General features: G+C 44.9%; 2 protein-coding genes across 3 annotated transcripts; one reads left to right on the top strand and one right to left on the bottom strand.

Annotated features, from left to right (window-relative positions):
• Positions 1-133,111: 133,111 nt before the first annotated feature.
• XYLB (xylulokinase) lies at positions 133,112-268,370 on the bottom strand. Its single transcript, XM_054991993.1, has 19 exons — positions 268,126-268,370; positions 261,404-261,486; positions 260,992-261,061; positions 256,802-256,882; positions 253,971-254,057; positions 251,186-251,314; positions 247,601-247,666; positions 239,600-239,672; positions 223,782-223,900; positions 221,832-221,913; positions 220,979-221,019; positions 219,501-219,616; positions 216,845-216,960; positions 215,633-215,706; positions 213,013-213,109; positions 162,562-162,620; positions 159,219-159,306; positions 155,955-156,049; positions 133,112-134,267 (listed from the first exon to the last, which is right to left on the bottom strand). Exons 1-19 carry the CDS (start codon positions 268,177-268,179, stop codon positions 134,202-134,204), a joined length of 1,596 nt encoding a protein of 531 aa, XP_054847968.1. The 5' UTR covers positions 268,180-268,370; the 3' UTR covers positions 133,112-134,201.
• An 8,701-nt stretch (positions 268,371-277,071) lies between these two features.
• Positions 277,072-287,400, top strand: C11H9orf152 (chromosome 11 C9orf152 homolog). 2 transcript variants are annotated; one of them, XM_054990750.1, is made up of 3 exons: positions 277,072-277,146; positions 277,285-277,462; positions 284,080-287,400. In XM_054990750.1, exons 1-3 carry the CDS (start codon positions 277,117-277,119, stop codon positions 284,643-284,645), a joined length of 774 nt encoding a protein of 257 aa, XP_054846725.1. In that variant the 5' UTR covers positions 277,072-277,116; the 3' UTR covers positions 284,646-287,400. The 2 variants fall into 2 exon arrangements, with proteins under 2 accessions (XP_054846725.1, XP_054846726.1); XM_054990751.1 differs by having other exon boundaries at positions 277,080-277,462.
• The last annotated feature ends 958 nt before the right edge of the window (positions 287,401-288,358 follow it).

Here is a 288,358-nt window from a genome sequence, read left to right as displayed (position 1 = left end):
CAATAAAATTGGTTAGTCTTAAAAGGTGCTACTGGACTCTTTTTGATTTAACAAATAAAGGAGAGACCAAACAGGCTTCGAAAGAACCCTCAAGAGGAGACGAAGTTTCTCTTCAAGCAACTTGGTCATTGTCACCTCAAGAAACAGAATAAACTATCCATATAGGTGTTTGTGTCCTCTGATGATTTTGCACACAGAATTCCAACTGCATTTTTATTATGTAGTAACGTTTTTTTAAATTATTGGGTGAACTGGGCTTGCAACTTTAATTTTTTAGCCCTCATGATTGTGGAAGTATGGCTCACATGTGGGGCATTTCCACATGCTCTTAAAGGGATGGCCCACTCATGGAACGCCGGCAGCTTTCCCCCAGGAATCTCCAGACATCTCCATTTGCAAAACGTTTGCAGGCCATTTGGCGTCCGTTTTTTCAGCACCTTTTCTGGGAATGCACTTTCCATGGTCACAGAAAAGGTGCCGAAAAAACGGAAGCCAAACGGCCTGCAAATGTTTTGCAAACGGAGATGTTGCCAACGTTCTGTGAATGGGCCGTACCTTTATGGGTGTATGGAAACAGCTGAGGTCAGAGTTCTCAAAATTCTCCACCCTGTGCAGTATAACCTCATGTGTGTACATGATGCTTTCGCTGTTTCTCCCTCACGGCCTCCACTTGTTTTCCTCCTGTTCACATTTTTAATTGCCTTTCCTTCCTATCTCCCCTCCTGCTCCTTGTAAAAGAAGTCCAATCCAGCCATCCATAAAATATACTCTCCAAAAAAAGTTGTAAAGCCATGACTTGAAGAACCTGCTTTCCATCCTTGTATCTTTTTAAATTTTGTAACATCTGTCCTGATGAAGGCGTCTGGTGAGCTCAAAAGCTTGCACAATGTTTTGCATCAATCTGCTCGCTCCTAATAAAAGATATCACATGGATTTCATACTCATGTGTCACCTTAAAGACTAGCTAGGTTCCCGACTCAGTAATTGAAGCCATGGCCTTCAGTTTGCAAGACCTAATCAAGGCTGTCAATGACACATTTTGGAGGTCATTAATTCACAGGGTCAGCAAAAGTAGTGAAGGGACTGGATGGTACAGTCCCCTGACGAGACTTGTGGAATCCTGAAGACAGTATTCATCTTGCTCCATGGACAGACGTCTGAAACTGAGTTTCCCCAATCCAAGACCGATTCCTAATGCAAACACCACACTGGCCCTTTGTAGAATGTAGGCTACCAGGTCAGTTGATAATGCTGTTTAGGCGAATGGTGGTGGTGGAGAGTGCCCTCAAATCATAGCTGACATAGTCGCCTGAAATTGAAGTTGCAGACAAGCAACTCCTGGTGGTCCCCAGCCCAAAGGACACCCGTCTGGCCTCAACCAGGGCCAGAGCTTTTTCTGCCCCGGCCTGGTGGAACGCTCTCCCGCTGGAGATCTGGGCCCTGTGGGACCTGTTACAGTTCCGCAGGGCCTGTAAAACGAAGATGTTCCGCCGGGCCTTTGGCTGAGTGCCAGCAGGTGTCCTCCTTCTTCCATCTGAGACCACCACTTCTTCTGGGGCTGCCCTCGGCCATCTGCTATGCCCATATACGGACTCCCAATATTTGTTTAAATAGCCTGCTCCTGGACTATTTTAATTACTTTTTAAAAATTATTGATTTTATAGTTTTTTGACTTTTAATGTATTTTTTTAATGTTGTTAGCCGCCCTGAGCCCATCTGTGGGGAGGGCAGGGTATAAATAAATAAATAAATAAATAAATAAATAGTGACACCCCCCCTTCCCGGTGGGTTTTCATGGCAAGAGACTGACAGAGGTGGTTTGCCATTGCCTGCCTCTGCAACCCTGGTCTTCGTTGGAAGTCTCCCATCCAACCCTACTTAGCTTCTGAGATCTGACAAGATCAGGCTTACCTGGGCTATCCAGGTCAATGTCCCATGAGCTTAACTTTCCCATTAAAATGAATTAATTTTAACAGTATTGTTAACTTGAACTGATTAGCACCCTGGGTGTTACCTAGTCCTGCTTCCTAATACAACTGCTTGCAGAACTCTTTCGTCCCAGCTGAGTCATTAAGGGCTGCATTCAGACATCACAAGTAACCTCTGTCTGTGAAGAGCCTGAACATGGCTTGCGCCTCCTCTTCTCCTGTCCCTCCTTATGTGTGGGATGTGATCGAAGCTTTCTGCTAACCTCCGCTTTCGTTGTGATATCGGAACACGGGCACCTGACCAAACTTAGAGCAGAACCACAAGTGACAAAAGGCACAGATTGGACACTTGTCTGCTTCCCCCAAGTTCTGGTGGGAAATGTAGGCATCCTGGTCTCGCAGCTTCGCTCTCTGACTGCTGTCCAATGGATTTTTCAACTGTCACTTGTCCAACATTCCGCCAAGCTGCCTCCATTTCCCATCAAAACTTGAGGGAAGCAGACAAGTGTCCAATCTGTGCCTTTTGTCACTTGTGGTTCTGCTCTTAGAGTCTGTTTTCTGCTCACCAATCAGGATTCTGGAATCCCTGATGGCCTCAACCGTATGCCTGGCGGAACATCTCCATCTTACAGGCCCACCAGAAGGAAACAAGATCTTAGCGGGCTCGGGTGTCCTCAGACAGAGAGTTCCACCAGGTCGGGGCCAGGACCAGCTGATCTCAGCACCCTCCAGGGAGTATATGGGAAGGCAGATTAGTGCCCCACTCACAGCAGTATACAAAGTCAGTGTTATAATTATGCTCACAATACAGCTGGGGAGCTGGGGCTGAGAAGAATGGCTTACTCAAGGCCACCTGCTGAGCTCATGGCAGCAGTGGGATTCAAACCAGAAGAGTGCCGATTCACTGAACCACTATGAGAAAAGAGGAATAACAACAACAACACTTACGTACTGCCCTTCTGGACAGATTATTGCCCCACTCACAACAGTTAACAAAGTCAGTGTTATTATATTATCCCCACAATACAGCTGCGAAGCTGGGATACAGCTTGTTCCCACTCAGAGGGTTTAGAAAATAAAACCGTTCTTGCTGAACACTGATGGGCAGTTCCTTAAAAGTCACCCACAAACCACGAGCCCCTTTCTGCAGTCTCTTGCTCTGCTGACGAATCCCTCTTCTGCATTTTACTTCACGGCAGCCTTTTATATATTTGATCTCCATTCTGAGCATGCTGTTTTAAAAGGTTTCCCTTATTAGGCAATTTAATACAATTGTTTAAAAGAAGACAACTCGGCTGATTATTATCAATTTTCTCCTGTTCTTTTTCGCTTTTCTCCTGAAACCAGTTGTCTGATATTTTTAAACCTGCTTCTAGTTTGAAGCTGGAAGAAGTAATCTAATCACATGCTCTGTCGGGCAAGTCAATTTTCCCTCTTGGATTTCTTCCTCAGCCCCTTCCCCAGCTATTAATGACCGGGGAGACAGCCCCCCCCCTTTCTTGGATTAATGGCTGAAAGACAGCCATGACGGAACAAAGGGAAGGTGGCTTTTTTCTCGAGCCACCAGATGCCGCCGGCTGGGCTCTTTCGTACTGCCTAGAGAAGCAGTCTTGCATAGTGGTTACAATATCAGGACTAAGACCAGGGGACGGAGGGTTCAAATCTGCAGTCAGCCGTGAAGGTCTTTGGGTGTCCTTATGACACTCACACTCTGTCTCGACAGCCTACTTTGCAGGGTTGTGAAGATAAATGGGAAGAGAAAAACCATGCATGCTTCCAGAGAATGCAATGTGCACACCTGACATTGTATGAGATGCTTTAAAAATGCCAATCGTTCCCTCTCACCTGGATAGTCCAGGTGAGCCTGATCTTGTCAGATCTCAGAAGCTAAGCAGGTTTGACCTTGGTTAGTAATTGGATGGGAGACCTCCAGAGAAGACCAGGGTTGCAGAGGCAGGCAATGGCAAACCACCTCTGTTAGTCTCTTGCCTTGAAAACTCCAGCAGGGGTCACTATGACTTGAGGGCACTCTCCACCACCAAGTTCATTGGCGCTTATTGGGAGAGTTGAGCTCATCATTTGGCTGGGATTTCTAGGCTCAGAAATCTCTATTCCTACCCATGTCTGACAAAGGAAGCTTTGACTCTCAAAAGCTGACACCCTGAAAGTCTTATTGTTCTCTAATGTGCCACTGGACTCAAATCCTGCTATTCTACTGCAGTCCAACACAGCTAGCTACCCATCTAAAACTTAGTTCATCGTTAACATTTGCCTACTAAAATTATCAGAGTTGAGAGTGCTTTGTTTTGGCTAAATCATGTCCCAAGTTAGTGGAAAGGAACCAAAAGTATCTCCCTAGGATTGCCAATCCTTTGCTAGCAACAGTTAGGTGCTGGGGGTGGGGGGGTGGGGACGGCATTGCATGACACCATGACATTTCTGGCTAAAAAACCCACAATGACATCATCCCATTGTATGATGCTCTAGGAATCTCTCCAATCTCTATGATGTTTATTATAGAGATCAGGCGGTTTCCTAGAGAACTGTGCAACACAGTGACATCACTTCCAGTTCTTTGGCTGCAAATGACATGGTGGTGTCATGCAACACTGTAACCCTCACCCTCTTTGCTTCCACTGGGGGAAGGGGGGGAAGGGCAGGAGACTGCCTGCCGAAGCAAGTGACTTGGCAGCCCTACATCAGCCGGCTGAGCATCACAAAACAGGTTGTGCAGTAAACGTCCCTTCTCTTTTGCATGCCAATATTCTCTCTGCATCATAAATTCATACCGTCCAACATGTCACAGAGGGATAATAAGGCAGATATTAGTATCAGACCCATTTTCAGGCCAAGAGTCTGTGCTTAGGTGCAGCCTCCACCCACCCATCAAACAGACAGGCCAATGGGCTCTTTTCTTCCTGCTGCCTTTCTCTACTGAGCAGTTAATATGCTTTTAAAAAGCCTTTCACCAGAAAAGACAACACCATCACATAATGAGTTATCACCAGGGCTTTTTTTCAGCAGGAACGCGGTGGAATGGAGTTCCGGAACCTCTGGAAAATGGTCACATGCCTGGTGGCCCCGTGGAGCGGCACGGAGGGCAATCTCAACCTTCCTCTGTCTGGAGATCAGGGGGCGGGGCCACCAGCCATGTGACCATTTTCCAGAGGTTCCGGAACTCTGTTCCACCACGTTCCAGCTGAAAAAAAGCCCTGGTTATCACCATGAACTTGTGCCATTTGTGGATCAAATGCGGTGTGACCTAGGAAATCCAACTGATCCAGTCAGTCAATCCAGTGTCCAAATAACCAGCGGAGATTCAATCAATGAAGCAAAACCAGATTATAGTAACCTCAGTTCGCCCCTCCCCACAAAACACACCACACACTACATTTGCACACAACTGACTTAAAGGGAAGAATAGGCTGTAACAACCTTGTGAAGGGAAACTTAACATGTCTAAAGATGAAATTAAACCCCATTGGTAACCATTTACAAAAAACCACTCCTGACTTAATTGGACAAAAACATGAAAGGATCATGAGCTCCACCTACAATAGTCTGATTTTTGTTTTCTTTAGTGAGGACATCAAAGAAACTCACAGGGCAATGCTCCTTCTCAGATATTAGGCGAACCGCACTTTGGTCAAGGGGTCTACACTAGCGTCAATGCTCACCGAATTACCGATTAAGAAATCTATTGTGGGGATCTGGGAACTCTTGAAATTCACCGATGCTCAAGTAATTCCCCTCGAATGCCATCCCCAAAGGCGATTGTGTGCCTTGGAATAAAGATATCAACATGCGCCTTTCATCGTTGGGTGGCAGAGCTGGTACTGCACATGCAGCGCCCCTTGACCATTTAATTAATGAAGAAGCCCAAGCTGCCGGAATTAATGCGCTCTTGAAAGCATTTTTAAAAAAAGCCCTAGCAAAGACTCAAGCTGATATTTTCATTTCTATATTAGCTTCTTCGGATGCCTGGTTGCACCCCCCCCCCCTTTCACACGACAGAGCGGCCTCTCCTTTGCTCTCTTTCACCCACAAACTCCTTTTCAATTTGCCTTTGCAGCATTTCTGCATGATGTAGGCTCACCCCAATTAACAGGGACAATTGGAGTGGAGGGGAATTTTAGCCAGCTCAGCAGGACAGCTTTTGCTGCCCAAATTCTTTTGGGGGAAGGGGATTATCCAGAGGTAGGGGGTGTGCCCCTCCTCCTTTCTTGCCTTGATTTGTAGTCATTTTGCATCTAGTTATGCATACAATGCCCAAAAAAAGCATACCGTTTGTGGAATAGCTTTGGTTTATGGCAACAAACTTTGGGTGTTGCGATCATGTCTTGGAATAACTTTTTAAAACAATTGGTGCGGGCAGCTGTACTTTTGCAGCCTCAGGATAATAAGGGTGCAGAAATAACATAGTGGTTTTAACAGGGATGGTTCCAACTCAAAGAATCCAGGACAATGCGCTTTGGGGAGTATGCTAAGAATTCCACTCTGGTTCCGCCTCTCTGCACACACAAACACACATGTTCCCAGGCTTCACTGGTGAGAGAGAATGGCTATTGAACCAACTCTAGTCAGCATTGAAGCTATGCTTAAGATTTGCAAATAACTGCTAGGCATACAATCAGTCTGAACTGAGAGGGCAAATGGGTTCTTCACCTAATGTGCCTCGGTGGGTCATGTGGCAACGCACACTGCACTTCCCATGCATCACCACCAGGTGGCAGGCAAGGGAGGAGGCAGGACCCCTGCCTCACAAATGCCACACTGACATGGCTGCCAAAGACACGGGGAAGACGTTGGTTCACAGGCTGTGCTGCACAGAGGCCGACAACGGCCTATGCTGGCTGCCAAACTTCCTGGTGTGAACGGCATCCTTCCAAAGTCTTTTTCAATATGCCTAGCTATCCTATGCTAGCGAGCTATGCAATGTAACTAGCTATTGAGACTTGGGAAAGTACTGTGAGGGAGCTAGATAAGATCCTCGAAGATAAAGATCTCTCTCTGGGGACCAAAATCAAGATAATCCGAACAATGGTATTCCCCGTTACGATGTATGGATGTGAAAGTTGGACAGTGAAGAAAGCTGACAGGAAGAAAATTGATTCATTTGAAATGTGGCGCTGGAGGAAAGCTTTGGATGGCCCAAAAGACAGATAAGTGGGTTCTAGATCAAATCAAGCCTGAATCCTCCCTAGAAGCTAAACTGAGGACATCGTACTTTGGTCACATCATGAGAAGACAAGATTCTCTGGGAAAGTCAATAATGCTTGGAAAAGTGGAAGGTAGTAGGAAAAGAGGAAGACCTAAAACAAGATGGAAGTCTTTCATTCAAAGGGTTGCCATAGGTCGGAAGCAACTTGATGGCACATAACACACATCCACACAGAGCTATTCAAGAACTTTTGAGTTGCTGGAGGAAAGTGCAAGATTCAGGACCTGTAGTGCCTTAGAGACCAACTAGATTTCCAGGGTATGAGCTTTGGAGAGCCAAAGTTCCCTCCATCAGATGAAATCTAGTTGGTCTCTAAGATGCTACTGGACCCAAATCTTGCTCTTCTAGTACAGATCAACACAGCTACTCACCTGAAGCTATCTTCATAGGAGGAAACTGGATTATCTTACGTATGCATTAAATCTCCAGAAACAATTTGGGCCATTGGCTATTGAAACAGATCGAGAGGCAACATGGAGTAGTGGTTAGAGTGTTGGAGTAGGACCTGGGAAACTCCTGTTCAAAACTATACTCTGTCATGGAAGCTTGCTGGGTGACCAGGGGCAAGTCAGCTTAACCTCATGGTTGCTGTGAGAGAAAAATGGAGGAGACGATACCAATGTAAGCTAATTTGGGCCCATATGGATGAGAAAGGCACTGTATAAATGAAGTAAAGAATGGAATGGACCCTACCCTGATCCTATCACTCTACTGAGCAAAGTTTGCACGTTCATTTCATCCACTTATTAAAATACTAAAAACAAATCTCATTGTGGGAAAAAATACAATGGGCTCTAGAAAGAGGAAGGTGGGCAGGCGGGCATTACCTCCTTCTCAGTCACTGATCCTGTCCTGAGGGGGCGGGCACTGCCACCTGCTCCACTCCTGATCCCAGCTGGGTGAAGACAGGGGGTGGGCGGGTACTGCTACCTGCTCTGCTCCTGATCTTGGTAGGTGAAGGCAGGGGGTAGCCATTGCCACCTGCTCTGCTCCTGCTCCCAGCTGAGTGAAGGCAGGGGACAGGCATTGCCACCTGCTCCACACCTGATCCTGGCCTGGGTTTCCCACCATGGCACGCTCTCTGGAGGTCTGGCTGCCTCATCTGGGCTTCCCTCCACAGCAGCACCCTCTGGTGGCACACCAGGGTAGGAAGCGAGTTGTCTTAAATAGGCCTAGCCTTTTATATAGTAGGAATTATATCCCGCCTTGCATTTTGGTTCAAGTTTGAGGTCGTTCTCCAGTCTAAGGAATCTTCCTCCAACTTAAGTGGAGAAACAGCCGTTTAAGGTGGAGCAAGGCTACTTAGAGGATGGTTGGCTCCTGCCTAACAACAACAACAATAATAATAACAGCAAGAACAACATCAGCTGTTAATGCTCATGGATGAGTGTCAGGTTGGAGGATGGCTAAAGCCAGCGCAACCCACTGGAGCCACAAAAGCAGCTACCAAAACTACATAGAGAATCCATTGCACTCTCCATTTTATAGAAGAAGCAGAATTGCAAAGAGAAATTGAGTTCTACCTCTCCACTTCCATTGTATTTTTGAAGGGTTTCCCCCCCCCCATAAGTTGGTTGCAACTTATATTAACAGTTCAAACCAAAGCCTTTTTGTTTTATTGAGTGCGTTTTCCATGGGGACTGTGCTACAACGTTGCACAAAAGACTGTCCAAGACCCTTCTCCAAGCCCCAAACAGCCTCTGCAATCGTTGGCCAAGCCAGATGCCAACCCAAGTCTCGAGCATCATTATGGGGCTCTCAGTTATGAGCCAAGTGGAGTTCTGCAATTTGCATAAATTATGAAAATTAACTGGCTGGCCCACACTGGGCTGCCTCTGCATAATTTATTCTATACCAGCTGGCCCTGGAAGGGCAGTGAAGATATTACAGCAGAAGGGCTCCTGGTAACTGAGGATCCCATACAGCAGCATCCTCTCACTCTAGAGATCTCACCTGACACTCCCCATATTTGCTCAAATCTACCGTTTGTAACCATGAGTACTAGTAACTTGCTTTTTCAAAGGTTAACACTGAAAACAAAATTCTGTGCCCAGCAACAAATTCTGCACAAGACCCTGGTTGCAGTCCATAAATGGTGCATGCATGTGTGCGTGAATGTGTGCATGCATGTTAGGAATATGGATTTGAAGAAAGGGATTTTATATACCACTTCTGTGCCTTTCAGTATTCCGTGCCTTTCAGTATTACATGCCTTGCACTTTTTTGTAATGCAACCTGTAAGAATATGACACTTGAAACAAGAAGACCAAAGAAGAATGTAAACTGAAACTCTGTAAGAACTGAGGACTAAATATATTGCTTGTAGGAGATGCACTTGTAGAAATATTACACATATGTTATATTAACCTATAGGATTCCAATAGGATTCAATACAAGAGAGGCTTTTGTAGAAACTGATTTATGCAGCAAGCTGGGTCAGCCACCTGTGGCATTATCTCCCTCAAGGCTGCAAAAATGGGAGAAAGGGCAGAAGTGGGGGAACATTCCTTTCTGCCCACGGACCCTAGTTATCTGAAGGCCCCAAGGCTGCCAAATTGAGACTCCATGGTGCCATTGAAGGTAACAGTAGCAAAAGGGGAAGATGTCCTTCCAAGGGGGACAAGTGCAAGGACAAGATAAGGGACTGCAAAATTTGGAATTCCCCCAAGTAGGTAGCCGACCCAGAAATTGCATCTTCCAATCAGACTGACCCTAGACACCTGTGTCAAAGACTATGAGCCAAAAAGATAACAAATATTAGAATATTGTAATATTATTATAATTAACCTGAGGGTATTAATTGCTTTGCACTTCTATTGTAGCTTTGATGAGCACTGAGCACAAGGGAATCCCTTTACTTTCGTGTAAAGGGGGGCTCATCCATTGTTTAATTAAACAATCCATTTGCTTCAATTCAACAGGAACTCCGGGACTAATTTTTGTCATTGTGATTGGCTAAGAGAGAGAAAGATACCACAGAAGCGCAAAGTTTGCACATAACACGTGCATGTGTGTGTGTGTGCATGCATGCGTGTTGGCCTCTTGGGTCCCACTGCTTCAAACTGCAAGTGAGAGGTTACCCATTTCTGAATATTTTGCTATATAAAAGTCATCAGACGAGGCCCTGCTATGTGTGCACTTGGCCACAGAGCCTTGGTAGATGGAAACACATAATAACAACAACAATAACATTCTATGTATATACCGCCCTTCAGGACAACTTAACACCCACTCAGAGTGATTTACAAAGTATGCTATTATTATCCCCACAAAAATCAAACTGTGAGGTGGGTGGGGCTGAGAGAGCTCTGGAAGAGCTGTGACTGACCCAAGGTCACCCAGCTGGCTTCAAGCGGGGGAGTGGAGAATCAAACCTGCCTCTCCAGATTAGAGTCCTGCCGCTCTTAAGTGACTGACCCAAGGTCACCCTGCTGGCTTCAAGTGGAGGAGTGGAGATAATCAAACCTGGCTCTCCAGATTAGAGTCCTGCCGCTCTTAAGCACTACACCAAACTGGCTCTGTCTTCCAGCTGATGGTGCTGAAACAATGGAACATCCTTCCTGCAGAGAAGGTAAGCCAGGCACTTTCCGTTCTAGCGGTTAGGACGGTAAAAACTCTTTTTTTGGCAAGCATGCAGGCTAACTTGAACAAGGAATGAGATGCCAGGTAAATCTTCTTAATGGGATATCTTAATAGGATATCTTAGTGGGATAGCTCTTTGGTTTTATCCACTTGCTGGCTGCTTGTTTATTTTTTTTATTTATACCCCACCTTTTATCCCAACAGGGGCCCAAAACAGTTTACATCTTTCTCCACTCCTCTATTTTATCCTCATAACAACCCTCTAAGGTAGATCAGGCTGAGAGTGTATGACTGGCCCAAGGTCACCTGGTAAGCTTCCACGGCTGCGTTGGAATTTGAATCTCCAGAATCCTAGCTTGGCGTTCTAACTTATACCACACTGGCTTATTGTGTGCTCTGTTTTGAGAATGTATTGTGGTTCATCCATTCTTTTTTCTAGGGTTACTTTTTCATTGCTGGTATTCCCAATTTCTTTGTTTCCTTTTATGGCATTTTATACATAATTATAGACAACAGATGAAAAATGAATATTCAAAACTGTGAGTATTTAACAGGAAATAAATTAGCCCTAAAATAAAAAAGTTAGTTTGCACAAGAGAGAAGAGAAAACAAACTCAGGATGTTTTGGAGTCTAAAAAATAGAGCTGTGAAATTCAGCAGCACCTCTAATGACCCAACCAGCTTATTGGCCTGTCTCCTAGCAGACTGCTGAGTGATTTGGCAGCCTGCCTGAGGCCTATGGAACCTTCCTCCAATAGAAGAGGGACTGAAGAGTCTCTTACACCAGAGCAAGGCTCGATTGGCCGGCGGAAGGCTCCAAACTTTGCTGGGCAGCATGACCAGATACAAGCCAGTGATTTTTATATTGGAGGAAGTTCGTCCCTTGTGTGTGTTTGCTCGTGTTGTACACATGGCCTTGAGTTTTCATGAATTCTGAATATTGAATATTCTGAATGTTAATCAATGCATTTCACCACCAAGAACTTCACCACCCAAACGTCCCTAGTGCGTGTACAAGCAATCGTGCTTCTTTGCAAGCACTTTGCAAGGACTTTGGGCATATATTCACTTATTTAATATGTCTTCCCTACTTTTGCAGGTCATGGTGAAGAGCAAAGAGCCAGAGCAATCACTGAAAATTCTGTTCAGTCTCCTGGTGATCTCCAACAATCTCTTAATCCTAAAAATTTCCGGGGGGGGGGGGGGATGGCTCAGTGGAAGAATGTCTCCTTTGCATACAGAGAATCCCTGCTCCAGTCGCCAGAATCTCCAGTTTTAAAAGGACCAAAGAGTATACTATATGAAAGACCTATGATTGCCAGCTCTAGGTTGAGAAATCCTGACAATTCGGGGGGTGGAGCCTGGAGCAAGAGGGGTTTGGGGAGAGGAGGGACCTCAGCAGGGATTAATACCATTCAGTCCACCCTCCAAAGCAGCCATTTTCTCCAGGCCAACTGATTACAATGGCCTGGAAATCAGTTGTCATTCCAAAAGATTCCCGGCCACCACCTGGAAGCTGGCAACCCTAGAAAGACCTCCACCCAAGACCCTGGAGAGCCACTGCCACTCAGAGTAGACCAAGGGTCTGGTTCCTCAGAGGGCAGTTTCAAGTGTTGAGGTGTTGCTCACATGGTTCAAAAACGATCGCCATAGTTATGAGGCCTTAGATACTTGTTACACCAACGAAACAAAAACCGAGATCTGAGATTCTCAGGGTTCTGCGCCTGCTACCAAATGTTTGGCTCGCACAGCAATTGTGGACACCCCCAGTTACAAGGAAACGGAAGCTGAAACATTGCGGTCCCCGTGGCCTGTTGCTGCCAGGAGGTGAGGGGACTAGAGATGGGCACCAACAGCAATACGAACTTTAAAAAGCCAGGAACAGCCCGATCAGCTGTTCACGAACAAGCTGTTTGTGAGGCCCCGTTCTAAGCGAACAGGTGGTCATTGCAAGCCTCCTTCTTGATGCTGTTCCTCAAGCCAGACAGTCTGGCATCTGCAATCAATTCCCTTGGCAACCGGAGGCAGGGACTGCCTGAACTCTTTCTGAACTCCTGCTGTTGCCTTGGAAATCCCAATCTAAGCTCAATTTAGCTTGATAGGCAGGTCTTCCTTTCAAGTGTGGAGCTCCAAAATTGTTACAAGGAAGCAAAGAGCAGAGGGGAGGGAGGCTCCCAGCTCTGGTTTTGCAGACAGTGAGGGAGGGACAGCTGCTGTTGGCATTTTGAGAGAGAGACAGGGACAGTGCTTTGGAGCTTGAATTTTCTTTGTGTGTGGTGGGATAGGGATCTACCTCTTCAAGTTCCAGGGCTGCTGCCAGGCTCTGGGCCAAGGTATTATTTATTACTGGTACCTTTCCTGGTGCCTGCAGGTTTCTGGGAGTGGTGCGGTAGGGATCTACCCCATCAGGTTCCAGGGCTGCTGCCAGGCTCTGGGGCCAAGCTATTATTTATTATTGGTATATTTCCTGCTGTCTGCTCAGGTAGGGTTTCTGGGAGTTGTGTGGTAGGGATCTTGATGGCTGGAGGAGAGCCTGCTGGCCCCCACGAACAACGAACAACGAACATGTTTGTGAACAAGTCATGTCCGTCAATGTTCATTGTTCGTTGTTCGTGGATGGCAACGAACAACAAACAGCATGTTCGTTTTTTTTCTGTTCGTGACCATGTCTAGAGGTGACCCCACCTTTGCTCTTGCTCGGATAGCTGGCCAGCACACCTTGTTTTTTGCAGGTCCCATCTGGGCCTTTTGCTTCTCTCTCTCGTAAACCTGCTCCAAGCCAGGGAGACATAATGAAGGTGAAGCATTTAGAAAATGCTGTAACATTTGGAAAAGGCTCACCGTGATTCATTACTTACTTGAAAACAAACCTTTCTGGAGATCATTAGGCAACCTGCATTGTCAGCTGCAGAAGATGAAGGAGAAAACGGCGTCTGCAGGTACCGGCGTCAGGCAGCCGGGAAGACTGCTGTGTACTTTTTTTGCCAAACACAATCCAGGATGGAGGGGTGGTGGGTTTTTTTTGCCAGCTTTTGTCTCATCCTCCAAAAATCAATAAGGGAACTCTTTTAAAATTGCAGTGAAGACAGCACAGCCTCTTTGTTCTGTCTCTGTCCACCTCAGGCACTGGAAGAGGAGGAGAACACAGCGTCCTCTGTAAGCACCTGACAAAAGGGAGCTTAAAGACACAGATCTCAATAACACTTCAAAAGGCCAATTCTAATGTTGTCTTTTTTAAAAAAAAAAAACCTCACACACAGAGCAGTGAAAGCAAAAAGGCTCCCAGAGGAATCTAAGCTGTATACAAACTGATCATCTGTGGAACAAAGGCTGTGCAGCCCTTCCATATTGATTGCCTCTGTCAAAGGCTCTCCCTTCCTCTCCGCCCTCCAGTGGTGCCACGTTCTTCTTGAAATGGGGCTTTACAATCATTAAGAACAGGGCCAGGCTGAGGTGAGGGGGAGCCCATGTCGTGCACAAGTGGCGCTATTTTATGCCAAAGACAGGGTTAGCTGAGGTGGAGAGAAACCTGACAGGGTACCTCAGGAGAAGGCATCAGGATATGACAATGTGGCAGAAGCCCAGCTGGAAAGGAGTTCAAACTAAGACAAAAACAGAAGAGAGCGGCCAAGGATGCGTTTGGCCTAGAGCGGCGGATGTCAGTTGTGGGATGAATGCCTGGCTAGAGGACTCTCTCAGACTCTCCACTTCATCAGACACAGCTGCGTGAGTTAAAGGTCTTTATTATGAGATTTCCCCCCCAGTAGCGCACTGTACAAAGCAATTGCCTGGAATGCCAGAGCGAAGCCCTCCCAGAATAAAAATGCCCCTCATTCTCCTCTCCCTATTTCAAATGAAAGTCAGTTAGAGCTTGCACGCGGCTCCTAACTTGGAAAAGCCGGGGAGAGATGCAGAGCTGGGACCTCGAGGTCGGCCGGCTGGTTCTCAGGCGTCTGGGAGCTCCATACCTTCCCACCTGTACTGATAAGACAGCTCAGCAAAGCAGTAACAGGACAGCAGCGAAGAAACAGCAGAGAAATGGCAAAGCAGCTATTCTATTCCCCACCCACCCTCCAGTAGTAAGAAATCTCCATGTATGGCAGGCAGGCTGGCTTGATAGCCCTGCCTGACAATGAGGGGGCAGTATTTTATGATGTTCCCTCATCCTTAAACAGTAGAAATGGCACTAGAGGCCTTTTTAAAATTCAAAAAAATAATTAAGTCATTTCTTTATTTTGGAAAGGAAAGTTCAGATGAAAATTTCTGAGGTAATTTGACATATATCTCTCTGAGGTAAAATCAGAACATGCACAGACTTCCGTTCTTATGCTCTTCATGGATACTTAAAGGCTTCTGTTTTGAGGCTTTGGTTCCCTTGTATTTCCCCAAACACTGTGTAGTATACTTCTTTTAGTATTCTCTTTCTCTTCTGGAGTTAGGAAGGCTGGTATTCACTTTCTATACCTCAATCCCCTTCTCTCCAAACACCAGTGCTTTCCTTCCATTTTTGACTGAATCTTAAGGTCTCCAAAAGGCAGTTTCCAGCCACACCCAACCAGGGATCTCTCCACTCTCCAGAGCTACTTCCCTGTTTGACTGAGTAGGGAAAGTGTCCTCTCCTTAGAAAATCTATCCTTTCTTTGGCCTGAATGGAAGTCTGCACCTACTCCCCAAACTTCCTGGCCAACTTTTCCCCAGTTCTCCTGTCGGTGTTAAACTGCTCTCCATTAGGACTTCGTCTCTGAACTCTTCACACTTGATTCCTCTCAGCTTGGGCTGAAAACAGGTCCTCCTCTTTCCAGCCATGTTACCCAGATTCTTTGGTGTAGCCTGTCACTCAAAGCTCTCTGTGTCTGTGAGGGATTAATCCTTATTAACAGTCCTTCATCTGAGTGTGCAGCACTTCCAGACTTTTTAAAACATGCAGTTCCGTCACAACACCCATCCACTTTTCAGGCCATCTCTGCTTTTGACAACTGTTTGTTGTCATGTCTCCCAGCAGAAGTTTGTTTCCCCCAAGCAGCCATAAATAAGCCGTGGATGAGTGACACGGCTTGTGGATATGTGCCATTCCTTTGGCATTACACACCCAGGTCCTGTTTTAAGGGGGAGGCCAATTGCCCCAGACCTCATGCATGGAGGAAGACCACAGCAACATCTATATATTTTATTTACTGAAGACACGTCTTTAGCATTCCTGGATGACAGAAAGACCCCATAAATCTTCTGACAATAATATGTAAAAACAGATTCATAAAGGCAATAGCCATCATTAAAGAAGAGTGTAATTAAAGGGCAGTGTAGTACACAGGTACAACTACCAGAGGCAGGAATGGCTTAAAGCAACTTTAATACGAAGACCACAGAGTGTACAAGAATCAAAAGGGAAAGTGGCATATATATGTTTAAATAAAATAAATAAAAGAGGATTTTGAGATATAAAATGTCTTATACATGTGGTTGCCAGCTAAGGTTTAGAAGATTCCTGGAGATTTGGAGGTTCTCCCAGGAGACAGGCAGGACTTGGAGAGGATAGAGCGCTTGCTGGCAATGTAAAGGCTGGCTCCTCCCCTTCCTGTGAGGTAACTTCCAAGAACATTCAAATTTTTCATTTAACTTTCCCACTTTCCCTCATTATCACTTCCCACACTGACTTTCATCCCACCATATATCGCTTGTAGGTTTCCATATGCGTGTTCTCTGTCATATTAATCTAAACATTTCTGCTGGTATAACTGTCTACTACCCATTTATGTTCCACATAACCTAAAAAATCTCTCAAAATCCTCTTTTATTTATTTTATTTAAACATTTATATGCCACTTTTGATTCTCCTACACTCTGTGGTATACCATAAAGTCTCCCCTCTGAAGCTGCCTGTTTCCCAAGGGAACTGATCTCTCGAGTCCAGGCTCCACCTGGTGGACACTAGATTGACTGGAAGGAATTGCAATGGTGGAATGGGATTGACTGTTACTTGGTCTATATCTTGCCTATGAAGAAGTCTTTGGGGCGAAACGGGACTGGACTTTTTGCATGCCGGCGAACCCCGCAGGCAGCGCACATTACTCAAGAGAAGACTTCTATAACCTGGACGCTACATTCTTGTGGAAATTCTGGCTTTATATTGGACTATTAGGGCTTCCAAGCACCTTATGTATTGTTTACATGTACTGCTTGTAGAAATTTTGTGTCTTGTATACCACTGTTGATGTCTAAAGGAAATTTGTGATTTCTTACCATCGCTGATATTTGTTATATGACAATTTGTATGATGGAACAATTCATATGATGGACTTATTTGCACTGAGCACTTTTAGCACCTTAAATATATGAATTTGGGATAATTGTTGATTGCATTTTCCTAAGGGCTGTTTGTATTTCCCACCTGGTGGATGGCAACTCTACTTGTACGGCATTCTCTTTTTAAAAATGAATTTTAAGTAAATCACAAAACTAGTACCAAAAAGTTTTTAAAAGAAATCTTACAGTGCTGTTGGGTTGTTGTGACCCTAACTGGGCCATGGAGCCATTGACTTCCGTGGAAGGAGCTCCTTTTATTGTCCTGCAGATTTAGTCAGTATTTTGCTGTTGATTCCTTTTCTTCTCCCTCTCTGCCCCTCAAGGCAGACCAATAGCTTGGCTGCGAGGCTATCACCACAACCAACTCAACTTCTGGGTAGACAAGGTTGTCATCTTTTTTTTTCCAGATTCCTACTACCTTGGAGTACAAAACCCCTACAATAAACAATGGGGTCATCACTAAACAAAGCCCGCTGTGCCTTTTTGTAGTTGGTGCCGTACCAATTAGATTTCAAGGTTTGGAACTGGAATCCCGTACCTTAGCAACCAAAAGAATAATTGGTCCATTCTGCCTTTGTGGGAGGAATTACATGGCCAGAGTTCAGATCTGAGAGATCATGCCCCAGTCAATTAAGGAGTTCAGTACCTCTCACTTACTCGGAGTGTGCTTTGTTACGAAGGAACACCCCACACCACCACATACACACACACAGTGATCATTGTAATTGTTCATCCCCAATCCTCTGACTTCACTGCCAGAGGCCTGGATAAAATATCCAGTTGATATCAAACCGGAGGCCGATGGACTAGCACCCTTGGATACTCACAGGGGAGTAGCTGACCTGCTGGAATGCTATAGTGAGAGCGTGATGAATAACGGCTTTTTGTCTGCAGTCTCCAGAGCTCTGTCACACCCACAGCCGGGAGTAATTAACTCAAACTTTCCGGATAATGATCCCAGAACCCTCTTAATAATGCACCGCACACTCATAATTCAGTTCTACCCATTCAGCTGCTGCTCAGCCTTTGTTCAACCAGCCCAAACCATCCACCGATCAGGTAACTCAGTCACCCCGCACAAGCCATTCTTCCGTCCCTGCCATCCCACCTAGCACAGCCATATTTGAACTTCCATTTACCCCCTAAATGCCTGCACTCGCTCAAAATTCAAACTCTCCGATAGGAGACAAGAGCCCACTCCCTTGATTTAATCCTGCTGCAGATCTTAAACTCTGCACAGAACTGGGCCAGTAGCAAAATTCCCCAGTGAAGTTTGCCCACTCCAAAACCTTTCTCAAGCTCCTCCACCTTTGTAGTTTGCTCTGTACCTGAGCACCTTGCAAATTCATAGCTGGCTTGCTGAATCACTGATCTCTGGTCTTATGGCTCATGGACCTTCTTCCTCCACCTGGACCTTCGTCCGTCACCTGGACCCCCAATTTCATAGTTGGTTTTGGATTTTCCTTCTCCTCCTCTGGACCAGCTTTTACTTCTGCCCTGGACCACAGAGCACCATATTCTTCCTTTCAGGACAGGCAACATATATGGCTGTACTTTCTCCCTTTATTTCCTCTTAGACTCCCCGCTCTCATTAGACAACAACCAAGGGGAGCATTGGTAGTATTGTGTTACCATATCGCAGCTTTTGCGTCCCATTTTTTTCTAGCATTGTATCTGGTTATTGATGGGGGGGAGATGTTCTTATTTTGAGATTCTCTCTGTCTTATCTTTTTGAGGGTATTGTTCTAGAAAGGGATCTATGTATACAACTGACAGGAATAGTCCCAAAAAATTATCCCGAAACACGTATGTAACAGCTTGGATTCTTCTAAGCCAGTGAATACCTCTGCCTGAGAGGTTATTATCTGAACTAGCACTGCTTCCCCAGCTTCCAGCCCAAATCAGAAATCTTGATGAAAATAAATAAATCCACAAACCAGTCTTAGAAACACTGTGTGTGTACATGTGTGCCCTCAAGTTGCAACAAACGTATGTCGACTCCAGCAAGGGGCTTTCAAGGCAAGTGAGAAGCAGAGGTGGTTTGCCATTGCCTTCCTCTGCAGAGTCTTCCTTAGTGGTGGTCTCCCATTCAAGTACAGGCCCTGCTTAGCTTCCGAGATCTGACGAGATCGGGCTACATCATGCTGCCTCCCCTCCCCTTGGGAACACTACTGCATTCCAAACTGACCACAGTGCAGAAATTTATCCCACCAAATGTTGTTACAGGGGGAAACCACCCAGGGGGCAACACTGCATCAGCCAGAGTGGCTGAAGACGCCCGAAGGAGGTTTACAGTGCAGTCCTAAGCAGAGTTACTCCAGTCTAAGCCCACTGCTTAGGACTGCACGGTTAGTCTGCATTGAGCCTGGTGAGGAGACACAGATACAATTAACGCAAAATACTCCATTCCATACAATGTGAAAAATTCAGCATAAGGAAAGAGAAACTGTTGCAGAAACTAATGGAAATATTCAAATCAATGCAGACTTACCTGCCCTGTTTTGTGGGCACTCCTGCATTTTAGTAGGCAGGATAGTCTCATCACAATGTGATAAATAAATCATATGTAGGCCCCAGAAACCTAATTAAAGGATTCCATGTTTGGGCCATTAGCAGAGTCTATCATTCGGCAAAGGAACCATGATTATAGGTGGTTGTGAGCTGGTTCTGCTGGCTGGTGTGTGTGCAGGAGAGAAAATAACAAAATCATACACTTGCTTTATATTTAGAAAAGAAATAAGAGTTCTTTATTGTAGGAACTCCATACTCTGATAAGAAAAGAGGAGAGACAGATTCTAACTACCTATCTAGTCTAAGGATGGACATGGATGCTAGGACAAGGCCTGCATCCCTGCTGCCAAGATGGAGGGAGGGGAAGGAGAGAGATGGTGCTTGGAACAAAGCCAGGAAGAGAAGGAGTGAAAGATAAATTCTGAGAATAGCAATCTGCATATCAAAGGACAGTCAGAGCAGTAAACTATAAACAGAGTGCCCTGACCTCTCTATCTTTCTAACTCTTTGTTATGTCTCCCTCTGAAACCTGAGGAAAGGGACAGCTGTGAATCCTTCTCTTCCAACACAATGTGTTCATAATACTTTGAAAGTGGAGCTAGCAAAGACAAAGAAGGTTCCAGAAGAAGCAAAGCACCAAAACAACCAGAAAAGAAAGGGGCAGCCCTCAAATTAACATTCACCCCTGGTCCTCATTGAGTCTTAAGTCCTTGGAAATGGCCTCCATTTAGGGCCTGTATGTACAGCCACTCTGCCTAGGGTATTGCACACTTTTGTAAAATTTCAGCCCAGACTGCACAACAGATGCTGAGAATGTTTCATCCAAATCATCAATAATGAGCGAACTCCGGGATCTTTTTTGCCCAATGTTGTAAATTGGGGTCAAGCTGTGACACAAAGAATGGCGAGCCATCAAATTAGTAAAATTAACGCTGTTTAGAAGATTACAGTCTGAAGGATGTTCTCTGAATGAGCTTATGGAGATTTGTTGCTCGATAGGTTAGTGCATGAAATCTATCAGGTGCTAGATTTCTCCAAGGAATGAATACAACATGGAATGAATACACAAATTAAGAGTTATACTTTAAAGTGCAGCTTTGTTGTTTTAAGTCCCCCCAAATCTCTTTTCACGGCATACTAACCCATTACTTTCTTTTTCTTCAGTTGTTGTTTGTTGTTGTTTGGAGGAGAAGGAGGAAGAAATGTAAAAGATGGTGAGCAATGAACAATTTGCACACACCATTTGCACAACACATTCAAACAATCCCACTTGAATTCTTGAAAAAATTCCTATAACCTGCAGACCTCTAACCTTCCCAAGCACTCTGCCGTTATCAGCCACGTGTGCAAAGACATGCGTGAATGAATTTGCCTAGATCCTGTGATCTTTCAGAGGCATGCAGCTTCTGTTACATATATGGAGATCCCTGTTTGCATCACTGGTGGGCACAACATTATGTGCATGCAAAACTGCCACAACCATTGTAGTGGAGGGGGAAGCCCAAGGGTGCCGAAGTTCTGTGCACAAGCTATGGTATTCACAAGGCTCCATAGCAGGACCGTTGTGTTTTAAACGTTAATCCGTTTGCCTTTTGGTTCCTTAAGATCATGTGCATTAAAGACAGATCGTTTGCTTGCTGTGGGGAATTAAGAATGTAAAGTGTTAGTTTCAACTGCATCTAATTCTGTTCTTTATTTGAAAAGGCCAGCTTGCTTTTGGTTCCAAGCGGTAAGTTTAGCATTTATTGATATTATTTATAGTCTGCCTTTCTCACTGAGAATCAAGGCAGATTACACAGTATAAAACAATGCAATCAACAAAATGGGACATCCAATAAGCGACGTAATAGGATTAGGATTGCTGAAATCTGAAAACAGTTGCAACAAAAATGGAGGCGTCCCCAAGGGATCTGGTTAATTACACAAGCTACACAACTCCCAGGAACAATGTTAATCAAATATACAGTGTAACAAACCCCAAGAAATACACAGGTAAATTCTCTTCTATACAGAAGCAAGGCCTCATCGACGGGGAGGGGGGCATGAAGGGTAGTCTGCCCACGCACCGCCAAAGATGGGGTACCGGGCACAGCTGCCAGCCCCGGGAGTGCATGGGCAGCAGGACGGGGGTGCACTTGCTGCATGCCCCCTGTCCTACGTTGTAGCTGAAAGGCACTGTGGGTGGCTGGGAGGCCGCCCGTGCCATTCACCTGCCCCGCAGGACAGGGGGCGTGTGGCAAGCCCCTGTCCTGCGGGGCAGGCGAATGGCGCGGGCGGCCTCCCGGCCACTCACGCTGCCACCGCCAGCTCCGCAGCACACCGGGACAGCCAGCTTGCCACGAGTCGGCATGCACTGGCCCATGTGATGACATCACGGAAGCAATGTAATCACGCAGCGCCAGGAACGTGTGCACACTGTGCGCACACGCGAGTGGCCAGTCTTCAGTTGCCCTGGGTGCCGGCAACTGTAGATCCAGCCCTGTACAGAAGTATCAATTTATATACAAACTCATATGATGGTTTTACTATCTCTCATTAATGTACAATCATAGTTATAAAACCAGACCATGTGAATTCAGAGAGTCTCTCAGTGCAAAAATAAGCAAGGACTCAATTTCTTGGTCACGTGGATTCTTAGAAAGTCAACACTTTACACAGCACTGAAGACACTGAGAAGTTCTGAGAAATTTCATCCAAATGGTCCCTTCTCCCTCCTTCACTCGCGTGGAGCAAAGAGCAGGTGAGTCCTGTGCGTAATCCCAAGTGTGAATTTTTGTGAGTTGTAATTTTTCTTTCTCTTATCTCTTTCAGGCGGAGTCTCAAGAAACAAGGGGACCCCGAAGAGTCCCTGCCCCATCCTACAAGCAGCCAGCAATTATTATTCTGCTTTTTTCATCAGGTGTCCACTTCCTCAGGGGCCGGAAAACAGTCCACCAGAACAATAAACTTTCATACAATCAAAAGAAGTCATCTCACGTGCATACAATTCAGCGCACCACCTACAGTCATTGTGCGTATAGTGCATTGTTCCTGGGAGTTGTGTCGCTTTTGAAATCTGAAAACAAACGTAAAGCCCCCCAAAAGCATAAGTATTAAAATGACATGTTAAACAATGCCGAAATTTCATAGTAGGATAATACATACAGCAACCGTACATAGCAGCATAATCCACAGTCCTTTCCCCTTTATTAAAGCATCTTCCTGAGCCATTCCTTTATACTAAAGCCGTTACCTTTGAGAAAATATCCTCCTGAATAATTCAGTTTTGCATAGTTTGTGGAAAGCCAGAAGAATACACTTGAATGCGTATGAAGTTGGATGAGGCCAGATATGTCCTGACAAGTTCAGGTTCCTCTTGTTCTACAGTTTTTAATTCAATTGGTAGAGGCAAGTATTAATTTTGTATGTCTGTGTTAGGTAGGGTTGTCAATTCTATGTTGGGAAATTCCTGGAGATTTGGAGGCAGTTCTTGGGAAGGGTGGATTTTGGAGAGGGGAGGGACCTTAGTAGGGTATAGGGTTGCCAGCCTCCAGGTAGTGGCTGGAGATCTCCTGGAATTACAACTGGTCTCCAGGCCACGGAGATCAGTTCACCTGGAGAAAATGGCTACTTTGGGGGGTGGACTTTATGAAATTATGCCATGCCAAGGTCCTTTCCCTCCCCAAACCCCACTTTCTCCCCTTAGATCTTCAGGAATTTCCCAACTTAGAGCTGGCAACCCTAGTAGGGTATGATGCCGTAGATTCCTCCAAAGCTGCCTTTTTCCTCCTTAGGAGGACCTGATCTTTGTAGTCTGGAGATCAATTGTATTTCTGGGAGAGTCCCAGGCTGCGCCAGGAGGTTGGCAACCCTTGTTTCAGGATGCATTTTGTTCCTGTTGCAAAACTAGAGCAACCAGACAACTACGTAACCCTGTCCAAAAGCAAAAATGCAGTTGTCCCTTGGTGGCTCTGCAAGCTGCTCTTGCAGCCAAGTATTATAGCGCTGCCTTCAGTTTTTCTAGATTAAACATGGCAAATGTCAAACGTCTCAACGTAGGGCTTGAGATGTGCATGATGAAGAAACTCCCTGCTTTCACAGAGAAGTAGCTTATGCCTGGATGTAAGTGCGCCTGAGTTCAATGAGGCTTACTTCCAAGGAAAGCACACACAGGTTTGCAGCTTCAGTTCTACAAACGGTATAGAGACAGAGCTCGGTAACTGTGGGTAAACCAGCGGGCAAAGGGGTTGCATGTCGAAGAATAAAGTGTAGGGGGGGGCGGGGAGCTGAAGAAGTTTTAGATGATTGCTTTTTATTAGCGTAACTAACAATAAAAATAAATTGGGCAAGCCTCCGAGAAAGGCACTTCATCAATCAGTGATGGAAAACAGAACGAGAGAAAGAGAGAGAGAGAGAGAGAGAGAGAGAGAGAACAAACAATAGGCAGGGAGTTAATTCAGATTGACTATTGGCAGGCAGGCACTAGATGGTGCATGCATAACAATGGCCGAAAGGGAAATGGTTTGCTGCCTTTGTAGACTGGTCCTTAATTTTGAAGGTGAAATCCCGTGTGCCGGTGAAACATGAAGCTGCCTTATGCTGAACCAGACCTTCAGTCCCTCAAGGTTAGTATTGCCTACTCAGGCTGGAAGCAGTTCTCCAAGGTGCTATGCAGAAGCCTTTCATATCACCCCCTACCTGCTCCTTTGAACTGAAGGTGCCGGGGATTGAACCTGCATGCAAAGCAGGGGGTCTTCCACTGAGTCGCAGCCCCTCCTCACAGTCCTATTGAACTCTGCAAGCCTTACTAAATATGCAACAACAAAAAAACCCATCAGGACATTAAGTTTCCCCAACCAGGCAAACCGAAGGTCCCCAAGGTCATTTCAGGTTAGGAAAATGGCATGGGCTGGGGGATGGAAGGCTTCAGCTAACTCACCCAAATGCCACAGTCCCAACGCTTACCTGGAAATTGAGCTCCAGACACACCTCTGAGCCAAAGGCCTCATAGCAGCCATGGACTTTGTAATGTCTGAATCATCCCTCAGCTGTATAATGCAGGCTCTGCTAAAGCCTTTGTGGTTGTCCGAACTGGGGAAAAGGGAGTTAAAGAGCCCTTGATGTAATGGCTGTATAAGGGGGCTCTGCCCAAATTTGGCTGCTGCTCATATCGAACAGGAAGGGGTTAAAGAGCCCTTTGCACCTTTACTAGTACAGGAGTGAATCAGAGGGTGCTGATGGTGGTGTGATTGACCCATCAGCCCGAAATCAATTTGTCATGTGGCTTAGGCTAACGGAGTCTACAAAATCTCACTCTGGTGTTGCTGTAAGAACAAAGGATTTGGTGTAACCTGCTCTGAATCTCTTAACTTCATTTATTCAAAATAGGAGCCTCTTTCTGGATATTAACCAGTGTGGCTGTGGAAACCAGGGGGGCTGATCACTGAAAATGTTGCTATAGATGCAGAGAAGTTAGCCGTGTTAGTCTGTGGTAGCAAAATCAAAAAGAGTCCAGTAGCACCTTTAAGACTAACCAATTTTATTTTAGCATAAGCTTTCGAGAATCAAGTTCTCTTCTTCAGATGCCTGATACAGAGACTGTATCAGGCATCTGAAGAAGAGAACTTGATTCTCGAAAGCTTATGCTAAAATAAAATTGGTTAGTCTTAAAGGTGCTACTGGACTCTTTTTGAAAATGTTGCTGTCGGTGGACGGCTAAATAGCCTGAAATGTTTTGGGTCAAACTTCTTAGCAGGCCATCCCTGAGTCTAGCTAGGCAATCTTTTTTTTTTTTCCAAAGTAGCTTCGCGAATTGTAGGGTACAGTCAATTAACTTGAATATTAATTATCTGTAATGAATGTACCCTTCCTGCGGGCTTGAAAAGAAGCAAATTAGTTGGAGAGGGACTAATTAAGATGATGTAATCTTGACCACGAAGAATAATTCCTTCCCGGTGACAAAGATGATCTAATTGAAGCATCTCATTAATTAACGTCTCATGAAATTGACTGGAAAAAAAATGCTTCGATGAATGCCATCTGAACCCTGGGCCAGCCGAGCATTGTCAACACGCACAATCCCCTTCCAGCCCCGATTGCTGACAATATAATTAGGCCCTGGAAGCAAGCTGGGCTCTGAAGGATTTACAGCCCTGCAATGTATGCATAAGCCCTGAACACAAAGCAGAGGAAAGGCAATGGGGATTGGTTTCCAAACACAGGCAAACCTCGGAAGCCAGTGAAAGAAAATCTATGGCTGGGAGCAATCCTCTGGCTGGGGGAAATTGGCATCTCCTGCTACTGCTCAGTTCTGAGATCTTCCCCTTTAAGAAGTTACCGCCTGCCGTGGGTCAGCTGTTGGGTTCTGACCCCAACTGGGCCGTGACCTTCTCTTAAGGTGGAACACAACCAGCTCCACCCCTGCCATTTTCGGTTTTAAGTTTTTTAAGAAAAAGAGAAAAAGAGGAGAGTGGAATGCGAGGCAGAAAAATGTAAAGATTTCACCCCGCTCGCAAGTGGTATGACACGCTAAGGACAGACTTTTTAAAAACTTTTATTATAACTTTATTTAAAAGACGAAAAAAAGACAATAGAAAGTGCATAAAGAATCATAAACAGAGTACAGAATAATAGATTTAAGCGACAACAAAAATATAAGTAAAATAGATAACAACACAGCTAAATTTCATATTACTCCACTCCCTCTCCTTTATGACTTATACCCAGGGGTCATTTTGTAGAAAAAGAGCTGGAGGAACTCATTAGCATAATTCATTAGCATAACTCATCAGCATATGCCACACCCCTTGTCATCACCGGAAATGTGTCATTAGCATAGCTGATTTGCATATGCCACACCCCCTGACATCACCTATCCTGGCTGCTTTGGACCCAATCCTGTGCAATTGGTTATCTTGAACACTATTTATAAAATGCATGCTGAAATATTGTAATAATTGGTTTGTGAGAGTAATTATTATTGTACTTGTTAGTTAGGTCGTCAGGATTTTTTGTTTTGGCTACTGTTTCTCTTGTGACTCTCTCCTTTGCTGGACTGGACTTGGACCCAATCCTGGCCATTCAGGGCCGAAATTGGGCCCAAAATGGCAGAAAGCAGCTGAAAATGGCCAAAAAGGGGCCCCAAATGGTCAGGATTGGGCCGCTGCTGAACAGGAGAGTGATCCACCACCCATCAGAGGCCCGATCCAGGACATTTCAGCCCCAATCCAGGACGAAACGGGCCCAAAATGGCCGAGTCAGGTGGGTGGGGCCACCTGTCATGTGACCTCTTTGAGGAATTGCTGGAACTGTGTTCCTATGCGTTCCCCCTCGAAATGAGCCCTGCTTATACCCAATATTTTATACTCAACATTCTATATTCAGTCATATACATCATATTTTATATTCAACATTTTTGAAATAGTGATTTCATAACTGATCTATATCCATACTAACTATTCTTGATTTTTCTTAATTTCCAGCAATGTAATCGAAGAAATCTCTCCATTTTTCCTGGAATTCCTATGTTGGTCTGTTGTGCATATAAGAAATTAATTTAGCCATAGATGCTTATTCATACAATTTAGTTGTCCATGCGATCACCTCTGGACAAGATTCTGTCTTCCATTTTGCTGCATATGCAGCTCTTGCAGCTTTCGCCATATACTTAAAAATTTCACCATGTGCTTTTGTGATATTACTTGGTAAGATACTTAATAACATATTTTTAGGATTCAGCTCAAACTGGAACTTTAATATCTTTTGCATCTCTTCATATATTTGTATCCAATATCTCACCCTCTTACATGTCCACCACATATGATAAAACGTTGCATCCCTGCATTGACATTTCCAATACTTGTCGGGATAGACTTTGACAGGTATAGAGGTTAGAATATTGGATTAGAATCTGGGAGACTCTGGGTTCAAATTCTTACTTGGACCTAGAAGCTTGCTGGATGATCTTGGGCTGGTCACACACACTCAATCTTACATACCTTACAAGGTTGTTGTGAGGATAAATGGAGAAGGGGAGAATGTTATTATAAGCCACTTTGGGTCCTCATTGGAGTGGAAAGTGGGACATAAATGAATACAATCAAACAGCAGAGAACGCTGAAGGTTTCTGGCACGCATAAAATTTTTGGCCTAGTTCTCACAGATGAAGTAGTTAACCTGCACGTGAGTGGTGTTTCCAATGTAGATTTTGCCAGCCTTCTGGTAGGTCCTGGAATTCTCCGAGAATTACAACTCCAGTTCCCCTGGAGAAAATGGCTGCTTTGAAGGGTGGAATCTGTGGCTTTACACCCCACTGATGTTTCTTAACTATCTTAATCCTCTCGTCCCCAGGCTCCACCCCCAAAATCTCCAAGAACTTCTGGAGCCAAAGATGGCAACCCTATTCAGACACCCAGTGGGGGCTCACTTGTTTGAATACTGACATATTTGAATGGTAACAGTAGTGATTTTTTTTTCCAGGAGAACTGATCTCTGTTGTCTATCGATCAACAGTAATTCCAGGAGGTCTCCAGGCCTCACCTGGAGGTTGGCAACTCTAATTAGAGTACCTTCCTTTCTAGGAAAGGTGAAGAGTCAGGGGCTTTTGTTTTTTTTGGGGGGGGGACAAGGAGAGAAGAACATGATGGTGGTTCAAGTTATGCATGGTGTGTATAAAGTGGAGAGAAAGAAGTCTCTCTGCCTTATCCAAAACACTAGAATTCAAGGGCACACAATCAGTTGCAACTGACGAAGAGAGCTGTGGTTCTCGAAAGCTTATACAACAATAAAGTTGGTTAGTCTTATAGGTGCTACTGGACTCTTTACTATTTTGAAACTACAGACTAACACGGCTAACTCCTCTGGATCAAGGGCACACAATGCTCATTTTCACATGTCTTACTGGCCGTGGAAAGTCACGCAAACCTCCAGGAAATGACAGCGTCATTTCTGATGTCATCACGCTATGAACTGGAGTCATGATGGGAGATTACGCCAGGAAGACACCGTCGTTTCTGGTTTTTTGGCCGCTGTGTGACACAGAGTGTTGGACTGGATGGGCTATTGGACTGATCAAACATGGCTTCTCTTAAGTTCTTATGTTCTTATGTCTCTGCCAGCTGAATCCAGCTGTTCTTATGTCTCTGCCAGCTGGATTCAGAAATGGAAGAGGCACTAGAGATCATATTGCAAATTTACAGTGGCTAATGGAGTGCAACAGAAAATTTCAGAATAAAATCAGCCTGTGCTTTATAGATTACAACAAAGTTTTTGACTGTGTGGACCATGAAAAACTATGGATATTGTTAAAAGAAATGGGTGTGCCACAGGCTCTGATTGTTTTGATGCACAACCTGTACTCTGGTCAAAAGGCTACTGTTAAGACAGAATATGGGGAAACAGAATGGTTTCCCATTGACAAAGGTGTCAGACAAGGATGCATATTATCTCCCTGTCTGTTCAAACACAGCATATCATAAGGAAAGCTGAATTAGATTTAGATGAAGGTGATTTGAAAATTCGATTAAGGTAGAATGAAAATTGGTGGAAGGAACATTAACTGAAATGTGCAGATGACACCACGTTACTGGCAGAAAATAGTAAAGACTTGAAAATGATTACTAATGAAGGTTAAAGGAGAAAGTGCCAAAGAATAAAGGAGAAAGTGCTCAAGTACAGCTAAACATCAAGAAGACAAAAGTAATGACTACCATGGAATTGAACAATTTTAAGGATGACTATGAAGAAATTAGTTTCATTTTGTTGAGTCTTTAGTGTTGGTCTTTAGTGGAAGAGCAAGATTCATGTACAGTAGCACCTTAGAGACCAACTTGATTTCTAGAGTATGAGCTTTTGAGAGTCAAAGCTCCCTTAAATAAAATAACTGCATTTATAAACTGCTTTTAAACAGATTAGTGCCCCACTCAGAGCCATGAACAAAGTCAAATTTCCTATTCCTTGCCTCAACCATCAGCCAAAAGGGAGACTGCAAGAAATCAGGAGACTGAGATTTGAAAGGACATGCAAGAAGGAACTAGGAAAGATCCTTAGAGATAAATTTCTGTCACTGGGACCAAAATCAAAATCATTCATACTACATATGGATGTGAAAGTTGGGCAATGAAGTAAGCTGACAGGAAGAAAATTTGTTTCATTGGAAATGTGGTGTTGCAGTTTTGTGGATACCATGGACAGCCAAAAAGACAAATAAGTGGGTTCTAGATCAAATCAAGCCTGAATCCTCCCTAGAAGCTAAAATGACAAGACTAAGGCTATCGTACTTTGGTCACATCATGAGAAGACAAGATTCTCTGGAAAAATGCTTGGAAAAGTGGAAGGCAGTAGGAAAAGAGGATGATTAGACTCAACAAAAGAAGCAATGGCCTCCAGTCTGGAACATCTGAGCGAGGCCAATAATGATTGGAAGTTCTGGAGGTTGTTAATTCACAGGGTCTTCATAAGTTAGAAGTGATTTTACAGCACACACACACCAGCTGTCCGGGATCTTTGGCAGAGGCCTCCTCCAAATCTGTTTCCACCTCATCTTTCTTTCTTTCAAATATTTATATCCCAGTTTTTGGCCTGAGATAGGTCTCCACGGTGGCTAAGTGTATGGTTGCAAGCCATCCAGAAACAAGAAAATTAAGATGTACCGCAGCCAATATACAAAAAGACCAACAGAGCAAAGCGGCTGATCAACTCAAATGTGGAGCAAAACCTGAACAATGGGTACCTGAGCCTTAATAATTAGTGCACCCTGTGAATGAAAGCCAGGGTTTGGGTGCCACCACCCAAAAGGCCCTGTTCTCTGGGGCCATCTCCCTGAGATGACGCAGGGCTTCAACAGAAGACCTCGTGGATCTAGGGGTACCAGTTTCACAATCAGCCTCCACAGCGTGTTTTTGCAGGACCTGGCAGGTGAAGAGTGTTTTTTTTTTAATGGCACAGGCATACATGTTACCATCTGCTAGTCACTGTGGAATTTTCATCTGGAGATGGAACATGGGACCCGATAAACAGAAAATAAATTGAACGTCCTTTAAGGTAGGGCTCAGCATCTAGAGTCCTCTGGACCTACCCCATACTCCTGAGGTATGCCCAGTTTCTAGCTTCAAGACAAAAGATGTATGAGGCAAGGACTTTGGTGGTGATGGGCAGGCAGGGCACTTCGGAGAGTGGGTGCCGAATCAGCAGCCCTCAGGTTGCCGAAATAGATGTTGATGAGAACTTGAATGATTTGTCAAGGCTTAGCTCTGGATCCTGTTTCAGGCTTCCCTGAATCTATACATATAAGGACAAGAGTCCTCAACACCCAGTCCAAAACCCTGGACCTAGAAACATGAAATTTGGGGAGAACATTCTTTTCATGATGTAAACACCCACTCAGAAGGGATTTTAAGAAATTTGCGCCCTAAGGGGATCAAAAGGGGTAAAATGTGTTTTCCCAAAGGGCTGCTGTGACTGCCCACTGCCAACTCGGCCACTCTTCCTTGATTGGGCCAGCCTGCCAAGGACATTTGCATATGCAGGCTGATTGGAGCTCATAATATTCCACACCTCTCTCTCTCTCTCTCACACACACACACACACACACACACGGAGACAGTTGGCACACAGAGGTCATTTGTATATGCGGCCTGATTGGTCCTCTCACCCCCCGCCCCTAAAAGCATGCAGTTGCTATTGGGAGTCATTGACTGTGTCCTGAGATCACATGCCCCTCCCAGTCTTCCCCTCAAAGTTCAATGGGTTTGCCAATCTCCCTGTGGGGCCTGGCTTTCCTGTGTGGCTGGCAGGCTCCTGTCTGCTTGCACCCCCCTCTCTCTGATTGGTCAGCTGTGGAACGCTGTGTTCTGAGGTAAAAATCAGGTTACATACCCATAAGTATTATAACTGGATTTAGAGTAGTTGAATACTGTAGCGAAGCATGTGTATCAAGCTAGTTTTGTAATAAATAAGCTGTCAGAGCAAAGAAGGACCCAAGATCTTCCTAAGAACTGGGCACTGGTGACTCAGTGCTACCCATGAAGAAAGTGATACATCGTTTGCACAGATCACTCCCCATCAAAAGAAATGATTATCACTAGGGATGGGCACGAACTGAGATACGAACCAAAATTAAGCACGAATCAGGCTGGTTTGTGGTTCGTGAACCATTGTTTGTCAGATCCCATTTCTGACAAACGGCCACAAACTTTTAGGCAGGTTCGTTTGGTTCATTTTTTGGTTCGTCACTACAGACAGCCTGGTGTTAATCAATCAGTTTCCTAGGCAACAGGGGATAGAATTCCTGCAGACCTTCTGCTGACCCGGAAGTGAACTTCTGCTAGAACGGAAGTGATTGTTTTCTGACCCAGATGTGACGTTTTTACAAACCAAACGAACCGGTTCACGAACCAGGGCAGGTTCGTGAAAGTTCGTGGTTCATGAAATTTGACAAAGCACAAACCACATGGTTTGGTTTTTTTCCAGTTCGTGCCCATCTCTAATTATCACTATTATTTCCTAGGAAAATGTGCCACTATCAAGATGGGCAGTTTGTGTGTCTGGAAGGGAGGGCTGCATGTTTAAAGATCCATCAGCAAGAGACAGGATACCCAGTGCCAAGTTGTGCCCTTGCCACAACAGTGCTTTGCCGAGCAATCGAAAGAAGGTCTCTTCATTTTACTCAATGGGGCTTACTCCCAGGAAAGCTAGAGTGTATGTAAAATGGATGTGCAACTGTAAATAAGCCTTATTAAAAACCTTGTGCCTGCAATGTAGGAGCAGCTCTCTGGAGTCTCCGGGCACTTAACAGACGCACACAAACCCAGCACCACAAAGCACGTGGCACCCTCTATGAATGCAATATTGTTATTTGTTTATGTGACTGTTGTTAAACCTTTTATCAACTATGGGCATTTAATTGACTTTATCTACTGCAGCTAGGACTCCTTAAGTATCGTCTAGCATTCGAACGCTAATTACATTTCAGGCTGCTACCAAATATACCATAACTAACATTTATTGGGCAATGAAATGTGGCACAGTTAATAATTACAGATTCACGCAGATAATAAAATTTGAAGCCTCAAAAGGGTGATGGCCGATTTACTGTGTATGTGGCATTTTGCAAAGCTGCTGTATATAAGGCGGAGGGGTTTGAGTCATTTCTCTCCCTCTCGGATTTGGAAAGTTTTTGCTAGGCTGTCTCGAGTTTTCTAAGCCTGGGTTTTAAACATTGGGTGCTCAGGTTTCAGTAGGGGAGAGAAGGAAGGAAGGAAGGAAGGAAGGAAGGAAGGAAGGAAGGAAGGAAGGAAGGAAGGAAGGAAGGAAGGAAGGAAGGAAGGAAGGAAGGAAGGAAGGAAGAAAGAAAGAAAGAAAGAAAGAAAGAAAGAAAGAAAGAAAGAAAGAAAGAAAGAAAGAAAGAAAAAGAAACTATGGAATTTTTTGTTATATTCATTATTGTTTTGTTGTATTCATTTTTGTTATATTCATTATAATGTGAGTTTATTCTTGTTATTATGTTGGCTTGCATCCAGTTTTTCTGCTAGTGATGGAGGAAGAGCCACTTTTGACCAATGGAGAAGGCTGAGCCAGGGATCAGGGACCCATGTAGACAAAAGACACATAGGATGCAGGGGGGCAGTTGATGAAATCAAGCTGAAAGGCTGGTGGGATCTAAACAGGGCTGCCATTCTCCCGGGGGCGGGGGGAGGCAGGGGATCTCCCACCCCCAGCTGCTACCTCTGCTCACCCAGAGAGCAGAGATAAAATAAAGGAGGAAATGGGGGATTGTCTGTGAGCTTGCCGGTGATGTAATGACATCACTGGCAGACACGCTGATGTCACTTTCCTCACACCTGGAAGTGATATCAACATGTCACCAGTGAAGCCATCATCTTGGGGCAAAAACCAGAGTTTTTGCCCCAAACCCAGAGCTGTCCTGGAGGGTCAGTGACCTAATGATGTCACTCCTGGAAGAGATTATTACATCGCTGGCAAGCGCATGGGGCAGCTGTTAAGTCTCTCCCCTCCCCTCACAGTCCCCCCTGCCTCCCACTGGTTCCTGGGGGGACCTGGCAACTGTGGTCAGAATTCTGGAGTTTGGATCGCACTGGACCCATACCCATAGCATAGAACCAGTCCTGCCCTGAAAAGCAACTTCCAAAGGCGCTCACTTTTTCTCTCTTTGAATTTAAGCTTCATTTTATGTGTGCCTGTTTCTTGAGAGAGCCAGCAGAAGTCTGCAGCATTTTCCCCCTGACACAAACCAGAAGGGGGCCCATAAAGGAGCATTAATTGAGCATAGGTATTTGGCTTTTACAACAAAAGCCAGTGAGGTTCCCAAGCAAAGACAAATGGCCAAAAGACCCTTCTGGCCTCTACAAGTAAATTAAAGCAGAATATTTCATCAGGCTTCACAATAAATGCTTATGGACAGTGATAGTGCCCATTCCTTTTACATTCCAATGTATTTACCTATATCAAGTGAACTGTGTACCAGGTGAGAAGAGAATGTTCTGAAAACTGTTCTATGTTGGAACGAGTGAAGGTCCCTTTTGGGACCATCCAACAGTCTTGTCTCAAGGAGTACATGAGAGCAAAATACAGCAGAGAACCATGTGACCATGTACGTCAGAAGGCCCTGAGAGTTGCCTATAAGAGTAGCTCCTACAGGAATACTCTTCACTGCTCCTTGGGAAGACACAGGAACCCCTGTGCCTGCCAACAAGTAGTCACGGTGCTCCCTCCTGGGAACCCATAAGTGACCTGTCTTTTGTCCTGGGGTTTCCAATAGGTAATCCAGGAGATCTCCTGTGGGAAGTGGGATTCGTGCCTCAGTGCTTTTTGTTCTTGCTTGCTTTTTGCCATAAGGATCCATATTATAGAACTGTTTTTATTACATGCTTATAGGGTAAGGTTTTTATTAATTAGGACTGCATAAGGATTTTACTATAAGACTGTTATAAGGTTTGCTTAGGGGTTTATATTATTAAGGTTAAGTATTTCTCTTTTAGGTCTCTATACAATAAGGTTCATAGGTTAGAATACTACTAACTGCATGCTTGTATGTCTGTGTCATTACCGGTCCTGGTAACTATTTGAAAACATGCAAGGATAGACAGGCCTATTGTGGCGCCTTTTCTTGCCATTAAGTGTACTATTCCTCTTTTCCAAAATAAACCTTGGTACTGGTTAAGATCTTCTCTGTACAGAGGTGTTTGTCTACATCACTAGCTCAGATCAGCAACAGGGAAAGTGAGTTAAGATTAAGGGTTGCACGCCAAAAAAGTTAGCAAATGGTAATAGTCAAATGTCAGATAAGTGCTGGAAGTGTAAGAAGCATGAAGGTTCTTTCTATCATATGTGGAGGTCTTGTGAAAAAGCTAAACAATTCTGGGGGGAAATTGTAGAGGTTATGTCAGATATCTTACAGAAAAATGTGATTAGGAACCCAAAATTGTTGTTATTAAGTTTGAACCTAGAACAATTTGATAGAATGGACAGAACAATGGTGTTCTACATGATTACTGTGGCTAGGATGTCCTATGCGCAGTTGTGGAAGACTCAAGAGACACCATCAGTGGAAGATTGGATTCTGAAACTACTAAATATGACAGAAATGGACAAGCTAACAAGGAAGTTGAAAGAACAAGATACCGTGGAATATGTTAAGAGTTGGGAGAAACTTAAGAATTATGTGGAAAAAAAGTGGGACATGAAAGGCAAAATGTGGTCTTTGGATAATTGTTAAGAGGGGGGAATGGATCTTTACTTTAGATTAGTTAGAGGTGAAAATATGGATAGTATATAAGTAAGAATGATATAGTATATTTTATATTATAATCTTGAAAGTAGTTTTAGAGATTTATTTTAAATATGGCAGATATAGATATGTTATACTATATATTATGATATAGAAAGTAATATTATAAGAGATAGCGATGTAATGTAGATGAAGGGAATGGAAAACTGTTGGAAGTCAACTGAAAAGCGGGGGGGGGGGAATGAGTGGGAGTGACATAATGGGATGGATGTTTATATTGAATATTATGATTTGTGTATACTGACCCATCCAATAATTTTTTTTAAAAAAAAAGATTAAGGGTTGCACCACACAAGCCTTGGTAAGTGGCTCTCCAGAACAAAGAACTGAGGGGCTGCCAAAGGGGATCCAAGGAGGGGTCTCCCAATATTTTCACAACAGCAACCTTAGATCCAACCCGTAGATTTTATTCCCTTTGTGGGCATCAGCTAGGGATGCCAGATTCCCTTACCCTCCCGGCAGCAAGGGAAGACCCAGCACTCACCTTTTTGTCCTCCTCGTGTGCGCTCAAAGCGTATGCGTGCTACTAGCACGGTGCAATGATGTCACTTCCAGAAGTGACATCATCACGCAGGGCCAGAGAGCGCTCCTGCACTTCACACCAGGCCGACTGGGACTCCAATCAGTTTCCTATTTCATAACTAATCTGTTTTCAAATTTCGTAGCAAATCTGGTTTGCAACTTCCTTATTGGTTTCATCATTACTACATACTCAATATTACGTATCTTCGCCACTTCTACCCAGGGCTTTTTTTCTGGGAAAAGAGGTGGTGGAACTCAGTGGTGGAACTCCTGACCACACAATGATGTCACTTTGGGTCAGCTGGAACAAGGGGGAAGTTTTTTAAAGTTTAAATCACCCTTGGCGAAAATGGTCACATGGCTGGTGGCCCCGCCCCCTGATCTCCAGACAGAGGGGAGTTTAGATTGCCCTCCATGCCGCTGCACAGAGGGCAATCTAAACTCCCCTCTGTCTGGAGATCAGGGGGCGGGGCCACCAGCCATGTGACCATTTTCAAGAGGTGCCGGAACTCCGTTCCACCACGTTCCTGCTGAAAAAAAAGCCCTGCTTCTACCTACCCGGTATAACTTTTAACAAATAACAAAGTTTAACAAACATTTAACAAATATTTCAATAGGTAATGTCTCAAAATACAAAAGGAAAGTCTATTATATATCTCATAACAAGGAAATGCAAGATGTTTCTTCTTAAAATCTACTTCCTTATACATTTGTTACATTTTTATTTATTTATTTATTTATTTATTTATTTATTTATTTAATTCACGTCATTTATAGTCCGCCCCTCTCACTGAGACTCAAGGCGGATTACACAGTATGGGGTTAATACAATCAGTATCAAGTACATTTCAATACAATATCACAAGGTAAACAGATACAAGTTTAAAAGACAGCATTAGCAAGGATCCAAAACAGAGTAGAAAAAATACTGGAGCAAAACATAATCAATTCTAGGACTAACATGAGACCACTTCTTCTCATTCTGCTTCTACAATGCAATGTATTTATTTACCATTAGAACAGGACACATTTTGGTTGGTTGGGCCAATCAAATAGTAGCTGATTGGTAACCTAGTTGGACTGGATGGCCATGTGGTTCAGTCTGATTCTACAATGTAGAAGGCCTAAAGGATATCTTCAGAACAGACCTTTTGTCTTTCCATCAGCACTGTTTGCTGTCCAAAACACCCTCTATTTTCCTGCTTGACAATGAATGCGTGATTGATACTGCTCATTAAAAACAACTGGTTGCTCTGCAATTAGCTGGCATGCATGAGGAACGAAAAAGAATAGGAATAGAGTTTCCTGAATAGGAAACCCAGTGCAGCCAAAAAAGGAGAGTCTCCAGCTTCCATTTCTGTTCTCCAGGTCTTTGCTTGAGTTAACATACTGCACTGTTAACATTAACTCCCCACTGTATATTGCAGTATAGATAGACAATCGATACGGCAACTGAAATATGGTTTTGTTAAATTGTCTAGGGGGCTGTACACATTTAGCTTTCGCACTATTTTCAGAAAATGAACATCAATATAAAAATAATGAGCACCATAAAATAGAACCCTGGTTCAGGCAGCTGAGTTGGCTTTTAAGAAACAGGCAGAGATTTATACGAAGGAGCCAAGGAAGACACAGGTTAGAATAACAGGGAGAGTCCTTCAAAGGAAGGACGGTCAGAACGAAGATCGAAACTCGGGCCTTATGGCTGAGAGCCAGCAGATGCAAAATGGCAGCCACTCAGAGAGGGTTTTCGATAGTTCTCTGCAGTGGCTCTTTTGTGCCCCGTAGAACAGTGGTTGTCAAACTTTTTTTGAAGCGGGTCTTCTAAACTTAGTGCATTATGAGACTTGCAAAGTAACTCCACTCACCTTTCCCCTGCCCCAATGCAAAACACAAGAAAATCGTGCCAGTTAACACTATCCATGTTAAAAATATATGGCATTACTGAGTAACAGACTATACTTCATGGCCATTTTGCACATTATGCAGTAGAAAACTATTGACCTTCCTAAAGCCTCCTCTCCAAGCTCTACCCCTTCCCCCACCTCCATCCTGATCTTACAACCGCCCTACAAGAGAATCACAATTCACTTGGGGGTCCCCAGACCTGTGGGTTGAGAGATCATCATGACGAGATGGAAGCAGATTTGTTACTATCAAAGTTGGACTTAATAGGGACTTTGGATTAGGGATACTGAGAACTTCACATAGGCTTGCCAAGTCACAGGCTATGGCAAGGCTTCCTGCCGGCCAAAAATGTAAAACCTGGAAGGGATAAAGGGTAGTTCTAGGAATTGCTGGAAAATCTATGGCAGAACCATAGAGTTTCTGGTAATTCCTAGAGCTACCCCTTGTTGATTCCAGGTTTTGGCTGGAAGTGACATAGCGATGTCGACCCTGTCACACATCCCGTGTTCCCACCTTAACCCCTCTATTGGTTACCAGTCTCAGCCTGCCAGTCTCAGCCTGGCAACCCTAACTTCACAGTGACATGTTCAGCAGGCAAACGTACCATTTACAACAGCCACAATTAGACATGCACCGAGCATGCCCCAGATCTTCTTACCTCAACATGGTCCCAACCAATGAGCTCCCAAGCCGCTTTTTCAGCTGCAGTTGGTGTGGTTGCTAACTTTATGATGTGTCACCTTCCTTGCACCTTTGGAGTTCCTCCTGGCTGTTCTCCGTTTTCCCCTACCAAAATGACAGCTAATAGAAACAGCCTATCACAGTAACCCTTGCTTATGATGCAATTGATTGGCTAGAAAGCAAAAGGAAGTGCTTCCTCAGGCCAGTCATAAAGTTTTAACAGTAGATTATGTAGCAGAATTTTGCCCACAATCAGATTTTTGCTTGTAAAATGTGCTTTTTTCCATGTTTGGGTGTTTCTCACCGAGCATGAGTTTCCATTTTTAATATGCCAGACCACTAGAAAAACATAAAAGAGCTTTGCAAAACTGTATATGCAAAACACTGCAGATCCAAACAGATCAGTAGCCATTAACGTTGCTATTATTATGCACTTGGATGGACACCAAATGGTAATTTTTTTTACAGACAGTTTCTGAGTGATTTATAGGCTTGGTATGCGTTGCTCACTCTTTGTTTTAATTATTTGTCATGGAAATGGATGGCAAAGAGGAGGAGAACTAATGACATTGGGCTTGGCGTCTGAGAATACACAAACACAAAAAGCTGATTACTTTGTACTGCCGTGTCTGAGATATTTTGAAAAAAATAAACTGCCAAACAGGTATGAGCAATTCTTCCATATAACAGCCTATGGAAGAACTGACTCCCTCTTGGCTACTGGCGATCAGCATGGGAGCCAGATCAGTAGGTGCTCCAGTATACTTTCCAGTTCGTTAACAGTTGGGAGTGAGTGGCCCATTTTACATTTTTTGACCAGATCCCATTTTCACCTGTATTTTGCAACGTAACATTCACATGCCATGTCCAGGCTACTGGGTTTTCTGAAAAGTTTCTATGCACTTCTCTTGCTATTTGTATTTCTCTTTTCAAATAATTTTTTTTTAAAAATCTGACCGTGTCATTTGGTCTTAAACTATTAGCCATCAGGACATCATATGGCAGAATTAATTACTTGTTGAGTGAAAGAATCCTTCCTTTTGCCTGTCCTGCATCTATTTATTTCCTCGGGTGCCCCTAAGTACATGAGAAAAGGAGGGAAAGTTCTCTCTGTCCATTTTCTCGATGCCATGCATAGCTTTATAGACCGCTTACATATCCTTCTAAGGATAATTTCACACATTACAAAGGACTCATGCCTCCCCACGTGTCTGGTCAACAGGCACTATTGGGGAACTTAATTCTCAAATGAATAGAGCCCCAGTTTGTATCAGGACTATGGTGCGAGAAGAGAGGGAGCATTCCTTACCTGAAGTGGCCCCAGGGAATCCTTATTTGCCCAGTCGAGAAAACTTCCATGTATCTATCAGTACAAGTCAGTTTCTGCAGCTGGGCAAATAGTGGTTTCCTGCTGCCTTTTTCGTTCAGGAAACAGGTGCGGGGTAAGGCTCGGGGCTTTTTTTCAGCTGGAACATGGTGGAACGGAGTTCCGGCACCTCTTGAAAATAGTCACATGGCCGGTGAACCCCGCCCCCTGATCTCCAGACAGAGGGGAGTTTAGATTGCCCTCCACACTGCTCCAGTGGCGTGGAGGGCAATCTAAACTCCCCTCTGTCTGGAGATCAGGGGGCGGGGCCACCACCAGCCATGTTACCATTTTCGCTGACGGCGATTTAAACTTTAAAAAACTCCCCCCTTTTTCCAGCTGACCCAAAGTGACGTCATTGTGTGGTCCTGGGAGCTGAGTTCCACCACCTCTTTTCCCAGAAAAAAAGCCCTGGGAAGACTCAATCCTCCTCGATCCATATTCCACAGTCCAGATCCAAATTGGAGCTCCACATGTCTGGGAGTTAAATTCTGAGCACTCGACTCCCAGAGCAAATTTAATCAACAGGATTTGTGGCACACATATGGCGGACATGAGGGCTTTCTTACATGCAGGTTGTCCCTTAGTCCATTTTTTCTCACCCAAAGGCCTCAAGCTCCATTCTCTTTTCTCATAGGGGAGATTGTTCACCCTCTTGGTCATTAGGGTTTAGTCACTTCCTTCAGCCTATCCTACCTCATAGGATTGTCGTGAGGGTAAATTGGAGGGAGGCAGAACCACGTGGGGCATCCTGAGGTGGAATAAAAATCAGACAGACAGATATGTAAGTTGTTCTATGAGGAAACTTTAAAGATGAGACACTAGGCATTCGAAAACTAGCAGCAGAGTTTTAAAATAAGACCTTCTTTGCAAGCATTTCAAGGTCATCTTGTTTTGTTTGCTTCGGAATATTCTTTCATCCATCCTACGTTCCGTTGTGCCTGGATTATGTCATCTTGAATCCAGTCATCTCTGTTCACATCACTTAGTGAATAGTCGGCAATGACAACGCTCAGTATAATGAGATGGGTTGGATGTTTCATTTCATGCCCCACAGGGACACATCTTTGGGGCTAAATGCCACCCACCATCCACCGCGGCCCTGGTGTTCTCTACAAGCCTCCCAGGCACAAAAAATGCTGATGGCCGTCTCCTAACCATGCATGAACTTTGCAACTAAAACGTAAGTTCACATTTGCCCAGAAAACCTTCGGTTATCCTCCTCCCCCTCATCACAGTTCTGATTGTACAAATGACCCGTTGGGTTTCTCCCTGAGCAAAGAATACTAATACTATATTGTACCTGTGGATGAGGTAGAATTCTGCCCCCACCAGACTGCTGCAGAAACCATGGCTTGTGCAGGCAGCAACTAGAGATGCCATCCTCCAGGTAGTGGCTGGAGATCTCCCGGAATTACAACTGGTCTCCAGGCCGCAGAGATCAGTTCACCTGGAGAAAATGGCTACTTTGGGGGTGAACTCTATGGAATTATGTCATGCCAAGGTCCTTTCCCTCCCCAAACCCCACTTTCTCCAGATTTCTCCAGGTTTCACCCCCCAGATCTCCAGGAATTTCCCAAGTTGTAGCTGGCAACCCTAGCAGCAACCACATTTCTGAGGCAGCCCCAGAACTGACTGCTTTTGGACATAGGGTTGCCAGCTCCAAGTTGGGAAATTCCTGGAGATCTGGGGGAGTGAAACCTGGAGAAAGCTGGAGAAAGTGGGGTTTGGGGAGGGAAAGGACCTTGGCATGGCATAATTGCGCAGAGTCCATCCCCCAAAGTAGCCATTTTATCCAGGTGAAATGATCTCTGTGGCCTGGAGACCAGTTGTAATTCCGGGAGATCTCCAGCCACTACCTGGACGCTGGCAACCCTGTTTGGACAGGTTCTGGGCCATTCCAGAAATACACAAGTAGTCTATCTCAGGCCAAGAGACCTTTCTAAGACCTCGCCTCTTTTCCAAGGCAGGAATAGCTGCACTGAGGGCCTAGCATTGTCCTAGGAAAATCTCTTAAGCCATGCTAGACTGACTAACTTCAAGGCCTGCCCTGTGAGGCCTTAGCTGGGTAGCAATATTTCTGCTACAGTTGCCAGGTTCCCCAGGGTCCAAACTGAGGGACAGGAGTTGTGGGGGGAACAGAGGAGTTAAAATTGGCCAATTTTAGGCAAAATACCCCTGCGGGGCCTTCCCTTCATTGTCGCACTGGGAATGACATTATTCCTGGCATGACAACAAAGGCTCTGAAGCTCGCAGGATCACGCTCCAAAGGTTACCCACACCTTTCCCCCCTGCCAGCCAGGTAAGAGGGGGGGGGATGGAGGCTCGGAGCGGGGGATCCCCCACCCCCACTGGGGGACTGGGGACCCTAATTGCTGCCCATTCCCCTTTAGCATGTGGGAAGGCCTCGGGAGGAAATGAAGCCGAGTGCAGCCTCAAGAGTTTGCCATGAGTCACAGGAGGTGTATGCTGCCACCTCAGGAAATATTACCGTCCTGTAGGGCTACCAACAACAGCTTCAGAAATTCCTGGAGTTGGGGAGGGGTACTTGAGGAAGGCAGAGGCTGAGGTAAGGCGGAAACTCTGTAGGGATGAGCTGTCACTTGAGAGAAAGACAAAAAAAAACCCTACTCCCTTAACAGAGATATAATGAGTTACCAGATGATGTATTTATCTCCCTGCCATGAAAAGCTTCACCTACCCATTTCCACAAATAAAGCCTCTATTAAAAGGACAGGTCGTTTTTTCCCCCTTCAGGTTGTTGGCAACCCTTGGGAGCTTTTAGGGGCAATGCCATGACATCACTTCCAGTCGTGTAAGTGGAAGTGATGTCATATGTTGCAGTGACACTCTAGCAATCCCCCAAATGTCTGTGGTAAATCTCTATGTTACAACGTAGCGGTGATGTGTGACATCACTTCTGGTTATATGATAGGAAGTGATGAAGTGACATTGTGGCATCTCAGTAATGGCACTTCCCCCTGCCCGTTCTCTCCCACAGCTGCAATGGGCAGCAACAGGTAGCCAGAAGTGGGGAGCAGGAGATCTCCAGTTCTTCCTAACTCAATGGTGTATGATATCATACAGACTCCGTCTCAAGCTGCCATTTCCTCCTGGGGGACTGATCTTTGTGTTCTGGAGATCAGTTTTAATTAGGGTTGCCAGGTCCCCTTACACTCCGGACAGGAGGTTGAAAAACTGGCACTAACCTTATGGATGTCCTCACTGCATGTGTAGCACTGGAGCATTCCCGGGGGCTACGTGATGACATCACTTTTGGGAAGTGACGTCATCACGCCAGCCACATGCCACCCCTGGGAGCGCTCCTGTGCTCCACAATGGACCGATGTTTTGGCCCCAAAGGGCTGATTTCAGCCCCAAATGGGCCCTGAAATGCTCCTGTGCTCTACAGCACACCAATTTCAGCCCATTTGGAGTTGAATCAGGCCTGTTTTGGCCAAATTGGGCTTGGTTTGTGATGAAATAGGCCCATTGCAACATGCAGGAGTGCTGTAGGGGCAGGTGATGGCTCCTGGAGTGCTCCTGCACTCCCCAGAGGGCTGGATTTGAGCATGTCCCAGGAGGCGCATTCCCCGCCTTTTCATCTGCTGGCCAGGTAAGCAGGGGCAAGAGTGTGGGAGCGGAGGACTGGCAACCCTAGTTGTAATCCCAGGAGGATTCTTCTCCAATATGAGGATGGTAACCCTACTATGCCCTCTGCACCCTGAAGGGATTGGGGCATAGTCAGAAATGCCTGCTTGTTGATGAAAGAAGTACTTAAGACAGAAGGTTAAAAAGTGAAACAGCTATTCCCGAAGGTTGGGGAAATTGTGGATGGAAGACTAAAAATGCAAAAGGCGTGCATCTATTTGCAGATGATACAAAAACGGCAAGACGATTGAAATGAAATCGTAAATCTACTTTCCTTCAAGGTTATGAATGCCGTGCGTGATTTCCGAGCCGCAGCAAGGTACAAAAAATGGAATCCGTTGGCAAAAATGTTTTGTGGGATGCAGACGGGAGACTTTGAATAAATTTATGTTGAATAATATTTGTTTTAAAAAATATTAAGAGAATCCAGTTGCACCTTTAAGGTTACCTTTTTATTTACAGAGCCTGAGCCAATCTAGGTTATTACCCACATCTGTTTGCTGCAAACTGGGGTGGGGTGGGGGGAATAACTGGTGGAATGTTTATGTACCAACTCTTAAAAGGACATTCTCTAATCAAGATTATGCATGGGAAAGTCAAGAGTACAAAACAATGTCACTCTCTGCTCTTCCAGTGGGAAAAGAAACCATATTCCCTGCTAGGTCTTGATTAATACTGTCAAATTTCAGAATACTTCCTTTTCCACCACCTTGCACAGGGCTGGCACAGCATATCCTGAGGTGGGGCAGCTGCTGGGAGCTAGAATGTCTCCCATCCATGTGTTTCCTTGATGCCTGCCCACTTAAGTGCAAACGCTGCATCACCTATGATCTTGGTTTAGGTTTACCAGTCCCCCAATTGGGGTAGTGGTCCTTCGCCCCCCAGGTTCTGTTGCCCACCACCACACCAAGTGGTGGGGGGATTCTAAAAAATGGCAATGCCAGCTGGGTTGCTACATCACATTCAGAAAAATCCCAGAAGTGACAGGGAGTAGTTCTAGGAATCACCAGAAACTCTGCGGTTTTACCATAGAGTTTCTGGCAATTCCTAGAGCTACCCTACCTCACTTGCACATTTTTCCACCCGCAACATAGCAACACAGCTGAATTTGCATGTTCCTCTTGTGTTCCCACTCTCAGTCCTTCTGACAGTTAACCAGACTTAAGCTGGCAACCCTATCTTGGTTGCATGTGCAGAATCAGGGAGGGTCCTGTAGGTTCTTTGCAGCAATAGCACTCCTGGTGGCCAAACTGGCAGCACTCACAGCTGCATGTACCACCCAGCACTGTCGGGGAAAGGATGTGCAGGCGCAGTCACTGGGATGGCTTGTGAGTGGGGGAAGGGAGCACACAGGTTGGTGGGTGTGAAGGCATCACTTGGTGGTGAGCAGGGGGGAACCCAATGCCTGCCCCCCCTCCTCCAAATTCTGGAACTGGCCCTGAACTTGCTTTCTGTACATCCATCTAAACTGAGTTGATATAGGATGGCTACTCTGAGGTCTCTGATAGAATTTCCAGTGGTGGTGGAGAGTGCCGTCAAGTCATAGCTGACTTATGGTGACCCCTGCTGGGGTTTTCAAGACAAGAGACTATAAGAGATGGTTTGCCATTGCCTGCCTCTGCAATCCTGGTCTTCTTTGGAGGTCTCCCATCCAATTACTAACCCAGGCCAACCTGCTTAGCTTCCGAGATCTGACAAGATCAGGCTAACCGGGGCTGTCCAAGTTAAGGCAAAATAACCAGAGAGGGTGAAAAAAAAAGTTCCCACAGATTTTTTAATAATTGTTATTGTTGTTGTCCTTAATGCCTGCAGTTTTGTTCTTTTTCTCAAATGCAACCCTGTTGGCCTAACATAGAAGGCTGATGAAGATTTTGTCCATGATATTACAAAGCCAATACTGGTAGATCTGCATGCCAAAGAGGGTGCCATACGTTCCTTGGACTGTGTTGCTAATTCAGATGAATGGACACAGTGGGCTGTTGGCTCTTTCGCAAGGTCTTGAGCATCGATGTTCTTATTGGCTGTTAAAGACTCCTTTAAAGGAGGTGTTTTTTATGTTTCTGTTGGCTTGCAAATAAGAAATCAGCTAACCTTAAAGATGCAACCGGATTTTCTTAATATTGTTTTTGGTAAAGACTGACATGGGTACCATTGAACATACATTTTTAAGGGCTTAGATCCTTAGATTTCCACTGATGGAGGAGGGGCAATTTTTGCCACATTCTCTCCCCAGCCCCCACCCACCCCAGGCAGACCTTTGATTCCCAAGTCATGCAATTCTTACAAGTCACCTGTGCCTCGGGACGGAGTAGCATTTCAGGGGGCATTTGGGGTGGCAGCAGGAGAGAGATGCATGGAAGTCGTGCTATGTTGACAGAAATCCTTTCATCGGTGGCTCGTTTGGAGAGATCAAAGCCATACAGTGCAATCCTAAAAAGGCTTTCCTGGGAGTAAGCACCATTGAATAGACCTGAGTAGAATTCTGAGTAGACTTTCTTAAGAAGGGCACAGTTAATTGTGACTCCCTTCCCCAAAAGCACAAAGACCCTCTTCATTTCCACGATCATCATTTTGTTTCGAGAAAGATTTACTGATGCAATATCTCTAAAATCTGGGGGATTGGCATCCTTAAATATTTAATCCTTAAATATTTAAAATAGCTGGCATACCACTGACAAGGCCAGTCTTGGAGCTCAGAGTAGGGGTAACTTGGTTAAAGCAGACATTTTCTCCCTATTGGTCCCTGAATTTTTGCCAACAATGATACAATAATTATATTAATTTGAGGCCTTGGATGTCTAGCTAAGCAAGAAATATTAATGCATCTTCAGCATTCAATGGCAACTTAATTTCCCGATTTGAATTTTTATGCCTGCATTATTGGGAGTCCTGCAGATAGTGCAAGCCAGAAGTCCCAGGGCTAAATTGGAAAGATTTTTTAAACAATGTATACCACACTTTTCTCCTCAATGAGGACCTACAACTTTCTCCTCTCCTTGATTTTATCCTCACAACAACCCTGTGGGGTAGGTTAGTCTGAGGAGTGGAACTGGCTCATGGTCACCCAGCTTCCACGTCAGAGCAGAGCTTGTGTGTGTTTAATGTGTACATATTAATTTATTCACTTCATTTATATCCCAGTTTTCACCCTAATGGGGAATCATCAAAGTGGCTTGCAACTGGAATCCATTTTATTCTCACATTAACCCCATGAGATATGTTAAAAATCAACGAGTGGGGTGGGAATAAGGGAGGTGTGGGAGGCTTTGACTTTTGCTCAGGGCCCCAGACACGGCTTGTGTTCTCTGCAGCCAAAATGGACTCGGGATGCTGCAGCGGAGGTTCAATGGTTCTGCCGTCTTCCCATGTGAAAACAGTGTGTGTGTGTGGGGGGGGTATTTCCCCATTTCTGCTGCTTCGTGTGCCAAAATATGCCAGCAAAAATGGGGAAATAACTCCCCCCCCCCATGCTGTCTGCAGGAAAATGGCTTGGGAGGGAGGCAGGAGCTCTTCATCTTCGGGCAGCAGCATTCCAAGCCCGTTTGGGCTCGCCTTTTTTAAAGTAGCTTTTCGCTGCAGCTGTTGTGTGGCTTCAGGGAACATGAATTGGGTCTGGGAAGACCCAGTCAAAAGCAGCTAGTTGTGGTACCCACTTGACAGGGTAGAAGAGAGGATGGAAGAGAGCACATAAGCCATCCTGAGTTCCTTGGAAAAAGGGCTTGATGATGATGATGATGATGATGATAAGTATATGAGGCACTTTGACTGAGGGCTGGCTCAGTACATGGAGACCACTTTCTCAGGAGGCATAATTTCAGTGCTGCTAAAGAGCCCTGTGGCACAGAGTGGTAAGCTGCAGTACTGCAGCCCAAGATCTGCTCACGACCTGAGTTCGATCCTGGCGGAAGCCGGGTTCAGGTAGCCGGCTCAAGGTCGACTCAGCCTTCCATCCTTCCGAGGTTGGTAAAATGAGTACCTAGTTTCCTGGGGGTAAAGTGTAGATGACTGGGGAAGGCAATGGCAAACCACCCCGTAACAAAAAGTCTGCCAAGAAAACTTCGTGATGTGACGTCCTCCCATGGGTCGATAATATCTCGGTGCTTGCACAGGGATAAAAGGTGACAAATTGCCAGTTATTTGTTTTGACATTATATTTGATTGGAGAAAGTAGGAGGAGCATGGTTTGCCTTTTCCCACTCTAGGCTGCAAAATGTGTTAAGCCAGCTCTGCAGCAACTCCGTCCGTCCCACGTTTGCCGGGTAATCTTACTTAGCCCACCCTTCCGGAGTCACCAGACCCTATCCATGCACACCCAAGTTCATTGTGCGACCTTAAGGGCTAGAAACATGTTTAGAAAAATAATAAACCAGGATGTTTAGATAGTTAAATGTTGGGTTTAAAGCCAATTCCCATGCTTGAATGGAACGTACGTAGTACGGGCTTTAACCAAAACCTGTCAGATCAGCAAGACGAAGGAAACAGCAGATGTTGGAAAGAGCTTTGATGTCATTTTAGAAGATGCCAGCTAGTAGAATAACAGGGACATTGCTTGAGCCAATCTGAAAAAAAAACAACCTACTTTTAGGGACAGTTTTTCAGCACTGCCAAAAAACACCTCCCCTCTCTGGCAGCTTTTCAATGCTCCTTGCAAAAAACATCACTTATTTACTTTGTCCTCAAGAATATCATCGCATAGCCCAATCTGATTGGGTACCTGGCTCTGTGATGTCATTTAGTTCCCTGTGCGATGGCCAGTTGGGTGGGTGATTAATCTGGGAAGGAGAAAGAAGAAAACAAAGGTGAGTATCTCTCATTGTAGGAAAAAACGGCTGTGCCCTTCAATGTGGCATCTCTTACCATCCTATCACCAAAGCATTATATTGATATTGCTTTGAAATTTTGTGTGTATGTGTTAGGGCTGCCAAGCCTCCTGCTATGGCAGGAGGATTGGTGCCAGCAAACCCTCTTTGCCCACGGCTGCTCCGAGTGACGGTGAGACAAAGTTTTTCAAAAGTTGGTATTGTCTGTGCCACGACGACATCGCTGCCAGGGAAAACCCAGAAGTGATGTCAGGGAGCTCCAGGAATCGCTGGAAACTCAATTGCTAGAGTTACCCAACGTCACTTCTGGATTTTCCTGGAGGTGATGTTGTGAGTTGTGACGCAGGTGGTGTCTCCCATGTCCCCGTGCCTGAAGTTCTTGCTGGTTGCCAGGCAGAGTACGAACAAAGGAAGTGCCGCTTGTAAACTGGATCCTAAAGTGGGTAACCACAACCAAGGGAACAGAAAACAAATACAAATCAGTAATTATTAATATAGGTAACTATTTTTTGAAGTACAGTAGGGACAAAGTGCTTATGCATAATACAATATTTCACTTGCTCCATATGCAATCACTATCTATAATAAATAACATACCAAAGTTACAAAACGGCCGAATAATTCTGAAAATGCTGCAGGATATTACACCCTTCTCAAGTAAAGTTTTTTTCTTTTCTCTTTACAGGTGTATAGAAGATCAAAGAGAAACCGGAAACCAGAAACCACAGGTAAGTCATAGTAAGCTATTATGAATCTTTTGAATTGTTTTCTTCTTCCCAGGTGGAACCAATGTGAAGAGGGGAGGACCCCTACCTGGCAACTCTGTTGTGTTTTTGCAGTCCCCCAAGCAACCCATTCATAAGCAGTGTCCAATTGTGTGGTTGTCAGAAGCACCAACCCTGTGCCTACGGATTCATAAAATTAACTTCTATGACTCATTATCTTTCTTGTAAATTAGAAATTATTTTGCAAACAATAAAGAGGAGAACTTACCAATCCGTTAAGTCCCAAAATGTAACCTGCCACTTTCAATTAACTTGCTAAAAGCTTGTTAATGAATAAATATTGACTTTTCGAGGAAATGCTTCTTAATCGGCTTCAGAGTCGGGTGTATGATATTTGACAAATGATCGATAGCGAGCGAGTGCATTCATGCTAACCTGAAGGGAACTGTTCGCAAAGCCCAGGCAGTGTGTTAAATGATGGGCTGTAATATATGGCTGGTGGAGAGCAGGTTATTTTTAGAAAATGTGTCTGTTTATGGGCTAGTTATACTTTGGGAAACACACACATACACAAATCCAAAACCTGTACCAAATAATCCTTAGACCTTGTATTGACAGGGAAATCCTAAGCAGAGTAACTCCAGTCTAAGCCCATTGAAATCAAAAAAGGACAGCCCAAATGGGCTTGATTTCAATGGGCTTAGACGGGAGTAACTCTGCTTAGGATTCCCCTGTGAGGTTAAAACTGGCCATGACAGCCCACATGATGTAGTGGTTAGAGAGTCAGAATAAAGATCTGGGAAGCAGAAGTTCAAATCCCCACTCTACCATGGAAACTTGCTGGACAACTAGTCACTCTCTCTTAGCCTTAACCAGGGCTTTTTTTCTGGGAAAAGAGGTGGTGGAACTCAGTGGGTCACCCTTGGAGAAAATGGTCACATGGCTGGTAGCCCCGCCCCCTGATCTCCAGACAGAGGGGCGTTTAGATTGCCCTCCACGCCGCTCCAGCGGCGCGGAGGGCAATCTAAACTCCCCTCTGTCTGGAGATCAGGGGGCGGGGCCACCAGCCATGTGACCATTTTCACGAGGTTCCGGAACTCCGTTCCACCACGTTCCAGCTGAAAAAAAGCCCTGGCCTTAACCCACTTCACAGAGAGCTGTGCTGTTGTTGTGAGAATAAAATGGAAACGGGGAGAATAATGTCGTAAAATTGTTTTGAGTCCCCTTTGGGAAGAAAAGTGAGGTATAACCACATGGGAAAAGACAGTGTGTGTTTCCCCCTCCTTCTGTTGCCCTTAATTCGCCTTGGGGATCCTGTCTTGGCGAAGGTTAATGCCGCACATATCTGGATTGCATCAGCAATGGAAGCAACACATCGTGCAGCTCAAGGACCATAAGTTCTCAAAGACAGCTCTGGCTTTCCTCACACTTCAATGACAGTTAAATGTGATTTCTCTTGTGTGTCGGGGATTCTGTTATATGTTTTACGGCAGGGATTCTGTTATACGGCTTTTATGGCAAAGGATCATGGTGTCAGCAAAACCTTTCTTGCCTTAAGAAAGGACTCCAAGTCCTGGCGCTCCCTTTTTTTTTTGCAGCGGGAAGAGAAACAAAGAAAAATGACATTCTAAGCAAAGAACAAGCCAATCTGATGTTAAGTCGCAGAGTTCTTTCTTATTGCTGAAGGTGGAATCTCAGAAGGTCAGGCAGATTACATATCTCTTTTTTGAATAATGAAGGCACAACTCAGGTACTTTTCTAACCAACTTTATACACACCCTCCCTTTTTGCCTCCTTGATCTTACGTTTCTTGTTGACATGGTTGTTTATCCTGTGCTGTGAACTCAGTTCAACTTCTTATTGGTCCAAGCAAGGTGACGAAGCGAATTCCAGACCTATCAGGGACAGTCTCAACTCATCTCATCTTCTTCCTGGAATTGTAATTAAACAGTAGGGGGTAGCTTTTCTCTGGAGAGCATAGCCCCATTGAATGCCTCTGCAGACCTTGCGCAAAGCAAGATTACCAGGGAAATATGGGACGGAGCTGCTGCAGGATTTTGCAGCCTGAAGTGGGAAAAGGCAAACCACCCTCTACTTTCTCCAATCAAATATAATGTTAAAATAAATAACTATTTTCACAACGCTCTGAAGGAGGCTGTTCTGAGAGTAAGTGGCCTGTGGCGCTCCAGTGAGCTACATGGAGAAGTTGTAGATTGAACCTCCCTAATATAGCCTTTGTGGAAAACCGATGCATGGTACAAAGTTAGGATGTACTTGCAGATATGAATAGAGATGGACAACACGATCCAAAAAAAATTAACGATCAAGCTGATCGTGGATCGGCGCCAGCGACGATCCTGATTTAACGACCTGCACCGAGCATCTCCCGTTCCTGATCCGCGGTTCGTGGATCGTGGAGGCAAAAGCCGAGGGGCGCCCCGCTGTTCCCAGCAATACAGGAACGGTGGGTGATGCCGGCAGCATCTGTGTTTGTGTTTGGCCATCTGTGTTTGGCTGCCAGAGCTGCCTATCAGGGTGTGCAGGGATGAGATTGGAGTGCCCATGGCTACAGAACACCCCTTTCCCCCTCCCTCCCCTGGGTGTCTTCTCCCAACTGGTGACTGCTTTGCTGCTCCATGGTTGGAAGGAAGCCCTGCTGATCAAGGAAAGCTGGGCTTCCATTCGGGTTTCCAGGGCAACAGAAGGAGGGCAAACAGAGCTCAGGCATTCCCCAGGCTCCGTTGCCAGGGGAATAGATTGCTGGTGGCTGAGTGTCTGGCTTCCCGATCCGAGCACGATCGCTCTGATCTAGGCCGCTCCCGATCGCTGGATCGTTGGCTGTGGACAATAACGATCTGCTGGGTCACAATCACGTGATCGCCATTATCATGGGTTTTTTTCTATCATAATGCGGATCGTGCCCATCTCTAGATATGAACATAGGAAGCTGCTTTATAGCAGATTGGATTATTGGACTAACTAGCACAGTGATGGCACTCCTCTAGCATTAGGGCTGTCAAATCTCCTGCTATGATGGGAGACCTCCCACTGTCAGCCCTCTTTGCTGTGGGAGACATTTTTTAAACAACAGCGATGTCAAGACTCAAGAGCATTGCTACATCACTTCCAGGAAAAACCCAGAAGTGTTTTAAGGTAACTCTAGGAATTGTCAGAAACTCTGTGGTAACACCACATAGAGTTTTTGCTGATTCCTATTGCTGCCCTATGTCACTTCCGGATTTCCCCTAGAAATGACATCATGATGCCACTGACTTCACTGACATCCTCCAGGGTCTCACACACCAGCCTCTTCTGTCCAGCTACCTAATAACTTTTCAGATGAAGATTCTAGAGATTAAATCATCAGCATATAAATCAGACCTCCTCGAACTCTGTGCTGGCAAAGTTGTCTTATACTGAGCTGGACCCTTGGTCCAACTAGCTCAGTGTGGAAATGGGTACCTTTTGCTAATTTGACTGGTAGCCGCTAACAGTCAGTCATTTATTATTACAGCAAAAGCCAGTAAAACAAAACAAATCTGCGATAAAAAATAAGTTATTACATCAGGGCATAATAACAAGATCAGAGCATTAGTGCTGGAAGAATTGATGAAATAAAAGCAATGAAGATAAAAGAGAGTTAAGAAAAAAATGGCAAAAGCAATTATACCACATTTTCAGCTAAAAGGAGTCTGCGTTTCCTAATGGCTAAGGAACAGAATCTGGCTGCAGCATAAGTCGCTGAGCTCTGAGTGTCTTCTAAAAGCAAGTTGTGCAGGATTTCTGGTCTAAAGTCGAGATAGGACTGCAAGGGGTTAAATTTGGACAAGAGAAGCAGTATAAGAGCCAAGCCACAAGTGACGCCTGACACAGGTTGGACCTTGTCAGCTTCCCTCAAGTTCTGATGGGAAATGTAGGCATCCTGGTCTTGCAGCTGTAATGGAGAGCCAAGCTGTAAAACTAGGACGCCTACATTTCCCATCAAAACTTGAGGGAAGCTGACAAGTGTCCAACCTGTGTCAGGCATCACTTTTAGCTTGGCTCTAAGACAAGCCCTTTCGTCTTGATATAGTTTGCATGTATGCCATTAAAGGTATTTGAATTGAATTGATATAGTTCGCAGAATAAGAGAACATGAGTGACTGATTCCACCATGTTGGTCGTGCATGGGCATAAGCGTTGATGCATTGGCACACGAGCAAGTTTCCCCTCCAATACGGCAGAAGAAGTGCCTCAAATCGGGCTCTGAAGAATGCCCATCTGTAAGGCTCATGAGTGACATTGGAAAGGTAAGGAGCAGCAGTAAAACTGGGGCTGGATTTTAGACACTTGAAGTGATAGTCGCTAACAAGGCTCACAGGTAGAGTAGATTCTTTCCCAGTCCCTGCCTCCTGAGTTCTCTTATCTGGGGATGTCAGGGAGAGAATCTGGGACCTTCCGTAAGCAAAGCACTACCACCAAACAACACAGGGCCAGCGCCACCGTTGAGGCAGTGAGGCGGGGGCCGCGGGCGCCGCAGGGCTGGAGGGGGCGCCGCAGGGAGCACTGGAGGGGGTGCCGGGAGTGGAGGCACGCGTCCCGCACCACCGCTGCCCAGCCCCGCTCCGCTGCCGCCCAGCCCCACGTTGCCACCACCCGCCCTTGGGTGGGCGCAGCAGCCACGGGCCAAGGACAACAGGAGGCCGGGGCGGCGTGCGGCACATGGGCGGCCTCTTTTCCCCGCCCCAACCACCCACCAGCAGCACTGCATGATGACATCATCACATGATGATGTCATCACGCAGTCTGGGGCACACGCATGCAAAGCTGGCCTCCAGCGCCAGAAACCCTGGCGCTGAGGCTGAAACCACACCCCAGCAGCAGGTTACAGGAGTGGCTGTGGCTCAGTGGAACCGCCTCTGCTTGGCATGCGGAAGGTCCAAGGTTCAATTCCCCGGCATCTCCAGTTAAAAGGACCAGACAGCAGGTGATGTGAAAGTCCTCCACCTGAGCCCCTGGAGAGCAGCTGCCAATCTGAGTGGGCAATACTGACCTTGATGGGCTGGTTCAGTACAAGACAGCTTCAAGTGTGTGCATATGTGTGTTTACATGTTTTATTTGCTCCTCAGTTACCTCTAATTTGCCTCCAACAGCCAAGTCCTTTCCAGATTCTGCAAACGCTAAAATACAGGAGGGGGGAGGGTGCTTTTTATAAAGGACAGCATGGAAATGAAGCCAATGGATGCAAAACAAGGACATCTGTATGCATCGCGTTGATTGACATCCCGGATTTGGAGCCCAAGAGTGGAGTATTCTCCATACAGAATGTTTTTGGCCAGAGATTTATGAATCACCTCGGCTCCCATTCCACGAGAGCCTGCCCCCAAGCTGTTATTGTTTAAAATATCTTGCCTAGTACCTTTGCAGATTATAAAACAGCAATAATTCACTCTGTGTGTCAGGCCAAGAGAGTGGAAAGCGAATTTTGCGCCCAGCTGCCTGTAGCCCCTCTTTCCAAGCGTCATTTTGCATAATCGCAGTTCAAGCCCCAGCCAGAAATGGCTTTCTTTTTAACGCTCTCTAGTTACATTCCCTGCAGTGAGACCTTTGCATCAGAATAAATTGAAGTCCGCAGCAACAACTGTCATCCAGAAACAGGCTGCCGCGGAAACAAATGGGTTGTCAGCGAAACAAAGGAATAACTATTTTAATAGAACATTTTATTATGACTCCGGTGTGGAGTGTGGGGCTGAGTCAGTGCTCAGCCAAATGCACCCAATCTGCAGTTTCTCAGCCTAACGCCAGGTGCCTTGCGCTGCCTGCGTGGCACTTTGCTACCTGCCCTTGTTAAATGATATTTATTACTCTGCGAAGCAGGACCACGCCACATGCAATCCAGCTCAGGGGATCTGCTTCAGTCCTTGAGGCTGCGAACCATCAGGCGTGTGCATAGTTTCCTCCTATCAACTCCCTGTCCTGTTTCAGGGCCAGCGTGTCCATGGAGGCAGGTCTGGCAGCCGCCTTGAGTGCTGAGGCGCCGGAGGGAGTGCCAGGGGCAGGGGCGTGCACTGCGGAGCTGGCGGCAGCAGTGCTGGCAGCTGAGTGGAAGGGCTGGGAATCCTCCCGCACATTGCTCCGGCCGCCTGCTGCTCCTGGCCTGCAGCTGCTGTGCCCGGCTGGGAGTGCATGCTGGTGGCGGCAGTGCGGGGCAGTCTGAGCGGGCTGCCTCCCAGCCCTTCCGCTCAGTTGCCCTGTGCTGCCACCACTGCTGGCTGCACACAGCTGCGGGCCAGGCTCAGCAGACAGCCAGGGCGCCACGGGGCAACTGAGCGGGAGGGCTGGGAGGCCAACTGCACGCTGCCCCTGCTGCCTGCCGCACCAATGGGGCTGGATCGCAGTGGCATGCTGTGTGATGACATCATCACACAGTCCGGGTATGGGCGCGTGCACACAAAGTGCGCGCGTAGGGGCAGCAACAGCCCTGAAGCTGCCCCTGGCCTCAGGCGCCAGAAACTCTGGCACCAGCCCTGTCTTGTTGGGCTGTCCTCCAAAAAGGGAACGCAGTGGGGAGAAAGTAATCTCAAAAATCAAAGCTTGCCCCAGCTACAGACCGAAGGTGACCAGATCCTCTGCCCTCAACCCCTGGGAACTTTAAGGGGAGTTCCCAAAGGGAGAGAGATGCGTTGATGGACATCATGTAGGGTGGCCAGGTCCAGGTTGGGAAATTCCTGCAGATTTGGGGGGTGGAGCTTGGTGTAGGCAGGTTTTGGGGAGAGGAGAAAGCTCAGTGGGGTATAATGCCATAGAGCCCACCCTCCAAAGCAGCCATTTTCTCAAGAGGAACTGATCATTGTCACCTGGAGATCACTAGTAATTCCAGACCTCCAGCCACCACCTGGAGGATTGCAGCCTTAACATCATGCTGTCACTTTCAGGCTTAACCACAGAGCATTTGGCAATTCCTAGAGTGTCATAATGTTGACTTCCTTCCCCCCACCCCAGTCATTTGAACACTGGAAGTGACAGCGCAGCGTGGACAGAACTGGGCAAATAGTAAGCCTACCTAGAGCTATTCTCTGTATCTTTCCATGGTCATGGTCATAGATCCAGAGGAGTTAGCCATGTTAGTCTGTAGTAGCAAAATAGTAAAGAGTCCAGTAGCACCTTTAAGACTAACCAACTTTATTTTAGCATAAGCTTTCGAGAGCCACAGATCTCTTCATCAGATGCAACTTTATTGTAGCATAAGCTTTCGAGAACCACAGCTCTCTTCGTCAGATGCATTGAGTTCTGGTGTGGTGTAATGGTTAGAGTGTCAGACTAGGTTTTAGGAAGCCCTGGTTCAAATCTCTACTCTGCCATGAGAATTCACTGCGTGCCTTTGGGCCAGTCACATTCTGAGCCTGAAAAGAGCTGTCGTGAGGATAAAATAGTATATGGGAGCATTATGGTATAAGCCACTTTGGTTCCCCACTGGAGAAAAAAAGCAGACTGTAAAAACTAAGCAAATAAATGTTGTTGCTTTTAATAGTCCTGCTGAGGAATGCACTGTTAGAAACGTATCAAGTTTGGCCCTTCGTTTTGCACAAGTAGCTGTATCTCTGGCTGCTGGTTTCCAGATTTCTTTTTACAATTCCCGCACGACTCGTCAAAGTCTGAGCCTGAGCAACCTTGGGTGACAGATTATTTTGATCTTTGGGTGAACCACATCTAGAGGAAGCAAAAATTCTGGCCGTGCTTCCCAAGCATTCAGAGGAATATGGTACTTTGCAATGCGTTGCCATAGAGATTCAGCACATTTTATGCATTCTGTGTGAATCGAACCTTAAGCAAAACCCTCCCACCCGTCTGAGGCTGTTTCCACATGCCCTTAAAGGGACGGCCCACTCACTGAACACTGTCAGCTTTTCCCCAGGAATCCAGACATCTCTGTTTGCAAAACGGTTGCGGGCTGTTTGGCTTCCGTTTTTTCAGCGCCTTTTCTGGGAATGCACTTTCCTCGGTTACAAAAAAGGCACCAAAAAAACCCAGAAGCCAAACGGCCCGCAAATGTTTTGCAAATGGAGACATCACCAGCGTTCCGTGAGTGGGCCATCCCTTTAAGGGCGTGTGGAAACAGCCTGATCCTGACAATAGTGTTTGATCAGCATCTATTTGCAATTTAAATGTGGAAACATCCAAGGAAGAGCGTCCCAATGCATGTTCAGAGACTCAGTTGCCCACTCAAGGGTCTCTTACTCTGATTGGGTTTTATGAACATCAGGCAATTAGAAAAAGAGATCATAATGGATCTTCCTAAATTGAAACAGTCCAGGCAGTCAATGCTAACTTAAAGCCAAATCCAATGAATGTGTCTTCATCATTATCAAAACCCCTTGAAAGGCTCTGAGGAAAACCAAGTCAAAGCAAGTCTGCTTTACATTAATAGTGGTGAGAATGGTTAGATACGGCCTTTAGTGAACGCTAAAATCAGTAACAAAATGTGTATGTGCCATTCTTGGTTTCTATAATGTTCATTGTAGGATAATTTAGGTCTATCAGAAGCATGAAAGACTGAACACTTCTTAAGAGATGTTCTTTCATTGTACTAGTATTACTAGTAGTAGAAGAAGATTGTAAAACCTAGTATCGCTACATTGCTTGTAGGTATGGAGAGCTTTAGTCACAGTTATCGTAATCCTTGCAAGGAGAGCAGGATACCTACTACGGTGGCCAACCTTCTGCCCCTGTACTCCTCCTGCTGCTTGGTGGAGTAGCAGGAGCAAAATAGGGTGGATTGGCATCATACAATGCCACAGTTTCACAGTACCACAGCCAATCACGTACCCAGAGGTTGTACCTATGCTACAACCATAGAGATTTGGGGCAATCCTAGAGCGTCCCATGATACCATGATGTCACTTCTAGATATGCGACTGGAAGTCACATCATGTGTTAAGCAGCACCAGTTTCCTGTATCCTTTGCCAGGGAGGCCGAGAGTGACAATGGGACCCAAGACAAAGATTCCTTCTGCCCCACTGCCACCATTGATGATAATATTTATTGCATATAGCCAAAGGCTGTTACAATCAATCATAATGAACATAAACATCATAAATTACATCACTAAAATAACTGGATCTAAAAATAGTTATCAAATAACCTTAGAATCGTTTACGGTTCAGATTCAGATTTTGCCCATATTTTCTTGGCTGCCAAAGCAAACAGAAGGATCTGCCTGAAAGGAGAGAGTGTCCAAGAGAGGAAAAATCAGCTTCTCTGCTTCCAAGGAAGAGTTTAAGCAAAGCCAATCGTCCTATGGAATAATACACAAAGGAAGAATCTACCCTTGAATTCAGCTAAGCATAAAGGACGTAACCAACAAACGAGGCGTAGGATACAATAAAGTGCAATAATATAATTCCTATAAAAGTATTTTTATATTTTGTATCAAAGTGCAAAGGTGCAAGTGCTACTAATAAATACACGATAAATAGATTCATATATAATAAATATAGTATCAAAATGTATAGGAATACTATCCAAGTAGTAATATCCAGTACTACTTGTATATTTATTAGTAGCACTTGCACCTTTGCACTTTTGATACAAAATGCAAACATATTTGTATAGGAATTCTATTATTGCACTTTATTGGATCCTACCCCTGGTTTGGTGCTTAGCTCCTTTATGTTTAATTGTCCTACGGAAGCAAATCTCATTGTTTGCCTGCTCCTAAACCTCGAGGGTGACCAGAGATCCTGGAATCTTGTCCCCCTAGCTTCCCAGTCTCACTACTCCTACTCTGTCCATCCATCATTCCCTGAAGTCTATTGAGGACTCGTTCCAGCATCAAGTAACAACAAATTTCCAACAGATTAACATTTTTTAATCCCAGCATAAACGCTGATGGATTATAGCATCTTTTAAAGACGCCTGTGGCTCTAGTCCACAAATTCTTGTGCTGGAAATAAAAACTGCACGTAAAGTGCCGAAAGATTCTTGTTTGGTTTTGCTGCAAAAGCCGCACATGACTAATCGACTAGAAGAAATTTGCACATTCCCCCCCCTGGGTCCCTACCTCCTTCTTCCAGCACCTTGGAAAATTCATGCCCTAAATTCCAAGATAATGCTCAGTGGGGTTCATTATTAAAAGCAGAGCGCATCTTTGGGAATCTGTTGCGAAACACAGGTTCCTAAACGAATCAAACAACAGGGTAGCTTGTTAGAGCAAAAACCCTGGGAGAAATATGCCGAGTATACAGCATTCAGAAATGTATGTACATAAAGAAAGGCCCAAGAGGAAGGGGTTGGCAGCATGGCTTTCGTTACTCGTTCTTTGTTTTCAGAACGGAGTGGGTTGTGTATGCATCCACATCCACACTGCAGAGACAGAAAATCACCATAAACTTTGCATTTAAAAACTTCGTCATTCCTGTGGAAAATACTGTAGAGTTGAGCTGAAACCATCCAGGCACTCGTTGGGCATACAGGAATTTGTTGCTAGTCTCTTCTCCGCTTCCCTTTTTCCTGTGTCTATGGGATATTCTTTCTGGGTCTATGGAAAACAGAGGATGACTTGACATGTTTCTCAACAACAAAAGGGCTCTCTAACTTCCCTACCACTCTAAACCTGGATGGTCCAGGCTAGCCCAATCTCATCTTGGAAGCTAAGTAGGGTCAGCCCTGGTTATTTATTTTATACTTATTTATATATTGGATTTATATCCCACCTTCCCCACAAGTGGCCTCAGGGCAGGTCACAACATCACATTATAACAATTGCAACAATATATAAATATCATAAAATAATATAAAATATATAAAATATAACTTAAAACTAGGTAAAACAATAAAACACAGGCCAGTTTCACACTTCTTACCAGCCATGCAAAAATCGCTCAAAATTCCCAGAACGATGGTGTCTTTCTGGCGCAATGTCCTGTCATGACTCCGGTTTGTGGTGCGATTCATGCCACAAACTAGATGGGAAATCGCACCAAGAAGACACTGTCGTTCCGGGAGTTTTGTGCGATTTTGCGTGGCCAGTAAGACATGTGAAAATGGCCACAGTGCAACAAGGATCTCTAAGATGTGGCAGGGTGGTAACTTCAGTACATATCACCATTGGTAGACACAACAGATCTGTTAGGCTTTAGGAGCAGGGCAGACCAGGCAAGGGACCAGCAGGCTACTTCGTCAGCTCCTCAACCATTTTCATAGGTTAGTACCTGAATGGGAAATGACCAAGGAAGTCCAGGGTTGCTATGTAGAAGCAGGCAATGGTAAACCACCTCTGAATGTCTCTTGCCTTGAAAACCCCAGTAGCGATTGCCATACGTCAACAGTGACTTGAAGGCACTCTGAAGACATACAACTCAACCACCAATTCACAGTATGAACATCAGAGTTATGTGTCATGTATTTCTAGTGAATGGCCCACCAGCACTGCCTAACATTTCCTAGTTCAACCACTAGGTTTTTGTAGTCGTATTCAAATGACCGAAGATTAAGGGATGGAACTGGGGGGAAGGACGTGCAGAAGAGAAAGGAGGCATTTTATAGATGTTCTGTGGCTGGGAAGTGAAATGTTAGACGCACCAGCTGTTGCTGGGAGCAAAGGAAGATTGTGAGAGAGACAGACTGAAGTAGCCATGGTTTGAACTTTGACAAGAACACAATTGCCAAGCAAACTTACTTTGCCAGCAGTTGCTCAAGCATACTTAGATGGCCGCAGGGCTTTTTTTCTGGGAAAAGAGGTGGTGGAACTCAGTAGTGGAACTCAGGACCTCACAATGACATCACTTTGGGTCAGCTGGAACAAGGGGGGAGTTTAAATCACCCTTGGCAAAAATGGTCACATGGCCAGTGGCCCCGCCCCCTGATCTCCAGGCAGAGAGGAGTTTAGATTGCCCGCTCGGGGCGGGCATTCTAAACTCCCCTCTGTCTGGAGATCAGGGGGCAGGGCTACCAGCCATGTGACAATTTTCAAGAAGTGCCAGAACTCTGTTCTTCTGCATTCCCGCTGAAAAAAAGCCCTGGATGGCAGATATCCATAGCAAACATTGGGTTTTTTAAAATGAGTAGCCATGTTGGCTTGCAGTAGAACAGCAGATTTGAGTTCAGTGGCACCTGAGAGACCAACAAGATTTTCAGAGTATAAACTTTTGAGAGTCAGAGCTGGCAGAACCTTTTGAAAAAGAGAGCTCTGACTTTTGAAAGCATAGACTCTGGAAATCTTGTTAGTATCTAAGGTGCCACTGGATTCAAATCCTGCTGGGTTTGGTGTAGTTTAGTGTAGTTAAGAGCAACAGGACTCTAATCTGGACAGCCAGGTTTGATTCCCGACTCCTCCACTTTAAGCCGGCTGAGTGACCTTGAGTCAGTCACTTAAGAGCGGCAGGACTCTAATCTGGAGAGCCAGGTTTGATTCCCGACTCCTCTGCTTTAAGCCAGCTGGGTGACCTTGGGTCAGTCATTTAAGAGCGGCAGGACTCTAATCTGGAGAGCCAGGTTTGATTCCCGACTCCTCCGCTTGAAGCCAGCTGGGTGACCTTGGGTCAGTCATTTAAGAGCGGCAGGACTCTAATCTGGAGAGCCAGGTTTGATTCCCGACTCCTCCACTTTAAGCCGGCTGAGTGACCTTGAGTCAGTCACTTAAGAGCGGCAGGACTCTAATCTGGACAGCCAGGTTTGATTCCCGACTCCTCCGCTTGAAGCCAGCTGGGTGACCTTGGGTCAGTCATTTAAGAGCGGCAGGACTCTAATCTGGAGAGCCAGGTTTGATTCCCGACTCCTCCGCTTGAAGCCAGCTGGGTGACCTTGGGTCAGTCACTTAAGAGCGGCAGGACTCTAATCTGGACAGCCAGGTTTGATTCCCGACTCCTCCGCTTGAAGCCAGCTGGGTGACCTTGGGTCAGTCATTTAAGAGCGGCAGGACTCTAATCTGGAGAGCCAGGTTTGATTCCCGACTCCTCCGCTTGAAGCCAGCTGGGTGACCTTGAGTCAGTCACTTAAGAGCGGCAGGACTCTAATCTGGACAGCCAGGTTTGATTCCCGACTCCTCCACTTTAAGCCGGCTGAGTGACCTTGAGTCAGTCACTTAAGAGCGGCAGGACTCTAATCTGGACAGCCAGGTTTGATTCCCGACTCCTCCGCTTGAAGCCAGCTGGGTGACCTTGGGTCAGTCATTTAAGAGCGGCAGGACTCTAATCTGGAGAGCCAGGTTTGATTCCCGACTCCTCCGCTTGAAGCCAGCTGGGTGACCTTGGGTCAGTCACTTAAGAGCGGCAGGACTCTAATCTGGACAGCCAGGTTTGATTCCCGACTCCTCCACTTTAAGCCGGCTGAGTGACCTTGAGTCAGTCACTTAAGAGCGGCAGGACTCTAATCTGGACAGCCAGGTTTGATTCCCGACTCCTCCGCTTGAAGCCAGCTGGGTGACCTTGGGTCAGTCATTTAAGAGCGGCAGGACTCTAATCTGGAGAGCCAGGTTTGATTCCCGACTCCTCCGCTTGAAGCCAGCTGGGTGACCTTGGGTCAGTCACTTAAGAGCGGCAGGACTCTAATCTGGAGAGCCAGGTTTGATTCCCGACTCCTCCGCTTGAAGCCAGCTGGGTGACCTTGGGTCAGTCACTTAAGAGCGGCAGGACTCTAATCTGGACAGCCAGGTTTGATTCCCGACTCCTCCGCTTGAAGCCAGCTGGGTGACCTTGGGTCAGTCATTTAAGAGCGGCAGGACTCTAATCTGGAGAGCCAGGTTTGATTCCCGACTCCTCCGCTTGAAGCCAGCTGGGTGATCTTGGGACAGGAACACCTTCTCGGGGCTCTCTCAGCTCCACCCCCCTCACAGGGTGATTTTTGTGGGGATAATAATAACATACTTTGTAATCCACTCTGAGTGGGTGTTAAGTTGTCCTGAAGGGCGGTATATAAATCGAATGTTGCTGTCATTGTCATTGTCGTCATCGTTGTCGTTGTTAAAACATGTGGCTCTTGGCCAAAGGAGAAGTATATGGTTCCTCTCTCAAAGGAGCATGTTATCTTTCTTTACACAGAGACTTGTTCTTGTTTGGTGTCAAACAAGAAGATGAAGCCGCATCCATCCTGTCTTGCCCATCAGATTTCAGGGCACATGGATGGCTGTTTATTGGAAACAAAATCCTGGGCTGGACAAACCCTGGCCTCTTCCATCAGGACAATTCTTTTCTTAATATGTTTGCAGAAATCACTAAAAGTACATTTTTTAAAAATATGCATTCTGTCATAGCTTCTAAACCAGTTTGTAAATGTATCATGTTTATTTATAGCTTGCTCTTCATGGTCCAAGACCTTCTCAAAGCGGCTAACGAAAACTAAATTGAACATTGAATGGTCTGAAGTCTTGCAGAGGAGAGGCAGGTTGGCAGAGGAAGGGAGCTTAGAGCTTGGATTGGAGGCAGCCCTTTATGGCAGCTGGTCTTCCTTCAGCTGGCAGTTGGCAGTGGCCAGGCCACTGTTCCAAAATGCTAAAATACCAACGCCAGCAGATAAAATACTAGCAGCAGAAGATCAATTCAATACATCAGAGGCTATGAAAACTCCAAGAAACCAAAAGGGTCTTCCTCCTAGAGCCTAAAAGTCATGCATGGAAATGGTAGTGCCATAAATCAGGCCTTGTGTCTGAATGGCCAGGCAGATTCACACAACAGCAGGCATCCTTTCCAAAACCTAGCCCTAGATGGCTTGAGGCTTTTGAGGTCCGAGATAGTGTAACCCCTTTGAGCTAGTTGGTTTCGCCCAGAAGGTAGGGTTCCCAGGTGCCTGCCAGTGGCGGGCAAACTCCTGGGAGTTTGGCACCTCACCAGTGGTTGGCAGGAGGTGGAAAGCTCTCCAGGGGTTCCCCGCCACCAGCAGGCACCTCAGGAATGCATGCTGCGCATGCACTCCCTACAGGTGCGACAAGATCACTACTGGAAGTGACATCATCATACTGGCCTTGGGAGCGTTCCTGTGCTTCATTTGAGGACGATTTGGGTCCCAAATGTGCTGAATCAGCTCTGCATGGAGCACGGGAGCACTCCCACAGCCAGCACAATGAATGTCACCTCCAGAAGTGATGTCATCATGCAGGTGCCAGAGCGCATGCACAATACTTCACCGCTGGCACAATGTATACCTGCCGGGAGGGTATAGGGACCTGGCAACTGTACCAGTAGGGTGGAGTCAGCATCTGTAGCCAGGCGGCTGAGGAAGAGGTGGGTTGCTGAGGAGTTTGATAGCAATTCATGTGCTCTTGCCTCTTATCACTTCGAACAAGGTCATCCGAATCATATTGAATGCGAACAATAGCGTCTAAAAGTGGTGTGTGTGTGTTGTGTTTGGTTGGTGTTGTTATTGGGATTATATTGTTCTTTCAGGGCTTAAATTCCCCAAGAAGAGGACAGAAGCCTTAATTCCAGTTGCTTCATAATTGGAAGGATTGTAGCAAAGGATTCTGTCACTTGGTGGGAACCAATACAAAAAAGGGGGATAGTCCCCTAAATACAATCAAGAGAGGGGACAAAATATCCAAAGAGACTTTACAAAATAGATTTATCAATCACAAACATTCAATACGCATTTACACAATTAAGGAGTTCATTCATAATTTGCCAGCTTTTAAATATGAACAACCAAGCCTGTATTGAGCAGTGTCCTTCCTAGGTTCCAGCAGCGTCCACGTAGGTTCCAGCCGACGGACAACAATGCTCCTGGAGGGAGAACCGCTCCCGGATCTGTCAGAGGAAACCGATCAGAGGAAATCGGTATTAAGTCATTATCAATGCATTGTTGTGAAGGACTATGTTGCACTTTAAAGAGGCTGGTGAAGAAGCAACGTGGAGCAAAACGGGATGTGATTAACGCTGGCGCGCCCGTTGCCGACTCTCCGGGAGCGGTTCTCGCTCCAGGAGCATTGCTGTCCGTCGGCTGGAACCTGCGTGGCCACGATGGTCTGTTGCCTGAAAGATATTTTGGAAGGACACTTGATGCGAAAGTATCATATATAGGAAGGACACTGCTCAATACAGGCTTGGTTGTTCATATTTAAAAGTTGGCAAATTATGAATGAACTCCTTAATTGTGTAAATGCGTATTGAATGTTTGTGACTGATAAATCTATTTTGTATAGTCTCTTTGGATATTTTGTCCCCTCTCCTGACTCGGTGGGAACCGACAGGTTGAACTTGCTTACTTTGAGTGGTTTCAAGGACATTGTTGGCTGATAGTTTCTGGGGGGGGTTTTGTTACACGTATGAGTTTGGTTAAAGAAAAGAAATAGTTGTATTGTTCTAATTGTGAAAAGGGTTAGTGAAAAAGATTTTCTTAATTCAAAATGGTGTGAAAGTTTCCTTCCTAAATTAGCCCCATAGAAGCCATAGAATAGAGGTTACAGTAGTACTTGGAATTGTACCCAGAAAAAAATTGGTAGCCAGAGACTTGCTTCAGAAGAGACTTTATTGATTCTGGATAAAAGACCCACAGATCTCTGTTCTGAGTGCTGCACACCTGTAGGGTTGACAAGTACCCCCATGGCATCTCCACACATCAGGGCTCCTTCCAGAGGAACACCAGGCCGAAATAAGCTTGCCTCGATTTAGTGGAAGGTGTGGGCCTCTTCAACAAATTTCTCAGGCCCAGCAGTTCCTTGGACTAAAGACTTTCACCTTCCCTCTACTCTCCCCACTTCACGGCAGCTCCATGGAGAGAGCTTTCGGAGAGGTTCTGTGGCCGCTTCGGCCTGGCTTGCCTTCTCTCAAGGGGAACAGAGCTGCCTCCGTCCTGATGCCAAGGGGCTCCAACTGCTACAGATTGCCATTGTAATCACTGCCAAACAGACTGGCCTAGCTTCCCCAGTTGGGAAGCATCCCAATTTCACCAGCTGCTTCTCTTTGCATCATCTTGCCAGTACAAGAAACCCAACCTCTTCTCATTCCCCTTTTTTTCTCTTTCTGCTTTTTATCTGCAGCCATTGCCTTGCTCACGAGTAGCCCTTCATTGGCCTTTTCTCTGGAGCAGGCTATTGTTCATGAAGAGGCAACCCTCCTAGTTACTGGAGACTGCTTTGGATGCTTGCCTGCTGATTCAATTGCTGCTTATCAGTCAGGTTCCCTGCCCCACCTTGCCACCATCCACCAGTATTGAGAGATATGCTTGTAATAATGTGCCTATTTGATCATTTGCAGATTGGATCCACATTTGGGAGACTTGGATCCACAGAAGCAAGCACAAAGACCGATACCGCTGGTTCCAAAAAACCTGCTTCTTCCCTGAATGCTTTCCCCCCTCTACTAGTTTGGTTCCAGTCCCAACCCTGGCAGATGGAAAGATGTCAGAGAAATGCATTTTATTTATAGATGTCAGAGAAATGCTTCACCCCCTCACCCGAAACACACACATACACACACACACACACACAGTTTTAAGAAGTTTTTCTCAACAGAACGCAGGCAGGAGGGGGAAATCAATCCCTCCAAGCATCACCCAGATACCAACCATCAAAGCTTTGGAAATGCTAATAGCCACCTTGGCCGGAGACAATGAAATGGCCAGCTCACACTTCAGCCGGAATCTGACACCTGGAAGTTGGCAGAGCAAGTTGAAGGTATAAGAGGCTAGGTTGTATCTTCTTGGAGATTTCAGGAAAGGAGTCTCTGATCACGGGAGGGGGCGGCATGGGGAGGGTTGAAGGGCAAACAGAAGAGAATAAAAATCCCTCCGCACGGAGGGAGAGAGATCCATTTTGGCTGATTCCATCTGGCGAAAGGAGCTCTCTCGCTTGGGCTTCATCTTGATGGCTGCCTTTGCCACTTGGAGCAGACAAAGAGCTGGCTGGCTGGACAAAGTCTACAAGGTAATGGCTGGGCCTGGATAGCCCAGGTGAGCCTGATCTCATCAGATCTCAGGAGCTAAGCAGGGTTGGCTTTGGCTGGTAATTGGATGGGAGACCTTCAACGAAGACCAGGGTTGCAGAGGCAGGCAGTGGCAAAGAATTTCTGTTAGTCTCTTGCCTTGAAAACCCCAGCAGGGGTCGCCATACGTCAGCTATGACTTCAGCACGGTCTAAATTAAAGAACCTGCTTTAGAACAAGATCAGCTAGGACATGTATACATACACAATCTTTATTGCCTCAGCAAGTAAATCACATCAACAACACAACAATGCTATCAAAATACAAACAAAGTTTCCACAACTTTTCGTAGAAAAAAATTAAAATACACAAAAATCATTTAGAATACCACAAGGTCAAATTTATATCTACAGCATGTAGAGTGAGAGAGGGAGGCATTGTGTGTCTACACCTATCTTTTCATTACTTGCTTCATTATTTGCAGAGATTATGTGACTGGGCTTTCTATGTTTAACTAGTAACAAAGCCCGTTGTGGGAAAATATACAACGGGCTCTAGAAAGGGGAGGGCATGCAGGCAAGCATTGCCTCCTCCTCCGTAATTGATCCCGGCCGGGTGAAGGCAGGGGGCAGACATTGCCACCTGCTCTGCTCCTGATCCTGGCTAGGTGAAGGGAGGCAAGCATTGCCACCTGCTCCACTACTGATCCCAGCTGGGTGAAGAGGAGTTGAGCATTGCCTCCTGCTCCGTACCTGATTCCAGTCAGGTGAGGGGGGGCAGGCATTGCAACCTGCTCTGCTCCTGATTCTGGTAGAGTGAAGGGAGGAGGGCATTGCCACCTGCTCCACTCCTGATCCTGGGCAGGTGAAGGGAGGGTGGGCATTGCCACCTTCTCCGTGCACAATCCCAGCTAGGTAAAGTCAAGAGGTGGGCATTGCCATTTGCTCCACTCCTGGTCCCGCTTGGTGAAGGCGGGGTCAAGCATTGCCACCTGCTCCAGGCCTGAATCCATCTGGGAGAAGGGGACACGCATTGCTTCCTGTTCCATGCCTGATTCTAGCGAGTTGAAGGGGGAATCAGCACTGCCACCTTCTCCACTCCTGATCTCAGCTGTGTGAAGGTAGGAAGTGGACTTTGCCACCAGCTCTGCTCTTGATCCCAGCCGCGTTAAGGAGGGCGGGCATTGTCTCCTGCTCTGCACCTGATCCTGGCCAGGGGAAAGGGGTAGTCATTGCCTCCTGCTCTGTGCCTGATTCCGTCTGGGTGAAGGGGGGCAGGCATTGCCACTTGCTCCACATCTGATCCTGGTCTGATGATGATAATAATAATAACATTCGATTTATATACTGCCCTTCAGGACAACTTAATGTCCACTCAGAGCGGTTTACAAAGTATGTTATTATTATCCTCACAACAATCACCCTGTGAGGTGGGTGAGGCTGAGAGAGCTCCAGAGAGTCATGACTAGCCCAAGGTCACCTAGCTGGCTTCAAGTGGAGGAGTGGGGAATCAAACCCAGCTCTCCAGATTAGAGTCCCGCACTCTTAACCACTACCCCTGATGGCAGGGGGTGGGCATTGCCACCTGCTCTGCACCTGATCACAGCTGGGTAAGGGGGGGCAGGCATTGCCACCTTCTCCACTCCTGATCCCGTCCTGGGCTTCCCACCATGACACTCTCTTTGAGGGATGAGCTGCCTCTTCTGGGCTTCCCTTCATGGCAGCACCCTCTGGAGGTGCACCAGGGTAGGAAGTGAGTTGGCTGGAACACAGTTAACCTTTTATATAGCAGGATAAATTCTTTACTATTTTAAATGCTGGTAGTTGTTCTCCATACCACATAGACCTCCATCATTTGACCATGCTATTTAAAATGAGTCTCAGGTAAGAAGGGAGGCAGTCAGTTGCTAAATCGCTATTTCCTTGGGAGTGCAGAAGTTCAGTAAGCTGTCCCTGTAGTAGCCAGACACTGGGTAACTGGAGAAGCAGGCAATAGGCAGAGCCTTTTAAAATGGCAATGCGGGAAGGGATACTGTGAATATTGGCCCTCTTGGCTGGTAATTCCTAAAATAACCAGTTGGTGTCAGTATACTGATGCAGGTGAGAAAGCAAAATAACGCTCCAAGGGACCGGTGAGCCGTGAGAGCAGCGTGTCACCAGGAAGAGTTTTGGGCAGCCACTGGGGCATGTGGTAAGTCAGGATTCAGTCATATGAGAGGCACACCAAAAGACAAGTAATTTGCCAAACCGGAGGTGAAAACCCTACAAGGATCCCAACAGAGGGGTAGAGAAGCAGAAGCTCCCATGTGCACAAGATCCAGAGGAGTTAGCTGTGTTAGTCTGTAGTAGCAAAATCAAAAAGAGTCCAGTAGCACCTTTAAGACTAACCAATTTTATTATAGCATAAGCTTTCGAGAATCAAGTTCTCTTCATCATGTGCACAAGAACACCTCATGACATTTTACATGCATTTGAAGGACCCAGAACCCTCCATGCACTGCAGAATTTACAATGCCCAGATGCATTTAACGGGGGCGGCAATGGAGTGGGGGGGGAATCTGATCTCCAAAAAAATCCTTGCGTTGATGTCTTTCCTAAAATTCTTAATGCCATTACGTGGTGGATAAAATGCAAATCGTTAAAATTATGGTATCCAGTCAGGAGAGATTAGGACATTGCTTAATATTTCCAAAACAGAAGAACAAGCTTTGCTTTCATCCTAATGTTTGGCCCCAAAAGATTTTTTTTTAATAGGACTGGATGGTTGCCAACAGAGAATGGCATTTACAACGGTATGGCTTTCGAACACTTAAACTGGTGGATTTGCAATTAATCCGCTTTAATCCTATATATCTCCCTGAAGCTAAAGACATCCTTCTGAGCCGTTTACTTTAAAGTAAGTTAGGACTTCTGAGCAAATCTGTTTAAGAAAGAGTGTGAAAACCAGTTTAAGTGCAAGCAAACCAATGGGCCAGAGGTTATTATCTGACCATTTCAACTGAGGCGCAAAAATGTGGCTGAAAGGTATTTATGAAGATAGTCCCACTAACTGTTTTTACAATTCCCGTCAAACTGCTTCTGGTCTTACATATCAAAAAGAGTCCAGTAGCACCTTTAAGACTAACCAATTTTATTATAGCATAAGCTTTCGAGAATCAAGTTCTCTTCCTCGAAAGCTTATGCTACAATAAAGTTGGTTAGTCTTCAAGGTGCTACTGGACTCTTTTTGATTTTGCTACCACAGACTAACACGGCTAACTCCTCTGGATCTATGGTCTTACATATAAGAGGCTGCAGGAAAAGCCTGTGGGCAGGATTTGGCATCGGATTTATTTGGACCGCAATGTGCATGAAGAGTCTGGAGGTTTGCTGAAAAGTTAGCAAAAGCTCTTGTCTGCTGGCATGGCATGATGATTCACTGCCTCACGGAAGCCACTATTTCAGGAAACATGCGCACATGTTCAGCAAGGCCTAATGCGCCTAATGCACCCTGCTTATCTGCCATGTGTGCCCATGATTCTCTGTATTGTATTTGGGGCCTCTGAGAATGTGTAAAGAACTATCTCTGTAGCTGTCTGTGTAGCCATGAGCCGCTTATCTTGCAGGTGGCTGCTTTCACTTTCTCGACTGGCATGGGAACGTGTCCTTGAAATGCCGGCTGGAGCCGTATCTCCCTGAGGTGTGAAATGAGCTCATCCTTGTCTTCCCCTTGCCTACCCCCTCCAACCTTCTAGGCCCTGCACGCCTAAATGCTAACAGTCTTTATCCCAAGACGGGAATCCTGCCCTATAACTAACATCGCTTTCCCCCTCTACGTCACTTAGGCCAATGCTGCTGTCTGAGTGCTGATGGATACTGATGGATTTCTAATAAAGAAACTTTACCTGGACTCTTGAAGTTTCTTCAGTGAAGTAACTGGGGATCTAACTGGCAGAGCCTGACAACTAGGGTTGCCAGCCTCCAGGTAGTGGCTGGAGATCTCCTGGAATTACAACTGATCTCCAGGTCACATAGATCAGTTCACCTGGAGAAAATGGCTACTTAGGGGGAGGGTAGACTCTATGGAATTATGCCATGCAAAGGTCCTTCCAAAACCCCACTTTCTCCAGGTTTCTCCAGGTTTCACCCTCCAGATCTCCAGGAATTTCCCAACTTGGAGCTGGCAACCCTACTGACAACAGAAGCCTAAGAAGAAAAAGGACAGGCCCAGACTCCAAGAAAAGGCAAACATTCACTTGATATGGGTATGAAAACTCTAGGAGCATCAAATATTTGGGAGGAGAAAGAACCAGGTGGCTCTGCCCATCTCTACTTAATTGAGCGTGGCTCACTAGTCATGTGCACCAACCTTGTGCGCAGGTTTGGTGTTTTTCACAAACAAGTGCAATATTCGAAATGCAACATCATGCAAATCCAATCCTGCGCTCAGTGGAAGAATCCCCAGATTCTTTGGGGAAAGACGTAAAAGCTAACTAATGCAAATTTGGGATGGGGCAGGGTAATACCATGTTTTGAAATTGTTTGTAAAACCCCTTTGCTCGTGTGTGTATTCACATGTTTCAGTCGTGCCACCCAAAAAATTCAGAAGGAAAATATTTCCAGGCAGGCGGTGTGATACAGATTCAGATATTTAGCATTGCAAACAATAGAAACGGTCTTCAAACCTCATTAATTTTTTATTTTTAGTTTTTGGACAGCCTGTAGGCCTGATTAATTTGGGGAGAGGGAAGGTTTTATCCATGCCTACAAAGGTCCAAAAGCAAGGGCCAAACACCAATTAGGATTGTGCTGGGATTCTTCCATTTCAACACACACACACAGACACACAGACACACTCCGAGCTTCAGCTTCTAATTCCTTTTGTCTAAATTCTTCTCATTTTCCCGGGACCCCCAAGTACATCTTTAATGTATTCGTTTTCCCCCTCGGCCTGTCTGTCTCCCTTTCTCTCTCCGCATATGTAGTGTTAATTTGCTTTCACGGCGGAAGGGAAAGAAAGACTTTTTTTCCCCCCTGAGGATGGGGCTTACTTGACAACACACACAAGCCATTTCTGACACTCTTGTGACAATATCAGCTGGAGGGCCCGTTTGCTTCCCTTCTCTCTCCCACCAGCATGGCCTCTCATTGTTTGTCTTCCTCAGCAGCCAAGAGGCTCTGACGATAATTCTCTGTGACTGAAGAGGACTTGGGAAGAGGTGGGCAGTGTGAGGAACTGGGGAGTACAAAACTGTTTACTCTGAACCGATGCCTCCGGCCTACTGAAGTAACTACTCTTTCACCCCTGCTGGGCCCATCTGCTCTGCCGGCTCGGTTCCCTGCTGCCTCGGGCAGGCAGCTGGCCTGTGTATATTCAGCTACTGTATGTAAACCCTCAGAGGACCCAAAAGAAAAGGGAGAAAATATCACCCTAATGGGCAGGGATGGGGGAAGAGAAAATGTTCTGCCAGAGTCAGACGTGCCAAACCTACCCTTTGGGTGGCAGACCCATTTTAACTCAGTTAATGGCATGTATTGGCCATCCTGCCACAGTAGGGTTGCCAGCTCCAAGTTGGGAAATCCCTGGAGATCTGGGGGGTGAAACCTGGAGAAACCTGGAGAAAGGGGGTTTGTGGAGGAAAAGGACCTTGCCGTGGCATAATTCCATAGAGTCCACCCCTCAAAGTAGCCATTTTCTCCAGGTGAACTGATCTCTGTGGCCTGGAGACCAGTTGTAATTTCGGGAGATCTCCAGCCACCACCTGGAGGCTGGCAACCCTATGCCACAGCCTCAGATTCAGTGGTACCCCTTGGTGAAGAGTTGCTTACTTGCTTTGCACCTTTCAGAGAAGGGTGAAACGATGAGGCATGAGGCAACTCACTTATGCATCCATTTCTTGCATTTTGGGGCACTGGGTGTGAGGGGTAGGGCTGCCAGGCCCCCGTACCCTCCTGGCAGGAGATGGGGGAGACCTGACCCTTACCTCCTTCTTTCTGTCTTTGCTTTTTACTGCGGGCCTGCAGCTGTGTGATGATGTCACTTCCAGTGACATCACCGCGCAGGCACAGGAGTGCACATGCTTCACAGCGGGCCAATTGGGGCCTCAGGTGGGCCCAATTCAGCCCATTTGGGGCCTAAATTAGCCTGCTGTGAAGCACAGAAGAGCTCTTTGGGTGGAGCGATGATGTCAGTGACGTCATCGTGCCACCACAGGAGCGCACCTGGGAGGCCCATTCCCGTGTCTTCCTCTTCCACCAGCCAGGTAAGTGGAGGCGGGAGGGGAAGAGACTGAAAGTGGGTGATCCCCTGTCCCCACTGGGGGAATGGGATCCCTAGTGAAGGCGGAACTTGCACATGAGGGTGTGTGAGCTACGTGCCGTCAAGTCGCCTCTGGGGGTAGCCATTTTTTATTCTGGGCCTGCTGTGCAGTTCACAGCCGCTTGGCACAAGGCAGGCGGCTACCCAGGAGAAACTTTTCCTGGAGTCGACATGTGGTGTGGGGAAGAATTTTCCCTGCTGAATTTCAGCTACTAAGGATGCTACCAAATTTTGTAGCCAGATGGAAATTCCCATTTCTGTCATGGGTCCTCTCCTCACTGCTTGGGATTAAAAACTCTAGGAGTCGTTCCCCCCCTCCCCCGCCTGCTTAGGCCCTGCTGGAGATGATGTAAATAAATAAATAATAGAAATCTGTTCCTTTCACATTCCACCACACTGGATACCCTTCTAAATTTATTTCATGTGGGCAGGGGTCATTTCGTAGAAAAAGAGCTGGAGGAACTCATTAGCACAACTCATTAGCATAACTCATTAGCATATGCCATGCCCCTTGCCATCACTGGAAGTGTATCATTGGCATAACTGATTTGCGTATGCCACACCCCCTGACATCACCTATCCAGGCTGTTTTGGATCCAATCTTGACCATTCAGGGCCGAAATTGGGCCCAAAATGGCAAAAGGGGCTGAAAATGGCCGAAAATGGGCCCAAAATGGTCAGAATCAGGCCGCTGCTGAACAGGAGAGTGATCCACCACCCGTCAGAGGCCCGATCCAGGCTGTTTCGGCCCCAATCCAGGACGAAATGGGCCCAAAATGGCCAAGAGTCAGGTGGGTGGGGCCACCTGACATGTGACCTCCTTGGGGAACTCCCGGAACTGTGTTCCTGCGCATTCCCCCTCAAAATGAGCCCTGCATGTGGGTTCCTTTAAAAAAAAAAGTTTATTGGCCTTTCAGTCCAACTTCGTACCCCTCCACTGGAACAAAGCTCTTCTCTAGTGGGGGGCATGGGGGGGTCAATTCAGAATAGGTTTGGCATCCATCAGCTTTCTAAGGAAGCATTTGGGGAAACTCGGCTCTTTTCCAAGAGCTCCTTTCTGGTTTGTACATCAGTGAATTGACTCCTGGGAACTGTAGTTTATTTTCATCTGTCATGCATGGACTTCCAAATTAACACATCTGGGAATGAGAAATATGAAATATTTAATATGAATGAGAGACAACAATGACAGCAAGAAACGATAGAGAATTCGACCCATACAAGGAGGGTATTCACTGGTAGGTTAGGTGACCTGGTGAAATAGTTCACAGCCATCAATGAGTTCCACTGAGTAAAAAGTTAACCTGAAAGTATGATTGTGTATGCACATTGAAAGCAGCTGGATTTATAGTTCATGAAGTTCCACAGCAATCACCAAGAGCTGTATACCAAAGCTGACTTTTGTTGTCTAGTCTACTTAACATTGACTCTGCAGGCACGGAATCTCATTTAACATTCCAACCCACAGCACAACTTCTAGGAGGAGACGGTACTCAATTTGTAATATGACTGACTTCATCAAATTCATATACCATACTGAGCAATTATAAGTTTTGGCACTATCACTGCTCATCTTAAGAAGTAACATTGGTGAACTGAGAACCTATACCAATTTGCGTGCTATGAAAACCATTAAAAAAAAAATCAAGGGCTCATTCTTAGCTGGTATTATCCGGGGATTGCTGTATAGCCAGACCACACATTAAGAGACCCATCCATCTCAGAAGCCATGTAGCAACTTTCTTTCTGCCTTTGTGACATAAATTTAATTGAAATGAAGCTTTTTCTGACCTTGCAGCTCTACGCTAGGAAAATCTAAATTTTGGCATGTTGCACAGCTTTTAAAGGTATATGGCCCTTGCTAGAGAAGAAGGCAGAAGAGTTGAACATAGGAAGTTGCCATATTCAGAGACAGACTATTGGGCTATTTCCTCACACGTTGAATAATGCACTTTCAATGCACTTTAGCAATCCTTTGGAAGTGCATTTTTTGTTTCACACATGGAAAAGCAGTTCCAAATGTTCACTAAAGAGTATTGAAAGTGGATTATCCAATGTGTGTGGAAGCAACTTTGGTCTAGCTGAGTGGCAACACTTCTCCATGGTCTACAGCAGAATTACTTCTTTTCTGAGATCCTTTTAACTGGAGCTGCTATAGACTACTCCTCCTGGGGCTTTCTGAATGAAAAAAATCATTATGATTCAGCGCTCCTACCTCACATATCAGGTGAGTTCACTTATCTATGATCCTCTCCTGATAGTTCTGGTTCTGGGTTCAGAAGAACATTGTTGGCTAAATTAAATATTAAGGTCAAGGGGCAGTGGTCACTTAAGGAGGTATCCACAATCTCAAACCTGTCTACCAGGTTCAATAATGCAGGCGATAGAGCAAAATAATCGATTGTGCTGGCCCGTAAAGTTGAAAGGTAAGTAAATGAACCCCTAGTTACATCTAAATAACAACAATTTAAAATATGTAGGTTAGCCCACGAAAGTATCTCCAGAGACTTAAGTCCCGCTTTACTAACTACCTTATCCTTACAGGAACGGTCCAAGAGGGTACGATCCTCTCAATATGTGTGTTTGTGTATTTGCCAGCTTTGATGCACATCAACCTCCAGACCTCTATAATGTGGATTTTAAATCACATGTACTAAAGCTGAAAAATGCCTGGAGGAGCTGGAGAGATCCCAAAATTACAAATGATCTCCAGACAAAAGAGATAAATTCCCCTCAACAAAATCGCTGTTTTGGAGAGTGGACTCTATGGCATTATACTCCACTGAGATCCATCCCCTTCCCAAACCCAGTCCACTCCAGACTCCACCTCCATCTATCCAGGAATTTCTCAACCCTAGAAGACCCAAAACTGCAACTATTATTAAACTGCCACTGGGTCACATTCAACATGATAGGAAGAAAGGAAGAAATCCAAGCATTTATGTCCTGGGAAGATGAGGTCCCATACCTCACTCGGGGCAACTTGTCACATTCCGCTAAAGCGTGAATGTTTAGGACTGCTGCTCCTCCCAAATGATCTGTGAAAAAGTAACATCTGAATGGAGCAGATGTGTGATTCTTGCTTTTTCTATGCATCTCTACTTCTTAGGGACACGGGCCATCTGCCATGAATAACAGCTGAGATGCAGGAATCCAGCCCTTGAAGCCTTGTCCAGCGTTGAGAAACATTATTAACGAGAAAAAGCTGAGGAGGCGCTTTTCAACCCGGCTCTTTTAACTTTCGCCTGCATTCAATTTCTGACCTGTGTTGGGATAAATTAGTAGAGGGTCGACTCTACTGTAGCAACTTCCGGATTTAAAGTTAAAGCATATATCATCTCAATGAAACAGCTTATCTGATAAAGAAGCTACCAATAGTCCCTATGTTTATTTCAAGTAGCAAGTAGGGTTTTTTTTCTAGGATGAGCTGGAAAATATGTTGCAAGCCGTTCATCTCTGGCACGGTAGCTCTAGAGATCCCTTTCTTTGACTCCAAAGGGACACAAAGGCCCTTTTCTGCCCTTGGATGTTGTGCCTCAAAGATTCCTACATGATTTACATTAAAACAGGGCAAGGTTTGCTAATGATTATTTATTATTTATTATTATTATTATTTTCAATTTTTATTCTGCCCTCCCCGCACAAGCAAGCCCAGGGCAGATTACATCAAATAAAAACATTTATAATAATAATATTATAACTGATGATGATGATGATGATGATGATGATGATGATGATGATGATGATGATGATGATGATGATGATGATGATGATGATAAGGAGCCCCATGGTGCAGAGTGGTAAACTGCAGTACTGCAGTCCAAGCTCTGCTCATCATGACCTGAGTTCAATCCTGGTGGAAGCCAGGTTCAGGTAGCTGGCTCACGGTTGACTCAGCCTTCCATCCTTCTGAGGTCAGTAAAATGAGTACCCAGTTTCCTGGGGGTAAAGTGTAGATGACTGGGGAAGGCAATGGCAAACCACCCCAGAACAAAAGTCTGCCAAGAAAACGTCATGATGCAACGTCCCCCCATGGGTCAGTAATGACTCGGTGCTTCCACAGGGGACTATCTTTTTTTACCTTCTACACTTTAAAAACAGTTAAAATCAACGAACAGCACAAAAATACAATATGTAGTTAAGCTATACAGCAGCAATGTAATGAGAGGAACTTCTGTAGCCCCACCCCAGCAAACACCATTCATTGTTCCTTCTGGAAGTTCTTCCATTTCTCCCAATCTTATGCTTAGTTCCAAAAGCTACCTGACTAACAAAGATTTTGGCAGGTGGGTCTTTGGGTGTTTTTGCTGATGGTTGGAGGGAGGGTTGCATGAGTGAATGTTGCCTGCTTGAAAAAAAGCAGAAAGTTAGTCAGGAAGAAAAATTCATCTTAACCAACTCCGTGACATATTCCCTGACAGGAGCAAGGAACTTTTTTGTGTGTGGTGTTCATTCAAACACAAACACCTCATATGCCTGCAGTCTGACAGCCAAGCTACAAGTGACAGCAACCATGGGTCCATCCCATGGCCACCAATGCCATTTCAGAAGCATTTGCAGTTCTTTTACAATTGCTGAGGGGTCACAATCCAGAACACGTGCATGGCACAGCAGGCCGAGGAAACCTTGCTTCTCCCCTGGCACCTTTTCAGGTGCCAAAACAGCCATGGGGGGCTATTTTGGCACCTGAAAAGGTGGGGGGAGAAGATCTCCCAGGGCTGCCTTGCCACATGCTTTCTTTGGATTAGGGAATCAAGACCATGGCCATTTCCAGATGACTAACCTGCCTCCGGAACGTCGCACCATGTTGTGGGGAAAACGCAAAATATCGCGTTTTCTCGCGCGAGTTTTGTGTGACGTCGTGCAAAACTCGTGCGAGAAAACGCGATATTTCGCGTTTTCCCCGCAACATGGCATGACGTTCCGGAGGCAGGTTAGCCGTCTGGAAATGCCCATTTCAAAAGAAGTACAAATGCTGCTAAAATGGCATCAACAGCCATGGGATAGAACCGTGGCTGCTGTCACGTGTAGTTTGGCCTTGAATTGGTACAAATTTTAAACAAATTTGAGACATTTTCCTTAATTTTGCATTGTTCAAGTATGGGATTTTGTTTAAGCTAAGGAAATTCTGAATGCAAGTGGAAATCCCTTTGCAACGGACACTGAAAGATTGGGTATCAAATTAAACTAGAAGCCAGCAGTCATGTTGGTCATTTCAAATCAAAATGTACAGTTTAGTCCCCCACAGTGCTTTTGTCCCATGTTGCCCCTTTAGGCTTGCCAAACTTGGGTAAATTAGCAAACAATCCCATATACGGAGATGTATGAGGCTCTCAGGCAAAATACTAATATTATGTTCACTCACCCCACTCTCCATATCTAGAGAGAAGCTGTGTTGTAAGTTTCTAATTGGACCTCTGTTCCCACCTTGTTTTCTATTGGTTCTCTGTTCTTGCTCTTTTGTTGCCTATGTACATAACAGGCTGTGTTGCAGTGTGCTCCTTGCTTCTGTGGTTGGAGACTCCCAGAACCCATTCACATAAAAACAATGAAAGCTTTTCTGGTTACAAGGATCAGTGTAGCTGTTTCTAGGTTCTAGGACAGCCCAGCTTGCCTAAACAAACAGGTTCTGATTCTCAGAACAAGTGACTGCCGAAGCTATTCCTGGCAGAGCTGACCTCCAACAGCCCACCATCTGAGCAACCACTTCCTTTTCCCACCCTGCCTGTTGACCAGCCTCTAGTACTCTTGGCTTCCTCTGTCCTCACTTAACCTTAAACTCTCTGATGCATCTTTGGGGCTTTGTCTCTAATTAGGGATGTTCTCAAATTTGGGAGATATCTGAGAGACAGAATTTCTTCCATGGTTTCTTGGTGCTCAGGGCAAAACTGTGGCCATGTTTTTTTTGACCAAAAATAATGAAATTTGATAGGATACTTGGGCCATTTCCACATGGCTCCCCGCTGCTCGTAACAACCTGGAATATCATGGAAAAAAATGTTCGCAATACTCCGGGTTGTTACGAGCAGCGGGGAGCCGTGTGGAAACAGCCTTGATGTTAAAAATGACGCCCAGTTTTAAAAGGATGTAAAATGCCATAAAATAGAGTAAAGGAGTTAGGAAATGCCGTAGAAGCAACAAACAGAAGGGGGAAACTGGCCATCAATAATTGACAGGATGAAAACACAATGAAAAATGAAAAGAAATTAAAAATGGCATCATTGAACTTACCTGTCTTGCACTGATTCCTTCTCTCTTCTGCCCTTTCCTTTAAGTCACCTACTCTTCCTTTAGGTTCATCTGCCAAAATCCATGGGCTACTCTGCATTCTCCAATAGCTCATGTCTCTTAACTTCCTTGCATCCCAAAAACCTTCCCAGACCTCAACTCACTACTATATAAAAAATATTGATTTATTTAAAACTTTTATATGCCATCTTTCCACACAAATGGAGTTCCCAAAGTGGCATAGCCAAACTGACAACTTTCTTGTCCCTCTAAGAAACTGGACTGCTAACTGCTTTGTTTCCGGAGCAACTGAACATTCCATGCGTCTTTCCAGCTCAGCCAATCCAGAGCTAGAAGTCTGACGAACACAGTAAAATATAAAATTCATGCCAGACACACAAGTGCTACATCCTAAACTATTTTTGGACAGCTAGATAGGCAGTCACTTCTCATTATCAGTTACTGTAGCAATCTAATTAGGTCTTAGACTACAGAGTTAATAGCAATGTAAAAGTAAGGACTTTTTTAATCGTTTCCTGAAACAGACTGTGTTCTTCCCCCATTGCTTTTAGCTGCACACACAGATCTTTTTTTTCTTATGATACTTTTACCCACATCTCAAGGTGTCAAGAGCAGCTTATCACGTCTTTGTTATCAGCAGTTGCTGATGAAATGACTGCAGAAGGTTAGCACTGGAAGTATTTGTTCTGTTCATCAGTACGATTGACCAAGGAAAGTATAAAAGTTGGGAACTGATCATTTTCAGACTAAAGCATCTGTTCTGGAATCTTTTATATGAAGTGCACTAATGCCATCAGCCAACCTGTGCAAATCAAATATTTGTAGGCCATACTACAGAGCTATCACCAGCAATAATACGCACCTTCGTTTTGTGTGAAGGAAATATTAATGATATTGCTAATGGCGGTACACACATTAATTCTTTCTCCATATATCTCTGAAAAGGGAATGTTTGTGGTACGCATGTTTATTTCCCCCTCCATATATCTCTGAAAACTATGAACGTTGCCTGGGGCACACCCATTTACTTGTTTCTCTATATATCTCTGAAAATCATAGGGAGATGGTTGTTTGTGGTACACGTGTCCCTTTTTCCCCTCTCTGGCCATTTTTACATGTCTTACCAGCCGCACAAAACAATGGCGAAATTTCCTGGCGAAATTTCCCATCATGACTCCGGTTTGTGGTGCAAATCACGCCGGTAAGACGTGTGAAAACGGCCTCTGCCTCCATAATTGGTATGACAGGGCTATCATTGCCCAAGATGGACATGCTGGTTTTCTCTTTAACATCTCCAGAGACGGTACAGCTATCATCTCCTTTATCCCTAAAGAGAGTGTGAGAGCAGCAGCATCTCTTTTCATCTCTAAAGATCATCTCTCTTCATCTCTAAAGATAGTGTGAGAGCATCATCATTAGGCCCCCAATCACAGGACAGGGAGGAGCAATTTGGAAAGTCTAATCTAAAGGCAATCTGAACTCCCCTCTGTCTGGAGATCAGGGGGCGGGGCCACCAGCCATGGGACCATTTTCAAGAGGTGCCGGAACTCCGTTCCACCATGTTCCTGCTGAAAAAAAGCCCTGGTTTATTTTATTTAAAAGTGGAGCATATATGTTTATTCATTTATCTGTCCCTCCTGTTCCTTACCAAAAACATTTCAAACTAATTACAAAACTCCACAGCCTGTACGTATGTGTTGGTCAGGAGGACATGGTCATTAGCCAATACACACCTTCTCCAAAAAGCTTTTTCTCCTGTTCAAAATGTCAGGTTGGAAATGTGCAGAATTTATTTTTCAGACCCCATGCAACCCCAGCCCCCTGCAAAGAAAAACACAAGGTCTATTTATACTGAACACAGGGGACATGTTCACCCCAGCCCCACTGCTCTAAAATGTCATTTCTGTCTTACTGAGAAATATTCTCCTCCTAGCTGAAGTATCACCAACCCCTGCATATATCAGAAAAGTCAAGATTTGGGCCGTGACATTCCCCCAGGTCTAAATTAAAATAAAAAGGCAAGAACGTGCCTTGCCGCTCGGCTTTGCTTCTTGGCTGGGCTCAACAGTAACAATGCCTGCAGTTAATCAGCATTTTTCCTCCACTGTCACCACACACAAAGGAATTAGCAGTAAGGTCTGCAGGGAACATCCAGATAATTTGGCCAACTGAAAAGAAAAGAGTGTGTGTGTGAGTCTGTATGTGTGACAGAGAGTGTGACAGTGTGTATGTTTGTGTGTGTCACAGAGAGTGTGTATGTGAAGATGGAGACCAGACCAAAGAAGAGCAGGTGGAAGGCGTGAAAAGCAATGCAATAGACTTAGTGAGAAATTTACTCCACCTGACCTCTCCATAAATATTTAGATACATAATCATCATTACCTAGGAGTAAATTAAGTTATAAACAGCCTTCAGAACAGCACATGACAAATGTCCCTTGGTGTACCGGAGCATTTCATTGCAAGTTAATGTGGGAATGGAGAGCGGCAATCAATCAAAGATGCAAAAGGGCCGTCCGATGATATCAGCCGACATAAACCTGAACTTCGGTTGGACAGGATATGTACACCCACCCGCCAGTATTGACTGGGTGCATTCTAGCAAAGTGGCGGATGGTAACAAGGAAGTGTATATGATAAGGAAATAATGAACTCGAAGGAGCTGTGCCCTGGAAGCGCCGCTCACTTGAGCTGCAGGCGATTTGTCTCCCCTTTCCTGAACCTCTGCCGTGGCACACCGGTCAGTTCAGACACTGTATGAATGGAAGCCCTTTTCCGCTAGCAGGGGATTCTGAAGCGGGAAAGGTGTTTCCTCACCGTTTGCACAGTCAACAGGCCAGCAAGAGACTTTGGGGGCTGATCCTGCCTGCACTCTCACATGGGAGAGGAGGAGATGCAGAGAGCGCCACTCAACAGTGCTTCTCGTGTGCCTCGCTGGGTGAGATCTGCTGCTGGAACAAATTGGCCAGGGGCTTCTTTTAAAAATCATAATTGCTGAAGCAATTTTTCAAGTGGGTAGCCACGCTGGTCTGCCGTCGAAGAGCAAGGTCCGGGTCCAATAGCACCTTAAATACCTTGGAAATCTAATTGGTCTTTAAGGTGCTATTGGATCTGGATCTTGCTGAAGCAAAAGGCTTCATGGTACTTTTGTGTTGTGGCTGCTGGTTCAAGTCCTGCTGTCAACAGAGTGGGGGACGTGGTAGTGGAGCATGCCCTCAAGTCATAGCTGACTTATGGCAACCCCTGGTGGGGTTTCCATAGCAAGAGACTAACAGAGGTGGTTGGCTGTTGCCTGCCTCTGCAACCCTGGTCTTCGCTGGAGGTCTCCCATCCAATTACTAAGCAAGGCTGGCCCTGCTTAGCTTCTGAGATCTGACGAGATCAGGATCACCTGGGCAATCCAGGTCAGATATTTTATTTTATTTATTTTATATTATTTAAAGTCCATTGTTCTCTCTGAGATTCAAGGCAGATTACATAGTGCTAGTCAATAAGATCTATGGATGGGACATCCAATAAACAATTCAGTACAGTTAGTTGTTGTAGATTTTCCGGGCTGTATGGCCGTGGTCTTGGCATTGTAATTACTGACGTTTCACCAGCAGCTGTGACTGGCATCTTCAGAGGTGTAGCACTGAAAGACAGAATTCTCTCAGTGTCAATTCAATACAGCTTGGAAATTTTAAAAGAAGCGTCAATTTGATACAGAGCTAAAACATGCTGAAACAAAGCATAAGCAAATAATTATGGCCCTTTTCACACTACTTACTGGCTTCCGAAACATCGTGAAATGTAGTGCAAAAACCGTGGAAGATAGCGTCTTCTCGCGAGAGTTTTGCGCAATATCGCGCAAAACTTGCACAAAATCACGCACGACATCACGCAAAACTTTGAAGGTGCATCCTTACAGCAACAAACAGTACGCAGCAGTATAGTCTACAGTTCTTATCCCTTTATCAAAGCTTCTTTGATCGAGGGGACATGGCTCAGTGGCAGAGGACCTGTTTTAGATGCATAAACTTCCAAATTCCCTTCCTGGGAATTTCACCTAAAGAATCTCAGGTTAAAAAAAGGACAGGGGCAAACCCTTCTCTGCCTGAGATCCAGGAGAGCTGTTGTCTGTCAGGATAGACGATACTGAACTGGTTGGAACCGCTTTATATAAGTTAACTTTATATTTTCATGAGTTGATGGGGGAAGCTACTGCTTCGTATCCTCTTTGCAGGGTGCACACAGATACCCCCTCGTGATTTTCCTGCCCTGCTTGCTGCTCTCATCACTGATGGAGGGAAGTCCTGTCCCCTTCTCAGGATTCTATCTGCATGTTAGAGAGAATGTGTGACCCCAAACATCAAGTTATGTCTAAAAGCCCAGCTACAAAGATTCAAGCTCTAGTCCAATATGCATGTAGCCAAATGCAATAAAGGTATTACATATTGCACACTAAAGGTCGTTTTGCTTTACTTTTTAAAGAGAAGCTAGGGAAACAAAATTGCCCAGGTTTATCTGGTGAAATACGTGTATGGGCATTGATTGTACACAGGGGTCATTTCGTAGAAAAAGGAGCTGGAGGAACTCATTAGCATAACTCATTAGCATAACTCGTTAGCATAAGCCACGCCCCTTGCCATCACCAGCAGTGTCATTAGCATAACTGATTTACATATGCAACACGCCCTGACCTCACCTATCCTGGCTGTTTTGGACCCGATCCTGGCCATTCAGGGCCGAAATTGGGCCCAAAATGGCAAAAAGGGGCTGAAAATGGCCAAAAAGGGGCCCAAAATGGTCAGGATCAGGCCTCTGCTGAGTGGGAGAGTGATCCACCACCCATCAGAGGCCTGATCCTGGCCGTTTTGGGACCAATCCTGGCTGTTTTGAGCCCGGTCCTGGCTGAAAGGGGCACAAAATGGCCAGGATCAGGCCTGAAATGACACTGAGAGATCTCTGTCTTTTGGTGCTACACCTCTGAAGATGCCAGCCACAGCTGCTGGCGAAACATCAGGAACTACAATGCCAAGACCACGGCTATACAGCCCGGAAAATCCACAACAACCATTTATAACAGAATGTCGAACTGACCTGAACCTCCCAATGTCCTAGTGCCACAAAGCTCAGTGGTCTTAGGACAACAGGTCTCTCTAATAGTTTAGATTCCTGTGGGCCCCTCCCTCAGTCCAGCAGTGTAAAGGGTTCTCTATTCCTCATTTGGTCCTCACAACAATCCTGCAAGGGAGGTTAGGCTGAGAGAGAGTGACTGTCCCAGCACTGCCGCCAGAGAACCTAAACCTCCCAAATCCTAGTTCAACATGCTAACCACTATACCACACTGGCTATCGTTCAAGATTCATCATTTATTCATCATTAAGAAAGGCAGCTAAAATGTGACAGATGGAAATGTAATTAAAAAGCTAACAGAACGAGATGTGAAGAACTCCCTCACTTGTGAATATTAATCGAGCGCGATGGGGCTAAGGTGATCTTAATGTTATCAGCCCCCCCCCCCCGATCTATGGCGGGATAAGGCTTGTCTCTTTCTTGGGCTGCCTCCGAGGAAGGGCTGAATTGTCTCATTAAGTGCCTGATGAATGAGAGGCCCTGCAATCTAAACATTATTAAAAATATCACTGTTTATGTTTTAGCCCTGTTTGAAAAGACATTTGCAGGCCTAAATCTGCTTGTTGAGTTTCCCTCAGAGCTCGAACACAAGGCTAACACACAATAATCACGCTGGCCCAATAAATTATTACAATTAAGCTCAAATCTCTGTCACACCCCCAGGATCAAACCCTCAGCAGGGGTTCTAATGTGTTTGTCTGAATAAAAGAGGGGCAGAAGGAAGGCACATTTGGTTACTCTGATTTCCTCACCTCCTCCCCCTCCCCCAAGGTCTAGTGAGAAATTATGCACAAATTGCAAAACCGTTTTTGACTCACAACAAAGGCAGGCCTCTCCAGGATTTCATCCTACCGATCCAAAAATGTGTGCTGCCAAAACGGCTGTTCGGCATTTTCACAGCTTTAATTTTCTCTTTTAAAATGTCTGCTCCTTAGGAACATGGGTGTGAAGCTTGATGAAAAGTACGGGCAGACACCAGAACCTGCTTGTCAGAATAATAGCTGTGGATTTTGATCCTATAACATACAAATGTTTTAAATTATATGTGGGTATCTTGGTGAAATTGCAGTCGTTTGATGTGGGGTTTTTTTTAAAAGAAGTTCAATATTCTACAGCCTTTGAATAGAAGAGAGAAGAGGAACTGGGTGGGAGGGATATCTCTATCTCTATCTCTATCTCTATCTCTATCTCTATCTCTATCTCTATCTCTATCTCTATCTCTATCTATCTATCTATCTATCTATCTATCTATCTATCTATCCCTCCCACCCAGTTCCTCTTCTCTCTTCTATTCAAAGGCTGTAGAATATTGAACTTCTTTATATATATATTGCTTGGACCTGGATCCCTCCATTTTAGGAAGAAAGGACTTGATCACAAAAGAAGATTCCAAAAGCATTAACTTTCCCATCGTGTGCTGCTTTCGCAGGGATTTTTCAGACCCCCCCCCACTCCCAATCTTGCTTTCTAATGGGCTAGGAATCATCCCTATCAACTGTCCTAGGTCCAGCCACCATCCCAGTTTGCTGAGACCTGCTGAGCTCCACTTGACTGTGTGTCTTATGCTTTTTGACTTTTGGAGCCTCTTTCCTGCTCTTTGTTACACCCTTTTCCTCTATATTGAGTCCTTTGGCCGCCTATCATGTTATAATCATTTCTTTGCCCTGGGACGGTTGTCAAATCTTGATTACTTTGTCTAGCTGCTGACTCCCAGCTGGCGTACTGATTGTTAGCTAAGGGTAAAGTCAGAGATCACAGCCACAGAGAGTTCAAAGTGTGTCCTTCAGTCACGGGGCAAGTCTGCTTACTTCTGGCTCTCTATCTGAAATGAATGGCATGCGTATGAATAAATCGAATGCGGACTTGACCTTCCCTCTGTGCTTTAGGCAAACTGCTTTCTATTTTTAAAAGCCCACTTTTAACCATTTAACCATTCATTTTCACCTCATTAGCAAACAAAGGGGCCATATCTAATAGCCAAGTACAAGCTCCCCATGCAGACCTCAAAAATTTGCAAGGGGGGTGGTGGTGTGACTGGGGTAGACGTTTCTGCAAATCTGGTGGAACACGCATATCTGCAGGAAAATCTAAAATTAAAACAGTGGGCATTATATAAAACAGGAAGAGTTTCCAAGCCACCAAGATCTTGCAAGACTACTTCATGCAATCAGGGCTGCCAGTTTGGATTGCCAGGACAGCCTGGTTGTCCACCTCTTGCTTGAACCTTGTAGAGCAAGAGAGAAGGGGGGGAATGGCATTGCTACATGATGTGAAAGGGAGGAGGGCTGGCCACTCTCCTGGCTTTCCAGAAAGGATGCAAAACCGAATTATTCAAGAAGGCTTTTTACTCAGATAGGAGGGCTGTCTTGTAGGGAGGGGATCTCGGATAATCCACTAATGAGTTAGGAAGGAGCCATGGGCCTCACCACTATGTTGGGTTGGATTCCTGCTAATGGTATGTCTTTGTGAACTTATATTTATTTACCCTATGGGATTGTTTATGGAAATGTTCTTGATATACCAGAGTTCTATTTGTTGGTAATTATGGACAAAATTTTTTAAAAAGAGTATGGTATTTTAATTCTATATATGGTAACTGCGACACGGCTTTTATATGCTCAAAAATGGAAGTGCGAGGATCTACCTTCATTGAGAGATTGGGCGGGAAAGATGGACTAAGCAGAGATGGCCAAACTTACAGTGTTAATCAGAGACAAAACACTCTCTATATTCATCGCAAATTGGAAACCCTTTATGGACAATCTGTGACAGACAAAGAAAAATGAATTAATGAATTGTGGTTTTGATTTTTAAGAATAAAGATTTGGGATATCAAGAAGATGAGATATAGAAAAAAGATATTAATTAGACCACAAGCTGGTCTAAGGGAGGAAGTGTTGTAGATGAAAAACTGTAATGGATTAACAATATGCTTATTTGGTTTTTTTTACTTTGTTGATTGATGTAGGCCACTGTTGGCTGTCTGTAGTTGAGTTTTAGTTCTGTTTTACTTTCTGTCTTTTGCTCTATCTTTTAACTATTTCAGAATAAATTTTTTAAAAAAAAATAAAAAGAAATGTTCTTGATATTGACTGCACTAATCTCACACTGTGTAATCCACTTTGAGTCTCGGTGAGAAAGGCGGTCTATAAATAAATAAACAGAGAAATAAAGGAGGAGAGAAGGTAGCCAGTGTAAGAAGAGGAGGTGAGAGAAGAAGGAAGCAGAGCTAAGAGGGTGGGAGAGAGGAAAGTGGAGACGGCAGCAGCAGAGGGGGGAGGAGGAGTGGAGAATCGGTGGTTGTGAGGTAAAATGGTGCTCAGAAGAGGGAGACACTGGATCCAGTGCAGGGTGGAAACAAGCAAGAGCGGAACTACAAGTGACAAAAGGCACAGGCTGGACACTTGTCAGCTTCCCTCAAGATTTGATGGGAAATGTAGGCAGCTTGGCGTAATGTTGGACAAGTGACAGTTGAAAAGTCCATTGGACAGCAGTCGGAGAGCCAAGCTGCAAGACTAGGACGCCTACATTTCCCATCAAAACTTGAGGGAAGCTGACAAGTGTCTAATCTGTGCCTTTTGTCACTTGTAGTTCCGCTCCAAGAGAGAGGAGGAACTGGGTAGGAGAAGGGGTAGATAGGAAGAAAGATTGGGGAGGGGCCCAAACAAGGGAGATGAGAAGGCAGCAAGCACTTGGGGAGAGCAGGGGAGCAGAAGTAAAGGAAGGAAAAGGGCTGCCAAGGGAGGCGGAGATCGGTGAAAATCACCCGAAGGCTGGCAAGTTGAGGAAATGAGCTTTCCCCACTGTTGTGAGTCTCGAGTCTCGACCCCCCCCCCCCGTTGGATAGCTGTTCAGTGAGGTGCCTTTTTGACTTCTTAGGGCCAAGCTACACATGACGAATGACACTTGAACGGCAAGTGGATTGAGTGGAGGGCAAGTGAATAGGGAGAAATATACTTGCTGTTCAAGTGTCATTCGTCATGTGTAGCTTGGCCCTCAGATTCCAGCCAATCGGTCCTGTTCACAGCCATCTCCCGCTGCGAGCACATAGCACTGACGTTTTCAGAGCTCAGTTCTGGGGAAGTATAGGCATGCTGGGACTGAATGCAGTGAGGGTGCCACCAAATCAGCCCCAAGGCACTGCAGAGATCATGCTCGTCTTCACCCAGCCACTCCTGTCCAATTACCAGTCCCACAAGGTCTAGAGATCTCTGCTTTATGTGCTCTCAGATCAGCACAAAAGAACGTGTGTGGGAGAGTTTGGCCCATCGTAACTGCTGCTGCAACCGCCAAAGTTGCAGCGAGTCCAGGCCTGACGATGCAGGTCAACTGAGGAAACTCCAATGGGTTCCGAGAGAAGCAAACAACGGACACGGCATCCCTCAAAACCAACGTGTGGTGTGCCGGGACAGGAGGGCAAGTTGACGGCTGTGGTCATCTGGCAGCACTTGGACTCAGAGTACCAAGTGATCACTTATGCCCCATACAACCCCTTTCCCTTTTAAAAGAGAAAGAGAAAGAGAGAGGAAGGGGGAAGGCAAAGCTTCTCTGGTGCTATGCCTGGAGGGCAAATTTGCTTTTACGAGCATGAATAATTCAGGCCTGTTCATCTATTATTAATTAATATTCCGTGAACAAGCCTGGTTTATTCGCCCAAACAAAGCAGATGCCCCGTTTCGCACCCACGCTGCAGTCTCACGCACACCACTAGATGTAGCTAGCTGGTTTGATCCCATGTTATTTTTATTAAAAAAAAAACATTAAAGTAAATAATATAATTCTGCCTTTTTCCTTCATTCTTTTCTAGGCCTTCCATTGTTCCTATCGGGATCAGGATGGACCGGCAAGCTCAGGTGAGGAACTAGTCCCAGAGTTTTTACAGGATTTGACCCAGGAGTATGAGAGGTGGGGCGGATACAGGACTAGAACACAAGACCTAGGGATCCGGGAAGCAAGGTCAGATCCAAGAATACTGTGGAGGATTCAGAATCAGGCAGGAAGCAAAAGAAAAAGCAATAAAACACTGTCTCACAATAAGTCTATGGTGCTTATTTCATTCTATACTGCTTTTATTTATTTACGTTATTCATATTCTGCCTTTCTCACTGAGACTCAAGGCAAATTACACAGTGAGTGTCAAAGACATTTCAATACACATGTAATAGGGTATATACCTGAAAATTTGCAAAGATTTAAAATTTTTGCAGAGGCAGAGATTTCCACGTGTCAACTGGCTTCTGAGCATAGATTAAATTTCTTCCATTTGTTTTTGGGGCTGAAACAACACAGACAGGTTGGAAATGGCACCGCTACGAGATTTAGAAATGGTGTGGGTTTTCTTCCCCCTCCCAATGCACTGTATATTTAAATTTTATATTAGGCACAATTTTATCCTTAGAATCCATCTCAAGTAATTCCAGAAACAGCTGGCTTAACATCATAACAACATTTCAGTACAACGGCACTGCTATAAGAGAAAATGATACACCCACAGCTGCTGCTGCATTTTGCAAATGTTCGTATTATGTCTTCTTTTTGAACGACTCAAGTTGCTCTTTGTTTTCCATCGGGATCCTCAGGATTTGGTACAGGTTTGGGCAGATTAGTGTGAGGGGATGCAGGTTTAATTAAAGCCAAGAAAGCAGACAACAGACTGCAGGAAACTAGGTCTTGGAGCCCCCCTGGAATTCTGCGGGGGCAACCGGGGAGCATAAGAACACAAAGAGAGCCCTCCTGGACCCGGTCAGTGGTCCATCTAGCCCAGCATCCTTTTTCACACAGTTAACTACCCTGTTGTCTCATGGGGCCAACAAACAGAGCATAGAGGCCGAGTCATCCCCCAATGTTCACTTATTCCTACCTCCCTTGGTGGCCCAAAACACTCACCAAACACTGCTTCTTGGGGGAGAAAGGACCCCCATGAATAACTTGGAGGAATCAGTTGTCTCCTTTGGAAAGGGGGAAATCAGCAAAAAAAATTGTCCATCTTGCAGCCGCAGCAATGATAGGCAGAATCCAAATCCAGGGTTCCCACAGGTGTCCCTTTGCCCTGGTCCCAGATACAGTTGCACACAACCAGAAGTGCGCAGCCCAAGATGGAGTCTGCAGAGGTGTGTTACATCCTGCATTTCAAGGGGGATGGATGCAGGCTGCCATCCACGCTGCGTACAGGAAAGAATCGGCACACTCCTCAGATGCCTGTCTCACATCGTGTAAGAGAGCCAATGTGGTGTAATGGTTAGCGTGTCCGACTAGGTTCTGGAAGACCAAGGTTCGAATCTCTGGTCTGTCATGGAAGCTCGCTGGATGGCCTTGGGCCAGACACACACTCTCAACCTCGCCGATTTCACAGGGCAAGATCCAGATCCAGTAGTGATGGGGAGACCAATGTCTGCAGCCCCAAAATCCTTGGGAGAAGGAGGATTCATTGCTCACAGCTAAAAGCATGATTCAGATACAACAAACACTCATGAGATTGTTATTCCATGAAGGAGCCACGGGCAGGGCCTCATACCCCTTTCCTTTCTTCTTGCAGTGGTACAGAATGCCCTCAGTCCATAGCTGACTTACGGTAACCTCTGGTGCAGTTTTCATGGCAAGTGACTAACAGAGGTGGTTTGCCGTTGCCTGCCTCTGCAACCCTTCGCTGGAGGTCTCCCATCCAGTTACTAACCAAGGCCAACCTTGCTGAACCTCCGAGATCTGCCAAGATCAGGTTCACCTGGACTATCTAGGTCAGGGCTCCCTTTCCTTTTACATGTGGCTCAAAAATTATACCCTTCTGTTTTTTCAGCAAAGTATTACTAGTTTCCCTTGAACTGGAGGTCATGGGTTGGATCTCACAAATCGAATCAGCTAGCAGAGTTTTTCCTTGTTTTCCAGAAGTTTTCCAGAAGTCCAGACCTGCGTCAAATCCTAGTTTGTGCTTTGAAAGTCACCAGTGTTGAAATAACAGACCCACAGGAAAGAAAGGCGGGGCAAATGTGCAAACCTGACAATGCCCCACAAATGCATTCTAATGACAGGTCACTGAGTCTGAACTGTGCCTAAGACCCTATCTACCTTTCAAGCTGATATTGGTTTCATAACAATTTTACTGCTATGGCTTCTTCTAAAGGATCCTGGAATTGTAGCTTTGTAAGAACGCGCAGAATTTCCTGTTGGAGGTCAATAATCCTCCTCACAGAACAACAGTTTTCTCAGGAGTGAGAAAATGATGATGATGGTGATGATGGTGATGGTAAACAGTATGTTTACATACCGCCCTTCGGGACAGATTAATGCCCCACTTAGAATGGTGAACAAAGTCAGCGTTGTTACTATCCCCACAATACAGGGCAGAGAGGAGCGGCTGACCCAAGGCCACCTGCAGATTTCATGGCAGCAGTGGGAGTTAAACTAGCAGAATGCAGATTCGTATCCCAGCCATTTAACCACTATGCTACAACAGCTCCGTAGTAAGTTAGGTCTGTAGCATGCATTATAGGGTTGCCAGCCTCCAAGTGGGGAATTACAACTGATCTCCAAACTACAGAGATCAGCTCCCCTGGGTGAACTCTATGGCACCACATCCCGGCTAAGCTCCCTTTGCTTCCTCCCCAAATCTTGCCCTCTTCAGGATCCACCCCCAAATCTCCAGGAATTTCTCAACCCAGAGTTGGCAACCCTATGTACAATTTTAACAAGCAACAGTTGTGCTGGGAGGACTTGAAACATCCATAATTCACCTCTCTCTCCCCCTCCCAGTCCAGAAAAATTAAGCTTGGAAGATTTATTAAATTGATCCGTAAACAGAAATGTTTAAATTCTCTTTGCTAACCATCCACATGGAATTGAATGTGTGCAGAATGCAGAGGGAAGGGGCAGCAATCCTGTTGCCTGCTGAAGAGATCAAAGGTTTTGCATTATCGTTGGTGGGTAACTCATCCGGCACATACAGAGCAATTAAACAAGATAGAAAAGAATCCCGTAGCACCTTTAAGACTAACCAACTTTACTGTAGCATAAGCTTTCGAGAACCACAGTTCTCTTTGTCAGATGCATCTGATGAAGAGAGCTGTGGTTCTCGAAAGCTTATGCTACAGTAAAGTTGGTTAGTTTTAAAGGTACTACTGGACTCTTTTCTATTTTGCGACTACAGACTAACACGGCTAACTCCTCTGGATCAATTAAACAATTAATCCAGATCTAGTTAACAGAAGGACCGCAGGATCTTGACTGCCTCACCCAAACTTGCAGGGCAGAAGCTGGAGAGGGTAACAAGTCACATTCAGGCAATTGTCCTAGTGCATCCTGGATGCTGCAGGACTGGGGTAATGGCCCTGGTACACCCAGGGCTTTTTTTCTGGGGAAAGAGGTGGTGGAACTCTGGACTGCACAATGATGTCACTTTGGGTCAGCTGGAACTAGGGGGGAGTTTTTCAAAGTTTAAATCGCCCTTGCCGAAAATGGTCACATGGCCGGTGGCCCCGCCCCCTGATCTCCAGACAGAGGGGAGTTTAGATTGCCCTCCGCGCCGCTCCAGTGGTGCAGAGGGCAATCTAAACTCCCCTCTGCCTGGAGATCAGGGGGCGGGGCCACCAGCCATGTGACCATTTTCAAGAGGTGCTGGAACTCCGTTCCAAGGTGTTCCTGCTGAAAAAAAGCCCTGGGTACACCTATATCCTATAAAGCCTTTCATGAAAGACAAGGGGAAGAGTGACAGCAGCCACCTTGAGCGAAAGCTCCTCCTTCCTTATGCAAAGTGACTACCCTGATTTACAAAGGGACGGGGGGAGGTTTGCTTGACTGAAAGCATCAGGTGACTATGGTCCACCTAGAACCTAAAACCACTCCAGGGTTTCCCCGACATGCCAAGTAGCATCCTTCCCCCTGGACCATCTCGGGTCATGAAAACGACATGGAGAAGGCTGCAACGGGTTCTCCAGGGTCCTTTCAACTTTCTTCCATTTCTTCCATTCAACAGAACTCAAATCCATGAACAGCTTCTGGTTTTGCACACCCCGGAATGTGATGGACGGCAAGCCTGGCCAAACTAGGGGAACGGAGCATAACGCAAGACAATACAGTTAGCGCTGGCAGCAGGGCGGAAGGGGGGGGGGAGAAGGAGGCTGTGACTTTTGGTATTGATCAGGAATTAATATATAACCTTCAAGAATGCAGTACAGAAGTTCAATATGGCTGTGAAAGCCCAGATTGCTGCTGTCTGGGTGATAAGTTACCCCTCGAAGCCAGAAGGGATGCAACTGCTGATTACAAATGCAGTCAGAGAAACCTGAAATTTCAATTTGCAGCACAAATGTCACCAAATGGCGCCGGCTCCTCCTGGGATTTATGAAAACAGGGCTCCTGTCCACTGCCCTCATTACCTCTATCACTTCCCAAAGTTGGGGGAAGGCGCCCGATAAGAATGATTCTCCCTCCTGCCAGTTAATTGGCGTGCAGCAAGAGCGATGGCTATTTATCCTTCCTTTATCGTGCACCCTTTCTCTCGCGCAGCCCTCGCGCAAGCTGCAACGCGATGGGCTTTCTCGTTTATTTTAGATGCGTGATCTGGGGAGGCAAGATGTGCACGCAATGCACAGAACCGGTGCCCTCCAATGACTCCTCTTGCACTGCCTCTTGCACACTTGTTAGCAAGCCTCCTGGGGTCTGGCCTACTGTCAGGGGGAGAAGAGGAAAATAAGCACAGCGTGTGTTTTGTGTGGGGCTATGTTTTGAACTAGTTCTTAAAGAGCTGGCCCTGGCATAAAGCACGTGTGCACTCCTGTGCCCCATGTGATGATATCACTTCCAGGAGTGATGTCATTGCACAGGAGCACAAACGTGCTTTGCATGAATGTGCGGACTGATCACTGTAAATACCCATGCCCTCCACTCCCCCCTCCCAATGTCCCAATGTGACCAGGCAACCCTAGTTCCTATAATAACCCAATAGGTGTTCCAAAATCTGGTGTATGTGAGTGTCTGCATGCATGCCTGTGTGTGTGTGTGATTCTGCAGTGTGATAGAATGTTGGCAGGCTGATACAGAATAGATCCAGCATAGATCTATACCCCTAATCTTGTTTTTGAACAAGTGAGATATTTCAAGAAACTGGGGGAGGGGGAAATCTGTATCTTTGCTGGCCCCATGGTGTAGATTTTTTATCCCCACAGGAGCCACTCAGACCACTAGATGGATAGGCAGGCTGGCAAGGAGCCAGATAGATAAGCTAAGAGCTAAACTACAAAAGACACACGAGGAGGAGCACGTGAAGGGGGTTGCAATGTTAGCTGGGAAGCTGAGTTTTAAAAGAGGTTGGAAGGCTCTGCCAATTTCCCCTCTCTACAAATCCAGCAAAGATCACTCCTCAGAGGGTTTGTTTATTTCCTCTTCACCTTCTAGAAGGGGAGGTGAAACTGACAGAGCCTTTGGGTGGCAAAGAGGAAATTAGCAAACCCTCGAGAGGGGAAATTGACAGAGCCTTCTGCTCTGTCTTTTAAAACTCAGCTTCCCGGCTTATATTGTGACTCCTTTCACGTGTGCGACCTCGTGTAATTTGTCTCGTGTAGTTTAGCTCTAAGAGTGCACTCCTAAACAAGTCTACCCAGAAGCAAGTCCCATTTTATTCAATGGGGCTTACTTTCAGAAAAAAGGAATTGCAAAGAAGGCAGTGTTGTTAGTCTGTTGTAGCAAAATAAAACAAAAGTCCAGCAGAACCTTGAGGACTAACAACATTTATTTCTTATGAGCTTTCCCTAGTTAGGATTGCTCAGAAACAGACAAACAGATCAAGCTCTTTAGTGTACTGTTATTTCCTTTTCCCTAATCTATTCATTTCTTTAGTAAGCTGGAAAATCTAACTCATTCATTTGTGTGTGCAAAACTAATGATGACAGACCTCAAAGGGGTATTTTTGCCCTGGCAGTCGCTCTTTCCCCCCTTTCCCCTCATTTTTACAGTAACTTCACCCTATCGTAATCCAAGTTTTTCTATTGACTTCCCTCTAAGAGCCAAAACACACGTTAAGAAATACCTAGGTTCAGCACATGTTCTCTTACCTCAAGGTTTGCCGGGATCTGTAGGCGTCCTGGAAGCTTAAAGTTTAGCATTTACAGAGCAGCAGAACGGGGAAGGGAAATACAGGCGCCTGTATTTCCCTCTCTGCTGCTCTGTAAATGCTAAACTTGTTCTCTTACCTCAAAGTTTGCTTGGATCTGTAGGCGTTCTGGAAGCTTAAAGTTTAGCATTTACAGAGCAGCAGAAAGGGGAAGGGAAATACAGGCACCTGTATTTCCCTCTCTGCTGCTCTGTAAATGCTAAACTTGTTCTCTTACCTCAAAGTTTGCTTGGATCTGTAGGCGTCCTGGAAGCTTAAAGTTTAGCATTTACAGAGCAGCAGAAAGGGGAAGGGAAATACAGGCGCCTGTATTTCCCTCTCTGCTGCTCTGTAAATGCTAAACTTTAAGCTTCCAGGACGCCTACAGATCCCGGCAAACCTTGAGGTAAGATAACACGTGCTGAACCTGGGTATTTCTTAACGTGTGTTTTGGCTCTAAATGAGATCCCCATTCAACTCTCTACACAAAATCACCGAGATCCCCATTCAACTCTCTACTCAAAATCACCGAGCAGTAAATGGTGTCTTCTAGGTTTTGGCACCTTGATATAAAGGAGTGTGAGCTCACACACACACACACACACACACACACACACACACACACATCTGTCTGTGAGGAGATGCCTGGAACAAGCAGGAAGATGCTTCAATATGGTGTCATTAGCTCTTGAGGTGGGAGTGATTGTAGAGGGATTTGGATAATTCTTTGTTTCTTTCTCTGCCTGCTTCATTTGTGTATTTAATTGTTTTCCTTTCTTCTCCCTGCCTTGACTCGTTTGATCCTCTGGTAACAGCTGTTAGAGGCTCCAAAGATACCTGTCAGAGAGTAATTGCTAGAGTATGGTTAATTAGTTGAGCTAATCAGCGATGTTTAATCGGTGTGGGAAAATAAACACACAGTCACCCTTGCCTCTGAGTGGCTGAGCCGAAGCGGAGCTGCCAGCAAAGAGGTCAGCCAAAGATAATTCCCAGGACCCAAGACTCCCTTTGACAGCAAACAGAGGAAGAATCAAAGAGGCAGGACTGGGATCCCACACCCTCTGACAGCTCACAGATGAAAATTGGAGCACTTGCATGTTTCTAACACCTGTTTCAGGCGCATGCACGCACATTCATGCATGCTGAAGTCAAGCTGCTTCTGCTAAACCAAAATATTACAGATGTGTTGAAAATTTACATCTGGAATGATTGGGAGGGACTGTGGTCTAGTTAGAGGGAAAGAGGTAGGGAGAAAGTTTAAATACTTTTTTCCTGATGACTTTTCTCTTCTGTACTGCTTTTCTGAAAAAAAGTAATGAGATATAAGAATATAAGCTCATATCAATAGTCCATCTAGTCCAGGGCCGCCTATCACATAGTAACCAACTAGATGTTCCCAGAAGACCTACAAGGCCTCCCACTTCTGCCCCTCAGATATACTGCCTCTGAACACAGAGGTTCTATTTATTTATTTATGTCATTTATATGTATTGTCGAAGGCTTTCACGGCCGGAGAACGCTGGCTGTTGTGGGTTTTCCGGGCTGTATTGCCGTGGTCTTGGCCAAGACCACGGCAATACAGCCCGGAAAACCCACAACAGCCACCATATGTCATTTATAGTTAATCATTCTCATTGAGACTCAAGGTAGATTACATAGTGAGAGATTAATATAGTCAATATCAAGGACATTTCAGTAAACAATGCCAGAGGGCAAATAAATGCAATAACATTAGCAAAAATCTGCTCCTCAGATATACTGCCTCTGAAGGTGTTCTATTTAGCCATTGTGGCTACCAGACATTGATGGGCCTATTCTCCATTAATTTAATTCCCTTTTAAATCCATCGGCATTAAGTGGCCATCAGTACATCCTGAGGCTGTGAGTTCTGCAAGTTATGTACACGTTGTAAGAAGTACTTCCATTCATTTGTCCTGAAGCAGAGGGTTTTTTTGAGTTGCCAGGTCCCCTGACACCACCCCCTCCGGATGGAAGATCTGGGGCCCAGCTCCTATCTGGAGTTTTCTTTTTCGTGCCCAAATCCAGCTGCTGCGGAGTGCGAGAGTGCTCCCATGCCCTTCAGCAGCCTGATTCTGGTCAAATTGGGACATATTCAGCCTGAATTTGGCCTGAATTAGGCCGCTGCAGCATGCAGGGGCACACCCCAGGAGGTGCATTCCCCTCTGCTGGCCAAGTAAACAGGGATGGGGGGGTGGAGGGTGGGAGCAGAGTAACCCCCCACCACAGGCGGGGGACTGGCATCCCTAGCTTTATCACACAAGTTCTAGCCTCACAGCAGTGGGATCAGTGAAACTTGGCTCCCTTTGGAATAATCTCTACAGCAGGGGTCCCTAACATTTTTGGAGCCTGCGGGCACCTTTGGAATTCTGACACCGGGTGGTGGGCACAACAACAAAATGGCTGCCGTAAGAGATGGAGCCAGTCACAAAATGGCTGCCACAAGAGGCGGAATCAAGCACAATATGTCAGAGAGAGAGGTTACTCTTCAACATTGCAGGCCGAAGGGCTGTTTAACAGAATGCCTTTTAATTTGGACTGCCAACCATGTCTCCGATGGCCGAAAGTTCTGGACAAAAGCCTCACCAGGTCCTGCCTACTTTTTAAAATCAGTTGGTGTGTGCCAGGAGTATTGAATATTATATTTTTTGTATTGTTTAACTGTTGTAATTGTTGTGAACCACTTAACAGAAAAGTGGTTCACACTTAACAGATCTTAACAGAAAAGAAACAGTATAAGAATTGAATAAATAAATATAAATAAATAAGGAAAATTGTTAGCAGGTGCCATGGCACCTGCAGCACCACGTTGGGGACCTCAGATCTACAGAAAAGACAGGAACTTGGAAGTGGCATTGCTATCTGTGTTAAAGGGGGAGGAATAAGATCCGGTAAACAAGAAAAGCAAAATAATCTCTTCTACAGACTCACTCTGTGTAAATACCAGGCTTGAAATCTTAAGACTGGAGACATGCTATTATCCTCCTGGCCAAAATGTTGAAAGCCATACGTGGGCTTTCTCTGTGGTGGCTCCTACCCTGTGGAATGGCCTACTTGAGGAGGTCAGAAGAGCTCTCTCCTAGCTTTCTGCAAACGATGCAAAACCAAATTATTCAAAAATATTCAAAAAGGCTTTTGTATTATAGGGAGGGGCTCTCAGATGCTTCGCTAATGAGTTAAGGACTATAGACCTCACCACTATGTTGCCTTACGTACTACCTGTTGTCTTAAATATGTGCTCCTATAAGCTACTTGTGCTTCATGTGATCTAATGTCAGCCCTAGAATTGCTCATGTTCTGTTGCAGCATTTCTTCAACTCTGTATTGGATTCTTGCTAATGTTATGTCATTGTAAACTTGTGTTTATTTGCCCTATGGCATTGTTTATGGAAATGTCCTTGATATTAACCGTACTAATCTCACACTGTGTCACCCGCCTTGAGTGTCAATGAGAAAGGTGGACTATAAATGACATAAATAAATACATAAAAATAATAAATAAGGGTGACCATGAAATGGAAGTAAGTAATCATGGAGGCCACCAAAATACCAGAGAACTACCCTCCCATTGAGTATGTAAAATTCAAGACAAAGAAACAAAATTCCTAGATGGCTGTGTTTTGGTCATGAAGCCAAGGGGGGGAATAACTACAATGTTATGCCCAAACAACATGTTTCAGTTTGTAATGTGTAGGTTCAGAGTTCTCACAACCTGACTTTCATGGCAACAATTGAATATGAGGAGTGGGTAAACATGGTTCAGATTAGGACCGTGGCATGGGAGAAAAAGGGCCTTCAGCCTCCTCACCACACTCTTGGCGCAGAGGGCCTTTTTGCCCTGTTGGAAGGAGTACACATGTACTGATGCAATGTGTAGCTTTGGCCTGTCAACCAGGGCTTTTTTTCTGCGAAAAGAGGTGGTGGAACTCAGTGGGTCGCCCTCGGAGAAAATGGTCACATGGCCGGTGGCCCCGCCCCCTGATCTCCAGACAGAGGGGAGTTGAGATTGCCCTCCGCGCCATGGCACGGAGGGCAATCTCAACTCCCCTCTGTCTGGAGATCAGGGGGCGGGGCCACCAGCCATGTGACCATTTTCAAGAGGTTCTGGAACTCTGTTCCACCGCGTTCCAGCTGGAAAAAAAGCCCTGCTGTCAACTAAATAGTGCCCAGACCCTGGTGGTGTGAGATGTGTTTTCCAGCCATCCGGCTATTCAATCCAATATATATGTCAGTGGAAAATCACCCCCAAAGTCTAACATGATCACATTTCCTTTTGAAGCACGGGATTGGTAAAAAAAAAATGATGAGCTTTGTTAGAAAGAGGTTGAGAGGGGAAATCAAGAGGTTCAAAGCTCTCGAGGGCGCTTGGAAGTTATTTACAGCCACGATAAGAGAATGTATTCCACAGATCAGGACAGATCTCAGCAAATCCAAAGGGATCCCAGTGCGACGCTTGTGCAGAAACTGTAAAAGGCAAGAAGACTTCCTTTAAAGAGTGAAAAGCTTGCCCAAATGAGAACAACAACAACAAAAAACACCACAAATTTTGGTAAAGGAAATTAACCGTGAACCACCCAGTATAGAGACTGCCTTGCCACAAATAGCCCTACCACGGTACCATCCAAAATGCCTGGGATATGAGGCTTCCTTTAAAGTCTACTCCAAAACAAAGGTCAGTTCAAAATACAATGGATTTTGGACCAGGATCCACCTTGAAATGCATTTTCCTGTTTTTGAAAGATTTTCATTTGTTTCCAGGCACAATTCATTCCCACGGCTGATGCTATGGAATGTTCCCTTTTGCCTGCAACTCTGGAATATGCATTCCAGTTCCTGCTTTTAGGTTCATACAACAGTGACAGGTGTGTTCAAATCAACTTCCAATTATTAGCAAGGAGATTCAGGGATGGGAGCAACTAGTTTTAGAACAAGTGAATTCACACAGTCTATGATTCTAACCAGGGCTTTTTTTCTGGGAAAAGAGGTGGTGGAACTCAGTGGGTTGCCCTCAGCGAAAATGGTCACATGGCTGGTGGCCCCGCCCCCTGATCTCCAGACAGAGGGGAGTTGAGATTGCCCTCCGCGCCGCAGCTGCGTGGAGGGCAATCTCAACTCCCCTCTGTCTGGAGATCATAGGGCGGGGCCACCAGCCATGTGACCATTTTCAAGAGGTTCCGGAACTCCATTCCCCCGCATTCCCCCTGAAAAAAAGCCCTGATTCTAACTAACAAAACTCAGAGCCAAACTACAAGTGACGCCTGACACTAGTTGGACACTTGTCAGCTTCCCTCAAGTTTTGATGGGAAATGTCGGCGTCCTGGTCTTGCAGCTCGGCTCTCCGACGGCTGTCCAATGGACTTTTCAACTGTCACTTGTCCAACATTCCGCCACGCTGGCTACATTTCCCATCAAAACTTGAGGGAAGCTGACAAGGTCCAATCTGTGTCAGGCGTCACTTGTAGTTTGACCCTAACTGAGCAGGGACTCGACCCCTCTGAGACTAAACTGTCCATACAAATATCAAAGAGGGGTCCCACTGTCCCACTGCAATGTATACAATAAATATACAACAGGTTTAACCAGTAAAGCCCTAAACGGCTTGGGAAGGATCCAGGTTGTAATTCCAGAAGAACTCCAGGAGGGCAGGTCCTCTTGGAAGTTGGTCACCCTACGCACCGTTGCACTTCTTAGATTCTTCTCCTTGGCCAAATCTTCATGTCTGGCCTTGCCAAGATCTCTTGTCAAGTGCTATAAAGTCTGGAAAAGTTTTCTGTCAGCAGTCTGCGATCGTGCAATGTGGCTGTCAACCCGTGTGCTGTGTGATCTTGCCGCAGCGACTCTGTCCTGTACAGTGATCCAGCTTGTCTCAGTCAACATTAAAGCAAACAGGGTGCCATAACCAAAGACTCCCTCTGCATGTGACTAAGCGTACTGTAACCTGTGGCCCTTAAGGGAGCACCGTCATTGTGGCGGCCCGAGGAACTCTCCCGTGATTTTGAAACACTGAATACAGCTTCAGTCATTTGTAGGGAGTGAAACGGCACCTCTGGCACCAGGCACTGGGCCTCCTAAAGCGCTGGGTAAGGGGCTGCTTGCTAAATGCAAGAACTTACCTGCTGCAGCTCAGCAGAAGAGAGAAAGAGAGGCCCTTTGTACTGGCCTGCCTGGGCCCATTGCCTCTCCTCCTCCTTCCCTCTCAGTCCAGTCTGGTTTTGCCATTCTACAAAGGGAACAAGGCGGCGGGGGGGGGAATCTCTTTCTATTAGCCTGCTTGGTCATCTTGCTGTCCATCAAGCACCGACCACTCTCCAGGAAAAGGAGAAATAGATGAGAAGACCAGGGGTCTCCATGGTGGGAACAGGGGGCACTTCTCACCCTGGAATCCTAAATTTACTGGTATAAAGACTATAAGCAGTCTGGTGATCAATAGTTAGTTATTGGGGGGGGGGGGGTTGCTCGGTGGAAAAGTCTCTGCTTTGCATGCAGAAGGTCCCAAGCTCAATCCCGGGCATTGCCAGTTAAAAAGGATCAGGCAGTGTGCCCGACCTGTGTCTGAAATACTGGCGAGCTCCTGCCAGTCTGAACAGATAATACAATACAGCACTTCATAGTCTGATTCAATGTAAGCCAACTTCATGTGTGTTCAATTAATAGATCTCCAACCCATCAGCCCAAATTATCTGTGAAGATACCCTTGGTCAAGACCTGTTCCATCAACCAGCTTCTTTTTCTTTTTCTTTCTCTTTCTCTTTCTCTCTTTCTTTTTTTCCTTCCTTCCTTCCTTCCTTCCTTCCTTCCTTCCTTCCTTCCTTCCTTCCTTCCTTCCTTCCTTCCTTCCTTCCGTCCGTCCGTCCATCCGTCCATCCTATCTATCTATCTATCTATCTATCTATCTATCTATCTATCTATCTATCTATCTATCTATCTATCTATCTATCTATCTATCTATCTATCTATCTATCTATCTATCTATCTATCTATCTATCTATCTATCTATCTATCTATCTATCTTGAGTTTTGCTTTGGAAAAAGAAAGGATCACCAAAAAAAAATTAAAAATAATTACCATTTTTAAAAATCTTTTGGCCAATTAATGGGTGGGGGGGGCATATATGTCAGTTTTAAATGATCAAAAAGGTTTCGATCAGTTCTAAGCAAACAGCCAATGAATTGCTGCAGCCTGAGAAGCACATATCTATATAGAAGTATCTTTTGCTCATATACATGCATATCTGTGTGCAAAAATGCCCCTGCAGAACGTAGTACACTGTAATCTGTCAAATAAATCTGACATAATAAATATGTCAGTTTACTTAACTGGCGTTGAAGAGAAATAGACAGAGTAAAAAGAATCAAGAGAATGCATGGGGGGGGAAACCTCAGGACGGCAGAAATTAAAGCAATCAATCAAGGCCCCTCGAAACGTCGCCATCACTTGGAATAATATTTTATTGTCAGCTATTGATTGGATCCCACCGCACCAAATTGCAAACAATGAATTCTGGCATTCTATAAACAAGAAGCGCCATCGGAATAGCTTACACTGAAACCTGGCGTGGGCTTTGTGCATTTTGCAAAGAGCGGCGGCGAAATCCAAAAAGTTGTTGCCAGTCCTACACAAATTAGGTTTCATTCGTGACTCTGACTTGGAACTCAATGCAGAAAATTTACAATATAAATGCTTGCCTTTGATTTTTCCAGTAATATCACAATTGTGATTCTTTTTAAAAGGTCATGTATGGCGTTTAAACTGTTTTTATAGCATTCTTGAGGGGTGGCTGAGTAACAGAGCTCCCACGTTGAGCGCAGAAGGCCCCTGGCGTCTCCAATCTCTTGTTGGTATCAGGGAGAGAGAGAGAGAGAGAGAGAGATGCCTGAGACCTTAGGGAGCTGTTGTTAGTAGTCAAACCCTCCTTCACGCTAAAGGGTGGTTTATGAATATGGCAACATCATCATAAATCTCTTCTCTTTATGTGCCCTGAATACAAAACATGCTACCTGGCCAGGCAGAATGGCTCCCAGCCTGGCTGGAATGGAAAATTTCTGGAATGTGAGTCATGACCCAAGACTAGGTAACTTCCCCACGCCCTGAAGATGTGCAAAGATTTAAGACAAAAGAGGTTTTCTGGGAGTTCCTGAGTTAACCTCCTCCACACCCTTCCGATCTTCCCTTGCCCACTTTCCTAATCAAGGCTAGTCGAGGATTCAAGAATCACGCGTCATCCATCACTTTTCTTACCTTTAGTAACACCAGGAAGGTTTAATCAAGCCGTTCCCATTTTATTGTCTCACCTCTGGGAACAGCCATTAAGTTCTTGTTTGGGAGGGGGGCAGAGACATCAATTTTGCCCCAGGGTACATTTTGCAGTATAATTGGGCTCTCATCAATGTGCTCCATGCATGTGTTCTGAACTCACGCATGCACCCTCAGATATGACTGAGCCCTCCCCTTCTTCCCTTCCATAAGATGCTGGCTATCCTTGCTGCTACTTCCATGGACCTTCTTCTCTCCCAGGACTGGTAAATACAGCCCTTCCCTGAATCTCTCTCCCTCTTCCTCACTGATTTCCTAGTTAGCTCTGTGTGTGTTGTGTGTATTTCATGTGATTGCTCTCTTGTTGCTCCTTTAATTAAAACCGTTCCTGTTGAACATCTGCCTGGTTTTTGGAAGGAACGATCCTGGAGTACACAGGTGGAGATCCTACTAGTCACCCCCTCTCGCTGCTTCTTCTTGTACGCTAATTCCTCCCACTCACAAGAAGAGTCCCCCCATTTAGGTTAACACTGTCCTTTTGTAGGCAAGAGTCAAATAGATGGCTGATAGTCCAAATCGGTATGGAGCAATTTTATACGTTTACACTAGAGTTGCCAACACTGGCTTGGCAAATTTATGGGTCAGTGTCTGAGGAGGCAGAAGTTTGCGGGAGGGAGAGAGCTTAGTGATGCCATAACAGCTGCCCTTCGAAGCTGCCGTTTTCTCCAAGGGAATTTATCTGTGTAGTCTGGAGATCAGTTATAATTCCAAGAAAACGCCCAGCCATACCTGGAGATTGGCAACCTTAGTTAGCACATATCTGGCTGGCCACTGTGGTGGGAAACCCCCGAGCTCAAGTCCAGTCAAATCCAGCAGGGCTCCTTTTTCGTTTTGTAAAGTTTACTTACAAAAAGTGTTAGACCTGCCCCTCCCCCCAATAAGGTGATATACAGTTTAATTCTAACCATAAAAATGTATTCATTTATTAACTTACAATCCAGTGCTCTCAGCCAAAGAAGCTCCTGGACAACTCACACTTTCTAAAACCAATAAAGCCAATATCAGACTGGATATTCACCTATTTTGAAAATTAATTAAACCTCTACCAATCACGATCCTGAGAACAAACCAAAGAGCTGGCATAGGACAGGGGGCAAGAAAATTAACAGTGATGCAGAAAGTGCCGGGTTCATGTCCCACCTCTGCCATGAGCTCGCTAGCTGACCTGAATCAGGACTACCAAGTCGTTGGCTGAGGTGTGAGATCCCTTTGAGCTCTCATTGCCCACTGCCACTCCAAACAGTGGCAGCGGGGGGGAAATTAAGTTAATGGTGTCCATTGTTGTTTCCAGGTTTTCTGGGGAAAACCTGGAAGCAAGAATGGTAGCTCTAGAAATTGCAGGAAACTCTATGGTTTTTGGCAATTCCTAGAGCTGCCACCATCTCTTCGGGGATTTCCCCAGAAGTGATGTCATCACACTTGCAACATCCTCCCCACCATATCCCTGCCTCAACTCTTCTGCTGGTTGCCAAGATCTGGGCTGGCTCGGCCCAGCCAGCCCTGATGAAGCAGACAGGTTGGAGGAAGAGGAAGAAGCAGCCACAGAAGGCCTTACCCACTGTGGACAGCCTGCTGCCAGCCTGCGCAATCTCTCTGACCAACTCACACCCAACTTCTCCTCCTCGGCCTCATGGGGAACTCTTCCCTTTATAGCACCCATCCGTCCCTCCCACTGAGGGTCAGCCAACCGGCCCACACTTCTCTTTCCTTGCTCGTTCCACCCATCCTGCCCCCCTGAAGCTCCCTCTGATGGTTGGCTCTGTGCCCATCTCTCATGCTCTGTTCCCTCCCATCCATCCCTCCCTTGCCAACCCCCTAATCCCTTCCCCCCTGAAGCCCTCTCCCATGACTGGCCCACTGCCTGCCCCTCATACGGGAGTTCCCTCCCAGCCATCTCCTGGCAAGTCGAGGAAGAGCCTTGGCTATCTGCTTGCCCTGCTTCCTCCCCAGGCTTCCTGGTCCTCCCTCTGCTCGGCGTCTACCTTGCTGCTTCCTGGCCCCACCTGTTGCCCCGCCCTGGTTAGTCTGGGCTTACTGGTGGCGGCGGCGGCAGCAGCGCCAAGCCCTCCAGGGGCCAGCCCCGTGACTGTGAGACTGGGCCGTTCATCCACCGCGCACCAGGGCCCGCTGCTTGCCGTGGGATTCCCACGCTGCTCAGCTGTTTGGCGGGCTTTTCCAGTGGGTCCTTGCTGTCGCGGCGTGGCTGCATGCTGCTCCATCTCCAGCGGGGTTTCGGACATGTAGGTGAGTGTTGTGGGGTCTCCTGCCCTGCTCCCGGCGGGCCTGAGGGGTGGGGGTCTGGTGAGGGGTGGGGGCTCATCCCAGCCCAGACCGGGGCAGGCGGGACCGTCCCCAGACACAATTAATAAAATACACCTATTTTTTAAACTAAATTCATAAGTGCAACCATACAGAAACTAAAAACAAACAATGTCTTTGAAAAGGTAGAACAGTTCAACTTGACTGATTCCACCAAGTGACAAGAGTCCTTTTTACAAGTTCTAAACAATTGTAGCCCAGGCTTCTGTCCTCGTGTTGGGGAATTACAGCCCTGCAAACATAATACAATCCCAGTAACACCAACTAAACACCATACACATACACCACTTTAAGTTATATTGATCTCATACATTTAATTACCTTATTAAGGTGATAAGAGCATATAAATTATTATTCAGCTCCCCAGCAACCAGCCTCCTCCTCAGCAGCTCTAGCTACTGACTCCGCCTTACTGGGCTAAACCAATTACCTCACACACAGGCAATCTCCCAGGGGTTTGCCCTGTTCCCCACCAATTGTCGTGATTGGTGGGAGATGGCAACCCCCCCCCCAGCAATTGCCCACCACCAGCAGGCAATGCAGGAAAGTGCACCCTGGGCGCATTCCCAGTGGGATGTGATGACATCACTTCCTGAAGTGATGCCATTTTGCCACCCACGGGTGTGCTCCCGTGCCTTGCTGGGTCCAATTTTGGACCGAAACGTGCTGAATTCGCCCTGTGCAAAGCACAGGAGCATGTCCATGGCTGGTGTGATGACATCACATCCCACAAGTGACGTCATCGTGCAAGTGCCAGGAGGGCACGCATGCTTCACACATGCAAAAAAATTACTCTGGGAAGCAGAAGGTAAGTGCCAGGTTCCCCCCGCCCTCCTGCCAGGAGGATACTGGGAGTGGCAACCCTAGCTGGAGGCCTCACTTCAAAAAGGATATGGACAAATTGGAACGGGCACAGAGGAGAGCAACCAGGATGATCAGGGACCTGGAGACCAAGTCCTACGAGGAAAGACTGAGGGACCTGGGAATGTTCTATTTTGAGGGGGTTGAGGGGAGACAAGATTGTGCTCTTGAAGCTTCGCTCACCTGAACAAGGTCTTCTGCAGGTGCCAGGCTGCACACAGGTGAAGTCAGCAGCAGCCCGTACAAGAACTTTCTCTGTGGAGCCCCTACCCTGTGGAATGACCTGCCTGAGGAAGTCAGTAGAGCCCCCACTCTCCTGGCTTTCCATAAATGATGCAAAACCGAACTATTCAAAAAGGCTTTTTACTCAAATGGGAGGGCTGCATTGTAGGGATGGGGTCTCAGGTGCTTCACTAACAAGTTGGGGATCATAGACTTCATCACTATTTTTGCCTTATATATTATCTGCTGCTTTAAAAATGTACAACCAGCGCTCCATGTTGTCTAATGTTAGTCCTAGAATTGATTATGTTTTGCTCCAGTATTTTTTCTACTCTGTCTTGGATCCTTGCTAATGCTATGCCTTTTAAACTTGTATCTGTTTACCTTATGATATCGCATTGAAATGTACTCGATACTGATTGTATTAGCCTCATACTGTGTAATCCGCCTTGAGTCTCAGTGAGAAAGGCGGACTATAAATGACGTAAATAAATAAATAAAATAAAAATAAAATGCTGTCACTTAGGGGAGGGGAGGGAGCTGTTCCTGTGGTTATAACCAGTTTAAATTACAGGAGGGAAGTTACCAGCTAACTATAAGGAAAAAATTCGTGTTAAAGAGTACTTCAGCAGTGGAATTGGCTGCCTAAGTATGTGGTGGGTTCCCCCTCATTGGCAGTCTTCAAGGAGCAGCTGGACGAATACTTGTCAGGGGTGCTTTAAGCTGTTTCAGCATTAGGGACAGGGTTGGGCTAGATGGTCTGTAAGGCCCCTTTCAACTCTATGATTCTATTATTCTGTCCCTCATGACGTAGCTACCGTTCTCTCTCTGTTGAGTCAAAGTCATGCACGCTGGCACACAACAGAGGAAAAATGGTCCTCCTAGTCCAAGGAACTGAGAGAAAATAATGGTCATTATTTGATTGACAAATAGACCCTTATTCAAGGGGGCAATTGGGGGGTGGTAGTTGAGGGGTTGGGGGACCAACCTCTTAAAATTTCACCTCAAGATACTACCGGGGGATGACAAAGCTTTCCCAAGACAAATACAATCAATAGCAAGCCCGAGGAACAGGGCTCCGAGATGTAATTAGGCATCACACATTCCTGACCCAAACATCACTTTGGATTAATGGCAAGTGCCTCCCAATCTCCCTTAGCTACATCTGAACCCCTCTGACCCTAATTTTCCCCTTTCGTCTATGAATCGATGATCCCCGAGCTGCAGAGGCGTCCCCCACACAACATTTATTCAGTCGCCGTGAAAGGATTCTTCTCTGCGGCGCCGCCAGTTCCAGGGAGCAGAACTAGTAATCCCAAACGCAAACAAAAGACAAATCTCGATTGTATACCTCTGGAACAAAAACGGTGCCTCATCAAAATCTAATTTTTGCTTCAAATTTCAGAGGCACACCTGCATTTTACCCTCTTAACGGAACTATTCACTCATATCAGGATCCCCAAATGAAAGCCTTGCTCTTCCACAGTACCGATATGAGACGTGTTGACTTAGAGGAGAGAGGATGCAGAACGGGAGGAGAAAACATTATTCATTTGTTCTTTCTGCATTGTCGGACTCTGACAGAATGCCTGAAGGAACTATATATATAGTCCATTTAATCCAATATTGTGTAACAACGGTTCTTCAGGACCTCAGACAGTGAGGTGTCTTTCCCACTGCCTGGTACCTCTACACAAAACTGGCTCTGTACTCTGTATCCTCTATGTATCCTTTCTACATAGATCCCTGCTTTATTTTATACCCCCCACCCCGCAAAACCAGGACAGGCAGAGAAACAGTAACTCAGTAATAATAATAATAGCAACAACATTCAATTTATATACTGCCCTTCAGGACAACGGAACACCCACTCAGAACAGTTTACAAGTATGTTATTATTATCCTCATGACAATCACCCTGTGAGGTGGGTGGGGCTGAGAGAGCTCCGAGAAGCTGTGACTGACCCAAGGTCACCCAGCTGGCTTCAAGCAGAGGAGTGGGGAATCAAACCTGGTTCTCCGGATTAAAACTCCACCGCTCTGAACCACTATACCAAACTGGCTCCACCAGATCCAAAGCCATGGAGACAGAAAATGACCAAAACACACTCATCCCATCCAAAAAACACAAGATCATTCTCATTGTGTCCTCCCCACCCATTTTGGAGCATGCAGAACTTGAACTGTCACAGACATCAGTCACCACAGTGAATTGTTTGCTGATGTGCAGGCCATGGGTGAAAAAGAGCACATGACACACTCACATGAGCTGCTTTCTTCCAGCAGACCTGCAGCCTGGTATCCGTCTATGCCAGTAATTAGGCTTGACTGAGCCATGGGTGGGGTGCACGGCACCATTCACATGTATGTGTTTATCAGCTGGGCTGGTGTAAAACACACCAAGCAATGATTGATATGTATGAATGAGTCATCCCAGCTCTATCAACCCAGATTCATAGTTCCAAAGTCACCTGAATTGTGAAAGCCTTCCATGGAATCAAGAGGACATATTTGGCTGCCAGTTATCAAAGTGTTGAGAAATGGAGTGATGGAGAAATGGACTCCAGCTGAGGTTGACCGGTGCTTGGTACTTTTTTTGCAGGCTTCCACAAACATCAAGCTTCATGAAGAACCTCATGGCAGCTGATTCACACACTGGCTTGAGCTTTCTATATTTTAGGATTGGCAGTTTCACTGCATAAACTCACTCCACTGAAAATCCTTGTATTTGAGGCAACTAGAAAGCTGTCTCTATGGTGCTGTAGCTGTGATTGCCCTATTCACATGTGCAAGATACCACTTTGTAGAAAAACAAGCATGTGTGAACCACCACCCCTAATTACTCCTCATTTGCTGAAGACGAAGGAGCTATTGGGAAACTATGTCACATATTTAAAGGTACTTTTAACCAGGGCTCATTTTGAGGGGGAACACGCAGGAACGCAGTTCCGGCAGTTCCCCAAAGAGGTCACATGACAGGTGGCCCTGCCCACCTCTCAGCCACTTTGGGCCTGTTTTGGCCTGGACTGGGGCCGAAACGGCCCGGATCAGGCCTCTGACAGGTGGTGGATCACTCTCCCGCTCAGCAGCAGCCCGGTCCGACTCCTGACCATTTGGGGTCCCTTTTCAGCAATTTTCAGCCCCTTTTGCCATTTGGGGCACAATTTCGGCCCTGAACGGCCAGGATTGGGTCCAAAACAGCAAGGACAGGTGATGTCAGGGGTGAGTGGCATATGCAAATCAGTTATGCCAATGACACACTTCCGGTAATGTCAAGGGGTGTGGCATATGCTAATGAGTTATGCTAATGATTCCTCCAGCTCTTTTTCTAGGAAATGACCCCTGATTTTAACTACCTCAAACTCCCCCCCTCACACACACACACACTCTCTCTCTCTCTCTCTCTCTCTCTCTCTCTCTCTCTCTCTCACACACACACACACACACACACACACACACACACACACACACACACGTTTCACTTTGACTTGTTTTAATTAAATCCAATTTTCCTCTTTATCTGTGACATACTTCATGGACAGTCACAATCTGGCAGCCAGAAATGAAATGTCAGGGTAATCTTAGTTTGATGGAGATCTTGCCCAACACGCAGCCAAGATGTAGAGAAACGCCAGCCCCATGGAGAACGCACAGACCAACCATCCCATGGTAGGCTGAAGAGCAGAATCCCTGCAATAAAGGAAACGTGTGCCCTCTAGTGGAGATGACATGCAATACTATGTCAGCCTCTCCCATTCTCACCCTTACTTCCCATTTGATTCCGTGTTAAGTTTTAGAGAACTCCTTGCATTATTGGTCAGTCCCAGCATGAAAGAAGAAGTCCTCACAGAGCAGTAGAGAGAAACCAGAGGCACAGCGGACAAGCCGCTATCGCCACACACTTCAACTCCACTTCTACAATGCTGTGAAGATGCCAAGCTAAAGGTGAGAAACTGCTACTTGATCAGGGCTTTTTTTCTGCGAAGAGGTGATTGAACTCAGGACTGCACAATGACATCACTTTGGGTCAGCTGGAACAAGGGGGGAGTTTTTTAAAGTTTAAATTGCCCTCGATGAAAATGGTCACGTGGCCGGTGGCCCCGCCCCCTGATCTCCAGACAGAGGGGAGTTTAGAGGGCGCAGAGGGCCATCTAAACTCCCCTCTGTCTGGAGATCAGGGGGCGGGGCCACCGGCCATGTGACCATTTTTAAGAGGTGCTGGAACTCTGTTCCACTGCGTTCCCACTGAAAAAAAGCCCTTCGCTTGATAAACATCACAGGTTTTCAAGCCATTCTCTCAAACCATGAAGATGGCACCTAGAGTTTGATTTTTTTCAAGCCAAGATTTACAGAATGCCAGATTATTTTTGTAATGCACTTTATTTAGGATAAATATGTAGCTATGACTAAAGCAGTATAATCGCTCAGTAAATGCACAGGACCATAAAAAGTGGAATGATATCCAAGGAAAAACTTCATTAGAAAGGACTACCTATATTGTAACATCATACAATTGAAAAAATGGCAGCCAAGCTTTTGAAAATGATGGCTGGTTTTTTATTTTAATGGCACATATACTGTTATCTTAACAATTTCCAACATTTTACATGTCTTGGCCAGCCACCTCCTTGGAAATGGAGAAATAATTTTTCAGCTTCTGCAATGCACGTACAGAAATCAAATATGCCAGTCTAACAGGCCACTTCTAACACAAACCTGAGGAATGTTTTGGTTGCCTCCCCGCTAATTGCATCTTGTCCCCTTCTGATATATGTCCTCTTCTCTCCCCTCTCCCTCCTCCTCTTCTGTATTTGCCCAGTTTGTATCATGCATCTGACAAAGAGAACTTGATTCTCGAAAGCTTATGCTACAATAAAATTGGTTAGTCTTAAAGGTGCTACTGGACTCTTTTTGATTTTACTGAGGAGTTGTGTTAGTTTGTTGCAGTAAAAAGAAACAGGAGTTTAGTGATACCTTTATCCTTAGATTCTAGTTTTCATGGGCTAACGTCCACTTAATCAGATGCATCTGCTACTGTGGAGACGTATGCTGGAATAAAATATCATTAGTCACTATGGTGCCACTAGACTCCTGTTTGTTTTTAACTTCTTGTTTTTATTTTTTTAAAAAATAATAAGTACAATGTAAAGCCAACTATAATAACACACAATACACAGAAATATAAAGAAAAACCCAGTTCACCAAGATGGAAAATATACATACAGCAAAAGGGACTGCTGAACTGCAACTGATAATGAAGTTCAAGACAATGCATCCACCTGGACTGAATTGAGACCTAGGCTTCCTGTCTCATTACCAATGCTGATTTCGCCACATCCCCTACTTATTTTAAGATTCCAAAAATCTCTTATGAAGGGCATCCCTCCCTCCCAGGCCAGGATAATATATTGTAATAGAATTCATTCCAGCCCCTGAATTAGAGTGGAGCAAGATTTGTGTCCACTAACACCTTAGAACAACAAGATATCCAGGGTATACGCTTTTGAGAATCAAGCTCCCTTCAGATACAAATAGAAATGGAGATCCCTGAGTTCTTATATCTCAGTAGGGATCCCAGGCTCCCCCACTTACCTGAGCAGCAGGGGCACGCACCTTCCTTGCGTGCTCCCCCGTGGCGCAGTGTGCTCCCGTGTGCCGCAGCCGCCAGGATCAGGCCTGTTTTGGTCTGGAGCGGGGCTGCTGTGGAGTGCGGGAGCACTCCTGCGCTCTGCGGTGTTCAAAATGGGCCCAATCCACAGCAAATCGGTCCCGTTTTCAGCAGCTGCAGAGCGCAAAAGCGCTCCTGTGCTCCGCAGCGCCCCCAAATGGGCCCGTTTCGGCATGGATTGGGCCTGTTTTGAGGCGCTGTGGAGCACAGGAACGCTCCTGCACTCCACAGCACCCAAAACGGGCCCGTTCTGCCACAGATCAGGCCCATTTTGAGGCACTGTGGCATGCAGGAACGCTCCTGCGCTGTGCAGCGCCCAAAACGGGCCCATTCTGCTGTGGATCGGGCCCATTTTGAGGCACTGTGGGGCGCAGGAACACTCCTGCGCTCTGCAGCGCCTCAAAAATGGGCCCAATCTGTGGCAGAATGGCCCGTTTCCGGCACTGCGGAGCGCAGGAGCGTTCCGCAGCACCTGAAAATGGGCCTGCCCAGGGGCCGCGCGATGATGTCACTCCTGAAGTGACATCATCACGCCTGTGGGCAAAGGTAAGTGCCAGGCTCCTGTCCCCCGCAGGGAGGTTGAGGGGGCTTCAGTCAGAAGGTGGGAAGGGTCGGGATGCAAAAGTACAATGCACAACGTAGTCATCTTGATTAAAGCAGGAGAGAAAATGCAGAAAATTAGCATCTGTGGTGGGATAAGACCCCTATGCCCCTGTTGTTGGGAATCTGTGAATGAACTCAAGTTCAGCAAGCCCAGTTGTAATCTCCCCTTGCTGCTTCTCATTTGAGGACTGTCACTCTTAGGTTAGCAATGTACTGTTCTAGAAGAGTAAAATGTTCTCCCGTTGGTTTATGTGATTTTTAATGTCAGATTTATGTTTTTGCATAAAATCTACTTGGGAGCCTTCCCTTCCTTGTTGCACCAGGAACAACGTTATTCCCGGCATGACAAGGAAGGCTCCGGAGTGCACTGGAGCGAACTCCAGAGCTCCCATTCCCCACACCTTCTTCCCTACCCCACCCTTCCAGCCAGGTAAGAGACAGTAGGGGGGAGTGGGGGGAGCAAGAGATTCCCTGCTCTGCTCGGGGGTCTGAAAACCCTAACTTTGTCCGATGCTGGGAGTGGAAGGGCATTGCTGACATATATCATGCTGAAAGATGAACAAGTGAATGAATGTGAGATGGTATGGCGGGTGTCATCATGTCCAGAGATTGTGTTGTTAGAGGGAATACGGAGACAGAGTTGGCATCTTGGTTTGTGGCAGTCTTGGTCGTACAGTCCATGTCCACGTTAGGAAGTGCATTGTTGTACGTGAGAAGTTTTTTAAGGTTAGGAGGCTGTCTGTGGGCAAGAAAAGGTTTGCCTCCCAGTGCCTGAATATTATAGGGTGTGAGAGAGGGGTATCGTTGTCCAGCATAGGTTGCAGGTCATTACAACATGTCATCGTTTGGTGTAGCAGTTAAGAGCGGCAGGACTCTAATCCGGCGAACCGGGTTTGATTCTCCACTCCTCCTCTTGAAGCCAGCTGGGTGACCTTGGGTCACTCACAGCTCTCTCGGAGCTCTCTCAGCCTTGCCCACCTCACAGGGTGATTGTCATGAGGATAATAATAATGCACTTTGTAACCCGCTCTGAGTGGGCATTAAGTTGTCCTGAAGGGTGCTAGACAAATCAAATATTATTATTATTATTATTATTATTATTATTATTATTATTATTATTATTATTATTATTATTGACGTGGGGCCAAGGTCTGTCTCTTTGGCTTCCCCAGGAAAAAAGCATAGAAATGCCTGAACAAACAACAAAGTGGCTTACATTACTCTCCTCTCCTCCATTTGATCTTTACAACAACCCTGTAAGGTATGTTAGGCTGAGACTGTGCTACTTATCCAAGGTCACCCAGCTAATTCCCATGATAGAGTGGGCATTCAAACCTGGGTGTCCCAGATCCTAATCTGACACTTTAACTGCTACACCACACACGAGTGAAAGGGGAAATGTAATAAATTGATTTTCATATTTTATCATCATCTGACAAATTTATACCGCTGTGATTTGTTTTATTGTTGTTATCTTTGCAAGTGGCTTTGAATGTTTTTGGGGGGGGGGGGGTAGAGTAAAGCAAAGCTCAAATGTTTTGATAAATAAAGGAAACATTTTCTTTTCTTTGTGTGCAACCGAGCAGCTTTGACCTCCCATCATTTTTCTCATGTGACGTTTGAACAGGTGGCTGGAATCACTTTATCCGCTGCTGGTTTTTGCCTCCTTGGAAAGTCTACATTGCAAAATCAAACTTCAGCACCTATGTTCATCTGTCTTCTCCTTGTCAGCAGAAAGGGGAATAGAAGCCAGGAGTTTTTTTAAAACCGAAGTTCTTCTAGACCGTCTCCCAGTCACTGAAAAGCAGCCAGCGGTAGGAAAACCAGAGAGGAAGAAGCAGTCACGTTGAGCAGAACCCCTTCCTTTGCATTTATGAGATTATTCTGAAGTTGGCCAGAGCGTTCATGCTCCTCCCTGGTGCTGCCGGGAGGTTGCTGTTGGAGTCACTGTTCTCACTCTTCATATTCTGATGGGCCCCCAGGTAGCGATGGAAATACAACTTCCCTTGACATAAATAACCTCCGGTAAGTGAGCAAACTCCCCCATGACATGTCGATTATAGTGGAAGGAAGGGGCTGTGTCCCGCTCAGCCGCTTTCTACAATCTGAAACACGGTGATTAGCAGAAGGGGGAGAAAGGCCCATTGATCGCAGCAGGATTTACTTACGAGCGAAGGATCAGGCTGCCGAAGGGAGGAACAAATGAGACCCACTTTTTTGTGCGTGCGGGTGTGACTGGAGTTACAAGCAGCAAAACCACTATTGGAATTTGCTCCTGCACAGGGCTAGGTTAGCTCTTAAGTCACCACACCACTGAGCTTGGATAATAATAACAGAGTCTTGCTAACAGACCCAAGACAGTGGCCTGCGCTCTCTCACAGGAAGGGCTGTCAGGTTCCCTGACCTTCCTGGTGGGAGAGGGACCCAGCACTCACCTTTTTGTTATTTCCTTGCACAAAGCGTGTATGTGCTCCTGGGCCTGCGTGATGATGTCAGTTCCAGGAAATGACATCATTGTGCAAGCCTGGGCGCTCGCACGTGCATTGCATTGGCTTGGTTTGGGCCCCAAACAAGCCCGATTTGGCTGGTTTGGGGCCCAAATTCCGGCCCCCCAAAGTGCGGGAGCACTCTGGAGGCGGTGCACCTGGGAGGCCTGTTCCCTTGCTTTTACTCCCCACCAGCCAAGTGAGTGGTGGTAGGGGGCGGAGAATGTGATCAGGCAGGGCTTTTTTCTGGGAAAAGAGGTGGTGGAACTCAGTGAGTTGCCCTTGGAGAAAATGGTCACATGGCTGGTGGCCCCACCCCCTGATCTCCAGACAGAGCGGAGTTGAGATTGCCCTCCGTGCCATTGAGCGGCGTGGAGGGCAATCTAAACTTCCCTCTGTCTGGAGATCAGGGGGCGGGGCCACCAGCCATGTGACCATTTTCAAGAGGTTCCGGAACTCCATTCCACTGTGTTCCAGCTGAAAAAAAGCCCTGGGATCAGGGAATCCCCTAGTCCCACTGGGGGAAGAGCAACTCTACTCACAGGCCTGTTCCAGAGCGGAAATGATTAGGAAAGGAAAAAAATATACTTCTCGCTTAAATATGCCTGCCAAACTCAACTAGATCTGCTCCTGATTTATGGTAGGCCTGGTTATTTAAACCCAACGCCCTTTTCAATTGCATATAAAGCAGGGGTGGAGGTCTGAGGTTTGGAGCAAAAGGTTAGTGCCGGTCAGGGTTCCCAGGGCCCTACACCCTCCGGGTGGTAGGGGTAGTGGCATTCCAACCAGCAGAGTGCTGATCCGCAACCCATCCACAAATAAAAAACAAACTCCAACTTGGGAAATTCTGGCAATTTGGAGGCAGAGCCTGGGGAAGGTGAAGTTTGGAGATGGAAAGGAGCTCAGCAGAGATGTGATGCCATACATCCACCTGCCTCAAAGTTGCCATTTTCTCCAAAGGAACTGATTTCTGTCATCTCCAGATCAGTTTTAAATCTAGAACTCCAGTCCCACATGGAGGTTGGCAAGCCAAGTTTGAACATCAGGCTTTTCAGTCTGAGATGTTTCAGGATCTATGGCCTTTAGGGAGAACAGGGCAGTGATCCAGCTGGAGCTAACTGTGTCCCCAGCCAGTAGGGAGGCTTGTCAGAACAACTGAGCCAAAACAGCAATTCAGCAGGGAGCGAAGGGAATTGCAACGTTGCACCTGCCCCTGCAGTTTTTTTACACTCTAGTCCCAGCAGCTGTGTCGGGGCAGGGTAGGAGTCACATGGGCCCCACCCACTGGATGGCACCATTCTTGGACTGACTCGAAATAATGCCTTCAGATCGCGTGGGTTCAGTCCAGCCATTTGCTTTCTCCGGCCCTCTGCCACATGAAGGACACACACATGATTGCTGAAGTATGAATTGGACTCAGAGCTAAACTACACGAGATGAATTACACGAGGACGCTCAAATGGAAGGAGACACTAAGTTAGCTGGGAAGCGTAGTTTGAATTTCACTTCTCTCTACAGAGCCAGCAAAGATCACTCCTCAGAGGGTTTGTTAATTTCCGCTTTGCCTCCCTGAAGGCGCTGTCAATTATTAACAAACCCTCTGAGGAACTATATTTGCCGGCTCTGTAGAGAGAGGTGAAATTCAAACTACGCTTCCCGGCTAGCATTGCGTCTCCCTTCACTTGAGCGTCCTCGTGTAATTTGTCTCATGTAGTTTAGCTCTCAGGTACCTGGTTTAGACCGAAATACAACCCTGGGCCACATTGTGTAATGATGCCATCTAAAGTCTGTGAAAATGGCCACAGTGTTGATCAAAAGTGTGAGAATAAACTTTGTCACCTCTTTGCTTTCTGTTGCATTTGCCAGAAATCTAAAGGGGGTGAATAATACCAACTGCTCATTTAAGGCAACGTATCTCTACCGTTCTCCGACCCACCCACCCACTCCCGTCGCCTATCTCATCAAGAGTTCATCTAACAATCTAAAAGAGTTCTCTGCTCCCTGCAGCACTCGCTTAAATTTTTAACAGATGGCCTGTAATAAGTAAATTGAAAAGTGCAAATAAGGTTAAAACAATTTTTCGTTATTGAATATCATTAACTTCAAGGCTGCCCACTTTAAAATGCTAATTAAGCCTCCCGTCTCTTTCGCAGGGTCCTGGCAGAGACAAATGGCTGTGGAGTAAATTAATCTTGTTTGCAAAGGACCGGCCCAGGAGAAAGTCTGACGAATGGATCTTCTTCCCCCCCCAAGGTTATACAAAACATTTTTGAAACCTTCCACAATCTGCGCCTGCTCATGCTAATTAATTTCTTTCCTAAAACTATAAAGAGGGTCAACAAGAGTGTTACACAGCCAGGCATGTGGGTTCAGTTGCAATCTGCATCCCTTGCTCACTCCCTGCTCTTGACCTTTGCTAACAACGTCCAATTATGTTTTTGGCTCGTCCAAACCGAGGACTATCTCTTGCGTAGCCTGCTGATCCAAGAAGCAGGTTATAACCTTGAGGTCTGACCTCTTGCTTGTGATCAAGTTATGGCCACAGAATAGAGAGAGCAGTGCGGCGAGGGCATCCAACTGAATGCAGGTGATTCGGCGTTCATTTAGGTGCTGGGTCACGGGAAAACTTGAGGTCGGAATGAAAACAAGGGGGTATGGTTTCATAAGGAATACCAGTAAAAATGAGGCCGAAGCCACCAGCCTTCTGCTTTTTGCTCCCTGAGAGAGAGACAGAGACAGAGAATACAATAAGAAATTTAATTTACTGTCAACCTGATGTGAGAAACCACATCCTGGTATGGCCTCAAGAGGAAGCATTTTTTGAGAGCTGCTGTCGTAGTAGAGAGGCAGTTTGGTGTAGTGGTTAAAAGCGTGAGACTCTAATCTGGAGAAACAGGTTTGATTCCCCACTCCTCCACTTGAAGCCAGCTGAGTGACCTTGGGTCAGTCACAGCTCTCTCAGAGCTCTCTCAGCCCCACCCACCTCACAGGGTGTTTGTTATGGGGATAATAACATATTTTGTAAACTGTTCTGAGAGGGCGTTAAGTTGCCCTGAGGGGCAGTATATAAATTGAATGTTGTTGTTTTATATAGTAAAGGATTGGACTGCAAATCAGCCCTCTGCTGATTCAAATCCCGCTACTACCTTGAGCTCAGCAGGAGACCTTGGGTAAGTTATTGCATCTGACGAAGAGAGCGGTGGTTCTCAAAAGCTTATGCTGCAATAAAGTTGGTTAGTCTTAAAGATGCCACTGGACTCTTCACTGTCAGGTTTTGCCTCTAAATGCTACTGAGTATGAACGCTTCCAACAGAGCATGCTCAGAAGCAGCAGCTGAAGACCTTTGCCCTTTGCTTCCCATAATTGGCAGATTGCTACACCGGCAACCTCACATACACCCAAGCCAACTGTGTGGCATCCACCTTACCTGTGAAGAGGCCTCAAGCTTACCATTAATCTACATTGTCTGAGTTATCCATAAAGAGATCCAGAGGCAGGCAGGGCTGATGAATGAGGACCTTGAGATCCATTCAGTCCGGAGAGTCACCTTGATTATGATGCCTCAATGGTTTACCATTTGGCATTCTGGCCTCACAACTCCAAGGAGCTCCATTCAAAGTCAGGCACTACTGTGTGGGGCTCGAAAGAAATCAAAGCCAGAATCCATTGGGTCAATACCGAAAGAGGCACTTTCTACAAGGATGCTATATTGATCGGTGTAAACTCAATTACGCTTCTAAAGGAATGAACTGTAAGCAAAAGGAATGGAGCAGCCAAGTTTCCTACGCCAACAGAAGACGCCTTTTATTTCGACTCCGAGAGAGGGCTGAAAGCTCCAATGTAACTGGGTTGGATGGAATTGCATGAACTGGCAGGCTGATATGATGACATTTGAAGACAACTCCTCCCTGCCCAAATAATGGTTTTCTTCACAGGGACAAGAATGGCCGCAACAGCAATAATTATGTCCCGTCAAGGGGAAATGGAGACAACAGTCTGGGAGCATTCAAGGACAACTCCTTTGATCGAAAAAAAGCTTTTCTCTATAAGCAGCAGTCCTTCCACCGAGCCATTCCGGATGGAACTGACAAGCAAGCAAAAATCAGCCATAAAAGATGGAGAGGGGAGATTCCCTATTTTGGCCTCATGAGTGGAGACACAACGATGATAAAATAGCACGACAAGTAACCTTTTCGTCCCCTTTTTAGCCGTTATTGCATTCAAAGGTTAAAATCTCATTTAAGTTGAAATGCTACTCAGATGGTGATGTTTTGACGATTTTGAATCCAGATGAGACATTTACAACATGTTATGGAACATCTTGTGAGTTTTGGAATTTTTTCAGGATTTAAATAGGAAAAAAACTAAAATAATCCCCAAGTTTTTAACAAGGTAAGAAGAAGAAAAAATTCAGGAACTGTCAGGTTGTGAAATAGCAGTAAACCCAGTGAAATATTTGGGTATAAATATAACAGGCCAAAAGGAAACATTATTTAAAGATAATTATGAAGTATTATGGAAAAGGATTCAAAAAGATCTTGAAAGGTGGTCAAAGTTAAAACTGTCTTGTATAGGAAGAATTTCTGCAATCAAAATGAATATTTTACTGAAAATTAACTTTTTATTTCAAATGTTACCAATCAGTATAAAAGATGAGACACTCCAAAACTGGCAAAGACAGATAAAATCAATTTATCTTAAATGGCAAAAAAACAAGAGTAAGATTTAAGGTATTTCAAGATGAAAAAGGAAGAGGAGGATTGGTGGTCCCAAACATCAAGTTTTATTATAAAGCAGTCGGCTTGGTTTGGATCAACAAGGAAGAAAAAAAGGGGAGGGGGAAGTCCCCACAAACTCAATCCAAACAAGCAGGGAAACAAAATAGAGGGGTTAAGTAAAAACTTAAAAATATATATTAGAAAGTATTTACTATAAATGTGCACAAATGTAAATTAAAAACAAGTTCAAAATGTAAGGCCTGAATGGCAGGCTACATGTATATGCTAAAACTTGCTAAAACATCTCAAGGTACAGATGATGGTACATTGCACTGTACTATCATCTGTACCTTGAGATGTTTTAGCAAGTTTTAGCATATACATGTAGCCTGCCATTCAGGCCTGGTTTGGATCACAGACTGGATTAAAAACCCAAAGGATAGATTAATACAACTAGAAGCGGCTGATTTACCTGAAGGCTTACATAATTATCTTTGGGTGATGAGAAGAACAAGGACACAACATAATAGTCATGTGATAACAGACCGCTTGATTCAAATCTGGGACTTGGTAAGAATGAAGATAAGCCCTCCGATATCACCAATAATGTCACCAATTGATGCCTTCTGTGATAAGAATCAGAGAAAAGTGAATGACTTTATAACTTATCAAGATAAGGAAAGATAAAATCACGGCAAGAAAATTGCAACGAAGCAAAGAAAATATGATGGTTTATATGCCTCCAGGCAATCTCCAGATTAAAGGAAGTTCTCAAGGATTACAGAGGCCAACTGAGAGATCTTACTGATTTTGAGAAGACAATTACGCAGAATAAGAATCATATTTGGGGCCAAATTCATAAACTCTTACTTCAATATGACACAGAAACAGAACAAGTTAGAACATGTATGATAAAATGGATGCAAAATTTTGGAGAAGAAATAACATTTCAACAGTGGGGAAATTTATGGACTAAGGGCATAAAATTTACAGCAAGCCAAACACTAAGAGAAAACTGGTATACGATGTTCTTTAGATGGTACATTACGCCCAAAAGATATTGAAAAAACTGGATAAGAAATATGTAGGGTCATGCTGGAAATGTAAGGAAGTAGATGCTTCTATCATATGTGGTGGACATGTTAAAAAAACTAAAAAATTCTGGAAATTTAAAAATTCTGAAAATTCTAAAAATTTCTGGAAATTCTGGAGATTCAGAAGATTTTGGAAATTAACTTTGCTATGAAAACCCAGATTATGTTGTTGGGAATAATACCAGATAATGTTGATAGAACACTACATGAACTCTTTTGGTATTTGTTGACGGAAGCAAGAGTACTAATAGTGAGCAAATGGAAAGAAGGAGAATGCCCAACCAGAGAAATGTGGAAGGACAAAATGTCAGAATACGTGGTGATGGCAAAATTGACGAATTACATAAATAGAAGCCAATTAAAGAATTTGAAGAGAAATGGGGAAAATATTTTGCTTATAATAGATAAAATTTATAAGATGTTTTAGTCCTGTAAATTTGAAAATGATTGTATATTGATACATTTTATAGTTTGATTATAAGATAATTAGTTATATAAAGATAATTGGTAGAATAGCCTGTATAATATTGAAATATTGGCAAAAAGTCAACATTGTTATTGTTAAGTAAAGTATAAGTAAAAGGTAATGATAAACAGAGGGGAAATAAGGATTTTTTTCATTCTTTAAGATAAGGAGTAGAAATAGGTCAAAATCTTCAATAGTATTTTATACCAATACTCTTAAAGGCTATGATAATAAGTTACATTAAGTAATAAGCAATGTTGTTGTTAAAAATGGAAAAGATAAGTTGGAGCAATAATGAAATGAGTTTTTTATAATAATGAGTAGGTTTGAACTTTGCACATGTAGTATATATATGGAAAACTATACTAATCAGGCTTAATTATTATTTTAATTACTATTCTAGTATCAACAAAGGTTAGGATTTTTGTACTCTGTATTTTAACAATCCTAGCACACAGCTTTATATTTGTCTTGTTTGTCCCTTTTTTCCCCTCTTTTTTCTTCTGTACTTCCTTTTCATTTTAATAAAATAAAAAATACAAAACAAGGTTAAAATCTCAAGTCAGAAACAATACTCACATATTAACAACATTACAACCTAGCCCTTTATGCTGAGTGGGGCTCTATACCGAAAAAGTTCCCTAGGATTTGCCTGTATGCTGCATCCACATGTAGTTGAGTCCAGGGCTTTTTTTCAGCTGGAACGCAGTGGAACGGAGTTCCGGCACCTCTTGAAAATGGTCACATGGCTGTTGGCCCCGCCCCCTGATCTCTAGACAGAGGGCAGTTTAGATTGCGGAGGGCAAGCTAAACTCTCCTCTGTCTGGAGATCAGGGGGCGGGGCCACCAGCCATGTGACCATTTTCTCCATGGGCAACCCACTGAGTTCCACCATCTCTTTTCCCAGAAAAAAAGCCCTGGTTGAATCTTTTGATACTGTTGATGGCTTTTCAGATTTCAGCTCTGTCCCCTGGATCTTTAGAAGTTAAATCCCTGCATAGAGGCAAGTGGAGGACCTATGGCTCAGTGGCATAATTGTATAATGTGATGGTTGCTTTTGTATTATTAATTTGTTCTGTTGTTTTTACTTGTGTTGTTTTTACTTTGTGAGCCACCTTGAGCAAGTCTCTGGAGAGGAAGCCGATAAATATATTCGCAATAAATAAATATTGTGGCACATAGTCTGCCATTACACAGAGGTTCATTTTGAGCTATTCAGTATGACAATTTGCTGTAGGGATAACTACGTTTAAAAAAAAAAAACAGATCTTTGATCAGATGGACAAACACTTTTTTTTTTTGCTTTTAAACCTGCCTGGTCTCAGCCTATTGCAAATCACTATCAGCTTCCCAATTCTTTCTGTCCCATTAGGGAGGCCACAATCTGGGTCGCTTTGGGGTACATCGTAAAATCTCTTAAGGCGCAAGGTGAGGAATTTCTCTCTGTTAATTGCAATTTTAGAACTGGCTGCCCAGGGAGCCTTCTTTGCTGTTAGAATTTAGACACAGAATGAAAGTTCTTTCATTCAGTGAGGTGAATCAATTGAACTGTTGAAATTGTTAGGGCTCTTAGCAAAATCAAAAAGAGTCCAGTAGCACCTTTAAGACTAACCAATTTTATTTTAGCATAAGCTTTCGAGAATCAAGTTCTCTTCGTCAGATGCCTGATACAGAGGGCTCTTAGATTACTGTTTGTTTTACTGTTTCAGAAATAGTATTTCCATAAATTAGGGCCCACAAGGGAATTATGGGATGGGAAATCCCATCCACCCCAAAACTTTCCCCTGGATTCTGTAATCTTTCAGGGATTTGAGCAGACTAATTCTCTTTCCCCCTCCCACATAAACACTTCTCACCCAATTCCCCTCCTTATTACAGCCTCCATTACACATGGTTTTCATCCACAGAACAGAAGTCCTATTATCACCAGCACTATTACTGTTTAATAGTAACATATGAATTCTGGGTTGTCCTCAATTCCAGCATGTGATATATTGCTTGAGTAGAACAAAGGCTCCTGAGGCCTACAAAGCTATTGGTGTTTGGTGCCGGCAGAGCCAATCAGAACTGTTGCCTTATAGTCCAATCGCTGTGCTGCAAAATAGGTGCCTGTATATAGATCATGCAAACAAAGGGTTCTAGCCACTTACATTGTATTGGTTGTTGTTAAAAGTGGGTGTGGTTTCTACAAGTATAAATTGGTTACTGTTGAGCCTGAGTCTTCTGTCTGCTTCCCGCTTCCAATAAAAATGTTATTATAATAAAGAGCTGTTAATCTCAATATATAATACAGCACATGACGTGCCTTGATTTGGTCTGTTGGGGAAACCCACAAGTGTTCACTGTGTCCAATAGTATAAGGCAGCAATAAGATAACGGTAATAATGAGGTTTTTCTCCCTAAGATGTGGATTGGAAGTAGGTTTGAATTTTGTATTTGTTGTTTATTTGAAAATATATATCTTAAATGTTGTAAGACTTTTGTAACACATAGTTCTGTGTTTTGTTCTCTATTTTAAAATTCTTGTCCTCTTCTCCTTTTTTTCTGTACCCCCTTTTTTCGTTTAAAAATAAAAAATAGATTTTTAAAAAAAATATGTCAAAAACAAAGTTAAAACACAGTTTTAAAAAAGAGTTAAAACAGCTAAAACAAAATTCAGCCCACATTTAAAAAGCTGCCGTAAATAAGTCTTCAGCTGCCTCCTGAAATTAAAGTGAGGGGACCAAGTGCACCTCTGAGGAGATTGTCCCCTGAAGCCAGTGAAAAGGAACTCTTGCTGGGACTGCCACCCAGCAAAAGTGTGGGACTGTCAGCCACCCAACCAAGCTTCTTTGGTTGATAAGACAATCAGGAAAGACACTTTCTCTCTCTCTCTCTCTTTGTGATCTTAACTCCCAACCAGGAACATATAGGAGAAGAAGACATTTCATCAGATACCCTGGTCTGAAGCCATGTAGGGCTTTAAAGGATAAAACCAATAGGACTAGCAGACCAACAACAGTTAACCAACCTGCGGACTAACAGAGGGCCAAGCTACAAGTGACGAATGACACAGGTTGGACACTTGTCAGCTTCCCTCGAGTTTTGATGGGGAATGTCGGCGTCCTGGTCTTGCAGCTCAGCTCTCCGACTGCTGTCCAATGGACTTTTCAACTGTCACTTGTCCAACATTCCGCCAAGCTGCCGACATTTCCCTTCAAAACTTGAGGGAAGCTGACAAGTGTCCAACCTGTGTCATTCATCAGTTGTAGTTTGGCCCAGAATCACTCTCCTCTGTCTAATTCTCAGTGGAGGCTATCAACCCAGGCAACCAAAGCAGTCTCTGTTCCAAAGCCTGACCTGAAGCCAGATTGAAATGGAGCCAGAAAACCAGTCGCTTCCAAGAACCCCTGGAGCAGAGAAGCAACCACCCGCTCTAGCAGCTTGCTCAGGAATGGAAGACTGGAGGCGGGTTGGATGTTCTCCAGCATGGTAGGGCTCAGGGAGGGCATTTTTCAACACAGGTCAATTTACTACCTCGTTAAGCAGGGGTAGTACAATTCCCATTCTTACGGATGCTTCTACCACTCAACCAGTCAGCCAGTTCCTCTCAGGCAGCCTCTCTCGGCCAAGAAAGGCAAGGGTCGAGAGCCCAGCTGGTAGGTATCACCTCTCTAAGGATCTTGTCCACATCCTCAGCCTCCACTGTCTGAAAAGTATCCATATCAACCAGACAAGCAGGTGCCAAAGATACATTATCTGGGCATGCATCCAAGCCAGCATCTAACTGAGGATCAAACAGGATCTAACAGATCAAGAAGCAAATTGATCTCAGCAAGCCATTATGCAATCAGAGCCTACTTCCGTGGGATTATGATGCAAAAGCCTCCAAACCACACAAAACAACTTCGATGGATAACTACATGCAGATGCAACGGTGGCAGAGAAATATTGCCTTTTCGCCAACATTAACACCACAGAATAGGCTCTAATATGGGCCCTGTGCTGTGTTTAATAAGTCTTGCTCTGAGTTTTTCACCAGCAGCGCTCTAGTCTTCGTCCCTCCTGTTTCATCAACATCAGTTCTCCCATGAACCATGGAGACAGCTTGGTTCTGTCTGGGCGGGGAGAGGGCACTTAGGGGAAATTGTGTCAATAAGCTGGGACATGTCCCTATTCCAGGAAGTGGTCAGGACTAGACATGGGCACAAACCAAAAAAAATTAATGAACCAGAGGATCGTGGTTCAGTGCAGACGACAATCCCGAATTTGCTAACTGCAACAAACATCTCCCGATGCCAAACCGAACTGGATCGTGGTTCGTGGAGGCCAAAGTGGAGTGCGCTGGTGTTCCCAGTGATACAGGAACGGTGGGTGATGCTGGCAGCCGCTGGGCCTGGTGGGCACGGGGAGGATGCAGGGGGTCTGGCCGCCGGAGCTAAGGAAGGACTAGAGCCCTAGCCCACCACTCCCACAGACCTGACCCGATCAGGCTCTGATCAATAATCAATGTGAGCCCTCAGCCGAGGTGCCCACTGAACTTGGCCCCAGAGCCAGGCAGCAGCCCTGGAACCAGAGGATATAGACCCCTATCCCCCAAAGCCAAGCTCAATTGTACTCTCAGTCTCTCTCCCCAAAGGCTAGCAAGTGGCAAGCAAAAGCTCTGTCCCACTCCACTGCTCGCAGAAAGTGAAACCCAGCCTGGGAGACCACGACTATTTATAAGCATGGGTCCCATTGAGCAACACAGGCGGTCTATGTTTGGCCGTCAGAGCTGCCTATCAGGGTTTGCAGGGATGAGATTGGAGTGCCCATGGCTACAGAACACCCCCTTCCCGCTCCCTCCCCTGGGTGTCTTCTCCCAACTTGTAACTGCTTTGCAGCTCCGTGGTTGGAAGGAAGCCCTGCTGATCAAGGAAAGCTGGGCTTCCATTTGGGTTTCCAGGGCGACAGAAGGAGGGCAGACAGAGCTCAGGCATTCCCCTGGCTCCGTTGCTGGTGCCTGACTGTCTGGCTTCCCACACTGCACCCGAATGCAACGAACCAGGCCTCTCCCGACTGCTGGTTCGTTGGCCGTGGACGATCACAAACTGCCGGGTCACGATTGCGCAATCGCCATTTTCGTGGGTTTTTGAGGTTCGTAATGCGGTTCGTGCCCATCTCTAGTCATTTACTGACCTGGCATTCATGAGCAAGATCTTAAGGCCAAGGGGCCCACCCTCAGTGCAACCAGGTCTCTGTTGGCTTAAAGGATGACCAAACTGTGGCCAGGCCTTCTCCTCCTGAAATTGCCACTCTGTACCCTACCACATCTTGCTCTACCCGGGACCAGGGGAATGGCAGGGCATATCTGGCTATCTCCTCACTTAGAAGGCAGCTAATATTCCCCTAAATACCCAGCAAGCCCAGTTTTCCTATTCCTGCAACCGCAGGGGTATGCCTCTTGCCCTACAACTCCTCCAAAGTGGCTCCCCCAAAGTGCCAATCTCGTTTGATGCTGCCCTTTTATGGTGCCCCACTGCTGGTGGTTCTGCCTCTGCAGGAGTTCAGGCTTTATCCCAGGAACTTTTACCTTAATCTCAGGGGATCAGAGTCGCAGGCACACCTTGAGTGTCTATTAAGAGTTCATACTACATCAGTGAGCGGGGTTGCCAGGTCTCCTCACCCTCTCGGCAGGAGGGGGCCCCCCGAGACTTACCTTTTCACTGCTCTGACTGTGCACACTCCTGCGCCTACATGATGATACCTGATTTGGGCCCCAAATGGACCCAGTTCAGCACATTTGAGGCCCTAATTGGCCTGTTGCAAAGCACGGATACGCCCTTGGGGCAGCGCAATTTCCTGGCCAGGTAAGTGGTGGCGGGGGGTGGGGGGTCAAAACGGGGGATTCCCTGCCCCCACCGGAAGAATGAGATCCCTATCCATGAGCAAAGAATGTGTGAAAGTGTATGCACAAAGAAAGACGTCAAATGTTTGTATGTAGCAAACATAACTAGCCTGAATAAGTGTCTTACAGAAGTGGTTGTTGGAGAGGGTTTTTTTTAGAAAAACATGGGCATGTTAGGATCCTTGTTTATAAATCAAGAAGAGAGGGGAGTGATTGAGAAGCCTCACCTTAATGGCCCCAAATGGGGCAGCAGAATTAATGGATGGTCGACGGAATTGCTACCAAAGTACAAGGAAACAGAAAAGATGAGTAGATTATTATCATCTTGGCTAGCAGTGCCAAACTCAGTCCGAGGCTCACTGTCGGAAGTTCTGTTCCTCATCCCATTCAACATTGTACTTCGTCTTCACAAGACCTCCAAAGTTGTTGTGCCCCTTCCTGCCATGAGGGTAACACATAGGATTTGAATTCAGTAGCACCTTAGACACTAATAAGATTTTCAGGTTCTGATATGAGTGTTCCAAGGTTGAAAATCCATGCATTGCACCTTTCAGACAAAAAGATTGCATGTAATCAAACTTATCATCTGAAAAGAGTTTCTCTCTCCAAACTGGTCTCAGACCTAGTCCTAAGTATCACAGCCTGAAACACCGCTGCTTTCTTAAACATCTCATGCACTTACTCAACACAAACATGCACCAAAAATGGTTAAACTGAAGAGGATTCAGCAGAGATCAGATTAGGTGTTGCTGGATCAATGGTGTCTTTTAAAGCAGGAGCAGCGGGGCCGTGGCTTCAGTTTGTCAGCGCTTTGAAAGCAAATCCCTTCAGAAAGCACCAACTGGTTTGTTTCCATTTCCATGATAAAGGGCTTTAGGCAGCAAAGAAAATAATTTTTCATTGTGTCAAGCTTATTGGAGAATCAATAAACGTTTCGCAGATGGATTAGAGGTAGGTCTCGGGGACCATCACGCTAAAGGGAACGGACGCAGCTGTGGGCTGTCTAAGTCAATGCTTCGTATTTAAGATCCAGAAAACTAGAAGTGGTGGGAGAGAGGAGGGGCTGTAGCTCTGTGGTAGAGCCCCTGCTGTGCTTCCAGAAGGTCCTAGGTTCAATTCCCATCTAAAGGATCTCACGGAGATTAGATTACTGCAAGGCAGTCAGTGTGGGGCTGCCCTTGAAAAGTGCTCAGAAACTTCAACTGGTACAAAATGCTGCAGCCAGGATGTTAACTGGAGTGGGTCATAGGGGTCGTATCACTCCAGTCCTGGCCGATCTACAATGGCCCCCAATTTGTTTCTGGGAACAATTCAAGGTGGTGGTGTACATAAGCCCTATATGGTTTGAGACCAACTTACCTGAAGGAACGCCTACTCCCTTATGAACCTACCCAACCACTGCAGTCATCTTCAGAGACCCTGTTTCAAATGTCCTTGCCTTCTGAGATTATATGGGTGTCTACCTGGGAAAGGGCCTTCTTGGTCATGGCACCAAAACTCTGAAACTCTTTCCCAAAGGAGATTCATCTGTTCCCTTCTGTTGCCATGTTCTGCCAGCAGATGAAGACTTGTTTCATTTAGCAAACTCACATCAATCCCTCCTTCATGCCAGATGTTTTAATTGTTGTTTTTATGTCTTTTTATGTTTTTAAAACTCTAGCTTTAACTGTTTCAATGGCTGTATGTTGTTTGATTTTAATGGTTTTATAATGTGATTTTAGTTTGTTTTGTTAGCCGCCTTGGTGTCTTTTATGAGGACAGAGAGACAGGATATACTTTTTGCTAAATGAATAAAACGAATAAGTAAATATAGACCCTTCTCTTTTTGAGACCCTGGGAAGCTGCTTCCAGAGTGGATAATACTAAGCTAGAGGTACCGCTGGTCTATCTCAATATATAAGGTAGCTGCATAAAGATCAACAAATAAAGTCAGGGAACATACCAGACAAAAGATGTAAAATGCATTCATGATATTTTGTCACTGATCAATTTTTTTTTTTTTTTTGAAAAATTTTTTATTGGGTTAGAACATTTTTATTTTTACATTACAATCAATTTTCCCCTAATTTTTCGTTTCTAGCCCCCTCCCTTTCCCCCCCTTTTGTTGACTTCCAACAGCTTTCCCACCCTCTGTCCCTTTTCCCTTACTTCTATTAAATTCCTCTGTCTAAAACAGATATACATTCTCCATTATATTAAGCAGTGCATCATTAACTCCTTTAATTATTATACACCCAAACTATACGTCTTTAGATAAACAATTTATCCCATTTTCCAGTTTTGAATAATTCTATATAAACCTATATATCATAAACCATAAAAATTTCCCACATTTAAATCAAACAATTTGATTTGTTCTCTATATATTACTCATTTCAACTTTTTATGGTAATTCTATATAACTCCTCAGATACTCAATCAATTTAACTCTTCTATACATTCAGTTTGGTGCATATAAATCTTGTCAAAGAAAGAAAATATTGTTAGTTAGTCAATCCTCATGTTTAAACCTTATCATTAATTATTCTCTATCAGTTGACCTATACATATCTACTGATCAATTTTTTTTTATGAGCTCTAATACAGAGGGAGGAGGAAAAGTGGTACAGAATAGCTCAAACTCAGAAGCTCATAAGGGTCAGTACCTGGAGGGGGAACCACTAAGGAAGATTCTGCAGAGGAAGGCAATAGCAAACCACCTCTGCTTTGCACTTGCCTTGAAAGCCCCTTGCTGGGTTTGCCATAAGTCAGTTGTGACTTGACGGCACTTATGTACATAATACGGAGGGTCAAGTCCCACTAACCTACCGCCACACGGCGTCGTGGATATGCTGCCACTTCTTTTTCCAAGTGGTCCTCAGATTATTGGAAATTTCATCTTTCCTCAGCAGGTTTGAGAAATAACTCCTCGGTCTTATCAGAAAACTCCCGCTAGCCAGAGTAGATAGCCCTCTGTTCGTAATATCAGGCAGCTGCTCGTGCCCTAGCAGCTTAATAACATAGCAAATGCTTTGCAAGCGAAACATGCCGATGTCAATCCCTGCCTCTCCCCGTTCAGAAGGATCTCAGGAAACAGAGGATGGAAAGACCCTGCTGGAGACCTCAAAAAGATGCTCTTTGACAGAGTAAGCAGGGCCGGGCAAGGTGGACCAATTATTTTGCTCCGTTAAAGATGTCCTTCCTTTCACGAAATCCTTCCAATAACTTCTAATAACCACCCCGTCACCATCAACCCCCCTCCCGTCCAAAAAAATGAATTGAGATGTTGCCAGTTTTCAAATCTGAAAAGGTGTAAGGAAAAGGCGACGAACTCCAAAGAGATCATGCTTCAGCGTAATCACCAAACACGGGCTTTATATACGAGAGCATGGGTTTATGCTAAGGATCAGAAGATTAGAAGCTTCTGCCATGACAGATTTGCAACAAGTCGAATTTATGATTTCTGGAAATAAACAAGGCCTTCTGGAGGGGCATTTTCTTCCTTATGAGCTTTTAAAAGGGAAGGCTGCCAACCTCCGGGTGGTGGCTGGAGATCTCCCGGAATTACAACTGATCTCCAGGCCATAGATATCAGTTCCCCTGGAGAAAAACGGCTGCTTTGGAGGATGGACTCTATGGCATTATAACCTGCTAAGGCCCCTCCTCTCCCCAAAACCTACCCCCTCCAGGCTCCACCCCTCAAATCTCCAGGAATTTCCCAACCTGGAGACAGCAACTCAAGGGAAGGCACATGGGTCAGCAGCATTATTGTTAGCGGTCAGACCTGCCCTCGTGGCATTAAGAAAGCTTATGAATATGGCAATATCATAAGCAACTCTCTGCATGTGGAAACGCTGCCTAGCAAGGCAGGAAATGGTTGCCAGTTCCCGGCCAGGAGCTGGAAAATTACTAGCATGTGAGTCACCAGGTGAGACCAGCTTTCAGCCCCACATTCCCTAGAGATGTGCAAAGATCCTAAGACAACAGGGTCTTCCAGGAGTTCCTGAATTAATCCCCTCAACACACCCTGGTGATCTTCCCCTTACCTGCTCTCCCATTCCAGGCTATTCAGGACTCCGATAGCTGCTCTCATCCAGCCATTGTGGGTCATCAACCATCACTGATAACTTTAGTTTCACCCAGGAAGGCTTAATCAAACCTTCCCAGGAGATGGCTTCCCAGTTCTTTGTCTCACCCCAGAGACAGACATTAAGTTATTGTTTTGCCCCAGGGTACATTTCACAGTATAACTGGACTACCCTGCAGCCATCGTTGTGCGCATGCCCTCAGATCCAGCATCCACCCTCAGACTCCCGTCTGAGCTTCTTGCTTTTTCCTGCCACAAAGCGCTGGTTGCTCAGCACTGCTCTCTCAATGGATGCCCTCTTCTGGACTGGCAACTATCGCCCAACCCTACAAAACTCTCTCCAACTTTCCTCCCTATTTTTCCAGTCAGCGCGATGCGCTGCGTGATTCGTGTGCAATTGATCTTTGTTATTTTATAAATAAAACCTTTTGATTGAACATCCACTTGTCTATTAAAAGTCTAGAGGAACAATCCTTCTATACGCGGGTGGAGAGAGACCATGTTAGTTACCCTCTTCTCACTGCCTCTCAATGCATGCTAATTCCTCCGACTTGCAAGGAGACCCCCCCCAAAAAAATCAGGGTAACATTTTAAGAATGGGAGAGTGGCAAGACTGGGTTCTACAGGACAAAAGACAGACGCTAGCACCCCCACCACCCTGCTGTAAGTATTTTTCATTGGAAGGTTCTCTTTCTTGAGAACGAAACACTCCCCACCCCAGCATGAGAGGGCTTCTCTCACTTTACAAGCCCAAGAGTTGGCTGGTGCATGCCAGCAATGTATTCTGCCCCAGAAATAACCGAGTGAGCGTTCACAACGAATAACGAAACACAAAGTCATTCGCTTATATTTATTCTGTATCCACAATTCAGTTTATTTTCCCCTTCGTTTTTAACAAGGAACCACGTAACAGAAAGGAAGGAATGTTGAGAAGAAACACTATACAGACTTGGGTTAGGAGACCCTTTGGATCCAAGAGTGAGCAGAAAGGGAATAAAAAGGTGAAGTACCCACGGAGCACATTAAACCCACCACAGCAATCTCTTGAATCCTGCTCATTTCCCAGCTAGCTTATGAGAGTCTCTCTCTGTACTACAGACAGACATACATTTAATGGTTCTCACTTTCTCCCCAGAGAACTTACTTTCGCAAAAAAAATTGTGTGGGCTGTGGATGTGTGATATTTTATGTATCATAGAGAATTTCAAGAGTTCCAAAACAAAATTCCTAGAATTCTCTGGGGAGAAAGCCTAGTCGTTTTAAGGGGTTAGTAATATAGGTATATGAAGCTTTCACTTGTCACTGTTGGTATATTTGGGAGCTGTTTTTTGTACAGCAGTACTTTGAACCAGCATGCTGAGATTCTTAAAATGTTGGGTTCCACACTTGCATGGTGAACTTGTATGAACGCAGGATACACAAAGCCGTGGATCTAGATAGAGGATAGATATATAGGATATAGAGCAGGCCTGCCCATCTTGTGAACGCTACTTACCAACCATGCTGCGTGTCTGGCTAGAGAATCAATGAATAAAAAACAAAGCCTGATTATCTTGCCTGAATTATCAAGCCTGTGGCAGGTCTTAATACGCGGTTGGTAGGCTGGTTTGCCTCGGTGGGTAACAAATTGTGCAGTCCAGCACGCACAATGTGGATCAAGAATTCCTTTCCACTTTCCAAGAAAAAGATGGCATGGAAAGGCAAATAGAATTACAAATATCGGATGACCTTTCAGGGTCGAGAAAGAGATAAAATCGACAAACATTTATTACCCAGATCTTATAAAATATCAAAGTACAATCTCTCCGTTTCAAGTACAAAAACTCAGAAATATGTCACTATGTATACCATTTCTTTTGCTCTTCAATTTGCGTTTCATTCAATGGAGGCAGTGGTTTGATTCTTTTGTTTGCTTCCCACGTGATATTACTTTGGCTCACTCAGCACTTGTTGTTCAAGTACCATGTATCTTTTAAGGAGGGGTTGGTAGACCTACAAAAGAACACAAAATGACATTTAGGACCTCGTTTTTAAAAAGTCTTTTAGCCTCATAATCAAAGAAATTTAGTTATGCCGCCTCTCCAGACATGCCCAAGGCAGCTCACAACAAAAACAGTAAAATGGAAAAAAGCAGACAACAGTGAAATTAATCAGGTCCAAGGTCAAAAAGCAAACTGGTTGGACGTCTTTTTCAGGTGTGCATCGGTACAGTCACAACTTGTGGATTCTGCACCAGCAAAGATCAGAGTTCAGGAGCCAGCTAAAACCTTGGAGCTGGTTCTGCTGCTTCTCCTGTAGAAAGGCAGAGAATGTGTTTGTTCCCCTTCTTGCACACAGCAAAGGTTCAAGTCCCGTTGCACCTTAGAGAGCAACTAGATTTCCAGAGTCAAAACTTTTGAAAGTCAAAGCTCCCTTTGTCAGCTTTGACTCTCAAAAGCTCATACCCTGGAAATCTAGTTGGTCTCCAAGGTGCAACGGGACTTGAATCTGGCTATTCTACTGCAAACCAACACAGCTACCCACCTGAAAGTATCTTCATGGTCAGAAAGGGAAATCATTTGGATTCTTTCATGACTGACACAGAAATATCCCCCAGCAGAAGTATATATGCCGCTGGGAAGGAGAGCAGCTTGTGTGACTGAATACAGACGGCTACACAAGCAACACCAGATACAGGTACGCCATCTCTTCTTTTTCTATTGGGTCACAGTGTAGAAACATATACGGGACTGTAGGAAGCTGCTACCAATGTCTGACCAACCGGCTATTTTGAGGACAGCTCTACCGAAGGCAACCTCAGGCCATGATCTCAGATCTGAGGCATATCACTTTAGAAATGTAAATAGATGGGACCAAGTAACTACTGTACAGACTTTCACAATCCCCCCCCCCCACTCAATGACAGTAGAAGATACCGTCAAGGCTCTTGGAGAAAGTCTCTTCACAATGCACGCAAAAGGATCCCCTGCCAACTCATAACGTGTTAGGCGAAGACAAAAATACTCCACCCAGAATCCACCAAGCAATGAAATCACATTAGGAAGCTTGCTTCCATGACATGTCAAATGGCACTACGTGGTTTACGTGCATTTGACCACAAGAATGGGCGTGAGAGCTAAGATCCAGAGGAGTCCGCTGTGTTAGTCTATAGTAGCAAAGTAGTAAAGAGTCCAGTAGCACCTTTAAGACTAACCAACTTTACTGTAGCATAAGCTTTCGAGAACCACAGTTCACCACAGTTCAACAGAAACCTTTCAAAAACTAAATCCAACACTAAGCTGCTGAATTGGAATTCATATGTAAATTTGACTCAGTCAGACTTGGATTGAATAGAGACTATGAATGGTTATCTCATTATCAGAAGTAACTGCCTTTCAGGCATTTTATTCAGATTCGGCTATGGAGGGGAGGGGTCACACCCAGCCTGGACTGTGCACTCCACCTCTTTCATGACTTCTGCAACTGATTTGCATCTACTTCCTCCTCCCCTCACCACCTATATATATCTGGCCAGTTTCTTCATACCCTCCATGCATCTGACAAAGAGAACTGTGATTCTCGAAAGCTTACGCAACAGTAAAGTTGGTTAGTCTTAAAGGTGCTACTGGACTCTTTACTATCATGAGAGCTAAGATGTATAGCAGAGGTGGCCAAACTTGCTTAATGTAAGAACCACATAGAATAAATGTCAGATCTTGAGAGCTGCAAGACATATGCATTGAAGTGACTTCAGATGAAGAGGTGGGTTTGGGGGAATGTCCTGAAAGTGACATCACAGGAAGGGGTGGAGCTTGGGAAGAGCCATCACCTGACCTTTGACTTGGAAGTGACATCACAAAAGTGATGTCACATCCTTGCTAGGCTTCACCCCCAAAGTCCTCAGGTATTTTCTGAGTCAGACTTGGCAACACCAACATTTTTATGAAAGTCATGGAAAGAAGGAAGGAAGAAAGGAAGGAAAAAAGGGAAGGGGAAGGAAAGACATGGAAAGAAGGAAGGAAAGGGAGGGAAGGGAGGGAAATTAAACAAAAATAAAATGTACGGCCACGGCAATACTCAGAGATCTCTGTGAGCCGCACAATATGTCTAGAAGAGCCACATGTGGCTCCCGAGCCGCAATTTGGCCACCCCTTATATATAGGGTTGTAGTAAAATGGAATTGATCAGAAGAGTGCATTTATAAACAGTGGTGTACTTTATTGGGCTGTTTATGTAACTGCGCTTCTATTTGTAAGTTTATTGTTAAGTATGATCTTATGATGGGTGAAGGATATGGATATGGTGCTATTGGTCTGCACCATCAGAAGACACGAGAGTTGAAAGAGAACTGAGCTGTGATGAATTTGCTCCATTCTTTGAAACATACACAAAACGGGAGGGGCGATCCCCTCCCTTCCACAACACAGGAGGGAGGACCAGCTCCAGAGGTTGTAAAGTGCCCAAAGGTTATTCCGTGCATTCATAGAACCACGTGTAAGCCTGCCTGAAAACCACCAGAAAGACCTGCCAAGGCAGTCTGATTCCAGGAGGTCAGATGTGAGAGCCAGACTACACAACTGCCTGAATTACACAACGCAGTTCTTGCTGGACTATGCCAATCTGAATGGGAGGTATAAGGACTTGAGCGGTTTATTTGAATACTTCTCTGCAAAAAGGCAATTTTGCCACATGTGGGCTAGTTTTCTGTCACAGAAGTATTGTACCTTGACTATGATTTTTCTCACAAGAATGCACACTGCCCCCCACCCGCATGAGAGCTATGCTCCTGTTCAAGTAGCTCTGTTGAAAGGCAGTGGATCAAATGCCAAGCTGGGAGACTCCAGTTCCAACTTCCGTCCGGCTGGGAGGCTGCTGGCTGACTTCTGCCTCAGCTTCAGTTCTTCCCCAGCTGTAAAATGGAGACTGGCTGGCTGGCTGGTTTTTAGTAGGGACAAATTAGATGGACTGTAAAACATTTCGCACATTAAAAAGGGGTTATAAAATGAATAACAGTGCATTCTGTGGCCTTATATTAATGGCTCTTTTACAGTTACATTTTAATGACACTCTCAGACAGTTTCTATGGAGATTGTGGCGGTATCAGTCACTTGCTTCAAGGAGACACATAAAAAAAATCACTGAAGTTGCCTCGCTAATCACAAAATACAGACCCCGATCGCAGGCATTCAGGTAAACCCCGGTGAAATAAACACGTCTCTTCCATTTCAGGGTTCCGAGGCATGGCAGGCCCTCCCAGCCATCTGGTCCTCATGTCTGAAACCCCATCATAGCCAACCTGTTTTTAATTGTCTAGATACACTGTAGTTTTTAACGTTTGTTTTAAATCTATCGATAAAACAAATAAAAGCAAATGAAGCAAACTTGCATAATGTGTTTGGCTTCTGCTGGAAATAAGGAAGGAAAAGGTTTCTTCATCCATGACCAGGGCTTTTTTTTCTGGGAAAAGAGTTGGTGGAACTCAGGACCACACAATGACATCACTTTGGGTCAGCTGGAACAAGGGGGGAGTTTTTAAAAGTTTAAATCTCTCTAGGTGAAAATGGTCACATGGCCGGTGGCCCCGCCCCCTGATCTCCAGACAGGGGGGAGTTTAGATTGCCCTCCACACTGCTTGAGCAGCCCGGAGGGCAATCTAAATTCCCCTCTGTCTGGAGCAGAGTGGCGTGGAGGGCCACTGGAGCGGCACGGAGGGCAATCTAAACCCCCCTCTGTCTGGAGGTCAGGGGGCGGGGCCACTAGCCATGTGACCATTTTCAAGAGGTGCCGGAACCCCATTCCACCACGTTCCAGCTGAAAAAATGCCCTGTCAATTACCATTCTGTTGGGTTACCTTAGAGAGACAGAAAGTCCCTCATGATCAGCCTGGCTAGGACATGTGTCATTCGGGTTGTCCCCCCTCCTCGAACTATCTCCTGCAGTGGCCGTTCCACCCCATCTTTCAGGAAGAGGTAATACTCGGACTTGCTTTCTTTCCCTCCCCAACACTTTTCTGCGTTCGATTATGAGTCATTACAGCATGAAAACGTCTCTGTTACTCTCCACTGCACACTTAGGAGGATTTAATAATGTGTGTGTTAAATATAATAATTATAACGGCAATCGCAGTAATACATATCCTGGAGTTGGCAATGTACGTACGTTACAAGGAGAAGGGGTGGGTTTTTAGCTCCTTCCCAAGGTAGAAGAAGGTGTACGGCTGGAGGGAGAGACTCAGATGCTCTGCAGCCTCAGAAGATTGGGGGGGGGGGGCTGACCGAAAAGAAACTATTTTGAAACCTTTGACCTATTCCTGAAATTACAGCCCCCCACACCTGCATGCCCTGGCATCTTGTTTTCCTTAAACATATACACTGGAGCAAGTAAACTACCGAACAAGCACTTATGGCTGTATTAAGGGCATCAATATGTCAGGCAAAAATAGCTCTTTTATTTACTGAAATATCTATAGTCAAGCCTCACTAATTCTCACTTTGATTATCTGCAACCCTGATAAAGCCCACTTGCTTTGTGCCAGCTAAGATTTAATAGAGCAGCCCCGGATTGTCGAAAGCAGCTGTGCTGCTGAGATAGCAAGCTCTTGTATTCCTTTCCCGGTGCTAATATTATTATTGTTGTTTTTACGAATTAAAAAAACAAAAACAACGACACCATACATACCTCATACTATGGGGCCTTTATATACAGGCGTGCTACGAAGTGTCGTAGCGAACACATTGCTCTAAATTAAAAGTGTCAAAAGAAATGAACGGCTACATTTAAGGCTACAGTGCTTTTGACTGCTTTATTGGACTTGAATGCTTAACTTGCTAATTTGCAAAATTCAAGCATCTGGTGCAATGGGTCTCCCAGCCATTAGCATGAATAACTGATGCTCGGCTGTTGTTTTATACCCATGTGAACGTGGAGGGAAAATTAAACCTATCGCTCTTTCTTTGTCTCTATTAATTTTGTGCGAAATTCACCTTTTGGGGGCTCTCTCTTTCCATCTTTTTTTACTGGAAATATGGGACACATACTAAAGCCTTTTTTTTTTTTTGGTAACCTGCCCTAGATTCCCAAAATATGATGGTTTGCTGGAGGAAAAACCTCTGCAGTTTGAAAACCCGTGTGTGTACGTGTGCGCGCAAGCACGAGTGTGTGCATGTTTGTGTGTGTGTGTCCATCCTGAAGTTGGACTCAGAGAATCCAACTTAGACAGGGGCTGTCACTTGATTAAAGAAATCTATGTTGATTAATTGTATGCTTTTAAAAATCAATCAATTAAAGTTGCATGCATTTGCATATAAATAAAAATCTTCCTGAAGGGGGAAAAAACCTTTGTATGTAGAAGATGCCAGCCCGTGTCGCAGCAGGGGACCGTCTCTGAAGCCAGCCAGCAATCCTACCTTTACCAAGAACAGCCCAAATCCAGGAGGAGAGGCAGACAAGCCAGTTTAATCCTTTCCCCCCAAAAAGTCACAGGGCAGGCCTATGCAGAGTTATTCTAGTCAGAGCCCAATGATTTGAATGGCCTTACACTGCCGTAACTTTGCATAAGATTGTGTTGTTGAGCACATTTTTTATTTCAGGGTTGCCAAACACATAGTTTTATTGGTCTGACAAGTAGTATTACATTCAGGCATGAAACCGGCATTGGGATCTAAACAACTAGTAAACTTCAGAACCAGCCATAACGGTATACCGTTCCTGGAGCCATTAAATTCCACCACTTACCTGCCTGTTTTTGTCTTTGTTGTTAGGCGTGTGCGTAGGGAAAAAATTCAATTGATTCAGTTCAGTAATACTGAACTGGGGAAAAATTTGAAATTGGGGAATACCAAATTTATTCTCCAGTCCAGTTCAGTAATACCAAGCAAATTCAGTAAAATTCAGCCATTGTTTCTTATGGGAAACTCAACTCAGAAATTTCCGGTGGGGGGTATAATTTTTTGACCAAATTTCACCACATTTGCGGGGGATCTACTCCTAACTGCCCTTTAACGAACCCCTAAGTTTCATGAAGATTGAGCCCCAGGGGGCCATTTTATGCCCCCCTCAGAAGGTGCCCCCGGCCACCTCCAATCTCCATTATTCTCTATGGGGAAAACTATCTGGGGGCTAACGAGGGGGCTGGGTAGGGAATTTTGCAAGCAAAATCCACCAAATTTGCAGAGGACCTACTCCTGTCTTCTGATGATCCCCAAAATGTCAGGAAGATTGGACCACGGGGGGCATTTATGCCCCCCCCCAAGAAAGTGCCCCCAGCAACCTCCAATCTCCATTATTCTCTATGGGGAAAACCTACAACTAGCGTATATTAAAAACACTTGTTAAAAGTTCATACTTCATAATTCGCTCAGGATACCAAAAAAGTACACCCAAACATCACTAGGTTAAGTTAACAAACTGAACCAAGCACCCCAACAAGCACTCCCCACACAAGAAGAACAACCAACAACAACTGAACACCTGACCAAACCAAACTCCTATGCCAACAGAAAACAGGAACAGAACCCAGCAAAAAACACCAACCACACTTCTGTAAAGAAAGCCCAACAACAGGGGGAAACGCACATACCCCAAAAGAACACGCAGCAAAAAGAACAGTAAATGTAACCAACTTCAAAAGCCAGAAATCAAAGCACCCCTACGCAAAAGTCCAACACAAAAAGCTCCCAACACACACACACACACAGGAAAAAAGCAATTTTTAAAATGCAAACTAAAAACACTCTTTCCCTTCCCCTCACCCCTATCCCTTCCAGACACACCAGGCCAACTCCCTCCCCGCAAAGAGACAAAAAAACCCAGTGAGTGATTCGACTCTCAAACCAGGCAGCAGCCAAGAATCCACTCCACTCACTGGGCAGCAAGATCCAGTCGCAGTCCAAAGCAGGCCAGGAGAGAAAGCCAACAGCAGGAGCAAGCAGACAGTGTTTCTCAGTCTCCAGGCCAGAGCAAAATGGAAGCTGACTGAGGCACACCTCCTAATTTAATTCCTCACCGGGCAGTTTTAAAAAGGCATTCTCCTTCTTGAGAATCCCATTGGCCAGAGAAAGAGAGCTGCTACGAGGATCAGCCACTCACACTCCCCCTCCCACCCCCCTTCTGACTCACTCCCCCTCCCTTCTCCCCTCTCATCTGATAAAAAAGGCGGGAAGAAGCATTTCCTTGCTGTTCTTTGGCAAAGGAACTGCAAGGAACAGTGCTGCCATGCTTCCCGAATTTTACCGAATTCGGTAAACTTAAATTAAGTATTACAGAATGAATTTGGTAATACAGATTTAAGTTCAGTAACACCGAATTTTAAAGAATCAGATAAAATTCAGTAATTTTTACCAAATACCAAACCCAAATTGCACATCCTTATTTGCTGTTCCTCATGCAGAGGTGACAAATTTACTGGTTGCACACACATCATCTTATTTATTGCAAGTAAATACCCACCAGGGTCTAAGAAATCAGTGCATGTCAGAACTAGTGCATCTGTTGCCAATGACCATCTCTGGCCCAATAAATTCTGCCTCCACCTAGGTTCACTTGGATCCACTATCAAATGATTAATTCAACCCAGGCTTCACCCTGACCTGTGAGACTCAGCTGGGCTCTGGCCATGGCCCAAGAGACTCCATCTATTCTACCTTAGGCAGGAGAGCCATAGAAATCAAAACAGTTGGCAACCATAACCTTTTTACATGCGGTGGTAGAAAGTGACATTAAGTTATAGCTAACGTATGGTGATTCCCTGGTGGGTTTTTCAAGGCCAGAGACTAAAGGAGGTGGTTTGCCATTGCCTGCCTACACAAAGCGACCCTGTATTTCTTGCTGTTCTCCCATCCAAGTACTAAACCAAGGCCAACCCTGCTTAGCTTCTACCATCTGATGATATTGGGCTAACGTACACCTGCTAAAAACATAAATTGGAACAGCTTTCAGCTTTCTCTTGGCTATATTCTACTGACTTTATTTCAGAATCCTCCTTCTGAGATATTTCTGTAATATATAGCCTGAGGCAATTAAATGGATTTATTTTTTGTAACTGATGTCCAAAGGAAATAAAGAACACTCAATGATGCGTTAAAACAGGGCCCTTAGGAACATAAATTCCCTTGTTGCCGCAACAGCTAAAGCAAATGCATCCCAAGGAGCGAGTGATATTTTACGAAATGTAATTGTACAGACCACCGTAAGAGGCTTGATCTTGCTTCCTGCGGTACTGTACTGCCTGAGCTGCTCAAGAGTAAATTGGTTTCTTCCCACTCTAGCCTATCTCTGGTCATCCCTTACTGCACTTGAACTAGTCCGCTGCTACATCACCTACAACTCCCATCCCCTGGGAGATTCTCATTTTTCTACAAGGTATGCTTGTAGCCCCGTGGCACAGAGTGGTAAGCTGCAGTACTGCAGCCCAAGCTCAGCTCACGACCTGAGTTCGATCCTGGAGGAAGCCGGGTTCAGGTAGCTGACTCAAGGTTGACTCAGCCTTCCATCCTTCTGAGGTCGGTAAAATGAGTACTCGGTTTCCTGGGGGTAAAGTGTAGATGACTGGGGAAGGCAATGGCAAACCACCCCATAACAAAAAGTCTGCCAAGAAAATGTCATGATGCGACATCCCCCCATGGGTCAGTAATGACTCAATGCTTGCACCCGGGGCAACCGTTACCTTTTTTATGCTTGTAGCCATCAAGAGGTAAATGCATCACTGTTGCCATTACAGACATCAACTGACAGCAGCAGGTGGACATGTAACCCTCCCTCCCCTTCCATCTTCTGTCACTTGCCACTGAAACACCTTTGACTGACAGAGGCACAAGACAGCGGCCACATCCAAGCTCCCGATCAAGAGCCGTCTTCCACATGAGGATTCCAGCATTTGCTGTGGTTTTGTTTTGAATGGTTGTAACTGTTTTCTCTCCAGCCCTCCCTCCTCCTTTTCTTTCCCCCCACCATGAAATACAGCAAACAAAGCTAAGATCACTATGGAAAAAGAGCATTTGGGGGGGCAAGCTTGCATTCATATGTACTGGTTACTTTCTTTGCAAAAATAGCACTCAAAGCAAGGTTTTTTTTTTTAACATCCATAAAGCCATCACAAGATGAAGTCATAATCCATAAGCAATCAATAAAAGCCAGATAGCAGTCATTGCAATGCAAAATCCACCAGATCTGCAGTTTGAGGCAATGGCTTTGTCAAGTTACCCTCCCAGCACTATAACCAACCCCAGTAAGTGACCTAAGAGAACTAACGAGTAAAGGCACCTTACAGTTAGAATCACAATATTCGCGGACACTCCCTTCACCTGGCAATAAACTCATTTCCACGCATGTTTTTCTCCCACAGACGACTTGCTCCTTGTTCAAGACTAAAAGAGACGCACGCTCCTTAAAATCTCCCAGTGCTGTACATTTTCATACCGCCTCACGCAAAAAAGGGGGGGAAATCCGCATAAACCCATCTACCTGCCTGAGCCTTGAGACAGATGGGTGGGGCCTTGCTGCAGGAACGTGCATTATCTGAAGTTAGGTGGGACCCGTGGCAGGGTATCCTCAGTGGATGCCTCCAGGTTATGGAGCTTTCTTCCCTACCGAGGAGACTTGTGCCACCTCTTCTGGCTTTCTAGAACAGACAATCTGGAAGGCTTTTGAATGATATTTTATGGTGTTTGTTGATTTCTTCTCTGTATGATTTATTCCTGCTCTTTGGGTTTGGTGATTTTCGTGTTGTAAATGTATTCTTATACGTAATTTTATTGATTTTCTTTAAATTGTAAACTGCCTTAGTTGCTCTTAGTGATTATAATAGGGAACATTTACAAAAGCTCTCAAAAACTCATACCCTGGAAATCTAGTTGGTCTTTAAGGTGCTACTGGACCTGAATCTTACATTTACAAAGCAACCTTTCTCAAGAAGGCAAAAATGTGCCTTCCCCAGGCAGTGGCGTAGCGTGAGTTGCCAGCACCCAGGGCAACTCCCGGCAGGAGGTGGTGCCCCTGGCACCACATGCGTGCGCACAAAGCATGCTCCTGGGACTGCGCGACAACATCACTTCCAGGAAGTGATGTCATCACACAGAGTGCAGCCACCCCCCGGGAGTACTCCTGTGATTCGAGCCGTTCACCTCCCCGTCCCTTACCTGGCAGCCCTCTGCCACAGCCGCCCACACTGCTGCCGCCAGCAGTTACTACAGGACAGCCAGCTCAGTGCTCAGCGAGCCAGCCAGCCACCCCGTCAGTGTGGCAGGCAGCCAGAGTGGCACAGGCCGCTTCCTGTGGACGCAGCGCAGGCTCTCCTTGGTGCAGTTCCCCGCCCCTAATAATTATGCCCCGCCTCCGAGTGCTCCCATGATTCAGGCCCCTTGCCTCCCTGTCCCTTACCTGGCAGCCCTATGGTGCAGCTGTGTGCACCGCTGCCACCAGCTCGGTGTGCTCCTAGGCCAGCAGCCACTGCAGGAGGGCCAGCTCTGCACCCAGCGAGCTGGCCACCCCATCAGCGAGGCAGGCAGCCAAGGTGGCGCAGGTGGCCTCCCGCAAATGCAGCGCAGGCTCTCCTCAGCATAGCGCCCCCTAAAAATTATGCACCCGGGGCGACCACCCCTCTGCCCCCTCCCATGCTATGCCACTGTCCCCAGGTCCCCATAAACCTTCCGATTCCCATTAGTCCAGAGCAGAAACCTCAAGCAGCTGTGATCTGCCCCAATCTCCCCCTACTACCAATCCCGTAACCACCCCAACCTCTCCATCCTCCCAATGATTTTAGTACACCTTGCTGAAGAAGAAGGTGGGGTAATGGTGAATGAAAGAGAGAATCCGGAATGATAGAGAAAAAGAAAGGAAGGAATGTGAAAGGTCCAAAGGAAAGAGTAGGAAAAGCGGGAGTCTAAATGGAGAAAAAAGGAGACAGAAGGACAAAAAAGAAGACGGAAACTTGAAAAGGGATATGGGGAAAGTATGGGTCAGGAAGCGGGGCAGCAAGCCGGCTCCAGGCAATAGGTGGGTGGACCCCACACTGGGGAGCAGCGCTCAAAGAAATACAGAGAAGGAATCTATGTATGATAAGAGAGAAACAAATTTTGTATATCAACAGCAAACGCACTAATAGCCAAAGGACTCCCAGTATCATATGTATAACTGCTGTTAGGCCGTTTTGCAGGAGCTTGTGGCTTGTAAAAACACCAGTGCTGTGATTATCTTCAAGATAATCGTGCTCCTTTCCCATGCCTTTTGGCTTAATTAACCAACAAGCCAAGCATCTCCGGTTTTAATAGATTGCTAAACTAGTGCTGCATTTTAATGCCGTAATAATGGATTCTTACTGTCTGTTAGCATATACTTAGTGTTATAAAATCTCCCCAGTTATTTCAGTCATGCTTCCTGCTTCAGATTAATCTTCCTTTTCTAAGAGAAATGTTTTCCATTTTTTCCCCTTTTTTTAAAAAAAAGGGGGGGGAATACTCGATAGGTTTACTGAAACAAGACACAAAGAACTAGATGGGCTCAGCTGGTCATTCAAATCCATCCTGGATGGGTAATGAGCAAAAGTTAATTACCATTAGATGGCTCTTCTAACAGCCTATTCATTCGTCCGCTGGTCTGAAGGCAGGATCGGTCGCTCCCGGCCAGCCATCCAACGCAACAACACCCGCATGATAAATGAGAGTCTTCACCAAGAATCCAGGCCGTGAAGGCAGACACCTCCCTGTTACGGCTTGAAACAAGCTCTTACCTTGTGAAGATCCATACGGCTGGATCTATGCCTTATTCTATGCCAGCATAAAGGCAGTCGTCCTCAGACTCCTCACGCTTCGGGGGCAGGGGTCTCAAGCTCCACGTGTAAACCAAAAATGAGCCTCAAAATCCGAGCAAGATTCAGGTCAGACCTTCGAAACCTCATACCTTGGAAATCCAGTCGGTCTTTAAGATGCGACTGGACCCGAATCTTGCTCTTCTAGTACAGACCAATATGGCTGACCACCTGAAACTATCGTCAAAATCTGATAATCAATACATTGCATGGAGAGAGAATTCACATTTCTACCCCCTCTCCAGTTTTTATGCCTTGTCTTCTATTACTTATGCTAATAAATAATATAATTGATTCTGAATTGGGCCCTAGAGTGTAGGTTGAAAAATCCACACAATGGGAACAGGGAGGGGCAGGAGGATTTTTCTGTGAACATGAGAGTAGAGCCCCACTTTTGCAGAAGAGCCTGGTATGTTAAAAATGGGGGAGGGGTAAAAAAAATAATAGAAGCAATGCTTGTAGCTTTAAGAGACGAATGCCCAATCAGATATCCCAAGACTACATTCTGAGATCTTGGTGGCAAGTTTGAAGATTGCTAGGCCTTTGGAAATGAAAACTGGCAAAGCGGCTTCATTACACAAGTGGCATTGCTAGGCTTCAATGCTTTCAACCATCTTTTCTTGACAATTTCACTCCCAGCCTGCCTTTTAAACTGCTAAGTGCAAATGTTTTGAAGCTGAATGGGAAACTGAACAGAAAATTCATACATGTATGTATGTATGTATGTATGTATGTATGTATGTATGTATATTATTTATTGTCTGTCTTTCTCACTGGAACTCAAGAAGGATTACCCAGAGTAAGTCAATATGATCAACAACTTGGACATACAATAAATAGATGCAGTAGGATATGCAACTGCAAATTTACAAAAATTGGAAACAAGCAGAAATCCAATACTGAGCTGGAAAAAATGCTGAAACAAGCATAAGCAGTTAAACAAGACATATTAAACAACACAGAAACTACCCTGTAGGGTCATATTTAACAACAGACATTACACAGTAGTATTGTCTACAGTTCCTGTCCTTTTGTCAATGTATCTCGCTGAACCATTTCCTTACAGTACAGCTCTCCTACCTGCATAAAAAATCTTCCTGAATAATTCCATTTTGCATAGTTTGTGGAAGGCCTGGCACATTATAACCTGTGAATCCATGATGCCATCATTACATCTGCGACTTGTGAACTAATTTTCAACAAAACTGCCACTAGCAGCTGGTTTGCCTAGGCATACTGACTGCTTGATGGCTGCAGCATCAGGCAACAATGTATGTGTGAATGTGCCAAATCACTGACTATATTCCATTGTCATTTGCCCAGTGTGGTACAGCTGTTGGAGTGCTGCACAGGGACGACCCAGGTTCAAATCCTCACTGCTATGGATGCTCACTGGGTAACTCTGTGCCACTCACATTCTCTCCACCAGGGAGTGGAGAGGATAAAATGGAGAAACGGAGTACTATGTACATTGCCCTGAGTTTCTTGGATGAAAAACAAGACGACAACAGAATGCAGAGAGTAGTCCCAAATGAATACACACACAAACACACGAAGCTGCCTTATACTGAATCAGACCACTGGTCCATTAAGGTCAGTATTGTCCATTCAGACCGGCAGCGGCTCTCCAGGTTCTCTGGTGGAGCCCTTTCACATCACCTACGACCTGGTCCTTTTCACTGGAGATGCCGGGGATTGAAACTGGGACCTTCTGCATGCCGAGAAAATACTCTTCCATTCAGCCACAGCCCCTCCCCTGGCCAGCTCCCAACTGCTAGAGAGATAGGCAAGGACCAGGGCTTTTTTTCAGCGGGAACGTGGTGGAACGGAGTTCTGGCACCTCTTGAAAATGGTCACATGGCTGGTGGCCCCACCCCCTGATCTCCAGACAGAGGGGGGTTTAGATTGCCCTCTGTGCTGCTGAGTGGCGAGGAGGGCAATCTCAACTCCGCTCTGTCTGGAGATCAGGGGGCGGGGCCACCGGCCATGTGACCATTTTCTCTGAGGGCAACCCACTGAGTTCCACCATCTCTTTTCCCAGAAAAAAAGCCCTGGCAAGGACCTAAGCACAGAAGGCAACAGGGATATAGGCGGGCATTCTGCAAGCACAGGGGAATAGCAAACAGTTGCACAGGCTGAGGGACTGCAGCATATCTGCGAGCTAAATTGTAGGCAGAGGCATGGAATTAGCTCTCCAGGGTCCTTAGATTCCTGAGTATCCCAGCTCAAACTGCGTGCCTTTCTCTTCTTTGACTGGCAGCCCTGGTGTTGCCGGAAGAAACCCGAGGCCGATCTTAGAGGTTCAAACCAAGACCTTGACACAGATCTAAAACCATAGGAAAAAATTTTCTTCTCAGCTGGCGTCGCCTCAAACACAACACTTTTCAATAGAGCCAGTTCACACATTCAGCTACCCACCATCTGTTGCGGAGTTATCATCACATCACGTACGTTCATGTGTGAATAAATCTTAGGAGACAAAAAAACCCCATAATGAATCCTGGTGAGTGTTGTGGCTTTGTTTTCGAAGCGATGGCTTGTCTTTCTTCCCACGGCAGACGGTCCCCAAAAAATGCATATACTAAAACAAAACTTCACCAATGTAGGGACGTGGACAAGATCACTTCACACGGGTTTAACCAAGTTGCTTTTCAAAGAACTCCCTGGGAAGACGACGCTTAACCTCGGGTTGACTTTGAAGTTTATAAAAAGAACCGTCAGTTACGTGAAAGCAGCGAAACCCAACAGAACGAAATCAGATGGACAGGGAGATGCAGCCTTGTGAAAAACAGAACCAAACTGACTCATCAGATTATGAACTTCCACTGCACTTTTCATGCTAGCGTACTGGACTGCTGACAGGCCCTCTGGCCTTGGTTGTTTTCCAGCCATGAAGCTCACTGAAGGAGCGCGACTGGCAACTCTCTTCAGGTTTCTAAAAAAGGAAGGGAAGAGTTGGGGGCGTGCTGAGGCAGCTGGACCAGTGACCAAGAAGTACATTTTGAAAGGATCAGAGATGTCGAGGCCAATGGACAAGACACCGAAAAGAAGAAAAGGCAGGAACTTTGTTACAAGAGAGAGAGGCTGCCACTGAAAAAAAGGCATTCTGTGTTGTGATTTTGCCTTCTTTCTCTGTAACAAACGGTACAACTTAGTACACCAGTCCTGACCCTTTTCTCAGATTGGAGGGGGAGCACAGCATGAGGCTATCAATGCGCAGGAAAAGGGTTCTGCATGTTACAAATGGTGACTGGAAGAACTTGACACGGGGATGCCATTTTCAGCAGCAGACTCGCGTTTCTTGTAGTACACAGTTCCACCCAAAGAAGGGATTGTTGGCCAATCAGATGCCTTCAGGAAGCCCGAAAGAAGGCAACAGCCCACCACTGATGCCATTCTTCAGCAACTGCCATGCAGAAAGACCACTGCCTCTGAACATGGAGCTTCCATTCAGTCATCACAGCTAAGTCTTGATGTGATCGTTCATTCATCTGTCTCGTCTTCTTTTTAAGCTGTCCAGAAAAGTGGCTGTAAGTGCAATTTTTGACTTGGCATGGATCACTGTGATCAAACGATACCTCAGCCTACAGGTACTGCCTGTGTGCAAAATCTACTGTTCTAAAAGATTAATTTGCGCTCAGCTAACGCTCAGAAATTACCCCCCAGAAAGCTAGTTAGACACATGTAGAACACGTGAGACACATGTAGAACAAATTGCTCTAGTGAGCCTGCAGTCTGTCCCAGTGTGTAGGATTGTCACTTTTATAGTGAGTAGCCCACAAAGCAATAAGACTTGCTTATACAAAGGCAAGAAGTCACATGACCAATGGATCCCTTGGAACAGGGGCGGCTTGGAACAGGGGCAGCTCGGGAGCCACATGTGGCTCTTCTAGACATACTGTGCGGCTCCCGGAGGTCTCTGAGTATTGCCGGGGTCATATATTTTATTTTAGTCTAGTTTATTTCCCTCCCTCCCTTTCTTCTCTTCTTTCCATGTCTTTCCCTCCCTTTCCTTCTTTCTTTCCATGTCTTTCCTCCCTTTTCCTTTTTTCCTTCCTTCCTTCCTTCCTTCCTTCCTTCCATGTCTTTCATATTTTCAATAAAAATGTTGGGGTTTCCAGGTCTGACTCAGAAAACATCTGGGGACTTTAGGGGTGAAGCCTAGCAAGGATGTGATGTCACTTTTGTGATGTCACTTCCAAGTCAAAGGTCAGGTGATGGCTCTTCCCAAGCTCCACTCCTTCCAATGTTGTCACTTCCAGCATACTGCATCAAAACCCCACCCCTTTCTGTGATGTCACTTTCAGGACACTCCCCCAAACCCACCTCCTCATCTGAAGTCACTTCAATGCAGCATGTCTTGTGACTCTCAAATATCTGATGTTTATTCTATGTGGCTCTTACATTAAGCAAGTTTGGCCACCTCTGCCTTGGAACATTCCCTGGAGCCAGAATTTAGCTCCAGGATGGAAGAAGGGGAGGAGTTTGATGTGATAAGAGAAAGGAAGAACTCCTTTGTTAGAACATTCAAAGACTCAGAGATTGGTGGGGTGGGGGGGAGCAGTGCAGAGAAAGGTTATCTGTTTGGGGCTTTTCACCTGGCTGGGAGAAGACTTGGAAGCTGGGTAGGCTGACTGAAGAAAATACACGGCCACATGAGGTGACCTAGACAGAACTGATACAAGATGGGAACAAATTTGGTAACTTTTATGACTTTTTCCCCTCTGTGTCTTAATTAACCATCAGAGGGAGGCATTTAAACCTAGGGAAAGAAGATTGTTTATACTACACTTTTTATTTATCCATTGCTCAGTAATTACGGGATATTTTTGCACACTATATTTTCCCCCTTTCTGAAATCATTGCCTTTAATTAAAAGTAAAAAACAATTTTAAAAAAATGATATATCATAGAGGGATCTTTCTGCCCCACATAAAAACCCTAAGCTGAGCACATGTTTACCAACGTACTTAGAGCAGAGGGTGGAAACTGCTGCCTGGATTTAAATCGCTCAAACAGACTGGGTTCCTGAAACTTGCCCCTATGTTCAGAGTAACTGGTGTAAATGGCCAAGGAACTGCTTCTGATCTCTAAATGAATGAAATTCCCAAAAGATCTTCCCTGGATGAAAAGTCTTTAGGGACCAAAGAGATGGTTCAGCGCCCAGAAGGACTAAGCAGGGAGCTCCGTACAAGCTTCTGGGGGTGGCCAGCAATGAAAGTGTCGTATTTCTGCTGGAGGTGATGGGATGAGGCTGCTAAGGGCTAGTAACTTGAGACGAGAGGAGAGCCGGATAAATTTCATATCCTTCTGGGAAAAGTCCAGAGCCAGTTTTTAAAAGTTCCTTAAGGAACCCATTGTTCCCCTTCCATCCATTGTGAGGAGAGAATAAGCAGGGCTACTTTTATAACATCATGGAACCGTGGTGGCGAAAGAAGCATACTCAGTCCTGAACGGCAGCTGGTTTTCAACAGGCCCATAATCTGAACTGAGCAAAAGTTTGAGCGGCCAGCAACACTAGATCTACCCACTTACTCACTCCTAGAAGAGCTGAGACACCAGCCAAAGGATCTTGAAACCCAGTTCTCTCCACTGTGAGTAGCAACAGAGCCTTCGGTTAAGTTTCTCGCATGATGCCCTTCAGGCGCTCACTCCTAAGTAGGCTTCTGTGTTGCCCACCAATGGCGGGCAATCTCCCAGGGTTTTGCCCCATTGACTGCCGATCGCTGGTGATCAGCAGGAGGTGGAAAGCCCCCTAGAGATCACCCCCCACCACCACCAATAGGCAAGCCAGGAAAGTGCGCACTTCGCATGTTCCCATGGGCCGTGCTGACATCATTTCCTGAAGTATGTCATTGCACTGGCCGTGGGTGTGCTCTCATGCTTTGCTGGGGCCAATTTTGGCCCAAACAGGCCAGAATTAACCCCCCACAAAGTGCTGGAGCACAAAGTGCTGGAGCGCACTGGGAGAGCGTGCGTGTTTTGTGCATGCACAAAAACATGCACAGAAGGCACGAGGCGAGTACCATGTTCCCCCCTCCCACCAAAAAGGTATAGGGACCTGGCAATCCTACTCCTCCTAACCCATGAACCCAACTACATGGAACTGAACTACTGAGACACAGAAGGGAGGAGCACTGCAGTTCACGGTGGAGGCCTTTGACAGCAATTCCCCATCTGCCACGGAAACTTCTGTGTGCCCTTGAGCCAGTCACACACTTCTCAGCCTAACCTACCTCACAGGTTTGTTACTGTGAGGATAAAATGGAAGAGTCAATGGAAGCCCCTTTGTGTCCTCCCTGGGGAGAAAGGCAGGGTATGAATGGAGTTAATAAATATATACAATTTGGAGAAAGCTGCTGAAGTGCATTATTAGGAGGCCTTGTAATAGGGAAAGCAAGCGAAGGGAGGCCCCGGAAGCTATCATGGGGCCAGCTAGAAGGGTTCCGAAGGCCAAACTGAACTCCCAAAGGCTTATAATGTACACCCAAGCTTGCCAATTTCATCTCTTCCTCTTAACTTCCAGTGAAGTGGGTGGAAATTGGCCTTTGCTCAGCCCCTGAATTGGATCATTATCTTTTAGATCAGTGACTTCCTGAACAGTGCTCGCGTAACACTTCCAAGATGTGGTGTGGGGCAGGGGAGCAAATGTGACTAATGCGAACATCCCAGAACTTCCACCATTCAGACAGCTCGTCTCATCTCCTGCCTTCCCCCTTCTCCAGTTTGTGTTCATGGAGTGCGGAAGCCTAAGGCAGTTCCTTCTCTCTGCCTCCGATCAATACATTTTCCTTCTGGACCACCAAACCCAAAGAGCTAAGGAAAAGTTACCGCCAACTTACGAGCTGAACTTCTGGTACTAAACTGAAAGCCACCATTGGCCAAACTCTGCTGTGAACTGGGAGACCCGCTTTCTGCTGTGGCTCCCCATGCCTGACAATGGTTGTGTCACTCAAAGAAGGAGTGTTCCAATCAACACCAGAGGGGCCAATCAGGCTGCCCTGAGATCAGAACCCTGGGTCAAATCACTGAGTGAGGAAGAAGAACGGGTGAGCACGGGAACGGCTGGCTGCTGGCCTGCCCACTTAGAAACCATGGGCTAAATCAGCTGGCAACGCAATCTGTGACTGTGCGCTTTCCTTCTTGTGCCGACTGCACAGAAAGGCAGGTGAAGGAGAATGTTTCAAAATGCATCACTGAGGCCTTGCGAGAGGGTGGCGCTGTGAATCCGACCCTCTGCACTGGAACTGGTTGATGACTGTTTTCCATTCCCATCACCAACAAGTTACTTTCTGCCAGCAAATTACAATTTTCTGGGCATAATTACTTTTGCTGTCGCTGCTGCTTGCTGCTTCAGTACATGTTCTCGGGAGAAGGCAGACAGTCCCCAAGGACTTAATAAACAGCTCTAAACCCTTGATATCCTTGTACTTTCAGCTAATCCCACCTAAGAGAGCTTCCACTGGTGGCAAAGTGTCACTGATTTACAAATGCAATAAAGGAACTTTGACATCCCAATAGCAAGGAAGGCAAATAGTTGGGGAGAACTAGGGCACGGAAGCCCTAATGCTTTCAGCCAGTGGATTTCAGATGGTGTACTAGGGAACTCCACAGAAGTTTAGCATGGGTCTGCAGTGAAAAGATCTGTAGCAGTACACCCACTTCGCAAAAACAGCTTGCCCTCCACTATCAATCTTTCCCTACAATGCACAGTTACCAATGAGTGGGTTGAGGGCTGAGATCTTTCTTACTGCACTCTCAATTAATGTAGGATGACGGCAGGGTACACTCAGTCCCACCTGTACATGCAGTCTGCTGCCAGGACTTTTCTACTCAGACCAATTAACTTGTGGAATTCACAAACAGGACATAATAAGTGGTGGCCGCTAGTTTAATCTAAAAGGAGATTTAAGAGCATGCTGGACCTGATCACTAGTGCTTCTTGTCCAGCCTCCTCTTTCATATGGAAGCCACAAATCATGGCATAGAGGTGGAGACCCACCCTCTCTACTGCCTCCCAGCTCTGGTGTTTAGAGGTTTGATGCCTCTGTATATGGAAAATAGTAAAGAGTTCAGTAGTATCTTAAAGACTATCAAACTTTATTGTAGCATAAGCTTTTGAAAACCTCAGCTCTCTTCGTCAGATGCATGGAGAATATGACGAAGAGAGCTGTGGTTCTCAAAAGCTTATGCTACAATAAAGTTGGGCTGTTTTCACACTGCTCACCAGCCACGGAACATCGTGCCAAGCTCCCTGAACGACAGCGTCTTCCTGGTGCAATTTCACACGAGAACGGAAATCGCACCAGGAAGACGCTGTCGTTCCGGGAGCTTGGCGCAATGTTCCGTGGCCAGTGAGCAGTGTGAAAACAGCCTTGGTTAGTCTTTAAGGTGCTAGTGGACTCTTTACTCTTTTGCAACTACAGACTAACATGGCTAACGCCTCTGAATCTGTATGTGGAAATTTGCTTCAGTCACTATGATTAGCTGCCATTGATCTCTCCTCTATGAATCTATCTTTTAAAGCTATCCATGCTCATGGCAGTCAGTCCCTTCTCTGGCAGTAAATCCCACAGTTTAATTACTCATTGTGTAAGGAAGCATTTCCTTTCGTCTGGCCTGAACCTATTTTTCAACAAGTGCGCTGGGTGCCCCCCTCCCCTCCAAGTTCTAATATTAAGAGAATTCATGAAGGAGGAGTCACAATGACTATATGGCCACAATGACTATATGAAACCTTCATGTTCAGAGGCAGTAAAACTCCACAGACCAGTTCTGGACTGGGCTGGGGGGGGGGCGGGGTGCAATCAGAAAGGAAAGCTTTGTCCTTTGTGCTTGTGGGCCTTTTGGATGACCACTGGGTGAAACAGGACGATAGGCTACATGGACCGTCGGTCTGGCTATTCTCACATTTTTACACTCCAGGTAAACTGAGTGTGTACTAAGAATAAGAATGCTTTGCAATATTTCCTTAGCAAAGAAATCAACATAGAATCAGGGCTGGACCATCCACTAGGCAAAGCTAAGCAATCACTTAGGGTGCCAAAGCTGGGGGGGGGGTTGTGTGTGCCAAAAGACTCAGAGGGCCACAACAACAACCAAACTGTCCTTCTATACCACTCTTCTAGACTGATTAGTGCCCCACTCAGAATGCTGAACAAAGGCAATGCTATTATTCTCCCCACAATCCAGCTGGGGGCTGAGAGGAGTGGCTTACCCAAGGCTGCCTACTGAGATCGTGGAAATAGTGGGATTCGAACCAGCAGAGTGCCAAGTTGCATCCCAACCACTTAACCACTATGCTATAGCAGCACAAACAGTTACAGTTACAGGAGTCTATAGGGTGCAGGGCATGTCTAACATGCCTACTCAGAAGTAAGTCCCACTATGTTCAATGGGATTTACTCCCAGGTAACATGCGAAGCAGTTAAACATGCTTAGGATTGCAGCTCATGGAGCTGGTTGATGTTTCATCACATTTGTCTATGTATGTTGAATTGCGGGATGGAGAGGACAAAGTCATTGTTTGCCACGAGTGCCAAAAACCTCTGGGCCAGCACCACATGGGAAGGGTTTCCCGTAGGCAGAACTTTCCCAACTACTATCTTATCTACATAATAGGCTGTCATTGGTCTAAACAGCTATTACCTCTTCCCAGGGACCATGAGAATTCCACAGCAAAGACTCACCACTCAAATGTATTCTATGAAGACAGGAATTTTGCAAATGACCTGCTTGCAACACCTTGTTACAAGGATTCACAGCAGATACAAAAGGCACCTTCTCCCTAAAATAAAAATCTGTCCCTTTGCAAATAGTTTCATTATCAGCCCTTCCATTTTTAAAGCAAAGAGGAAATTAAACAAAACAAGCAAAACTAAGCCAAAGCCACCTCTCACCTGAGCCACGCCAGTTGCTGGAGTAGCAACTAATCTGGGTCCTGGTGCTAATTTCACGACGTCGGCCAAGGACACGTTTGTCTCTGCCACGAGTCCTGCAACGAGGATCAATGAGCAGAAACAAGTTGAGAGATCTGCCCGAACTCCTTGGAAAATTAATACATTGCATTGATCTTCCTTGGCCGGGTCAGTGTTCAGAAGTGAAGGATAAAGGGCAAAGATCTTACATTCCAACGCACTTGGGCCTGGCGAACAGAGATGCCGAGATTGAGTTTATGCCAATCACTCAATTTGTCCTGTGGAGGGCAAAGCTAGCCACAGAGTTGCAAGTTCAACAGTATCAGTAATCATTGAGGAATACCAATAAAACAGCAAACAGATGAGAAAATATGGAGAAGTAATGAATTCAAGGACAAAGCGTGGCCAAACAGCCCGCAAACAAGCCTGTGAGATAGAAAATGAAGAGCTGGAGGGGGCAGGGGAGTAAGTTATGGAAGGAGAGAGAAAATTATCCCAGAAATCCACAAACGTTTTTACTGGGCTGCCCACCCACATATCACCACAACAGTCATTTGTGACTGAAAAGAGAAAAAGAACCACCCTGCCTGGAAGCAATTGCTACTCCCTAGAGGCATCCCTGCCAGCGTTTGTTTATATGTCTAATGAATCTGCAAATACTTTGAACCACAGTGTCCTAGATTAAATAGACAGCACGGTTTGGAAATGTGTATGCACTCGACCATGAGTCCCCACGTTTTCCAGCTGTAACACTGATGCTCTCTAAGCCCAAGCCATACGGGGGAAGGCTTGACAGTTTCCTTCAGTATGGACCCTCCTGCAAATCTTGTTTTTGCCTTGAGAGGTAGACAGTCTGTACAGGAGGAAAACTTTTATTGAAAATTGCTTTTAAGGAATTCTTAAGCAGAGTTACTCCAATCGAAGCCCATTGACTTAGCCCATGGGCTTAGACTGGAGTATCTCTTCTTAGGATTTCACTGTTTGTTTCCCAAATAGAGATGGGCACGAACCAGAAAAAAAACCAAACCATGTGGTTCGTGGTTTGTTACGTTTCACGAACCATGAACCACGAAATTTCATGAACTTGCCTGGGTTCGTGAACCAGTTTGTTTGGTTTGTGAAAACGCCACTTCTGGGTCAGCAGAAGGCCACTTCCAGGTCAGCAGAAGGTCTGCAGAAAGCCCATCCCCCGTTGCCTAGGAAACTGATTGATTGGCGCCAGGCTGTCTGCAGTGACAAACTGAAAAATGAACCAAACAAACCGGCCTAAAGTCCATGGTGGTTCATCAGAAATGGGCTCTGACGAACTGCTGGGTCACAAACCATGAACCGGTCTGGTTCATGTCAAACTTTGGTTCATATTTCGGTTCATGCCCATCTCTACTCCCAAATGTCCAGGGAAGGAAAGCATTAAAGATCCTATTCTCCTCCCCCTTGCCCCCTCATTCTCTCCTTCAAAAAAGCAATCCAAGAGACTACATTTGGCAAAGAAAATAAAATGGTTGTTGTGGATTTTCCGGGCTGTATCGCCGTGGTCTTGGCATTGTAGTTCCTGACGTTTCGCCAGCAGCTGTGACTGGCATCTTCAGAGGTGTAGCACCAAAAGATATAGATCTCTCAGTGTCAAACTGTGGAGAAGATGTTGGCAGGTAATTTATATCTACTCAGGAAGGTGGGTTTGGGTTGCGTCATCCTGTAAGAGTTTCCCAGGGTGTGGAATGCTAATGCTTCACTGTATCCTGAGGAGGTTCTTTTGCATATGGATTGGTGCTTGATATGCTAATCTTATGTACAGGGCTATTGTAAGATATAGAGTATTTTGTTAGCTTGGTGTTTTCAGGACTGGAAACCATGCTCTATTCATTCTTAAAGTCTCTTCTTTCCTGTTGAAATTGTGCTTATGTATATCTCAAACAGGACACAGTATCTTATTCCAGGACACTAAAATACTGGACAACACTTCCAACTACTTTGTCAGATTGCACAGGGAAGCCATTGAAATTCATAAACATAAGCACAACTTCAACAGGAAAGAAGAGACTTTAAGAATGAATGAATAGAGCATGGTTTCCAGTCCTGAAAAACACCAGGCTAACAAAATACTCTACATCTTACAATAGCACTGCAGATAAGATTAGCGTATCAGGCACCAATCCGTATGGGAAACTCTTACAGGATGACGAAACCCAAACCCACCTTCCTGAGTAGATATAAATTACCTGCTAACATCTTCTCCACAGTTTGACACTGAGAGATCTCTGTCTTTCGGTGCTACACCTCTGAAGATGCCAGTCACAGCTGCTGGCGAAACGTCAGGAACTACAATGCCAAGACCACGGCGATACAGCCCAGAAAATCCACAACAACCATCATTCTCCGGCCGTGAAAGTCTTCGACAATATAAAGAAAATAAAAGATTTTTAAAAAATGATCACAGGCCTAAATGTGAAGCGTTGTTCTGTCCTGTTTCCTAAGGAAACAAATTGAAAAAAGCAGTCTGGCAAGAGCAGGAGAGAGCATGAATGAGCCAACAGGCATTCAGCACCAGAGGTACAAAGTTTCTGTGGCGTAGGTATTCTTAGTGCTTATATCGTACATCTCTGCTAGCAATTTTTTAGTGGACAGGTGATTCATAAGCATTATCAATCAATCAATAGGACAATCAATAGAACAAAAGAAGAGCAGATAAATTAGGAAAAGCTTAATATAGAGGAGAGAACACTAGAAAGATTCAGGAAACATTCCCTCCCCTCCTCTGGGTTCTGTATAATTCCATGGTATAAAATGCATTTTCAAGCTTGATCACTTTTTAAAAAATGAGGGCTAGAACCCTGCTTCTATAATGGGGAAGCTAAGGCCCTCTGATTTTACATACAGGTAGGGTATGAACAACAGAGGTTGTCACAGTGCATTCCATGCATTCTGAGGCTCTGCGAAGTCCTGCTTGAGACCACAAGCCTCCACTGCTTCTTCAATGCCCAAGTTATAGAGTTCAAAGTCAGTTCACACATGACAATGGAGAACCGCTGCCGGTACTCAGGTTCTTTGGCCAATTTTCACAAGTTCCTCAGCAGGCAAGGTTTTTTTTGAAGGTAAGCAGTTTCAAAACCAAAAGCCTCTGACGCCACACATTCCCTCTGTCTTGCATGGAATGCTCTCCGGGGGGCAATTTTTATGTCTTCCCAAACACAGTCAAATATGTATTCTACCCCATGTGTTGCTCAGAGGGCTCTTTGGTTGACTTACCATGAATTGCTCTGTAAGCAGAACCTAAACAGGCCGAATTAGCAGTGTCAATAGTGTAAACCGGAGCACTGAACACATCAGACAGGACCTAAGAAGAACAAAAGCATCTGTTACATCAAGACTGTGGGAAACGGGCAATTTCATGTCTGCTGCCAAAGCACACAGACGCGTTGCTGTAAAAGGAGATCAGCCTTGGAAAAGTGGCCGCTGCAAGCCCATCTGTATAATCCCACACGGCATAGCAGGTTTCAGGGGCTTGGAAAAGAAAGCAGGTGGAACTTCTCCTGCTCCTCCTGCAAATTATTTGGTTTAAGTTTTGCATGAAAGACAGATTAAGCAAATCAAAGAGTTAATTAACAGGAACAGACACTATTGGTCATACTATTTTAAGACACGTCTATCACATTTTGAGAAGACGTTCTTCGGGTTTGCACTTTTGCTCAAAATGAAAGCTTCCTTAGAAACTCACATTAATGACACAAGACCAAACTCCTACATAGAAACGCATGTTCTGAAACTGAACTCATCTTTTTTTCCCACCCAGGGTTCTTTATGAGATGTTGCAATGCCTAGCAATGGTAGGACCAAAAGTTAAAATAAAAAGCAAAAAATATGACTGACCAGAAAATTTCTGGCATTTCTCTTCCTGTCGCCTCACGGTAACAAAACTCAACATTTATACAGGACTTTCCTTTATATGGTGGGTGGGAAGCGCCCTCAAGTGATAGCTGACATAGCAACCCCTGCTGGGGCTGTCAAGGCAAGAGAGTAACCAAGGTGATTTGCCATTGCCTGTTTCTGCAAGCCTAGTCTTCTTCGGAGGTCTCCCATCCAATTACTAACCAAGGCTGACCCTGCTTAGCTTCAGAGACCTGACGAGGTCAGGCTTGCCTGGGCTACCCAGGTCAGGGCTTCCTTATGTGCTTCACATACATTATCTCAAAAATCAATGCATAGGATTCAATACTTGTAGGCAAATATTATTACCCTTACTACAGATGAGAGGAAGAAAGACTCTTCAAAGTTCGAGGCAAGATTTTCGCCCGAGCCCTTGTCTTTCACGGGGCACTCTCTTACACTCTCATCACACTATGCCGATGTTCAACAGAGCTCTAACCAGGCAGTCCGGCAAAACAAAGAAAAAAGGAATGGAGAAGGACCACGCAATGCTTTAGGATGCTGGCGGAGGGAATCAAAACTTCACACGCTTGCATCACCTTGTATAGAAAGACAGTGTTATGAGGGCACACATCTGTCCCAGGGCTGTGTGGGATGCTTCCACTGTACATGGAATTTCTGTAGGTGGGGTGAGGTCTCAGCGGGGCCCCATGTGGTGCTGGCCTCGAGATCACCCCAATGTCTGCCAGGCTTCTCATAGAATTGTCACGTTTCTCCCTGGTTCCACTGGGGCAGACTCTTCAGATGACAAGGTGTCCCTCTCAGGCCCTGAGATCTCTGAGACGCAGGTCCCTCCGGGCGCTCCACAGGCAGACTCTGCGATCCTTCCCAAGGAACTGTGTCCGGACTCTGTCCCCAGAGACCCAACAGGCCATGAACCAGCTGAGGAGTCCTGCACCCCTTTGGCATCGCCCGATGACCTGGAGCTGCTGCAAGAGCCCTGCCAAGGTCCTTCGCCCACAGAGTTTTCCCCGGAATGTTGGGACTGGGGACGAAAGAGGAACAGGGTAGAGGCTGGGACCCAATGAAGGAACATAGGACGGGAAGCCCACGGATGGCCTCACTTCACGGAAGGAGATGAAGCGTAGTAGTTCTTGACAGGGGACGGCACTGTTAACCAGGTTAACAGAAAGGGTGGCGATCCCAGCATCTTATAGACGCCTGCAAATGGAGGCTTTGCTGGTTCAAGAGTTCCTATCAGGCAGTCATTGCTTTAGCACCTGCTTGCTTGCCTGCATACCCTGCCCTCAGGCCTGTCCTGCCTGACCTCCCGTCTGCCCTGACTTCTGCGTGTCTGCGTTGACGCTTGCCTTCCAGCTGCAAAACAGGACAGGAACTCTCTGTTGTGAGCTGGAATATGCAGAACACAGATTGAGGGAGGGATCGCTTTTCAGAGCTTTGGCTCTGAATTTTATCACTGGAGCCACTGGATGGGACTGTGGCCCTGCCTTGAGAGGTGTCAGGGCTGGCCAGCTCCGTTACAGCCAGGCGTTTTGCCTTCCATGTCCATCTTCTGCCGGGAGATGCCTCCCTGCAATTAGCCATCTTTCTCCTCTGGCTCCTGCAATTAGACGGAGGCAGGTTCCAACTTCCTTCTTCTCTCTGTCTCTCTCCCCACCATACACACCCTTTGCCCTCCACTAGACACCTGTTCTGCGACACAGGTACACGGACTGTCCTCCAACTTCCACTGGTGGCCTCAGAGAAGCTTTCTGACTGCCAGCCCAGAGAATGCAGGGCTGCATCATAAACTTGACAATAAATACACCGTGCATCAATTGCACTGACTGGTTAGGAGGAGGTAACAAAAAATCTAGTGCTCTGTCTCCTGGCTCACAAGAGGCACACTGGGAAAGTTTCAAGGAAGGCTTTGAGAGTGTCCTTGATTTCACAGGGTGGCCTCTTCATATTATGAAAAACCATTGCGGCTGCTTTCCAAACGTCCTGGACTTATTCCCTTTTTCTGTGAGAAAAGCATGCAAACTGTAGATATTTCATGTGCTATGAGGACATGCCTTTGTTCTGTGCATTTATACACTATGTACATGCACAAGAAGACTGTGACCATTCATGGCTTCCAGCACATGTGCTATGCTATGAAACAGTCGCCTTTTAACTATTACTGGCTACTTGAACTTGATGGTTTGGGTTGTTTGTATGGAACTTTTGTGGCTTTCCATCAGTGTTGGATGCAAGTCTCCCCTTCTTGGTGTTGGGTCCCACTCGTCAGAGGCCCTAAATTCACTGCCCAAGGCGTAGAGGGATTCTGCACACGCAGGTCAGCCAGGACTCTGTTGAACCTGGCAGGGAGTGACTTGCAGCAAGGAATGAAGTCAGGAAAAGCATTAAGCATCTCCCTCCCCACTTCTCTAGTTTTAAAACTGATATTCTAAAAATAAAAACAAGCTCTGGGACGTTAATACAGGTGTTTTATGTAATGGTCAGTTAGCTCATTACAGGTGAACTATTGAAGTGAATGATCCAAAGTCTCACTGGGAGCTTTCCCTGGTCCTGAAGAGTCTGTTTCTCCCCTGGCTACCAGCCACCTATACCTTCTACCTTCTTTACATTGTTGAATCAGTCTTGCTCCAACCTCCACTCATATCTCTATAGGTTCAACCTGGCCAAAAACCACATATGAGGGATAACATAAGACCTCACGTACCTGTAAGATTTCTTTATTGTAGGATGCCCCACCAGTAGCTAGAATTCTGGTTGTTGGCACTGTAAAGCAAAAAAAAAAGAAATCGCTATGAGTATAGTGTTTTCTACTAATAGAAGGATTAGAATGTTCTGTTACTAATGTTAGACAAAAACTAGCAGTTTTCCACTAAGAGCACAAACTCAAAGCTGAGGGCAACTTCAGGAATCTGATGAAATGGGTTTTAGTCCAAGAAAGCATATGCTACAATAAACCTGTTAAGTTTTTAACAAGCCCAAAGACTCCTTTTTATTTCTGTTGAAAAAGATGGGCGTAGCTCTTCCCCCCACCCCCGAATATGTTCCAAAATTGATTCACACAAAGATTGTTGCTTTGTCTCAAAGCTGATGCGCAGAAAGATGACAGTTGATAATAGTGTAAGGGGAAGCAATTGTATGATCAGGGCTTTTTTTCAGCGGGAACGTGGCCGAATGGAGTTCCGGCACCTCTTGAAAATGGTCACATGGCCGGTGGGCCCGCCCCCTGATCTCCAGACAGAGGGGAGTTGAGATTGCTCTCCGCGCCAGTGGTGCGGAGGGCAATCTCAACTCCCCTCTGTCTGGAGATCAGGGGGTGGGGCCACCGGCCATGTGACCATTTTTGCCGAGGGCGATTTAAACTTGTTCCAGCTGACCCAAAGTGACATCATTGTGCGGTCCTGAGTTCCACCACCTCTTTTCCCAGAAAAAAGTATGATAATTTGACTAGGTGACCTTTTCCAGCTTCTGCATAGGACAATGACTAAGTTTCCTCTCGTAATATCATGTGCTGGAAGTTTCTAACCATTAGTGGAACAGAGTCTGATCAAAGGGAACTTCCACGTCCAGGTGCAGTAAAGCAATGAATACCAGCGTTGGGAGGGAAAATTAGGATAAGAACTTGGCCTCTATGTTCTGCTTTCTCTTTAGGGCAACTAGTTAACTTCCGTATGAAACAGGATGCTTGACCAGATGAACCACAAGTCTATTCAGCAGGGTGCCTCTGATTTTCTTAAGATCCAGTGCATTATCCACAAAACAGAGACCAGTGAAATCTTAGCAAACCAAAGCTGCTATTGAACGTCAGTCCAAAAAAACCTTCAGACTTTTGGTTACAGAGGAAAAACGATCGCACAGTGAAACAACAGAGCTCTCCTCAAATTTTGTATCCCCCTTATTTAAAAAGACACAGTAGGACTGGTAACCAACGGCACGAGGCCCGCAAGCAATTTCTAAGCCCAGCATGCTTTACTTGGGTGCAGACTTTTTCCAATTCAGCCAAAGGCTCTGCAAAGAGGAGACTTCATTCCACCGATAAATTTAATCAGATCTTCCTCTGTGGAGGATATTCAGCGATGCACAAATTGGGTTTAAAAAGCCATTAAGATCTCTGTCAATGTCAGTAAACAAATAAACCACACAGCCGAGTGATTCCTTGGAGAAAACAAGTTTCAATTATACCTGTGCAGAGTGACAGAGCCCTGCCAATATTTTCAGAAACATGTCACAGAAACCTGTGAAAAATAACCACCGAAACTACTGGGCTTAGAAAACAAGACAAAATAAAACAAAAACAAAAAAAGAAGAAGAAACAGCCCAAGAACTCAAAAATCTTTGTCGTTTGGTCAACAAGGTGCTTTGAATGCCGCATGCAAATGGCCAGCAGATAATGCTGCAGTTAGTTGAGGAGTTTCTCTTGAAAACGTGCAAGGCAGATGCAGCATTTTGCCACCCCAAACATGCAACCCGAGACGCGCCCCAGTATCCCTTGCAACTCTGCAGGGAATGCTGGGACATACATCTTAGACTGCCCTCTGCTTCACTGTCTTTCCAACTAATTCCATGGGCTAGCTTTGGCCAATAACCAGACACATGCTAAGACCCATGGCAAATCTCAAGGCGCAAGAGTCAGTTTGGTGTAGTGATTAAGAGTGGCAGGACTCTAATCTGGAGAGCCAGGTTTGATTCCCCACCCCTCCGCTTGAAGCCAGCTGGGTGTCCTTGGGTCAGTCACAGCTCTCTCAGGGCTCTCTCAGCCCCACCCATAATAACACACTTTGTAAACCACTCTGAGTAGATGTTAAGCTGTCCTGAAGGGCAGTATATAAATCATGTGATGCGTTGTGTTGTGTTGTGTTGTGTTGTGATGAGAACACATGAACTGTAATGCTGGATCAGACCAAAGGTCTTTCTCATTTAGCACCCAGGGAGTAAGGAGCATGATTGCAGAAAACAGAGTTGTCCCTGCAAGCATGGTTTCCCTGCCAATGGTCAATCTGTAAAATAAGTTATCTGTTCTCCAAGCCATCCATCCCTTCTGTACTCATCCCTTCTGTACTGGGTGGCTTCAATGTGACCTCTGCCATTTGACTAGAGGTTGACTAGCAATGGAAAGATCTCTTTTCTACCGATCTCTCTGAGGATAGGACATTTCCAAAGTGTCGATTTGTCCTCCAAACAGGGCTCAGACTCAGTTTTCTACTCCTGACCTTCTAGCTTGTCCAAGGATGAACAAGCCACAGATCCAAATGGGCTATGTGAGAAAGTGAGATCGGCCCCAGGAGACAAAAGAGATGATGGGTCACTCACCATCTTAACGCTTCAAATGCCTAAGAGTCCACACCTGGGTCTCTACCAATTAGCAGGCCACCTCCCTCTTGTATGAACCTGACATTTTAAACAAAGAATTCTTGTGGCCGCGCAGCCAGCTGTCCTAAGATTGCACGCTTCAGCAAACAAACAGGCTAATAAGCCAAAGGAGTCCTTTAAAGAATTACTTCTCTTCCCTCCACAAACCTGCTTATAGAGATTGGTACCTGATGCGTACCTTAACAGGGAAGCGCCAGGTGGCACCAATCTATTCTGTGGACAGGGCTCACACACACAGGATGATGGTGTTGCCTAGCAACCAGAAGATACTTAAGGCTTGAAATTTAGCTTATAGAAATCTAACAGCCTGAAGAGAAACAAAGCCACCATCTAATCTAAGATTTATCACCTCATCGAAGACTCCATGTGTGTGTGCACGCGCACATATGCACCAGAGTGATCGCTGTATTTTCAGGGAGCATAATTAATTGGCCAAACAATGCAAAAATGCTAAGAAGTAAAGTGTAGCATGCACTTGATTTAAAGGAAGTTGATGATCAACCAATTCTGAAGAATGGCTCTGTGGTACAAGCCAGCAGCTCACAGGCTCAGACAAGTGAAAAATATAAACTGTGCACCAAGATGTCCCTGGTTCGAATCTTGCCACTGCCACAAACTCCCAAGGGGAGCAATCCTAAATAAGTCTGCTCAGAAGTAAGTCCCATTTGATTTATTGGGCCTTGCTTTCAGGAATGTGTTCTTAAGACTGTAGCACCGGGTGCTTTTTGCAAGCCTCTTTCCTGAAGCTTAGACGTCACAACAAAGCCACACCTCTCTTGGCGCATGGGAATGCAGCTGAAAGCTCCCAAACTGGGGAAGCCTTCAGAGTCCAGTTTGCCGTGACTTCAAAAAGCAAGCGCCTGCTACAATTCAAAGAGCTGTTTTTTACCCCACAAAGGGAGCACAATATTGGAAGGACAACTAACCTGCCCATTTGGTAAAACTCTGGTTCTTAAACTTGAATCTACTCCCACCCCTCAATCAGACACAGAACATCACTGTCAAAAAAGAGTGGGCCCATTGGCAGGAGCGTGATAGGGCTGCTCAAAGGGAGGGCTCATCCAGGAAGCACCCCCGGTAGGATATGAAGAGGTGAATTGGCTTATAACCTCCACAGAAGTAAAAAGCAGTGCCTATAGCTTTAATAATAGAATAGAATGCCTGCAATGTCCATTGCTAGGCAACCATACAGTACTGTCAGCCCTTGAGCTTTGGTTTCCATAAGCAAAAGGCAGGGGGGAGGGATCAGGGCTGTTTCCAAGGCTGTTTTGGCCTTTGAGGGAGGACTCAGAGGGGCCAGGCCCTGCAGATGCAACCACCTGGTGACTTGCTCCCACCTGACTTGCATGACTCACTCAGGCCTAGCTGCCATCCTATAAAAGACAGCATGTATAGCGGTTAGAGTTTCAGACTAGGATGTGGGAGACTCAAGTTCGAATCCCCACTTTGTCATGGTGCTCACGAGGTGATCTTGGACCAGTCACACATTCTCAACCTAACTTATCTCACAAGGTTTCAGAGGTGATAAAATGGAGAACAGTAGAATAAGATGAATTGCTTTGGGTCTCCACTGTGGAGAAAGACAAGGTATATATGAAGTAAATAAATAATAAATACAGCTGAAGGGGCGGGGGGAGGTAAAAGGTAGGTTGGTGGTTGGGTGTGAAAGAAAAAAGGAAACAGGAAAAGTCAAAAGGCTATGGGGGCTTTCAATGAAGGAAAGGAGGAAATAGGGTGGGAAGGGACAATGAGATGTCCCGTACAAGTCCCTGTGGGTCCCCTCCTTGTATTTACGGTGTATTTAAGGTATATGCATCCAATATGTAGATCTTGGGCATATATTGAACAAGACACTTCTGTCTGATAGGCATTGGCCAAATTCTTTAATGTTAGCCTTAATTCTGTCTGATGTATGCCATTTTTAAAGAGCCTGGGGAGAAATTGAGGATTTTGGATTTCATCAGGCAAGGTGCATAGTATAAAACAGCTCCAATTCGCTTGTCATGAAAAGCCACGGTAAGTGGGGAGAACGGAGTTCTTAAAATCCTTAATAAAAATCCCCCCCCAGGGTTTTTTTTCTCTCATTCTGTAGTCCTAGTCCAATTGCTTTGTTCATTAATTTAGACATTTTATTTTATTTAGAAAAAATTGTGTGCTTTCTCTCCAGGAACCTGTCCAAGGCAGCTTACAAAATAAAAATAATAAAAACAAGATGTTAAAAGATCTTAATTAAAAAACAGCATGAAAAACCCAGCCCAGTATATAAACACAGGCCATCAAAACAGATTGCTGCCTGCTTAAAATAACTGTTTCCAGACTACAAGATTATTAAAAGATCAACCCCTTAATGAAAAGACTGGGGGAAAGAAAATTTCGGCCTGTCACCTAAAAGAAAGTGACGTGTCAGGCAAGCCTCCAGGGAAAGGGCATTCCGTAACAGAGAAGCCACTACTGAAAAAGCCCTGTCTTTGGTTGTCACCCAATTCACCTTTGAAGGCAGAGGCACAGACAGCAGGGCTTGTGAGGCAAATATTAATGGGTGGGCTGGACAATATGGGAGGAGGGGCTTATTGGATGTGGCATCATAGTTTATACCCCATAATCTGCCCTGAGTCTCAGAGAGGAAGGCAGACAATAAACAAACTGTACTGGTTAAGAATCACTGTGCTAAATTCAGCTTCTGAAGCCGAGCTAAAGTGGATGAACACCAGAGAGAGAGCTGTGATGTCCCTTGTGAAACGTTCCCAGCTGATCCTGTGATTCCCTATCTCGCCATTTGTCCAGAGCCAAGTTTGTTAAATTCTATGTGCCAGGCAAAATAATGTTTTCCCTCGGTTTTCTTTTGACTTTTCCCCTAGTCTCTTTCTGCCCTTGAACACTCCTCTGGTGAGTCTGAAGAAATGCTGCTACTGTTGAGTGTGTTTTTAATTAAGCTGATTTTATGGTGCACCCTGCTTCTGTCATTAGAGATTGTACTCTGGGTTTTTTTCCCCCTGTGTATTTTAACTTTTAAAATACTTCATTGTTGGAAGCCACCTCGGAAGAAGAAGCTGAAGGTAAGAGATATAAATGTTCCAAATAATTACATCTTGGAGACTTAAATATAAGCGCTGCTTAAATTTTTCTCACACACGCAGACATGGTGAATTCTGTAGCTGCAGAAACATAATGCAAGAGAAGCGGCCACCGTTTGTTTTACAGAGCCATTGGTTCTCTTGACATCTTTTACACAAAAATCCATTACTACTTTCAAGCTGAGAAAGGTTTTATTCCAGGTTTGGATTCAGAGGCATTTGACAGAATTAAGTGGGGAAAGCACACCTGGGAACAACCTGAAATACCCTTGGTTTTAAGTGCGGGCTGTAAATTCCTGGTTTTAATGATCACTAAACGTCACCCAGCAATACTGCACTGCATTAAACAACAAGAGGACTACAGGGAAGGGGGTCTTTGAATAACATGGGTCTAAACAACACTCTAGAATATTCACGTGGTGCTACGGGAAGACAAATCAATTACGGAATGACAGGGGCGAGAGAAATGACACTAACTGCAATGTGAGAACAGACACATCCTGTTCATTCATTCAGCCACAGAAAACTCTCACATGTTAACTTCCAATTCCCCTCAAACATTCCTTGGATTCTCAGCTTCCAAATAACAGGAGAAACATTCATATTTGCAACGCGACTTTCGCATCAGTAAAATTTGATAGCAAACCGGCTAGCCTACATGCCAGTCAAGTAAGCAGCAAAACCAGAGTACTATTCTATCCAATTTGTACCTCCCTTGAACAGGCTCATACTACAGATAGGTGTGGCAACACAGGCTGGGTCCAAGAGAAAAGACAACTTTCCTGCTAAACGCAACTGGAAAGGATCAGTCTTACCATGTTAAGCTGATTTTCCATCAAGATGATGTGATCTAGCAAGACTTCTAGGCTCGTTCATAGAGTTTGTCAGAGCAAACACCACCATTCTGAGTAAAGTACAGAGGTACTGAGTTGCTGCTTGGCAGCTGTTGTCACCTAACTGAAATTAAAATTGAACCCAGAGGAGATGGAAGTGATGCTGTTTGGAAAACCCGAGATCTTGAAGAACATTGTGCTTCTGACTTTTGACGGGATACCATGGCTATACAGCCCGGAAAATCCACAACAACCATTGTTCTCCGGCCGTGAAAGCCTTTGACAATACATTTGACGGGATTTGTTTGACCATGGCTGACTCAGTTAAGAGCCTAGAGCAGTGATGGCAAACCTTTTTGAGCCCAAGTGCCCAAACTGCAACACAAAACCAACGTATTTATTTCAAAGTGCCAGCACTGCAATTAAACCTGAATACTGAGGTTTTAGTTGAGAAAAAAACAACTCATACAGTTGTCCCAACTAATTAACATCTCTCTCTCACTCACTCACTCACTCACTCACTCACTCAGGAGCCACGAATGAAAGTAAAGCAAGTTAAATCAAAGCAGTTTGCCCTTCTTTAGACCAGCAGCCCTGCTTGCAAGCACTCTCTCTCTCTCTCTCTCTCTCACTCAAGAGCCACAACTGAAAGTAAAGCAAGTTAAATCAAAGCAGTTTGTCCTTCTTTAGACCAGCAGCCCTGCTTGCAAGCTCTCTCTCTCTCTCTCACTCACTCAGGAGCCATGAATGAAAGTAAAGTAAGTTAAATTAAAGCAGTTTGCCCTTCTTTAGACCAGCAGCCCTGCTTGCAAGCTCTCTCACTCACTCACTCACTCACTCAGGAGCCACGAATGAAAGTAAAGCAAGTTAAATCAAAGCAGCTTACTCTTCTTTAGAAAGCCAGCCCCAGAAGCCTGGCTGCTGCCTCCACTTCCTGCTGCTAAAGAGACGGGCAGCAGAGAGGCAGCCTTGAGGAAAAGGAATCATGTTGGCAGGGCCAAAACCCATGTGATCTCTGCTCAGAGCTACTGGAATGCCATTCCAGGCGTTCCCCCTCCAAATGAACCCTGGACCTAGTGATCGGCGACTTGGCTCGCGTGCCCACAGAGAGGGCTCTGCGTGCCAGCTGTGGCATGCATGCCATAGGTTCGCCATCGCTGGCCTAGAGGTTATACTTGATCCAGCATTGCTGCCAGAGGAGCAAGTAAATGCAGGTGCAAAGAAGGCCTTCTCCCAACTCAGACTAGCAGGGAAGCCAGCCCCCTACCTCGACACGGCCTATCTGGCCCCCTGGATTCATGGCACAGTAAGATCAAGACTAGACTATTGTAATGCATGCTTCATAGGTCCCCCCTCAAAGTCAACTCAGGGACTCCAGCTGGTGCAGAATGCTGCGGCTTGTTTACTCTCAGGAGCTAGACTGAGCATGCATATCGCTCCCATTCTGCAGTCACTCCATTGGCTTCCCATCCATCACTGACCTCAATTCAAGATCATGATTATCACAGTCAAAGCCCTTCATGGCCTTGGCCCTTCACATCTTTGTGACTTCCACTTCCCCTATGCTCCACCACAGTAACTGGACAGGGCCTTCTGCAGGTAAGATCCTGCAATTGGGCGAAATCAACAGCTGCCCACACATGTGCTTCCTCTGTGGTGACCTCTACCTTATGGAATGGCCTGAGGAGGTCAAGAAAGTTCCCACTCTTCTGGCTTTCCACAAACTATGCATGATTGAATTATTTAGGAGGGCTTTCTACCAAGATTACAGGGCTGTGTCTTAAGAAGTAGCTCAGAGAGAGACATCGGTGGGAGGAGGACTGTTCGCTACTCTGTTGGATACTGTCTGCTGATGTGGATACGCGCCTACTAGGGAGATTCCACGTTGATAAACATGCCATGTAAATTAGTTATACTTCATTTCAGAAAGATTTCATCTCTGCGCTCAGCTTTATGCTTGCTTTTCAAATTTTCTGCTACCGTAACCTATTGTGTCTTGTTCACTGATTGTCCTAACTGTTGTTCATCATTATACTTTACTCAGTGAATGTCCTTGCTGTTGATTATATTGTATTTTCAGATGCACTGTGAAATCTGCCTTGGATCTCAGTGAGAAAGGTAGGCAGTCAATCAATCAATCAATCAATCAATCAACCAACCAACCAACCAACCAATCAACCAACCAACCAACCAACCAACAAATAATCCTCTACTGACAATCAGCCTTACTAATCATCTAACTTAATAACCAGCATTTCCTACATGCTGACTGGGCTGAACTTCAGGCCGTTATCCCTCAGTTGCCCTAACGCAGATAGCCCAGGCAAGCCTGATCTCATCAGATCTTGAAAGCTAAGTAGGGTCAACTTTGGACGGAAGACCAGGGTTGCAGAGGCAGTCAATGGCAAATCACTTCTATTAGTCTCTTGCCTTGAAAACCCCAGCAGAGGTCACCATAAGTCAGCTATGACTTGAAGGCACTCTCCACCACCACCATCCCTCAGTCACTTGGCCATACCAAGGTGGTATTTCCCAGGATTCTGGTAGCGTAATCAAAGAAATATAGAGCTGCATCATCCGCATATTGATGATACTCTATCCTAAAGCACCAGATGATCTCACTTGAAGTGTCTGACATGGATGTTAAACAAGGACAGATTCTAGTGGAACACCAAAGGTTTAAACTCCATGCTGTTGACTCAGGGCCAAGCTACAAGCGACGAATGACACAGGTTAGACACTTGTCAGCTTCCCTTGAGTTTTGGTGGGGAATGTACGCGTCCTGGTCTTGCAGCTTGGCTCTCTGACTGCTGTCCAATGGACTTTTCAACTGTCACTTGTCCAACATTCCGCCAAGCTGCCTACGTTTCCCACCAAAACTTGAGGGAAGCTGACAAGTGTCCAACCTGTGTCATTCGTCACTTGTACTTTGGCCCTCAGGCTCATGTATCAAGGAGTTGGAATCGGCCATGACTCACCCATCCATCCCTTATGGTCCACCTCACGTTTATACACACGCTTTCTCCTTTCACGCTGTACAATGTCCCCTTTGACAAGTGCCAAACTTGCTGTGAAAAGTGTGAAGTAAGGAATAGGTTGTTCATATGCGAGTCTCTATATATAGGCTAATGCTATCAATATTCTCTGTATTCCCAGAAACAGTATGAAATACTGGCTCCGAAAAAAGCCCCAGCCTCTCTTCATTAATACTTCAAGAGGCACAGAAGGTTTGGTACACTGAAAAGGTTAATTATACCATGAATAAAATAAAAGTACTTGAATAAATTGTATGTTTTATAGGTAACGGAGGTTGAAGGTAGGTAGATTTGTCTAGCACGGGGAGGGGAAACCCTATTAGATGTTAGTAACGGCTGCCAAGCAGCCAAATGAAGTATTAGCAAAAAAGGATGCTATCACTGGGACAGGTCGACTGGTGCGGTTATTTCCCCCTCCAGACTGGCAGCTGTTGTATACAGCATACGAAGGCACTGAGAGGAAGATCCTTGGCACCACAGATTCATCAAAATCCACAGGGTACAACCAAGAGGAAATATCTACATCGGCCACTGAACCCTGGTCTATTTTCTGAAATTTACCAATGCGTTTCAGGCATATGACTTTTTATCAGACATATTTTATTTCTGTCCAGGGCTTTTTTTCTGGGAAAAGAGGTGGTGGAACTCAGTGGGTTGCCCTCAGAGAAAATGGTCACATGGCTGGTGGCCCCGCCCCTTGATCTCCAGACAGGGGGGAGTTTAGATTGCCCTCTGCACCGCTCAGCGGAGGGCAATCTAAACTCCCCTTTGTCTGGAGATCAGGGGGCGGGGTCACCAGCCATTTAACCATTTTCAAGAGGTTCCGGAACTCCATTCCACCGCGTTCCCGCTATAAAAAAGCCCTGTTTCTGTCATTTCTTTTTCTTTCCTTCCTGTTATATACTTTTGGGAAAGAGTGATAAGCTTGAAACAGGTTGAGAAAACTAATTTCCTACAGCAGTTATGGATATTGCCCCATTTTTCCTCTTTGGGTTGATGTGACATCCTTGGAGGATCACCAAAATCCAAGCCTAAGAACCTTCCGGAAGCGCTGCAAGTTCCCCCAGCTTTGGCTATCCTTTGGAGTTCAAAATTAAATCAGAAAAGGTGAGGAAATGTCTGAGGTATTTAATGACACTATATACTCTTTTTTTTCCTGACGCGTGTGTGTTTCTATAGGTTTGTGTGAGCAAGTATGCATGTTTTGTTTGTTTGATAGGCTGACTGCAAGTTTCAATAAATGTATTGTCAAAGTCTTTCACGGCCGGAGAACAATGGTTGTTGTGGATTTTCCGGGCTTGTATAACCGTGGTCTTGGCATTGTAGTTCCTGACTGTGACACTGAGAGATCTCTGTCTTTTGGTGCTACACCTCTGAAGATGCCAGTCACAGCTGCTGGCAAAACGTCAAGAACTACAATGCCAAGACCACGGCTATACAGCCCGGAAAATCCACAACAACCATTCAATGAATGTGCTCATCAGTTTAGGAGGCAGAGCTCCAGATGGGCTTTGCAAGCCACAAACTGGAACAATACATTAAGGAAACAAATCTAATGGGGTTGGAGAAGGATGTTTCTGAACATTTATCAGCCATATTATCAAACAGTTAGAAATGCAAGTCTTGGCCAGTACCTAGCTGAACATGGATCAATTGGTCCCACCCTGCCCTCAGGTACATCTCCCCCTGAGATCAGCTGTGAACTGGAATTACAAACCTGGAGTGTTCGGTGCAGTGTTTAAAGATCTGATCATCATCTTTTCCTAACCCAAGGACAGTCGTTCGCCTTTCAGAAAATATCAGCATTTGCTGCTTTGCAGCCTTGAATTATTCATCAAGCTCAGATACTTCCTTGTCCAATTCACTTTGTCATTTCCCTCCAACTTATTCCCAGCAGCACTGATGAAAATATAACACAATAACACCTGCTTACAAGAGGCATTCAATTTGCTACATGGCTTGATTGAAAAGACATTTCCTGTGGTCCCAGTTAAAATTAGATGCTCCTGTTTAATGGAAAATTCATGTTTTTTGGGGGGAGGGGAGAATGTTATATAAAACGTTGTAGTGTTTCTCCAATGACCTAAACACCTTCCATCAATTTTGCCCTTCGCCAAGGTAAAATCAGACTCAATACTTTGCTACGGCAAGAGCCTGGCATCTTTTCTTTTTCCTCTTTTTGTCAAACGGCTACTTGAAGGTAACTCTGATTGAAGTTAAAGACTTCCACAGAGTGAGATCTGGCTGCTCAACCTGGTATAACGTTATTTGGTTTCCAAGCAATATGGGAAGGGGGTAGGACTCAGGGTATTATCTGGGCCCCCACACACTGTCACCGAGAATCACTGAGAATTTCTGCAGGTGCACAGAACATCATTGAATGCACTATGGTAAAGCAAGCATGGCCAACATATGGGAATTGGGTGCTCAAAGCAGGAAATCCAAATGGCACTCCTCAACACCCCCATCCACGATCTTAAAAATAAAATAAAATCAAACATGACATTCGACTTCTGACAATTTGGCACCTGAAATCCACTGCTTGAGGTGACTTCCTCATGCTAGGTCCAGTTTCAAGCTATTTTGTCACTCTAAGCAGGGCATCTCCCTCATTGCTCTCTCCCATGCTGCCACCTGCCAAGTGTGAGCCAAGCCACGGCAGCAGCATCAGAGGGGGGTGGAATCGACTTGTGTAAGCGGTCGACCCAGGCCTCCACCATATTTAATAGCTGTTCAATAGCTATCTGTGATATAAAAGTCACAGGACCTCTGGATTAACGCAGCTTGATTTGCAACAGGGGAATTCCAGTCAGCATTGCTAAGTCCCGCCCAGGAGATCCAGGCATGAATGGAATGTCAAATGCAAATACAGAGTGACTAGAGTGATTGGATTTACTGTCTTGCTAGCTACGGGTGGAGTCATGGCAAGATAGGTCACTGAGTCACCCCTTAGCACATTCCGATACCCTCCTTCCGTGAATAAATCCCCACCCCAAGATCAAGGAGCAATCAATTAGCACTGATAAGTTTATAATTTATTCCTGGGAAGATGCAGTCCCTAACTAAATTCATCAGCTCAGCTTCGGGAGATTCATTAACAAACTGCCCCTTTTCTGAGGCAGCAGGAGAGACTTTGCATTCCCTTTGTCACACCCCGGCAGCACCAATCTAAAAGTAATCAAACCTTTGTTACTCCCAGGAACTGATCTTTAGCATCTTTGTCCTGCTGGCTGAAGGGGGTTGGAAAACTGTTGGAAGTCTATTATAAAAAGGGGGGAATGGGGGGGGGCGAAATGGGATGGAGATGTTAATTGAATGTTATGAGTGATATATGTTAACCCATCCAATAATTTTTTTTAAAAAAAGGGGTTCCCAAGCCTCAGGACATGTTTTTCCCTATAAGAACCAGGGCTCTGGCCCCATTCAAACTGTGCACGCTGCGCCTTCAGATCTGAGTGTTGAACCACTTGGTCATTTCCCTAAGCCTCTCTCTCCTGGCCAAGAACATGAGATGTTTGAAGCTACTCTCTTCCTCTGTGGACTACGCTGGTCTTCTGATCGGTAAATATACTTCCTCTCCCTTCACTCTATTCCAGCTTCTGACTCGCTTCCTAGGACTCTGTGTGCGTGAGAAACTGTTTTATTACTGCTCCTGTGTGTGTGCATTTTCCTCTTTTAATAAAACATTACTTTTTTAATCTAAAAGCACCAGGCTCGTCTGCTACCTTGGGGAAAGGACCTCGTAAACATTGGTGGAGTTTATCCCACACCTACCCCTCTTGTATAGCCATCTTCTTTGCTGCTAATTCCCCCTTACTCTCTTAACCTGTTCAGGTAACACTTGGGCCTGCCAAACAGCCCAAATTCCAAAGGTGTCGCGAGTCACCTCCCATTCTGCCTACATCCAGGAGCAAGCCTAGCACCTCTGGGGTCTTGGCACCCTCCAACTGTGCCAACACTTGCTTAGGTGTCTTGGCCAGAGAAGCAGCCCTAGAAACAGCAGCCTTTAGGTTCATCTCATGAATATGAGGTTTGGCATGGTGCAATGGTTAGAGTCTTAGACTCAGATCTGATACAAATTTCACATGGTAACCTTGGGCCAGTCACTCTTTCTCAGCTTAATTTACCTCACAGAGTAGTAGTAAGGATAAAATGGGATCCACAGGGCCCAGTATGCTGACCTGAACTCCTTGGAAGAAGAGTGGGCAATCTCACTCCAACCATCTATGTTTCCCTATTCCTTTTGCTCCAAATTTCTAGCGACCTCCCCAAAAGGAAGTCGGAAGGTCCTTCCAGCATGCAAGTTAGCAGCTGTGCCATTTCCCAAGTCCCTGAAACAGCCTCTTTCCTCCCTCCTTTCCTTTTCCCTGGTCTGTCCCTTTGGTTAACTCTTTTACCAAGCCCATTCCTTGCCCGGAATCCGGCTTTGCTCTGCCCACTTCCCCATCCAGCTCAGTCATAAGCCTGCCCTTACGGCCTTTCCCTCTATTCAGCTATGCCACCCACACTTCAGTTTGCCTCCTGACAGCTTGCAAGAACAGGCCGGAGAAAAGATTTTGAAGACAGCTGAAGGTAATGTGAGAAAGCACACTTTCATTTTATTTTTTGTTGTTGGCTCTAGCCACACAGGTTTTGTGGGCTATTGGAAGCACACACAAAAAAAATCGTTTTGTGGGATGAGGATGTGTGCCACAGGCAATAATTTCTCCAGCACTGTAATTTCCACTCTCTGAAAAAAAAGCATCTCTTACCAGTGAATACACAGTTAAACTATGCAAATATGGCCATTAAATGTTTGCTGTTGCAAATGTAGCATTACTGTATTTCCAGTACTCCCAAGTTCATCCATTTAAGCCTGACCCACCAAACCAGATGCAGCCATGTATGGTGGCTCAGAGGGGACTTGATTAGCATCCTTTCTACTACCTACCTAAGAGCTAAACTACATGAGACGAATTACACGAGGATGCTCAAATGAAGAGAGACGCAATGTTAGCTGGGAATTTCACCTCTCTCCACAGAGCCGGCAAAGATAGCTCCTCAGAGGGTTTCCTCTTTGCCTCCCTGAAGGCTCTGTCAATTTTTAACAAACCCTCTGAGGATCAATCTTTGCCAGCTCTGTAGAGAGAGGTGAAATTCAAACTATGCTTCCTGGCTAACATTGTGTCTCCCTTCACTTGAATGTCCTTGTGTAATTCATCTCGCATAGTTTAGCTCTCAGACTGCAAAAAAACCCCAAAACTGAGGAGGGGCAATCAAGTACCTGGTAGGCTTTAAATGTGTGTTTACTGGATTGCATTGAGCTTGGTGAATCACAAATTGTGCAGGCCAGATGTGTGAGTACCCGCATACTTCCATTAGAATCAGTAAAATGTGCTGATAAGAAATCTGCATGCACAGCGAAGCACATCTGCAAATCCCCTCCTCATGCCTGCCTGATTTAGTCTTGGAGAAAAGTCAACAAAAGCCTTGTTCATGTCAAATAGTTACTTAGTCTTAGTTACTAAAGAATATCTTCAGGGAGAACTAACATTTCCCCCCTCTAGCAACCTGTCAATCACAGCAAATCTGCAAATACATTGTCGGACTATATTCCAATCACTGTAAGTTGCAATGCCGGAGCAGCTGATGCTGCCCCCCCACCACCCACCCCGTGAACAAGACTGTTTTCACAGCTTTTAGCCGGGTTCGCTGCTTCACAGCAAGTCTGATCTGATATATTGTCTGCAGAAATGAGTGACATTTTTGCTAATCATCCTCTTAAACTTACCACCTTTTGCAGAAAGCGCACACACACGCAAAATGACTTCTCAAGGACATCGAGGCCACTTCAACTTGTAAAAAACAGATCTGCTCTATGCACCAAAATCTAATGGAAAACCATGCAACCAACTAACTCTACCTGTTTGCTTTTAAGCTGTAGAAAAGAGCAAGAGTCCAGTAGCACCTATAAGACTAACAAAATTTGTGGCAGGGTATGAGCTTTCGTGAGTCACAGCTCACTTGTTCAGATGGGTATCTGAAGAAATCACAGAAGGGTGTCTGAAGAAATGAGCTGTGACTCAAGAAAGCTTCTACCCTACCACAAATTTTGTTAAGTCTTATAGGTGCTCCTGGACTCTTGCTCTAATCTGCTGCTACAGACAAACACAGCTAACCATCTTGTTTACTTTTAAGTCCCCCTGAGCTCAGTGGAACTTGCCTCCAAGTTAGTATCATTTTCAAGCATCCAACCTGCCAGTAATGGGATAACGGGACACCTCTTACTTATCGCAACAAATAAAAAGCAGGACCGAGGAAGACAGAAAACAGATCAGAGGGGGCTAGCCAAGAACGTGGACCAGATGCATTTTTCATCTAAAGACTAATTAGATGATAGATGATAAAACTGTAAAGGAAAAGAACTGGTGCTTTGGTTTTACAATTTGTGCTTAACAGAGCACCTTGAGACTCGTAATTTCCTCTCCTTAACGTTTTGCCGTTGAAGCCGTCTGCTGAACAAGATGGTGTTGAAACCAAATCCACTGTTACCACCACCAAAAAAAACCCTAAGTCAGAGTGTGGTTGGGTATAGTGAATTGAGTGGTCACGGAGCCTGGATGCAGGAATTCCCAGTCCATGTTCAAAGTGGACTGGGCAGCCTTGGCCAAACCACTACTCTTTAACTTAGCATGAATTGTTATATTTAATGTTTTTAAATGTTTTTAAATGTATTATTTAATGTTTTTAAATGTTTTTAAACATGTTTGTATTTGTTATCCGCCCTGAGCCTGCGAAAGAGGGGAGGGCGGAATATAAATATAATAAATTAAATTAAATTAAATTAAATTAAATTAAATTAAATTATCTCACAGGGTTGCTGGTGGTGATGGAAATTGCCATCAAGTCATAGCCGATTTATAGCAACCCCTGCTGGGGTTTTCAAGGCTAACAGAGGTGGTTTTCCATTGCCTGCCCCTGCGTAGCAACCCTGGTCTTCCTTGGAGGTCTCCCATCCCATTACTAACCAACCCTGCCTAGCTTTTTGAGATCTGACGAGACGGGGTCTTTGGAGAATTAAAGGGGAGATAGAAACTTACTTTAGGTTAAAAGGGGTATATTTTACTGTATTTTATTGGATTAGTATGGAGTTATAGTATTATAGTATTAAAAAGTTAAGAGTGAGATCGTATATTTACAGGGGAGTATAAGTTTGAGTAATAAGGTTATAGGGAGTATATGTGAAATATAGATAATATAGATAATTGGTATGTAAGGAATAGTATGTTACACATATATATGTATTTTTTTTAGTTAGTATATGTACCTATTATATACTTATATAATTTTTATACTTTTAATTAAGATAAGTAATATAGTAAGTGTAGATAGTTAAGATAAGTAAAGAGATTTGATTAGTATGTATAATATAGATATACATTACAGACTTTAAGAATGTATATGATATACTTTTTAGATTAAGTTGGGTATGGAAAACTGCTGGGAGTCACCAGAAAAGTGGGGGGGGGGGAAGGATGGGGAAAATGTTATGGGGTAGAAAATGATAATGATTTTTGTGTATGTTTGTGAACCCATCCAATAAAATTTTTTTAAAAAAGAGAGAGAGAGAGAGATCTGACGAGATGAGGCTTTCCTGGGCTATCCAGGTCAGGGTTGCTGGGAGGATCAAACTGTAAGCCAGAGCTCCCTGAAGCAAGAAGAGTGCCCCATTATAACAAACACACAGATCTGACCGCAACAGGCAAAACCATGACAGTGGGAGCTGTTCCATTAAAGGAGACTCCAGCAGTCTAAATGGACACAAGTTCTTTGGCAACCTCTAACAAACTCTGCCCTGGGCCTCTCTCAAATCGTGATAGGCCCAACACGTGAAAGAGGCCAAACCTTAATAACAACAACATTGTATTTATATACCGCCCTTCCGGACAACTTAACGCCCACTCAGAGTGGTTTACAATGTATGTTATTATTATCCTCACAACAATAATCATCCTGTGAGGTGGGAGGGGCTGAGAGAGCTCCATGAGAGCTGTGACTGACCCAAGGTCACCAAGCTGACTTCAAGTAGATGAGTGGGGAATCAAATCTGGCTCTTCAGATTAGAGTCCCGCACTCTTAACCACTACACCAAACTGGCTCTTAGACTTAATTTTCTGCACTGGACCTTTGAGGAGAGGTCTTTTCAGGGTTGGCAATCCAGCCTGAACCATGGTCTGAAGTTACTGAAGGCAAGGGTGAATATGGCTCCAACACTCCACAAAAGTTCTGATTTAGCTGTTAGCACTCATCCTATACAAGTCAGGAAAATAGTTTAAATTCTTTGTCGCCAGCTCAGGCAGACAGGATTCTGCCCCCTCTGATCCTGCAACAATTGGCAATGAGGAATCCATAACGCACTAACATATTCAGCATATGCTCTGCTTTAAGCACATATTCACTGCTTTCATGAACCAGGCATTTAATCCTGCCTTCATTTTTAAAAAAATCAATGAGAGTTACACCTTTGTAACTGAGAGCAGGGATAGCCTGAGGAATTCACAACAAGCGGACCATTCTCAAGGCATGTTTATGCAATCAATTTGTTTTGCAGTTGGTTACTGGAGCAGATATTGGGTGGGTTCCTGGTGTTTTGTTTTTTAATGCTTCCCCTCTGAATCAGGATGTAGAGGTTTTTCCCTATCTCCTACTCTCTCTGAGGGTCTCTCTACACGAGTTGCCTCGGTGCATGTTCGTCAAGTGTCAGGAGACGCAACGTTAGAGCCTGGAAGTGTAGTTTTAAAAGACAGAGCCTGAGGAGATCGCTCCTCAGAGGGTTTTTTAATTTCATCTTCACCTCACCGAAGGCTCTGTCATTTTCACCTCTTCAGTCTAAAACTGTGTGGGATAGCAACCAGAGGGCAGTAAGGAATGGAAATGGGCTGGAGCTGCCTTCCAGAGCTGGGCGTGGACCTGGAGAGGTTATAATGGGCCTAAGTTTCTCTTCTGTCATTTCATAGCCTCTTCATACAGCTCCAGCGTATAGCAAATCCTTTGCCCTGTTGCCGGCTCTGTCTTTTTGAACTACCCTTCCCAGCTAACATTGCATCTCCCGAAACGTGTTCTTCACGTGTCAGATGTCTTATGTAGAGAGACTCTCACATACACATAGGCCTTTGGGAGAGGATATCTAATACTATGTAATATACATATTAAGCCACTAGGTGCCCCTATAGTGGGGTCTTGGAGGCAGAATACAGGAAGACCATCAACAGTTGCTTTTTCCAGCAAAATCTACGGCAGATCTCACAAGTGTTGTTACTCCAACAAGCTGGAGAAACTCAATCCCATGATGAAACTTTCAAGTCACAAGGAATGCCTCCAACTGCATTGTGATTTGGGCCGTTTTCACACTGCTTACCGGCCACAGAACATCGCGCCAAGCTCCCAGAACAACAGTGTCTTCCTGGCGCAATTTCGCGCAAGAACGTTCTCATGCAAAATCGCGCCAGGAAGACACTGTCGTTCCGGGAGCTCGGCGCGACGTTCCGTGGCCAGTAAGCTGTGTGAAAATGGCCATGTTTTCCCACATATAGTTTGTAATATAAATGATCAAAGACCAATGTGGATGCAGAGAAAGCAAACAAACCCACATGGAGAGCTCCTGTAATGTCGTGATTAAGATAATGAGCGGACACCTTTGTTCAAATCTCACTGTATTCATAGACTCTGTAGCTAAGCCACTGTTTCCCACCACCATATAATATGTAATAATAATACTGTAAGATGGGCCCCAGAATGTGGATCAAAAATACATGGCCAGTAACAGAGTGTATTGTTCTACAAGCCAGGTAAAAGCCCCAGGTGTGAAAAAAAAATATGAAAAGTAAAAAAAAAATACATTGGGGTTAGAAGTACTCTAAAATCACAGAGGTAATGCTTGTATCTTTAAGAAAAGCATGCCCCTGAGATCTTGTGAGTCTACATGTGAGATTTTGGTGGCCATTTTGTGAGCTGCTGTGACCCACATTGTTGAGGATTCCAAGCTTCAGCTAAGCCTGGTACAGACGACAACCCACGTGTACACTGAATGAACAGGGAGGGCGAGCAGGTGGGAGTGAGCTCCTTGAGCTCCCCACAATTGCCTCATTGTCTGCAGAGTACAAACACATGGAAGAAGTGACGTTTATGTATGTGTGTCCTACTTTAATTACCCATCCCTCCTTGCTGATAAACCCTATTTGTATTTTAAGTTCTATTAGTGAAGGGTAGAAGGTTATTAGAGGATCTGAGAGTTTTTTTGAAATTGTATTTTCCAGTGGAAGCCAGTGGGCTAGAGATACCTCGCTCCCTCTTTATTACAGTCTCTCTACACAAGACATCTTACATGGGGACTCTCAAGTGTAGGAAGACACAATGTTAGCCGGGAAACGTAGTTTAAAAAGAAAGAGCCGGTGGAGATCGCTCCTCAGAAGGTTTGTTAATTTCATCTTTGCCTCCCTGAAGGCTCTGTCAATTTCATCTCCCCTTCCAGGAGGCAAAAAGGAAATTAACAAACTCTCTGAGGAGCGACCTCCGCTGGCTCTGTCTTTTAAATTACGCTTCCCGGCTAACATTGCATCTCCCTTCACTTGAGCATCCTGTGTAAGATGTCTTGTGCAGAGAGACTCACACTCGCATGCCCTTTTCCATTAACCAACCTAGGACCCATACTTCTTCCCTCAACTTGAATTACACAAGATTATAATAAAGATGATCACTGAGACTGCCTGTGCAAAGTACACTGAGTTCTGAAGGCAAGCGCTGTATAAATAACAATTGTAAGCATGTAAATTCACCCTCATCCAAATCTTTACAACACGGCTATATGACTAGGATCATCAGTTACCTGGTAAGCAGGGGGGGTAAGTCGGTAATAGTTTTTCTCCCCTTGACTTACCAAGTCTCAGAAATGCCAAAGTCAGAGAACCCTTGGTATAACGCAACACGGCGCTAAGATGAAGGCATTCTTCATTTGTCAAAAATAATTAAACATGTCACCAACAGTCTGCATAACTCAAGAGCCAGCTGGGAAAAGAGCAGTATGTCTCCAGATCCATTTGACTGACAAGGTCAAGCTCATCCCTCTTTGCCTCGGCTGCTTCTCCATCACCGAGCCTGTTCATTATGCCGTAAATTAATCTGTAAAAATTTGGACGGAGTACCTAATGTAATTAGCTTGGCCTGTTCAAACACGGCAAAGTTACATGGGGTGGCAAATCTGCGGTGCTGACTGGTCCGTGGCCAGAGAATGACAGAGAGAGGTTAATGTGCAACCCTTATTCCGAAAGGAAAGCAGCGAGGAGTTCTAAGACCTTCAAACTCAGGGGTCAGAGGAATGTCAGGTCTACTCATTAAAAGTCTGAGCCCGAACAGCATTTCTTGTAAGGCTGTTAATGTTTCCCCTGTACAAGTTGCAAAAAGGTGATTTGTACATACACACATACAAACTGCACAAAATCGCTGCATGTTAAATTGTCCTCTTCCTCAACAGTGTCACAGTTTCAGCTTTACAAATTTCGTAAGATGCCAGCTAATTACTCAACAGCCAGTCAAACACGTACCTGTGTGCTGTGTGTACATGTGTGCCCCATTTTTGCTTAGGGAGTTCTGGCCTTCAAAGATGTTATGAAGGAGGAGCAGAGGCCTCAAGAGGAACTTCACGTAGGTGACGGAGTTAGCTGTCTAAAACTGGACATTAAAACAGTTGAGTGCACAGCCATCTAAGCAAAGGCCAGGGTGCTAGATAACAAGATGTGTTGACTATGCATTTGTGAATCTTGCTGAAGTGGAAGGTTTACAAAATAAGCAAGGATGCAAGGACACATACTATAATGAAAATGTCAAGTCCCCATTTCAAAGGAGATCCACAGGGCAAGATCGGAGGCAGCATGTCACTGCCAGAATTCCAGCCCCTAACAGAGCAGCTCCTAATTGCATTGGCTGTCCAAGTAATTATGCTAGCTCAAGTTTACCATGACCTGGATAGCCCAGGTGAGCCTGATCTCGTCAGATCTCAGAAGCTAAGCTGGGTCGGCCTTGGTTAGTAACCGGATGGGAGACCTCCAACAAAGACCAGGGTTGCAGAGGCAGGCAATGGCAAACCACCTCTGTTAGTCTCTTGCCATGAAAACCCCACCAGGGGTCATCATAAGTCAACTGTGAAACACCCCGCCGGCTGTGACTTGAGGGCACTCTCCACCATCAAGTATGAGTTTGTGCATAAATTGGATTATATGCTTTAAAATGTAGCCACCCTCTTACTGAATAAATACTAGTAAAAGGATACAGGGCTGTGGTCTTTGTGTTTCTCCTCTAACAACCTTTCCACTACTGAGCAATGGCCCGATCCCCCACTGAGCTCGACGCTTCTAAACCCATAACCTTTATTTGGGCACATTCCTAATGGGGAGGCCCAAGATGCTTGGATTCTGGAGACAGAGCACTGAAACAGCACCCAGTATTCCACTGGAGAAGTATCTTGTACAAGAAACAAAAATGAATAGAAGTGACACAGCTTGCGCTGAAAAACTCCACAGTGTGCCCTGCGAGTCAGATCTGTCTCTCTCCCACTCTGCTGCTTTTAATGACACTCAAAATCCGCCACCGGAGGCAGCCTGCTGACCTTGCCTCCTGGTAGTGCTGCTCTGATCCTCACAAGAGAAGGTTCAGATGTCTGGGATGATAGAGGAGGCTAATCAGGGGCAAATTTTGCCTGAAAACTAGTAGATGGCAAGCGTCCTGCTCCCGAACATCAAGATTGTGACACCTCCAATCACCACCCTCCAGACAGCCACTCCAGGCAGAAGGGACGGGAGGGAGCAAGGGACAACAGACGACATTCTTGGCAGCAGTAAACAGACAACAGGGAGCTGCTTCTAGCCACATCAAGAAGAACAGGGAGAGGGAAGAAGAGAAGCGCTCTGCACAGCAGTAAAGGGCAGGGGCAGCAAGCTTTCTCAATGACAAGTTTCTCAATGGCAGATCCCAGTAACTGACCTGAACACTGGACCACCCAACAAGATCAATGGGATTACACAATGGAGCCTTTTCCTACACCTGAACACCAACATCCCAGTGAAACACCTCTTGGTCTAATTTTGCAGTGTAGGAGTATGGCTGTAGATTTAAAATTTTTGCCATTTATTTATTATCAGGATATTCGTATCCTGCTTTTCCTTCCATACATGAGGCTCGAAGCAACACGCAACTGAAAATAGGCTGTACACACACATTCAAAATAACCCAAGACCGCAAAAAAACCAAAAAGAACAGGGTCGCTCATCTGAACAGGGTCTCCTATGGGTGCCACCCTGAACATGGGCAAAATTAACAGCAGCCCGTACATGGGCTTTCTCTGTGGTGGCCCCTACCCTGTGGAACAGCCTGCCTGAGGATGTCAGGGGAGCCCCCACTCTCCTAGCTTTCTGCAAATGATGCAAAACTGAATTATTCAAAAAGGCCTTTGTATTGAAGGGAGGGGCACTCAGATGCTTCACTAATGAGTTACGGATCGTATACTTCACCACTATGTTGCCTTACGTACTACCTGTTGTCTTAAATATGTGCTCCTATGAGCTACTTGTGCTTCATGTGGTCTAATGTCAGCCCTAGAATTGCTTATGTTCTGTTGCAGCATTTCTTCAACACTGTATTGGATTTCTGCTAATGCTATGTCTTTGTAAACCTGTGTTCATTTACCCTATGGCATTGTTTACGGAAATATCCTTGAAACTAACTGTACTGGTCTCACACTGTGTCACCCGCCTAGAGTCTCAGCGAGAAAGGCGGACTATAAATGACAAACAAACAAACAAACAAAGGAATAACCAATGCAGCTTGTTACAAAACCCTTCAGAGAGCATACAGCAGCAACAGCAGCTTCTAGTTCAAAGGACTCCTGAAAGACTTTGCAACATTTCCCAAAGCCCGCCTGCGGCTACTCCCTAACCCTTCCCCAAAGCTCTGGGGGTGGGAGGACACAACTAAGACAGTTCACGACTGGGCAGCAACTGCCAACTGCGCTTATATACTGCTCTCCTCTAAACAGATCAGTGTGGAACTCAGTGTGGTATACAAAGTCAGGGTTGTTATTATCCCCACAATACAGCTGGAGCTGAGAGGAGTGGCTGACCCAAGGCCACCTGCTGAGCTCAAGACCGTGGTTGGATTTGAACCAGCAGAGTGCTGATTTGCAGCCCAAACACTTAACCACTCTAACAGTCTTGGTTTGGAGAACACCAGGAGAGATTGCTGGGGGGATTGAAGCTGGTGTTCAGGTTCACAGTGAAATATAGGGTCTTTTAAGTATGTAGGTCATGAAGGAATCTAAAGGTAAGAAGCAACACTTTGTGTTGAGCCCAGGAACATACAGTTTTTAAAATGGGCATGATATAATCACACCTATGTGCCCCGGTCATTAGACAAGCTGTCGTAGTTTGCACCAATTGACGGTTTCAGGTGGTCTTCAAAGACATCCTCCAATAGAGCACACAGTAGTGGTTCAGTCTCGGTTACAGATGCAGAGATAGGTGTGGCAAGACAGGCTGTGTCCAAGAGAAGAGGCAACTTTCTTGCAAAATGCCGCTGGAAAGATCATTCTTCTCTACCACCCTAAGCTGATTTTCAAACAACATGGTGTGATCTATCAAGATTTCTAGGCTCTTCATAGAGTCTGTCAGAACAAGCACTCAGCACATGAGGAAAACAGGAGAAAGGAGGTCTGTTGTCATGTACTCTTCAGTGGTTCGGTCACTTGGTTGCTGCTCTCTCTGTTATCACATGGCCACAGTGCACCTGACACCTTTACTACATATCCAAATCCTCATAGATCTGAGAGATTTTGTAAGCAGAGAACCACGTTAAAATCATCAAAGTTAATTTTTAAATTGGTCTCATTTTGATATTCCATTTTAAGAGTCACGAAATTACTAACTATAAGTAACTGCAAGACACAACTCTGCCGGTGCCATCGTAGAAAAGAATAAAGCCTTTTTTGCCACCACCACCATCACTTTCTAAGACTTCAAATGGGTTCTGTGGTATACTGATTTCGTGCAAGTTTTCTTGCCTCTTCAATTCCCTCAGGTCCTCATTAATTCCAGCTGCCAAAGTTCTCTCAGAGGGCGTGAGAGGACACTTGGGAGACTGTCAATTGCCTCTGCAAGCTTGGCATTTCCAGCCTGCATCAGGATAGCAGAAGCATCATTCTTGAGGTTCTCCAAATCTCCGAAAGAATTCTGGAAATCAATGAAATCCAAAAATCCCATGGGGCACATCTCCCCCCCTTCCCACTCTTGCAAGGGGGAGGTGCTATGACCAATGATCCAATCATGACATAAGCTGAATACCAGTCCCTCTGAACAGATCACTGGTATCTATTTAGTGCAAAGAAAAATGATCTAAGGTGTGACTTTCATCATGGCTTGGTTCCATTGCTACTTGGGACACTTCCAAGGTTGCTTTGGTGGCCATGAAGTCATGGCCCAAATTGAAAAGGCATGTTGAAGCCCCCAAGCACCACCAGTTTAGCTGCGTGGAGACCAAGCCTTGAGATCATCAAGACAAGCTCAGCCAGGGGACCTATCGGGGAAGGGGGCAGACTGTAGACAAGCAGAAGTCCCAGAGAGTCCTTGGTATCCAGTACGAAGTACATACAATGAAAACTGGCAACTGTTTCCACCAGGAATCTGCAAAAGGAGAAAGACTCATGGAGCATCATGGGAACCCACCACCATTCCCCAGTTAGAGGTTGACGTAGGACAACATACATACCTGAATGGAGTTATCTGAGACAACGCTACGTTATCAACGTCTCCCAGTAAGGTATCAAATCAGGCAAGCCAAATCAACCTCTTCCTCTACCGCTAAATCACATATTAAGAAAATTTTATTCCTCACTGATCTGGCATCACACAACATCAATGGCAGAGTCGGGAGAAAAGAATCTCTTCACTCACAATCCTCAGAAAGCAACAGAGAATGCACAACTGGTGAGCACCATCTTGTCTCCACATCCGTCTTCCAAAATCACACCCCTCCCACCATCATACCTCCAAAGCCCATGCGCTGCTTCAATAATATTGGGTCCCATCTCAACAGAGGCCACGTGGGAACAAATAACAGGCCCAAAGAAGCTGATACCCAGATCTCAAGCCTTCCCTCTCCTACACGTCCCATCACCCAGAGCCCCACAGACTTCCACAACAGCACAAATCACGAAGGCAGAGCACCACAAGACAAAAGCACAGCTGACTCAGCCAAGGCCAGTATTCCATGCTGGAGGAACATACCACAGAGGCAATGCCCCGAGGCACTGCCCTCCGTCACCACTTCCACCTGAGCAGTGATGCCGAAATAAAGAGCAGCAGGCAAGCAGGCAGGCAAGGCACTAACCTAGTCCCAGGGCAGCAGGTAACCCCAGTTCTGGCCAGGGGCCAGATCCAATTGTTTCTTTCCCTATGCTCCGCCACAACAGTTTCACTCGGCCATCTTGCAAAACAGAAAGATCAACAGCTGTCTATACATGTGCATTCTCTGCTGAGAGTCCTGCCTTATGGGGCTCACAACAGCTTCCAGCTTACGGCTGCCAGAAGATTATTGTCCGGACTGCACAACCTGGTAAAACTACAGGTTGTGAAACTGACATGTTTCCTGGAAAACAGTGCACCAAGGTGCCTCTCTCAGCCTTCGGACCGTGGCTTCATTGAAAGAGATGAGATGCATGTTTCTTATTCAAGAGCATGCTAGCCCATCAACGTTCTTAGTGTTGATGGTTTGATTCCAACAAGGATATGAATCAGTGCCAGATATGTGGAAAACTGCATGCTCTCTCCCTCTCTGCAATGTAAGCCTCTGGATAAACTAAGCAAGTTTATCTGCATCATACGAAGTCTTGGCCTGTACTCTTATCTATGTATGCCTTCCATAAGGAAGGCAGCCTGTGGTTGAGTCAGGCAGCCTGAAGAGCCCTAAGATACATGTATGGCCAGGACTTAGAAATATTAATAACAAAATAGAATAAGGTAAGACTTTCCTAAGCCCTCCAGCTTTGAACCGGGAAGAGGGGATGTTGCCATCCTACCGAGTTCCAAATCCTTACGGAGATAAACAGCAGAAGTTTTCAGGACCACACACGGACCATTTCTTGTAACTTCCTAAAGCAAACTGATTTTACAAAATTCTGTCAGAGGGTTCGTTTGCTTTCACTGTCAAATTGCTAGGAGAGAAGGGCTGGTGCTGGATAGAGGAAATCTTAGTGAGCGATAAACCACATGTATCTCTATGAACAAAAAACCCTGAAATAATATTTTCCCAGTGAGAAACACATCAGAGCTGTTGCCATTTTAGAAGAGGTACTCACAAGTAATAAAAAGAGCTCTGATGGATTAGACCCGTGGCCCATGGCGCATGCATTCTCCCCTAGTTTTCCCATTGTGTACTTTTTTCCTTTCCTTTCTTAAAGCTGAATTCTTTTTTAATCGGGCTGTCCGCTAAGTAAAGATTTTTATAATCATTAATCTGCCTCTTAAACCATCAACTAAATTGAAACAAAGTTCTGCGTTACCATAATCGCATGATTATAATTTCTTCTCTGAGTTATCGAACAAATTCTGCATTTATGACTTAACAAAGGAAAAGGTCCCACATAAAAACTGGAAAGGCCACTGTCAATCATTTCTTTTTGATTTCCCTTCACAGTGATACCAGCTGAAAGAAGCAAGCCTTTTCATTCCCAACCCCAATAATTAAGAATGCTCCCCTCGACATTAATCAATTGAAGCTTTGATTAATGTGGATTAAACCAATCAAAGCTCCCAGACTTCTTTTTCAGTGCATTTTACCGTAGAATTTTTTATTTTATATCCCCAGAAGAACCAATTGGGTTCAGCAGCAGTGGCACATATCCGCTATAATCACTTAATTTCCTTTTGCTTGGCATTTATTGAGACATCAGAAATTGTAATATATTCAAACACCAACATATTTAAGTTAAGATGGGTAGCTGCATTAGTCTGTCTGTACAAGTAGAAAAGAGCCAGAGTCCAGTAGCACCTATAAGCAGGGCTTTTTTTCAGCTGGAACGCGGTGGAACAGAGTTCCGGCACCTCTTGAAAATGGTCACATGGCTGGTGGCCCCGCCCCGATCTCCGGACAGAGGGGAGTTTAGATTGCCCTCTGTGCCGTGGCGTAGAGAGCAATCTAAACTCCCCTCTGTCTGGAGATCAGGGGGCGGGGCCACCGGCCATGTGACCATTTTCGCAGAGGGCGATTTAAACTTTTAAAAACTCCCCCCTTGTTCCAGCTGACCCACAGCAACGTCATTGTGCAGTCCTGAGTTCCACCACTGAGTTCCACCACCTCTTTTCCCAGAAAAAAAGCCCTGCCTATAAGACTAACAAAATTTGTGAGCCACAGCTCACTTCTTCAGATACAGCTAGAATGTGTGTCCATCTGTCCTATCTTGGAGAGTGGAGTGATTGCAGAAGCCAAATGATAGTAGCCAATGCTGATTTCTCCACACCCACTACTCCTCTGCATACCTCACCCTGTTCAATCATGCCTGCCATTATAATTCACCGGCTATTATCATTCGGCTTCTTCAATCACTCCACTCTCCAAGATAGAAGGACAGATGGACTCACATTCTAGCTATATTTAAATTGTAGAACGTAAGAGGGAGGCGGCTGGTCCAAGGTTAGCCGGTAAGCTGCACAGCAAAACAAGGAAGTGACCTTTGCTCTTCCCTGCCCAGCACTTTAATCGCTATACCAGGCTGGTCTCAGAATGCAACACGTTCAACCCTCGGCATCTCTAGTTCAGGACTGGCTGACTGGGGACTACTCTGACCTGAGCTCTAGTACCAATTAGCCAATCGGTGGGCTAATGGCCAGAATCTGTATAAGGCAGCTTCATATGTTCACATCTGAACAGAATACAGTAAACATGATCTTCTGGTGCTTAAACTCATCCTTGTTCTCAAAAAGGTAGAAAAGAAAATGGTTCCATTGTCTCTCTCTCTCTCTCTCTCTCTCTCTCTCTCTCAGTGGCTTAGTTGTTAAGTTGGCTCAGTAACCTTGAAACGCTTTGTGCTTTTTATACACCTGAAAGCATTCAAAGGTCAGCAAGGGGATGATAAATGGTAACGCAAAATGGACTCCTTCCTTTGCAGGGATGAGGAGGATAGAGACCATATTTCTGAATGAAGAATGTTTTATTCCAACACAGGAAGGTGGGCATCATTTTCTACACAGTGTCAAAGAACTTACAGCGCATTCCTAAGTCTTTGTAGCAACTTACAACTTGATCCTACACATGTCCCCTCGAAGTACGTCCCACTGAGTTCAGCTTCAGTTTATTTCAATACAAGATCAGCTTAGAAATGAGTTTTGATTTTAAAAGATAGTAGAACTTCCACAGTACCGTATGGGCTTATTGCTAAAACAGGGTTGCGCTCACCTGTAACTGCCGTTCATCCAGTGTTCTTCTGGGCAGGCCCACATAGGGAACTACGCATGTGCAGGCTGGCCTTTGCGTGTGGGACTGCACAGAAGACACGGCAATGAACATTACATTCAACATTCCAGAATTTCCACATGCATTGCATGATAAAAGATGTTAACTATTTGAAAGCTTGAGCAGCTGTTTTTGGCCACTGAGTTCAATAGAGGCTTACTCTCAAGCAAGGAAGTACAGGACTGCAATCTTAGTTTTGTGGCTAAGAAAAAATTTACGCTCTGATTCCATAGCTTTTCAGAGGCTAAACTATGTCCTCAATGTCCCTTTTATGCTTAAAGGACAAAACAGGGTATTAGCCAGTGAACCTGCCTGTCTTCTGAGTGCGGAGAACGCTTTTTCCAAATAGTTTCCCCAAACGACTCAAAATCTAATTCACTTTTCAAGCAGCTTCTTCCTATCACATAACACTCGTTTCATTTTAAATTCTGAATCTTCAAGCAGGGCCAGCCTAGGCACATTCATTCAAGAGTGGCTGCCTCATTCGCTTGTATTTTCTTGACCAGCCCACTTGTGCAGTGGGGTTTTTTTCTGTCACTTGTGAACCAATGGGTTGAATCCAACCAGTTTTTACATTAATGAAAAAGGGAGGATGGGATTCCCTTTGATCACCAAAACAGAACAAAAAGCCAAGAGGAATAGGGTCTGTAGAACAGAAGGGAATTGGGTGAGATTATGCAAAAAATCCTGGTGGAACCTAGCCCAATATCTGGATACATGATATTTATGGTCCTGGCTTGGTAACAAGTTAGGAAGAACTAGTCACATTTTTTAAAAAAATAATTAAAATGCAACTTGATTTAATTGCACTAATTAGGTTGTTTTTTCTGGCTTGTTTTTGATATTGAACAAGCTTATGTCGTTGTTCTTAGGATTTTACTGTACTTTCCTTTAATTGGTGAGCTGCCTTGGGCAGCATATAAACTCTCTAAATAAATAAAAATAATTTTCCAATTAAAGATGTTAGACTGCTTGAATCTAGGGTCAAGCTAAACAAGACACCAGGCAAGTGTTCATTCAAGCGTCAACTGATGCAGTTTTACCTGGGAACTGTAGTTTTTAAAGACAGAGCCACACGGGATCGCTGGAGGAGAGGAAGGATTCCCTCGCAGCCCTCTGCTGGCTGCTTGGCCAGCTCCCTTCCCCCCACCCCATCCACATCTGGCGGTGGAGGACCCGGAAGGAATCCTTCCTCTTCCCCAGCGATCCCGTGCGGCTCTGTCTTTGAAAACTACAGTTCCCAGGTAAAATTGCATCACTTGACACTTGAATGAACACTTGCCTGGAATCTCATTTAGCTTGACCCTTAGGTTTTGCTCCTTTGGTGCAACTTACACATCCAGTATAACCAGGGCTTTTTTTCAGCTGGAACGCAGTGGAAAGGAGTTCCGGCACCTCTTGAAAATAGTCACATGGCCGGTAGCCCCACCCCTGATCTCCAGACAGAGGGAAGTCTAGATCGCCCTCTGCATGCGGAGGGCAATCTAAACTCCCCTCTGTCTGGAGATCAGGGGGTGGGGCCACTGGCCATGTGACCATTTTCACTGAGGGCAATTTAAACTTTAAAAAACTCCCTCCCTTGTTCCAGCTGACCCAAAGTGACATCATTGCGCGGTCCCGGAAGCATGTGCGCACTTTGCACGTGCACATGTAGTACCAGGGGCACCACTTCCCACCAGGAGTTGCCCCCTGTGCTGGCAACCCACTGAGTTCCACCACCTCTTTTCCCAGAAAAAAAGTCCAGACTATAACATTCAATCCCACCACTACCACGTTTATGGACACGGACTTTGGAGAGGAAAAGGCTGCTAACCATTTGCAGCTCTCAAGCACAAAAGTAGGTCTTGGTGGAATGGTTTTGAATCTCCAAAGATTAAAAGATGTGCATCACAACTCTATCCAAATTCTGCTGAGTATTAAAAAAAGAAAAAAAAGAAAAAAGCATGTATTGAAAAATGAATCCATTGCAGTGTGGCATCTTCTTCTGTGCAGACCTTGTCACGTAAGGCGCTGCATTTGGTGAACTGTTAGCGGTTTGCACGGCAAAGAACAAATCACATCTAATTGGAATTTGTTCCGTACTGCTGCTCCACGGAATGTCAATAAAAACAATATCCACATTGGATTTCGAGTTCACTTCATTTGCATTTCCTAATTTAGAGTTTTAACTAATTTAACAATAGTAATGATTTCATTCAAATTAAAGTCCAGGGCAAAATTAAAACAATCTTCAAGTGCTGTTAAAAGATTTCATTAAGTACGATCTACAGTAATAGGAGCTTTCTTAATATCTTAGTAAATCTCTCCCCAACCCTTTGCAACAAACAGTAAGTTTCCCCTGTGCAGCCATGCTTTAGACAAACCTTGTAGATTTATTGGCATTATTTCATGCAATTAATTAATATGTATCAGAATTCTGTTTTTTTTTTAAAAAGTGCAAGGAGTGGCAGTAAAATAAATGAGGACTTCTTTAAAAAAATTGCATTCCACTGAGATAATTGCTCTTTTATTCAAATATTTTCCTGATGGGAGCCATCTAGAGATATCCTCTCCATTAGCTTCTTCCTTCTGCTAAACGCCTAAGGCTCTGTTCTAAAGTACTGGACTCTTAGCTGCCCTTTTAACAGATTGCATTTGAAGGCTGTGTCCATAAGAGAGCTGCCAACTGGCTTTCCTGGCATGGTTTAAACAGCTACGGCAGGATAAGCAGAAATGTAGCAATTGAAACTTTCGTCATCACATTTAACTGCTAGGATGCAAAGAAGAGGCGGCGGTGCCCAAGGTCAGATCACACCGGGGGTGGAAATACACATTACGAAGTAGCTAGGGATGCTCACGTGCACCTCATTTCACATATACCCCCTCTCCAACTTCCCATGTACTCACTTGCACAGTCACCCTTCCATTTGCTCCATGTGAGTACATTCACGTGTTCGGTATCTTTGCTTTACTTTCTTTGCTACCCCTGCAGTTAATCTTTGACAAGGAACGTCTCTGTTTACAACTGCCGAACTCCCAGTTTCCCCCACCTCCCACATCCGTTCATTAAAATGCAAATCTTGACGCTTTCTCACACCATAAAGAAATGTAAATTTGCAAGTCGGAGAAGTCTAAAGTACTTGCTCTACGGTGTCCATCCCTGAGAGTTGGTGGTGGCACTTACACACACTTGCAAATGCAATCACACAAAGCGAGCTCCTGTGAAAGCAGCATGCACGTGCGCCAAGCAAGAACAGCCTGCATGTGAATTGAGGTCCACACACAAAATCCTGCACTTGAGTGTCCCCAACATGAATATGCTGAAGAAACCCAAGAAGCATCACCCAGTTGTCTCCGCAATGCGAGGGATTCATCGCCTCCCGTCTCCCAACACAATCAGCAAATGTTTTCCACCTTGTTTGCTCATCTCCTCAAAAACGGCCCAAAAGATCTCCTACACAGAGAGCATGTGATCTATCCCTGCGCTGTGGCTCCTCCCCCTCCTCACAGAAGTGCCCGTCATAAAAGGTATGTTGCACTATCATCGCTGCAAGACAAATGACTCCAAGAGCAAGGAAAGAAAATGAAAAGGCAAAGAATCGAAATTAATATATTGTCGAAGGCTTTCATGGCCGGAGAACAATGGTTGTTGTGGATTTTCCAGGCTGTATAGCTTTGGTCTTGGCATTGTAGTTCCTGATGTTTCACCAGCAGCTGTGACTGGCATCTTCAGAGGTGTAGCACCGAAAGATAGAGATCTCTCAGTGTCAAGCACCGAAAGACAGAGATCTCTCAGTGTCAAACACTGAGTTTGACACTGAGAGATCTCTGTCTTTCAGTGCTACACCTCTGAAGATGCCAGTCACAGCTGCTGGCGAAACGTCAGGAACTACAATACCAAGACCATGGCGATACAGCCCAGAAAAACCACAACAACCAATCGAAAATAATATTTAAATATACCACTGGTCAAAGACACCATGGCCATTTTCACATGTCTTACCAGCCACGCAAAATCACACAAAACTCCTAGAGCAACGGCGTCTTCCTGGCGCGATTTCCCATCGTGACTCCGGTTTGTGGTGTGATTCCGCACCACAAACCAGAATCATGATGGGAAATCGCGCCAGGAAGACACCGTCGCTCCAGGAGTTATATGTGATTTTGTGTGGCCAGTAAGACGTGTGAAAATGGCCCATATAGGTGTATTGTCAGCTCAGCAGCCAGTTCCCACGTACAAAACGCAACCCATGAAGCAATGCTAAGATTCACTTCTTCCAAACTACCTTCATTCTATGCTGGTTATTCCCATACATGGTGTCATGAAAGAAGCTGAAGTATGACTTGAAAAGTTAAGCCACTTTAAGCTCCCCAGAGGAATAGTGGGACAAAAACGTACTAAATGAATTTTGGATGCCTCTGCCACTTTATACACCTCAGAGCCATAGAAGAAGTGAGCTGTGACTCCTCAAAAGCTCCTACCCTACCACAAATTTTGTTAGTCTTCTAGGTGCTACTGGACTCTTGCTCTTTTCTACTGCTACAGACGAACACAGCTACCCATCGTGATCTACCTCAGAGCCATATGCGGCTCTGATCTCTCTTGTCTGCAAACAAAGGGGTAGGGAGGGACATCATCCCAAAGAGGAAAGGTAAAACCATAGAGCCTCACACAGCCTAGAACTAACGTATGTAACTACTTGGCCTCTCAGGCCCTTTTTAATGTCACCTCCCCTTTCAGAAGTTAGAGGTGGTTATGAAATATAGGGTCTTTTCCACTTCTCCCCCCACCCAGGGTTTGGGATGACTTCTTCCTGTCCTTGAAGCTCTTTCAGGACCAGGCCAAGACTTTGTTTGGTTTAAATTTCAGCAAGATATTAATTACTTGGCCTATGGTTTTGTTTTCCCCAATGTTTTGGTTCTGATCATGTTATGACTTCGACCGGTGGCTGTTTTCATTACTGCCGGAGCGATAGTAAGCGGGCGACTGTTCCAAAGTTGCAAGGAGGACTCCAGCCATTCCAGGAGCTGATGTGATAAAATAAGCATCTTTTTGAGTCTGAGATGTGTTTTAAAACTGAGACGGGGGGGGGGGGAATGTACCCCAGGGATCAAACATATGGAGAGCGCTGTTCTATACAGGAACGATCGCCAACCGCCTTTTCACTTCCATCACTCCAAGCAGCAGCCAATCCTAGGCTCAGATGCTGAAGCGCATTTTCTGAAGAGCCTTCCTTGTATGAGCATGAATGGGAACAGTCACACATTGAGTAACTAGCCTGATGGACTCCATCTGGAGCACGAATGTTCGGAGACCTTGATAAATTTAATGGAACTATTTAAAGTTGAAGTACCCTTTTAATTTAGAAAGACTGCTCAAGCAGTTCTCGTCTTTCATTACATTATAATGAACACAGAGATCAGGAAACCAACTTTAGCCTTAAGTTTGCTTTGGGGGAAAAAAATAAATGCTGATCTCCATTGACAAAAGTTTTGCACATCTAGCAATCAGGGTCAGTCGGGCCCTGTTTTCTGAGCTGTATTTGCATAAGCTGTTTTTCAGCACTGTGCTATTTCCCGTTATCTAAATTCAAAAATGCCCACCGTCTGGGCTGTGCTGGGATTGTGGGCAGCTTTACCCAAATCCTGAGCTGAGCTGAGTGTTTCCTGAGCTTAGGTCCCTGGAATTGGAGCAATGAGCTTCATCTGGGGGCTGGAATGCAGCGGAGGCAAAGATAATGCTCCACTGACCAAGCACAAACAGAAGGCTAAGCTCCTAGTATTTAAACCATGTCTAGCAGCCCACCCAAAGACTTCCTAATTGCAGGGGCTGATGTGACCCACCCACCCCCATTCCCTCCTGTGCCTGAAGATGCATCTGGGGCAACAACACACACAGACCCAGGCAGTTAACCATGCCAAAATATATTTTTCTCACGAGTGCTGGCAAAGATCCCCCTTCTCACACGACACTGATAACAAGACATTTGCTGCCGGGTGGTTCTTTCCAGAATTGAGCAGATGTCACCGTTTTACCCGTGTCACCGTCAGCCCTCCCAAAATCTGAGTCAACACTGGTCATGGGTTTGAATTGCAACATGAGCTCATCCCTTGAGGCCGGGAGCTTCTGACATGACCTTCCCAAATATGACTTAAGGAGGGGGCTTAAATTGACCGAAAGGGGATCCGATCATAATGGCTACCAAGTTACTTCTCCTTAATACTTTTGATGCTCCCGGCTGTCGGTTTTCTCCAGCAACTGTAGTGTTGTTGTTGTTGTTGTGGATGACCAGCAAACTGGTCAGTTGCTTAGGCAACTGAAACTTAGCCATCCGTTCTGGTGATCTCCATGCAATGCATGAACAAGATCATTATGGGCAGTGGCTGCAGCAACCATCTTGCATGGCCAGCAAAGACAGCCATCAAGCCCCTCCCTGAGGAGGGGTAACCTCTGCCTTGAAGTACTCGTGGTTTATCTTCCAATTCTGCAGATATTCTCACTGGGAAAGCTGGCCTACTGAAACACCCTTATTGAGCAAATGCTCTAGTTATTTAGGGTCAGTTCGGGGATCCGCAAAAGTGCCAGAAGTGAACACCTCTGCGTCCTCCTCTATCATGGAATAGCACCAGCTTTAAATCGATTATGAAAGGCTACTCTGCTGCAGCCTAGAGGTAGAGTGGCTATCAATATCGTGCAGCAGTCGAGGAAAGCGGCCGCATTTGACAAACATCTCCTTCCGTCTGCAACTGGTAATCGTATCATACTCATAGCATGTGATTCAGATAGAACAGAATGGGCCCCTAAATCACTGACTTCTAAAAAACATCCCAGCTTTAACAGAATGACACACAGCTGGGGATCCACCAGCTCCGTAAAGCCACCACCTTGGAGAAGACATTGCCTTAAATTAAAAAAACACAACTACAGCAGTATTGGATCTACTTCTCTATGGCAGAGTCCTATAACACGCTGATAAAATCTAAATGGAGGCATCACAGGTTGAAGGCAAATGGCAAGGTTCTTCCTTGGAGAATGATTAACACTGACAGTGTGTATAATGGTGGAGAATGTTATCGTTCGCCCTGACCATGAGATTCCTCCATCCACTCAGCAGCTAATGTTCTTGGAGAGCCATTTTCAGAATGGAGGCTGGATCGGAGCTCCAGCACCTTAACCCTCAAAATGGTCTCTCTCTTCATCCCTGTGTTTTGCCACTAGGTTGATGACTGGGGTTCCAGGCAGTTTTACTAGACCACTGACGGCCCTCCACTTTACTGACCTGTAATCCAGATGTTAAGAAGCAGGATGGCATTGGACCACAGGGAACACAGAACTTCGACTATATTTCTACCCTAGGAACCAGATGTGCTGGAGACCACTTAATTTATGTTCTAAGTCCTAAGTCCTATCAGTTTCATAGGTCATAAACATATACACCAAGTTTACCTTGAAGAACAGGTGCTGTGGATCCAAACCAAGGAGCCTTCCTCCAGCCTAAGGGGTATTCCTCCGATTGAAGCGGCTCTTCCTCCAACAAAACAGCTACCTAAGTTGGAGGAAGGCTTCAAATTTTGTTCAGTGGAGTGGTAAAAGAGAGGCAGGATCCCCCCTGTTAGGCCACTCGATCTAGGCATCCTAAGCCGTCTGTTCCATCACACCTCACTATGATTCAGTGACACAACATGTGCTTGGTATGCAGAAGTTCCCAAGTTCAATTCCTGGTCTCTCCAGTTAAATAACTGCAGGTAGCATTTCTCTACTTGAAACCCTGGAGAGCCACTTCCAGTCACAATAGAGAATACTGGGCCAAATGGAGCAGTGGTCTTTGAGTCTGAGCAAAAAAGGCAGGCTGTAAACCAAGTAAACAAAATAAATATAAGGAAGTTTCAGAACTACAGTCTCTTGGCACTTAAGGAAATAATCACATTACAGCAACTTACATCCCTCCACTCTGCTCAGTCGAGACTAGACATGGGCACGAACCGCATTACGAACCCAAAAAAAACACAAACAACCTGATCATATGTTCGTGATCCGGCGGTTCGTGAGGGTCCATGGCCAACAAACCAGCATTCGTTGGAAGCTGAGTTCATTGCGTTCGCCTGCAGTTCGTGAAGCCAGACAGTCAGGCACCATCAATCAATTCCCTTGGAAATGGAGCTGGGGGAATGCCTGAACTCTGTCTGCACTCCTTCTGTCACCCTGGAAACCCAAATCAAAGCCCAGCTTACCTTGATCGGCAGGTCTTCCTTCCAACCATGGAGCTACAATTGGTTACATGGGACACCCGGAGGGAGGGAGGGGGAAGGGGGGTGTTCTGTAGCCATGGGCACTCCAATCTCATCACTGCAAACCCTGACAGGCAGTTCTGACGGCCAACCCCTTGTACACTGGGCCAACGTCAACTGGTGGCTCTAACTGTATCAAGTGGGAGTTTCCTGGGGGCCTCAGATTGGAGAGGGTATAACTCAAAGATCCCTATTGCAATCTTGACCAAACTTGGGTGCTGGCTGGAGGAGAGCCTGCTAAACACTCCCTGTGAATATGGGCTCTCTAAGTGCAATGGGGGCCGTTCCGATGCCCACGAACCACGAACCGTGAACCGGTTTGGTAATGGGAAATGTTCATTACGGTTCGTTTGTTCGGGTTCATCAGCGGCACTGAACCACAAACCGCAGGTTCGTTAATTTCTTTTGGTTTGTGCCCATGTCTAGTCGAGACCTTTCTTCCAACCTAAGGAGGAAATGGTTCTTCCATTTAAGGAAGGCTCCATTGGCCGGAGGAAGGTGCTGAGCACCGTAGTAGGATACATTAGGATGTTTTACATCTTTTCTGGCCCCTTTAAAAACAGGCAAGGGAATCAAGCCAGTACTCGATCTTGAAAAGTAAAAATGATATCCTGAATTTGCACATTCATTCTAGTGGATCAGATTGTATGAATCCAAGAGTCTTGTATCAGGGAAAGCACATTTTCCAATGAGGAGGATCCACAGGAGGGACCAAGTTACAAATAAACTGAAAGACATGAATATACCCTGCTTCCACGCGGCAAGGATTGTCCATGTCCATTTTACTGCCACAGAGAATGTAGAAGCATGCTATGCATAGAGCCAGCAGAGCTTCCACACAGGAATCTTCCGCACACTTTCCTTCGTCAGCTCCCTGCAGCCACCACTTTCAGTGCATTTTCCCCCAATGAGCCACTAGAAAGCTTTCTGAGGGTTTTTTTTTAAAAAAATGCAAATTATTGTTGCATAGCACAAAAGCAAGAGCGGGGTGGCAGGAAAATGGGGTGGGTGTGGGGCAGGACCTTTGAAAATGCACACACCCCTGTCCAGACAGCCCAATAACAGGCTTAAACTGTGCTCTTTTCCAAAAATAATGGAGCAAAGCATGTTTGGGGAACAGCATAGCAAGGATGAGGAAAGAGCATAAATAGAGCAGAAGGTTGTGTGTGTGCGCGCACCAAAGCGGGGGTGGGAGGGCGGAGTCTAGTTTGAAAGCCAAAGTGGAAGCAGCCTAAGTTAGTTAAACATTTGTCTTCAACATGTATCCTGGATCTCAAAAACAAATCATAGCCCAACCTGGGATTATAGTAAGGAGTCCAGTAGCACCTTTAAGACTAACCAACTTTATTGTAGCATAAGCTTTCGAGAGCTCTGAGCTGTGGCTCTCGAAAGCTTATGCTACAATAAAGTTGGTTAGTCTTAAAGGTGCTACTGGACTCTTTACTATTTTGCTACTACAGACTAACAGGGCTAACTCCTCCGAATCTACAACCTTGGGATTGTATTAGCAGAAGCGTATTTGCTGCTTTTCTTCCCACTGTTGGTATTTTTTAAGAGGCAAAAGAAAGATTGAAAAAAAAACTGAACGAGAGTAGGAAAGGAGGCGGGGTGAAAGGGGCAGACCTGAAAAAAAAAACAGAAGGACTGACACAAGTGGCAAACCATTTTAAAGTGGGTCTTATCTTGCAGGGTGAGACAAAAGTGTCTGAAAAAGCTGAAGAACCCCCTCCCCCCCAGCTCCACCAAAGCCTTCACTTCACTCAACTGATCACATTGCGCCAGAGTTCCCATTGCTGTGCAAAAAAGCCCCGGCCCCAGTGGAAAAGCTGCTCATTTGTTTATCTCACCTGTAATTAAAACAGATAAGTAAACTGCGCCGAGTGGCTCCTGGTGGGGAAGACAGTTGATTCGTACAAATAGGATCTACTTAGAAGCAGACACACCACAGTAAATCAGCTGTCAGCAACATCTATACAGGTTGCCTTTTCAAGCCGTGAGCTGATTGGACAGGCACAAATGGAGGGGGAAGAGGAAGGAGCGCTAACGCACGATTTAGTGACGCTCTCAGCTAAAGATTGACAAATACATTTATCAGTTTATTTGTAGCATGCTAGACCCTCTAAAAATTGATTTAGCCCTGTCAAACTATCAACTGCAAAATTATTAGAAATCTGCCCCTAGAGGGTAGACATGCTTCTTAAAATTCAATTTAATTGCATCCTTCAAACTTCTCTGGAATTTCTTCTCAGGGTAGCATCTAACCACTTCATTCAGAATCTGTATACCTTAATTATTAGAGCTGTACAGGTTTATTCCAGTTTGAATGGTGGGGAAAGAACCACATAACATTTGGAGCTCTTTGGAGGAAAAGTGGGATAAAAGCAGATAGACAGGTAGGCAGACAGGTAGAATTTGCCTTTCTGTGGGGGACAGGTCAGTTGGACTTTTGCTCTGGGCTCACAAAGAAAGGAGTTGCCTGTTTGGAAGAGGTTGGAGAGAGGTTGTGGAACTCTGAAAAGAGTTTTCTTTTTTGCCCAAGGGGCCCACAAAAACCTGAAATCAAGCCTGCTTGACCGCTATAACGGACAGAAATAACTGATGACATAAGCTGCAACCACACATTGTCAGTTATTGTGCTACGGTTATGCTATAGCGATAATTTGCAATTGGCTTTTCCTGTTGCTATGGGGCAACAATAGCACAGTATCCAAACAATGTGTGGATCATTTATCTGCCAGAAAAGTCTCAGTAATAACTGAAGACATCATCAACCAAAACAATCTCAATAATAAAAGTTCCAGATGCCCTCAAGTGTATAACCATGTCTACGAGCGCACGTATCCGTCCACCTCCTCCCCCAGGACACGCTCACCTGCACGTCCTAAAAGTCAGATGGAGCAGGCAGCAGTCTCTCCCTGGGAGACAGCCTCTCAAACTCCACCCTTGCCTTCTCAGGAAAGCAGGGAGGGCTATCGACAGCTACTATGACATCAGTGGCCAGTAGACCAATCCTCTCCCTCTGCCATATTTGCATAACGGAAAATTCTCAACCACAACTGGCAATGTGGACCACGCGACAGATTTCAAACATTCCCACAATACGGTGGGACCACCCCAACAGGAGAAAATGAATGGAAGATACACCAGGAACTCTTCTGGGTATCTTTCGTTCATTTGAGTAGGTATGTGCAAGACAACTGACCCAGCCATTTTTTCTGTCTGAGGAAACCTTACCTCACCTTTTTCTCTCTTTCATAATGTTTATTTTTCCTGATTAATTTGCTTCTTTTAAAGACTGCCTTTATCCCCAGTGGACACCCTGAGTGACTTGTGTTATTCTCCTCTCATCCATTTTATCCTCACAACAACCCTGTGAGGTAGGTTGGGCTGAGAGGGTATGACTGGCCCAAGGTCTCCCAAGCAGCTTTCACGGCAGAGTGGAGATTCTGGGTTTCCCACATCCTAGTCCTATACCCTAACCACTACACCATGCTGTCTCTCCTGTAATACAATTTGTCCAGCACCTGAAGACCATCAAAACAACCACCCAGAGAAAACATAACAGACTTCTTCCCTCTCCATCTTCATCTCTTATTATGCATGCCTCTCCCCTTTCCTTCTCCTCCCTTCAGAGTTCTTCTATCATCACATTTTACACTGCAAACTCCTCTTGGGACTTTCAACTTATTCTATAAGGAACAATGATAATGTTCAAGCCCGGTATCTCCTTAAAAATCAACAAGATTTCCAAGATATAAGTTTTCAAGTTTCCCTGAGCTTTGACTCTCAAAAGCCGACACCCTGGAAATCTTGTTGGTCTTTAAGATGTTGACATGAAATCCTGCCCTCAAACCATAGCTGACTTATGGCGAGCCCTGGTGGGGTTTTCATGGCAAGAGATTAAGAGGGGTGGTTTGCCATTGCCTGCCTCTGCAACCCTGGTCTTCCCTGGAGGTCTCCCATCCAATTACTAACCATGGCCGACTCTGCTTAGCTTCTGAGATCTGACGAGATCCTACTCAAATCTTGTTCTTCTCCTGATTCACAACTACCCACTTGAAACAATCATAGTATCGTAACTACAGAGTTTTTACAAAACTACTAGGAAAATGTTTTTCAAAATAAAATGCCAGCCAGCCTGAATTCTTCCATGCCAAAAAAAAACAAAAACTCATGCATGGAATCCACTTTTATTGCTCATTAGAGGTGTTAAAAACAAATTAAACTGAGTTTGTTCTATCCTGAGGCTAGGCTCTCACAGTACAGCATGGTGTACTTAGCTCAGAAAAAAGGCAATGCGCAAAAAAATCTTTCTTCAGGTCACTGCTTTAAACTCCAGTGCTGGTCAACACTGGCCGGCAGCCACATTATCTGCAGATATATTCCCACAAAATGATTTCAGGGCACTGAGGTTCCACGGCTATTAAGCAGTTCATGGTATCTGAGGATTTCAGTGGAAAGGGGGGGGGTCCACTACTTTTCACCCTATCGGGGTCTGGCATGCACTTTGGTCTGAATGACAGGAGGACTTAGGTTCCAGCAGTGCTCTTCCAGACGTTGTCTCTGTCTCTTCTCTTGCTTACTTGTCGAAGCTTACTGTGTCTTGGGGCAAGACTGGGCTGACAGAGGTAAAGGAAATAACCAAAAAACTTGCCTGAAATTATGTGAACAATCTAATGGAGAAGTTCCTGTAGTTTAGGCTATGTCACGAGTGGTGCAAACCCATGACTGAGCCGTACCTTCAGCGTGTGACTGACGCAAACAATCTGCACAATTTATACACACAGCACATGCACGACTAACCTCAAACAATTGGCAAACCACACAGGGGCACTATCAGCACCTGCGTGGAGATCGGAAGGGTGCCAGTGCCAGGTTGACTCTACCACACTGTTCCTCTCTTAACAAGCCCATTCAGCAGCAGGAGTGATTCATGGATTTATTTAGTTTTAAGGAAACCCACCCCCCCAAATCCTTGCAGGCATGAACAGCAATTTAAATTTCTTTCCAAACCTAAAACTTCAGACACTGCTTTCCTGCACGCTGCTGCTGTTTTAAAGGTGTGGGGGGGGGGAGAACAGGGCAGACATCACACACAACAGGCAGCATCAGGCTGCAGGAACACAATGAGAACTCAAAGAATGGCGAGAGGCAAGCTGGCAACCGGGGCAACATTGCGGTATTGATTGTCTTTGAGATCTGCTAGTCCCTCCGGGCAAAGAGAAAAAAGAAAAGAGTCATCGATTTAATCTGTATGCAATTACAGAATGGCCTCCTCGCAGAGTTCTTCACCTCATCTAAGAAGGAACAACATTAGTTACGATGAAGGTAGCCATAACTCTTCAGCGATGAATACAAAGAAGGTGGCAGAAAAAAAGGTTTCAGCTTGCTGCCGTTTACATTCAGAAGCAGTAGCCAACTTTAGCTGCTCAGCTCCTACTTTGGAAAGCCCCCAGTTTTGGCTGCTATCAGTTAGGGGGGGTTCAGAAATGCTATCCAGATTGTTATCTAACAATCACATTTTATCTATGGCTTGATGCCTCTCCCGCATCAAGAGCCTACCGACAACTAATCTAGCAGTCCAGATTGCTTACACTTCAGGATATTGTTGCAATGTTCGTTCCGTGAAATGAGATAAGAAGTCACTGTCAAGTTGGTTCCAGAGAATCTGACACTAAACAGTCAAGGTGGTCTCGTCCTCTGAACCGACACAGCAAGACTTCACAAGCTTTCAAATTACAAACAAGCCTTTCTTATACAGAATGCAAAGGTAGCACATTATCAGGGCTGATTCTGGAAACTCACATCAGTCACATCAGCAAGAGGCCGATCACGAGCTAGGCTGCTACTCAAATAGCCGGTCTCCTAATTAGTTGGGGGAAGTGGCTTGAGGAGACACAGCAAAAGGGGTACCTGGGATTCTCCATCTATGTTTACGGGGATTATTCCCTTAGAGAACTCTCAAATAGTCAAGCAGATGTTCAAGCAGAAAGGTTTTTTATTGTTATTATTAAACAAGAAAGAAAAGGGTAAACGTTCAAAAATCAGACACAGCATGCATACAAGGCTAACTAAGAAAATCAGGGAGGAAAGAGGGAGAAAGCAGTTTAGGGAGGGTAATAATTATCAGTCTTGAAGATAGAGGTCCACAAAGACAGCAGCAAAATGACCAGTGTTTCATGACGAAGAGGATATAACAGATTTGGAGGTGAATGGCGGGTCCTAAGACACACACACACACACGCACACATACAGCAGATGACTGGAGAGCACAGTTATAGGGTGAAATGCTCCCTGGGGTAAGCTGGGGGAGACCTCGTTGTTCTGGGTTATGTTTCTCTCTGGGGCATGGAGGGGCATCAGTCAGCCAGCCGTCCTGACCTGCCTTCTGGTAATTTTCCAGGCTCCTGCCTCGCTGGCATCCATTCTGGGCCAGGCAGTACCTTGTGCTTATGGCATATGGGGAAGGGGCATTTATGATATTCCATCCATAAACTCCCCTCTTAGCATGAGGAAGAGGTTTGACTGCTAACAAGGCAGGCAGCCTGGAAGCAAGTAAGCCGTGGTGTGGTTTAGGAGCTGTCAGACCAGCATCTGGGAGATTTGGATTCAAATCGCCACTCTGCCATGAAGTTCACTAGCTGATCTTGGGTCAGTCGGCCTAACCTAACTCACAGGATTGTTGTGGGGATAAAATGAGGGGAAACCATGTATGCCACTCTGAGCTCCACAGAGGAAAGCAAGATAAAAATGGACTATGCCAATAATAATTCACAGTGCAACCCTATACAGAGTTACTCCCATCTCAGCCCACTGGTTTCAATGGACTTAGTATAGAGTAACTGTGTACCACCCCAAGTCTGACAGTACTTAAGTCTTTTCAGGAGAAACAAATTAGACGGACTGAGAGCCAAACCATACAAGACAGAGTCCACAAGTCCAACCCGTGGATGCCACAGCCATTTTTAAATATGTCATGACGGTGATTCAGCCTGTAGTACAACAGGCTGAAATGTGCTTGTCCACCACACCCCAATGCCTTTTCAAGTGCCAAAACGGCTACATGCACTTACATGGCTGTTTCAGCCCTCGAAAAGGCATATCAGGTGCCTCAGTCGCCATGCTGCCATCTTTCACAGCATTTTTAAATATCTTTAAAATGGCAGCGGTGTCCACAGGTCAGGCCTGTGGGCATCATGTGTAGTTTGGCCCCGAGGATGGAGGTCAAAGTCCGAAGATTTATAAGGCCAAACAAAGTCCCACAGGGTCTCTGAGTTAGTTTACAAGCTTTCAGATTTAATCAGTTCACTACAATCTCTCCTCCTGGCCTGCACCCAGCAGCATGGCTGGAAGACCCAAAGCTTCCTCTCCTGGCAAACCGCCACAGTGCTGGTTGTTTGGATGTGGGATCCACACGCAAGCTATCTTTTTTCCCCATAGATCAAAACTATCTTTGAGGTTAAGGAGTGGCTAAAAGGTGTGACTCTCCTACATCAGACAGTTTTTTAGGTGGATAGCTGTGTTGGTCTGCAGTTGAACAGCAGGATTTGAGTCCAGAGGCACCTCAGAGACCAATTAAGATTTTCAAGTTAATAATAATAACAACGACATTCGATTTATATACCGCCCTTCAAGAAGACTTAATACCCACTCAGAGAAGTTCACAAAGTATGTTATCATTATCCCCACAACAACAAACACTTTGTGAGGTGGGTGGAACTGAGAGAAGCTCCTAGAAGCTGTGACTGACCCAAGGTCACCCAGCTGGCTACAAGTGGAGGAGTGGGGAATCCAACCCGGTTAACCACTACCCCAAACTGGTTATAAGCTTTTGAGAGTCAGAGTTCCCTTCTTCAGAGGAAAGTATTCTTGGGCCCCATATATTTCCAACCCATAGGTATAGTCCACGTAGTCTGCAAACAGTGGCTGTTTTTCCACTAACATGTGATGAGTGTGGCCACGGCTGTATTTCACCATGGGACTTAACTTCCTCCAGCACAGGCGTTGCTGCACAGTGCAAGCAGCAAGTGCCAAAGGATCTCACCTGGGCTTCTTGACCATCTCCGCTTTCAATTTTTTAAGAAATGGCTGCTGAGATGTATGTGGAAATGACTCGTGAAATCAGGGACAGTTTGAGCAGTGGGCTGCAGAAATTCGCATTCACAGGTGGGCCTCTAGAGTTCCAGGACCCCCAGAAGCAGAATGAACTGTGCAAAATAAGCAAAGGCTGCATGCTTATAGACAGGGCTTTTTTTCAGGGGGAACGCGGGGGAACGGAGTTCCGGAACCTCTTGAAAATGGTCACATGGCTGGTGGCCCCGCCCCCTGATCTCCAGACAGAGGGGAATTTAGATTGCTGCAGCATGGAGGGCACTCTCAACTCCCCCCTGTCTAGAGATCAGGGGGCGGGGCCACCAGCCATGTGACCATTTTCTCCGAGGGCAACCCACTGAGTTCCACCACCTCTTTTCCCAGAAAAAACGCCCTGCTTATATAACATGTTATGGAGGCAGAATGCTGTTAGAGAAAAGGATACCAAGGTGTCCGTGCCAGCCATGCGAGATCTAGCGAGACTCCGATACAGAGATGCCACAGTTCAACACACACACCCCACACATGCACACACACACACACGCGCACACACACACACACACACACACACACACACACACACCAGTTGGGCCTAGATTGTAACTTCTGAGCTGAGATTTAAGAGGGTTGCATAAGAAAAAATAGGTTACCTGGGGAGGAGACTCAAATGCAAACTCTTTAGGTTAGCTGCATGAATCAAAGAAACAAGGAAGAGCCGAGCATGACTTCCATTCGCGTTTCCCACCCCTTAGGTCAACAGCCCAAAACAGGATGCAATGCGTACGGGAAGGATTTTACTTGAAATCTGATTGAGACAGGTTTGAACAACAGGAGGGCAACAAGTGGAACACTTTCACTTTTCCACTGTGGCCGGATCCTAATACAAAGCCTTGCTGGGGGTTCGGCTGGAAGCTTTGCACTGAAACGATTCAAAGGCAAAGGGCAAAAATGCAGCCGGATGAGACGACAAACTGCCATGACGTGGGATCTACTGCCCTCTCCTGGAAAGAAAGAATCACCTGGAAACTATTTATAACCGACAACATGGGACGTTAAGACGATAATCCCATAAAAATGCTTAATGATAAGCAAGAGCGTTTTGCATTTGGGTAGCTCTCGACAGGCTGATCGTAGCATGCATACCTGGAACAGACGCACTTATTTCAATGGGAGGATTCCCCATTTTAAAAAAAGCAATCTTGCGGGAACAGAGGAAGTGGCTATTTAGCCCAGTATCACGTTTCCAAACATGACCGGCAAGTTCAGTCCAGGAAGCGCGTACGGAGGGCAATGGCCCATCTCTCTCGCAGGTGGCCAGCTTCTGATAGTCAAAGGCCTTGGAACCCAGAGGTTCCATTTAACCACCATCCATTCCCACGTCAACGTAAACGGAAACTGTGCTCCAAACGGGTGCAAACACAGTTTGCTGCCATGTCCTCCTGCGCCCCAGCTCCTCCCTCCTCTCTTCTCCTCCTGCGCCCCAGCTCCTCCCAGCTCTCTTCTCCTCTAGCACGCAAAACCTGATGCAACACTTCCTTCCCAGTTTTGCCGAGCTCCGATCCACCGTTAACAGCTGGATGCCGGCGGTATCAGCGAAAGACCCAGCTACAGACCTCCACCGTCTTGTCGAGCTGTACCCTGACCCTAAACCTGTGCAGGAGTGGGCAGTATCAGATTTTACTTCGACATCCATACTTCACTGCATAGTATATCACATACTTAGGACTGCAAATAGTCAGCAAGAGGTGCCTAGAATTCCTATTTGTCTTGGTAATGCATTTCTGTCCCTTCCTCCAGAGCCCATATTATCCACACAACAACGCTTTGAGGAAGGTGAGGGGTAATGTGATTGGCCCAAGGTCACCCAGAGAGTTTCATGTCGGAGGAAGGATTTGAACCCAGGTCCCCCAGATGTTAGTAGTCTGACACTCTAACCACTGTGCCATTCCTCCTTCACTCCACATGTGCCTTTATTGTTCATCTACATTCTGCTACTCAAAAGATTGTCTATTTCCCTGTAAATTGTTAATAGGCGTCATAATATCTCCCTGTAAATGTAACCCTCTAGAAGAGGAATTGTAAAATACACTCTCATATAAATTCACGTGCAAGAATAAGTTACGTTGCTGCCTTTTTAAGATACTCCAGAACGTCTCTCTCCACCTGGCAAATTCTTCCGCGCACACTCACCAAAAATAAACATGAGCAGCAGAAGAGGGCAATAACGTTCTAGCGTAAGCCCCATTCACTGCAATGGGACCTGTTCCAGGGAACTTCATGGTGGATTGCACCTTAAATTGCACTCTGAAAGTCAGCGTGGTGTAGTGGTTAGAGTGTCGGACTATGACCAGAATCCCCACTCTGCCATGAAAACTGGTAGTGTGACCTTGGGCCAGTCAGCCTAACCTACGGTACAGGGTTGTTGTGAGGACAAAATGGCAGACAGATGAACAATATGCCCTGACCTGGGTAGCCCAGGTGAGCCTGATCTCATCAGATCTCAGAAGCTAAGCAGGGTCGGCCTTGGTTAGTAATTGGATGGGAGACCTCCAACCAAGACCAGGGTTGCAGAGGCAGGCAACGGCAAACCACTTGTGTTAGTTTCTTGCCATGAAAACCCCACCAGGGGTCACCATAAGTCAACTCTGACTTCAGGGCACTCTCCACCACCAGGTTAACAATATATCCCATTATGCACCCTCATCAGCGAGAAAAGTGGAGTATAAATGAAGTAAATAAATGAATACATTCTGGCCGAAACTGCCACAGAGAACAAAGAGGAGGGTGCAGAACAGACTGTTCTTTTCCTAGTTTTGTTAAGTTATAAGATTTACATTAAAAAGGAATCTAGCAGTGCAATCCTAAACAGGGTTACACCAGTCTAAACCCACTGATTTCAATGGGCTTAGACTGGAGGAACTCTGCTTAGGATTGCACTGTAAATGTGCCATCCTAAGTAGAGTTATACTCTTCTAAATCGATTGGCCACAGTTCAACTTAAGAGGACACTGCAAGTAACCAGATGAAGATCCAGGGTGCAGCCATGATAAAAAGATTAATTTAGGATCATATCGAGATTATTTATAGCTGGATTGTCTCCCCTGGCCTGGATGCTATTGAGAAGCTGTTCCCCCCCCCCACATTTCCTCACGGTATGGTGGCGCTTCTGTGAACCTCAGAGATTTCCCCCATGTTTCCTGAGATCTTTCCCAAACCTGCTTCGCTGTGATGTTTTTGGGAAATGCTGATTATCACATTGGAGCAAAGCTTTGAAAACTAGCATTCACACTGCATAATTTGTGACAAATGGCTTCCCTTGTGAAACCAAAGACTTAAATCCACCACAAGGCGACTTTGTCATAGCAGAAAGGAGACAAAAACACAAAGCAGAGAGAGAGAGAGTCACGGGAGAGACTAGAGCAACAGGTGAACCGTGACAAACTAACTACGCAAACACGTGAACACAAAAATAAATACCATGTAGCAAACATTCTTATATTAAAATACATTGTAAAATCTTTGTAAAGTGCAAAAGTATACAATTACTATGCAACCCTGAACACTTGAGCACTTTAGTAATCGTATACTTTTGCACCTTACAAAGACCTTATTTATGAGTTAACGTGTTTGCGTAGTTGGTTTGACGTGGTTTACCTGTTGCTGTAGCAGAAAGGAGAGCATGAAATGAGCTTGTTTCCAGCATTCACTGGAAAGTAGCTCTTGTCAAAATGGAAAGTATCGTTTATTTTACGTAGATGTTTATAGCCTGCTTTTCTTCCCAATGGGAGGCCTGAAGTAGCTAACAACACCCTTCTCCCCTCCTTTTATTTTACTCTCAAAACAACAATCCTGAGACTTACGTTAAGCTAACAAAGAGTGACTGGCCTGAAATCACCCAGAAAGCTTCCATGGACAAATGGGAATTGGAACCAAAGTTCCCCAGATCCTAGTCTGACACTTTAACCACTATAAGCAGCTGACTAGGAGAAACTCAATCACAAGGATTACTTTCCAACTAAGCAGTGGTTTTGTGGAAGCATCTTGAAGCTGCCTCCCAGATTCCCTCTAAGACTGCTTCACTTCTGAAGGCAGACAGAGAAGTCTCAACTTTGACTGCACCTGTTTTAAAAAAAAATGATTCACACATTTCTTGGGTGCCGGAAGTTACAATATCAGGAAAGGTGGCTTTTAGCTTGGACTTCTGCTTGACAGGAAGGGCTTTGACACGATGGATTATCCATTCCTGCAGCCTGCAGTGATACAGCCCCAGAAGAACAGAACTGTGCTCTTTCTCTGTGCATTTGAATCCGCTCTGTCATCTGACAACATTAGTTACTTCCCTGTCTTCATGCAGCCAAAGCACACGAAGATGTTCTCTACAATTTCCAGGTAACCAAACATGTAACAATAAAACGACGTGGTTGGAAAGGCTTAAGACAGAAGGCCCTCTCTGGGCGCCAAAATTTTCCTTTCTAATCCAGGAAGCATCCATTCTAGATCCCATTTCCCCCCATTTACATAGCACTGCATTATCCCACATACATACAGATGAAGCTGCCTTATACTGAATCAGACGACCGGGTTATCAAGGTCAGTATTGTCTACTCAACTGGCAGCAACTCTCCAGGGTCTTGGGCAGAGATCTTTCATACCACCTTTATCTGGAGATCCCAGTGGTTGAACCAGGGGACCTTTCCACATGCACAGCAGAGGCCCTTCCACTGAGCCACAGCCCCACCTGTACCTTCATGATTTGGCAGTATAGCTCATTTGAAAATCATTCCCTTCCAAGCCCAAAGTATTCATCTTGAGCTGCCCACCTGGGCCTCTCTCCTGCTCAACACTGAGGGGCCAGCAGAACTCCTGCAGTCTGAGAGGCAGGAGAGGTGCTGTGATTTGAACGGCTCCCTCTAGCGTCCCACGAGCCCTGCTGCTGCCATTCCAGAAGTACACTCACGGATTTTATATCCCAGCTTTTCCGCGTGAAACCGTTTGACCATGAACTGTCCCTCTATCAAGGCTCGTATCTCCACTTCCTTGGGAAATGATGGGACCTGTGCAGAAGAAGAAAGAAACTGAATAAATGTGCATGCTTCTAAGGGGTCATTTATGGGGAGCGGCAGTTTGCACACTCATAATTGTGATGTTTTATATATATATTTTTTCTCTGATCTCTTTTGGGAACAGCATAGTCAGGCGCAGTCAGGGAATTGAAAACAGCCCTGGAACGAGTCAAGCTGAGCAGCCTCTGCTGTGCTATAAGACAACCCTGCAGGACCGGTCAGCTCAGAGGGGCCGACAACGGGCATTAGCTCACCCTCTGCATCATCCCCCAAACAGGTGCAGGAGGAAACGCTTGGCAACCTGACACCAGCTGCCACTGCCGATTAGGGACTTAGGCTAAACAGCCTGTGAGGTTCGGGCAGAGTTGCTGGGCCTTGGCTCAGCTTGGCCACAAGTGGCCTTCTAAGGCAGTGGCCCACTGGGGAAAGTCCCTGCAAGTTAAATGGGTAGTCTGCCCCCGAGCACCGTTCCAGCACATTATCGGGCTGTCGGGATAGGAAAGTGTGCAGTATCCAAGATCCTGCCCACATGGGCACCAGACTCCTTCCCTCATCCATTGTGGCTGCCACAGACAGACAGACACACACACACAGACACACACACAGACACACACTCCAAGCAATTTTCCCAGTCTGAATCTCCCATCAGCCAGGAACTCACTTTTGGCAAGTCCCTCTCAGTCTAATAATAATAACAACAGCATTCGATTTATACCCTGCCCTTCAGGGCAACTTAATGCCCACTCAGAGCGGTTTACAAATTATGTCATTATTATCCCCACAACAACAAACACCCTGTGAGGTGGGTGGGGCTGAGAGAGCTCTGAGAGAGCTGTGACTGACCCAAGGTCACCCAGCTGGCTTCAAGTGGAGGAGGGGGGAATCAAACCTGGCTCTCCAGATTAGAGTCCTGCTGCTTTTAACCCCTACACCAAACTAAGCCCTTCATCTTTGATACAGATACAATAATATTGGTCATATGCAAGTCTGTTGTAAAGATTTCAGCTACACACACACAAAATATCCCTAAAGAACTATATGAACTATAATTATATTACTATCCATACCAGCCAGTTTTGCTGGATCAGAAAAACTGGACAGAAAAACTCTCCCACTATCTTTTCATTTCATGTATTTCAGCTCCATATTTCATTAGTATATCAAAATGATATCAGTCCTGATCCACACTCCACAGCATCTACATGATTATTATAAAAACAACTTAACCGTTTTAGAATAAATGAACAAGAATCTTGTGGAACCTGAAAGACTAAACGCATTTTATTTTATCGTAACCTTTTGTGAACCAGAGTCCGCTCCTTCAGATGTTATGAGCAGATCCTCACTATGCAGACATTCGTGTAAGAAGTATGAAGAAAAACTAACAGCAGGGTCAAAGGACCATGAAATGCAGGAAAGATATAGAGTGAAATGTAATTTTGTAAAATTCAGACTTATTCAGAAAAATACAGCAAGCATTCACATGTTAAGCTAGTTAACACCTGGAGAGCCAGTTTGGTGTAGTGGTTAAGAGCGCGGGACTCCAATCTGGAGAGCCGGGTTTGATTCCCCACTCCTCCACTTGAAGCCAGCTGGGTGACTTTGGGTCAGTCACTGAAGAGCAGCAGGACTCTAATCTGGAAACCAGGTTTGATTCTCCACTCTTCCACTTGAAGCCAGCTGGGTGACCTTGGGTCAGTCACAGCTCTTTCGGAGCTCTCTCAGCCCCACCCCCCCTCACAGGGTGTTTGTTGTTGTGGGGATAATAATAACATACTTTGTAAACCGCTCTGAGTGGGTGTTAAGTCATCCTGAAGGGCGGTATATGTCAATTATTATTATCGCCATCATCATTATTGATAATGTTAATATTAATTTTAATGGGTGGAGGTTCTAGGTTTTGCTAGGATAGTTATTGCCTATAGCAAGTAAGAAATCCCAAGCCTCAATTGAAGCTGAGTGTGTGTGAGAGAGACAAAGAGACAGAGAGACAGAGAACAAAATCTTGAATTTAGCAGTTTCATGTTGGCGTCTTCATTTGTAGTTCTTTTGCTAAAAACAGTAACTTTCAGGTCAAGCGACAGAATAGCCTAAGAGAATGAAATGCTCTCCTACTAGTTTCTGGATAGTATGTTAGATCTGTGTCCATTTAATCTTTTTATACAGGGACTGGCCTGTTTGTCCTGTGCAGAGAGCAGAAGGGCACTGCTGACACACGATGGCATACATCACATGGAAAGATGAGCAACTGGACGAACCTGGGATGGTTCAGCTACTGCTATTAGGTCCTGTAATGGCATTGCCCGAGTGTATATGGGGACAAAGTTGGCATCTTGGTTTGAAGCAGGGTCTGGCCCCTGGAGCTGTGGCTCTGTGAGGTGGCCCATTATTGTTGCTCAGAAGCTCGTTTCGGTTAGAGAACCATCTGAGTGAGGAAAAGCCCGCCACCCAAGGCCTGTGACAAAGAAACGTTTGTGATGTATCCCTTGAACTCGTGACTTAGGCTGCTCTTACGCTGTTGTTCTGCGAGTCAAATCGGTGAATTCCCACAGCTTCGGGCACAATCTCCATCACATCAAAATAAAAACCTAAACAAAAAGTTGAAAGCAATGCAACGTTTGTGTCCAACAACATAATAGTCACATGATTATAAATACAGTACATTATAAATGTCTGTGCCCAACAGTTCATTTCTGATGACGAAGGCATTTCCAGGGATGCAGGAGCAGGGAGAGATTCCAATCCATTTCCGCTTCCCCTGCTTCCTTCCTTTCCACCCTTTCCTCTGTTCACAAGGGTTCCCAACTCCAAGGGGCACAACTGGGGAGAGGGGCCCAGTGGTCTGCACTGGGAGGGAGGAGCAAGCAGGTCTTGCCCTGTGAGCTCTGCCATGTAGGATACAAGCCAATAAATATTCTCTACATCGTTCTCAGTGCAATCCTAAACAGAGTTATTCCAGAGCTGATTTCAATGGGCTCAGACTGGAATAACTCTTCTTAGGATTGTATTGAATATATAGTTTTTAGGAGATCATCTTAGCAAGCTGGCTTTGATCACTCCCTGGACCACCCCAGCTACACGCCCACACCCCACTGGGCTTTTTTTCTGAGAATAAGTGTTGAGAATAAGCTGTTGGTGGTGACCGCTAGCCAACTGCAGCCAGCTCATCCTGTAGCACTACCAGAAGATCATGATGCCCAGGGCTTTTTTTCAGCTGGAACACGGTGGAACAGAGTTCCGGCACCTCTTGAAAATGGTCACATGGTTGGTGGCCCCGCCCCCTGATCTCCAGACAGAGGGGAGTTTAGATTTACACTCCGTGTTGCGGTGCGGAGGGAAATCTAAACTCTCCTCTGTCTGGAGATCAGGGGGCGGGGCCACCAACCATGCGACCATTTTCGCTAAGAGCGATTTAAACTTTTAAAAACTCCCCCCTTGTTCCAGCTGACCCAAAGTGATGTCATTGGCCCTGAGAGCATGCGTGCACTTTGCGCGCGCACATGTGGTACCAGGGGCACCACCTCCTGCCAAGAGTTGCCCCTTGTGCTGGCGACCCACTGAGTTCCACCACCTCTTTTCCCAGAAAAAAAGCCCTGATGATGGCATTTGGATGCAATAGTAGTTACAGATCCTTGCCCAAATCACTGATTTGCTGGCAAAAGGGACTACACAATCAGGATGGAAGAGGAGCTAAGGAAGCTTCCCCCACTCTCTCAAGTGACATACCAATGTTTCCATTATTTCCAACAGGCGTCGATGTTAACGCTTTGGAGAATTCTTCCCAGGAACCAGAGGCAAGCTCATCTCGGATCTTCTCTCTCATCAAAGAACCATTCTTAAAACTGAAATAAATGGTAACATGATGAATACAAGCTTGATGTAACGGGAAAAGTTTTGGACTAGGATCTGAGATACTCAAGTACAAATCCCCACCGTGCCACAAAGCTTGCTGGGTGACCGAGGGTCTGTCTTCCTTTCCCCCACCCCCATCACAGGGTTATTCTGAGCGTAAAATGGAGGAAAGGGAGACTAAGGTATGCCTCCTTGAGCTCCTTGGAGAAAGTGCAGGATAAAAAGGTATTAATTATAAAAAATGAAAACATTAATTATAGTATAAACATAAAAATGAAGTGCTGATTTCAATTACCAAGATTTCTGGCTAGAAAGCTGACACGGGTGTTTTGCTTTGGCTTTACAAAAGCATAATGTAGAACACTAAGAATTTCCTGCAGCTGTAAAACTGGCTCTTTTCATACTTGTTTGTTGCACGTACTGGGAACCTACCAACTGAGCACAGATTCTCTCAATATGTGCAGTTACCAGGTTGTGGGAACACAGGCAGCACACATATGTACCATGCACATGCAGCTCTGGCCCATGTGAACTCATTCATGCACACCAAGGCTATACATGCGTGGTAAATACACATATTGCCCCTGACAGCTGCAAAGATCAGGAGGATTTGGAGTAGCACGTGCTCCTGATATTTGTGTTTCGTAAACTCCCAGTACGCAAAGCAGTAATGTCTGAAAAAGGTTACTTTGATAAATTAATGTACGGCATAGATAACATCTGTTCTCCTACAATCCAACCCTATGCGTGCTGATTTGGAAGTAAGTCCCATTCAATTTAGTAATATTTACTTCTAAGTGACTATGCACAGGTTCGACTTCTAAGTGCAGGAATACAGTTCTGATATATATCCTTGCCGTATATTCATATTCTATCTGAGATTAAAAAGCCTGCAGCCTCCATATCAGTTTTTCTGAGGGTGACCTAAAAGGTACCAAAAGGCAGTCAGAAAAGGCTTACATGGCATGCTGGCTGCTGGAGTTTGTCTCGGGCATATAAGATCCGATTGTTTGTATAATTAAAGTGCACTTTAGCTGGGGGAATGTTGCTAGCTAAGGAGAGATTATCCTAGCTGTTCCCACAGAGGCTATTGTTCTGTAGAAAGCAGAAGCTTTCCCTAGGTCAGTGCGCTGATCAAAGATATGTTTGGGGACGGGCAATATGGAACAGGGATCATATCCGTAAAATGAGGCTTTCATCTGATTAATGAGTAGCAGTTGTTCCACTGTGCATTTTTGAGTAAGTACGTAAAGATGGCTGGCCAACCAAAAGCATTGTTCAGGCAACTTGTTCAAGATCACGTGTCTTACCTGTTATTTACTAATCTCTGTTCTCCGAGTTATTTCCTACATATGTATGTACCTAATTCTAATAGGGTGTCCTGACCTGTATGATCCAGATAGCCTGAATTCATCAGATCTTGGAAGCTAAGCAGGGTTGGCCATGGTTAGAACTTGGGAGACCTCCGAGGAAGGCCAGGATTGCTACACAGAGGCAAGTCTCTTGCCTTGAAGATCCCATGGGGTCACTATAAATTGGCTACATCTTGAGGGCACAAGTGCACAATAATGATACATTAACTAAAAGTTGAATTGCATGCCCGTTATTACTGTCAGAAACATGGCAAACTGTACATTCTCTTTTTCTGCAATAAGTTTATATATGCCCTCCGTCTTCCTTTTTATCCCATGGCTGCAGCCCAGGGAACCTGAGGACCCTGGAAATTAATATCATGCTACTTTTCTGACACCTTTTCATACCTGCCTCTTTCCAGCCTGATATGTGAGACATCCAGGTTCTGAGGGAGTGTTTCCATCACCTTGGCAACCAGGCAGACCCATCTAGATTCCTCCTTGCCTCCTGGGACATTAGTTGCCTTGGCAACCAGTCACCCAAGCTGATGTGCAAAGCTTGGCACAACCTGGGCTAGTTGAGGCAGCATGCCTGGGGCTGGAGTTCAGTACCCCTGCTCCCTTGGCCTACCTGGCTCTACCCCCACAGACACAACCATGGCCTCATCAAATGTGGAGCTTGACTGTGCAATGGAGCCCTGACTCTGTCGCTGCTTAAGTACCCAGGATGGGGGATACCAGTCCCTATGCCAGTGTGCGTTACAGCCAATGTCCCCCCAGCAACTTAAGTAGATAATATGACAGCAACAAACATTTAGATCTGTGATCGTAGTCACAAAGACTACTGTGAAGATAATGCCTTTAACTTCCGGCAAAAAATAAAGTACTAAAATCTTTTTAAAACAGTCCTGAAAACTGCAAAGCTCAGTGTGAATAACATGACAAATATTTCGGTGTAAGACCACAAATTTTCACATGCTGAAGGACCCAGGATCAATTACTTATATTTCCCATTAAAGCATTCGAAGCAGAAAGTTGGAGGGGAAGGTTTTGCCCCAGGCCTTGGAGGGTAGCCTCCAATCAGAGGAGAAAATACTGGTGTAGATGGGGCCAAGGGACACAGCCATAAAGAAGCATCTCACATTCACAGGCAAAACCACAATAAAAGGTGCGCTTACCACAATAGGGCCATGTAGGCATTTGTATCGGCTGGACTGCAAAGGATGTGGCCATCTAAAGCAGGCTTTGGTTCTCTGATCCAAAGAAACAATGTATCACTCGTGCCAAGGCTAATCTGTGGGAGAAAGTAATTGAGGAGTTAGCACAATGTGCATGACGAGCAATAAAGAAATTAAATTAAACCCACCCGTTAGTCGTACTAATTATCTTTAAATTACGCATCAAGGCAATTGGATTCTTGAGGTATCAGCTGGGTTTGCCACCTTCATGTGCAACACAAAGATGAAGTCAGAGAATAAGCAGATAGGAGGATCCTTCGCCACATGAGGCCCAGCTTTGTGTGTAACCCCTTTGCGGTAACTGGTTTAGCCCAGTAGGGCAGGGTTAGTAGCTACAGCCAGGCAGCTGAGGAGGAAGCTGGCTGCTGGGCAGCTTAATAATAATTAATATGCTCTTACCTCTTTGAATAAGGTAATCAGAAATGTTGTATGTGAACAATATGACCAAAAGTGGTGTTTGTGTAGTATTGTGTTTGGTTGATATTACTGGGATTGTATTATTTTTGCAAGGCTGTAATTCCCCAAGAAGAGGACAAAACCCTGGGCTACAGTTGCTTCGAATTGGAAGGATTGTGAAAAACGACTCTCTCACTTGGTGGGATCCAACAAGTTTACCTTTTCAAAGACATTGTTGGCTGAAAGTTTCTGTATGGTTGCACTTATGAGTTTAGTTAACAGAAAAAAATAGTTGTGTTGTATCTATTGTTAAACGGTTTTTTAAAAAATTTCTTAACTTACAGTTGTGTGAAAGTTTGCTTCCTAAGCCCCACAGAACCCATACAAAGAGAAGTTGCATATGCATGAAACAACCACCCACAGATCAAGTATCAGGGAGAGAATTGTCCCAAACTACACTTTTAAACAGAGGCTCTTCATACATTCAGATTGAGATTCTGAGAGAGGGAGGCACAGAGAAGCATTAAGGGAATGTGTCCTTGAACACAGAAAACTGGCTTAGACTGAACCAGAATATTGGCCCATGTGACCCAGTATTATCTGTTCTGATTGGCAGTGATACTCAAGCCTCACTACCTGGGAATCTTTTAAACGGAACCACTTGAGACTGAACCTGAGACAAAGCACATGTTCTACCAATCACCTAGGGGCCCCTCCAAATTTGTATTCCAATACTATCGAAGATCAATCCAAGAACTTGCTTGAAGTACCTTATTCAACAGAAATAAAATCCATTTAAGGTCAAACATAAGCACTCAAGCGCCCCTGAACTCCACAGGAAAAGCTTAAGGGTGTGCTTAAATCACTTCCATAGAAATCAGCAATGCTCGAGTTTAACTAAAGGTAGTTTCCAGCCCAAGTTAACAACCCAGAATTCTTATCCAAGGTCTCTATCCCATACTTCTCAGAGCGCCTAATATGAGTGGCCGATAGGAACAGTCGGCATAAAAAGTGTCACTTACTGCAACGTCCCCTTCTCCAAGCCTCATTCCTACCAGAGATGCTGAAAATGCAAATAAGGGAGTCCAATTAAACACAAAATTAGTCTTTGTGTAAGAGGCTAAGAGCTAAACTACAAGAGACGAATTACATGAAGAAGAGTACGTGAAGAGAGTCGCAATGTTAGCCAGGAAACTGAGTTTTAAAAGACAGATCTGAAGGCTTTGTCAATTCCCCCTCTCTACAGAGCCAGCAAAGATAACTCCTCAGAGGGTTTGTTTATTTCCTCTTCACCTCCTAGAAGGGGAGGTGAAACTGACAGAGCCTTTGGAAGGCAAAGAGGAAATTAACAAACATTCTGAGGAGCAATCTTTGCTGGCTCTGTAGAGAGGGGAAATTGACAAAGCCTTCCAATCTGTCTTTTAAAACTCAGCTTCCCAGCTAACATTGCGACTCCCTTCAGGTAAGCATCCTTGTGTAATTCGTCTCTTGTAGTTTAGCTCATAGGCAATGGACACAACCAAAAATCCAGACACTTTTAAAACCCCATTCATAGCAACAGCACATACGCATGGAATTGTGCAGCAGTTAGTGCTGGGATCCTATGTTTGTAAGTAAGGCCTACCGGACTCTTAGTAGGACTTCCTTCCAAAGTAAACATGCAAAGGCCTAAGCTGCATATCTCATTGGTCTTAATAGGGTTAGATCAAGATTAATAGGGCTGTCATGGATGGCTGCAATCCACCAAGCACTGAAGCAACTCCTGAATAAAGAGGATTTCAACATATGGATTATATCACAGCCAGAGAATAATATTCACGGGATACAATCCTACAAAGACTCGGAGTGTTAACAGCAAATCCTTAACTTTCTCACCTGGATTGTCGCCAGTGAAGGCTACAACTTTGCAGTTAGGATTGAAACCATAGCGCTTAACGTAATACGGCGAAACAGAGCCCTAAACAGGAGGAGAGAGTGCAAAATGCAGATCAGTTAAAATGAAATAGAAACCTTTTTGCATCACAATTATCTTGTCCTTGAATGAAGAAATCTAGCTCGCGCTATAGAAGATCCACAAAAGCTTATGGGGGGGGTGGCGGCTACGGACTTCTCTAGAGCTGCAGAATCTCAAATAATTGTTTAAACTTGATTTTTAATGCACAGCACTAGAAAATTAAGAATCAATTTTTTTAAGGGCTTCCATTAAAGGCACCGCCTGGAATAAGGTCAGTTTCTAAATAGAGCCCTGACAACCAGACCATAGATTCTTATTTGTCTGGGCTCTCTAAAATGTCACACATATTGCCAGCGGAGCACATTTATATAAAATTTAGAGTATTTCCCCCCCAGCAAGAGTTGACTTGGCAGTAATCAACTACTTTGTTAGCTCACTACAGGCTAACCTTGTTCCTAGAGGCCTTTGAGGGAAAATATGAGGGCTGGAATCAGTTTAAAATTTGTAGTGTGGATGTTCCTATCAAAACTCCTGATAAGAATATGAGATTAGGGAGCCAAATAACTTCTCACACTGGAGTTCTGTGGCTGGAACACAGAATTTGACCCTACAAAGCAGTCACGAGAAACTTAAGATGGGTTCTCTTCCAATGCCGTTTCTCCTGTCAGAATGGGGGCCCACGCTGGTGTAGAGAAAAAAACAGGTATGTGGATATTAAGACATGAATAATATTGATTTATCTCTCTCTGCTGGGGCTTAAAGAAGTCCTGGGAGGGGATGCTTCTGATCAAGAAAACATTGCTAGGAAGCAGGGCTTTTTTTTTCCTGGGAAAAGAGGTGGTGGAACTCAGTGGGTTGCCCTCAGAGAAAATGGTCACATGGCCGGTGGCCCCGCCCCCTGATCTCCAGACAGAGGGGAGTTTAGATTGCCCTCTGCGTCACTCATGCTGCTCGGTGGCATGGAGGGCAATCTAAACTCCCCTCAGTCTGGAGATCAGGGGGCGGGGCCACCAGCCATGTGAACATTTTCAAGAGGTTCCGGAACTCCGCTCCACCACGTTCCAGCTGAAAAAAGCCCTGCTAGGAAGAAAGAATTCAAGTCTCTACCCTTGTCCACACTAGAGCCCCAGTACAAATTACCCCCCTCTCCTCTGCATCTTTAGGATCAAATTACACACTAGAAGTTCCAATCAAGGATTAAGATTGAGATGAGTAGCCAAGTTCGTCTGTATGTAGAAGTAGAAAAGAACAACAGTCCAGTGGCACCTATAAGACTAGCAAAATAAGTGGTAGGGTATGAGCTATGATACCCTACCACAAATCAAAGATAAGCATGCATAGTTTGGCTCTAGTTCCAAGAACAACTGTAGAGTTTTGATTAGCAGAGTAGATTATTGTGCATTAGAATATAGTAAGAACAGACTCCAGTGTTTAGCTCTAGAAAAATACTTTACTACGTATTAGGATAAAAAGTACATTAGTGAGGGGAAAAAAAGAATAGCTAACTAACTGGCTACTACAACTTGATGGTGAGACTTAGCTTAGACTCAGAGAGACTCTAAGACAGTGACACTGACTCAGAGAGTAAACAAAGAGCAGTAAACTTCAGTAAATGCTGCTAGTTAATTCTCCCCGCCACCTCCATACACTGTTTGCACAACAGTGAATCCCAGATCTTCTTCATTAAGCATAAAGACTCCCCTTTCTACAGTGGGAAACTTAACACAACAGCTAAGTGGTCCTATGCAAACTCACTGACTAACTAAATAACACAACAATTTAACTCATTCATGACTGAATGCAGGGCACTTGCTAAAATCTTAAAAAACAACTAACATTGGAACAGCTATTCTACAGCAGCACCTACAGACCAGTATTCTGCTGCACGGCACAGGATTGCCCAACTTTTTTTCTAATCCAGGGGCACAAGCCTCAAGGCAGAGCGGACTCCATATTTTCTCACGGATGTGCAGTAAATTCATGCCGGAACCTGAGGAGGAAAGCAGCATTTTAAAAAATTCGGCACCTACTGATCGTGTGACACCATCTTACTAGCCTGAAGAAAGGAAGGGAAAAATGTTATCCTAATATTCCCTCAACTTCTATTGCATCTCCCATGAGTGTTACTCAGCAGCACGTGATTACCGCCATCAAATTGCTAAGTGCTGTACACAACATTCAGCCTAGGTATTAATTTACTAATTAGTCATACTGGCTTGGAATAATGCAAAACCGTGAGTTGTTTTGACCAAGTTTACTTTGTAAAACCAAGATTCAGCTTGCAGGTGACCAGTCAAACCCTGGTGTGCCCTGACAAATGCTGGTTTCATTACCTCCAGTACCTCCCCTGTACAGACTCAGCTGGTATCCTTCCCTGCGCTGAAGCAAGGGCAGCTCCAGAGAACCAGCCAAGACTAAACCTGGATAACTAAGTTCACAAATAACATGAAATCACAGTTAATGCTAATTGGTTAATAAACCAACTTCAAACCAGTGTTTAAGATCCTGGTTTGAAGTGCCCCAACTAAACATCGCTAATGGACAAGCCTACATGAAGACCATCATACTAACCACAGTTAGTTCAACTAAATGTTGGTTTCACTTGACATCTAGTCGAAGCCAGTCTCTACTTACAAAGCAGGTAAAAAAGAAGGTAAAGGTAGTCCCCTGTGCAAGCACCAGTCATTACTGTCCTATGGAGGACGTTGCATCCTGACATTTTCTCGGCAGACTTGTTATGGGGTGGTTTGCCATTGCCTTCCCCAGTCATCATCTACACTTTACCCCCAGGAAACTGGGTACTCATTTTACCAGCCTCGGAAGGATGGAAAGCTGAGTCAACCTGGAGCCGGCTATCTGAACCTGGCTTCCGCCAGGATCGAACTCAAGTCGTGAGCAGAATTTGGGCTGCAGTCCTGCAGCTTACCACTCTGCGCCACGGGGCTCTGTAACTTACAAAGTACCCAAAGCAATTTACAGACCAGAGTTAAACACACAAGTGTGTGTGTTATGTGCCATCAAGTTGCCTCTGACCTATGGCGACCCTATGAAGGAAAGACTTCCAAAACATCCTATCATTAGCATACTTGCTCAGATCCTGCATACTGGCAGACATGGCTTCTTTTATTGAGTCCAGACATCTTGTTTTAGATCTTCCTCTTTTCCTACCATCTTCCTCTTTTCCTAGCATTATTGACTTTTCCAGAGAATCTTGTCTTCTCATGATGTGACAGAAGTACGATAGCCTTAGTTTTGTCATTTTAGCTTCTAGGGAGGATTCGGGCTTGATTTGATCTAGTACCCACTTATTTGTCTTTTCGGCTGTCCACAAAACTCGCCTCCAGCACCACATTTCAAATGAATCAATTTTCTTCTGGTCAGCTTTCTCCAGTCCGACTTCCTCATCCATGCATAGTAATGGGGAATGCCATAGTTTGGATTATCTTGATCTTGGTTCCCAGAGAGACATCTTTATCTTTAAGGATCTTCTCTAGCTCCCTCACAGATGCTCTTCCAAGTCTCAATCTTCTTCTGATTTTCTTCATTGCTGTCTCCCTTTTGGTTGATGATTGAGCCAACGAATAGAAAGCCTTGAACAATTTCAATTTTCTCACTGTCAACTTTAAAACTGTGTAATAATCTTTTCCTCACTGGCCAGTCAGTCAGAGAAATTAATAGGCAGGTGTCTCCTGAAAAAGAATTTCAAAGTACAGGGGCTACTACAGTGAAGGCCCTGCTCTACTCCCTAACAGATGTCATCTGGGTAAATGCAAGAATGCAGAGAAAAGCCTACAGTCCTGCCTATCAAATTTAACAAAACAGAATCCCCCGCAACAGATTTAAAAAATAGAGCTGATGAACAAAATAAAGAATGGAGGGGGAAAGGTGAGGAACTGACAGTAAATTTTGAGAATGCGATTGGGGAAAAGGTACATGGGAGCACAATAGAAATTAATCAGAGGAGAAAAGAATGCTAGAGAAGCTGGGAAGAGCATCTCACAGCTTGAGAAAGAGACTTTTGCACCAGTGTTCTCGCACCAAGGATCGCTGTTTGAATATCCCATTCCTCAATCATCTGATATACATGGCAAAAGAACCCTAGCGCACAAACAGGCACACTAAAAGTATCGCAACCATCTCCCTAAAAGGCAAAATAGGTATAAAATGGGAGCAATGGTTTACCAGGGAGGTCCTGACTGAATAAGGGCCCTTGGAATGTACGGGAAAGACACAAAGAAAGAGCAGAGCACACAGAGAAGGGAAGGTCAGCAGCAAACCAACACGCTCGCTTGACCAGAGGCCGAGAACAGCCTCCTGCCACCTCTTGCTTCCTTCCACATGTGGAACGCTCTCCTTCCTGGCATTCCTTTGTCTCTTTCCCCGCCTTCTTTCTTCAAACAAACAAACACGGAAACCCCATCTTTTTACTCTGACATTTCCCACGACGCTTCCTTTTCCTTCCCCTTCTGCTTTTCTCCATTTTCCAGCTTCAATCCAGTTATTCTCTGCCTCCTGTCCTGACTCTCATCCAGCAAGCGGCAAAGCTCTCCCTTTCCCCCCTGTAGACATTTTTTTTTTCTGATATCTTCCACGGTGCAGAAGTCAAGCTTGTAAAATTGTATTTCCTTGGGACTTCTTTCTCCCTCCTCTCCCCCCCACTCCCCTGCCAAAGAGTGCCATTAAATCTGCTCTTCCCGCAGGGATCCTGCCAGTTCTCCAGTTGCTTCTGGAGGAAGAAGACATTGAGACGTGCTGCCAACTGGCACAAGGCTGAATTGGCTCCTTTGCCATGGACCAGGAAGCAATTAGTGGCCTGGCATCATTCCACGGGCATTTATTTCATTGGGATAATGAGGGTGAGTGCCATTCAGACAGCTACCACATGGGCCTGCGCTGTTGTACAGAGGCAGTGCTCCCAGCGCTCTCTCGAGCTCAGCATAGTGTATATCCATCATCACCACCCCTCAACAACAGTTAAAATGCTGCACGCAGGTCAAAATTAACAAATCCTCGCAAGCAAAGCTCACAGTCTGAAAGGAAGGAGGAGGAAAGAGCAAGAGACCAGTAGCACCTATAAGACTAACAAGATTGGTGTTAGGGTATGAGCTTTCATGAGTCACAGCTCACTTCTTCAGATACCTTCTTCAGTCTGAAAGGTATAAAGCAAAAAGAAATGGAGAACAGAGGACAGAGTGAAATGAACGTCCGCAGTCAATCTAGCTACAGAGTTGGGCCAGGATCTCCACGGCCGAGAGAAGCCGCTGAGGAAGGAACTGCTCATTTTGGTGCAAGCATGTGCCTAGTGCGGCAGCCACGGGCCCCCTCGCATTGGCTCACAGCCCCGTTTCTCCGCTGTCAGAACCAAGCTTTGCTTGTTACCACTTCCCTGTATTCTCAAGTTGTATGTCTGTTTGCTTATTCAGAAAGGCAGACTGTGAGTAAAAATCTTGAAAAAGAAGGTATCATTTCAGGGAAGGTAGCCATGTTAGTCTTTAGTAGATCAGCAGAATTTGAGTCCAGCGGCACCTTAGAGACCAACAAGATTTTCAGGGTAGAAGTTTCCGAGAGTCAAAGCTCCCTTCTTCAAAAAAAAAATTTTTGAGCAGTCTTAAAGCAAGAGCCGTGTAAAGAACCTGGTCCACACAGGTCACCTGCCGCCACCTGTAGCAAAGAAATGCAACAGACCAGCATTTGGGGGGGGGGGGGAGAGAGAGAGAGAGAGAGAGAGAGAGAGAGAGAGAGAGAGGGAGGTGCTGCATATTCAACTCCCAAATGGATTGCAGGGGCTGGATTCATATTAAGCACAAACTCATTAATACTATGCCCCAGGACTTTTTTCTGGGAAAAGAGGTGGTAGAACTCGAGACCGCACAATGACGTCACTTTGGGTCAGCTGGAACAAGGGGGGGAGCTTTTAAAAGTTTAAATCACCCTCGGCGAAAATGGTCACATGGCCGGTGGCCCCACCCCCTAATCTCCAGACAGAGGAAAGCTTGGCAGCACGGAGGTCAATCTAAACTCCCCTCTGCCTGGAGATCAGGGGGCGGGGCCACCAGCCATGTGACCGTTTTCAAGAGGTTCCAGAACTCCGTTCCACCGCGTTCCCGCTGAAAAAAATCCCTGGTATGCCCTTCCTTTACAAGCAAAGACAGCCTGAGCTCAGCTTTCACACTGCTGGGGACAAACGAGACTGAGACTTTTAAAAACAACAGGCTCCCCTCCCCAAGAGTCTGGCTGGCAGCAGAACTGAAGACAGAGAAAACAACAGCACCCTCCCTTGGTAGTGCCTGGCTTGTTGCATACGATCTCCTGTGCTCAGTATGCTCTACGTAATGGGTACATGTGCTGGGAAATGCACTGCGATGCAGGCAACGGGGCCCAAAGGCTGGGCTGCCCTCTAGCAAGACAGCCAGTATTTCATTCCCAATGCTGGGAACTGCTCTGTGCTCTCTTTCTGAAAAGTGACTATCAGGGCCAAATCCTATGTTGAAATTGTACTCTTTGAGCCTTCATACTCCACCTCTGAATGTCAGATGTGCAAAAAGAGGTTGTGGTACAAGAGAAGCCACAAATCAAAGATGCTATTATGTCATACAATGGTTGTAGCACAGTGGTCAAGTGGTTCGGCTGTGAATCAGCACTCTGCTGGTTCAAATCCCACTACTGCCATGGGCTCAGTAGGTGGCCTTGGGTAAGCCACTCCTCTCAGCCCCAGCTCCCCAGCTGTATCGTGGGGATAGTAACAACACTAACTTGTTCACCCCTCTGGGTGAGGCACTAATCTCTCTAGAAAAGCAGTATATAAGCACAGTTGTTATTCTCCAATCCAGGGCTGCCCCTTAGGTCTAAAAACAAGCTCTGGATAAAGCTCTGTTGATCCCCAACTCAAATTAAACCTTGCAAATACAGTTGTAGTCGCTGTGCCCACCGTCAAAATGATGTGCATAATAACTTTTGAGTGGGAAACTGAATGTCTTCTCGATCCTGATTCAGCCAATGCAACATCATTTTTCTGCAGCTAACAATGACACTTAAGGTGCTTTCCAGCAGACATGAGATGAAGAAAGGAGAAGTCCATTGATAGCAGACTGTATTGAGGCAGATTCCTGCCACAGAATCATGGGGCAAATTAAGAAGCACCTAATTAATTGATGGGTCTGATTTGCATGAAACAAAATTGATCAGATTTAATATACTGAATCTGGCCTCGTGCATCACTACATTCAAGCAAGACTTGCAATTTATGCCTTGAAATGGGGCCAGGGGTTTCTCTGGCCATCTCTCCGCCTCAGCCCCTGAATGAGGAGGTAATATTACTGATATTCCTCAGAGGGCTGCAGTGCTGAGATGATTACTGGCCTGAATAGTACTTAGTTTAGCATTTATGTACTGCTGCTTATTCTTGTTATTATTAGGTATTAACAAACTGGCTGAGACCTTTTTTTTTTAATTTTTTATTTTTTATTATTAATTTTGAGGCTGAGACCTTTTTTAAAAAAATGTGAACTAGTGAATTTAGACTTGGAATTATAGCAAAAGTCTCTAGTATTTTCAATGTAGGGTACAGCCCACTCGGAACTTCAATCTGCCGAAACGCCGTAGGAGTACCAAAAAAAGAATTCTTCCACAGCATTACTGCCATTTATTTCAATCATATTTACATTGGAAAGGCATTCCTTTTCTGTAGACTGTGCCGTTGGGTCTCTTAGCTCAAGCATTCTGGCTTTGGCATCAATGCCGGGGCCAACGCCAGGCATCAACGTGTGCGGGGAGAGCGGAATATAAATTCAATAGAATAAAAATTTACAAAGTTGTCATGGAAGGGCCGATGAGTCACCCCCCACCTCCAATATTTCAGGCCCTTATCCTGGATGTGCAGCTTTCACTTTCACTTTCAAAAAGTTCTAGCCCTTATATTGAGAAGAAACACTAAATAGGCAGTGTATCTACACAACTGCTGAGAGAGAAATGCTTTTCCTTTCTGACCAATGAATGCAAATGCATTAGGATGAATGCCTAACACTTGAGTGGTTTAACCATTGTTTTAATTATATTAAGAAACAAAGGCATTAAATTACTTTAGCCCAAAGTAACATGGCCTCTGCTAGCCATGTTAGATTACTTGTACTGTGCTTTATTCCTGCCTTGCCAGTTTATCTTTACTGCAGATTGATGTGACACACTCCTATACATTGGAAACCAAGCCTCAGGTGGGTTTGTGATTGGGTTTGGAGAACCTGGGGGGTCAATTAAGAGCATGTTAGGGAATAATTTTCTAATTTGGTACATTTTTTCTTTAGAGCGCAACAATAAACGAAGAGCAGCGTGTGAATGCAGTCCTGGATCTACTGCAATATTTGTAGTTTATCACACAAAACTAGAGGTAAATTCTGATCCAGTATTTTACCTAGAAAGTTCTAGCACTTAATAACGGACTGTATCATATTTTTAAAAAAATTCCTCCCCCCCTTCTTCTTTTTTTACAGCTCTAGATGAAACACCGGGAGCATTGCATGATTGGTTTCTACATGTGTGGGTGTGTTTCATCACAAATTGTTTATAACTGACCACTGAGGAAGGCCTTAGGGCCGAAATGCGTCTGGTCAGTTTTGTACTGTACCGTGGTCTATTTGTGTTGGTCACTGCACTGTACCATCATCTGTATTTTGAGATGTTTTAGCAAGTTTTATTATGTATATGTAGCCTGCCATTCAGGCCTTATATTTTAAACTTGTTTTTAATCTATATTGGTGCACATCTATAAAAAATACTCTCTAAATATATATATATATATATATATGTTGTTACTTAACACCTCTATTTTGTTCCCCTGCTTGTTTGGGTTGAGTTTGGGGGGGTTTTCCCCACCCCATCCCCTTTTTTTGTCCTTGCTGCATTCCTTTTGGCCTTCTATCAAAACCCAGTTCCTGAGTAATTCATTTTGTTTCATTTTTCCATTCCTGGTTTAGTTTTTAAGGGTTTTTTTTAAGTTTAAAAAAAGATTTGCCACTTGTACCACTTGTATAAAAGCTACAAGTCGACGGATTAATTTATTCCATGAGCAACAGCAGTTCTGAAGTAACATATGGCGATTCTGAGATGAAATCCCTGACTTTTCTTAACCCTGAGAAACATTTAATCAGAATTCTCTTGTGCCATTTTGCAAAAGGGCACAACAGTCCCAATCTTTAAACTCCATCTGTACATAATTCTCTAATCTCCCCTTTGCAAAACGTTGCTTCCAGACCAACGAAACCAGTAAAACCAGCCCGCTAATGCTTGCATTGTAGACCTAAGAATATTGATTTAGCGTGTCGAGTAATTTAATACACCTCAACAAGGCGTGTAGCACTATGAACTATAAAGCTAGCTGAATGTTAAACTAATCCACCAGCCAAGGAAAATTAAGTTGCACCATTTGGATTGCTAAACAATCCATAGATCAACTTTCCCAGCCCTTCATCTGGAAATAATGACTCCTGATAACAATAGCCAGAGAGAAAGGGGCATTTAATTTTCTGGGGAGAGGAAGAAATCGTGACCTATTAACACATTTTGGTACATGCCGTCACTGACCCAGTCCCAAAAAATGAGGAGGAGGAGTACACAGGTAAGGTGATACTATTTACCAGACCAATTTGTTTTGTTAAGAGTTTAGAAGCTGTAAAGCAAAGAGTTTACCAGGCTATAACCCAGAGTTTCCCTCTGTACTTTTACCAGTGCCATCCTAAGCACGGTTAGACTCCTTTAAACCCATTTAAGCCAATGGGTTTAGAAGGGTGTGACTCTGCTTAGGATGGCACTGTAAATCTACCTACAATGGACAAAATGTGAGGAAGCAACTTTATTTTGCATGTGTATAAACTGCTTCTTCTGCCACGTGGTATAAAGAGCAAGATTCCGAGTATCCTAAACCCTCACCCAGGCACTGAAGACACAGATCGTGTTGGTTGGATCTGCTCATTTGAGTACCACACCGGGTACATTGCTTAAGCAGAGACTTTTGTGACATACCAGCCAGACTCACCGCTACCATGTTCAACTGTTACAACACGGGAAACGCGGTTCAAATACACCAAAGCCAAACTGAGGGATAAACGAAATCCAAGTCCAGCCTAGAAAATCACACTGAAAAACCTCACAATACAAGACGACACAGCCAAATCGATAAGCAGAACAGCGAAATCCAGGTCCAATCCAAGTCCAAGTCATAGATCGATAATCAAGAAGGACAAACGAACGCGCTCTGAAGTTCCTCTCTTCGCGGCAGTTCAGGAAGAACTGAGAGAGAGGGGCTCACTCCTCCCAGGTCACGGGACCCGTTTTAGGCAGGAAAAACAGTTAGTCAATGTGACCGGGGAGAAGCGGCCCCAAATGGAGCTCAAAAGAAGCTAAGAAGCTTCTCCACCAGCAGGCCTGCGTGTGCGCAGTCCCAATGTGGGAAGCACAGAAGAACAAAGATGAATCATGGCTACTTTGTCTCCCAATACAGTCTCTGGCTGATTCCGCACACATTGGATAATGCACTTTCAATGCACTTTATCAATCGTTTGAGGTGGATTTTTTGTTCCGCACATGAAAAAATCCATTTCAAATGATCTATAAAGAGGATTGGAAGTGCATTATCCAAAGTGTGCAGAATCACTCTCTGAGAGCTTTAAAGGTACACTTGGAACTTCTAATTGTGATCTAGCAACTACAGTAAAGCACAGTGACTTTGTGAAGTTCTTGCCAACCTTGTATTTGAAGACTTTGCTCCTATTAGCCTTTTACAGCCAAAGGCTGAGATTCAGAGCTGTGTCTAGCACAGGTCTGAACATACAGCGCATTTTGTGACTTGGCTTTCCTTTTAAAGGCACATATTGAAACCAAAGAGGCTTCCAAAGCATGTGGAGTAGAGTCATCCATAGGCAGGTTTCAGGCAATGCCATTTCCAAAAAAAGTCTGCAGATTCAGAAGTCCATTTAAATCCTGGACAAAGGTGGTTGCCAGCAGGAACTGCTGGCAGCAATCCAGAAAAATCCTTAAAATATTCTTACAAACATTATGTGAAGTTTGGGGCCCTTTCCAACTCCCTCATCCATCATTGCTCTCATTTTGACCCGAGAAAGCTTTAAAATGGAAGTTTCAGACGTTGGTCACTCACAGCATGTATTTCCTATCGACTTCTGTGCTGTGAAACCACAAGCCTGCTCTGAAAACCTTGCATGTTGGGACACATTCTGGGGTATACACTCAGTCCCAGTGAGTATAAGTTAGGAACCAACAAGGCTGAGCAGCCAAGAAAATATAAAATATAAAAGAAATATCGTTATTTATTGCACACTGCAAAAACTATTAAAAACCATGGAACAAAGTTAAAAACCTAGAGACCTAGAAACATAGGTTACACAAAGTCATAAAATTTTTGTTCAGTACAAGCCAGTAAGCGTACTCCAGAGTGTGCCCTTTGGCTTTCGGCTGCTGAGGAAGGTCGGAGACGTGGGTCAGATGTCTTTCAGGGAAATTTGTCCGCCATTATTGAGCTTGTCATTGAAAAGCTCCTGATAAACTTCTGACGGGCCTCAAATACCCCCAGAAAACAGCGTGAAAGCCAGTGCTTTCAAAGCAGGGGTTGTAGATTAAAAACATGGGGACAATTCAGTCAAGTCTCACTGGTGTGAATAAGAGAGTTTAAAGAGATGCTTAAAGGTGTAAGGATTAAATGGGGAAGGAAGAATCATATGCACCACCCGAATTCCTGCGGGAATGGACAAGATAAAAATTTACTAGACGGGGATAGATATTTTTCTTATACAATGATATAATGTGACAATGTAATGCTGGAAAATGTGTTTTTTAAGTAAGAAGCAGACATAGCAGGCTATCGTAACTGAATTCATATATACCTTGCGGGGGCAGATGAAAATTTACATCACCGTCAATTTCCTTAATCAGTATAGGACCAGGACAAAGAATCTTTTCTAATAACTGGAGAGGTTTTTATTTGGAGTGATTGCTCTCTAGTTGCCAGCTGTCAATTTCATTTCTTAAGAGAATTATTTTGCTACAACACTTTTTAAAAAAGTCTGTACTCTTGATCTTGCCATTTTCAGTAGAGATGTTCGAAATAATGACAATAAAGTCTTGTGATCCAGCCACAAAAAGTGCAAAAAGCAGGGGCAAAGGGAGCAAAGTATTCCAGGACTCCTCTAGGCTGAGTATCCTCAACTTATTGGTTTGTTTTGCCAAGGGTTAATGGACAAATATGGTTGCGCACAGCCAATGTTTCGCCTTTGTCCTTCAGGAGAGTGGCTTACAGCCAAAAGGAAGCCTGTTTGCCTATCCGGTGAATTGGCAATCATGGTTATTGTGAATTTATTATCAGGAAACACTACACACTAAAACAGTATGATACATTTATTATGTTGATATTCATGCTACTACATTATGCTTTCTAATGACATCATTGTGAAAGGAAGAGGACAGGTAGAGGGGCTCAAGACTGTGGCCACAATCCTGCAAACACTTTCCTGGGAGTAAGCCCCACGGAATAAAACGAGTCTTACTTATGAGTAGACCTGCTGAGAATTGCTCCTTGAATCTATGACGGCTTAGAGCAGACTCCTCATTTTTTGCCTCGATCCCCAAATTGTAGACCTCTTCCCCCAAGATAGGCTTACCTGAGCCTAATGTCAAAAGTTGATAGGAAAAAAGGACAACGTGGTTTCGCTCCCAGTAAGCCTTTCAACAGGTTTCAGAGAGCCTGTTGAACTTGAGGAGCTATATAAAGCATGAGTTAACAGCACAGTAATATTTCTCCCTGTTTTTACCAACATGATTTTTAAAAGATCTGCATGATTTTTACTGGGAAACACTCTAGTTGGAGGGGAAAGTGGATCACAAATGTTGCAATAAGAAAAAAAGCAAACAAACACATTCTAGAGGGGGGGAGGATTAAAACTCAAGCTTAACTCTCCTCCTGAAATCAGTAAGATTGCCGCTGCTTAATTTTGGCAGGGCTTGGTCTCTTGCTTAAAAGGCCTGGTGCGGCTAAGTGAATTGGAAAAGATTTCACGTACATAAGGATTCTGCACGGATGGAACTCCAAGTCTTTGGGTATCTGTACACAGAGAGGTTATTTGAGAAATAAGTGTAAAAAAGTGGGGGGGGGGGGGAGAGTCATTCTCGGCTCAACACACATTAACAGTGCAATCCTAAGCAGAGTTACGCCTGTCTAAACCCATTCATTTCAATGGGCTTAGACTGGAGCAACTTTGCTTAGGATCGCACTGTACGTAATGATCTGAAGAACAGGCTCTACCTCAAGGCTATCAACAATAAAGGGCATTCCATCACTTAACACTTCAGCGGCTTGTGGCTCTGTCTAGATGCAAAAGGAGCCATGAATAGCCCCAGTCCCTTTCAGGTCACGGTCAATGATGGATGAAAAGAGGGGTCAACGTTTGGATGAAAAGCGGGTTCAATATGTGGATGAACAGAGAAGGTCAATAAGTGGATGGAAAAGATACAATATCAAACTCGCAAAGCACCATTGATTAGTTGCTTAAGGGGGCCTAGGACTGCAGCTGGGATTTTTATAGGGAGTGTTCAAATGTTAACGCAACACTAACCAGGGATGCAATAAAATAAAACTGTAAAACACGGCACAAAAAGCTGCAAAGCAGACCCAGGAATTATCCTCATTAGTCCAGCGTGCTGAGCTGTCTGTAGTCAGAGATAATACAAATATTTCTGAAGGCCCAAATGGGTCTGGAACCTTCTGTTAGCTCCTATCACGGTGTAGAACAGCCCATGGCTGACTCTCAATGGTCCCAGAGATCTGAATAGAGGTTGTTCCAATGAGCAGATTTTTTAATTAAAAAGTTGAGTGCAATGAAAAAAGGATGCTTGAAGAGAGTATGTTTCTCCTGAAAGATAGCAAGCCAGCGCTCTCTCTTGCTCTTTCTTTCCTCCTTCCAGTGAGGGTCGCCTGGAGGCAGTGGCCCTGAGGACGCAGCACTGCGGAGGAGAAGGCACTGCGGAGGAGGGCAAGAAGTGGCAGCAGTTGCTGCAGCAGCAGGCGGCCATGTTGCCTGGCTCGGTGAGGAGCAGAATTGCCAGGTATCTCGTATTTTCAGTTCATTTCCCCTAGACAGTCCAAGAAAATATCAGACTGTCTGGGTGAAAACCAGACATCTGGCAACCCTACCTGAGAGAGTGTGCAAAGTGCTGTCAAGTCACAACCAATTGATGGCAATCCACTGGGATTTTCAAGGCAGGAAACAAACAGAAGTGGTTTGCTTATGCTGGCTTCTGCGCAGCACTCTGAGTAGGCGTTAAGTTGCCAGGTATCTAGTATTTTCAGTTCATTATATAAATCCAATGTTCAGTATATAAATCCAATGTTATTGATGACTGACGATTGACAATTGACAATTGATGATGATGATGATAACATTCGATTTAAATACCGCCCTTCAGGATGACTTAACATCAACTCAGAGCGGTTTACAAAGTGTGTTATTATTACCTCCACAACAACAATCACCCTGTGAAGTGGGTGGGGCTGAGAGAGCTCTGAGAGAGCCGTGACTAACCCAAGGTCACCCAGCTGGCTTCAGGCGGAGGAGTGGGGAATCAAACCCCCGTTCTCCAGATTAGAGTCCTGCTGCTTTTAACCACTACACCAAAGTGGCTCTCATCAAAATGATTATGATGATGTGACTAGACTCGCAGTCAGGGAAGCCACTTTAGAAAGTGCTCATACTCTCAGAGCCATGAGAATAGAAAAAGAGCTTCCAGTTTCCCTCTGGCCAGGTTTTTGCCAGTGGAAACAGCAGCGGGGGGAGGCTTTTCACCTCTTTTCTCTGGGTCTGTGGCAAAAATCCCCTATCACTGCCATTTCCACTGGCAAAAACTGGATGAGAGGGAAACCAGAAACTGCTTCTGCCTCTCCTACCTCACAGCACTGAAAGAAGCAGCACTGCTTAAGGTAGGTTCCCCCATCTGTCTGTGAATCCAGTCATGCACCCACAACCCGACGTATGTCAGGCGTACCGTGTAGTTTTTTCCTTAGTATGCAGCAGGGGTCATTTCGTAGAAAAAGAGCTAGAGGAACTCATTAGCATAGCTCATCAGCATATGCCATACCCCTTGCTATCACCTGAAGTGTGTTATTGGCATAACTGAATAGCGTATGCCACACCCCCTGACATTACCTATCCTGGCTGTTTTGGACCCAATCCTGGCCATTCAGGGCCGAAATTGGGACCAAAATGGCAACAAGGGGCTGAAAATGGCCGAAAAGGGGCCCAAAATGGTCAGCATTGGGCCGCTGCTGAGTGGGAGAGTGATCCACCACCCGTCAGAGGCCCGATCCCGGCCGTTTCAGCCCCAATCCAGGCTGAAACAGGCCCCAAATGGCCAATAGTCAGGTGGGCGGGGCCACCTGACATGTGACCTCTTTGGGGAACTGCCAGAACTGCGTTCCTGCACGTTCCCCCTTGAAATGAGCCCTGGTATGCAGCAACTTTATGCATCCACGCCATTACTATTGCAGTTTCAGCCAGTTCACAGAATAGTGCAACCCTCCCTCCCACTCCCCAGGGGAACAGTTGAGGCATCCCTAAGGTGGAAAAGGCTGCTCTTCAAAAAACATATGGTGTGGAGGGGTTACTTTTGAACAGAAAAATGCATTAAACAACACATTTAACGTGCTCCGTCTCAACAGTATCTTGCTTTTGAAAAAAATCCACACAGTATAAATGGAAATAATTTATCATTCTAATATAGCTTTTTGGCATTTAAAAAAAAATCAATCAACAAAAGTGCAAAGTGTTTTACAGGAAGAGATTAGCGCCTCCTGGAATTGGCCTTTTAAAAAAAGCAACGCTCCGTCCTGCATTTTCTTCTCTAACACACACACATTTTCTGCTGGAGCTCAATAATTTTTTTTTTAACTGGAGGGCTAAACAACTGGGTCTTTTGAAGTCTGTACCACCCAATCATTATAAACCTAGCAGGAACGAGGAAGAGGGTGAACAATGGTATTTTACATGATGATGATTTCCAAAACATTGTCTCTAAATATAAAGGAAATAATATAAACAATATAAAGTATCAAAGAGACTCAACAAAATGCAAGCAGCTGTCAACCTGTCATACACTGTATCCACCACATGGATGCTGCTTTAAGAGTGCAATCCTAAACAGAGTTACTCCAGTCTAAACCCATTGAAATCAATGGGTTTAGACTGGAGTAACTCTGCTTAGAATTGCACTATAAATTAGCCACTTGTAGAGTGATGACAGCTGTCATTACATGGTGCCCCACTTCTTTTCACCCCTGGCTAGTGCAGAGACAACTGGCAATCTTTTTGCAAGGCTTCAGTGACCATATGTCCCCCCCTTTCAGTCTCTTCCTTCTCCTGTCCCCTCCAGTATATGTTCCCTACCCCAATCACAGTTGATACCATACTGGTATCAACGTTAACCACAGCTAATGTTATCTATGGGTCCCTGTTAATCAAGATATGAAACCAAAGTTTGAAACTGATTAACAAACCCTGGTTGTCTGTAACCATGGCTGACATCAACAGCATTTAACTGTTCTTAGGGCCATTAGGAAAAGTGATGGTAAGGAAAGGGAAGCTGTTGTAGAAAGCCATTCAGGTTCAGACTACGTATGTTATAAGGTATAGTCTCTGTGTTCCCCCAACCTGACTTCGGCTGAGACAATCTGACAGACATCAGGTGCAAAGGGAATCTATTTCCCAACTGCTCAGAGTCAGGGCCCCAATGCGTATTGAGACTGTGGCAAAAGGGTGAGAAGGGACTTCAGCCTCCGCCCCTCCCCTGCACTGTTTTCCCAGTCCATTTGGGGGGAGGGTCACGTGTGTACTGATGGGCTATACATGCAGCTCCCCAACGGGGCAAACAGAACCCCTCTAGGTGCTGCAGTCACCACAGTTTGTAACATGCTATTTGACTCTTAGGGTGGAAATACACATTACCAAGTACCTAGGGACACTCAAGTGAACCTCAGTTCACGTGTCTCCCTTCCAACTTTCCATGCACTCGCTCGCACAGTCACACTTCAATTTGCTCCGCGTCAATACATTCTCGCGTTCAATATCAGTTCCTCCTCAACTGCTAAAAGTATCCCAGTTTCCCTGACACCCATTAATTTAATTGCAGATCTTGACACTTCTCACATCTTAAAGAAATGCAAATTGGCAATTCAAAGGAGCATACAGTACTTGTTCTCCAGCAAAATCAGAGCTGAATTGATGCTCTGCCCTCTGGAATCACTTGCAGATGTGATCACACAAAGGGAACTCCCGTGAAAGTGGCATGCATGTGTGCCAAGCAAGAACAGCCTGCATGTAAATTTAGGGCTACACATACAATCCTGCACTTGAGCATCATTAAGCACTTAGTAATGTGTATTTCCACCCTTAGAGATTGAGTTTAGGCTACCCAAACAGTCCCTGGCTGAGCTGGGATTTGCATCCAAATTCAAGGCTAATGCTTGACCGACTTGATCAAAGTGGTTCTTCGTTTACTTATGGTATTCCATTCTTTGAGAATGAAAACGAGTCTCTCTACCTCTTTCCTTCACCGAGAAATAAAAGAGTTCTCTTTTATTAGCCCAGGCAAAGCTTCTAGGATGGGCTGAGCACATTTTCAAAAAGCAGAAGATGCTTACCATCACTGTAATCAATGCGAGCGTAAGCCCCAAGAAACAAGGAGGCCGCAAAGCTACTGACCAAAGAGATCCTCTGGAAGAAAAAGAGAAAATGAGAGAGTGAATCCCAAATTCACTATCATTTATCTGCAGATGAAGCAAAAAAATTAAGCCTTTGGTTACATTCCATTGATGTAAATGGGCTTAAAGGTCTCCAGCTGAAATCAATGGGACTTAAAAGTACTTACATTCACTGATCACGCACCCGAGTATACAATACAGTGTCATAGAAACTGAGCCACTTTGCACGGAAAAAGACAAAGAAACGTACAAACGAGTTGAGCAATCCACTCAAGCTCTTCAGATCATAAAACATAAATATTCACTGCACAGGGCCACTCAACTCAGGGAGGTCTGCAGGTGCTTGGCGATTTTTCACACACTGTGCAAAGCAACCCATTTCTTTTTTTTTTTTGAAAAATTTTTTATTGGGTTAGAACATTGTTATTTTTACATTACAATCAATTTTCCCCTAATTTTTCGTTTCTAACCCCCTCCCTTTCCCCCCCTTTTGTTGACTTCCAACAGCTTTCCCACCCTCTGTCCCTTTTCCCTTACTTCTATTAAATTCCTCTATCTAAAACAGATATACATTCTCCATTATATTAAGCAGTACATCTTTAACTCCCTTACTTATTATACACCCAAACTATACGTCTTTAGATAAACAATTTATCCCATTTTCCAGTTTTGAATATTTCTATATAAACCTATATATCCTAAACCATAAAAATTTCCCACATTTAAATCAAACAATTTGATTTGTTCTCTATGTATTACTCATTTCGTCTTTTTATGGTAATTCTATATAGCTCCTCAGATAATCAATCAATTTAACTCTTCTATACATTCAGTTTGGTGCATATAAATCTTGTCAAAGAAAGAAAATATTGTTAGTTAGTCAATCCTCATGTTTAAACCTTATCATTAATTATTCTCTATCAGTTAACCTATACATATCTATATATATCTCAATCAATTAATCTAACTGCTTATAAATTCACATTTCTCTTCCTCCCCCGGTAAAGTCACCCCTCTCTTTTATACTTTTATTATACTTCAGTAGTTCTCAAACTGCCACAGTTTTCCTCCCACCTCCCATTTCTTCTCCAGATATTGTTTCAGCTTCTCCCAGTCTGTGTTAAACTGCCCTGAGTCCAGATCTCTCAGTTTTCTTGTCATCTTGTCCATTTCAGCCATATACAGCAATTTGTAGATCCAATCTTCAATAGTTGGCACTTCTTGTACTTTCCATTTCTGCGCATACAAAAGTCTAGCTGCTGCAGTCATATAAAAAATCAACGTCCTATGATGGGCTGGAATTCCCTCCATTCCCAAGTTTAGCAGCAGGAGTTCTGGGTTCTTATTTATTTGAAACTGCAAAATTTCACTCATTTCTCTTATTATTTCCCCCCAGAACTGCCTAGCTACCTCACACGACCACCACATATGGTAGAGGGAGCCCTCATGTTTCTTACATTTCCAGCATTTATTAGAAGTATTCAAGTTCCCTAGCGCAATCTTCTTTGGTGTCATGTACCAACGATAGATCATTTTGAAAATGTTCTCTTTAATATTGATACATGTCGTTGTCTTCATTGTAGTTTTCCACAAGTATTCCCATGCCTCCATTGTTATTTCTTTATTGAAATTTATAGCCCATTTCACCATCTGTGTTTTAACTATCTCATCCTCAGTATACCATTTCAACAGTACTTGGTATACCTTGGATATTCTTTTCTTGTCTTCTTTAAAAAGGGTCTGCTCTAGTTCCGAGTTCTCTGTTCGTATGCCCCCTTTTGCAGAGTCCGAATTGTATAAATCTCTAATCTGTCTGTACTGGAACCAATCGTAATTAGGTGATAGTTCCTCTTGCGTCTTTATTCTAAGTTTAGATACTTCAATTTTAGTTATTTCTTTGTATGTTAAACATTGTTGTTCATTATCCACAGCTCTCGGATCTATCACCTCGTATGGAACCACCCACAAGGGGGTTCCTTCTTGTAAGTAAATTCTGTACTTCTTCCAGATTGTATATAAACTTCTCCTTACAAAATGATGTAGGAACATCGAGTTGACCTTTACTTTGTCGTGCCATAGGTATGCGTGCCATCCAAAAAATTTTTTATATCCCTCTAGGGCTAATAGTTTCTTATTCTTTAACGTCATCCACTCTTTTAACCAAACTAGGCAGATTGCATCATGGTAAAGTCTCAAGTTGGGCAGTTGCATTCCGCCTCTTTCCTTTGCATCTTGTAGAACTTTAACTTTCACTCGAGGCTTCTTGCCTGCCCAAACAAAATCTGATATTTTCCTCTGCCATTTTTCAAATTGTTTAGAGTCTCTGATGATTGGTATTGTCTGTAGCAAAAACATTACTCTTGGTAACACATTCATCTTAACTGCTGCAATCCTGCCCAACCATGACAGATTCAGTCTATTCCATTTGATCAAGTCTCTCTCTATCTGAGTCCATAATTTTTCATAATTATTCTTGAACAAATCTATATTTTTTGCAGTCAGCTCAACTCCCAAATATTTCACCTTACTAGTTACTTCACAGTCCGTTGTTTCCATTAACAATTGTTGTTTCTGCTTAGTCATGTTTTTGCATAATATCTTTGACTTCTTTTTGTTAATGAAGAAACCTGCCAAATCACCAAACTCCTTGATCTTATCTATCACTTTTGGCATGTTCTCCAATGGATCTTCTACAATTAACATTATGTCATCAGCAAATGCTCTAACCTTGTATGAATAGTCCTTTATTTTCATTCCTCGTATTTCCTCATCTTGTCGTATTTGTATCATCAGAATCTCCAATACTAAAATGAACAACAATGGAGATAACGGGCAACCTTGTCTTGTTCCTTTACTAATCGTCAATTTCTTGGTCAATTCATCATTCACTACAATTGCTGCAGTCTGGTCTCTATAGATTTCTTTAATTGCTCTGATGAATCTTTCTCCCAATTGTAGCTTTTCCATAGTGGCAAACAAAAAGTCCCAGTTTAAATTGTCAAACGCTTTTTCAGCGTCTACAAAGAAGAAACCAACCTCTTTATCACAACGCTTATCATAGTATTCAATAGCATTGATCACTGTCCTTAAATTGTCTCTTATTTGTCTGTCTGGCAAAAAGCCTGCTTCTTCTTCCTCTATGACTTCCGAGAGCCACCCCTTCAGTCTCTCCGCCAGTATCTTCGCAAAAATTTTATAATCGTTATTAAGTAGTGATATAGGTCTGTAGTTTTTCACGTTAGTCAAATCTTGGCCCTCTTTAGGGATCAATGATATATTCGCTTCGCTCCAAGTGTCTGGAATTCTTTGATCCCTAAAAACTCCATTCATCACCTCTTTTAGGAATGGTGCCAGTTCATTGGCCATTGTCTTATAAAATTTAGCCGTAAGTCCATCTGGCCCTGGCGCCTTTCCTAGATTTGCAGATTGTATTGCCTTGCTTATTTCCTCATCGGTTACTTCACTGTTCAACTTGTTTCTCCAAGCTTCCGAGATCTCTGGAAGTTTAGTTTTCTCCAAATATGGTGCTATTGATTCTTTGGTTACTTCTTTTTTGTTATACAGCTTAGCATAAAATTTATAAAAGGCTCTACTAATGGTAGTCTGTTCCAGATACGTTTTGTTTTCTTCACAGATTCTATTTATTATTTTCTTTTCCCTTTTCTTCTTCAATTGCCATGCCAAATATTTCCCAGGTTTATTAGCACCCTCAAAAGCTTTTTGATTCAGTCTTTTAAGGTTCCACTCCAATTCTTTATTACTCATTGCTGTTAACTGTTCTTGAAGAATTTTGATTTCCTGATATATTTTCTTTTTCCCTGGTCTCTTTTTTAACTGTGCTTCTTTGGCCTTTATTTTCTCCTCAATCTCTTGTCTTTTCTCCTCTTTCTTTTTCCTTGCTCTGCCATTTAAGTCCATTAGTATGCCCCTTACAACCGCCTTGTAAGCATCCCAAACTTTATTGGTTGGTACTTCTTTATTCACGTTGTATTGTATAAAAAACTTTGTCTCTCTTCTCAATATTTCCATATTCTCACTTTCCTGTAACAAGTCCTCATTTATTCTCCAGGCTTTCCTTTTCCTCCTTTTTCCAAATTTCCACATAATTGGATTATGATCTGAGCCTACCATCGGCATTATTTCTACCTCCTTAGTCCATAACGCTAAGTCCTTTGAGGCCCAGATCATATCAATTCTTGATAATGTAAGATGCCTTGCAGAATAAAAAGTAAACTGTTTGGTTTTAGGATATTCTCTCCTCCATACGTCTTCGAGAATCTCTTGTTGAATCAACTCAAAAAAAAGCTTTGGCAATAGTCCTCTTTTCTTTTGTGCTGTTGTAGTCTTTTTGTCTAGTTCCAACTCTGTCACTCCATTGAAATCTCCAGCAAGAATTATCTGGTCATATACAAGATCATCTAAATGCTTCCTTAAATCCTCAAAGAAGCTTTCCTTTGCACCGTTAGGTGCATAAAGTCCGACTACCAACACTCTCTTTAAATTCCAATTACATTCCACTGCTACAAATCTAGCTTCCACATCTCTCATAACAAATTTTGGCTGCAGCTCCTCTTTTATGTACAACACCACTCCTCTTTTTTTCTTGTTAGAGGCCGCTACATATTCTTTGCCCAATTTTCCAGATTTTAAATATTTTACATCCTGTTTTCTAATATGGGTCTCCTGCAAACAAACAATATCACATTTTTGTTTTAGTAGCCAATGAAAAATATTTTTCCTCTTATTCGGTGAGTTTAGTCCATTTACATTCCAAGATAATACTTTACACTCCATATTCATGGTTTTGTTGGTAAGTCTTTTTCATTGTCCTTGATAAATCTCTCCATCTCCCGCTCAGATCTGATGCGTTTTTTTGCCCCTCCAAACTCAAAGGACACTCCTTCCGGTAACTCCCATCTGTACCTGATATTCATGTCCTTCAAAGTCTGAATTAGCACTCTATATTTTTTCCTGTCCAGTAACACTGATCTGGGCAGTTCCTTCATTATGATAATTGTCTTGCCATCAATCTCCAATGGATCTTGAAATTGTTTTGTCACAATCCTCTCTTTCATGTTTCTAGTTGTAAACTGCACAATCACATCCCTTGGTAGTTTCCTCTGGGTTGCAATTCTCGAGTTCACACGGTACGCCACATCTAGGATAGCCACAATTTCCTCCTCTTCCTTCCCCAGGTAATCAGCCAACACCTCAGTCATCTGTTCTTGCGCTGACTTCCCTTCCACTTCCGGCAGACCACGAAAACGAAGCTGCTTCTCCATATGTTTAGTTTCTGCAACTGACATCCTCCCCTTCACCAGTCTCATCTCTGTTTGTTGCGTATCTATTAAATTCTCCATCGCGTCTTCTACTGTTTTAACTCTCTGCTGCGTTCCTTGTAATTCACTACTAATCGTTTCCACGCCTTTTTTCACTTCTGACAGCTCCGACTTTACTGTCTGTGTAACTTCTTTGACCTCTTTAATAAGCTCCAGTTTCGTGTCCTTAAGTTCTTTCATCATGTCTATAAGTTTTTTGTCCAAATTTTCTATCGCCGATTGCCACTCTTTTTTCGACATCGTGGGGCTTGCTTTAGCTCGCTCCCACGAATCTGCTCTCTTCCTTAGCTCCGTGGCGTATATTTAAACGTTTTCCTTTTTTTCAAATGTCCCAATCTTTGCCAAAATTAATTTTTTGTATCCAAAATGTCGGGCGTCTTTTCTCTATGGTTTCTCTATGTTATTGTAATCCAAGATGGCCTACTTCCTCTTCCGCTGAAGCCGCGACCCTTCCCCTTTCAAAAATGGCGATTCCCTTCTTCCTGTCCGTCGGCAAGGGCCGCTTCCCTCCAGCCACTCTATTGTTGTTACGCACTTCCTGTCTCCCGTCTTCCCACAGCAGGTCTCGCGATGGTGTCTTTTTCCCACAGCTCCGAAGCCACAGGTATTCAAAACAATAGTCCAATTTTTGCAATAACTTCTTTAAATTTAGTCTCTTTTAAAATACAACTCCTGCCGAGTCTTCGCCTCCTTTTCACTAGTCTGTTGCAGTTTAAAAATCTACTTTCTTTCTTCTCTGTTTTTATCAATCTGTCCCGTTTCAAGAGATAGCGATCTTTACCTTCTCTTCAACTTTCTCGGGTTGTAATCGCTGTTTCGATCTTAAGTTCTCCTCTCGACTTCCCTCCCCGATCGAAGCTTGGGTATGTAGGTCTTATGCCAGCCGAATTGGCCCCAAAACTGCCGCAGAGATTATAGCCGACCCGTCGCAAGGTGGGACCTCAAGGATCAGGGGGGAGACTCCTTGTGTAGAGCCCCCCCTCGTCCGAGATCTAACTCACCCTAGGGTCTTGAGCGTTCTTTGCCTGCTCCCCGCCTGAGAGCAGTCGGCCGCGGGTTATTTTCACCCCTCCGGCCGGTTAAAACGGCAGTCCGGTCAGCTCCGCAAATGGAGCTGCGTTAGACCTCCATGAATCCCAAACCGGAAGTCCGCAAAGCAACCCATTTCCAGGGGCATTTACCAAATCGCGCTTATATGTTGTCTGCAGTACTTGGTTGGGCAAGTGAAAGTGGTTTGTGGCTGTGGAATTGTTCTAATTGGCACCAGTATTATAGGAGGTGCTACACGTGTAGTTAGGGTATCATTATCTGCTAATGACTGTGATTCTGTAAGCTGCTTTGAGCGCATGGATGACGAAGCAGACACATTTTTAAAAAAATGTAGTAGGCATTGGCAAATACAATGCACGTGTTGTCACCTTGCAGTGTTTAAATCCTCTCAGAGGAGGCATTCAGGATATAGTGTCCTATCTGTGGGGTCATTACAAATCCCGGTCATCTACATCAACATGCTTCCCACGGGAGAATTTGCTGCCTGTCACTTCATAAGAGCAAGGCCAGCATTGGAGTTTGGTATGGTCTGGCACCTGCTAGGACACATGCCAAGAAAAAGGCCTCCTCCCAACTGAATCTCCTGAAATTAAGAGCTGAATAGTGCCATTTTGGGCAACTTTTAAGCAAAGCTGAAAAAGGGAATGCGTACCAGGCCACAGCACAAATCATGAGCAATAATGAAAAGAAAGAGCTTATAGGACGGGGCTCTGGCGGCAGGACAGCTGCTATTGATTGCCTTTCTCTTGGACCCCGGAGGAGCCAGAGCTCTCTCCACTGCTGCAGAGCCCTAAACCTCAGGGCCCATCAATGGCTTGAGCAGGGCCCCAACCAAGGAGGCAGCCGACACTCATTAGTACTCGTTCATGTAGCACCATGAATGCCTGTGGTATTCCACAGGGCAACAACAAAGAGACAAGTCCCTGCCCCAAGGAGGTTACAAATGCAGTACAGAGAAGGCATGAGAGAAAGGAGACATAGATGGGGGAGGAGATAAACAGTGGAAGGCGACATATTGCATATACTTATGCTTAGTTATAGTACAGGATGGGGATTAAAATTCAGAGACTGTCCACAAGTCATTGATGATAATGCAATTTTTCTGGTTTTGCTTCAAGGACTAAAGCTAGCAAGGACTGATGAATCCCAGAGCCTTGTTAAGTCCTTGGGGAACAGCATGCTGCGTCTTTATGAATTCTAATTCAGAATTTCACACTGGAGACTCCTAATTCGGGTGGATTTTCAAAGGCTCTTCCAAATGGACTTGCCATCTCTAGACTGGGCAGAGGGTCACACCCTGTGATATAGTTACATCATTTCTGGCACAAAGCCCAATGACAGTCTTTGACAGTGTGGGTGAGGCTACTGCCACGGCACCACAACGGACTCCTAGGCTGCGTTTCTGGCTAAACAACTCTCATTCACCCCTCATGTGTTTCCAAAAATATTGCTTTATCCATGCAGCGATTTACACAATTACTTGCGGAAAGCTCCTCTTCCGAAATACAAGATCAAAACCAAAATCCAATCAATGAACTGCAGATTAGCCAACCTCAGTCTGTGCGTAGACCTCGGGGTTCTGGCTGTAAATCTTCGCTATCTGGTTTCCTGTAAAACGCTGAGAGAAGACAAACCAGTGCTTAGGAACACAAAATTCTAAATGGAGTCAATAATCATTAACTCGGCATAATGAGTTCAGTGCGTTGCACTTTGGATATTTAATTTGTTTGATGCATGATGAAAGTTGCTGCTTGGCTGCAACGGGCATTAAACAGACTATAATGCATTGACTCATTATGAGAATTTTGCTCACCATTCGAAAGGGGTGGGGGGGAAGGCTGCAGAAAAGCATTCCTAGCCATAATTTCCATTTCCATCAGAGAGGACGAATCAAGGGAATGAATTAGCCCGGTTGTGCCAGACCCCAGCACAAAGCAGGCGCCATCTCCAAGCCCCAACAGGTTACAGTCAACCACTCTACACAATTCAGTTAAGCAAAGAAGCCATTTGATATATGAAGAGCTCGCTGAACGGTTGTTAGCCTGCCTCCTCTCAAACTTTCTGTAACAGCACTGGTCTGACGCACAGGGCTGTTGTAAGAATGACTGAGATAAAGTTACAAAGTGCTCTGAGAACTTCGAGACGATGCTAAGTATCACTGTATTATACTACAGGGGACTTGAGGCACATCACACGGAAGTATAGTGTGCTGTGACAACTAAATTCATACACAAGTGGTGTAGTGGATGAAAAGCTGGATTTGGACTATGAAAACAAGGGCTCTACCCTCAGCCGCATGACAATAGTTATTGGATGACTGTAATATACTATAGGTATGAAGATACAGTGTATGATACAGCATGCATGGTGTAGTGGTTTGGTGTAGTGGTTAAGAGCACGGGACTCTAATCTGGAGAGCCGGGTTTGATTCCCCACTCCTCCACAAAGCCAGCTGGGTGACCTTGGGCGAGTCACAGTTCTCTTGAGCTCTCTTAGCCCCACCCACCTCACAGGGTGATTGTTGTGGGGTAATAATAACACTTTGTAAACCGCTCTGAGTGGGCATTAAGTTGTCCTGAAGGGCGGTATATAAATCGAATGTTATTATTATTATTAGTGGTGAGAGCGTCAGACTAGGATCTGTGAGACCCAAGTTCAAATCCTCTGTCTGCCATGGAAGATTACTATTTATTTATTTTATTTATTTCAGATTTGTATTCTGCCCTCCCCACAAGCGGGCTCAGGGCAGATAACAACATATTGAAAATACTATTAAAAATTCATATACATTAAAAACAACACATTTAAAACAAGGTGGTAGACAGCCTTCACAGGGAGAGTTAAGATTTATACACCCCTTTTTCCAGGCCGGCGGAGGCCCAGCTTTGGCCATATGCCTGGCGGAACAACTCTGTCTTACAGGCCTGACAGAAGGATAGTAGGTCCTGCCAGGCCCTGATTTCAGCAGACAGAGAGTTCCACCAGGTGGGAGCCAGGACCAAAAAGGCCTTGGCTCTAATCGAGGCTAGGCAGGTCTCCTTGGGGCCAGGGACCACCAACAGCTGTTTGTCCCCTGATCGGAGTGTCCTCTGGGGAATATATGGGGAGAGACGGTCCCGTAGATACGCTGGTCCCAGTCTGCACAGGGCCTTATAGGTCAATACTAGGTGGCCTTGGGCCAGTCACTTTCTCAACTTAATCTACCCTACAGGGTTGTTATTGTGAGGATAACATGGAGAAGGAGGAGGAGGATGTGGTAAGGTGCTTTAGGTCCCTAATGGGGACAACTGCAGCATATAAATACTTAAATAAATTAATACATATGTGTAGTCACCGGCCCCATAAACAGTTTGTGGAGGCCCAGTTCCAGGAGCAGAGATGCCTTGTAATTTTCAGTGTGCGCATGTATGTGCAGTGTACCAACTAGCCACAGCTTGCAAGCAAACATCAAGGCCTCCAGGTAGATATTGTTGTATTTGTTTAGATTCAATGGCCAGTTTGGTGTAGTGGTTAAGAGCGGCAGGACTCTAATCTGGAGAACCAGGTTTGATTCCCCACTCCTCCGCTTGAAGCCAGCTGGGTGACCTTGTGTCAGTCACAGCTCTCTCAGGGCTCTCTCAGCCCCACCCACCTCACTGGGTGATTGTCGTGAGGATAACAACAACACACTTTATAAACCTCTCTGAGTGAGTGTTAAGTTGTCCTGAAGGGCAGTATATAAATTGAATGTTGTTGTTGCTGCTGCTGCTGCTGCTGTTTCCACTATGCATGCAGTGTCCCCAAAGAAATAGCGCAGCCAGGAGTGAATGGAGCACTGGAAGTCCTTAAGAAATACATGGAGATAACATTGCAGGAAGAGGCTTCCACTGGGCAGTCAAAGGCTGATTCCGCACACATTGGATAATGCTCTTTCAATGCACTTTAGCTATTGTTTGAAAGTGAATTTTGTGTTTCACGCTTGAAAAGTTCAGTTCCAAATGATCACTAAAGAGGATTGGAAGAGCATTATCCAACGTGTGTGGAACCAGCAGCAGGGCTGATAGAACCTTGCAAAGCAGAGTTCCAAAGGCTTCCTACGATCCTGACCTCACAGGATGCTGAGTGTGCCATCAATGCCGCTGCCACCTTCTCTATGGATAGCCACACGAACAAACTGTGTACGATGCTTTTAAGGGTCTTCTTTTACATGGTGCAAATTCCTTCATGTTCAAAATAGCACTCCCCACTTCTACACACCCCTCACCCCCATAATGAAGTTGTGAAAATATCACAGAGTTTTCCTTTCCTCTGCTTTCTAGATAGGAAGTATTTGTACTCTCTACTGTGGCCAGAAGGACCAATGGAACTGAATGGATTTGAACCTGGGGTACATATACATCTTAAATGAAGAACTCTTATTCTTTTGCTTTTCTGTTTGCTTTAACTCTTCATTCAGGGAGGAGGGTGTAGGAAGAACTGAAGTCATCCTTCATGAGAAGATGGGTGAGGATTGGGTCCTACTCAGGGCTTTTTTTCAGCGGGAACGTGGTGGAACGGAATTCTGGCACCTCTTAAAAATGGTCACATGGCCGGTGGCCCCGCCTCCTGATCTCCAGACAGAGGGGAGCTTAGATTGCCCTCCATGCCGCCAAGCAGCATGGAGGGCAATCTAAACTCCACTCTGTCTGGAGATCAGGGGGCGGGACCACTGGCTATGTGACCATTTTCGCCGAGAGCAATTTAAACTTTAAAAAATTCCCCCCTTGTTCCAGCTGACCCAAAGTGACATCATTGTGAGGTCTTGAGTTCCACCACTGAGTTCCACCACCTCTTTTTCCAGAAAAAAAGCCCTGATCCTACTTATATGATATGTGATTATTCCCTTCTCCCTCTACTTCCCACATTTTATGCTCACAATAACCCTTGCATAGTCACTTGGTCTAGTGACTCACACCACAAGCTTTATGGCACAACACGGATTTGGCAGAGCAGGGATTTGAACTCAGAGCTCCAGTCAACCCATAACTCTGCCTTCGCCCTCTTGGCAGATGCTTGATCTATGAGCCCCTTAATTCCTACTTGTGGGCTAAGGTGGAGTAGGAACCTCACAAACCTTAGCGTGGCTAACAAAAATCTCCTCGCCCCACACAGTTCTCACCTCGTAGGCCCGTGAGCCAGTAACATCTGCGAGCTTCTGAGCACCTCCAACAGCTTCTTCTAGAGCGGCGCACTGGTCACTCGTGCTGGAATCCATCCAAACAGGGCTATTGTTGACAGAAAAGCAAGTCTATATGGGTGGGAGGAGAAATATACAATGCCAGAAAGATGGTGTCAATGCCATACAGGTTGGTGTTAGCAAACATAATGGCCTAGGAACAATGGCACGCTTCTCCTCTGTGGGTTATGAGATGATTGAGGGGGACACACGTAAGCCTCCTGTAGCTGGGCATCAGGGTTTCCATTCCATCATTCTTTGGCTCAAGAAAAGGGAGGGAAACGCAAGCAGGCTATTATGATTGCCTCCTCCCAAAGTTACACACAAACTGAAGCAAGATACGCCAGACTCCAAAAGAGAATCACACACATACATACGCACCCCATGCTGGTCAAAAGAGGAAAGAAGCACATACCACCCCCCACCACCAGTCATCAATTTTTAGATTCTCTCTCTTTGATTCTTCTTTCACAAGGACGCTCAAGTGAGGGGAGATGCAATGATTGCGGGAGTCAAAAGCTCTGTCCATTTCCCCTCTCCACAGGAGGGTAGTTTGGAAAGACAGAGTGAGACCATTCCTCAAAGGGCTTGTTAATTGCATCTAATTAACAAACTCTCTGAAGACGAGCATCTCTGCCTGCTGTCTTTTTAAACTATTCTCCTGTGGAGAGGGAGAACTGACAGAAGCTTCTGTTCTGTCTTTTAAAACTACAAGTCCCTGCTAACACTGCGACTCCTTTCACTTGAGCATCCTCATGAAAGAAGTACCGTATAGAGAAACTCTTAAAGGCACTCTAGTGCAATCCTAAGAAGAGTTAAACCTTTCTAAGTCTACTGAAATCAGTGGGCTTAAAAGAATTAAGACTTATTTTAGGATGGCACTGTGGGACAGGAAAGACAGGCTCTACTTTATTTCATTTATTTACATCATTTATAACCCACCTTTCTCCTCAATGAAGACCTGATGTAGCTCACATTGTTCTCCTCATTCTCCCCCATTTTCCCCACACAACAACCCTGTGAGGTAGGTTAGTCTGAGTGCATGTGACAGGCCCAAGGTCACCCGTCAAGCTTCCACGACAGAGCAGGGATTCGAATCAGGGTCTTGCGGATCCTAGTCCAACATTCTAACAAGTACTCTCTGAGCCATGAAGCTCTCTGGGTGACATTCAGCTACAGTTGCCAGGGCCAGGTCGGGAAATTCCTGGATATTTGCGGGGTGGAGCCTGGAGAGGGTGGGCTTTGGGGAGGGGAGGGGCCTCAGCAGGGCATACTGCATAGAATCCACCCTCCAAAGCAGCCGTTTTCTTCAGGGGAACTGATCTCTGTCACCGAGAGATCAGTCGTAATTCCGGAAGATCTCCAGCCACAACCTGGACACTCAAAATTACAGACTAAACCAGGGCTGTGAAGTGAAAACTCAATGAATACACATTAAGAACACTCAAATTATCAAAAATATAGTTATAATGTGTATATACAAAATAATCCAAGTGCTAAAGTAATCAAGATGTGAGTATTACAACAACCATCCCAGTAAATACATCACAAAAGTGCTCACTGGCACAAAACAGTAAAGAAGGGGTGCACGCAGGCACCTCCTAAGAATTATACAACCTAAGGCCAGCAACACTCAATTACAACAATACAAGGGTGCACACTGGCACTTCCATTCAATTAGGCAGCCATGAAACGGTTTACAAAGGATACCGTCCACACCTTGAACCAGGGTGGTCCCTATTTTTGCTTTCTACTACCTGGACACTGGCAACCCTACTTCGAGCGAGACACTCCCCATCCATCCTGCCTCACAGAGGTTTTACAAGGATAAATGGGGGGAGGGGCAACATACATTGCTCTAATCTCCTTGCTGGAAGGGTGGGCCACAGATAAAAGTGATAAAGTGATAAAAGTGAACTGCACGGGAGGGATGCAGAATGTGAACATTCCTACAGAGATCACGGAATCGTTTCACCATTGGCCTAGCTTGTTCAGAAAAGGCAGTATGGCACATACTGTGATCTTCCACAGAAGTTCCTTGGCTCAGGGGGATGGTTTCCAACTCCAGGATGGGAAAATCCTGTCGATTTGGGGCCTGGCGAGGGGGGGAAGCGCTGCGAAATGTGATGGTCATCGAATCTGCCCTTCAAAGCTGCCATTCCTCAAAGGAGAACAGATCTCCATAGTTTGGAAATCAGTTATCATTCCAGGAGAACTCCAGCCCCACCTGGAGGTTGGCAACCTTACACTTTTCGTAGTTCCCCACCCCCAAAGATGTATTTATGTTTATTTGAAAGTATATATCCCACCCCTCAGTCTAAAGACTCTTGGGGCAGCTCATAACACAGTGAAAACCAAATACAATAAGATACCACAAAAACCCACAGAGGAAACAAAAGAAAACAACATAGCTATATTAAAAACAATGTTTTGCCCTGCCTGCTGACGATGAATTTTAAAAACGGGGGCCTGCTGGTTCTATCATTTGGCTGCCCTGAAGTTGTTCTTTATGAGGCTGTTTTTAGAAATGTTTCACTGCCATGATGTTTTGCAGGTTTTAAAAATTATTTTAAGGAAATGTGAAAAAGTTACACGTCATCATTCATATTTGCTCTTAGCAAATAAGACTACAAAGCACACATGTTGTCAACAAGCAGTGGTGGGGATGGGAAGGAACAAGCATCCATGAACAAGAAGCAGAGATGCCCAAACTCTACAAAGATGTTACCTTCAGTGACTGATGTAAAGGGACATCGGATGGCAAATTCTGTAAAATCAAGTTTGCTCCGTCATTCCAATAGACGCTCCCATGCTGCTGTAAGTTAAAAGAGAAAAGATTTACATATCAGCCAAAGCCAGGTCACACTTTCAAGTTCACATCTGGATCCCCAACAGAAACAGTTCAACTTAAATAAATGTGTTTACCACCAAAACCTCTGTATGGGGTGTCTTTTTTAGGCTGCAGAAGTGTAAAATGGAAACTATCACTTTTTAAATAACTTTATTTTTATTATATATTTTTTTCAACATTAACAAAATGTAAACTTTTAATACCAAATGAGTGATTTATATAACATTTAAGATATCCAGCTAAACCAGATTTTTGTATCATATATCATATACAAAAGAAAATCCTTACATTTTTTTGGTACACAGTTGTTAGTTGTAGCATAGTTCGTTACATATTCAAGAAATGGAGACCTTTTTTCTATATATGAAGACTGATAATTGGGATTATTCATAGATGTTATTTGATCAGTTATTTTCCACTATCACTTTTGAAGGACAGGCCATTTTCAATGTTGGCTTTTCTATTTCCCAGGTTTCAAAGTATGATGAGAGGGTACATGACCAACAACTATGCACAGCCTAAGCTGATTTTGGTGTGGTCAGAACCTGTTTGGGAGGACTCCTTGGGAATCCTCAGGGCTTTTTTTCAGCTGGAACGCAGTGGAACGGAGTTCCGGCACCTCTTGAAAATGGTCACATGGCCGGTGGCCCCGCCCCCTGATCTCCAGACAGTGGGGAGTTTAGATTGCCCTCTGCACCACTCAGCGGCGCGGAGGGCAATTTACACTCCCCTCTGTCTGGAGATCAGGGGGCGGGGCCACCAGCCATGTGACCATTTTCACCAAGGGCAATTTAAACTTAAAAAAACACCTCCCTTCTTCCAGCTGACCCAAAGTGATGTCATTGTGCAGTCCTGAGTTCCACCACTGAGTTCCACCACCTCCTTTCCCAGAAAAAAAGCCCTGGGAATCCCCGTATGAACCTGCCCGTTCACTCTGTTCACCTTTGGAGGCCCTGCTTCAGGTGCCTCCCCCCATGAGGCTAGACAGGTGACAATCCAAGGAAGGGCTGTCTCAGACGTGGTGCCAGAACTTGGGAACTCCCTTCCCAGGGAAATCTGTCTGTCCCCCCTCTACTGCTGTCTTCCATCAGTGGGTGAAGACTTTTTGTTTGGTTTGCCATACCCCCAATAACTGTATTGGCCCTCCTCCCTGTCGCTGGTGTTCAGTGTTTGTTTGTGGGGGCTTTTATTGTTGTTCAATTATTTTTCTACTATTTAAAATGTTTATTTAGATTTAAATTTAAATTGTTTAACATGCTTTAAATTTTTTAATGTTTCAAAGTTCACCACCTATTTGAGTAGAAAGGCGACATACGTATGTTCAAATAAATAAAATCCTATGTATGCCACCGTGGCTTCCATGATGAAAGAAAGGTGGGCCGTAAATGTAATGAGTTTTCTACTACAGGGACAAACCAGGACTAAAGTCACCTTTAAAAAAATAAGCAAATATCCCTCTAACTCTCAGTCCCACCCACTAGCATTGGCTCTCACTGACTGATCAACTAAAAGTTTATAGTCGCTACATCTACAATTGCTGCCTTGCAGCACTTTATGAAATCTCTACAAACTTGGGAGCGTTCTAACAGTACTCTTTTCCTTCTGGTTTTGAAATGCCACCATTGCACAGTTCAAGGATCAAGCAGCATAAGGCTGAGTATAGGCCGAGTACAGGCCACGATTTTGCAGAAGCACAGGGGGAAAAAAACACAGAATACAGTACTAGACACACAGAATTTGGACTACAGAGAATCTACACAGGTTTTCAATGGTTTATTTGGAGGGGGGAGATTCCTAGCCCCCATGCTTGAAAATGCATGGGAGGTATCTGTTTGAAATCACAGAAAGCCAGAGGGATGGCAGAATAAGGACCAAACTAGATGTTAGCATTTCAGAGCTCAGCTTAGCCATTTAAAAATGCTGCGAGGGTCCAATCCTGATTGGACCTGCAGCATGGTGGGCCCAGGTGATCCTGTCATTCCCCACCCCCACCCCAATGCCTCTTCAAGTGCTGAAATAGTCAGACCAGTGGACGCCATAACGTCTAGAGTGGCTCTAAGTTTTCCAGGAATAGGGGCAGGGCTTCCGTGCCCTACACATGCCCCCATGAGAGCAAAACCAAAATTACATTAAATAGCAACTACTGCAGTATGTTTGGAGGCCAAGGCTCAATGGAAGAGCCTCTGCTTGGCATGCAAAAGATCTAGGGTTGCCAGCCTCCAGGTAGTGGCTGGAGATCTCCCGGAATTACAACTGGTCTCCAGGCCACAGAGATCAGTTCACCTGGAGAAAATGGCTACTTTGGGGGCATGGATTCTATGGAATTATGCCATGCCAAGATCTTTTTCCTCCCCAAACCCCACTTTCTCCAGGTTTCTCCAGGCTTCACCCCCCAGATCTCCAGGAATTTCCCAACTTGGAGCTGGCAGCCCTAAGAAGATCCCAAGTTCAGTCTCTGACATCTTCAGTTAAAGAGATCAGGCAGGAGGTGATGCGAAAGGCCTCTTTTTGAGACTCACTGCCAGTCAAAGTAGACAAGACCGACCTTGATAGACCAGTCATCTCACTCGGCCTAAGTCAGCTTTGTGTGTGTTTATCAAAATAAACGTGCACAATTTGTACAACATTGCAGCATTTTAATTCTTCTTTTTAGATAACATAAAACCCAAAGCATGTGATTCGCACCCTCACCCCTCTTTTAAACTAACCTGTCCAGCTCCAGACAAAGCTTTGACTCTAGAGAAGTTAAATCTGGAAGATTTCATCTTTTCCAAGACTATATCCAGGGCCTAAAAGAAGAAATATGATTAATAATAATAATACCAACAACAACAACATTTGAGTTATATACCACCCTTCAGGATGACTTAACACCCACTCAGTGTGGTTTACAAAGTATGTCATTATTATCCCCACACAACGACAAACACCCTGTGAGGTGGGTGGGGCTGAGAGAGCTGTGACTGACCCAAGGTCATCCAGCTGGCGTCAAGTGGAGGAGTGGGGAATCAAAACCAGTTCTCCAGATTAGAGTCCCACACTCTTAACCACTATACCGAACTGGCTAAGATTAACTGCAGCATTCACCGGGACAAAATGAGCTCTCACAAACTTTTGGGTTATAGGGAGTAAATGCCTACCATAAGTAATACAAACTCAGACAAGGATAACAAAGTTTATCAATTACTAGGAAGATTCCAAAATCGAAAGTCACCTAATGCTTCTTCATTAGGTCAACCGTACTACTACATAACAGTATGCAAGTTTTAGAGTTCTACAGAATCCTTCATCAGTACAAAGAAGGGGTGAAGAAGAAGGAAGCCAGGCGTGGACTGGGAAGCTAAAAGCCCTGGAAAAGGGCATCGCAGAGCCCCCTCTACCCACAGCAGAAGCAGCTCATCCTTGCCAGCCCTGGCCCAGGCCACACTGCAGCCAGGCAGCAGGCAAGGTAGGATTCCAGGTACCAGCTCCAGATTCCTCAAGATTTGGGGGGGGGGGTGGAGCTTGGAGAGGGTGGGGTTTGGGGAGGTGAGGGAGCTCATCAGGATCTATTGCAAGAGAATCCAGCTTTCCAGGGGAACTCATCTCTGTGGCCTGGAGATCAGTTGTAATTCTGGGAGATCTCCAGCCACCACCTGAAGGCTGGCAACTCTAAACCAAGGGAGCACCGCAAAGCTGAGGCAGTGCTAGTGAGGGCAGCCAGGTTAAGAAGTGCCGTGGGAAGGAGGGGGAAATGGGGCAAGGGAGTCTCAGGCAGGAGGGCCACACAGGGACCGCTGCTCCCACCACCAGGAGGGCAACAGCCCGCCAGGAATTCTCCTGGTAACTTTAACGGTCAGTTCACCCCCGGAGGAAGCAGATTACGCTTTTGCCTTTATGCCCCGAAGATCTTTTTCTGTTTCTTTTGGGCAGGCAAACAGGTTCCACTGAACATCCAGCCTGACAAAAAGTTCTGGGGAGCACAAAAGGCTGCATATTCTTTTATGATATTTTTGTTGATCAGTGCCTACATGGGAATCCTACGCAAACCACCTGATATTCTGTACTGGAAGAAAAAGGGGATATAAATGCAATAAAAGGAGAAGCCCGTTCTTCTTTGAAACGCCACACATAGCTGAGTAGTTTTCCCCATACTTCCACCCCAGAGTTTCCATAATCTCTTGCAAACAGGAACCTCGAATCCAGCGGAGGGGAAAGTCGTGAGGTTTAGAGGAAAACACATTTGCAAGGGAATGGCCTCCCTGCCCTACCGCCCTTTGCCTGCTTCAAAATCCCCCCCCCCTCCCAAGGGTGCTTTGCCAGAGAGTGACAGCTGCTAGGCTAATGTTACACGTGGCTGCCTTGAAATATTTAGTTTGGCCCCTTTATCTTCCCTTGTTTGGTCTTCAAAGGACACCGATATACAAGAGAGACATTGTCAAGGTTGCTGAAAGGGGGGGAAAGTAACATGCCTGTTTTGCATTTGCTAACTGTTTTCAAAGAAAAGAAATCTCCCAGGACAATGCTCTTATTCACAGTAGCCCCGATTCAGTGTCTTGCGATTCAGTGTCATTGTGCGCACATGTAGCGAGAGCTTCCTCACCCCTTTTCAGGCTGGAGCCTGCTCCAAGTACTCTTCCCCACTGGATGGGGTTGCCTTTACGCATGCAAGAGCTCCTTTTATGCTTTGGCGCTTCTGTGGAGCTTCGGATCAGAGTGAATGGCAAGGCTATACTCTGCAGCTCCAACCAGCAGACTTGTGATATATCACAATTATCTGGAACCCAAGGGCTCTGGGCACAGAACAAATCCCATTCTAGCACAGCTCTTGAAACCAAGCTCATACTGAAAAACCAGACAGATTGTGCAATTCTGCTGTGCAGATCTGCATGGCATGTAGCTAATCCGCTGGATTAAGATGTACATCAGCGCACAGCCGATGTTCAGCCAGCCCATGGACTGGCACCTCCACAGACTCAAACAGTGACTTTACATGTGCGTATGCGATTGTAAGTGCGAAATTCTATCTGTTACATTTTTATCTAATGCTTTGGCTCAGGAGATCAGGAGGGCTCTCCCTCCTCCATTTTATCATCACAGCACCCCTGTGAGGTAGGTTAGTCTGAAACAGTGACTGATTCTGGGTCACCCACTGAGCTTCACGGCTGAATAAAATGATGTGAAGTCCAGTTTTCCGAGTTGTAATTTGACACACTTGGCACCACACCACACTGCACATAATACTATGTTGCAGTTTGTAAAAAGCATTCCTTATTTGCAGAACTACTGCTGTATTTCTGATGGACTGACATTTGCTTTTAACAAAGAAACCTTACTACAAGGTAAGAAATCCTGTAAGTCTTACACAACTACTTGACCTAGGGCTGTGTAGTGAAATAAAGCCACAGCCAGTCACTTAATGTTCCAATAGACTAAAACTAGGGTTGCCAATTTCCAGGCAGGGGCTAGAATTACTACTCATGTTCAGCCTATAGAGATTGGTTCACCTGGGGAAAATGGCTGCTTTGGAGGGTGGATTCTCTGGCATTATACCCCACAGAGGTCTCTCCCCTTTCCCAACCCCCCGTTCCCCAGGCTCCAGCCCCAAATCTCTAGGAATTTCCCTACCTGGAGTTGGCAACCCTCACTAAAATTTGCCTATGGGAATACAGGTCTAACTAACGGAAGAAAAAATGCAGGGGTTCCCACTCATTGGCCTTACAAATGTGCTTAGGTCCCAGATGTAAGAGTTAAAACGGCTTCCAAATGAGCTCAGGTTCTAAATAAAAAAAGGAAGATGTTGAACCAAACTGCTTTTTCTTCATCGCAAACGCAAAGATATAGAAACACTGCTTATTATTAAAACACGGGGAAAGCAATGCAGCTTCAACGTGGGCTGAGCGAAGAGAGAATGTAATTGTGCCAAAATTCAGTTTAATCCAGAACCATTTTGACATCATTTTAAAATTAACACATCTATTATTGCAAACAATGGCACAAAATGTGACAACTTCAGAAATTAAACAGCACGATATAGGAAACTGCAGTGTCAAAAGAAATCTTAACAACACCCAAACAGAGACAGAAAACAAGCAAATGATTAATTGTCTGGCAAATGTAATGGTTTCTTGTAGAGCCCAAATTTTAATAATGCTTGCTGAGCGATGAAGCTGAATCATCTAATGACACGGATAGAGCCAAACATCCCATATGAAAAACAATGGCAATTTCTAATTGAGGGGAAAGAGTTGCTATCTATTCTTCTCCAGTTACTGTATTTGCTCTGGAGAACTGTTTCACACTCCTAAAGGCCATGGCTCAATGGCAGAGCATCCGCTTGGCCTGCAGAAGGTCCCAGGTTCAATCCCCGGCACCTCCAGGTAAAGGATCTGGAGGAAATGTGAAACAACAACAACAACAATAACAACAACAACATTCAATTTATATACCGATCTTCAGGATTACTTAACACCCACTCAGAGCGGTTTACAAAGTATGTCATTATTATCCCCACAACAAAACACTCTGAGAGGTGGGTGAGGCTGAGAGAGCTCCGAGAGAGCTGTGCCTGACCCAAGGTCACCCAGCTGGCTTCAAGTGGAGGAGTGGGGAATCAAACCCGGTTCTCCAGATTAGAGTCCTGCACTCTTAACCCCTACACCAAACTGGCTCTCCACCTGAGACCCTAGAGAGCAGCTGCCAGTCTGAATATGTAATACTAACCTTGATGAACCAAGGGTCTGACTCTGAACCAGTACAAGGCAACTACATGTGTGTTCCTGTTCCCTCCACCCCACTGAAAGAAGGGGAGCATATGGACAACACGGCATATTCCAAAAAGACAGGGGGCAGCAAGTATAGGGAAGGAAGTACTTCTTTCCATGCCCTGCCCATAGGACTCAAAACGTTATATACTCACTTTGATCCACATTAATACAGGAGAAGTTACCGTCAGCCTGTCCTTGTGAATGTTGACACCACCTTGCGTGCTGCAGGAAACACAATATTTAATCAAATCAAATAACCCATTCTTTTGTTTAGCATTTTCCCTCAGTAAGTCTTCTCTTGCAGTCATTTGGGGTATTAGATACCAGACACAATCCTGGTATCTAATACCCCAAACCCCCTAACACAGAGAAATACCATGGCCTACTCCCAATTTCATTGTATACAGAAGTCGGAAAGGGGCAGAAAAGGAAGTGGGAATAACACGTGGTTTTGTTTGGATTATATTGTTTCCTATACAGCATCCAAGAAATCTAAATATTTGAAAGGTCCAAGTTCAAGACAACTTAATGAGACCAAACAATAGCCCAGGTGAAGGAACATACCCAAATTCTGGAAGCTCTTTGTCAAAATTAACATGGTTCTCGTGGATGACTCTCAGTTGTTCATTGATTGCAATGACTTTTAGCTGGAGAAAGGAGAGAATATATCATTAATTCTAAGATGCATGTCTCCATTTGGAAGAACTGATCACTTTATGTGACCGTTCATTGAAAACGGAGCACGAAACTGGTCCGTTCTTCTCTTCATGCAATGTTCTGAAAGTGATTGCCCCTGATTAGTGCTCTACTTTCAGGGTGCAAATTAGAACGTTGCTAAAACTATACTAACCTTCCCCTGATTAGTTCAGGAAAAAATTACAGTTTCCCATCCATGTCCTACTCTTTTCTCATTCATTAGAGCCTGTCTCTGTCTCATTCCTTTGGACAATTTTTAGTTGATTTGGGGCAAATCCATTCATCAGATACACTTCATTATCTTGCTGCTCATTTCAGGGGGAGGAGGGAAAGAAGAGTGTTACCGACATGGCACAACTAGGGGTACTTCACAGTCCTCTGGAAATGCTTCAAGACTCTCCTCGCCTGCTCTGTATCTCTGCATATTCTCACGCATGTTTTGGATGTGCAGAGATGAACTCCTGAAAAGCTACAGTTCAATAGGGCAGCTCACGCCATATCACAAATTTTGTTAGTCTTACAGGGGCTACTGGACTCTTGCTCATTTCTAAAGATCACGAAAAGGAAGCGAAAATGTCCATGAAGAGGTACAATCTCCTTTCATGTCTGGGAGGCACACACAAACATCATCATCATCGTTATCATCATAATTCCTTCTAATAGCAAACTTGGTGACGAAATGCCTATTAGCAAAAAAGCAAAACAGCCCACCCTCAAATACAAGATAGGGGTCTCTGCATATTCAGTGGGCTTTCCAGTGGCAAAGAAAAATATTAGTTATCTTTTTTTTTAGAAGGGGAAAAAACCCAAAACACTGCCTGATGAGCTCTAAGCAGGCTCACTTTCTCTTTAAGTGCTGAGGGCAGTTGCGCCTTGTTGAGAGCAAGTGAATGACATTTTAAAAGGAAAGAGAAACAAGCAATGACCCACCCTGCTCAAGCCCTTAACAGCTTATATTTTAGAGTACCCTACTCTACTACGGCCAAGCTCAGCTATAATAATTATTAATTAATTGTATGCTGATGGACCTAATACAAGTTGTGATTTCTTATGTGCTTGCTATAAGCAGTTCACAATTGCTTAGTAACTTTGAGAAGCTGTGTCTAGTTCCATTGAGTATTGAAAGCAAGAATTCAGAGCTTTGTCTCAGAAGATAATGGTATAATAGCATTGTTTGTTTGCCAGATACCTTCAGTCAGAAAGGAACTCTTAAAAGTTAACCTACTGAAGACAATGAGTGTCACACATGCACAAATGTGATATGAGCTGACTTTGCACTAAATAGATGAATACTGAAATTTATAACTGCGACATATACTATGAACCAATCATATTGTAATTAGGTAAAGGTAGTCCCCTGTGCAAGCACCGAGTCATTACGGACCCATGGGGGGACGTTGCATCATGACATTTTCTTGGCAGACTTTTTGTTGCAGGGTGGTTTGCCATTGCCTTCCCCAGTCATCTACACTTTACCCCCAGGAAACTGGGTACTCATTTTACTGACCTTGGAGGGATGGAAGGCTGAGTCAACCTTGAGCCAGTTATTTGAACCCAGCCTCCGCCAGGATCGAACTCAGGTAGTGAGCAGAGCTTGGGCTGCAGTACTGCAGCTTACCACTCTGTGCCACGGGGCTCTTCAAATTTTAATTAAGCACACTGATATTGGATGTCATCAGTGTTATAAAAACTCTACTGCTCAAGGAAGGAGCCAGAGGGAAACAATTGGGGGGAGGGGCTTCTAATGCCTGGTTTCCCTCCCACTGTTGCAACAATGAAATAAATCTAACCCTCTTCTTACTCCTGGCCTCCAGTGTCTTATTGGGTGGGGCACTGGAGGAGATAGCCTTTTTCAGGCATAACAGTGTGTGGGGGGGTCTTGATTGTCATGGCTGGAGTCAACAACAGAGGAAGAATGTGTCTTCTATCAACCCCTCCAAGAACAATGACGTTCCATTCCTTATGATGGAGCAATGATGGAGGAGGAACAGCGGAGAGGAGGCAGAGAGCTGCTTTGGAGGATCCATGGACACCCAGTGCCAAGGGGTCAACCCAAAAACTGAACAACTGCTAGGTAAGATCAATGATCCATCTAGCATGGTGTTCCTTCTTTGACCAGCCAAGTGTCACAGCCCTACGGGCTAAAGGTGATACGTATTCCCTGTCATTAAAAGGTTGCCATATGATTAAATGCAAATGGTGTCTATAATTTTAAATGCACTGAATTCCACAGTATCTTTTAAGACTAAGAGATGTTTATTCTAGTAGAAACTTTCCTGGACTACTGTCATCTTCAAAAAAATATTCAGATCCTTAGCGAGAAGGTCAGGCTTAAGTGTAGTAACTTTTTTTTAAAAGGCACAACATGTAACCAAAGAACTAGTTATCCAATCATATGCACTTCCCCCACTGCTTCACTTTGGTTAGCGCTAAGGAAAAGCTGGGTTGGTTTTTTTTAAAATCTACAAGCCGTGACTAGAGATTAATGTTTGATTTCTCATTTAAATATAGATTCTGTTTAGACTCGACCGGCATAAAGCAGAATTTATTTTCAGCTGGAATTGCTGGCCTATACCATTTGACTAAGTTCCTCCAGTCTCTAACAATATTACAATTTTTTTTTTACAATTTAGAGGTTCTGTGTTTCCCAGGACTGAAAAACCAGTGCAACAAATCCAACTGTAAGTTCTCAATCCAGAAAAGGGAAGCTCAGGTGCCAAGGAAGAAGGCACAATCCACCAGGAACGGCTTGTTTGCGAGTTTCCAGATTTGGGGGGGGGGGAGTGCTCCAGTATAACTTCTATTCTTTTCAATGGGATTTGTACTAAAAAAATAGCCTGAACCGCCCAGACTACACTGAGTTTGTAAACTATTAGAAACTAGGCAGTGTTGACCTTGGTTAGTACTGAGATGGGAGACCACCAAGGAAGTCCAGGGTTGCTATGCAGACAAAAGCAACGGCAAAGTACCTCTGCTCTTCTCTTGCCTTGAAAACCCTAAGAGAGGTCACCATAAGTTGGCTGTGACTCAATGGCGCTTAATTATTATTGTTTTGTACTGGAACACTAACCAATACGTTCTGTCCTGATGCCCAAACATCATTCTCTTTAACTTACTAAAAATGCAAAACAATCTGGAAGTTATTAAGTCATAGTTTTTTTCTGGATTAAACAACAACAGTTTATTTGTATACCACTCTCTGGATAGATGAGCGCCCGCTCAGAGCAGTGAACAAAGTCAGCGTTCCTATGATTCCCCACAGTGCAGCTGGGGAGCTGGGGCTGAGCGGAGTGGCTTACCCAAGGCCACCTGGTAAGTTTTGTTTTTACCCTCAAATACACACATATATATTTACTTGAACAGCTCCCAGAACTAGGGATGAGCATCGTCCTTGCAAATGCCAGGCCAAGTTAATGTCGCTTCCCAGTGTCCCATCCTTCCCTACGCCCAGTCAGGCCTGAGTTAAACATAAGGCTGACAGGCAAGAAGACTTTACCTGTGTGCACATACCAAGGATCTCATTTAAACTGGGCTCCCATGCATGCAAAACAGCTATAATGTTAGTGTGCCAGAGCACACTTTAGAAGGGTATGGATCTCTGATGTGCTAGGTTTGCACGTGAACCCGCTTTAAATGAGACGCTGAGCATATGCAAAGTTGCACAGTTCTTCTATCTTGCCAGCATCACATATAAATGAGGACTGTAGTTTCTAAGCAATTATGATGTTTGTTTGTTTGAGTTCGATTTATATCCCGCCCTCCCCACAAGCGGGCTCAGGGCAGGTCACAACATCATAAAATCATAAAATCGCAATTTAAATACAATAGTTAAAATCATTAAAAATAAAATAATCTATAGATCTCAATTAAAAAGGGGAGCGGAATAGAGGGAAACAGGCAAGGGACCAGCTCCTCAACCATTCTCATAGGCCTGGCGGAACATCTCCCATTTTACAGGCTCAGCGGAAATGTAATACGTCCCGCAGGGCCTGGGTCTGAACTGGGAGAGCGTTCCACCAGACAGAGCTTAATGCCCTCTGGGGAACATACAGGAAGAGACGGTCCCGAAGATACATATATTGAGGCAATTTTTCTGGGATTCTCCTGCACCTGTCAGCTTTAACTACCTTCCTAAAAACCTAGCTCTGGAACCATTTCCTGTCAATCCCAGCCACAGCCAATTCTTAGGGCAAGCCACCCAAATATTGCTTGGGATGGCACAAGAATGGCAGCAATATACCTCAGGGAGTCACTCAGCCAGTCCCAGACACGTGGCAAGGAACTTGGCCGGCATATACCAGCTGATGACAGTGCAAGTCCAGGAAAGGACCAAATAGACCTTGTTTGAGGTGACAAAACACCTTCAAACAGTACTGGTCCCATTTCTGCGGTCTGACTTACTTGGCATGTGAAAGGCTCTCTGAACATGCTCAAAGATGTCCCTACCTACCTCCTAACTCTACTTCTTGCATGCAAGGGCCAAAGTTCACATTATAGTTTTGTGCATACGTACACCAAAGTAGAGGGAAGGTTTATGTTTGCACTTCACTCTTCTTACAAAGCAGGTGTGATTCTGATCCTGCCTGGCCTTCAGATGTATGGAAAACCCATGACCAGGCGTATTTACAAATGGCCTGTGTATGTTTCACACATCAGAAACTTGCCATAAGCCTTTCAGGTGGCTGGGAAGCTATTGAATGTTCTAGCTATTGATCATAATGTATTCAACTGTCTGTTGCTGTAAGTATGTCCTACTGGGCAGTTTCTGTGTTGTTTAATATGCCAAGCTTAGAATTGCTTATGCTCTGTTTCAACATTTCTTCAACTCTGTATTGGACTTCTTCTGGTTTTAAATCTTGGAAAATTTGCATTTATATATTGTATTACATTGTTTATTGAAATGTCTCTGAAATTGTCTGTACTGGCTCATGCTGTGTAATCTGCCTTGAGCCTCCGTGAGAAAGGCAGACTATAAAAAATGTCAATAAATAAATTTGCTCATTGACCATTCTAGCAGTTGATCTTATTGACTTGCACTATGTAATCTGCCTTGAATCTCAGTGAGAAAGTCTGTAAATAATGTAAATGAATAAATAACAACATTTTATTTATATGCCACCCTTCAGGATAACTTAATGTCCACCCAAAGCAGTTTACAAAGGGTGTTATTATTATCATGTGAGCCACCCTGATGTGATGTGATCAGATGTGAGCCACCCTGAGCCCATTCATGGGGAGGGCGGGATATAAGTCAAATAAAATAAAATAAATAAATCATTATAACAATCACCCAGTGAGGTGGGGCTGAGAGAGCTCTGAAAGAGCTGTGAGTGACCCAAGGTAACCCAGCTGGCTTCAAGTGGAGGAGTCGGTAATCAAATCTGGTTCTCTAAATTAAGAATCCTGTCACTCTTAACCACTACACCAAACTGGCTCTCTGTTCATTGAACATCCTAGCTGTTGTTCTTTGTATTGTATTGTATTGTATTGTATTGTATTGTATTGTATTGTATTGTATAATATGCCTTGAGTCTCAGTAAGAAAGGCGGACTATAAATAACATAAATAAAATAAAATAATTTTTAAAAGGAAAAAGGACAAAAAATAAGTAACATAAATATGCTCATTGAACATCCTAGTGACTTGCACTGTGTAATCCGCCTTGAGTTTCAGTGAGAAAGGAAGACTGTAAATAACATAAAATGAATAAATAAATCTCTTCCTTGAATCCCATCTGTTGTTCTTATTGACTTGTATGTTATAATCTGCCTTGAACCTCAAAGAGAAAGGCAGACTATAAATAATGTCAATAAATATGCTCATTGACATCCTAGTGGTTGATCTTACTGACTTGCACAATGTAATCTGCCTTGGGTGTCAGTGAGAAGACTGTAAATAATGTAAATAAATAAATAAATAAATAAATAAATAAATAAATAAATAAATAAATAAATAAATAAATAAATGTTCATTGAACATCCTAGCTGATGTTCTTATTGACATACTGTGTAATCTGCCTTGAGTCTCATTGAGAAAGACAGACTATAAATAATGTAAATAAATAAACCTGCTGATTGAACATCCTAGTGCTTGATCTTACTGACTTGTACTATGTAATCCGCCTTGGGTCCGAGAAAGGCGGAAAGAAAAGAAAAAGAAAAGAAATTAGAAAACTGTTTTCAGCAGAATGTGTAGATTTGGCCAGCCCAGCAGGAAAAATGATTGATTTCCAAAGGCGCCTAAAAACTCGAGGCGCAACATCTTCAGCCCTCGCCTGTTGAGGTGAGGAAAGAGAAAGCAGGACCGTCCAAAATTGAACCCCAAACCAAAAGAAAAGCGCGTCCTCTGAGCATGAGCAGAGTGCCTTTCCCTGCCCTTCTGGACTACGGGGATGAGGGGCGGGAAGCTGCAGAGGCTCCCGGCCCCTTGCAGGAGAAAAAGGCTGCGCCTGGCCCTCTCCCCTCCTCTGACCGGGCGCCGACTTCGAGCCACCCCCAGCGGGGCAGGCGAGCCGGGAGAGAGCGGCGGCCGCGGCTCTGCCTCCTCCCCCGAGGCGAGCCCTTTTCCGCCGCGCCGCCTGAGGCGCTTACCTGCTGAGTGCTGAAGTCGAAGCCCAAGTAGTAGGCCTCGGAAGGCGCGGCCATGGCGGCGGGGAGAGAGGGAAGGCAGCCGAGCCGGCCTCTTCCTCCTCCTCAGGCGCCGCGGCCCAGCTCGCCCCTCGCCCGCGCTCCCTGCCCGCCTCCCTCCCTCAGCGACGGGTAATCATCACCCAAGCCCGGCCGGCTATTAACCCAGCGGCGCCCCAGAAGGCCTCAGGGCCGCCGGCCTTGTCGCGCCTCGGGCCTTTTGCTGAGGCAACGAAGCCTTCTGGAGGCAGAACTGACAGGCTTCTGCGGGCCTCATGCCGCTCCGACCCGGCGTCGGCTGCTGGCGGCGCTTGAAAGCCTCGATAGAGTCCACTATAAACTTTCCTGGACTGGAGAGCCCGCTTTTTAATTATAAAGAATCCAGTCGTACCTTTAAAACTTTATTGTGGCATAGGCTTTCGAGAACCACAGCTCTCTTTGTCAGATGCAGCTGACAAAGAGAGCTGTGGTTCTCGAAAGCTTATGTCACAATAAAGTTGGTTAGTCTTAAAGGGGCTACAGGGCTCGTTACTCTTTTGCAACTACAGACTAACATGGCTAACTCCTCTGGATCTATGACCGCCTTTTAATTTAAATTTAATAGTCTTTCAGGGGCTGCTAGAACCCAACTGCAACACATCTGCCCCTGTAGAATCAGGCTTTATTCAGTATATTACATTTTTATCCCATCATTTCAAGAGGAAGGTGTTTATGATTTCTTTCCATTTTTATCTCTGTGAGAAAAATGTAATTGATTTATTGGACTTTTAACCAGCCCTCCCCACAAACGGGCTCAGGGCGGGTAACAACATCAAATCCCCATACAATAAAAGATAAAAGCATACAAAATATATAATAAAATACATCAAATATTGTAAATACAGGTTAAAACTAATTCCACAGTGCGACAGTATTACACAAAATTATATGCCTCTGGGTTTCTCTTCAGGAGGAAGGCATTCAGGGTTTCCATTTTTATCTCAGTGACAAAGGTGTGCTTACTACATGGTTTCATAGTATTTATTGTATAGCGCCAAAGGCCATTACAATTAGGACAAAGAAGGAACTCAAGCAAACTACAAAATAACATTAAAGTAAAAGCACATAGAAATACATTAAAAACACAAAACGCTTATAAATACAAGGGAGGGTTAGAAATTTTTTATTACATGTATCTGACAGGTAGTCTACAAAGGTTTATGCTGGAATAAAATCTTGGGCAAAACTGTTACCTGTTTTTTTTTCCTGTGAGGAAGGTTAGACCAAGTGGTGACCGGCCCAAATTTACTCCCAGTTTCGGAGGAGGGATTTGAACCCCAGACTAACCACAACACTGCCTGAACTAGCCAAAAACCCACAGTGCAGAGGAGAATTATGTAATCCTGGAGGATTATTAGAATAAAATTACTATAGAGAAGTAGCATACAGAGCAGCTTGCTAATTTGGTAAAAAAAATTTAAAACTGATTACAAAAAAGGCTAAGCCAGTGAGGCAACGTTAAAAATCACTTAGAATACGCATAAGGTAGTTAATGCCAGTTAATATCAATTAGCTTTAAATGCTCAATCAAATAGAACAGATGCCAACTGGCTGTAAGAAAAATAATAATTGTACTTGCCAAATTTGCCTGTGCAAAAAGTTTATTTACTTACTTCATCTAATACTACACCTTTCTCCCTAATTAGGGCCACCAGATCCCTATACATGGTACTTACCTCATGTCGCTTGCATGGTCATTCTTCACACACACACACACATGCCCCAGCACTTGTGCGATAGTGTTGCTTCTGGAAGTAACAACAATACAGCAGTTGCGAGAGTGCGCCTGAGTTCTGTGCGGGGCCAATTTGTGGGAACGCTCCCATGGCCGGCACAACAATGTCACTTCTGGAAGTGACACTGCTACGCCTTCCCCGGGAGCGCATGCGTCGCGCATGTTCTCAGGGTGCCTGCCAGTGGTGGGTGACCTCTGGGAGGCTTGCCACCTTCCACTGATCACTGGCAGATTGGCGGGCAAGGGAGCAAATCCCTGGGAGTTTGCCCACCACTGGCGCGCACCTGGGAACCCTATCCGCAATGGGGACTTAACGCAACTTACATTGTTTTCCTCTCCTCCGTTGTATTCTCACAGCCACCCTGTGAAGCGGGTTAGGCTGAGAGTATGTGACTGGGCCGAGGACACCCAGTCAGCTTCTATGGCGCAGTGGAGGTTTAGACTTGGGTCTCCCAGATCATAATCCAACATTCCAGCCACTGAATTCACTGGTTCCACAACTGGGGTGCCAACACTGAAAAGGCCTTGTTTCTGGCAGCCATTATTACAATATTTTTATACTGTTATATAATAGGTCGTATTGCTTTCCAAAAACCATGCCATGACTGAAGTGAGATTTGGATCAAGCACTTCCTGGCTCTCAGATGGCCCCCTTTCTGGCAACCTGGATTCATGCCACAGTAACATCAGGATTAGACTATTGTAATGCATTCCCCTCAAAGTCCCCTCCCCTCCAGCTGGTACAGAACACTGCAGCTCATTTACTTTCAGCAGCTAGAAGGAGCATGCATATCACCAGGGCTTTTTTTCTGGGCAAAGAGGTGGTGGAACTCAGTGGTGGAACTCAAGACCGCACAATGATGTCACTTTGGGTCAGCTGGAGCAAGGGGGGAGTTTTTTAAAGTTTAAATTGCCCTCAGCAAAAATGGTCACATGGCCGGTGGCCCCGCCCCCTGATCTCCAGACAGAGGGGAGTTTAGATTGCCCTCTGTGCTGCTCGACAGCGCGGAGGGCAATCTAAACTCCCCTCTGTCTGGAGATCAGGGGGTGGGGCCACTGGCCATGGGACCATTTTTAAGAGGTGCTGGAACTCCGTTCCACCGCGTTCCCGCTGAAAAAAAGCCCTGCATATCACTCCCAGTCCGTATAGTCACTCCATGGGCTACCCATCAGTTACTGAGCTCAATTCAAGGTCATGACTATCATATTCAAAGCCCTTCGTGGCCTTGGCCCCTCATATCTCCCTATGTTCCACCACTGTTGCTTCGATCATCTAAACGGAGCCTTCTACAGATACTACCCTCCAGTTGGGCTAAATCAACAGCTACCCCTACACGCACTTTCTCTGTCCTAGCCCCTGCCTTATGGAATGGCCTGCTGTCAGCCTCCTGGCTTTCCACAAACTATGCAAAACTGAATTATTCAAGAGAGATTTCTACTCAGATTACAGGGCTGTGCCATAAGAAAGAGCTCAGAGAGCTGGTAAGAGACAGGGATTATAGACTATGCTATTTGGTACCGTCCAGTGAAGTAGATATGCTCCAACCGGGTTTCCACATTGCTACAGAGGTCACGTTAATTAGTTACGCTTTGTTTCAGAAAGGTTTCATCTCTGTATTTTAGCTTCTTTTTTCAAATTTTCTGCTACTGTATTCTATTGTGTCTGTTCATCGAAAGTCCTAACTGTGGATCATATTGTATTTTGTTCAGTGAATGTCCTAACCGTTGGTTGTGGTCTATTCACGTCCGTTGCGCGATCTGCCTTGGGTCTCAGTGGAAGAAGAAGAAAGAAAGAAAGAAAGAAAGAAAGAAAGAAAGAAAGAAAGAAAGAAAGAAAGAAAGAAAGAAAGAAAGAAAGAAAGAAAGAAAGAAAGAAAGAAAGAAAGAAAGTCAGCTGCTATTCTACAATTGCTTTCCCCCCCCACCGCACTGAAGGCTCTTGTCACAGAAAAATTCAACTGGTGCTGCTTCCCCCCCCCCCACTTTATGTAGTGTTGCTGTGGTAGAAGAACTTTGCTTGTGTGTTGCATGGAGTGAAAGGAGCAGAGAAGAAAAGAAACCGCCCAGGGAACCACTCTGATGACCCCACACACAGGATTTTCTATACATTTTCTTGCCACGGTGATATACTATCTTTAAAAGCTGTACTTTAAGCAAATGAGCAGAGGGTTCGGGGTCTCCCAGGATGGTAGCTCCGTGCTACGGGCCCTCAGAGTTTGACCGTAGCGTCCTTTTTCTCAAAGATAAGTTTTCAGTAGTATTATATTGTGATTTAGATAACAATATAGCTAAAGGTTGGTTTAGAATAACAACAGAGTGACTGGTGTTTTCATTACAAACGTGAGTCTTATCAAACTCCACTTGAAAATTAATGTTGACTTTTTGATTAGAAATGATCCAGTACAAACTTGGGCCTTTTCAATTTGCTCTTTGATGATGATTACAACAGCAGTTCCATTAACCTAGGCCGATTCCACACTACCTTAGCTCCCGCTTTTCTTGTGCAATGATTGCTCTATCTGTTATTGCGCGTTCTTTGTTCGTTTGTCCACATCACCCTTTGAATAGCGCTTCTCCTGCACAATCCGTTGATCACATCCCCTTTCAAAAAGACGCGTAAAGGGGTAGGAAAAACCCGAACGGCCCCGCGGTTTTTTTTTTTTAAGGACAAATTGACGCTATATCGACATGTAATCATCTTGAATCAACGATGGTAGAAGGTACCGATGAATGCGAACTTCACAGCCTGCTTGCCGGGTGAAATCAGCATGGGATGGGTGATCGGTCACGATGACCCGCAGCAGCATCCCAGGGCAGAGCTTCATTTTGTCTTTGGAAACTTGACAGCTATGCCTAGCTCGGCGGCACAGTCCGTGTCGTCCATCTCAAGAGCCATGACTGCAGTGTCACGAGGATTACTAAACATTACTAAATTTAATAAACATATTAAACTGTTCCTCTGATATTTGAGGTCTGTCCGCTAGATTGAAATGAAAGTAATATGATGAGATGTCGACATATCGACACGGTACTTTTTTATTTTTTAAAAAAAGGGTGGGAACAAAGGCAGGGCAGGGAATTGCTCCTTAATTTGGAGGCGGGTCAAGAGAGGCTAGGAAATCAACGGAGGGCGGTTATTCGTCACAAGATAACCCGCAATGAAAGTGCAATCGGCTGTGGCGACGCCATGCCGATTTAATGACGGCTTCGGAGACGACACGTGTGAACAGATTAAGGAATGGCGCTGCGGAAGCGAAAAACTGCCGCGAGAACGAAGGTAGTATGGATTCGGCCCTACTCAAAGATCTCAGAATATCAAAAATGCACGGTTCTGACTTTAAAAAGTGTATTTTTGTAAGTTGGAGGACAGCTGCAGAACAGTTGTAAGAGTTGCTACTCAGGCTAAGGGTAAGGTTTTGTTGAATTTTGGTGAAGATGTTTTACCCCTTGTGGACAAAAGCCCTTGTGGTTTCTGGAGTTACCTTTCTATGGGCTGCAGAGGGGAGGGTCGGGTTCTGGAGTGGAATGTGATTGGAGGGAGAGCGAGTCAGGGGGAGTCGGAAGTTGACAGTTGGAGCCTGGAGAGTTGAGGGAGAGATGGCTCTGAGAGCTAAGCTACAAGTGACGCCTGACACAGGTTGGACACTTGTCAGCTTCCCTCAAGTTTTGATGGGAAATGTAGGCATCCTGGTCTTGCAGCTGTTATGGAGAGCCAAGCTGTAAAACCAGGACGCCTACGTTTCCCATCAAAACTTGAGGGAAGCTGACAAGTGTCCAACCTGTGTCAGGTGTCACGTAGCTTGGCTCTGAGGGGAGAGGTAGATCTAGTGTAACCCCAGGTATCAAAGGATCGGGCCTGCCCTACACAACATCTAATTAGGGCATGAGGGAGATAGAATAGGGGTTTCTGTTTAGGTTTTATTAGTCCTTCTGTTCACTGTTTATTTACCTGTGTATAGTTAGCAGTTCAATAAATGAGTTTTGGAATTGATGACGGAGGAAAGCTCTTCTGTTCCACATAGTCCCCCAACTGCTTGGGCCCACTAGCAGAGGAGGGGGGTTAGGAGGCTGTCCCGCCTAACCAGGACCCCATACAGGGACAGTGGTGGCAGCGAATGCCTGGAGACAGGGAAGGGAGACAGCCCCTTCAGGTGCCTGGCCAGAGGCAAAAAGGGAGGGGTAGGCAGAGCGGGGTCTACCAGTGGGAAGAAAGTCCCCGTTCCACCACACCCCTTTCGAGCTATTTTGTGCAATGGATGCAATAGAAGGAGGGTTAGATGACACACAGTCCAAAATTGTGTGCACATTAACAAAAGCAAGCATTAATAAACTCATGTTGGGGTTCCTTGGAAGATTAACCTGTTCACATTTGAAATCAGAAGTGTATAATTTGGATACCCACCCCTACCCCAAATCACAAGAATCTCTCACAGTTTCTCTTGGCTCTTCCAACAGACAAGCACCTTAGAAAAAGTAAAAGGCTACTGCTTTAATGTTTAGACAAATAAATAGTTCAGAAGAAAGAGCATTTGTACTCCTCTGTAAAGAGCTCTTCTTTCTTCACTTTAATTCCTCCAGCAGAGCCAATTTACACTTTTAGAAGACTCTGGTAGATTTCTTCCTGGACTGCAACCTCTTCAGACTTCAGGAAGAGGATTTGTGCATTTGAATACTCCTGCATATCAGTAACTGTTTGCATTCATAAGGGGTATATTCCCATTCAGACATTATTCATCTAATGGAGAAGCCTTCAGTGTGACCTGCACAGGAATAAAAGACATTGGTTAAACTGAAATTACTGTTTGTAGCCAATGAGCAAAATAAAGACATTTCCCTTCTTTTATATCCAGTAGTCAAGGGCTGGCCCTGAAATAACAACAGCTTGACATGGGTTGTATTGAGAGTGCTCAGCTTAAGGGATTTTTAGATCATCCTTATCCTAGAATCTAACTTCTTCAAATAGCGACAAAAGTTTTTTGAAAATCTCCCTATCATGTGAGATTCTGCTCAGATAAGACTTCTCATTGCTGCCGATTCGGTTTCGTTTTCCCGGCCATGTCGGACGCTCCTCTCTGCAGGTCCGGGGGGAACCGTCTGAGCAGCCTGACCGGGCGGTTGACCCGTGAGGGTTAACCCCCAGGACTCCCAGTGAGGGAGCCTGGATCCGGGGCGCCGTGGGAAGAACCCCCTGGAAGTAATGCAGGGGGTAAATTGCCCGCTTGCTCCAACGGAGGCCGGAAGACTTGCGCAGCACCTCGTGTGCTGCCGGGCCATGGAGAACGGCAATAAGCAGATTTAAGGTGAAGACCTGTAAGTAAGCGAATCCCTTCTGATTTTTAAGCGTATGTGAAGGATCGGTGGGAGTTGAAGCTAAAAAGGCGCAGACTTCTTCCCCTGCACCGAGTTTCGGAACTTAGTTGGCGCCCCCCCCCTAAGATGGCGACGAGAAAGCAGAGCCCAGCAATGAGTAAATCGGTGATGGCGACGTTACAGGGGAAGGGGGAAACTTTGGAAGAGATGGTGAGACGAGCAGTCTTCGATGCTGTGCAGCCCTTTGTAGCAAAACTGAATGAAATGGGGCAAAAGCTTGATTCAGTGGAGAGCGAAGTGAAAGCCATTAAAGAAACAGCGACCGGAGCAGAGCAGTCTGCGCACGAGAACGCAGTACTCATAAAAGCAACAAGTAAGGAAGTGAACTTTTGGAGAATCAATTAATAGGATTACAAGTGGACCGTGCCCAAACGGTATTGCGTCTTCAAAATGTAAAAGAAGAGCAAAGTGAAAATTTAAAAGATTTGGTGTCTGGACTTTTGACGTCATTCGCAAAGGCAACTAAAGAAGAGTTAAAAAGTGATATTTTGGAAGTCCGGCGGACATCTTCAAAGTATGTAATGAAGCGTCAGCTGCCTCGTGAGATTATTATTGATTTTTCATCTAAGAAGACTCGGGACACCATCTTAGACAATTCGTATAATGTGGACTTGGATTATTTGGGCAATAAGGTTAAAATATTGAAGGATGTTCCATTTTTGGCTCGTAAAAGAAGATTCAAGTATAAAGGACTTGTGGCTTTCTTGAGGAAATGTGATGTAAAATATAAATGGCTGTTTCCAGAAGGCGTCTGGTTCAGATATAAGGATCAAACTTACAAGATCACATCGGACGCGCAGTTGACAGACTTTTTGTTCAACCATCAGGAGTTTCAGCAAGAAGAAAGTTCGAAGTCTGAAGGGGAAAGTGGGGGGGGGGGGAGGAAAGAGCGGGCGCAGCTGCTCCAGCTGCGCAGAGAGAATTGAGACCGAGACGCAAGGGGGGGGGGGGGGAAGAAGTCCTGATCCTGAATATAATCTGTATTGTATAAAACCTACCAATCTGATAGCATATTAGAAAGTTAACTTTTAAGAAAAATTGCAGCATGAAGGGAATACAAGACATGTAGTGTAGTGTTTGTTGTTTGTATGTTGCTTTTCCCTTTTCCCAGTCCTCCCTTCCCCTTTCCCCCCCCTCCCCTTTATACTTTTGTAGTCTTTTGTAGTTTTTTATGTTAGATATTAAAAAATAATAAAAAAACTTTCTCATTGCTGCCATATGTTCCACATTTTCTTTATTGTAAAATGAATGAAGCCCCAACGATGTTCTGGGAATAATTCTCAGCAATTAACTATGACTAGGGAGAAATCATTGCTAAACTGCAATAATCCGCCCCCCCACCCCATTGAAACATGCATGTGGACAAAGAAGTTACACTCAAGTGTGACTGTTCATTTTGCTTTATTTTTCTGTCATTCTCTTTAACATGCAGGGAACGCGAAATAGCAATAAAAGTCTTAATGTGGGGTGGGGGGAACCCAAACAAATTAGTTACCAGCCAATTTGCCACAATAATAAAACCTTATAAAATGAAAGGGAGGAGGAAAATTAATCATAGGCAAACTGAAACAAGGCCAATGCAATGCTTAACAGTGTCGCTTTAAACACAACAATTGCTACAGAAACCAGCACTGCCAAGGCCTTGGTGCCGTTGATTGTGCTAGATGTGCGTTTTGTGTTTCTTTGTGGCTTTTGGCGAGAGTCCAGATGTTTGGCCTTAAGTCAACACCAGTTCCAGTTGAACAGTTCTTGACATTAAGTCTGCATTCAGAGGTTCAGGACACACTGGATGTGTTTAAAGAAAAGTTGGCATGCAATCGAATCCAGCAGCTCAGCACCAGGTACAGAGCGGGGCCCGATCGGTGCAAGAGAGCCTCACTTCTGACTCGTTCAGATGTGACCAACATCCTTCTCTTGGGGCAAGCATAATGAGGGAAATGCCTTGTTTCTGCCTGATTCTGTCTTTCTTGTGGGAACAGATGGTAAAGGCTTATAAATATATGAGTGGTATTTTCTTGGTGACTCATCCATCAACCCAGCGAAGCTCAGATTGTTCCGGGCAGCCGACCAAGATGGACGTAAGTTTACTTGAAGAACAGTACGGCTGCCTCACACAGAAGCAAAAGCTGCAGACCCACATTATTGTGTTTAAAACAGGTACGTTTTCCAAACAGACTTTGAAATCTGGGGCACGTAAAACTCTTTCCAAACTTCATTAATCTGAACCGGTGTTAAGCAACAGGAACTGAAAAGCAGTTATAACCGAAAACAAAGTGTAAAGTACTGCATATCACTGTTTGCATTTTGAACGGTTAACAAATAAACCAGAAAGCCGAATGGTTTTTTAAAAAACTTTTACGCTTGTGGGGGGTGAATGTCTTTTAAAATAAACATGCTCTGTAAAGTATGTAATAAATTCTGAGTCTTGCTATAGCGTGCTCCCATTCCAATCCGGAGAAAATTAATCCCCGTCATTTCAGCAGGTGTGTCTGGTTTTCTCTGGATCAAGGCTATTAGGTATAGAGAATTACTGTTTTGGTTCCAGAAAGCAAGACACACAAAGAAAATAAAATTGTATAGTTCACAAATCAATGTATATTGGTTTTAAAAATTACATTTTCAGTGAACAGAAGGTTGGGGTTGTCACAGAACACGTTCTTAAGGATGCAAACCGTAGCCTATTTACTGGGGAGTAAGCCCATTTTTACCCAGCAGAATATACTTACTACATTTTGATTCCACTTTTCTTCTGTGGAACTCAAGGCGGCTTAAATAGGGTTCCTAGAAATTCTCCCAACCAGACTAAGACCTGCTTCACTGCCACATGTACCTTCATACCATATGTTGGGACTCCTTTCCAGATAAACGTCTCCGGGGATGGTTAGAAGCTGTACTCTAGTCTACTCTACAGCAACCTTCTTGCAGTTCAAGCAGGTCCAGATCTGGCAGTATGTGCTTGGATAGGGAGAACTCCTGGAAATCCTATGCATGCCCATGTTGAGATCCACGATGGAAGTAAAGAATGATATTAATACAAGAAATAAAAATGAATTGGAGGGCTGTACGCCTGTTCCTTTTCACCCACTGTAGTAGATTCTTAAGAGCTTATTTCACTTACTTGCATTTCTTTTGGCAAATCTTCATTTTCTTAGGGTACCACAGTTCTAGAGTTTATTGATAGTTCTTCTGAACGTGGTACCTAAATATATTGCTAACATTTTGCTGTTCCTAAATTTTCCTTATGTTTGTTCTACTCTATGGCCGTTTCCACACGTCTTATCTGCCTGCGGAACATCGCGAGAAAGACCCGGAAGAGAGTCTTCTCGCGCGAAATCGCACCAGGAAGACGCTGTTATCGGGGAGCTTTGCGTGAAATCGTGCAAAACTCCCGGGTATCAGCGTCTTCCTGGTGTGATTTTGTGCAAGATTTTGGGTCTTTCGCACGATTTTGGGTCTTTCGCACGATTTTGGGTCTTTCGCACGATGTTCCGCAGGCAGGGAAGACGTGTGGAAACGGCCTATGTTTGTTTATTATCTAAAAATTGACTAAAATGTGTTTTGTTTTTTAAGGAAGAGCTGTTTTAATAACTTAGTTTCTGTGTGGGGTTTACCCTGAAGTTTTCCTATGAAAGGCATCCGCATAAAAACTAGCCATGCTAGACTCCAAATTTTAATATATAACTAGGAAAGAATGCATTGTTTTCGACTCCTGGTTATCAAACTATGTCATCATGAGCCTCCCTAGCCAACTTGGTTAGCCTTGTAGGCCTAAGAAAAAAACAGATCAAAGAAAAGAGAGGAAATAGAATCTGTGAAAGTTCATCATATAATATAAAGCCCTCTGAGAAGAATCCCTACAGAGGTCAAAGGAAGAACCTAAATGTTCTTCGACCTTTATAGGCCTGGGATTCACTTTTAACGCTCAGGTACTACCGTGGGACCCACTGAGCTGCAACCACATAAAAGGAAGTTGTGTGACATCAGATTTATGGAACAGGAAGAGGAGGAGCCAGAGTAGCAACCCAATCAGTGGGGTTGTGGGTGGGGGGTCCACACTGGAATTACATCAAGTATTGAAGACCAATGGGCATGGGGGGGACCAAGGTGTGGGAAGACAGAGAGAAAGAGAATTCATGCACACAAACACACATAAGGGTGAGTTTATCAATAGAGACTCCTTCCACTTCTGTCCCTACCAGCGTGCAGATTATCTGGATTATGTGGGGAAGAAGTGTTAAGGCACTGAAGCTGCAATCCTAAAAACATTTTCCTGGGATTAAGTGCCATTGAATAAAATGGAATTTATAATTGAATGGAAGACCTTCCCCAAAAGACCAGGGTTTAAGAGGCAGGCAGTGACAAACTACCTCTGATAGTCACTTGCCATGAAACCCTCCTCTGGGGACACCGTAAATAAGCTATGACTTGACAGCACTTTCCACCTCCACCACTTTTGAGTAAACCTGCTTAGCTACACATGAAAAAGTCTCTGGTTCACATGTAACCTCTCCCATGAGCCCTGGAAGTTGGTCCTTTGCAAATCTCTCTCAGTCCTGCCTCTTTCAATCAAAAAGATGATGAAAAATATAATTTCTGTGAATAAAGTATTATATGAATGTTAAGAATTATTATTATACTAGCAACAAAGCCCGTTGTGGGGAAAAATACAACGGGCTCTAGAAAGGACGGGGGAGGAAGGCAGGCATTGTCTGCTCCTCTGTGCCTGATCCTGACCTGGTGAAGGCGGGGGGTGGACATTACCACCTACTCTGCTCCTGATCCCGACTGGGTGAAGGGGGCGGGCATTGTGTCCTGTTCCGTGCCTGATCCCAGCTGGGTGAAGGGGAGATGGGCATTGCCACCTGCTCTGCTCTTTATCCCAGTCTGGAGAAGGTGGGGGGAGCAGGCGTTGCCACCTGTTCTGTCCTTATCCCAGTTGGGTGACGGCAAGGGGTGGGCATTGCCACCTGCTCTGCTCTTTATCCCAGTCTGGAGAAGGTGGGGGGAGCAGGCGTTGCCACCTGTTCTGTCCTTATCCCAGTTGGGTGACAGCAAGGGGTGGGCATTGCCACCTGCTCCACATCTGATCCCGACCAAGTGAAGGGGGGGGCATTGCCACCTGCTCTGCTCCTGATCTTGGCCAACTGAAGGCTGGGGGCAGATATTGCCACCTGCTCCACTCCTGATCCCAGCCTGGTGAAGGTGAGGGGTGGGCATTGCCACCTGCTCCGCTCCTGATCCTGGCCTGGGTTTTCCGCTGCGGCAGCACCCTCTGGAGGTGCACCAGGGTAGGAGGAGAGTTGTCTGGAAGACGCTTACCCTTTTATATAGTAAGATTTTTCACCTCAATGTCTGCTGAGAGAGCATACTTAACTGGCAAGTATGCATGTGATAAGAGTAGCACAAGTGATGGAGAACTGCCAGATATTAAGGAAGCAGCGTGGGAGCTGATGCCAAAGAACCAGTTCTCTGGGTCAGCAATCAAGCCACAATGGAAATATTATCTAAAATGAGCCGGAGACTTTTAAATTCATTCCCTGTCAAAAACAATGCCTCTTGTCCATCATTTTATAACAGTGTGGCTAAGTATTGTAGAGTATTCCTCCTGGGGCATTTCAGCTGGAACCTTACCAAGACCAAGTATGAGAATTCCTGCTGTGAATATCTGCAGATACGCTGTTTCTTTAGAATTACAACATTGTTTTTAGATCCAGAGGAGCTATTCAGATCTTTTTTACTGTTCCCTTCCATACTTTCCATGTTATTTATTAAAATATTTATGCCCCACCTTTTCCCCATGGCTCAGAGTGGCTTATAAATCCAGATCTGCCTGTGCAGGAAAGTTCAGAGCCCCTGAGGCTGCCCCAGTTGATTGGGGCTGTCCAGTCAAAGGCACGAAAGAAAACTCGTAATAACCTTTCGGGTGCACATAAAAATCACACCTCAAGGCTTGTCTTACAAGCCACCCTATGCATCTTTGGGGAAAGTGGAACATAAATCTAATAAAATAAAATACTAAATAAATAAGTCTCCATCTCAGTTCCAGTTTTGATGCAGGTAGACATGAGTCCAAAAATCCAAGCGAGATAACAGCAGATGGGATGTCATCACGGGGAGGAAAGAGAGCGAGGCAGAAGAAATATAGAGGGGGCAAGCGGAACTAACTCAAGGCCTGTGGTGGAAAATTCAAATGGCACATATGCACCTCCTTTCAATAATTCACATGGAATACAATCCAGTGGGTTACATTCCTACACAATGCTTATTAAAACGAGTTAGGGTTGACCTTACTTTACCAGCAGGTGGGGGAAGAGAGCAGTAACCTTTCTCGGCATGTTTGCACACGCACGAAACATTTGGGGACCAAAAAGGCCTGCTGCAAAGCGCAGGCGCGCTCTCAGGGCAGCTTGATGATGCCACTTCCTGGAAGTGACGTCATCGTGCCACCTCAGGAACGCACCCGGAAAGCCCATTCCCCTGCCTTCCCCCCCCCTCACCAGCCAGGTGAGTGGTGGTGAGGGGCAGAGGATCAGAATGGGGGATCTTCCGTTCCCACTGGGGGACCTGGCAGCCCTAAAATGAATGAAAGTGTACTCTTGCACAGGTCTCCTTCACATTAGAGAGGCATGTGTGAAGAATGTCTTTATGTTAATAGTTAAAATATTTATATTCCACTTTTCCTTGTGGCTCAAAGTGGCTTACAAATCACAATATAAAAACAACAATACTTAAAACACACAAAATAAAACACAAACTATTTCCAGCTCCAACATTCCCCTGTGAGTAAGATCTCCCAGTCTGCCACCCGTAATGGCTGTCCAAATTTGCTTTCTTTCTGACATTGCCACATGGTAGGGCCAGTTGAAGGTGAGAGAAGTGGGAAAGAGAGGGGAAGGAACAGAGGGAAAGTATGTCTCCATTTTCTTAATGTCCAGATAATAGAGTGATGTGAAGAGACAACCAGTAAGTTTTACCATAATGCTTCAGCAAATATAATTTCATATTGCAGCCAAACAGGATTATTAAAAAAGGCTTTATCAACTAGATCTGATTTATTGTTTTGTTTGACCAGCTGGCTCTAGACTTCCTTTTCAATTTCTTTTTAATAAAAAAAAAGTTGTGAGCACAATATCGAGAAAGTAACAATAGCCTACTTGGGTGCAATATGGTTATTACATTCTGTGGCAGATGCCTGCCTGCCAAGGAAGAAATGTGTTTACTCCTTCTGGAATTAGACCTAGAAAATGAGGCTAACCAAACAGATAAAATTGAAAGTTGGCAAATTATTGTGAGAAAGGTTAAAGAAGAAAGAGGCTTGAAAGGAGTGATTTATATGAAGCGCTTTTTATACTTAAGCCATACTTCTGCTTGCAATTGCACAGATATTGAAGCAGTTCGAGGCAGCCTAGATAGGATTTGGAAATGAAACTATGTCAGCCTGCAAATGCGAAAGGAGGTAAAACCAGCACATATACAGTATCAGTTCCCATAAGAGCACTACAAAGCTTCCTATACTAAGTTATTTTGCAATAGCTGCTGTTTAATGATCAGTTTATGGGACAGGTGAGATCTGAACTGGGGGGGGGGGTCTTTCTATTGCATGGTTTATGTGCTCAATGCTAGAAAACATTTCTGCTTCTATGCGGGCTCTCCTTTTTTGCCACTGCTGATCACAGAGAGCGTTCAGGCAGGAAATATATGCATACTTCAAAATTTTCAGCCAGGCAGTGTATTCCCCTTGCCCCAGATCTCAAAGAGAAGCAGGGTTTTTCAAAGCATGTACACAAGGTCATGCTCTGCCTGCTCTGTTTCTATCACCTGTGGTTTCTCCTGATTTGCTCTGATGTTTCAAGAACCCGCCTTCTCCCATCTTTCTTAAAACCAGGGCTCATTTCAAGGGGGAACGCACAGGAATGCAGTTCCGGCAGTTCCCCAAAGAGGTCACATGTCAGGTGGCCCTGCCCATCTGACTCTCGGCCATTTTGGGCCTGTTTCGGCCTGGATTGGCGCCGAAATGGCCCAGATCGGACCTCTGATGGGTGGTAGATCACTCTCCCGTTCATCAGAGGCCCAATCCTGACCATTTTGGGCGCCTTTTCAGCCATTTTCAGCCCCTTTTTGCCATTTTGGGCCCAATTTTGGCCCTGAATGGCCAGGATTGGGTCCAAAACCTCCAGAATGGGTGATGTCAGGGGGTGTGGCATATGCAAATAAGTTATACTAATGACACACTTCCAGTGATGGCAAAAGGCGTGGCATATGCTAATGAGTTATGCTAATGAATTATGCTAATGAGTTCTTCAAGCTCTTTTTCTACGAAATGACCCCTGCTTAAAACAACCCCCTTTCCACCATAGGGCTTTAAAAATGGTAGTAGGTATATAAGTAAAACATATTGCAGTGCTATGCCTATAACCCATTTTTTAAAATAACACCCTGCGATAGCACGGGAAGGGGGGCAGCAGGGGGAAGATAAGGAGGAAAGAATTAAGAATGAGTTCACAGTGGGGAATTGTCCCTGTGTGGATGCAACCTAATGAGCAAAATTCTGATATGTATTCAATGGGGCAACTTATATTTTTGGGATGCATAAAACTTTCCCCCTTTTCTTTCCCCAGTGTGTCTCGTCAGGTCGATATGGCTGCCGGTTTCCAAAACTTAAGCTTCTTCTTTTTAATATTTTAGCACCTTGATAGCCAGGAAATAGACATTGTCCTATTAAACGCACATTGTTGCTATTCAGAATAACACAGAAACAAGCTTTGTCTTCACAGGTGAGCGTCAGGCGGTTCCTGGGGAATCTATGGTCAGCACCGTTATAATAAACAAAAAGATGAAGAAAGCTAAAGCATTTAAAGAACACATTCCCATCAGGGAAGTCAGCCTTGGCTTGCCCTGTAACGGCAATGTACAAGAGAGTTCACCGTGGCGTATCCATCTGGGGATCCATCGTCTTGTACAAGAAGAGCACCCCAAATCTCCTTACGAGGCTATCCAAAATAAGAATGAACAGCTCAATGCTAACGGTGAAACACCGTCGCAGGAGAAAAATGCAATCTCAAGTGAAGAATTATTAACAGGTACTGAACACTCCGTTGAGTCACTCGATGAACAGGGGAATTCAAGCCCTGCGGAAAAGACAGAGAGTTCCATTTGGGCCAGCTGCACAGATCGACCTTTGAAGCCAATAACTTCGCCAGTGTGGACACGCTCAGAAATCTCAGCCTGCAAACTGGCCCCAGCAGCATCTAGTAAGCTACCCTACTACCCTTTCCCCCAGAAAAAAACACCCAGGATTTCTGAAGCTGCAAGAAGACTTGGATTATATGTTTCACAGTGAGAACATTTGAAAAAAAAGGAAGGGGGAGCTAAGAGTCAGTTCACAGTCTAGGGTTGCTGACTGGGGAGATTTGAAGGTGGGGTTATGGGAGAGGAGAGAGACCTCAGCAAAGAGTATACCATAGAGTTGACCTCCAGAGCAGCCATTTTCTCCAGGGGAACTGATCTCTGTGGTCTGGAGATCAGTTGTAATCCAGGCCCCTCCTGGAGGTGTAACGAGCTTTTGCCTGTGTCTGAAACTAAGCTTCTGCTTAACCAAAAGAAAGATGTATCTTTCTCTTGGAAAGCTTTTAGCAATTCGTTCTCAGACCTGTTAAACAGCTACGTTCTTTGAACAACCTGTTTATCAGTACATTTATTTATATATAGGGTTCAATATTGCTTTGCAACTCCTTATCAAACACACAGACACCTGTTTAGAGTTTATTTCACTTTATTGAAAATACACCCTGGTTTTTTAATGAAGCAAGTAATTAAAATAAAAATGGTTATTAATATAAATCCTATAAAACAGAACACAGACAGGCGATAAGAAATAAGTTTGCTAACATTTCCTAATAAATACCAAGTTTAACATAATCAAAGTTTCTATGTAATGCATAGGTAAAGATAAATTCTCACCTAAATTCTCTTAAGAGATTTCTTCCATTGGAGCTTTGACATTCTATCTGAATTTGCATTTTTATAAGTTATCATATCTAAGTCAAATATCTAAGAGCTTTTCACGTGATAGCACAAACAAACATTAAGTGGTCTGATGCTTCATTGAATATTCATAGTTTCTATTGTACAACCTTCCAATTAGTAAAAAATGACGTTAAACTTGCAAAACAAAACTATAAATCTCTGAAAAATGTCAGAAAAAGTTAAGTTGAGAGATCACTATTGGTTGAATCTCTGACAGAGGCACATTAATCTTGATAGAGTCCACTATTTTAATTAACTGTCAAAAGATTAAAGCATACCTGTTAGAATTACCTAACACACAGAAAAAAACACACAGACGGTTCATGAAAAGTTTGAAAGTTCATTTAGAATACAAGTACATGGCCTAGTATTGCTCAGTATTGATTATTGTCATGTGCTTTTATCTATATTTATCTATATCTATCGAGCGGGTTGGGACCGGCATATCTTCGGGACCGCCTCTCCCTGTACGTTCCCCGGAGATCGCTTCGATCAGGGAATAAATATTTACTTGTGGTCCCCGGCCCTAAGGAAGCCCGCCTTGCTTCAACCAGGGCCAGGGCCTTTTCAGTCCTGGCCCCAGCCTGGTGGAACGCTCTGTCAATGGAAACCCGGGCCCAGCGGGACATATTATCGTTCTGCCGGGCCTGTAAGATAGAGCTGTTCCGCCAGGCATTCGGTGATTGAAGTGGGCGGTGCCATGTCGGCCTCCCACCTTTGGGGTGGTGGAGGGTTCTCCCCACCACTGCACTTTGTTAATTTGTTTTATTATTTGTATATTGATTTTAGTTCTTGTTTTTATCGATTTTAACTGTTCACCGCCCAGAGCCCCTGGGGATGGGTGGTATATAAATTGAAAAAATAAATAAATAAAAATAAATACTGGTGCAACTGAGGTTGTCAACTCTAGTTCACAAAGGCAGATTCCACCACCACTACCACCCCATGTGCACAACGGATGTTCCTGCTATGTCTCTGGCTGTAGGGAAACAACAGAACTTTTGCAACCACTAAATTAGTATACATCCCAACATTTTTGCAAATGGGTATGTGTGACCAATGACTGCAGCTCTTTTTCTGTATTTAGGAGAGAAAGGGCTTTCACTCATCCAGCTTGAAAAAGAAAGAAAGAAAGCACGCACAATAAGGTGGGCCGTGCCTGCACTCCTTGGCTTGGTCCCTGTTGTCCCAAAGGACTGAGGGTGGGGGAGAGATTTGGATTCCCTCAAGAAAATTTTCCTTGTTAGAAAGCAGCCTGTGGAATTCTGCGCTATGGCCTGTGTTGCTTGTTAGAATGAACTTGTCCTGAAGTAGTGGAAACTAATTGTGTGAACTAGCTCTAATGATTTGCCAAACACTTTGTCGAGGAGTAATTGAGTAAAATCTGTTTGGACTATTCAGCATCCATATTAAAACAAATACAGTTTGTAATTTCATTGCACACAAGTTTTAACTATACAAGAGTTTATAATTTCATATGACTATCAATATCATGGATTGTTTTTGCTATCTGCTGTTGAAAACAATATTTGTCTAGCTGTGCCTGGTCGAACGAAAGCAGGCAGTTACTGCATTCCTAGACTCATATAAGCAAACTCCAAATAATCCTTTGAAAAATTGCTTTTCTGTCCTTTCCAGACATATGTAATTATTAAAATGTAATATTTTTCAATTGTATTTTTCTACAAACTACTGATTTTTAGGAACGCAAATTCTGTTCCATCGTCTTATGCTTCAAAGCAATGAGAACAGCATTTCCAAAAGCTGTTGATGACTGAACTGGACTAAATTTTGGGTTACACCATTTAATTAACTGTCTGAATTGGCAATATGTGGTACCAGTTTTAGAACACTATTAACAAAGATGATTAGCTCATACAAATTATTTATGACTTTCCCCGCCTATGTGCTTTGTAAAAAATTACATTCAATGACACTTGGTTTATTGTAGTTTCCAAGAATGAATGTAGCACTTATTTAAATATATTCCTCCTATGGTTTTCCACATTATTTTCTCAGAAGCAAGTCAAAAGGTACATTTGAGGTTTTTGCGTGTGTATGTTAATAAAATGATGACAATATAAAATGATTTTTTTTAATCCATGAAAACATTGCTATTTTAGGGGGAAGGTATGTTAGAAAGAGCCCTGTGGCGCAGAGTGGTAAGCGGCAGTACTGCAGCCCAAGGTCTGCTCACGACCTGAGTTCGATCCTGGCAGAAGCCAGGTTCAATTAGTCGGCTCAAGGTAGACTCAGCCTTCCATCCTTCCGAGGTCAGTAAAATGAGTACCCTGGGGGTAAAGTGTAGATGACTGGGGAAGGCAATGGCAAACCACCCCATAAAAAGTCTGCCAAAAAAACGTTGATGTTCCCCCATGGGTCAGTAATGACTTGGTGCTTGCGCAGAGGACTACCTTTATGTTAGAAATATAGAACAATGTTGCATCCAAAGTGATGCCTTTTTATTAGACTGTTTCCTTGTTTCTTGTGGGAGATTTTTTTTTTGTGCATTGTCTGCTACTGAAAGCCAGTGCTGATCTTATGTTTTGAAAGAGTTTTCTTTTGTTTTTCAGTGTATAAATTAACATCTGAAGTCGGGCCATAAGGAAGATCATAGTGGCTAATTCTGTAAGAAGAAGACAATACATTTTGTAGTTTTTCTCATCACAGCAGTAGCTGGTGTAATCTTACGTTGTGTTCCCACTTGAGATGTTACACTGTTAATGGGTAGATGTACAGGTTAGAAGGCATCTGCACCAGTTTGAGATCTGCAAAATATCCTTAGGCACTAAGAATCTCTGTACACAAGACATCTTACACAGGATGCTCGAGTGTAGGGAGATGCAATGTTAGCCAGGAAGCATAGTTTTAAAAGACAGAGGCAGCGGAGATCGCTCCTCAGAGGGTTTATTAATTTCATCTTTGTCTTCCCTAAAGGGGGGTGAAATTGACAGATCCTTTGGTGAGGAGAAGATGAAATTAACAAATCCTCTGAGGAGCCATTTCTACTAGTCTGTCTCAGGGCTG

The sequence above is a fragment of the Eublepharis macularius genome, chromosome 11 (assembly GCF_028583425.1).
Source record: "Eublepharis macularius isolate TG4126 chromosome 11, MPM_Emac_v1.0, whole genome shotgun sequence".
NCBI classification, from domain to species: domain Eukaryota; kingdom Metazoa; phylum Chordata; class Lepidosauria; order Squamata; family Eublepharidae; genus Eublepharis; species Eublepharis macularius.
This window is presented reverse-complemented; position numbering and strand designations above follow the sequence as displayed.

Coding starts and splice junctions, on each gene's coding strand:
- XYLB (XM_054991993.1), bottom strand. CDS start 268,179: ATGGCCGCGCCTTCCGAGGCCTACTACTTGGGCTTCGACTTCAGCACT. Junction 213,110..215,632: donor TTGACTCGCAGAACAACAGC/GTAAGAGCAGCC, acceptor TCTTCTGCACAG/GTCCCATCATTTCCCAAGGA. Junction 134,268..155,954: donor CAGCAACTGGCGTGGCTCAG/GTGAGAGGTGGC, acceptor GTTCTTTTGTAG/GTCTACCAACCCCTCCTTAA.
- C11H9orf152 (XM_054990751.1), top strand. CDS start 277,117: ATGCAATCGAATCCAGCAGCTCAGCACCAGGTACAGAGCGGGGCCCGA. Junction 277,463..284,079: donor CATTATTGTGTTTAAAACAG/GTACGTTTTCCA, acceptor TTGTCTTCACAG/GTGAGCGTCAGGCGGTTCCT.